General features: G+C 38.6%; 1 long non-coding RNA gene across 1 annotated transcript; it reads left to right on the forward strand.

The window, feature by feature from the left end:
• Positions 1-38231: 38231 nt before the first annotated feature.
• LOC131820164 (uncharacterized) lies at positions 38232-182831 on the forward strand. The gene is made up of 3 exons (XR_009349491.1): positions 38232-38355; positions 153595-153719; positions 182666-182831. It is a non-coding gene; the product is annotated as an uncharacterized LOC131820164 (long non-coding RNA).
• Positions 182832-288358: the final 105527 nt, after the last annotated feature.

Here is a 288358-nt window from a genome sequence, read left to right on the forward strand (position 1 = left end):
TTCCCTTTTATTTATGGAAAGGTCAGCCTTTTTGTTATATTCAGGTCTTCAACTGATTAGATGAGATTCACCCACACTATAAAAGAGAATTTTTCTTTACTCAGTCTACAGATTAAATAGAAATCTCCTCCAAAAGTGTCCTTAAAGTCATACCCAGGATAATGTTTAACCAAGTATCTGGGCAACCTGTACCTAAGTCAACTTGACACCTGAAATTAACTATCACACAGGGTCTATTAACCCTTCCAGCATATTAACTGGTTTCCTTGCCTATTCGCTTGAAGAATCTAGAGTAAACAGGTGGTAGTCATGGCTTTAGGTTTAATGGAACCCCAATTTTGTCTGTCCCCTTATAGTGGAACCAGAAACTCTAATCCTGGGGAACCTAAAATTGTGGGGAGAAGGAACACAAATTTCTGAGCAGGTAACTTAGAATTATGACGAGAAATGGCACACCTAGTTCTTCCCCTTGGTTTCTTCACCCATGAATGCTAACTATCAGATAGAAAGCCCCATTGTTGGCTCCTATTCTACAGGGTGAGGGTGTGATCACCAAGATGCCACTGCAACTGTGCCTTTGGGGGTAGTCCAACATCTTATCAGGCTGGAAACTTCTGGGCGGTATGACATATGGTAAAACCAGTAGATTTCATGATTATTTAAGTATTACCAGTGCATCTGAAACATGTTATGGGAGATCCTGTAACAGTAATTCTGATCATCAGCTTGCTGGTGGTGAGTATCCTAGAGAATGGTACGAACATCTGGAGCTCAGTGTCCATTTATGTCACAAGTAGTTTGGACGTTCAGCAGTGTCACTAGCTACTTCACACTTGGCTGAAGGGAGCTGTGGTGTTGGACCATGCCTCTTCTCCATCTGTGTCACCCCGGCTACTGTGTTCCCCAGCCCAGCAGTGAAAATAATGAGGGGGCCAAAGGCAGAGACTGGCTGAACTCCACCAGATGGTCATCTTTTCCAGGTAGCTGTTTAATATCTTCTCTGCCCTGGATGTTTGTTGATGGGCATTACATGAGAAATAAAAGGTAACACACTTTTGTCCACTCCTGTAGATCCAGTCCTAGCCTTGTTGCCCAGATGTCTTTGTCTTTTGTCTTCTAATTTTGCTCCTTTCTAGACCCCAAATAACTAGTGAGGCAAGTGAGCATGAGTCTGTCTATAGAGTATCTTGATCCAGACCATTTGTCTCTTCTGCCATGTTGATGATGAGGTTGTACTGCTCAAATTTCTGCCACTGGGAGACTTGTCACTGTCCACCACTGGTCAAGAGCTTTTCCCAGGATTCCAGCTCTCTGGTGATTCTGGAATGTCCTGACCAGAGTGTCTCCACTGGTCAGAACAGAATCACAGGTATTCATTTTTAGCAAGCATGATAGGATTATAGCAGTAACTTCCAGGGAAGTATCAGCAGGGTACCAGTAGCCTCTGCTTAAGCAGGAAAAATCATTCTACTTGTCCATCTTTAATTTCTTTCCTTGACCTGTCTTACTCTCCAACAGTCTGTGTATTTGATGTGAGAGCTCTGTACCCCTCCAATCTTTGTCTTCATCCTCTGTTCAGCCTAATAATCACCTCACTGAATCTAACTGCCCTTCTTTAAAATTTCTTTAAAATTGCTAAAAATTGGTTTTTTCTTCTTTAATGCCTCTTCATATATTTAATTTGATTATGGATGTTTTCCAACTGTATCATAACAACCTCTACCTACATACATTTCATTGCAAATAAACTATAAGCTTTTTGAATACAAAGATTATTTCCTGCTCACCTTTGTATTTTGTATATCCAAAAGAGTACCTGGTACAAAGTAGGTAGTCATTAAGTAAACATTTGCTGAATTATATTAAATTGAATGTTCCTGTCTTTGCATTCCTTCAAGCAACGATGAAAATGTCAAGTGCAGAATAGGTCTTCAGAATTACCTGTGGAACTGAGTCACATTAATAATCTTGAGCTCTGTTTTTCCTTCTCAGACTTTTAATTCTCTTTTAGATTCTCATATCCACATAAAACAAGCCCCCAAAATTGTTTATCTTGAGGTTTTATCACTGTTCAATAAAAGTCGATGTAAGAAATATTAAAGTGGGTGGAAAGCTTGATGTGCTATTGATTGGTTGTGCAATTGGATAAACACAGTGATATGGAATGTTTAATGACACAGCAAAAAAGATTCAGAGTGGAGGAGGGGCCCAGCCTAGTTCTGTTGTGAAGTTATTACTATCTGCTACCTTCATGACCCCAAGTCCAATACTAATAGTGCATTTTTTTTTTTTTTTACTATATAGACGTAAAATTCTTTTTTTCAGAGAATATTTGGAAATTGGATCCTGGAGTTCTAGAATTTTATAGCCTGCTCCTCTTACACTGAACGGTCCTCTTCCGACCCCACACTGACCTGCTTTCCATATAGCAGAGGTCTTTCCTTAGGATCTCAAGCATGTAGAGGGATTGGTGACTTGTCTGGTTATCTTCTCTGAGAGCCAAACCCCAGGGCAAGCATTTAACTCTAAACCCACAACAGCAACGAAATCAGGATTCCTCCTGAAGATCCGATCCAAAGATGAGAACTACAGTATCAACTCGGATATTAACTGCTGGTGGGATGCTGAAAACCGTATATGAATACTACATTTTATACACACAATCGTCAACTGTCAATTAATTATAAGAGAGGAGGCATTTGGGTGAAAACGGGATAACTGTCACTATTCGCGAATCACTCCAGCCCACATTACTTGCACCACAGCATTTCACCACTGAGGTTCATTATGCTTCATTTTTACTTTCCCCTTTTTCTTTTCAAGGATTGTTCTGCTTCTAGTCTCATGTTAGTACTTTCACTGTAGTCATTGTTTCTTTTAACCCGTCCTTTGTCTGTTTGCTTGCACCTATCCTCCATGATGTCCCTTTTCCTCACATTCAGGGAATAGCGTAGAACACTGAACCCCAAAGCTTCTCCCATAACTGAAACAATCCCGGTATGACCCTCAAAAGCTATTCTGCAGATCTGGAAGCTCAATCGGGCCTCCTCTTCCTACATATTTAGAAATAGAAATCTTAAGATGAAGCAGTCTATCTAGCTAATAGCACAGTCAGAACCAGGAGGCAGATTTTTCCATTTTTAGCGCCACTTAGGGTTGACTTGACTTCTGAGCCTCTAACATCTTGCTCGACACCTGGAAAACAGGGGCCCAATCAAATGTATACTTTAATCAATTGTTTACATAATTTTGCAAATACCATATCCAACCTAAAACATAATTTAATACACTTCAAGTAAAAGGAAAAATAGCAAAGTAGTTTAGACCAGTGATTTTCAAAGTGAATGCTGTGTATATCGGGAGGTGTTCTGGGCATGCTGTTATGGTGCAGGGAAAATGCATTAGGATTTTAGACATGTTCTTTGTTAAAGCAATGCCCCATATTGTTTTAAAAGTCAAACAGTTCAGAAAAGCTTTGATGAAAATGTCAGTAATCTTCACTCCTCTCCATCATCCAGTTCTGCTGCCAAAACAAGCAGTATTCTTCTTAGTTATTTTTTCTTGGCATTTAATTCCATGTTTCTATTTGTATTCGCTTTGGAACTCATCCTCTTACATTCTGTAACATACATTTTTTAACTTTACATAATGTGACAGAATGATGAGACATACATATGCACCTTTTAAGTATATACCTATTGAAGGCATCTACGAAACCGTGGCGTAGACCACAAACATGGCCCTCCGCAGCTGTCAGGCAGATGTTTTTCCAGGGCCCTGGCCAGAGCAGAAAGACCATTTACCTTTTCTGAAATATGCCCTGTGGAAAAGCCATGTTTCCTTGGCCAGGGATCACCTGAAGGGTCTCGGGGAACTTGTGTTCAAGATCTCTTGAATCTTTCAGGACTTCTCTTGGGAACATCTTCCATTGAACAGAAACAACATAAATGTGAGATAGACACCAGGGTTGGAATCAGGCCTCTAGAAGTGTGTTTGTCCTGAAGCCAAGTGGGCCTTGCTACTAATTCTCACCCAAAGGCTTTCTTTGATCCTTAAGCTCGCCTCCTTTATGAGCTCAGCAGTGAGGGTTCATGCCATGAGTGAGACTGGGCAGAAGTCTGGAAGCCGCAGGGGAGCGGGCAATTATTAATGGCATAAATTCTCATCAATTTCTTTCTTTTACATGGAATGCCTGCAGCCCTGTTTTCTCCCCAGCCTGCTGACCTCTTATCAATTTATCATGTGTCTCTTTCTAGTATGCACTTTCATTTCAGACGGTTTGCCCTGCAAAGCACACCTTCCTTTTTGGAGGCATTTTCACATCTCTCTTATCTAATTGTCAAAAAATATTCATGTGTCCGTATTGCTCATCTCCAAAAACAAACAAACAAACAAAAATCAGATGAGAGTTATTCTTACAGAAATGTATTTTAAAACCTTATTATTCCAGCTTGATCTGTAGATTCCATGAAATCCTGATCCTGATTCAAGGAAGTTCTTTGTGAATCAAGTTGTCCACAAACTGTTTCTACTCTACTGAAAGTAGCTTCTTGTGCCATATAACCTCAAGTCCCCAGACTCTTCCGGGCTGCTGCCTTGTTTTAGCGAGGACTTCGCTGTCCCAGGGTGGCATCAGCATGTGGCCCATGGCATAGTGGCCGAGTAAGAACTCCAGGCATTTAGTGACAACCTTGAAGCAATAACCTGACATTTGGACACCAGCTGCTTTAAAACATTTATTACCCTCCAAAGATTGGCACCTAAAAGCCAGGAGTAAAATAATCACCAGGAAAATAGAACACATATTTTGTTTACTTTTATTTTCTTTCCTAACTCTCATTTGTTTTCTGGGTACTCACTGGAGGTGGTGTTTCCTTGACAATGAGTACAGCAGAAGATTGAAAGATAAGAGATCGATTTGCTACTGCTACGCACCAGCCTTTAGGGACCAGAGTTTCTTCTCCATTCAGACATTCCAGAGAAATCTTATTGGGGCCTCCTGAGTTGTGGATGGAAGTGTAAGTCAGACAGTTGTTGCCCTCAAGAGCTGGCGGTCTAGTGAGGATGAGGGAGGAGTGAGCATATGTGAATAACTGTGTGGATGTGCCGTTACATGGCTGGTGAAGAGTGATCCTGGCAAACAGAGGCAAAGCATCTAATTCTCTCTAAGTCACCAGTTCTAGCATTCAAAGGGAAAGTGCCCATTGGGCTATGAATAATGAAACCAAGTTTTTCAGTTAAAAGGACAGGTGTGTTTCCAGACAGAGGAAAGTGCGACATACCATTGGCCGCCACTTGTTGAACATCCATTATGGGCCAAGCAACAATTTCTCACCAGTGAGTCTTGATCTTATTAAGATCACGATTGTTATGTCTGTTTTACTGAACAGGGTCATAAGTCAGAGAGGGCATGCCACTTTTCCAAGGTCATACCTCTAAGAGTGGCTGAGATTAGACTTGAACTGAGATACAGCCAACTGGCTCTGAGCTTACATGTCTCCAACACACCACACTGCTTCTCTCTCTACAGAAGTGTCAAACTTCCTTCTAGCTGAGGACTTGCACCTTTCAGATTTCCAATAGGCAGAAACATCATGAAAAGTGAGAGTGCTCAGGACTGGATGGCTGGGATCCTGGTTGAATACAATACTCTGTCTGTATTGGAACACTTTCTTTACACCGCGACTGCGGGATTTACAGCACTGGCCTGGGAATCTGGAGGTGTAGGTTGTTGACTGGATTTTAAAGAGATACAAAAAAAGTTATATGAGGAGCCTTTTCACTGAATGTTTTTTATAGTTATATGCCTATGTGTATCTATCTCTCTAGTTAATTTAGTATTTATCTAGCATCCAGAATGAGGGGCATTAAAGCTCCTTTATCTTCCATGAAGTTTCCAATTCAAACAAGCATTTCATGATACCCAGCTAGGTGATGAATAAATCTTTGAGATGTTTACAACTGGCTTTGGTTCCTGCCCTAGCCAACTTGATTACTTCCTCACTGGGCAGTAATTATACTATTTTGGTAAACATCATGCCTTCCGGATTTAGAACTAGCTGGGTTTTAATCTCAGTTCTGCCGTTAAAAAGTGTAACTTGAGACAACATATTAAGCCTCCAAAAGCCTGGTATATGAACTGGGAATTACTATTTATTTCACTGGACTGTTGTGAGAATTAAATAAAAACATATCCGGTGTGCAGAGCACATGGTAAAGCCACAAACATTTAGTGTGTTTTATTATGAATAATGGTTAATGCTCAGATGCCTGGTTGGCTCTGTCAGCTGGACAACTGACTCTTAGTTTCAGCCCAGGTCATGATCTCAGGGTCATGGAATCAGCCCCATGATGGGCTCTGTGCTCAGTGGAGTCTGCTGGAGATTCTTCCTCTCCCTCTGCCCTTCCCCCTGATAACACGCATGTACACACACTCTCTCTCTCTCCAGGAAGTAAATAAATCTTTAGCAAAAATCATTACTGCTAAGGATTATTATGTGAATAAATGCAATGTGTAGAATTAGCCTTGCCCATCAATATCTGGGTAACTTTCAGTTGACAGAAGTTCAGTTACTTAACTGAATATTTACTATGTGATCATCACTGTGTTAAAATTCAAAACATTACATCGTAAAAATAGTTCACTTTTTTGGAGGAACTTGGAATCTAGAGGTGTTAAGTTCCATGTGTCAAATGCCACACAAAGCAAGTAGAGAGCAAGGAAAAGGAAATAAATGTAAAAGCTGATCGTGATCTCTGGAATATAAGCTTCCTAAGAGTTGAGATTTTTTTTTATTTTTATTTTTATTCATTTGTTCACTGATGTTTCCAAGCACAAGGAAAAGTATCAGGCACATAATAGTTACTCAAGAAGTATGTATCAATTAATAAATTAATCCAGAGCCATGTTGCTGCTGGATTCCAGGCTAAACTACAATATGGGTAAGAAAAAAAAGTCATTATGGTCATGTTTATGAAGAACTTTTTGGAAGGAGAGTCAAGCAGAGCTGAGAAGAAGGAATAATATTTAGGGAAAAGGTGAAAAGGGCATTTCAGGCCACGCCAGGACAACTCCAGGACTGCCTTGTCGTGTTCCGTCAAGACTCAGTAATGAATTCTATAACCAAAAGGATTCACATCTCTATTTTTAGAAAGAAATGGAAAGGGGTGGGAAGATGAAATTAAAAGAAAAGAGCAGAGTACATTATATGAGTTAAGTTTCTTGGTTTTTACTTTTTTATTGTTTTGGTTTTTTATATTTTTTCTGAAAATGTATATGGTAATAATGAGGTATCATGAAACCCTTGGAGTTTGGGTCATTCCTGTTGGGTCTGGAATTACTTTTAGTCTAAATGTGTCCTTTAGTATCTGTGTGACTTTGATCAAATCACTTACTATAGGTCACCCTTAGTTTCATCAGGAAAATAGGATTCTCACACATATTTTAAAGGACCGTTATGGAAATTTGTCAAGATAATGCTTCTAAGTGTCTGGAAAAGCCCTGGTGCACAACCAGTAAATGACAGTTCTCTCTCTTAATAGAGATACTCCTATATACAGGGGACTACACAAGACACCACTTATATACAATATTTCCAGCATACTAGAACTTTGTAGTTCATAAATCCATAGTATCCCATCACTATATAAGTACATTTGATATGACCAGGGCATTTTTTTAAATTTTTAAATTTTTTATTTTTTATAATATATATATATATATACTATATATATATATATAGTATATATATATATAAAATATATATATTTTTATCCCCAGGGGTACAGGTCTGTGAATCACCAGGTTTACACACTTCACAGCACTCACCAAAGCACATACCCTCCCCAATGTCCATAATCCCACCCCCTTCTCCCAACCTCCCTCCCCCCAGCAACCCTCAGTTTGTTTTGTGAGATTAAGAGTCACTTATGGTTTGTCTCCCTCCAGGGTATTTTTTTAATGCCACTTCAAAAACGTTCATTTTACAATTAAAAAATAACATACTTTAAATAAGATCAAGTTTTATTTACTTGAAAACTTCATTGGTTCTTCCATTCTTATGGCTGTCCATTCATTGAGTATTTTTAAGTATCTGCAGTGTACTGAATAATTTTTATAATGTCCATACTAGGGCACAGAAACAAAGCTGCTAACAACCTAATTCAGGGATAAAGCAGCAAAGAAGTCAAAAACCAGCTAGAATACGGGGAGTTATGTGCTCTTAGAGTAGTCTGCACGCATTAATATGGGGGTAAAGAAAACAGAGTAATTCTGAGGATTGAGAGGGTTGTCACATTTGAGCTAAGTCATGAACGATAAGTAAGGACAAGTTCTGGCTTCATGGGCGAGGAGCCTGTGCGGTCTGACAGGACCTTGTATTCTCAACTACTTCACGCGTGGTGTAACGTTCTGCTATCACTGTCGTCAGATTCTAAACAATTTCATCTTTTAATTTGTGCCTTGAAAGTGAAGTGTGGTAGAACAGTGGAGAATGAACATGAGCAGAGGAGATGAGTATGAGGTACGTGTCTGTGCTCCGTGGCCATCTCATTCACATGCAGCAATGGGGGATGCTCCCCGGACACGGTAAGCCTGTGGACCCAGAGGTAGTGGCAGTTCAAGGACACTCAAGGCAAGCACAAATTAGACATGTTCCATCTATAGTTGAGTAAATGGAGGCCCTGAGAGTCCCCACAGGCAGGATTTTCCATTGGAACCAGGACCTGCTGCTAAGTTGGAAAGAAGGTGAGGTACCACATATATCCTTTCTCAATCGTGTTACTTCCTGTATTAGCTCATCACCTGTGCTGAAAATGAAAATAAATAAGAAAACGGAAAGATAGGGCAAATGATAGTTTGTTTTCCTTTTTGCTTGTCCTTACTCATCAGTAGACAGAAGGTACAGTGTTAGGAGAATGAAGTGCAAGATAAAAACAGATGAGGCCAAGCTAAAGAAACTGTCAACAAAGTGAAAAGACAAGCTCCAAAATGGGAAAAAAAGTTGCAAAACCCCTTATCTGATATGGGGTTCATGTTCAAAACACATAGAGAATTCATACAACTAAATAGGAAAAAAAATAGTCTAATTGAAAAAATGAACAAAAGAACTGAACAGATATTTTTCCGAAGAAGATACACAAATGGTCAACATGTACAGGAAAGATGTCCAGCATCACTGACCATCAGGAAAATACAAATCAAAACCACAATGAGACACCAGCTCACCCCCATCAGAATGACTAATATTAAAAAGACAAGTGACAACAAGCATTGACAAGGATGTGGAGAAAGGGGAACCCTCATGCCCTGTTGGTGAGAATGCAAACCGGTGCAGCCAGTGTGGAGAACAGTCTGGAAGTTCCTCAAAAAGTTAAAAATAGAACTACCCTACAGTACAGCAAGTCCATTCCTGTACGAAATAAAAACACCCTGTTGAAGAGATACATACACTCCCACATTCCTTGCAGCGTTATTCACAATAACCAAGATAGGCAACAGCCTGTGTTCATGGACAGATGAACAGATGAAGAAGTCGTGTATATACATTTACACACACACACACACACACACACACACACACAGAGGGATGTTATTCAACCATTAAGAAACAGATGACAACATGGATGGACCTTGAAAGCGTTTTGCTAAGTGAAACAAGTCAAACAGAGACCGACCAAGATGGTGTATGACCTTACTTTCTGTGGAATTAAAGTAAAACCATCCCCCCAAAACAAAGCACCTAGGAAAAAAACAATCCAAGTCATAGAAACAGAGATGAGATTTGTGGTTCCCGGGGTGGGAGTGGGGTGATTGGCTGAAGGGGGTCAGAAGTCACAAACTTCCAGTTACGAGATAACCACCCCCACCCCCCCCCCGTGGCTGTATTTACAACCTGGAGCATAGCGAGGACAGTCCCCATTGCTGTGTGGCATGTTTGAATGTTGCCAAGAGAGTAGATCCTAAAAGTTCTTATCACAAAGAAAAAAACTTTTTTCTCATTTTCTTGCATCTGTGTGAGGTGATGAATGTTAACCAAACTTGTGCTCATTTCACAATATGTGGAGATCCCTGTGCCGTGTTACATTAACTTACACGATGCTGTATGTCAGTTAATTAAACTGGAAAAAAAAAAAAAAAAACCAACCCTCAGTTGTGTTCAGTGTTTTCACTGTCCTTTCAAGAGTGAGACCCTCATGTTTGTACAAGCTACCAAATACAAATTGTGCGGTTTCAGTGATTCAGACAGGAGTTTGGTGTTTTCACACTGGCTTTTCAAAACTGGCATATTTATATTTAAAACTGGCATTGTGCAATATAAAGAGTAAAACTCATGCTAATAATTTTATTTTTCTTTGGATAAGACATTAAATAGCAAAAACAAATTAAAACAAACCAACAAGAAAGCTATGTCAAGTCCAGTCCAGACAGAGACTGCTGGAGAAAAGAGAAAGTTTTATATTTAAATGCCTTTTAACTACAACCTTTTCCCTGCTTTTTGAACAAGGGGCATCCCATTTGCATTCTCACTGGACCCATAGTTTCTGCAACCAACCGTGATGAGGAGAGAGGCTGACGCTGTCCGGTACCATCCGCTTGGGGGGAGCAGTGGGACGCAGGGCACACACGGCGGAGCTTTCAGAATAGACCACGCAGGGGGGCAAGGCTGCAGGGGCCCGAAAATTTACTGCGCGTCCTCCCTGTGGGTGCCCAGGGTCCTCCGTACCATCCGAGAATTAAACCTCACCGTCGGATGTCAGGAAGAGTTTGGGATACCCCGTCGAGAAAGATTGTCAAGATTCCAGAATTCCTTGGGGAGGAAGGGAAAGGAGCGTGGCCATATGGTCACGGAATTTCTTGTGCCATCTCTGAGAACCGCCTGGATTTGCAGCTGAGTTTTGGTGCTGGAGCAAAGGAACAAGTGCGGCACAGAAGACAGACAGGAGTGCCGGGCGGGGGGCTGGGGCAGGGCGGGAGGGCCTGTGTGGTGAGGCCTCCGGCTCCCTTTCCTGTGAGGAGCCACACTTGGTTCCCACAGCCCAGAGTGACCTTCCGTGGACGGCACACTGGTGCCTGGTGGCATGGGGACCCGGACCTTCAGAAGCCAGTCAGCGGCCACAGCAAGCTCATGATAATTCAACCTCGAGGCTTATAAATCAAGTCACTTGTAATTAAACAACATTAGTGAACAAGACAAAAAAGGCATTAGCGCATTTTTTAAGACAAATGACAAAGGAGGGTCATCTAGCGAGACTCCAGCTGTCAAATTGGAAATGCTGTCGTTTTCACCTCCTTCCAGGAAAGGCCATCTGTTTGCACCGGCCAAAAACACTGATGATTGAATGAAATCTGTTCTTGAGAAGCAGAGCAGACCATCATCACCCGAGTCTGTCGTGGGTGAAGCTTTTGAAACATGTTTTCAAATGGGCCTCACTGTAATGCTTCATCACAGATGCAAATAATTTACACTGATAAATTTTTTTGTGGCTGATTAATGTTGCTTGAAATACGCTACTAATGAAAACAAACTAATATTGAGCATTTAGTGAGAACTTCTTGTATGCTGAACACTGTGCTAAGTATCCAACATGATTATATTACTTAATACTCATAAAACCAATTAAGTTTTGGGGCACCTGGTTAGCTCAGTCCACTAAGCCATTAAGCGTCTGCCTTTGGTTCAGGTCGTGATCCTGGGTTCCTGGGATCGAGCCCCGCATTGGGCTCCCTGCTCAGCGGGAAGCCTGCTTTTCCCTCTCTCTCTGCCCCTCCTCCTGCTTGTACTCTCTTTCTCTCTCTGTGTCAAATAAATGAATATAATCTTAAAAAAAAAAAAAAAAAGTTTAAAAACCAATTACATTTTAAGATGCTGCTTTTTATACCCATTTTTACAAGAAAGAGCAAAGGTAAGAGGGATTGCTCACATCTGCCTTTTGTGCGACAAAAGATTTAACAATAAATACAGCTCCTCCACTGGGCCCCCAACCTCCTCCCATACTCACAATACATTGTTATAATTCCTGCTCCAATTTAAAATGCCTATGAATATATCACTTATAAGCATGAAGGTAGCTTATGGAGTGTGAGAATTATAATGTATAAGTTGAGAACTCTAGAAGAGCTCCTTTCTATCTGCTGCTAAGATGTTGAGGTAAGAAGCATATGTAGTGCAGGAGGAAGGGAGGAGGGTTATGAGTGTGTTCTAGAAAGGAATCTTACCTAAAAATACCAAGTTTATGACAATAATAAAATCAATTAAGGGAGGGACCCCTGAGGACAGAGGGCTATTGGGAAACCCTACAAATCCAAGCGGCAAAAGTAAGATCACCCCATTCTAGGTGAAGAATCCCAGATGACTAGCTCAGTTTATGGGTCATACCCCACCCCTTGGTCAGGCCACTCCCACAGACAGGAATGTCGCCTAACCTGCCCAGACTGCCCAGACACGCCATCACATCACAAGAGACACAACTCAGAACACACTCTCTCCCTGCCTCTTTAACCCACTGTTGATTTCTTCTCAAATAGAGATTTCTTTAAAACATTTTTTAAAAAATAAGCCATGTCTCTAAACTTTGTCTTCTGAAGTTTGTTTCCTGTTTTAAAAAAGCATTTTGCCCCTTCCAAAGTTATCTTTAAAGATGTAAATTGCCCTTATTTTTATCTAGTACTTCTTGGCCTCATTTTATCATTTAAGTATTTTTTCATCTGGAGTTTATTTTGATTTTAGGACAGACTAGGGATTTAGCCGGATTGTTCCTCTGCGGTGGCTAATTGTCACAAAATAATTTATTGAATACTCTATCTTTTTCTCAACAATTTTCAATGCCAGTTATATCATTTTCTCGATCCCTGTATGATTCTGGATCTATTTCTGAACTGTGAATTCTGTTCCATTGACGGCAGTCTATTCCTGGCAAGGAACATGCAGCTTTCATTATTGTGGCCTTATTACTTATTTAACTATCTGGTAGAATTAGTCCCTCATCTTTAGCCAGAAATATTCCAAAGAAGTTTGTTTTTGTTTGTTTTCTTTTTTATTTATTTAATTTTTTAGTAAGTTCACTTTTTGCATTGGAACTTCATAACCACCTTCCTCGGAGCCTTAAAAATCCCGACCCGTTTCATTCAATGCCGATGTTCATTATATTAAAACTTAAGAAGTTCTTCCTTTTAAGTTTTTATTAATGTGTCTCCTTTTTGGGCACAAATCATATCTTTGTTTTAAACTTTTTTTCTTACAATTTTATTTATTAGTTTGATAGAGAGGGAGCACCAGCAGAGGGAGTAGGAGAGGGAGAAGCTTCCCATAGAGCAGGGAGCCTGATGTGGGGCTCGATCTCAGGACTCTGAGATCATGACCTGAGCCGAAGGCAGATGCTTAACAACTGAGCCACCCAGGCGCCCCCATATCTTTGTTTTAAAGCCCTTATTATTCTCTATTTAAATATCATTAAAATTCTTCCTCCATGAAAAAGACATAGTTTATTTTCCATAGGATTGGATACATGTGGGGTGGCTAAAGATACAGAAAAGAGAGAGAGACATAAAAAATCCTCAGGTGAGCAGGGATTCCATTTTTTTGTTTTCCAGTCAACCTCCCTTCCCCACTCCTACTCATGAGCAGATAAGGAAAAGGAACTAGGGTTTGGTTTGCTAAGTTGCCAGTATCTGGTTTCTACCATGAGAATGAAATTCGGTGTAAATGGAAGCCTTGAAGCAAGTTCATTTGTGATATATATGCCTGCCTCAGAGAAATTGAAGTTCATGGCTGCTGGCTTCAAGGGTCAAAGCTTGGCTACTCCCCATCTACCCTCCGCACTGGGCTTACCCAAGGATAAGGGAATCCTAGTGATTTTGATTTCATCAAGACTCACAAAAATTAGGAGTAATCTAAGAGTGATAAATAAAAAACTAATGACCCAGAAAGTTCATATTGCCTAGGTGTTTGTATTAAAAAAAAAAAAAAAAAGTTGTTTAAATGAGCATGAATACATAGTACTGTATCACAGTTTAATAATCTCTTTTCTTTGATGTGTAAAGATCCAGCCACATCTTCTGTGTAGTTGACTCCCACTGCTTAGTACTAGAATGAAGTTCACTGCGCCATGGTGGACCCATGACCCAAGCTGGACCAGTTAGAGATTCCTCCTAGGGGTTCTGACCTTAGAAAACTGGTCTCTCTCTAGATGATTTTTTATGTAATATGTGATCTCACAAGGTTGGGGTGCATTTATACTGCCAGGTGAACCACAGAAGCAGTGAGGAGAACCAGTAGCTTCCCAAGTCCGTGATCTGAAGAACTTTTGAAGCCTAGCCAGATCTGCACCCAGTGAGACATGTCTGAGTTCTTTCACCAAGCTCTCCTCCCCTTTTATTAGCTATGCCTTGGGTGGGGTTGTGGGGAGTAACTTGCATCAAGTTACTAGGCAGTAACTAGATGAATGAATGATCTTTCAACCCTAGTGCAAATCCCAAACCTGTGATTTGGGCAAATTGTCTAACTTCTTTAATTTCTTGAGCATCTTCAACAGTAAAATAGGGACGTATAACCTACCTTAAAAATTATAAAGAGGATTGTGGACTAATCTCGTGTGCTCAGGCAGTTTCCTACAGACTCTCAAGATCCAAGTGTTAAATATTCAAAAACGATGCCCCTTGGTTGTTAATTCTGTTAATAGCTTGGATTGGCACATGGCGGGAGAAGTCATACCGCAAAGATTAGCAGTGCTATTTAAAAAGCTGTGGTTTTTGTTGTGTTTTGTTTTTAGTCTGATTACCAGCACATCCCTGATTATACGGTTGTAAAGTGCTTAGTATCCTGCCTGGCCTGTCACACGTACTCAGTGAAGTGTTCTGATTATCACTGGTAAATGATACTCTGTATTCTACATCAGTGTTTGTACTATGGAAACAGACACCAGGTGTCATTAGCAAATAGGGAAATCATGCTCATCATGGCTTATTCGAACTGCAAGAAATGGCGTATGGTCTTTGAGACACAGACAGCAAGGAGAAGTGAAGGGTGCAGGGCTCTTATTAGGGAAAATGCCTGCATGAGGAATATAAGAACAGGAAGCTGGTGCACCTGAGTGAAGGAGAAGACAGGAAGGGGTCTGTCGAAGCGTGCGAGACTGCCAGGTCTTCCAGGGAAGGTTTGGAAGAGCCCTTGGCAGGGTTGGAGGGGGTGTCCTTCAAGGAACCTTGATTCTCCCAAGAGAAACCCCTCGGGAGCTGTCGCTCACTACCACCGCCTGCCCTAGGCAGTCTGCGGGGACATTCCCAAAACCACCACAGGAAGTAACGAGTTTCCTATATGCGGGCTTCAGAGATCCTTCAGAGATTCCTGTTCTCAACTTTTTTCCCCTTTTTTGAAGTTTTTATTTAAATTCCAGTTAGTTAACATACAGTGCAATATTAGTTTGAGGTGTATGGTAGAGTGATTCAACACTTCCATATAACACCCGTCCTCACCAGTGCCCTCCTTGGTCCCCATCACCCGTTCAACCCATCAGCCTCAGTGCACTTAAAACCAGCAACAGTTCTAATTAGATGACAGATTCCTGGGTCCCTGACCAAGAATGTGGAATTTTATATGCGCCTCAGGTAATTTTGATGGGAGTGGAAAGAATACTATAAAATCACATTTTTAGAAGATTTTTATTTTCTTTTAGAATTACAAGGTTATTTTTAATTACCTTCCCTCCTAGGGGTTCATATTGTGTGTATCTGTAAAATGCCAAGGCCAGTTGCTGGGATTCGCACAGGGACCCAGAAACAACAGTAATACCTGGCTTATTATTGGTAGCCTCGCCGTTCTCATGGTGTGAGTCTGTTGCCATCTGTGTCTAACCACTTTTGTTCCGAAGCCAGTTTTCCTCCCGTGTGCCAGGACACATCTCCCAGGGAGCTGGTTTCATTTTGTTTCCCTTTTTTTTTGTTGTTAATAGTTTCCTTTGATTATCTTGTTTTTACTACATTTTTTATTTTTTTTGATACCACTTTGCTTGTATCTCAAGTGTTTCTCCTTTTTTTATTTTCAAAGCCACACTTCCAATCCAATCTTTAACAAAACAAAACAAATGCTTTTTCAGCATCTATTGAGAGTATGGGAGAAGATATTTGCAAACGACATATCAGATAAAGGACTAGTGTCCAGAATCTATAAAGAACTTAGCAAACTCAACACCCAAAGAACAAATAATCCAATCAAGAAATGGGCAGAAGACATGAACAGACATTTCTGCAAAGAAGACATCCAGATGGCGAACAGACACATGAAAAAGTGCTCCATATCACTCGGCATCAGGGAAATACAAATCAAAACCACAATGAGATATCACCTCACACCAGTCAGAATGGCTAAAATCAACAAATCAGGAAATGACAGATGCTGGCGAGGATGCGGAGAAAGGGGAACCCTCCTACACTGTTGGTGGGAATGCAAGCTGGTGCAGCCACTCTGGAAAACAGCATGGAGGTTCCTCAAAATGTTGAAAATAGAACTGCCCTATGACCCAGCAATTGCACTATTGGGTATTTACCCTAAAGATACAAATGTAGTGATCCAAAGGGGCACATGCACCCGAATGTTTATAGCAGCAATGTCCACAATAGCCAAACTATGGAAAGAACCTAGATGTCCATCAACAGATGAATGGATCAAGAAGATGTGGTATATATACACAATGGAATACTATGCAGCCATCAAAAGAAATGAAATCTTGCCATTTGCAACAACATGGATGGAACTAGAGCGTATCATGCTTAGCGAAATAAGTCAAGCAGAGAAAGACAACTATCATATGATCTCCCTGATATGAGGAAGTGGTGATACAACATGGAGGCTTAAGTGGGTAGAAGAAGAATAAATGAAACAAGATGGGATTGGGAGGGAGACAAACCATAAGTGACTCTTAATCTCACGAAACAAACTGAGGGTTGCCGGGGGGAGGGGGTTTGGGAGAAGGGGGTGGGATTATGGACATTGGGGAGGGTATGTGCTTTGGTGAGTGCTGTGAAGTGTGTAAACCTGGTGATTCACAGACCTGTACCCCTGGGGATAAAAATATATGTTTATAAAAAAAAAAAAAAAATGCACAGATACAAGTTAAAAAAAAAAAAAAAAAGAAGATGGTATTTTTGATTCTTAGCCTTAAAATTTGTTAATACAAAATTAAATAAATTATATCAAGAAAAAATTCAAAAAAAAAAAAAACAAAACAAAAAAAATCTGCAATGTCTCAGTAGTGATTTTAAGATTTTCAGGAATCTCTAGTTCATCTCACAGGAGAGCTTTCTTAGTATCTAAACCTAGAACACTGAAAATCTCTCCTACTGAGTAATTTTCCCTGTTGAACAAAAAATTTAAACTCCACACTGGCATTCTAGATCCCTTCTATTCTAGTTGGTGGATATAGTTCAACAATTCCTACCCTGTGTCCTACAGCAAACTGTTTATATCATGAAGGTTATTATATGGTCTATAGTCCAGTGAATTTGGGAGATGATTGGTTGAACAAGCATTAACAGCTTAACCTACTTAAGGCCTCTCAGTTCCCTTAATCTGCTACCATGCAAATGAATTTTGAGGAAGGATATGTAGCATGGTGTATTTCAGTGGTCTGCACAAAACACTTTGGTGAAAATCAATCTGATTTTTTATCTGTCATTCCCCATAGAAGCCAAGGCCTTCAAAGACATCTCCTTTGTACATGGGTTCATCCTCATGGGGTCATAATCATGTCTGTATCTTTGCTGGGCTCTTCCCTCATCCTGACTGAAATATATATATGGTGTGTCAACAACTTCAAGTCTCATCCTCTATGAAGGTCCAACTTATATCAAAAATATGTTTATGTGTATGTGTGTGTGTATGTGTGTGTGTGTGTGTGTGTATTTGACTGATCTATATCTCCCCTTTATAGAGGATGAGACTTGAAGTTGTTGACACACCATAGACTCAGGCTCCCTCTTGTCCTTATATTGCTGTGTTTAGTAACTTCAAGAAGCCTTTTGAAGACTACCAGCCAACACCGATATCGACTTGATTCTTTATTGACCATTTTATTTACAGTCACTGAATCTTGCCTCTTGATTCTATTATACGTAGGACTTCTCTAATTGGTTCATTTGGTCAATTCTTACCTCTCCTGTAAGACCGTTCATGTTGCAAGAACAGGTTCCTGAGTTATGTTTTCTGCAGAACATAGCAGATCGCCTCGTGCTCTGTATGAATGAGGTTTGCTGAAGGAAAAAGGAGCAGTGGGGGCAGGAATGGGGAAGTCCAGGAGTCAGATACATAAGCAAAGGAACTCTGAGGTTGGAACGTGAGATGCAAAGACTAGCAAGGCTGAAAGCAGAACTGCCACAGAGTGATGGGTCCATGGGGAGTGGTGGTTTGGGTGAATGCCTTTCTAATGTTCTTCTGTGGCTAGCTTCGCTTTGCCCTGCATCCTGGCTCTTCGCTGTTCACAGATAATCACTAATTGCAACACTTGGAAAATAGGCTTTTCTCTCTAATAGCCCAACATATTTCAAGACAGTGGAGCCTCCTAAAGTGACAAAGCCTGTCCCAGCTCAATATCTCTCTGACGGATGACCTCTATCTCTGTGTAAATGCTTCACAAACACACATTTTCTGTTTTTAAGGTATCATAAAGAGATACAATCTTCTTCCACTTATAGTTGTTGTGAAATCTTGTGCCCAGGGATGTGCAAGGTGGGGAGAGAGTGCTAAGATAAAAGTCAGAGTTTCTAAGTGGGGAAGTTTTATGTGAAAGGAAAAAGGCTAACACATGCTTAACCGAGGCTATTTTGAAAATGGAGACTGGAAATTATTACCACTTCAATGTGTTATCCCCATAATACCCCGGCTGATAGCACTGGCCTCTATGTGATAAGAGCTTCAAAGGAAGGTGAAGCAAAAGTCACTGAGAATGACTCGTCAGTGAGGTCTTCTGTCTAAGTGACAGTTCTAAAAACAGTGAAGGGTCAATTTTCGGCCCTTAGCTCATTGGATTCGAGAGGCTAACTCTTTACTAAGGAGACTGATAGATAACCTTCAGAAGCTTTCCTTTAAAAATACAGAGACATTTGACTTGTGAATCTGGAATTAGCTCCCGTAAACTATAAGTAGACTGTTGTGCATGGGATGAGGTTAAGAGTGCAGTATTTGACAGGAAACTGAGTTTTAGTTTTTATCTTCTTCTTAGAAGAGGATATATTCTGAATAGGCAGGGCCTGGGGGCCAGCTAGCTGATGGGGGCTCTAGTTCGTCCTGCTTGCTTACCAGTTCTGCATGCCCTCATCTTTCATGAGCTGGGCGGAGCCACGCAGAGAACGCCTTTCATCTAACCTGGAAATATTAGAGCCCATAATAAAAATGCGTTCAAAGGTCATTCTTTCCTAAGCCCTGTCAAGTTTTGAGTCTCACCCTTTTCATAGTGAGGAGAGTTGTCAGGATCCACTAGTGACTTAAGAAGGAAATGCTAGTGGTACAGCTTTTGTTTTTCAACCCATTTTTATGTATGTTCCTTCTGGGAAGGCTCTGATTCTAGATACTGTGACCATATCAGTAACTTCGACCTCAGCCAATGGAGGAGAGAGCTCTGGGCAGTGCAGTGAACTCCTTTGCTCTGGACCCCACCTTGCAAATGAAATAAGGCGGGGGGAGGGGGGAGGGGTGGAAGGGAAACCTTGGTCTCCTCCTCTACAGAGGATAGCAGTGCATAAAAGTGAAATGCGATTTTATTGAAACTTTTCCTACCATCATCCAATTATTTTTTCATAGAATTCTTCTAAATGATGGAAGCCTTCACGAATTGATTAAATTAGCACTTTTGCAGCATATTTCTGTCCCTAAAACATAGTCATGTGTGTATGAAGTTCCAGGACAGCCTATGGTCTTCTACTATATACAATGCTTTTTTTCATAAAGACAGAAATGCAGAGAGTGAGCTCCTGTACACAGAGTGGAAAACATACCTAGGTAGATGAAAAACTGTAGTAAGTTTAGTAGTATCCTAAACATTATGGGGTTTATGGTGAATGGAATCTCTGGATGAGGATCTGACCATGTCATAAAGCCCTTTAGTGTTTGGCTGTTTCTCGTTCACACAACTGGAGCGCAAAGAGGTCTGGATGTCACAGATATGAGCCCGAGGGTCTCAGTGGCACTATGACCTCAACAGTATTATGTCTGGCTTGAGGGGGGAAGGTAGACGCTTAAGCGTTGTATGCTCTTCAGAGAGAAACAACCCGTAAAGAGACCCAATCTCCTCTTTTTGCTTTGGGGCCCTACACAGTGCCTCTCACTGTCCCAGGCTCAAATTTGTTGAGAGAAACTTTAAACGGAAGCTCATTCTGCTCCCTAAATGAGATTGTGCTATTTTAACCTGTGCAGAAACTGTCCCTCAGATCGCTGGCACTATGAGAAGGAGGCCAAGACTTCAGACTTGTATATCTGCAGCTACAACATCATCATCAGCGACAATAGTAATAATAATAGCTGACATTTATGGTTCCCAGACTCTGTGTCGGATTCTTCACATATAATAAATCATTTAAGCCTCATAGCACCACAGTGCGGTAAATACCATGATAACCATTATGTTCCAGTTGAATAAAGTAATCAAAGAGCTTACAAAAGTTAGTCCAGTTCACATGGCTAAGCAGAGGAAGAGGCAGGGTTTGGACCTGCTTGTATGTCCTTGGGCACTATGACTTCCGGGCTCGTAGATGGTGTGACTGTGGCAACTCAACAGCTCAATCATTTTTGGACACTGTTCGCAAGAGGACACAGCTCGGAAGAAGCCTGTGGGTGTAACAGGCATGGAGGACCTTGACTTTTGCTCCATTCATTATGCGCAGGGGACGCAGGGCATGAACTAGTTTTGCTCCAACAGGGTTCTCTCTTGGGAGAGCGATGGAGATGAATTTCAAGAATAGGTAGAGGTCATATGAGGCCTGTTTATGTCATGCTGAAATGTCTGAACTTTTTCTCATGTATCATGAGGAATAAATAAATTTAAAAAATAAAATGGAGTGGTAGGTACAATTTGGTGACATCGAAAGAGGAATCTCTGTTGGGGAAATCTCTGGAGGCAGACCAAAGGTGAAAGGGACTAGTTTGAAGGTTGTCAGTGCAAATCAGGTACTAAGTGGTGACCATCTGTGTGACAGTTAGAAGAGAAAAGGAAAATGAATAGCAGGTATGTGAGCTTTCACGACAAGTGTTGGATTATATTCCACAAGACAATGACCCACAAACTCTGCCAAAGCTTCACACCAGTTAAAGGTCAAGTGATTAGTTATGCCGTTTGTAACTCAACTTTGGAATATGGAGGTGAATAGCTGGGTGAGTTGATAATCTCCTCTCCCCTTGGTCCATTCCTTGTTTGGTGCCTGCTCTGTCCCCTCGCTGTGCTAATCGCTCCAAGAATCCTTCACAGATCTGTGGTTGCATCACTCTGAAAGTATGATAAAAAGAGGTCATGTTGTTTAAATCACTCAAAAACCTGGTATCATCCCTTTCCCTTGGGGGTCTTTTATTTTTATTTATTTATTTATTTATTGAGATGCATGGGGAAAACAATGGGATGACTATCTTCATTTTTTTTTAAATTTCTGCAAGAGTGTATTAATTTAGCCCTTGACTGTACATGTTTCCCAAATGATCAGTCAGAGCTAGTTCTCCTCCTTGCTCAGTAATTCTTGAATATATGCTGACCTTAGTCAACACCCATTCATTCCTTCTACGGCCTAGGAGCTACTGTCTCCATGCAACTGTTGCCTCCTTCCCAGCCCCAGGGCATAGTATACCTGCCAGAGGTCCTCATCTTCACTTGCCCTCAGCTGCTGTCCTGCTTTCCCTGTGTAATAAGGAATCTGGAAAGGCCAACACATTAGCCTGATGAATGGTGACGACTAGAGTCATTAATGTAAAAGCTATCTGGCCTCCACCACTGTCACTTACATAAACTTAGGTTCCTTCCTCTTCCTTGGACTTTCATAAAACCAAGCACTCTTAGAGGCCTGCTACTTCCCTTCCATCTTCGGACATGGTAGTTGGATGATGGTTCTACTATTGCTGACCTAGTATATGCTAGTAAATCCCTATTGTTCTTGTATCACACAACCTACTATTAAACATGAACCATAAGGTCTTTTATGACCCTGCTGTTGCTTTATCTTATCGGCACTGTCCAGTGACAATGAAAGGCTTGCAATTGTGATAAATCCCAGTGGCCTTGCTTACTGCTAGAATTTAGTGCCTGCTGTTTCCCTATGCAGATTTTTTTTTTCCTTCCATTTTCTCTGGTTCCTTAACTGCTGTGGTTCATTATGTCCTAATTTAGCTATCTCTACCTCTGAGAACGTGTCCCTGACTACCAAGACTTGGATTCCTTCGATTCGCGGCAATCTGTAGGTGTCGGCAGTACAGACTTGAAAATGGACATCCATCATTTCACAGACCTGAGTCCCCATTCAAATATGGCCACTCGCTAGCTGTGAGGACTTGGAGAGTTGCTTTATCTCTCTCTGATTTATCTTCTGTAAATCTGGAAGAATAACTCCCTTCATAATAGATTTATGGCCAGGGTTAATTGGAAGAGAGACAGAAAACCCATCACAGTTGCTGGAGCTGTGATGTTTAAGTAGCATTCTGTCACTCTGTTTTTAATGAATGTAGACAACCCCAGTGCGGTCTGGCAGTAAACCTTCCATAATCTCTCTGCTGAGTCACAGCTCCTGGGGTGATGCTCAGAAACGTTTAACCAGGAGAAGGAAATCGAGCAATCTCTGCGTTTAAACATCCCCGGCTGCTTAAGTTCTCATGTTCAAGCTGGAAAACTTTGTCAGCACAGCTCGAACACATTCAGAGAAATAAATGCTGTAATATTTCAGGGTGGTATGAGCACAGTTGTTTATGTACCCGTAGCAACTGCCTACTTTCAATTGACATGACATTGTGTATATTGTACCAATAAATGTCTTGTGTTTTTACAAATATATGCAACTTTAGATTCTTACAGGTTTGTTTTTTTTTTTCATAGTGCTGTATCAGTTTCAACAGTATAATGATTCAATAATTCCGTACATTACACAGCGTTCGTCATGAGAAGTGTACACTCAGTCTCCTTCACCTGTTTCTCCCATCCCCCTCACCTCTCCTCTGGCAAACCATCAGTGTGTTCTTAGTATGTAAGAGCCTGTTTTTTCATCTTTTTTCTTCTTTTGTTCCTTAAGTTCCATATATGAGTGAAATCATATGGACCATATCTTTCTCTGACTGACTTATTTCATTTAGCTTGATACCTTCTAGTTTCATCCATGTTGTTGCAAATGGCAAGACCTCATCCGTTTTTATGACTGAGTAATATTCCATTATATATATATATGTATATACACACACATATATATGTATATATATATACACACACACATATCTCCCACATCATCTTTATCCATGCATCTATTGATGGACATTTGGGCTGCTTCTGATCTTGGCTGTTGTAAATAATGCTGCAGTGAACAGAGGGGTGCATCTATCTTTTTCAATTAGTGTTCTCGTTCTCTTTGAGTAAATAACCAGTAGTGGAATTACTGGATCATAGGGTGGTTCTATTTTTAAGTCTTTCAGGAGCCTCTATACGAGTTTTCACAGTGGCTGAACCAGTCTGTGTTCCCACCAACAGTGCACAAGTGTTCCTTTTCTCCACATCCTGGCCAATATTTGTAATTTTGTGATCTTATTGATTCTAGCCATTTTGACAGGTGTGAGATGATATCTCACTGTGGTTTTGATTACCATCTCCCTGTTGATAAGTGACACTGAACATCTTTTCATGTATCTGTTGGTCATTTTCATATCCTCTTTGGAGAAAATGTCTACTCATGTTCTGTGCCCATTTTTAATTGGATTATTTGGGGTTTTTTGGTGTTGAGTTATATAAATTCTTTTTTTTTTTTTAAAGATCTTATTTACTTATTTGACAGAGAGACAGCTAGAGAGGGAACACAAGGGGAGCAGCAGCCAGAGGGAGAGGAAGAAGCAGGCTCTCTGCTCAGGGGAGCCCAACATGGGGCTCAGTCGCAGGCCTCTGGGATCATGACCTGAGCTGAAGGCAGACACTTAATGACTGAGCCACCCAGGTGCCTCGAGTTGTAAAAATTATATATTTTGTATACTAACTCATTACTGGATATATCATTTGAAAATAACTTATTCCATTCAGTAGGTTGCCTTTATGTTTTGTTAATGGTTTCCTTCACTGTGGAAAAGCTTTTTATTTTGGTGTAGTCCTAATGGTTCAATTCTGCTTTCTTTCCCTTGCCTGAGGAAACATCTAGAGAAATGCTTCTATAATAGCCAATGTCAAAGAGATTACTGCCTATGGTTTCTACTAGGAGTTTTATGGTTTGGGGGCTTATATTCAGGTCTTTAATCCGTTTTGAGCTTATTTTTATGTATGGCATAAGAAAATGGTCCAGTTTCCCTCTTTGGCATGTGGCTGTGCAGTTTTCCCAGCACCATTTATTGAAGAGACTTCCTTTTCCGCATTATATGTCTCCTTTGTTGTAGATCAACCATATAAGCAAGAGTTTATGTCCAGACTCTCTGTACCGTCTTCCACTGAGCCATGTGTCTGTTTCGGTGCCAATACCATACTGTTTTGATGAGTATAGCTTTATAGTATCTCATGAAATCTGGAATTATGATGCCTCCAGTTTTGTTTTTTCTCAAGATTGTTTTTTTCTGAGTCTTTTGTGGTTCCATACAGATTTTAGTATTATTTGTTCTAGCTCTGGTTGGTATTTTAATAGAGATTGCCTTTTGTTTTCTTATGTGAGGTGCCCTCTCATCTTCCACTTCCATAGCACAGAAGGCGTGTTAGCCAAGTATTTGGAATGTAGATCTATGATTTCCATAACTTTCGTTGACTAGGAATGTCAGAGCTCAGTGCCTGAGTGGTCCCAGTGGCCTGTGATTTGGATATGTTTGCCTACAGAATTCTACCTCCCTTGACTTTTTGTCCAAAGAAAGAACCATTGAGAGACTGCCTATTTTCCAAAACGTTTGCAGTTGAAACTGAGCTAAAATAGCACATCACCTTTTAGCAGAAGACTGCTTTCTCCAGCCATTCCAGTGTCGGTGGATGGAGGGTTTTCCCCTGGTCCCTGAAGAGCAGAAAAATGATTTGATGTTGTTAAGGCATTTACTTTTCCTGAGAATGTAAGCAAGTAATTATCTCTTGTAGCTAATTAGAGACCTTTTAAAATTGACTTTGACATAAATTGGTGAATACTGGTTTAAAAAAAATTGGCAATATATTCAAAATGCCACCAATTTCTGTGTATGTGACACACTTTTTAAGAACACTTTAATTGTAAGCGTTTAATTTTTCACCCTAAGGAATCTAAGCAGCAAATAAATATCTATTGCCTCTGCTTTAGAAATAGGATATTTCTCAGATTTACTGATGCAACTGGCCTAGACTGAATTCACCTCAAAGACACATTCGTTTCCCTGCCACCCAGTCCAAGAAGCTTAATTCAACAAAATGGATTAAACATTATTTCTGTTCTAAGAATATACCACAGGATAGGACAGACATTATATTAAAAAATTACTTGTTTAAATGCTTCCAGCATTTTCCATGGGTGTGTTCTGAAGTTTTTAGCATCCAGCCTATTTAATCACAGATGCAATGTTGTTATCTTTAAGATCTGATAACAGGGAAGGCCACCAAAATATAAAAGAGACCCTGGTTGTACTGGGGAGATAAGGCCATCCTCATACCTCATCGTAGCCTCACTGTGTTCTCAGGCATGGCTTAGCTGCTTGGACCATATTATACTGGCTGCACTCGACTTTGGAGATCTTTTACAATTGGTGTATTTCCTTGACAAAATGATAGCAGCAGGTGGCCCCAAAGATATTATTCCTGAATCCACAGAGCCGGTGCCTGGGGTTTTGATGTGATTATGTCACATTGTATGGCACAGCCAACCTCGGAATGGGGAGAGTGTCTGCATGGACCTTCTCTATAAAAGCAGAAAGTTTTCCCCGGCTGGTGGCAGAAGGGGCAGACATGCAGAGAAGGTAGAAGATGGAGAAGAACTTAATGCATTGCCGCTGGTTAGTAGTTGGAGGGGGACATGTGAGAAGAAATGAAGAGGGTGGCCTCTAGGAGCAGGAGGCCCCCAAATGACAAGGAGCTCAGATCTACACATGTGAGGAAATGGATCATACAAATGACTTGCGTGAAGATGGAAAAAAATCATTTCCTCAAGTTTCCGGGTAAGAACCTGCCGTAGTGCTTCACGATTCTCGCCTTGTGCAAGCACAAATGGAGAATGCAGCCAAGTCCGCTGGGCCTTGTCACCTGTGGAACTGGAAGACGGGCCTTGTGAACTGGATCTGGCCTTGTGATCTGTGGAACTGGAAGACGTTGAGAAGTGTGGTTTTAAACTGTCCAGTTTGTGCAAACATGTTACAGTAATAAGGGAGTGTTGTCTGTGTGCAACTACCTGACAGTGCCTCCTCTCCTGGGTAACTCCCCAAAAGTCAGTCCTGTAATGATCAGATTCAACTGCTCAAGTTCAGCCCAGCGTCATCGGGAATACAAATACAGCCATCACACCGAAGATCTCTACTGCTACTAAAAACAACAATAATAATGTCAAGTGTTGGCTGACCATGTGCCAGGGGCTCGCCAGACCCCAGTTACAAAGATTCTAATACAATAGGTCCAAATGGGGTGGGAATCTGCATGTTTCTATGGTTTATGCAGTTCCTAATATAATCCTATTACATAGTCAAGATTAAGAAAATGTAACCATAACCCCCAGGAACTCAGAATGTGACTGTATTTGGAGATAGGGCCTTTAAAGAGATCGTTAAAGTTCAGTCAGGTCAGCAGTGCAGGTCTTAATTCAACATGACAGTGTCCTTGTCTTTATAAGAAAAGGAAATTTAGACACACAGAGTGAGGCTGGGGATGCAGACACTCAAAGGATGGACCATGTTGGGGACATGGCAAGATGGCCCACCCAGGAAGAGAGAAGAAACCAAAGCTGTCAACCCCTCAATTTGAGACTTCCATTGTCCACAACTGTGCAAAAATAAATTTATATTGCTTAAACAACCCAGTCGGTTATATTTTGTTATAGAAATGCTAGCAAAGTAATATAGACGCCATTTATTTATTTTTTTATGTGGTTCTGGTCCTTATTGATATTGGAGGTAATGGAAGTTCAGAAGAGTATAAGTCATTTCCTATAGCTGCACATCTAGGCTCTGGTGTTGGTGTGGATTCGTGCCTCCTTTTCTTTGCTTTCAGAATCCAAGCAATGGTACCTTCCCCTTCTTTGTATGTCATAATCCAAATTTCTACTCATAAAGCATTGATTAAAATTACGCAGATAAATCAAAATGCCATGCACCACCACCCTCCAAACATACACAGAAAATAAATTTATATAAATCTTTTGAATAACAATATTTCATAGAACTTACCAAGTTGTTATGTCAATTCTCAGGGTAACTTTAAACACACACACACATATATATATGTATATATACATATATATATATGATCTTTTTTAAAAATCTAGGACCAAGATTTAATTATTAAATATTCAAGATTGACAAGCACAAAAAAGAAGTATTTTATGCATTAACTGGGGAAAACATGACAAATCCCCTTGGATCATTTTATTTTGGCAATATACTCTAGTCATGATGCCTATGAAATAATTAAAATGGAGTGCAAATCATACAATTTTTTTTCTAAAATAGTCAATGTCAAAGCTGTAGACTTAAGTTATATAATTTGGGGGGGAGGACAACTCAAGGAAAATCATATCTATGAGATGAGAACTTCATTTTAATTTTTTTTTTTTACAGAACTATTTGAAAAAGACAATTTGGAAAGTTTCATGTCTACAATTCCATTTTTTTGTCATTATATTCTAGATTTTGTTAGGAAAGTTTTCTTTGGGCATACTACTATATTCAACTAAAATGTTATTTTTAATTATATTATAAATAATATAGTTTCATTGTTAACATTAATAACAAACTTTTTTTACGTTACAAGTGAAAATACAAGCATTTTAATCAACCTTTAACATACTAGTTATAGATCATATTCCCATTGTTATGAATTTATGCTCAAAGTCTATGATTAGAGCCTCTTTGGAATATGTAGTGATAAATATAGGAAAGCCTAAGATCAGGGGTTAGTCAGCAGAGAACAAGTCAAGAGAGAACAGGATTTTAGAAACAAATCATTAAAAGGAAAATGCTTTCAAAAATTATTAACAGAGAAATTGAAAAGAGTAAAAATGAGCCTGATTCCATGTAAAAACTACTAATTGTTAGGCCTTGCTAATGCAATCAAATGGTTCATTTAGAAAAAATCTGCTCCTCATTTTAAGGAACAGACTCTTGCTGTCACCAGCTATTGAACACGAGGCATTATTATGAGACCAATTTTTAAATAGAGTGTGTTTACATGAGACAGTCATGTTCATTGCAATATTGCCACTAAATATAGCTCCATTTGATTCTAGGTTCTTTATTACATATGACTAAATAATACAGTGACTTAAATGAGGTTAAGACAAGCTTAGTACTATCTAATGCCTGAGATGTGTCTGTGTTTGCAAACTGAAATTAGCATTCCCAAAATGAAAGGTGGTGATATTTGAAACAGCCTTCAGAGTACGTGTAAAATTCCCCAGGAACAAAAGAAAAAAGCTACTGCAAAAATTTTCCTCAATTACAGGCTGCCATAAAATTTTATTGTTTAGGGGAAAATGCGTATTTCCTTTCTTCCTACTATGTATGCCTTCTGTATACCATTTCCAGCTCATTATGGAATCACTTTTTCTAAGAGAACCATAAGTATCTTTTTAAATTGAATCTCTCTTCAAGGCTTCACTTCAAAGCCCTTTAGAAATAAATGAGGAAATGCTAAAAATCTGGGGAATCTATCAGTCAGGATTTACATAATGAGTATTTTGGAGATGAATGGTTTATTAAAGGAAAGGAACAAGAAAGAGAAAGACAGTCCGAGGGTCAGAGAGCCACTCACCCATCTGCAGGTGGTTAACACAGGTGGTTAATGCAGGTGGTTAGTGGAAGTGGTTAGTGCAGGTGGTTGGTGAAGGTGGTTGGTTAGTGCAGGTGGTTGGTTAGTGTAAGTGGTTAAAGAGAGCTTGCAGGTAAAGTGAGAAACCAACAAGTTGAGCTATCAACATCAGACTGTGAGAGGGAAGATGGGGCAAAACCTAACAGAAGTTGTGTCAGTGTAAGCACATCATCTCTGGGTCAAGGACCATATATGAGAGTCTGGCACCATGTTGCTCAGTTGCTCAATATTATACACACACACACACACACACACTCACACAAAATGTACTTACATTGTGTTACTTGTATATGTTTACATATGTATGTATATAAGGTTTATATGTACACATGCATTATTGTGCATACATTCATATATTATATATATGTATATTTATTACACATATATACACATCAATGAATGAATGTGCATTTTTCAAGAGAGCTGTTTCAGATCCTTCCTCAGCTTATACCAGGTACCTGAGGTACAAAGAGATTTGAAATGACTTTTTAAAATTAACATATAATGTATTATTTGCCCCAGGGGTACAGGTCTGTGAATCATCAGGCTTACACATTTCACAGCACTCACCATAGCACATACCCTCTCCAGTGTCCAAAACCCAGACACCCTGTCCCTCCCCCCAGCAACCCTCAGTTTGTTTTCTGAGATTAAGACTCTCTTATGGTTTGTCTCCCTCCTGATCTCATCTTGTTTTATTTTTTTCCCTCCCTACCACCCACGACCCCCCACCCTGCCTCTCAAATTCCTTATATCAGAGAGAACATATGATAATTGTCTTTCTCTGATTGACTTATTTTGCTCAACATAATACCCTCTAGTTCCATCCATGTTGTTACAAATGGCAAGATTTCATTTTTATGACTGTATAGTATTTCACTGCATGTATATGAGTATATATGTGTGTGTGTGTGTATATATATATATATATATATATATATATCTCCTTTTTCTCCCCCTAGTTCCAAATACACACACACACACACATATGTAAATGTGAGATATATATATATAGATAGATAGATAGATATCACCAATAATTTAGTTTTCACTATTAAGGTAATTCATGGACACTCTTGAGTTCCTTTTGACCTTATGTTAAGAAATCTAGCAACCATCTCTCATTTCTTGTGAAAGAAGGCAGGAGGGAGGTGGGTGTGGCTACAAAAGGCCACCTGGGGTCCTTATAAGGATGGAACTATCAGTGTCTTGACTGGGTGGTGGATACAGGAGCCCACACATATGATAAAAATTGTGGAGAGCAATTCAAATCAAAACCACATTGAGATACCACCTTACACCAGTTAAATGGCCAAAATTAACAGGACAAGGAACAAGTGCTAGAGAGGATGTGGAGAAAGGGGAACCCTCTTACACTGTTGGTTGGAATGCAAGTTGGTGCAGCCACTCTGAAAAACAGTGTGGAGATTCTTTAAGAATTAAAAATAGAGCTGCCCTGTGACCCTGCAATTGCACTACTCGGTGACTGTGCAGAGTCTCGAAATATATGAAGCGAAAACTGATAGATACAAAAGGGGAAATATACAAATCTGCGATTGTGGCTGGAAACTTTGGAGTTTCCCTCTTAGAGCTGACAGAACTTCCAGATGGAAAATCAGCAAATTTTTTGTTGTGAGAAAGAGGTAAAAAAAAATTAAATTAAAAAAATATATATGTATATGTATACATATACATATATATAAAATATAAAAATATAAAAATATATATATACCCACACACACACATATTAGTTAGATTGGTGAATAGAACAGAGCCACACACTTGATTTTGGTCTGTTAGAAGAAACTACCTCCCAAAATTTTAATGAAATAAATACACACACACACACACACACACATATGTATATGTATATATAAAATAATAAGGGTAAACACTGTGAAGGGATGGAATATGACTGTTAAGGTGAAAAATTAAAAATTTAAATTTAAATTTAAAATATTCTAAAAAAGGAATTGATAACAAACTAAAGTTGGTTGAAAAAAGAAAAAAAAAACAGGAAAGAATGTGATCAGGCTGAAGGTTAGAACAAAGCTATGCACTAGATTTAGGGTATATTTTGATCTAATAGAAGAAATTGTATCCCAAAATTTTAGAGAAAAAAAATACCTATATGTATACAAAAAATAAGGTTAAGTACAATGAAGGGATAAAATATGACTATAACAATGAAAATTTTTAAGGATTTTTAGAAAGGTATTAGTAAGATAAAATAGTTAAAAAGCATTCAAATAGGAAAGAGGAAAAATTTTAAATAACAGAATAAGAAAAAAATAAAATTAAAAAAATTTAACTTTGGAAGATGTAAGGATCATGGGGGGAAAAGCATGAATTCTGTGTGTTGCTTTCCCCTGGCTGTGGAGTTCTGCAGTTCTCCTCGACCAGTGAGCTTGGTCTTGGCTGGATGTTCTTGCTGATCTTCTGGGTCAGGGGCCTGTTGCTGAGATTCTCACATGTCTTTGCGGAGCCGGAATTGCTCTAGGCTAAGTAACATGCGCGGTTTTGGTCTCCGGAGCTTTTGTTCCCTGATCGCTTTCCGTACCGCTGTGGAGGACGGGAATGGAGATGGTGGCTTCCCAGTGTCCGGCCACATAGGAGCGGAGAGCTTGGGGCCCCGCTCCTCAGTGCGGCCTGGAAGAAAAGCCGTCAATCCTTCCCGTCTCCCTGGTCTCCACCCGCAGGCTGAGCTCCCTGGGCCTGTGACCAAGTGTTTCTCTCGCGTGGGCAAGGGCTGTTTGGAGTCTCCAAACCTAGCAGATTCCTGCCACACACTCCCGTGGCACTGCTCCCAGAAGAGGAAGGAGGGGTCTCCCTGGATCTGCCACTTGTGGGGTCCCTGCTCGAAGAGCAGTGGCCGGACTGTGCCTTGGATCACAGTTTAAGGTAACCCCGAGCTGACAGTCCCCCCTCGGCTCTGTCTCTGCAGCGGCTTCCCCGCTCCATCCCTGGCAGCTCTGCGGCACTCAGACACCCCCGGCTTTCTGTGACCCCGCGGGTCCTGAGACCACACTGTCCCTGTGAGGCCTCCACTCCCTGCTTGGCCTCTGCAGCGCCGTCCCTCTGATGAGCGGACTTGTGGAAGTTCTGATTTTGTGCTCCGCTGCTGTGCCGCTTGCCAGGAGCCAGCCCTTTCCCCGCGGTCTATCTTCCTGTTGCTTCGGGTTCACTTCCCACATCCCACCTCCCAGAAAGTGGTCGCTTTTCTGTTCCTAGAATTGCCGCTTTTCTCTTCGATCTCCTGTTGAGTTTGTAGGTGTTCAGTATAGCATGATAACTATCTAGCTGAACTCCTGGGACCTGATAATATTTCAGCCTCCTACTCCCCCACCAACTTGCTCCTCCCCCCAAAATAACTTTTTAAAAAACAATCTGTTTTTCACAAATATGAAATCTATAATTTCCCTAATCTTGCCTAATGGATTCATGACAAAAGCTGTAATTATTTTTCTTTTATTTGACATTTTAATTTTATTGTTTGCATGAAATAAGAGTTAGGATTTTAAGATTAAAATGATATTATTTTCTTGCTTTTCAGAAATAAATAAAATAGGTAGACTAGTAGGGATACTTGCATGTAAACTTTCTTAAAAAATGAATATATTTATATACACATGTGTGTACAATACACAGTATTAAAGAGAGCTAATAATAGTGTCTGTAGTTTTCAAGAACTTCAACAAAATGGATGCATCTCGAGGGCATTATGCTAATTGAAATAAGTTAGAGAAAGAAATACTTTGTGTTTTCACTTATACATAACATCTAAAAAAAAAAAATACATCAAACTCAGGAAAAGAGACCGGATTTGTGGTTACCTGAAGTGTAAGACAGGCGGGAAGGGCATTGGATGAAAGTGGTCCAAGGTACAAACTTCCGGTTACAAGTAAGTATTGGGGATATAGGGTACAGTGTCATGCTCGTAGGTAATGCTGCTGTGTGGTATATTTGAAAGTTAAGTGAGTAGATCCTAAAAGTTCTCATCGCAAGGAAAAACAAATTTTGTTCTTTTTTTGTTGTTGTTGTTCTTTGCATCTATATGAGATGATGGATATCAACCAAACATCATGGTGATCATTTCACAATATATATGAAAAGTCACTATGCTGTACAACTTGACCCTAAAAAGTGTTGCATGTCAATTACGTCTTAATAAAACTAAGAGAAAAGGAATAAAAATAAAATAAAATAATATGCAGGGCCTGAACTCTGCAGGAGTTTAAAAAGAGAAGGGAATTCTGCAACATGTAAGAGCACGGATGAACCTCGAGGACATTGTGCTCGATAAAATAAGGAAATAGCAGAAGGATAAATACTGTGTGATTCCATTTACACAAGGCATCTAAAATAGTTAATCTAATAGAATCAGAGTAGAATGGTTGTTGCCAGGGGCTGGAGAAAGGGGAAATGGGGAGTTGCTGATCAGTGGGCATAAAGTCTCGATTATGCAAGATGAATAATTTCTAGAAATCTGTTGTACAGCATGTTTCTATTATTAGCAGTATCGTGCACTTAAAAATTTCTTAGTGAGGTAGATCCTGTGTTTCATGTCCTTCCCACAGTAAAATATAATTCTAAGAAAAAAAAACAATTAGTACATACTTGCTCTGTTTCAACAATGGCATCTGAGGCAATGAGAATAGTGTGGAAGTGTATAGCAGAGAGAAGTGTGTTGTATGTGTAGGTGTATGTTTGTTTTTATTTGCCATATACTTATATATAAGTAATATATATGATATTTTTATATTATAATAATTATATTATTTAGCATTAGTATTACAATATTATAGTATATATACATATGTATATATACTATGTATAGTATATATACATATGTATAGTATATATACATATATATATATATATATAGTTTTGACTTCAGCATAAATTCTAAGGGACAGATGACATTTAAAGCAGAAGTTGAGATATGGAAGATCTCTTGCTCTCTCACAACCTACCCACACATCTGCCTGTAGCAGCATTCAGTTTAGAATATCTAAGTCAGTGTAAATTGCACAAGAAGGGATAACTTGTATCCTTCCCTCTGACACTCATACTAATGTTACAAAATAGGACAATGGCAAAGTGTCTGGACTCTGGCATCAGAGGCAGGTGGTTTGAATCCTGGCTACCTGATCTAGTAGATAAAGAGACATTAGGTAATTTACAACAAAATAGTTAAGTCTCAGTGTTTTCTAGAATGCTATCATCTATGTACTTTGGATGAGTATATCAGTCTCTTTAGGACTCTGTTTTCTCATATGTAAAATTAAAATTATAAAGCATTATTGTTTAGACAAACTATGTGAAGCTATCATCAAAATGCACAGGACATGAAATATTGTTAATTAGTTTATGCTTTAATGTTCTAGCCAGAGGGCAGAGCATGTGTAAAGAGGTGGAGATGGGAATTTGGGGGTATTTAAGAAACAGAAATGAAACTAAACTCAGGAGACGCTAGCGGGAAAGGGAAAGGATGTTATATAGTAAGGCAGAGTGATAAGCAGAACCCAAAGTGTGTAGAACCTCATAGACCATGGGACAATGTTTGGATTTTTATTTTGGAGATTTTCCAGCTGTTGAAGGATCCTCCCAGGGGCAGAACACACATTCTTCTCCAGTGCATGGGGAGCTCCTCTAAGAGGGATCATATGTTAACCTATAAACCAGGTCTCAGCAAATTTAAAAATATTGAAATCATACAAAGTATGTTTTCCAGCCACAATAAAACAAAATTAGAAATCAGTAACAGAAGGAAATTTGGCTAATGCCAAAAATATGTGGAAATTAACAATGTACTCCTAAGTAACCCATGAGTCAAAGAAATGGAAAGATAAATCAGAAAGGACTTTATTGTGGAAAAAAATTTTTAAAAAGAGGGAGAGAGAGCAAGAGAGAGGCAAGCCATAAACACAGACTCTTAACTGTAGAGAACACACTGAGGGTAAACGGAGGGAAGGAGGTGGGGGAAGGGAAAGGCGGGGGATGGTCATTAAGGAGGCACTTGTGATGAACACTGGGGATGTGCTTACGTGATCAATCACTGAATCCTGTACACAAACCAATATTTCACTACATGTTAGCTAACTAGAATTTAAATAAAAACTTTAAAGAAATAAAATACTTTAATATGAATGGAAACAAAACACAATACTGGTGGACTTCAGTGAGAGTAGGACTTAGGAGGAAAAATATATCTGTAAATGCCTATATTAAAAAAGAAAAAATCTCAAATCAATATCAGAGCAGTTGGCCTTAAGAACTAGAAAAAGAACAGCAAATTAAACCCTTACCAAGCAGAAAGAAGACAATAATAAAGATTAGACCAGAAATAAGTGAAATAGACACTAGAAAAATAGGGAAGTCAACAAAAGCAAAAGTTTGTTCTATCAAAACATTAGCAAAATTGGCCAACTTTTAACAAGACAACTAGGAATCAAGTAAAGAAATTAGCAAAATTAAAGAGGAGGCAAAAGTACTGATCTTACGGAAATAAAGAGGGATTGTTAAGAAAATGCTATGAACAGTTTTCTGCCAACAAGTTATATAACCTAAATGAAACAAATTCCTAAAAAGACAATCACTAATGAATCAGACTCCAGAAAAAAGAGAAAACATGCATAGATTTTCCACAGGGAAAGAGGCTGAATTAGCAATGGCAGAACTGCAACTCCCACAAAGATAATCCCTAGAGCACGTGGCTTCTCTGGCAGATTCAGCCGCACGTTCAAAGAACTAACAGCATCTTTTCACCGGCCCTTCCAAAAACAGAGGAAAATGGATCCCTTCATAGCTCGTTCTAGAAGGCCAGTATTTTTATTATTGTTCAAGGAGGGAAAGACATCACATGAGAAGAAAACTGCATAGATATAAAAATCTCAAAACACGAGCAAAGCAAACCTACCAACTTATAGGAAGGCTTCCATACTGTGACCCAGTGGGATTTATTATAGGATCACGAGGTAGGTGCTGCGTGTGAAGATCAATCAATATAACATTCATCATTAGTAGAATAAAATACAAACCCCACACGATCCGTCCTAATCGGCACAGAAAAGTTTATCGACAAGACCAGCAAAAGAAAAAAGATTTCTTTTTTCCAGATCAGAGAGAGACGAGACACCGTTTCTATTCAATAGCGCAGCAGAGGGTTTTGCTAGGGCACTTAGGCAAGAAAGGAAAATAAAAGGATTCTATATTGAAAAGAGGAAATAAGCTGTACCTATTTGTAAATAATGTCATCTGGAATTTTAAAAACCTTGAGGAAGTCTCACACATGCACGTGTACACACACACACGCACACACACACACACACATTAGGTCTGATAGACCTAATCCATGAGTTCCATATGGTTGCAGAAAGATGATGAATATACAAAATTGTTATTTTTCTATGCACTAGCCATGAATAACCTGAAGAAAAAATTAAGAAAACAAGTCAATTTACCATAATATCAAAAAATAAAGCACTGCAGAATAAATTTAATAGAAGGAAATCCTGCACACTGAAAATTGCGATTGTTGAAAGAAATGAGAAAAGCAAACAAACAAACAAAACCCTAAATAAATGGAAAGACAGCATGTGTTCATGGATTAGAAGTCTAATCTTTTTTTTTTTTTTTGCCCCAAATAGCAGTGATATCCAAGTTTGTCTACAGAGTAAGCATGACCCCTGGGAAATCTCCCCTGCCAGTTTTGCAGAATCGTAAGCTGACCCTAGAATTTGCACAAAAATACAAAGGATCCAGAACATCCAACGTTTCTGAAAATGAACAAAGTTATGGGATTCTTGCTTCTCAATCTCAAGTCCTACCCCAAACGTGAGATTTACAAAACTAAGAGACCTCCAAGACTAAGAGAATTTAAAACATAACTGCTGCAAAAATGTATACACAATGTCAAAGTAGCTTTGTTTATATTAGCCCTGAAGCTGAAACAACCCAGATGTCCCTTAACGGCTGAGAGGATTTTTCTTTTTTTTAAATGGACTTATGCCTACAATAGAATACTATTCAGCCACAAAAAGAAGGGAAGTTCTGATACATGCTAAAACCTAAATGAACCTTGAAAATACAAGCGAAAGAAGCCGGACACCAAAAGGGCATGTGCTGTACAATTCCAGCGAGATAAATGGTGCATACAGACAAATCCACAGAGATGGGCCAGAGATGAATGGTTGCTGGAGGCTGTGGAGAGAGGGAAATGGGGAGTGACTGCCAGCGGTTATGGGGCTCCTTTGGGGGATGGTGGAAACATTCTGGAAGCGTAGTGGTGGAAGTTTCACAGCCTTGTGAATATTCTAATAAACTCTGAATTGCACACATTCAAAGAGTGAATGTTTTGGTACTTTAATGTTATCTCAGTAGAAAGAAAGACACTCAAGGAAAGGAGGACAGGGAGGGGAGGAAGGAAGTGAAAAGGAAAAGGAATTAATGCAAAGGGTCAAAAGGGACATTTGTCCCCCACACACCCCAGCTTCAAACAAGCTGATGAACCCCATGCAAGGCCCTACCTTTGATGAGCCAAATTCAGACCAGCCCTCCTACTCTCCAGGTTTCTCTGAGGATATTTATAAACAAAAAGTCCCAAAGAGGCTTTAACTCAACGTAATACGCCACGTAAGCAGGAACGATTCCAAGCCCAATGGCCAGAAGCACGTGCTCATCATCTCAGGATGCTAGACGGCCATTGGGGTGTACGTACTAACACACCATTGTGGCTGCCGGGCAGTCTGTCTCCCCGAATGGAGCTCGAGGTCACTTTGGCCAAGGATGTACGGGAACAGAGGGCTTCCCAGGGAAGCGCGGTGGTTTGCCGGCAGATGCTGCAGACTGGCAGGTGCTAGTGTGACGTAATCTACCCTGAGTAGCCCTGGTCGTAGAGACCAGGCTGGAGCTCTCTGAGTGTGGCTCATTTGTACCCCACAGAGCCAGTCAACAGAAGTGATGGAGGAAGAAAAGAAACCGTGAAACAGCTGGTTTCACAGTAGCCAAAACACAAGACTATTTCCAGAAGGAGAAGGTATTCAGTTGTCTCGTATTCCATTGCAGGTTTGATAGAGGTGAGAACAGGGATGTGAACGTGGACAAACCAGTAGACGAAGCAACACCGCGGCCACAGGCAACCTTGAAAAGGAAGTTTCGGTAGAGTGGGGAGACGTGGAAGATGTGGAGGATACTGTGAGTACCCGGCATAAATCTGCTGTATAAAGACAGAGGAATCGGGCTGTAGCAGAGAGGCAACATGGGGTTATGAGGAATTTCTAAAAGATGGATGATTTTTGGTTGTGTCTATTCATTTTCATAAAATATTGAGTAGGTGAGGAGCTGTTGAGATGCAGAAGGAAAGGAGCCGAGCCCAGGAGATGATGGGAGGTGATGAGGTTGCTGAAGAAGAGAGGGCTTTGGTGGGGGCAGGCTGCTTCCTTCCTCCTGGAAGTGCGGGTCCTGGTGACGGACGGTGAGCAGGTGTCTCCTTCAGTCTGTGTCTGTCAGACCAACGAAGGGTGAGCTGAGATCCTAAGACAAAGGTGAAGTGGAAGACCATGCTGGTGGATTGACAGGAGAAAAGTAGGCACGGATAGTTGCCTCCAAAAGAAAGTATACTGACTGAAGAAACGACACTCCGGTTGGGAGCTGTTGAGTGCCCTTTGGAGTGTGCAGTCAAGGTCGCAGCTTTCGCAGTAGGCAGCATGAGATACCGTGCACCTGTCGCCATTCCCTGTGACTGCCTGGAGGTAGATGGGGAGAGTGGGAGGTATCTGCAAGGAAGTGGTTGTGCTGGTGAACTGTGGAATCGAGAAGGGGCTCAGGGCCATGGTTGTGTTGGGTGAGCGTTGATTGGAGAGCTCGGTGAGCCAGTAGTTTCAGTCCACGCCATTGATGTCTCCATTGAAAACTGACCCCACACTTCTGGAGAAGCTCGTGCGTTGATATGGAAGTGATGATATGGTTTACCTAGCTGTTAGGACAACACACTGTAGTCTTGGTCTCTTGGTTTGTGGCCTTTTTGGTTCACACTTACTTGCTCAGCCAACATTCCAAAGTCCCTCCATTTTGCTGAAGTAGGAGGGAGTCTGAGTGGCTTCTCGCCCAAGCTACCCTTAGACAGAGCCAACTCCTCTGTAGAACATGTCCTAGCTGGGGAAATGTTCTCCCTGTGACCCTTTGTTTCCTTCCCTGACCACCTCAAGGCTGTCCCCATTGCTCAAAAAGTTTTCAGTTATATGACGTCCAAAATGAAAGGGTCAGGCGCTGGGTTGGTATCCCTCCTTTACTTCTCACATCAGCCTTCTTCTGTCCTTGGTCAAGTGCCCCTTCCTCGCTGGGGTTCCCTGTATGCGTATTGCTAACGGAGTTAATTCATTGATACAAGATGATATTAGAGTAACTTGGAAAACAAGGAGGGCTTTTAAGAATGGAGAGAGTTTTTGATTAGGTAATTTACCACTGTAAGGGTTGGCTAATGTGACAATGACCACCCTTGCATGCTGTGGGGTTGCATAAACATAAAGACAAATGAGACAGGCTGACACCCTCAGGAACAGGTGCTTTGAGGCAGGGAATAGTATGAAAACACAGGGTAAGGCAGGCCCTCCTTGAGATTGTTAGAACCAGCTTCTGACCAGAATGACACTGCTTTTGCTAGCTCAACTAGCAAATCTGTATTAGAATAATGACTAAAATATTCCTTCATGAGTTTTAGGGTCTCTTAAAGATTATGCTGTTAAATTATCTTTGGGAGAAAGATAAATCATTTTAATATAAACACCCATCAAACTTAGCAAATTAAAGAGCAGGCTCTATAGTTAAACACACGATTTTTATAAGGAAAAGGGTGATACTCTGCTAATTTATTTATTATGCACTCATTCACTCATTTGTTTTGAATCTCATAAATAATGAAAAGCCTCTGGTGACAAGGGGGGCAGTTAATGGTATAGAAGAACTTCAGTTTGGTGCAAGAAACGTAACTTCCTAAATTTTATAGGCTACATTACAGCCGAGCTCCAAGGAGAAAGGTTTTCCCAGTTTCATTTGACACTAATTGGCAAAAGTGTTGAAAACCTCAGCAGTTAATCCAATGCGGACATCCTTTTCTACACATGTATTTAACATACAAGAACACAATAACTTTAGCTTTTCTGCTGACGTGCTAATTTTGTGTGTGGAAAATGAAATTTTCTTGGATTGGATGTCTTACTCTATACGTTTGTGTGTAGCATCAAATATGAGAAATGCATTTTCCAGGCAATACAATATACTCATTTATTGTGATGCTGTTTAAAAACCAAAATGCTCTCTTGTTAAGAAATATCTAAATCACCGGGAATAATTGGGCTGACTTTTCTAAACCAGAATAGCTAGGCTCAAATTGATCGTGTTCATGCTCTGAATATTCTGATTTGCTTGGATCCATTTACTGGAACCAGATTGAACAAACCCAGCTACTGTAGGTCATACATTGTTCGTGACAAAATTGCCCCCGGCGTTGACAGGTTCGTTCTGTCAAAAGCGTGATGGGAACATCATATGTGTCTTTGTGGGCAGAAGCTTCAGTCAAGGTAATTATGATAATAGAGTTCTATTTAGGTTGTTGTATGTGTTCTAACAGTAGTATGATACGTGATAAATGGTAAAACTAGTAGCTTCAGCCGTAGGCCTACATCCCCTCCTCAGTTGCAGCAGACTTAACAGAGCAAGGACAAAAAAGGCAAAATATATTAATATTTCCACTCTTTCTGCAGAGCCAAATTGTCAATATTTCCCTTTGTGTGCAGGGTGTTCAAATATCACATATAAAATATGTTAAAATTAATAGATTAAATGAAAATATGATAGAAAGATAAATAAAGACTAGAGATTATTGTGAAAATAACCTCTCTGTTCTTCCGCACACACTGGAAAGTGTGTTTCCTCCTCGTCACCAGAGCTCGCCGACCTTAGGAAACTCACCTAATGACAAACTAAAATTAACATCCACATGTCCTTTGCCTAAAGCGAGCCACCGCTGAAGGATGGACAGAGACAGAGGGAGCCCATTCTGGCTGGAGACCGGGCCCAGGATTTCACTGGTTGTATATTTGTTATATTTGAGCACTAGCGTTTAGTACGACACAGGCTTAACAACAGTACCACGAGGCTCCAGGAAACCTTGAGAGTTTAAGAAATCCGTATCTCTGCCTCCGGGTGGAACCGCTTAGAAATGTGACAGAAAGACTGAGAACTGCTGAGCATTGCCTCAAATATAATTTTCTTCTCTGTAAAGCCGTGGGTGAGTCAGTAATCACTAGAGCAAACTTCAAAGGCTTGAGGGAAATAGGAACCGTAAGTCAATGCTGTTGTGTTCCTGGAAACGCCCGTGCTCCCTCCTCAGTGGGAAACCAAAGAGGATTGTCTGTGACTCAAATAGGATGAGAAAATCCTGTCAAACTCCACTGAAAGCCAAGTCTCAGGTCTGTGTTGTTTGATTTGTTTTTTAAGCTTCTGTTTTGTTTTCTGTTTTTTTTTTTTTTAAGTTTACCTTCTATAGAAGCAATTTTTAAATTGTTTATGAACAGTGAAAATATTTGGGATCTATACCAAATTATTTGTTTTTGTTCTCGTTCCTTTTTTTTTTTTTGCCTTATTCTTTGAAATCCATGTTTTGCTTTCAGACCAGTGCTTTGTGATAACATTAATAATAATGAAATTATTAAGAAAGGTCTTATTTATTATCTTCCTATGATGGGACACACTCAACGCTAAAGTCTTTGGCTGGCTTCCAGATTTTGGGATGCATTAGAATCACCTGGGGAGCTCAGAAAGCTCTCAAAGCCCGGTTGGCACCCCATGACCATGAAATGAGAAGGTCCAGGGGTGGAGCCAGACATCAGCATTGCTGGAAGCCACTGCTGTGTCTCCCTCATCCCAAAGAGCCTTTGGGAGGACTGTGATTGTACTTTTTCTCTGAGGAGGCGTAGCCTGTCTACTCTGGCATGGATCGCAGGCCCCATTGTGTGTGAACTCTGTGACACTCACCACTCTTTGACCTCAATTTCTCAGAAATTCCTTGCCATTGATATTGTGTCGTAATTCAGCGTAAGTGTGGAAATCAAGGTGCTTCTTGGGAAGCTGTGGCAGAGCACAGGTGGGACTTCCACCACAGGTGTGGATGTGGAGGAAGGATGGCTTCATGGACGACACGGTGCTCACTACTTCAGAGGATCTGACAGGGAATCTTGTGACTGCTAAAGTGTACCCCTAATTATGAGTACACTTACAACACTTTCACCTTCTGTTTATTTTCCTGGGATTGCACAGTTGTTGGGTTAAAAATCAGATCATCTATAAAAGTCTTGACCCACTGTGACCTTGTGCGTTGCCTGTATAAGCACAGCAAATGGAGAAACAAATAAAATGTAAACAATTATGAAGCAATACATGGTCTTTATAAATCATACTTGAAGTTGCTTGAGAAACACAACCTCCAAGTGACCTTAGCAGTCACTTGGTCTCTCCTGTTGGATGACTTTTTTCAAATCAAGTACCATATATATGAAAATTCTGCTAGTACCGTTTCTCTAAATCAAAGTTATTACACTTTATACCTATAACAAAGAACAAAAGAAAACAAACCTTGTTTAAACTCTCTTAGGGCCATCACAGCAATGTATTCTAGTGACCTCAGTGAGGTTTTTCACTTCCTCCAGAGATCCAAGTGCTCAGTCGGTATGCCCATGTGAGCCATCATCTTCACTATTTACATATTTGTTTGTGAATATTTAAACTGTCGACTATAATCATGTAATTACCATTCCTCAAGTCACTTTTCTTCCCTTCCATGGAGTTTTAGAGCTGTATAATGATGGAGACAAAATGGTTAGCTTTTAAAAAATCAATCCTGTGAGAACCATCTTTATAGGAAGGGCTTGGAAGTTATGAAAAGACTTCTCTAATTCTGTATTTTAAAATTATTCCATGCCATTTTTGCCAAATTACTTATAAGGTAGAAAATGTTGGTTTATTTCAAAAGACAATCTTACTCAAAAAACGTTTCTCAAGAGCGTCTACATCCTAGTAAACCTTCATGGTAAATAGTGTCAAGAAGTGAATGGATGGGTGCCTTCCACCCCAGAAAGGAAACAGAGTGAGTACAGCTCACTTTGGGAGAATAGCTGTTATAAGGGATACCATTTCTGATGTAAGATCAGTCAATGGCTTCACACTCTATGATTATTTTCTGTTGTCTGTCACAAAGTGAGGAGCTGTGTTCTTACAAGGTCAAAATCTGACTTCGTTAGAGAATTTTTTTTCCCTAATAAAGGGGAAGTATGATAACTGTTTACTCCTAGAGTTATTGAAACCTACATGAGACTTTTATTAGCAAAATTAGAACAGACAGCAAGCGGGAAACCTAGGAGCTGTCATCTTCTGCACTCAAAGCCCTGTCAGCAGAGCACAGGAATTAAAGGCACATTACAGACAGGAGGCTTTGCTCCCTTTAGACCATTACTCCATTCCTGGGGCAGAACAATGTCTAGCACATAGTCAGTACTCAACAAATGTTTGTGAGAAGAACAGCGTTAAGTGAAGATTTCAGTTAATGCAAACTGGAAAATAGTTGTTAATGTTATGAATGATTACTGCCAGTAGCAATTTCCCATGGGATGGGCACTAAATTTGTACTCGGGACTTAATATTGTTTAATGACATGTTTGGTGATCAGGTCCTTGTCTACTTCTCCAAAAGCGCCTTGAATCATTCTTCCCTTGATCTACTCCAGGCAAGTTTACTTTCTTTCTGGTCATTAAAAACCTAACCTCTAGGGGCGCCTGGGTGGCTCAGTGGGTTAAGCCTCTGCCTTTGGCTCAGGTCGTCATGATCTCAGGGTCCTGGGATGGAGCCCCACATCAGGCTCTCTGCTCAGCAGGGAGCCTGCTCCCCCTCCTTTCTCTGCCTGCTTCTCTGCCTACTTGTAATCTCTCTCTTAAACAAATAAATAATCTTAAAGAAACAAAAACAAAAACAACAAACAACAAACCCTAGCCTTAAGGTCTTGGCACTTAACATCCCATTTCCTTGAAAGGCTCTTTCCCCAGGTCTTAACATGGCTGACCCCTTCTCTTTCTTGGTTCTCAGCTCAAGTTTACCTACTCAGAGATGCCTTTTCTAATTGCTAACATCATGCGCCACATCTCCTAATTCCCAGCACACCTGGCATATCATTCTGTTTGCCTCATAACCTTGATCATAATCTGACATGGTATTGTTATATTATTTATTTACTTGTTTATTGTCTTTCTCCTGCCATTCTAGAGCATTCACCTCTTTGCCAACAGGGCACATCGTATCTAATTCTTCATGGTCTCTGTGGCATATAAAACAACATCAGAAACCCTGTGGTGCACGTTTAATAGCTTAATGTTAATATTTTAGTCATATTTATGTCTATGTTTGTGATATAGACATTTAACTTTTAAATTATGCTAAAAGAATTCTTTTTCTTCCTCTTTAAGATTTCCATGGGAAAAGTTTAATCCAGTGATTCTCTAAACACCTGGTAGCATCAGCAACATAACAGAGGAGGAACTGTTTGCCTTATGTGTCAGTGATTTTGTGAATCCAAGCTCCCAAGTACCGTATTTTTACCACTGTAAATACCATCAAATCATTAGATTAGGTTTCTGACTATTCAATAGAAACTAAGGATCAGCAGTGAAAAAATAAGGCATATAGTTGGAAAGTTCTCAAATATGCATGTTTAGAATCCTGTTGAAAAAGAAACCTGGGGGTGCCTGGGTGGCTCAGTCATTAAGCGTCTGCCTTCAGCTCAGGCCATGATCCCAGGGTCCTGAGATGGAGCCCCACATGGGGCTCCCTGCCCAGCGGAGAGCCTGCTTCTCCCTCTCCCTCTGCCTGTCGCTCTGCCTACTTGTGCACTTTCTATTTCTCTGTCAAACAAATAAATAAAATCTTTAAAAAGAAAAAGAAATCTGTAGTATTTATTTTTACCTAAATACATGGCATCATGGAAATGGAACTGAACTGAACTGAAAGTATAAGTAATCATATACTTCTTACCCCAGAATCTTCTATTTGGCTATTGTGCAGCTAAGGTAGATTTAAAATAATATTTTGGAGCTTCCATGTGTTCTGTTCATTAGAAGCTTGAAACACTGGCCACAGAGGGTTCTACAGAGTCAAACAGGGTGTCTGTTAATTCAAGAAAGAATTAACAGGTGGTCAAGCCTTACTTATTTGCTGTGACATGGGGGTGAGGAGTATGTTAGCCAAATAACAAATACTTCATTTTTTCCATATGCTTACAGCATGTAGTTTAGTTTAATGACACGATTTCCTCTTTCTTTTACATATAGCACAATCTCGCAATAATTGTGCTATTGTGAAATGCACATTACTATTATTTTATACATCCCATTTCTTTTTATTCCATGGAGACTGTTCTACCTGTCACTACTGGACCCATTCAAAGACCTGTCTTCTTTTTATTTAATGTTAATCTTGTATTTCTTCTATTTTTTTTTTCTACCTGGAACTTAAAACAGTGTCAACCTATAAATTAAAATCAGCAAAACATATAGCTTACATAACATTAAGAGAGAAACCTCATTCATTTTGGTCAACACAATAAGAAAATCATTCTTCCTTTTACCTTTGGGATAAAATAATTTCTTGACTCCATTAATTCATATTAACAAATACTATCTACTACATACAATCAAATCTTTTTTTTTCTTTTTTTTTAAAGATTTTATCTATTTATTTGACAGAGATCACAAGTAGGCAGAGAGACAGGCAGAGAGGCAGGCAGAGAGAGAGGAGGAAGCAGGCTCCCTACCGAGCAGAGAGCCCGATGCAGGGCTCAATCCCATGACCTGAGCTGAAGGCAGAGGCTTAACCCACTGAGCCACCCAGGCGCCCTGCAATCAAATCTTTATTGTAAAACACAGAATGGAAAGTACCTAAAAGTCCTCAAATAAATATCAGTTCAACAGCTGTAGGCTCAAATGCTGTGCCTCTATATTATACTGAATGTCAGTCTAACATTAAGAAGCTTTTTAAAAACATGCTGTAAGGCTCATCTTCTTTACATTTCTTTTCCATTCTTGAAAGACCAAAAAAAAAAAACAAAATACTGTTACCTAAGGGTCTCTGTGAATAAAATAATAACAGTAATCAACTATGCATTATTTTCTTTTTTACTTGCTTTTTTTGTGAATTTTACAATAAAAAACACTGAGGGTGCATATAGAGAAAAGTAGAAACAACTTGGCATTTTCTAATAAAGTGTTAATAAATAGAACTAATTTGGAGGGAAGGTATTCTGCTGTAAATTGCTTATAAAAAGTTGATTTATTCAAATTAAGTTCTCTATTGATGTCCCTATAAACAGGCCATTAATTTACTCATTCAGTCAGCAAACATTTACTGAGTGCCTAGTTTATGCTAAACACCAAGGAATAAAGATGAATATGACAAGATTTCTGCCCTCCAGATGTTCACAGCCCAGAGCGAAGATAGATTTGTAAATAAAAAGAGGTACACTATTACATGACAAGTGTGGTAATAGAGTTATAATTGGAATACAGGGGACCTGGAACACAGAACAAATAATTGTCTGAAGACAATGGGAAGTGATATGAGAGCCAAGTGGAAAATAATTTGGTAAGTGCAAAAGGAAAAGGGGTCAGGGAAGTTAAAGGAATGAAATGGTGAAACGACAGAGGTTAAAAGAATGATGCCATGTGAGAACACCACCATTTGTCCTATGGGCAGAAGCACAAACAATGAAATTTAGCCTTTGTGCTTGCCATGCCTATGAACATCATATGCCCAGCAGACAAGCCTGATGCAGAAGGCAAGTCACTCCTGGAACTGCACTAATACCATCTCAAAAAATAGTGGTCATTGGCTCATGAAGAAAAAAATCCTGTTAAATACATATGACAATTTGTTAGATATATAATGGATTTTTTAAAATGATTCCTGACTCAAAGACATTTGCTTCTCAAGTTCAGATAAAAGCTGTAATATAGCCCAAGGACCAAAAATGAAAGATAACAAACAATGGCAACTTTCACCATACTATCTGTAGAGAGTTGATATATAGTCCAATCTACCCAGCATCTTTATTAATGAGTTAAAAGAGGGTGTAAATAACACCACACTAATGATATTCACAGATGATGGCAGTTTGGAAACTGTCTCACTGACACTACTGTTGACTGGGAAGTAACAACAGGGAGACAGAATAGCTTGAAAATATTGGTAGACAAATCAAATGGGAAAGAGCATTTAGCTTCATATTTTAAAAAGGAGCAATCAAACAATCTGGAGAGGAAAAATAAAATATACAGAAACACAGAAAGTGACAATGCCAAATGTTCATAATATGCAAAAGCAAAAGTCATTTAAAAGTCTCTAGAGTTCTTCCTCTCTCTCTCTGATTCTCTCTTTCTTTTCCTCTCTGCCTTATTCTGGAGAATGTATATCAAGGAAGTTATGAAGTAATATAGTCACTGAAAAAGGGACAGTGATCAAAGAAATTACCTGTCTATGACATGGAGAATAAAAAATATAACAGCTGCTTCCCGGAAGAGTTAGGAGGTAAAAGGACTCTTTCAACAGCTAAAATCAATACAGTAAAATGAATGATGAGCTGACATTTGGAAGGAAAATACTCTCAACAAGATTATGTTTTAAAGGAGAAGGTGTCAGTAAGAGAGGAAGATGGTGGCCGAGTGGGAGAACTCCAGGCTCACATCATCCCATGAGCACAACAAGATAACTATCAAATCATCCTAAATACCCCAGAAGTCAACCTAAAGACTAAAATAACAAACTCCACAACTAAAGGAAGAGAAGGAGCCACAGCAGGATATGTGGGGATGTGAAAATGGATCATGGGTGCTCAAGAAGGGATGGATCGATGGTCATGGAGTAGGCCAAGAGAGATGCACACAGGGGAACACACAAGAAGGATGTTCCCCAAAGCCATTGGCTTGGAAAATGAGATAGACTGAATTTCATGAGTTCTACAATCAACAGGGCTTAAAGCCTGGAATTTTAAAGGTCAGTGGGCATCACTAAGATAGAGCCTGGAGGGCACTGCCCTGCTCCTGGAAAGAAGGCAGGGAAACAGCTCAGGGGTAGACAGTGTAGAAATAATATCTGGAGAATACATGGGGCGCAGAGTGAAGAGATTATTCACTCTTCTCAGAGTGCTTCCCTGGGAGGCAGTATTCTGGAAATGAGGGAGCTGACCAACACCATTTCCCTCCACACCTCATTCCTCAGCATAAACACAGAGTCACCAGTGGAAGGCAAAAAACACAGACACTGGCTGCCTAACTGATATACACCAAGTCTCACATCTCTGAACTCTGGAAGGACTGCCCCTCTGAGGCAAGCTTGCCTCAGTCCCAGCACAGGGGGCCCCTTCCTCAGAAGAACCAGCAGAAACCCCTACCCACACCATGTCTCCTGACTAGAGAGTTCTGCGGGGCTTCAGTTCTGGTGGAGTAGTGTCGGGTCTCATTTCACAAGCAGACCCGAGCAAGCGAAGTTAAAACTCACCATGTTCTGGCCAAGGACCAAACCCTGCCCACTTCAGGCTAGCAGAACCCCTATATAGCACTGGCATGAAGGATAGAGCAACCAGAACACAGCAGCAGAGGGCATGGAGCACACACTGGGGCAATCCCTGAAGCACTAGAACCTGGGCACTACAGGACCTCTTCTTCATAAGGCTATTGCTCTCCAGGGCAGGAGACATAGTTGGCTTTTCTAAACAAAGACAAAGGCAGAGACTTACACAAAATGCCATGATGGGAATTCATCCTACAAGAAAGAAAAAGAAAAGTTCACAGCTAGAGATCCAAGCAAAAGAGATATAAGTAGCTTACCTGATGGAGAATTTAAAGTAACAGAAAGATACTCAATAAGAGATGAAGAATGCAATAAATGAGATTGGAAATGGGCTTTGCAATAAACAGTGAGCTGGAAGAAGCAGAAGAATGAGTTACTGACCTAGAAGACAAAGTAGTAGAATGCAATGAAATGGAACAAAAGGGAGAAAGAAGAATTGTGCAACATAAGAATACACTTAGAGAACTTGGTGACTCCAAGAAACAAAGTACCATTATTATTACAGGAGTCCCAGAAGAAGAAGGGGAGGGCAGAAAATTTATTTGAAGAAATAAGAGCTAAAAACTTCCCTAATCTGGAGAAGAAACCAGACATTCAGATCTAAGAGGCACCGAGAACTTTTATCAAAATCAATAAAAGCAAGCCAACATTAAGACATATTGTAATTGAATTTACAAAATATAATGTCAAAAAAAAAAATCTTAAGAGCAACAAGATAAAAGAAGTCCCTAACCAAGGGAAGACCCATAAGGCTAGCTGGAGGTTTCTCAACAGAAACTTGGCAGGCCAGAAGAGAGGGGCATAATGTATTCAATGTGCTGAATGGGAAAAATTTGCAGCCAAGAATACTCTACCCAGAAAAGCTGTTATTCAGATTAGAAGGAGAGATGAAGAGTTTCCCAGACAAACAAAAACTAAAGGAGTTTGTGACCACTAAACCAGCCCTGCAAGAAAGATCAAAGGGGACTCCTTGAGTGGAAAGGAAAGACCAAAAATGACAAAGACAAGAAAGGAACAGAGACGATCTCCAGAAGCAATGACCAAACAGGTAATAAAATGGCAATAAGTACATATCAATAATTACTTTGAATGCAAATGGACTAAATGCTTCAATCAAAAGAAAATAGGGTGTCACAAAGGATTAAAAAGCAGTACCCATCAAGCCCCTGGGTGGCTCAGTTGGTTAGGCGACTCCCTTCAGCTTGGGTCATGATCCCAGAGTCCCAGGATCGAGTCCTGCTCAATGGGGAGTCTGCTTCTCCCTCTGACCTCTCCCTTCTGGTTCTCTCCTCCTCTCCCTCAAATAAATAATAAATAAATGAAATCTTTTAAAACAGTACCCATCTATATGCTGCCTATAAGAGACTCATTTAGACCTAAAGACACCTGAAGATTGAAAGTGAAGAGATGGAGAAACATTTATCATGCTAATGGATGTCAAAAGAAAGTTAGAGTAGCGATATTTATATTTGACAAACTAGGCTTTAAAACAAAGACAGTAAAAAGAGAGAAAGAAGGGCAGTATATAATCATAAAGGGCACAATCCACAAAGAAGATATAACAACTGTGAATATTTATGCACCCAGCATGGGAGCACCCAAATATATAGAACAACTAATAACAAACATAAATGAACTAATTGATAATAACACAGTAACAGTAGGGGACTTTAAGACCCCACTTACATCAATGGAAAGATCATCTAAACAGAAAATAAACAAGGAAACAATGGTTTTGAATGACACACTGGACCAGATGGACTTAAGAAACGTGTCAGAACATTCCATCCTAAAATAGCAAAATACACATTATTTTTTAATGCACATGGACATGCTCCAGAATAGATCATATATCAGGTCACAAAATAGACCTCAACAAATACAAAAAGTTTGAAATCACAGTGTACCTTTTTTGACCACAATGCAATGAAATTAGCAGTCAATTGCAAGGAAAAATCTGATAGAACTGCAAATAGAGGGGGGTTGAACAACATTCTACTAAATAATGAACCAGGAAGAAATAAATTTTTAATAATATGTGGAAACAAATGAAAATGAAAACACAATGGTCCAAAGTTTTTGGGATGCAGCAAAGGTGGTCCTAAGAGGAAAGTATATAGCAATACAGGTCTACCTCAAAAGCCAGAAAGTTTTCAAATAAACAGCCTAAGCTTATACCTAAAGGAGCTAGAAAAAGAACAAACAAAGCCTAAAGCCAGCAGAAAGAAGGAAATAATAAAAATGAGAGCAAAAATAAATAATATAGAAAATGTAAAAAAAAAAAAAACAATAGATCAATGAAACCAGGAGCTGGTTCTTTGGGAAAAAAAAAATCAATAAAATTAATAAATCTCTGCCCAGACTTATCAAAAGGAAAAGAGAAAGGACCTAAATAAATAAAACCACAAATGGGAGAAGAGAAATAACACCAACACCTCAGAAAGTCAAATAATAAGAGAATGCTATGAAAAACTATAAGCCAACAATATGGACAACCTGGAAGAAACGGATAAATTCCTAGAAACATAAACTACTACCAAAACTGAAACAGGAAGAAATAGAGAACTTGAAAAGACCAATAACAAGCACAGAAATTGAATCAATAATCAAAAAACTCCCCAACAAAAAAGAGTCTGGGACCAGATGGCTTCACAGGCAAATTTTACCAAACATTTAAAGAAGTTAATACCTATTCTTCTCAAACTGTTCCAAAACATAGAAAAGGAGGGAAAACTGCCAAATTCTTTCTGTGAGGCCGGCATTAACCTGATACCAAAACTAGATAAAGTGTCCACTAAAAAAGAGAACTACGAGCCAATATCCCTGATGAACATGGATGCAAAAATTCTCAATAAAATACTAGAAACTGAATCCAACACATTAAAAAAATCATTCATCATGACTGAGTGGGATTTATTCCTGGGTTGCAAGGGTGGTTCAATACCCACAAATCAATTAACATGACATGTCACATTAATTAAAAGAAAGGATAAGGATCATATCATTTCAATAGGTGCAGAAACAGCATTGGACAAAGTACAACATCCTTTCATGATAAATCCCTCCACAAAGTAGGTTTAGATGGAGCATACCTCAACATAATAAAGGCCATCTATGAAAAAACCCATCATCCTCAATGGGAACAAGCTGAGGACTTTACCTCTAGGGTCAGGAACAAGACAGGGACGTCCACTCTCACCACTTTACTTGACGTAATACTGGAAGTCCTGGCCACAGCAGTCAGACAACACAAAGAAATAAAAGGCATCTGAGCTGGCAAGAAGAAGTCAGACTTTCACTATTTGCAGATGACATGATAGTCTATATAGAAAACCCAATAATGGACTCTCCCAAAAAACTCCTAGAACTAATATTAAAAAAATCATCAGAGTCGCAGGATACAAAATCAACATAGAGAAATCTGTTGCATTTATACATAATAAAGAAGCAGAAAGAGAAAATAAGGAATTAATCCCATTTAAAATTGCACCAAGAACAATAAAATACCTAGAAGTAAACCTAACTAAAGAGGAGAAAGACCTGCACCCTGAAAACTATAAAACACTAATGAAAGAAATTAAAGACGACACAAAGAAATGAAAGGACATTCCATGCTCATGGATTGAAAGAACAGATATTGTTAAAATGTCTATATATATTTAATGCGATCCCTATTAAAATATCACCAACATTTTTTTTCAAAGATTTTAATCTATTTATTTGACAGACAGAAATCACAAGTAGGCAGAGAGGCAGGCAGAGAGAGAGAGAGAGAAGCAGGCTCTCTGCCGAGCAGAGAGCCCGATGCGGGACTTGATCCCGGGACCCCGAGATCATGACCCGAGCGGAAGGCAGCAGCCCAACCCACTGAGCCACCCAGGTGCCCCAAAATATCACCAACATTTTTCACAGCTAGAACAAAAAATCCTAAAATATTGTTGGAACCACAAAAGACCCAGAATAGCCAAATAAACCTTGAGAGGAAAAGCTAGAAGCATCACAGTCCCAGAATTCACACTATAGTGATTAAAACAGTATATTACTGGCACAAAAATATACATTTAGATCAACAGAACAGAATAAAAATCCCAAACAGGAATCCACCACTAAATGGTCAATTAATCTTCCACAAAGCAGGAAAGAATATTCCATGGGAAAAAGACAGTCTTCTCAACAAATGGTGTTTGGAAAATTGGATAACAAAATTTAAAAGAATGAAACGCAGAAATAAATTCAAAAAAGATTAAAGACCTAAATGTGATACCTGAAATCATAAAAATCCTAGAGGAGAATATATGTAGTAATGTCTTTGTTATTGGCCACAGTGACTTCTTACTAGACATGTCACTGGAAGCAAAGCAAACAAAAGCAAAAATAAATTATTGGGACTTCATCAAACTGAAAAGCTTGTCCATTGCAAAGGAAATAATCAACAAAACTAAAAGGCAACCTAAGGAATGGGAGAAGATATTTGTAAATGACATATACCATAAAGGGTTAGTATCTAAAATATATAAAGAACTTATAACTCTCAATACCCAAAAGACAAATAATCCAATTAAAAAATGTGCAAAAAACATGAATAGACATTTTTTTCCAAAGATAGGCACATGGCCCTCAGACACATGAAAAGGTGCTCAGCATCACTCATCATCAGGGAAATACAAATGAAAACTTCAATATCACCTCATACATGTCAGAATGGCTAAAATTAAAAAAAAAATACAAGAAACAACAGGTGTTGGTGAAGATGTGGAGAAGGGGGAGCCCTCTTGCACTGGGTGGGAATGCAAACTGGTACAGCCACTCTGGAGAACAGTATGGAGGTTCCTCAAAAAGTTATAAATAGAAATGCCCCCATGATTCAGTAATTGCATGACTAGCTATTTATCCAAAGAATGCAAAGAGGAGATACATACACCCCAATGTTTATAGCAACATTATCTATAATAGCCACCTTATGGGAACAGTCCAAGTATCCATCAATTGATGAATGGATAAAGAAGAAGTTTTATATATATCTATGATATGCCATAAAAAAGAATGAAATTTTGCCTTTTCCAATAACATGGATAGAGCTAGAGAGTATGTGAGTAAGTCGGTGGGAGAAAAACAGATACCGTATGATTTCACTCATATGTGGAATCTAAGAAACAAAAAAAAACAAGGAAAGGGGGAAAGAGGGAAAGAAAGAGAAAGAGAGACAAACCAAGGAACAGACCCTGAATTAGAGAACCCACCAATGGTGACCGGAGGGGAGGTGTGTGGGGGATGGGGGAAACAGGATGGGATGAAGGAGCGAGTATTGTGATAGGCACCAGATGTTGTATGGGAGTCTTGAATCACTACACTGTATGCCTGAAACTAGTATTACACTATTTTAACTCACTGGAATTTTAAAAAAACTTCAATAAATAAATAAAGGAGAGGGTGTAAATCTATCCCTGGACACTTAGGAGACCTTTCGAGTATACACTGAGAAAAAAAAAAAAGAAGAAGAAGAAGAAGCTGTCTTTAGAATCCTGTCTCCATATAATTTAGAAGTTAGTTTTATGGGGGATAATTAGAAATCTTACTATTTGGAGAAAGGTGAGAAAGCAGAGGTGGAGAGCAAGGGAGGAAGGAACCTATAAGTGGGAACTCAGGAAATCCCGTAAGACAAGGCATTGAGATGAGCACAACAAAAGAGTTTTTCAGGCAGGTTTGGGAAGGTGGAGGGCATTGTTACTGACTCAACTTACTTTTTAGTGTTTGTGTGTTTGTTTTAATTCTGGAGGAACTTACAGGAAGATAAATAAACTCTGATGGAAATTAATAGAGTGTGTTCCCTGAGAATCCCAAATCCCATGTAAGAAACTTACAGTGTGATGCCCTAAATTTCACATTGAATCAAACTATGCTTATCCACAGGAAGTCCTTTTCTAGTCCAGTCACTCATTCACAACATCCGCCCAGTTGTGGTCCACTTTCTGCCTAACGCAGTGGCAGTCTGTACAGCAGAATTAAAGAAATCTCTTTGGGATCACATCTGTATTCACAGAGAGAATCTGGGTCTTTCTCTTGGATTATGTGCGTCTTATGGTCCCTTAAACATGGATGCAGACTTCCTCAGAGGTCCCGCACTTAACATTTTGTCCTGTGACTGGTGTCAATAAATCTGAGCAGAACATGGCAACCAATGGAAAAGTACAGCCTTTTAAGGCAAAGGTCCTACAAGCTTCCGCAGTGTTGATCTGCTCTGTGTGAGGCTGGACCCGGCAGCCTTCCATCCCGCCCATTCTCGGTAGGCAGCCAGGCCACAGCTGGGGTTCTCTGCAGAGCCCCTCTGGAAGGCATTTCAAGAAAAGGGGAGAGGTTGGGAAAAGGTCAGATCTGTGGGTATATGAAGCACCCCCACGAGGGTGGGTGGCCCAATTGAAGGAGGCTATTGTAAGGGAGATTGGCAGAAAGATAGAACGTGGGGAGGTTGTGCCCATTTTGGGGGTGGCCTCAGAGGTCAGGTTGAGCATTTCATTTTAGGAGCTAGGGAAAGAACGGAGTATTTCTGAGAAGTAAAGAAACAGAAAAAGGAGAAGGACGTTAGGAAGTTTGACCTGGTCGGAATGCGTCGGATATTTGAGGGACGAGGTAAGAGGGTTGAGGAGTTTGGTGTTTGTGTCAGGTAGGCTAGAATTTCCCCAAGACCAAGCCGGGAACTACTAATGACCCCCAGGGGGCTGCCCCGGCCATGCACAGATCCCATCCATGTGCCCTGGGGACTGAAGTGCAAACAAATGAGGGGTCTTCAAGAAACGATACAAAACCGGAAATGAACAACTATGCAAGTGAAAGACCCTAATACTTTAGCTTCTGCCTCTGATGCCAGCATTATAAAATCAGAACTTTTGTAAACTACCATTTCTTTTAATGAGTAGAAAGTTTTCCGTTTTCTGTTTCAAATTCTTATCCTTCAGGTTCCAAGATAGAGCCAATTAAATAAGCATAGGATAATGATTTTCAGATAACTTGGAAAAAAGCGCATATTTTTCTGTCCAAAACTTCTGGCCAGAAATAAAGAAAGAAATCTGAATTCTTAAGTCCTGAATTCTTTTACTACTCTCATTTATGAAGATCTTTTGATATTCAGGCAGTGGATATCAAAACAGATTAAAAAGATCAGGTGTGAGGATGACTATAGGGGAAAAAAATAACAAAAGAAGACGAAGAAAGAGACTGGGAGGAACTCCCCCAGTGGAAAAAGTTACACATCAGAGCTGGTAGAGCTCACGTATGCATTTTAAAGAAACAACAGAAAGACAGACTCGTGATTCAGGATCACAGTTAGAGTTTTTACTCTTTCAACAGACGATCCACAACACAAGGACAGAAAATATTCCGAGAATAAAGACCTATGTTGAACTTGTTTAATCTGATCAGGAGAATAACAGCTTTAAGTACTAGTGATTCACAATGCACTCTCTGCTGTGTGGAGTGTGTTAAAGCTTGAAAAAAATGAGAAAGAAACAAGTTTTACAGCTGTATCCTTGGCTGGGTTTTGTACATAGAACAAAATAAACTCATCACCAGCTCTCAACAGACAGAAAGGCCAAAAAAGGAGTTCCTGTCCTCGAAGGTCCTTGCGATGTCTCAGACTGGTCTTTTATTATAATGCTCAGGTGCCATATCATCTGCGAAGAGTGATAAATTGACTTCTTCTTTGCCGATTTGGATGCCTTTAATATCCTTTTGTTGTCTGATTGCTGAGGCTAGGACCTCTAGTACTATGTTGAATAGCAGTGGTGATATTGGACATCCCTGCCGTGTTCCTGACCTTAGCAGAAAAGCTTTCAGTTTTTCTCCATTGAGAATGATATTTGCGGTGGGTTTTTCATAGATGGCTAAAGGCAAGGAAAGCAAGGGCAAAAATGAACTATTGGGATTTCATCAAGATCAAAAGCTTTTGCACAGCAAAGGAAACAGTTAACAAAATCAAAAGACAACTGACAGAATGGGAGAAGATATTTGCAAACGACATATCAGATAAAGGACTTGTGTCCAGAATCTATAAAGAACTTAGCAAACTCAACACCCAAAGAACAAATAATCCAATCAAGAAATGGGCAGAGGACATGAACAGACATTTCTGCAAAGAAGACATCCAGATGGCCAACAGACACATGAAAAAGTGCTCCATATCACTCGGCATCAGGGAAATACAAATCAAAACCACAATGAGATATCACCTCACACCAGTCAGAATGGCTAAAATCAACAAGTCAGGAAATGACAGATGCTGGCAAGGATGCGGAGAAAGGGGAACCCTCCTACACTGTTGGTGGGAATGCAAGCTGGTGCAGCCACTCTGGAAAACAGCATGGAGGTTCCTCAAAATGTTGAAAATAGAGCTGCCCTATGACCCAGCAATTGCACTACTGGGTATTTACCCTAAAGATACAAACGTAGTGATCCAAAGGGGCACGTGCACCTGAATGTTTATAGCAGCAATGTCCACAATAGCCAAACTATGGAAAGAACCTAGATGTCCATCAACAGATGAATGAATCAAGAAGAAGTGGTATATATACACAATGGAATACTATGCAGCCATCAAAAGAAATGAAATCTTGCCATTTGCGACAACATGGATGGAACTAGAGCGTATCATGCTTAGCGAAATAAGTCAAGCAGAGAAAGACAACTATCATATGATCTCCCTGATATGAGGAAGTGGTGATGCAACATGGGGGCTTAAGTGGGTAGGAGAAGAATCAATGAAACAAGATTGGGAGGGAGACAAACCATAAGTGACTCTTAATCTCACAAAACAAACTGAGGGTTGCTGGGGGGAGGGGGTTTGGGAGAAGGGGGTGGGATTATGGACATTGGGGAGGGTATGTGCTTTGGTGAGTGCTGTGAAGTGTGTAAACCTGGTGATTCACAGGCCTGTACCTCTGGGGCTAAAAATATATGTTTATAAAAAATAAAAAATTTAAAAAAAAAAGAAAAAAAAATAAATAATGCTCAGGTGCCCGTCTTTCGGATCAAACTCAGAGCCCTGCTACTTGTGCGAGTCTCCCGTGGCTTCAGTAAGCCAATAAAATAATGGTGAGGACGCACATGTCACTAAGAGGTGAATCAATGTGTCTCAAACTTTTTGTTCGTTTATCTCCTAGGTGGATTTTTAAAATGTGTTTCTCCTACTCAACCTTATCCCCAAACGATATTTTAATTCCACAGACCCACTGGGCATCTCTTTATGGGCTGTGCTCCTTTGAGAATGCATGAGTTAGTCTATATCATGTTTTTATGTCATTTCCAGATGTAGGGAAGGAATCACTTGTGCATTTTAAAGATTTTTTTTTAAAGATTTTATTTATTTATTTGGAAGAGAGAGAGTGCAGTGCGCATGAGCAGGGCGAGGGGCAAAGGGAGAAGCAGGCTTCCCACTGAGCAGAGATCCCAACACAGGACTTGATCCCAGGACCCCGGGAACATGACTTGAGCCGAAGACAGGCACTTAACCCACTGAGCCACCCAGGCGCCCCTCATTAGCTGTAAATTACCCCAGCCATACTCTCTCAGGAGTAGATTTAGAAACCTCTTTACTTTCTTTTCTCTTTGCTTTTTATTTTTTCGTTCCTTTTTCTTTTTCCCTCTTTTACTGCAAGCTAGCCTGTAAAGTCCTTTAAATTGGGCATGACGTCTTGTTCACTAGCACCTTTCTCAGTGTCTGTCACACAGATGAGGCCTGGTAAAGATTTGCTGAATGCACGATTTATAGCAAGGGCCCTTCTGTATTTCTCACATGACATTTCTGGAAAGGGCTGTGTCACATCTGGGACGTGCTATAGCACATCTGGATCTAGCTTCACGACTAAATTGCTTCTTAAAGGGAAAAAGGCATTTCTTAATTTACTTTTCGAAATGAGTCTTGTAGAACTAAAATCTATTTCCTGAACTTCCCATTCTTAGAGACGGTGCATCTAAATATGGGACACTGGTGTTCATCAGCAAGAACGGAGTCTTCCGTCTCTTTTCTAATGTGTTACTTGGTTTTAAGCAATCTCTTATTTCTTTATTCTTCTCCTTTGATTTTCTTACTTTTGAAATAGGGCAGTGAAATATTCTCCATGCATTGCTTGAGTTTTCTCTCAAGAAATCTGAGTAGTTGATATGGCATTGACCAAGTACATGGATGGGGTGAGAGGTGTGGAGTCACTTCCAGCAGTTACCTGTGACAGTGTGTACAAAGAGTTTAAGCTGCCCTTGGAGAAGGTTTAAGGATAAAACCCCAATAAGCCATTTTTCCCCAGTTACAGTGAGAAAGAAGTATCTGATGGGGGGAAAAAAGATCCAAAATGTCAGGAACCAGATAAGCTTAGGAAGTGACAGGGCAGAATCAGAGTAAAAGAGAAAAGGAGAGAAAGCAAGAGAGTAAGAAGGAAAGTGGGGAGACTTTCTTGTTGTCTGTGGACCAGACTCAGTACCCACAGTTCACTAGCATAGGCTGCCTGATTATCATCTCCAGGGCACTGGCCTAGTTAAAGGCACAAAAGTAGCCAGATACTTTATCTGTTAAAGATAAATGTAAATTATCCTTAAAAAGTTAATCTTAAAATAAATATTAATGAAGGCCTATGTACTCATTTTTTTTTTCCTTTTAATTCTTAGATCTTTGCAGGGTTGAAAACCAACAGATGCTGTACTCAGATATTTTAGAATTAACTTCTTGCTGGTTAGGGTGAGTTAGAAAGGTCGGTAAGGATGAATTAATGATTATAATTCCCAGTTAAATGAATCTTTCAGGAAGACTGTGGTAAACATCAGAAGTAGAGAAAGAAAATTAAAATAGAGAAGACAGGCAGAACTGTGAAAGAGCTTGCATGATGTAGATGGCAAGAAGATTGTAGGAGACCAGCCAAATAGAGTCAAGCATTCATTATCTCCTGCTGCAACTTGGAATTCCTACCTTATCAGTAATGGGTTGTGCCATTATGATGGGGGAGGGAATTGGGAATAGGAAAACATACTTTTTTTTTAAATACAAGGAAATCTGGGGCACCTGGGTGCCTCAGTAGGTTAAACCTCTGCCTTCAAAAAAAAAAAAAAAAAAAACCTCTGCCTTCAGCTCAGGTCATGATCTCAGGGTCCTGGGATCGAGCCCTGCATCAGGCTCTCTGCTCAGTGGGGAGCCTGCTTCCCCCTCTCTCTCTCTGCCTGCCTCTGTCTACTTGTGATCTCTCTCTGTCAAATAAATAAAATCTTTAAAATATATATATATAAGGAAACTCTAACCATATGTAAATGAGGTAAACAGCAGTAAAACGTAGAGTGATTAGCCACATGTGTAATCCAGTTGACTTGAGGTTGGAGGACGGTCTAGGCAAGTGTGGGAGGTACCATATTTCAGAAAACGATACTATAATGGAGACAAATGCCATTTAGGGACAAAGTAGCTTTTAGTTTCAGCTGACCTATTTTGTTCTCCCTTCTCTTACGAAATCAATGTAATGTTAGATCATACCCTTGTCTGTCTACACTGCCTCTCCCATTCTACTTATCAGGCAGAGGACTAGAGGGAATCATGGAGTGGGGAAAAGCGGAAGCCCTTCATCAGATGAGCCTGGGTCTTGAGGAGACTGGGAGGCAAATCCATGGCTTAATGCTCTCTCTGCTCTGGAGCTTCTTCCAGCGCTCATCCAGGGGGGGAATCGATCAGAGGCTTAGCAGAAGAGACAAAAGCATCCCAGAGATTTTCCGTTACCATCTGTGTTAGAGTTCTCCAGAGAAACAGGACCAATAGGAGACGTGTGTGTATAGAAAGAAATGTACTCGAGTCCCGAATCGGATGGGATGAGACAGCAGTCTGAACACCCAGGGAAGAATTGCAGCTTTGGTCTGAAGCTGATCTGCCAGTGGAGTGTGGCTCTTGCTCAGGAGAGCACGTTTTCGCTCTGTTCTCTCACTCTTCAGAGGGGGACCGTCACATGAGGGAGGGGACTCTGCTTTACTCACAGTCTACTGATGTACATGCTAACCTCACCCAAAAACACTTGAACAGAAATATGCAGAATGCTGTCTGCTCCATAAAACCAATCATCGCACTGTCTATAGTAGCCAAGGGCATTTTCAGTAGAATGAAGTAGACTTAATATAAAGCTGCTTTAAGGATTATCAGATGGAAGATTTACTGTATGTATGGAGAAATTCAATAAAACTGTACCGGATTTCAGGTTGCTAGATAAACTCTTTGTACGGATATATGAGTATACATTGCACATAGTTTACACAAGCATATTTGAATATATGTACTTGTCTGTTAACCATCAACTAAGTGGAATCTATTGAGATTTTAAAGTATTTTAAAAAAAAAGTGTTTTATAGAACACTAGGATCATTTCTTAGATTCGTTAGTCATAGATATCCAAATAAACTCCTAACTACTGGTAAAAAATCACAAAATAATTTAAGCCCTGTTTTCTCACCCCTTTCTCAAGTAATTTCAGGGAGGATTTTATTTTGGATTTAGTAAAATGCTTATCAGTTATTTCGATGTTAGTTTGACTAGTGTGGATTTTTAAATCTCTAATTATTTTTTTTTCTTTTTCTCCACAAAGAATTCTGAGATCCCCACTGTTTTTCTTTGTAGCGTTTGGTAGGCATTTGGAAAATACTTAGTGAGTATTCATTTGTTGAGCCCATTTTCTTTGCAGCTGCCGTCGTGGGCAGCCTATCTAGTTTATGTGTATCAATACGCGTTATGAGTAACCCAAATGATCCCCCCAAACATCCTGATAGAAGCCTAATAAAAAGAAAACAAAATGGTCTTACTTTAGTTTCCCAAGACAAGGTAGGTGTTAAACCTTCAGATCCCATCAGAAAGGAGAGTTAGTAAATGAAAGCTTCTGTGCTAAGGCACTGGTTGCCCCTCGTTAGAATGGTGAATAGGGTGGCTCAGTCTGTTATCTGTTATCAAGTGTCTGACACTTGATTTCAGCTCAGGTCCTGGTCTCAGGGTCCTGAGAAGGATCCCTCACCCAGCAGGGAATCTGCTTTAGATCCTTTCTCCCTTCCTCTACGTCTGCCTCTGCTCCTCCCCCTGATCATGCTCTATTAATTAATTAATTAATTATTTTTATAAAAGAATTTGGAGCAGGATACATCAGGCAAAGGAGGGCCAATGTGCTTTGGGCTCTGGGTGACCATAACCCCCGTGAGGAGGAAAGGCACGCACCTGTCAGGTGCCCCACTGTCTGTGCACAAGGAAGGGCAGGACCCACCCATTTAGTGGCCCTTGAACAGTCATTGTCACTGTGCACTCCCACCATGTTTAAAGCATGTGGTTTTTTAATGTAAATACTATTTTGACTACATCCATAAAATGTTCCATGGGGTCAGGGGAGTCCTTTCTACAATAAAGGAAATCTAGTGTGAGTGTGATTCTGTAATTCTCTAACAAGCAGGGAGTAAGGGAGTGAAGACTGGCACTGGTGTTCTGACTCTCAGTCTCGTGTTCTCATACTGGTGTCCACTGTTAGACCTGTTTCAGAACATTCTAGACATTGAGGGCACCTTGTGTGTGAAAAACAAAATATGTAGAAGATCTGATCAGGACTTTAGAAATGCCAGAGCTTTGAGAAAAGCTAAACAAGACCATGGAAGGCAGTGTGTGTGTGCCTAAAGGGTGAAATGCAGGTAGAGTGCATTTATCCAACAGCCAGGATCTTCCAGAACACCCGGAGACAGGTGGGTGGTTTTCATGGAAGTGAGTGATTCACTGATCTCCCGTCAACAGGTATTATTTATGTTAATGAATCCAGGCATGGTCTCATGGAACTCAAGACTCTTTCCTAGATCTGGTCTTCTTTACAATTATAAATTTCAATTTCCTTGTAAAATGTGGAAAATGTCTTAAAGGATTTTTGTGAGAAAAAGATAATCTATACAAAAAGCATATACAAAGCATATAAAACACAGTTGTAATCCTCTTTAACTCTCCTCACTTCGAATTTGCACTGAAATGTTGTACTGTTTCTCTTGGTCGTAAGATTTCTATTGCTGGCCTCAGAGTCTTTCCAAATGTTGTTAGTGTTCAAGGCTGTTTCCTAAATTGTGAAGATTGATGCATTTGTCTCTCCTTAAATTTGTTTCTTATATTGACCTTTTTGCTTCTTCTCTATTTTGCATGTTTATCCATTTCCCCCCATTGCTCTGCTGTTTTGCCAGAACATAAGACTCCTTCTCCCTCCCACTTGGTGTGTGTTGTAAACCTCAGCCTTGTTCCTTTCACACGTTTCATCTCCCTTCAGTCTTGCAAGAAGTGTTTTATTGGTCTCTTTTCTCTTATGGTCAGCCCTTACTGCCTCATTCCACAAAAGGTACGGGATTTGTGCAGTGCCTGTAATTCCTGGCGCGTAATAACTACTCCTTAAGTATTACCTCCTTCTTCCAGCCCAACACCTTCTAGGCCCCAATTATTGTTTGTTTCTGCTTTATGTGGTGGTCAGAGCCTTGCATTCTGCCTCTACATTTTAGAGAAGAAAGGGTTTTATATCGAAGCCGGCAAGAAATTAGTTTCAAACTCGAAAATAAATGATGATTTTCTTTTTGGTCTTTCATGGTTCTCCTTCAAAATGATTACCTTTCTCCCACATTTGTGGGTAAAGAGATGATACAATTGCACTGAATAAGCAAAGACAAAAGCTCATATTTAGATCACTATTGTTAAAATAGAAAAATTCTCTTTAAAACATTAAAAAAAATAACCCCTTCTTGTCTATGCATACGTAATTCCATTTTTTAAAAAGGTAGAGATGGAAACGTCACAATAACAGTAAAATCATTCTCATTCTTGCTGCTGTTACAGGCAGGCTTTGGTTTTTCTGGTACATAGAGGTACATCTCGATATAGATACAATTATTTAAGTGTAGCTCTGCTCACTACTCGGTTAACATAGCCTAGCAACCTGCATGTTCTTTGATCCCGGAACTAAGGAGCAGCTCTGCATATTTGAGGTATAGGACTGAAACACTCAGAAGCTGGAAGCTCCCCTTCTTAGTAGCCAAGACAATACCAGCGCTTCCTCCACCCCATTCCCACCCCCAGGCAACAAAGGCCTGCTCTTTTGGAACTGGCCAGAAAACACATTAAACAGAGAAGGTGAACGGTGGTGATGTTTTTGTCCCCTGACTTCAGAGAAGTGTGGTCAAAGAATGTGATAATGGAATGCAGAGAAGGAGGGAAGAGGAACCACTGTGAGCCGGAAGTTTCGGTTTTCATGGTAATATTTGAAGTAGGCCAGAGTTTACTTTTTCTGTTCTCAGAAGGAGCTTACTAGAATTTTGTGGTTTGCTTTCACAAGGCACCTGTCTCCCGTGAGCTCTGGAAGCTCTGGTTGGTTAATTCAGGTGGGGAGAGAGGATGTGCATGATGAGAGTCCCCCTAGGCGGTTCTGAGGACCCCACTCCCCTTCTTAGTCCTCCCTCCCAGACCTAACCTTACATCACTGTTTTGGAATAAAACCAGACCTCTCTTCCTACTTCACCATAGAGCTAAGCAATTCCCTAAAAGGCTGATGCTTGCTCACAGTGTATATTAACTAATTTATTTTTTTTTTAATACTGCGTGAAAGCACATGTTTGCTGTTTTCTCATTATGTGTCAGGGATTGCCTTCGGCACGTATTTTCAGAAGTGAACAGATCCTCAATATTTTCTTCCATAGAGTTTCAAAAGGTGTGGGCTCTTCACAAATAACTTCTCTATATAATATTTATTTCTCATAGGCCTTTCTAGAGAAGCAGCATCACCTTTATTATTTTTTCACAAAATAGATAATAAAAATGAAATGTATTATGCAATATTTTCCTGAATATCTTAGAATGTGATGTATCCAACCACTCCAGGTTAGCTGGGCATAAAAGGGACCCCGTGGTTGGTAGCAACCTCTTGCCCTCCCTTCTTTGCTTCTAGACTCCATTTCTTCCACATACATCACCCTGCCCCTTCCTTGTTTTTTCTTCTTCTATTTTAAGATTTTATTTATTTATTTGAGAGAGAGAGCACAGCAGAGAGAGAGGCAGAGAGAGAGAGAGAAAAGGAGAAATGGAACCTTCATTGAGCAGAGAGCCCAATGTGGGGCTCATCCCAGCACCCTGGGATCATGACCTGACCTGAAGGCAGATGCTTAACCCCCTGAGCCACCCAGGTGCCCCCCTCTTCATTTTAAGGTGTTTCTATTCAGTCGTGATATCCCACCATCTCTTTCCCCCAGCGGTGTTCCCACCTCCAGTTCATGGACATTTTATGACAGTGAAGAGTTATTAACCGCTTATTTTTTAGGGCTGAAAATAATCTTGTAGTTATATATGCTCAAAGAGTCCTTAGCATTTAAATATACATGTTAAATATTTATGAGTGAAATAGCATGGTGTCTAGGACTTGCTTGAAAATAAACCATTGGGTAGAGAAGAAAGTCAGTTGGGACTATAAAATGAAATAGTCGATGAGATGGTAACTGTTGAGACCAGCTGGCAGGTTTGTGGAGTCATATTACATGGTTTCATTGTGTATATGTTTGAAATCTCCCATAACAAAAAGGTAATAAATCCTGGTACGTGGGGGGTTTGCCCTCATCTTCATTTCTTCGTTTACATTTTGTCAGCTAGTATGGTGGTTAGTTTTCTGTGTCAACTCGGCTAGAGCATAGAACCCCGGATTCAGTTTAATGCATACTTAGGTGTTGCTATGAAGACATTTTATACATAGAGCATCAATTCTATCTTGAGAGAGATTTTAGCTTGCCAGGCTGTTCTACAAACCTCTGATGTGCCCGTCTTCCCAAGTAGGTGAGCCAGTTCCTTGAAATAAATTGCCATACAGAAATACATAAACTTACGTATATACTTAAAGAATGAGTCTCTAACGGCAGGAGCCTGAGGTCAATGGTGGGTTTTTCCGGCAAGGCACACAGCAAGAGATGAGCACCTCACGTCACTTGCCAGAGGCATATGTCTGTGCCGCATGGGAAAGCTTATTTTGATTTTGCTAAACTATAAATGTAAATCATGGGAAAGCCAATTTAGTAGGTAAGCCATTACACCCCCCCCCCCCAATTTTTATATAAACTAGCTTTCTTATGATCTGGATATAATGTAACTTGATCTTTGAAACAGCTGATTCTTTGTTTCTCATCCAACGCAAAAATCACTCAATTAAACAGGACTGCTCCATTGCCAGAAAACGTTTTCAATACACCAGGAGACAGTAGTGCCCTGGAGAACCTAAGACTTGAAGTCAAGTAATGGCAATACCAGCTAGTATCTACCGATGATGGCACCAGTCAGAGAGACTGAGTGTTTGCCTGCATGCACAGCACAGATGTTATATTGCTGTCAGATTCCTTAAATCGCTGTAACCATTAAAATCCCTTGGGAGAACATCTTCAAGTTATGCAATCCCAGCTCACCCTAGCCAAAGCCACTGAATAAAATAGGAATCCAGGCATATATGCTTTGAAAAAAAAATGTCTTGGCCATCTTTTGGATACCCTTGTTAAAGACTGCTCTGGTACCTGCAGATATTCCAAGTCATTGGCCAGTGCTATTTGCTCTAATCTTTTTTCATTTATAGATTGGAGAGCTTGGGGAAGCATTCATCGTCAGTAGGCCAAGTGGCTCAGAAGAGGGATTTCTCATTTTTCATGTTGATCACTATGGAACCCAAGTGTCTGCCACTGTGTATTTAATGAACTTAATATACACGAGGCTGTTAACATATTGGCCCTGGGGCCAAAGTTCCATCCTGCCGTATTTGTTCTTTATTAGGTGACCCTCCTTTATTTCAAAGAAAACATTGTATCATATTTATATCATATGCATGCATCTTATGAGTGAGTTGGTATGTATGTTACATATTTTGGGGATATCTCTGATGGACCTGCAGGGATCAAGTACGGTAGGACCAGTCACGTGTGTGTGTGTGTGTGTGTGTGTGTGTGTGTGTAGACACGGACTATGGATTCCATTCTGACTTCAGAGAGAGCGATTAACCATACCTTCTTTTCCACTGCTCTCTCTTTCTCACCCTTCCATCGTGTGGCTCCTGACGTAAACAACAGACAACAGGATTAATAAAGCAGAGGCTTCTTAATGAAATCAGGTTTGGTACCAAAGACTTTAACTTTCTAATCTGTTTTCAGCAGCTGTAAGTGCCACAGATCCATGCCCAGCATCTCTCTGGAGAGCCCAGAAAGACATTCCTTCTATCTTAGATCTGTTTCTTGTCACTGGAAACTATCTGCAAGGATGCCCCACCAGAATTTCTCTTTACTAGTGCCATTATGGAGCTGAGAAATCAAGTCTTTTTAGACCCTCTGTTGAAAATGAGCATGCACTTTTTGTACTCTGTCCTCTGCACAGAAGCAGCATTTAATGATGCAAAGACCTTGGGAGGTATAAATAATCAAAGAAAATCCAAGAGCTGGTCTCTGCCCTTGAGCTCTTATAGTTGAGGTGGACCTCATGACCATAGCGAAATAGGGACAAAAGGACCCAGTCACTCAGGTTGTAATGAGGAAGGTCCTCACCTCACTCCTAGTTTAAAGTGCCTTTTAAGGATGGGGGCAACCCAGCAGGTTAGATCACTAGTGAAGTTTGGATCACATTTTGCATTTACCTCACACTGGTGATTGCCAGGTCACACTGAGAGAAGCCTAAGATCATTTCCTAGAGTCCTGCCATGTGTGTCCTCTGCAGGCGGGAAGTTCTCCCTACTTTTCTCTGTCGCTTCTCTTCTTTCATGCCAAAGCCCCTGCGTCCTCAAGGACCGCCAACGCAATGGCTTCATCACGATGGCCAAGCCTCTCTTACTCTTTGAAAGTCACACTCTCCCATTAATCTCCTTGGAACCAACATCTTATCAGGTGCAGCGAGAATAGAAATTCCCTGTGGGTCTAAGGTTGGCACTGTGCACTTAACTTGAGCCAAGCTGCAAATCCATAACCAGAAGGAACTGTTAACCCTACTGACCTGATAACTCACTGGGCATTTTCCTGCTGACCCAACACTATGCTCAGAACTGCTAAAGGTTAGTAGGATGCATCAGACACAGTTCCTGCCCTCAAGGAGTCTAGAACATATTAAAGGTGCACCAAAGAACTTGATAGCAAAGGCCCACTTCCATTTAAAATCGCCGCTCTAGGAAATCGCAAGACAGAGAAAAATCTTGGAAAGGACACAAAGAGAGAAGGAACACATTGTAGGTTGTATTTATGTGCCCCTGATTTACATATATATACTTTTTAAATCTCTTCTAATAATAGATATACATTTCTACAGTTTATGAGGGAGGCGCCAAGAGTCAGAAATGTTACATCACTTAAGTCAGTTGGGATCAAAACACATGTCTCTTTGTTTTTCTTATTACACTCGATTCTTTGAAGACTTCATGAAGAAATTAGAGTTTGAGGAGGAATAAGAACACGGGCATTTGCGCTAGTAGACACAAGCGGTAAGGCAGATGGTAGCCTGTGGAAAGGGATGAGTGAGGAATGACAGAGATGAAAATGCACGTGGGGTTTTAAGGGGAATAGTAAGTAAACCACCCTTTCTTGCTCTCTCTGTTGCTAACAGTAAAATTAAAAAAAAAATACTACACCATTATTTGCACAGTTTCCACATTTACAGAGGACTTTGGTATTACCTTGCTTGAGGTTCATGCTAACACCGTGCATTAACTAGGAAGGACATTTTCATTAGCATCTTCTATGTCATGGACGGGAAATCTGAGGCACAGAATGGGCCACAGAGCTAAGATCCTAAAATTAGTAAGGAGCCAGAGATGAAAACTGAACCTCCATCTTTTGGCTCTAGAGTCCCTGCACTTTTCAAGTTACTTTTGAAATATCCACGTATATCAGGGTTGAAACAGACATGTGAACCGCAACCAAGGAAATCAGAGAGGTAATTCTGTCTTTGAGGAAGAGGTTGGATTACATGATCTAGGACCCTCCTTGGCTCTCATGGTTCTGCTGCTGCTCTGTCCACTTCATGGGAACCAAAGCGATCCCTCCCTGTCTCAGGAGGACTGCTCCCAGCTGCAAACCCAGCTAATGGCTCAGCTGGCCCTTTCTTCATTGTCCGTGTATTTCCACACCAAGCACAGTGCCCATCGCCGGAAAGTTGTATGGTAAATCACAATGACGCTATCTAACTGCAAGCATTGGATGTCATTACTACAGTTACCACCACGTTCTGTTTACGGTTGACGAAAATTATGTGCTGCGCTCCCCTGCGGTAAGTGTTGTACCTGTTTGGGTGCAGATCTGAGTGAATCTGACTGACTCCAAACCTCAGCTTTTTAAAAAACTAGCATCACATTTTTTGTTTAAATTCCAGTAGAGTTCCCATGCAACGTAGTATTCGTTTCAGGCGTGCGACGTAGTGATTCATCGCTTCCGACCCACACCGGGTGCTCACCACAGCGCATGCCTCCTTCGTCCCTGTCACCTGTTCACATCCCACCCCCACCTCCCCTCTGGTGACCAGCAATGTGTTCTCTGGAGTTCAGAGTCTGTTTCTTGGTTTGCTTCTCTCTCTTTTTCATCCTTTCCTCATTTGTTTTGCTTCTTAAATTCCACATCTGAGTGAAATCATGTGGTATTTGTCTTTCTCTGATGGCCCTCTTTCACTTTTTATAAAGTGTCACTGCAGATGGCAAGATCGCATCCTTTCTGAGGGCGGAGCGATACTCCATCGTGTATATACACTCCACATCTCTATCCCTTCATCTGTCAGTGCACACTTGGGCTGCTTGCTTAGTCTGGCTATTGTAGACAATGCTGCTAAAAACAAGGGGTGCATGTATCCCTCTGAATCAGTGTTTTCGTCTTCTCTAGGTAAATATCCAGCAAAGCAATTCCTGGACCACAGGGCAGTTCTGTTTTTCACTCTTTGACAAACCTTGACTTTTGTTCTCAGTGGAATTAATATTAGGATAAGACAGCCACCGCCAGGTAACGGACTCATACATGAGAACCTGGAGACTAGAGATCTGTCCTGTAATATCCAGTCAACGCTGGGAATCACCAACTGTCTCTGCAGTGTGCAGTTTCTGTTAGTGTGGCTGCCGTCCGTCCTTCTTGTCAGCTGGGGCTCTTGAAACCATGCTCTCCGTAGAGAGAGATGCTCTTTACCCATTCTAACGGGCTAATGTTGCTGGCCCAACTCCCACACCAGGACTTCGCAGGCCTTTGAGGCAAGATGAACCTACTGCTAAGAGCTAGGCTGAGTCCAGCTGGCCTTTTGTCTGGAGTAGCAGATTAGTGGAACTTGATGCTCAACTCTGTCAGACCCAGTCAGAGGCACCCGCACGCTCCAGCTGCTCCTGGGGTGCTCTTGGCATCTGCCATTTTCAGACCTGGAGTCCACTTGGGTTTCTCTTCAGGGACCCATAGCACCATGAATTACAGACTGGTTTTGTTTTTCCCTCTTGTCTCTCAAAGATGAAAAAGTCTTAGTTATACCCATCTTCTCTGTGAGTGGTGGAGAGGTGGTGGCCAATCATCCATGCCTTAGCTGTGAGGATTTCATTCATTCTCCCTGCCCCTCCCCGCCCGGCCCTTTCATGCAGGGAGGGCTCCCTTTGGTGGCTTAGGGGTGTGGTCTGAGAACTGAACCCCAGCTTAGGAGACTGCTCATTGGAATTCACAGTGGGGACACTAAATTTCTGGGGTGGGGATCCAGAATTTGTGTATAACAAACACGGTCTTTTCTGGGGCATTGGCCTCCACTCTCCCTGAAGATGTTTCTTACTGTCCCGCAGAGGGGTGGGGAAATGGGCAGTCTTCGAGGCAGATGTATCAGAATTTCTGTTCGGGACTGGAGTCTCCAGATAACTAATTCTATATCCTGACATAGAATATTCCCATACCTGTGTCACTTTCCCAGGAATCTTCAAAGGCAGTGCAAGCAGGCCAGCATTTTGAGCAGATTTCAGACTATTTCTTCACAATGGTGGCTCTTCAGAGAGACTCTGAACATCACACACGCCACATGGGCTCACGTTTTAAAAAATGTGTTGAAAGCCATATTATAAGCTTCCTAAAGGCAGAGGCCAAGTTATATTAATCATTTTATCAACAATGCCTAACCCAGATTCTAGTACCCAGGCTACCCAGAATGCATGGTTACCAAATAAATGTTGCTTAATAAATACACGACTCTTCAATGCGAACTAAGAGAGACAATTATTCCATTCTGAAATGAAAATTGAGTTCTGGAGCATTCTAAAGGACATATTAATCCTTTCTGAAATGCAGATCCACTGTTTGCCATGTGAATTTGTGCCTTCCTATCTGAGAGAGCGTTATCTGAAATATGACTAGAATTTTATACAAAGCAGTCTCTATTTTTAAATAAATGCTCAAGTTTAAAATCTCTAAAATATGCAAAGTACAGGCAACTTTCAGTTGTAAAGCAACTTAATTCATGTGAAATTTAATTACAGTTGAGTTAATAAGACTTTTGCATTATGAATATTGGTCACCTCAAATGACCTCTAAGCAGGCCCAAATGATCATGTATGTACAGGGCTTCAGTCCCTCAGAAATAATTTAGGCTTTTGAAGCAATACTGCTATTAAAAAGAAATATATCCGGTGTAAAATAATACTACAAGTACCATATAGTTCTCACATATTAAATTACAGTTTGATAGCCCAAGTCATATTTGCTGGGTGACCTTGGGGAGGTAAACTCTCTGTGTCTCAGATTTGTATCTTGTAGAATAAAGGTGAAATGCAAAATTAGGGCATTTCTAAGAAGTGTATCGTACTGCGTGTTTGGTCCACACCTGACCACATGGTAAATTTTCAACACATGAAAGTTTATTATCATTACTTTTAAAGTCATTATTCTTAAAGTGCTTTTATAGTCAGGATTTCAAAAGTTCCAAATACCATTAAACTTCTGGAACTCCGTGCTGGTCCATTATATCAGCAAATTCCCTATCTGCTCTTCTTTTCCCTCCTTCTCCAGTATTCAAGAAGAATTTCATTAACCATTAGTCAAGGTTATTATATTTTTTTCTGGAGGTACATGCCAATGATTACATCCAGAGGAAAAGCAGAGAAATTGAAGATGGTAAGAAGAGTCACCAGGTGCTACTTGAAAAAAAAAAAAAAAAAACATTTAGAATTAATATAACTTTGCAGGCTGACAGAAGTTTTTAGGCCCATTAGGTTTGAGAATTACTTGCAAAAATAATCTGGTTCGTTTCCAACTCTTTTAAAAGTATGTAAATTTTAAATCCGTCTATGCTTTCATTATCACAGTGTTATCCGGTTGCCCTCAAATAGTCATCCCAGAGCATTTAATGTAGAGGACAATGTGTTGTGGAGATAATTCATGGGGAGACAGCTTCCTGGCAAACATTCCTTCTCTTGACCTTGAGCCACTGTTTCCCCAAGTAGAAACCTGAAGATAACGGATCTTCCAGCCAGCCCTTGGATACTGTAGGGATTAAAATGCCTTGCAAATTTCATGAGTGACCTGGAGAATGAGACTATGTAAAAAAAAGTGAACCATGTTGAACAATGCTTAGCATTTATGTTTTTCTACCTTCTTCCTACAGACATTGGGGGACAGAATTTACAAGTAGTAGCCTTCCGATATCTAATCTTAACTCACGACATTCATACTGTATGTAAATCTTTTTTTTTTCCTTTTTTTTTGGTCCTAAAATCGGCAAGTCATTTCAAGCCACAATGTCTTCATTCTTTTTTTTTTTTTTTAAAGATTTTATTTATTTGACAGAGAGAGATCACAAGTAGGCAGAGAGGCAGGAGAGAGGAAGGGAAGCAGGCTCCCTGCCGAGCAGAGAGCCCGATGCGGGACTCGATCCCAGGACTCTGAGATCATGACCTGAGCCGAAGGCAGCAGCTTAACCCACTGAGCCACCCAGGCGCCCCACAATGTCTTCATTCTGAGCCACGGTAAATAATGTATATATGGATGGTTTTGTGATGATGTTGTCCACTTTGTTGCATTTTAATTATGCAAGATAACAATTCTTCAGTCTTCGGTTCCTTAATCTCATTATGTGTATTATTTAGTATGTCAGTAATATATACCATTGTACTAATAGATTGATAGGTCAACAGACATTGGTCTTTAATTTACTGACAGCTTTTTCTTGCATAAGCCCTGTGTTCACAGTATCTTAGGATTTAGTAAACACTTCAGAAAAGGATAGACTTAGTAACTACACAATAAGTGGGGTTATTGTTTCCAAATAAACATTTTCAGAGGGAAGGTGTTCACTGCAACTTGCCCACTGCTTGGCACCCTCAAGGCAAAATAATTGGGATACTTTTCTACTTCCAGAGAAACCCCTTCACATGTTATCGAATGACTCTATAATTCCATTTCCCTCTCAGGGCTTCAACAATGCCCATTTTTACCTAAATTCACCTGAAAATAAATGGTATGTGTATATAGAGTAGGAAGGAGAAGGAGTGTATCTGAGTGTGATTATTCTTTAGGCTTTGCTAGGGACAGAGTATTTGTGTCCTCCCCAAATTTCATATGGTGAGACCTTAATCCCAGGTATGATGGTGTTGGGAGGTGAGGCCCCTGGGATCAGGTCAGGAGTGTGGAGCCCTCATGCATGAGATTAGCACCCTTGGAAGCAAAGTCCCAGAGAGCTCCCTGCCTCTTCTGTATGAAAACGCAGCCATCTCTGAGCTGCAAGGTGGGTCCTCATCAGATAGAGAATCTACCAGTGCCATGATCTTGAACTTCTCAGCCTGTAAACTGAGAAATCAATGTTTGCTGTTCGCAAACTACTCAGTTTTCAGTATTTTTGTTACAGCAGCCCAAGCAGACAAAGACGGGTCCCAGATAATGCTTGGGTGATCCTAAGCAGACGTCTTTCAGTGGTGACATTGCAGAACACAGCGTGGGGAAAATGCCATCAAGCACAGCTCATATCTCAATGTTCTGGAAACCAAGAGACCCTATCAAAATTCTTTTGGTAAATTTATGTTTCTCATTTTTGGTAAAAACATATTTCATGTTTGGCAGATTTCATGTTTCTCATTTTTCTACCTTTTCAACAAATATTTATGAGGTGTGTATATGTATAGAGATCTCCTATCCAGAACATATAAAAATGTGTGTAGTATAATATATAATTTATAATATATAATATACATATACGCACATAAATATACACACACATACATATATTCATTCATACATACATTAATGAGATAAATATCAAGTGAATTTTCGATGAAAAAATTTTAAAACCTTTCAAAAGAAAACCATAGTTTTTCCAAAATCAGGGTTAGAATTACTCGTATGAAAGCCCAGATTTTTAAGGCAAAGATCCCAGTAAAAGTTTGCATGCTTAATATCCAGCATATGAATTTACTCTGACAACAGTTTTGCCAAGACTACCCACCACATTTTAAAGTCTCTATATCATGCCCTTTAAAATGCATAATTATTGGGGCACCTGGGTGGCTCAGTGGGTTAAAGCCTCTGCCTTTGGCTCAGGTCATGATCTCAGGATCCTGGGATTGAGCCCCGCATAGGGCTCTCTGCTCAGCAGGGAGCCTGCTTCCCCTTCTCTCCCTGCCTGCCTCTCTGCCTACTTGTGCTCTCTGCCTATCAAATAAATAAATTAAATCTTAAAATAAAATAAAATGCATAATAATGTTTTAAGATGTGCATTTTCAAATATAAGTCATATGCTTCTGGTCCTGCAAAGCTTTATATGTCTGGAGAAAAGACAGTGCAAGCATCAACCTGAGCATGTGACTTCCTGATCTCCAAATCTCTTTTTCTTTATGTTCTTTATGAAATATGTTCATTTCATTTGTCAAAACTCTTTCACCTTGAAACTCCTTCACATGTAACATTTTATTTATGAAAACACGTGATGTAATTTTTTTTAAAAAAGATTTGATTTATTTGACAGAGGGAGACACAATGCGAGAGGGAACACAAGCAGGGGGAGTGAGAGAGGGAGAAGCAGACTCCCTCTGAGCAGGGAGCCTGATGTGGGGTCCATTCCAGGACCCTGGGATCACGACCTGAGCTGAAGGTATGCTTAATGACTAAGCCACCCAGGTGCCCCACATGATATAATTCTAAGCCCTAATGTCATTTTTAGAAAGTGATTTTTTAAAAATATAAGTGCCATAAACTTTCATGTGGTTGCTTGTGTGGAAGTGTCTGCCAGACTGGGGAGCAAACAAGGGAAAACCTCCAAGAAATCACCTCAAGTTTTGAAGAAGTAGAAACCCCACATAATTAAGGAAAAGACTATAGCAGAGAGATGTCTGCTGAGCCATATCCACAACTAACATAAAATGGGTCGTAATTTTTTAAATCTCTTGTTTTTCCTCTCAGAATAGGTACAATGTTTGTCAGGCACTGACATAATTAACTTATTTATTAAGCGATAGAAAATACCAAATAGCCTGAAGATACTTGTAGCTCAAGTAGCATATTATTTTGAATGTCATTCAGTGGTTGGCTTCCTTTGGAACATTTTGGGGTTTGCTGTTGCCATTAGCATTTGCAGACAAGATTTTACTTATCTCTGTTTTCTCCTTGATTCCTTTGTTCATTTGCAGATATGGGCTGATTAAGTTTTTCCTTAGTATCGAGACTCGTGTGCCTCTGTTGTTACATTACTCACAACTGGGCAAGATGTGTTGAAAAACAGACGTATTGCAAATAGTAAAAAACACTCAGAAAATAGTGAAACTGGTTTTGTGAATTTTGAGGGGGAAACACTGAGATCTGGACCCTGCTTTATAGTGCAGATTTTCAAATAGAAGCATATTGCATTGTTTCTATATAAATTCACATTCAACTTTTCACCTGGCAAATAATATATATCTAAAGATTAATAAATACATACAACTTGTGATCTTCCAGGCCATCTCAGTAATTTTTAATGAGTTCTTTTGTAAATATATGCCTGTTGTTTCCAAGATGTTCTTGTATTTTTAAACAACCAAAAAGGATTACTGTGACTATTAGAAAGGAAAAGACCCATGATCATCATTATTAATTCTTTATTTATGAAAAAATTAGTGCACCTTTTTATTTTACTGAATCATCCTTTGCTATATTAACATAACAAATGGTATACATAATTAAAATAATCTCCTTCTTGTTTGATACTTATTCTATATTATAATCTTTGAGGTCTCTTTTAAATGAGCTTAGTAAGATATACAGGGAATTCATCATCTGCAAGTCACCTTGGGGATTCTAAAAGGGGTCAGGCCATGTTCAAGGAGAACTAGCAGAGGGTCACACACTGCCTTTGTATTTGGTGACACAGTCATCGGACCTGAAAAAAGATTGTCACTATTGTCCTACACCTGCAACATATAGTTCTGCAGCCTTCAGAGAAGTTTTGAGTCAGACAGGAAGCTCTAATAGCTGAAGTCTCTACAATGTTAAGGCAGGTAAACACCATATATATATATGTATATATACATATATATATGTATATATTTTTTTCCTATTCGTTCTCCGCATTATCAAATCTTTCTTTTCACTTTTGCTGCATATCAGCATCAGGTTCCCGGACCTCTGTGGCATTTCTCTACAGCTTACCAGGTTTCAGTCCAGTTATGTAAGCAAAGCAAAAAATAAATTAAAGAGCAGTTTGAAAAGGCTAAGGTGACAGAACTAAGTGCTGTTTAATTTATTGTGATGATTTTTCTTTTTACACGTTTGAGATGTTATGCTATTATGGGTTCAGGTCAAGAAAAATGTGCCAACTGACTGAACCTTGCCAAATTATGAAACATTGTTCAAAAAAAAAATCTCATTTCATTCTCCAGATGGTCCTTTTTTTTTTTTTTTAACTTCATACTCTTAGGCCAGACTTTTATTAAAATTCTTCAAAAATTGAGATAAACTACTGACTAGTTCTTTCAATAATCTGATGGAAGTGACATAATTAGTCATTGTTATATTGGGTATTAAGGAGCAAGTAAGGAAGAAATTCGTGGTTATTTGACAAATGTGTGCAATTTACTGGATACCTCATTTCAACAAAGATTAAAATTTGTCTTTAAGGATATCTACAATCAGCCCTTGGAGAAGGAAGCCTCCCTCTCTATGACAAGCCATGTGCAATTATACTTGAAAGTCCTATTTCCAAGTGTCTGAATTTCAGTGAAATTCTTTCCAGGCTTTCTTAAGACCTGACACAGTTTCCTTCAAATACAAGATTTATATCATCATATTAAAAGCATATGGAAATTCTGACTTATGCTCTAGCCAGAGCCATAGATACTAAATTTATTCTCCCTCCCAGAATTGCTCGAAAAACAAAACAAAACAAAACAAAACAAAAAAACCCTAACCCAGTAAATACATGAAACAAGGGTATTCAAGACACTGAGAAGATCAGTGATGGGTAGTGACCTTGAGAGAGAGAGACAAATGAGTAAGCCCCATGCTTGCCTCAGCTTACTGCACTGAAGGAGTTTCCGGGGCACAGTGCAGGGATGGAGTGCACACAGGTAGAGTCAGGGAAGCTTCTGGAGCCAAAGGATGGAGCTGACAGTGCTTGCAAAAGGGAGAACACTGGGTAGAAGAGATATGCATGGAAACAGAACCAAAGACCTGAATAAGTGCTTCCCTGAGCACTGATCGACATTTACATGTAAAGAAACTGCAAGATGTAGGCAACAAACCCCTGGAAAGAATTACAAGGAACAGTTCCTGTTTCTCACAAAAGGGTGTAAAAAAATAATCCATATCCATCATCCTTACTAGACACCCTTCTCATTTGCGGGACATGGGATAGAGTACTCCCAGGGTTTTGCTTCAGTAACGTGGAATGATTAGCCCTGGATGGAATGCTGTTCTGGTCCCACCTAACAGATCATAAGTGCAAGACTTGAAAAAATCAAATGACTTTTAAGTAACTTAACAGGGTCCCAGAAAAAAACTCAAGAGTATTTGTAAGAGAATAAAAAATATCTGGTACCCATAAAGCTAAGATTCACAGTATATGGCATCCAATGAAATATTTCTAGTAACATAAAAAAAGTTTGAAACCATGACCCACAATGTATAGAAAAACCAATTGATCCATATTATCCTATGATAAGATAGTAGACTTGCAAAAAAAAAGTATTAAAATAGATGTTATAACTGTATTGCATACAAAGATTGATGAAACTAGATATAGAGTTCATAAATAGACTTAAGCAATATGCTAGTTTTTGTCAAAGCTGCAAAAGCATTTCGGAGCAAAAATAATAATATTCTGAACAAATGATCATGAAGCAATTGCATATCCATAAGGAAATACATGAACTTTGACCTAAGCCTCACATTCGGAACAAAAATGACCTGACTATGGGTCATAGATATAAATATGAAATATTAAGCTGTAAAACCTAGAATAAAAAATAGGAGAAAATATTCATGATCTGGGGTTATCCAAATAGTTCTTAAGTATTACATCAGTATATGATTTGTACAAGAAAAGGTAATAAATTGGATTTTATCAAGATTAATTTTTTCCTCTGTAAAAGTCAGTGCTAGAGAATTCAAACACAGAGCAAAGCAAACAAGAAACCAATAATAGTACACTGGACGAATGGAAAAACGTATGAGCAAAACCCACATGCATAATAAAACTTGTACTCTAAAGCCTTAAAGAATTACCCTAACTCAACAAGAAGGAGCAACCCAATGGCAAAGGCACTTTACCAAAGAGAATACAGAGATGACAAGTAAATACATAAAAACATGTTCAACTTCAGTAGCCAAGAACAAAATCCAAATGGAAATTCTGATTTAATACCACTGAACACCTATGGACTATTTTAGCAAATTGTATCCAACAGTACATTAAGAGGATAGTACATCATGACCTAGTGCAATCAATTCAACAGGCCTAAACATTTGAAAATCAATCACTGTAATTAGCCACATTAACAAATAAAATTTTAAAAAAATCCATCATGGGGCAGACTTTTGGGTGCCCAAGACATTTAGTGTCTTCTTCTCTCTCAAATAAGTAGGTAAATCTTTTTTTTTTTTTTAAGATTTTATTTATTTGCCAGAGAGAGACACAGCAAGAGAGGGAACACAAGCAGGGGGTGTGGGAGAGGGAGAAGCAGGCTTCCCACCAAGCAGGGAGCCCCGTGTGGGGCTCAAACCCAGGATCCTGGGATCATGACCTGAGCTGAAGGCAGATGCTTAACGACTGAGCCACTCAGGCACCCTAAAGAAATCTTAAATAAATAAACAAACAAACATAAATAAATAAATAAGCAAACAAACAAGCAAGCAAGCAAAATGGAAGAAGTGAGCCAAAAAAGAAGCACATGCTATGAGATTTCTAATATATAAGACTCTGGGAAACATAACCTAATCTATAGTAACATGGAGTAAACTAGCAGTTGCCCAGTGATAAAAGGAGGGGAATGGATAGGGGGGGACAAGGGAGGTTACAAAGAGACATAAAATAACTGGGAAGCTGGGCAGGAAAAGGTTGATTATGGGGATTATTTCATAGGAGCACACATAATTCAAAATTATAAAGTTGTACATCATAAATCATGCAGGTAGTTATCCATTGATTATGTATCAATAAGGGTTTTTAAATTAAAAAATGAATAATAAATAAATGAAAGTCTAAAGAGAAGTAGTAAAAGCATATGAAAATTCAAAGCTGAATGATAAACATTTTGTAGAGAATAATCATGTACTTGTGCTATTACTATTTTGTTCTAATTCTTTCTACAATTATTATTATTATTTTTTAATTTCATTTTAAGTGGCGCCAGGGTGGCTCAGTGGGTTAAAGCCTCTGCCTTCAGCTCAGGTCATGATCCTAGTGTCCTGGGATGGAGCCCCGCATGGGGCTCTCTGCTTAGCAGGGAGCCTGCTTCCTCCTCTCTCTCTGCCTGCCTCTCTGCCTTCTTGTGATCTGTCTGTCAAATAAATAAATAAAATCTTAAAAAATTTTTTTCATTTTAAAATGATTGCCCCCTATCTTTTAAAAATTCAATGGAGAAATACATGTTTATGTTTGAAAATACCATCCTCCTTGAATGTTCTGCCCCACCTTGGTTGTAGGTGTTCAAAAATAATTTGTTGTTTGAATAAATAAGATCACTAGGCTGAAAATCTAGAGATCAGTTTCAGACACAAGTTCTTACACTAGTTCATTATGCCAATTTAGAGAATATACATAAATTCCCAATGGATGTCTCTGGTTTTTTTAAACAAGAGAATTTTATGGAAACAGCATTATGTAATCTATAGATTCTAATTTATCAGTAGGTTGTAAAATCAACCTATGTGGCCACAAAAGGTGGAAAAATAGAACAGAATAGAATAAACAGTACCTTGCACATAAAAAGAAAAAAAAGAAGGAAACTGCTGTTTCATGAGCTTTAATTTCAGTTTTGAATATGAATGCATTTATACAGGGATGCAAAGTAAAGTATATTTCTTAACGTTAGTCAGAGTTAAAAATGTTGAAAGGCAGAAGCCTGAATAATTTCTGGGCCTCCACCTCACCCTCTAATATTGTGGCATGTAAAAATTATTTAAACAAGACATACACACTGGGATTCAGATAAAATGATTCATATGAACTTCTCTACCTCATTATTACTCATGCCAGAAAATTAGTCCAAACATCCTTTTGAAAGTACACAGTGCTTGAAAAATTACTCCCTACTTGATGAGAGTATTTCCTGATAATTTTCTAGCAATGGCTTAGAGACCAACTGAAGAATTCTGAGAAGGATGCCAGAGGATAACAAAGAGATCTCAAAGGTGGCTTTGTTTTGTAACTAAAAATGTGGCATCCTCCTTGGAGAGCTTTTTCCAATGAATTTAAGTTCAACCCTCTAAGGAGATTTTCAGTCTGAAAAAGACAAATCCAGATCAGAAGAGAAATGATGGGATATTCCTGTTTTTGTATATAATTACTTCTGAACAAAGTAATAAATATTTAGTGTTTTTTTAAATTTAAAACTACTGAGAATGGATTAGACCCAGTGTATTCAATTTTATAAACAATGATTGCTTGAAGAATTATGAAATATCTTACAAATTAGATATAAAAAAGTGCAGGAAAGACTAAAGAAGAAAAAAAATTGTGTAATTGTTTTGCAACTACTAAAGCATATTTTACTTTTAATGAATCCAGGAGGTTGGAGATAGTGAAACTGTACTTCCCCTTAAGCAAAAATTCAGATAGGAATGATGCGAATATGCCTGAATTGTTAGTGGACTCTTCAGTTTTGCCGAGATAAAGAAGCTCGTGGAGAGCATCGCGGTGCTGTGTTTGTGAGAGTGAGGCCAAACGTTAAAAGAAAGACAAAGAGTGTGTTGATGGCAACTCAGGATTTAGGGCCGCTTGGTCAAATCTGCAGTGGACACGGAGGGCCTGTAGTGGAGGAAGAAACAGCCCAGCTGTCACTTGGAGGCAGTGCTGAGAGACAGGACCCATGGAGGCTAGCCAGGCCCCCGCACACCTCCGTGAGGAGGATCCCAAGCAGGGACAGAAGGGTCCTTCCCCGGAGAATCAGAGAGAAGCTGGGAAGACAAAGAACAGTAGATTTTCAGGCTGCCCTGGTGGCCTGCTGTCGCTGAGGGGATACGGGAATAAAGCAGTCAAACCACTGGCAGCTGGATGAGTGACTGTTGGTCCCCTGAGCTGCCGCGGCTCAGGCCACAGCATTCCTCCCGGGTGAGGACGAGGCCAGACGACAAGCACCATCTGTAAGACTCACAGGACTGTACCGCACTCAGAGCCTGCTAATGGCCCAGTGGAAAGTTCCCGGTCCTCCGGGGCATTTGAACGAGAGGATAGTTGGGCCTGGAGGCATTATTTCGCTCTGAAGTCTTTTTTCCACACTGCTCTCTCTTTCATGGAGGACGCCTGGCCTTGGGGATATGCTGTAATTCATCCTTCGGGATCTTGAACCATACCTGGATGCAAGACGTGTGCACAAAACAAGGGAAAGTGCCAGTTCTCACCGGCTAGGCAGAAGAGGACTTTTCTCTCACCTCCTTCCCACCTCCCTTCCCGGGACAGGGCATGGCCCAAGATAAACAGCCCCACAAATACGGGACTCGGGGAGCTTCTAGGGAAGTCATCAGTGTTGAAGCAAGAGTCTGTGATATGGTTGGCTAATTTTAAAATTATATACTTACATGGGCTATTCTTATATGGGATATGGAAGATAATTACACTTCTGTGGAATAATGGTAAAGAAAATGAGCTTTGAAGTCAGACAGGTCTAATTTCCAGTTCTGTTTTTCCATGTAAGTCAGTCGTCTTTAAGGTGCTGTTTAATTTTCTATAAAAATGACAAAATACCTTCCCAGGGTAGCTTCAAGGACTTAATAGAATTAAACTGTTGTCTGTAACAATAGTTTACAAAAAATGCAAGGTGGGGTAGGTGCTGTCTGAATTAAAACTTGGAATGCTTTATGAGTGCCAGAAACTTACTGTTGCTAAAACACTAAATAACTAATTTGATTTAATCATATTTAAAACTATAGTACTAGTTACCACCTACCAACATTGTCAAAGATACTGCCATTCAGATGCGGCTTAAAACAAATGTATATTTGGGGAGGGTATGTGATTTGGTGAGTGCTGTGAAGTGTGTAAACCTGGTGATTCACAGACCTGGGGATAAAAATATATGTTTATAAAAAATATATGTTTATAAAAAATAAAAAATTAAAAAAAAAATTTAAAAAAAAATGTATATTAGTCTTCTGGAGGTTACTGAATGCAACTTCCAAAAGTGTGGAGTGGCTTGCTTATTTACCCAGAGAGGCATGATTTATTTCTAATTTTTAAAATTGATTAATTTGTAGCAGTGTGTGATTTTTTAAAAAGATTTTATTTATTTATTTAACAGAGAGAGAGAGAGAAAGAGATACTACAAGTAGGCAGAGAGGCAGGCAGAGAGAGAGAGGGGGAAGCAGGCTCCCTGCTGAGCAGAGAGCCCAATGTGGGGCTCGATCCCAGGACCCTGAAATCATGACCTGAGCTGAAGGCAGAGGCTTAACCCACTGAGCCACCCAGGCGCCCCAACAGTGTGTGATTTTTTAGTGTATTTTTGAGTGTAGCTGGAAGAGACATCCACCATCTAACCCCAGACAATAATTGTCACCAAGTACCTTGAGTTACCATAGTTTCCTTGTTCAACTTACATTAGAAGATGATAAGGCCGTTTGGAAAAATAATAAGCCCAGATAGAAGTGTTTTGTGGAAGGTTCAGTCATCACAATTGTGTGGGTTAAAAATGCATTGCAATCTGTAAGACCATCTTGTATGTCATGTGTTCTTTTTATTTTTTTAACAGTGTGTTAGTCCAGGATACACAGCATGATTTGGTATTTGTACATATTGTGAAGTGATCCCCACAGTAAGTTTAATGAATATCCATTCCCTCGCATCATGACATTTTCTTTCCTTGTGATAAGAACTTTTAATATCTACTCTCTTGGCAACTTTCAGATATGCAATACAGTATGAATGACTATAGTCACCACGCTGTACATTATGTCCTAGACGCTGTTTATCTGATAACTGGAAGTTCTTCCTTTTTGCCCACCTTTACTTTCCCTCCCTCACACTGTTGTGTGCTGTGATATCACAAAGACACTCTACTAGGTCTAGAGCCACAGATACTTTTGGAAACTCAGCAAGGCCATAAGATGAGCTTCAGTTTCTCCTTCACTCTGGATACTTCTGTTCCTAAAACTTGAGATCACCCAGGGTAGAGGACCAAGAGGGAGGCTTCTGAGTACGTAGACAAGGGTAAGCCACATTTCTGTTTAGAATCTTAGCAACGAGAACCAGAAGTGCTGCCAAAGGGAAGAGATGTGCAGAAATTTAGTGCCGTTCCACAGGATCAGGTTTAAAAACCATCTGACAGGGCTCACCCTTCTGGGATGACGGGCCTAGAGGTAGCCACCAAGCTGAGATAATCCCTACTTTGAATCTCCTTGAGAGCACAGGCTCTGTCCTCTGCCATTTATGCCATGCCACTTAATTACCAAGAGCTTGGATTTTTCTCATTAGGAAATTCAAGGATAATATTCATTTGGTCAACTAATTGCATTGACATGATTTATACTGATCGCATTATATTAACATGGTCCAACCCAGATGTATAAATTCTCCTAGAGTTGAAATAGAAAATTGAGAACACAAGAGAAATTGCTATTGAATTAGTATCCTTGAAGAGGAAGCATACTCTGATGCAACCTAATACTGCTTAATAATGTGAGAAAGGAAGTAAACCTACTTTAACGGGAAATTGAAAGACATTCTTGAGAGAATGAGGAAAGACCACTTAAAGACATAAGTTCACAATGTAATGATTTCAAGACAGTGTAAACACTGAAACCCTGTCTTGACAGGATCATGCTCTCAGATTCTTGAGTGCTTACTATGTACTCAAGGGGGTGGCTATCCTAGCACAGGACAGTGAATCCAGAGGAGATACAAGGTACATGTCCTGGCAGAAGGCCACCTAGGAGCACATTGCCAGGCCAGTTTTTACAGCAGGCATCCTCCGCCCCACTCCACCTCCCGAATCTTGCACATGTAACTGTATAACTTACATATTCACCAAAATGAGTTCATAGTGTTGAGGAGGAGAAATTTTACTCTGCCCTTCATGATTCTTCTAGCTGTTCTAAGAATCAAATTGGCATGAGTCAGATCAATAGGAGAAAATCAAATTTGATTACACAGAGGTGTCAAATAAATATGAGAGCTTCCAAAGACAGTCATTCAAAATGAAGTATATATGTTATTCTGGACTGAGGAGAAGCGGGTAGGTGTCTGGGGCTTTAAAGGGAAAGAAAGGAATTCTCAGGGGAAAATGCTTAGTAAGCAAATGTTTGCAGGGGCCACTTTTCTTTTTTTTTTTTAAGATTTACTTGTTTGACGCAGAGAGAGAACACACAAGCAGGAGGAGTGGGAGTTGGAGAAACAGGCTCCCCACTGAGTAGGGAGCTGATGCAGTGCTCTAGCCCAGAACCCTGTGATCATGACCTGAGCTGAAGGCAGAGACTTAACCGACTGAACCACCCAGGCACTCCTTCTGGGGCCACTCCAAAACAATAGGACATAGAGAGAACTTTGACCCAACAGGCTTTGCTAGCTTCCTCCCTGTCCATCATACCTAATTCATATCATAATGTACTTATCTATGGTGATAGTTCTTTTCCTGGAACAGGTCCAGCATCTAAATTCTTTAGACATTTGAAGGAGAGACAAGAAAAAAAAAATCAACAAAAAACCTGAGCCTTCCATTTTATAAAAAAAAGTAAATATCCTAAAATAATCCACATGCCAAAGTATTCATGTTTAAAGTGGCAAATTTTGCTTCCTTACAATGGTATCACTATTCCTGCCACTTCCTCCCTTAGTTTTAAGCTAAGTTTTTAATTTAATTTTTATGGTGGTAAAATATATACACCATACAATTTACCATTTTACCTATTAGGGAACGTGTATGTCAGTGACATTTAGTGCATTCACAGTTTTGTGCAACCCTCTACCCCCAGCTACTTCCAGAATATTATCTCTACCCCAAAAGTAAGCCCCTACCTATTTAGCAGGTAATCTCTGTCCCATTCTCCCCTCAGCCCCTGGTAACCACTAATCTGTTTTCTGTTTTCTCTTTTATGGATTTGTATATCCTGGATAGTTCATGTAAATGAAATCATACAATCTGTGGTGTCTTGTATCTAGCTTCTTTCCATTAGCCTAATGTTCTATTTCTTCATAGATAAGTCATGTTTTATTTATTCATTAATCAATTGAGGAACGTTTGCATTATTTCTACCTTTCAGGTATTGGGATGAATGCTACTCTGAAGGTTAGTCTACAGGTTCTATTTATTAAACTGTTACAATTTAAGTGCCCCTCCTCACCTTCTACCCTAATTCTAAGCTCTCCGTCAGTACGGTGTTAGGAGTTGCTTAGTCTCTGCTTGTCCCTCCAGACTTTTCTCTCACCACTTCCCCTTTGGTGCAGATTTTCCCTCCCAACTCTCACATACACCCCGAGGCCAAGTCTTCCACACCCCCATGTGACTTCCTTCTCTCTTTGCCACTGTGCAAAATGCCCTCAATGGCCTTTCAAACACCTGTTCGCTTTCTAGCAAGCATTTCAGACATCACCTCCTGACAGAAGTCTTTCCAGATCTTCTCTACTTGCTCCTGCTCACCTAACCCATGATTACTTTCATCATAGGCTAATTACATTCTCTCATACTCATTTATGTTAATTTAGGTCTCTGTGCTCTACTGTGACTCCAGGGAGGCAGAGACCAGGTCTGATTCATTTGTGAATCCTGGCAGAGGTTTTGGCCATGTAGTAGATGCTCCATAAAAGTTCTTGAAGTAACTGTATTAAATGTGTGATGATGACTAATCTGAGTACTGGGGAGCAAGAGGAGATGTGAGTTCTCTACAGCTGCGTAATCCTGTCTTTAAGCAGCATTGCCTTTCACCTCCCCCATGGCTCCCTACCTCAGCCAACTAATCTTTCAAGCTCACCTCCCAGAAAATCCCTATAGAAGAAGCCCAAACCCCAGAGAAAAATGATAGCTATGGTCAGGCAAGATAAGGACTATTTATGGCACTTTCATCCTTATCTTCATGAATCCAGATCAGTTCACTTTGCTTGCTGATCCCCTAATAGAGACTAAAATAGACTCAAATATAATATTGAAAGACCAGCTCTAGTGCTGTTTCATCTCCCAGATGCTGGCCAGCTATGTGATCTACAGCTACGTACTTAGTTTGACTCAGTATTTAAAATATGCAGTGTAGGTTATAAAGAGTTTCCCCCACCTGCATGGATTAAAATATATTCACAATGTATTCAATCCATCATCATCTCTTAATTGGCTATGCTAATAAGGGACAAAGCTGTATATTTTATTTCAAGTGGAAAACCCTGTCCATGTCCTCATACAATCAAATTATATATTTTCAACAGGATAAAGCTCAAGAGCCACTTTTCCTGAAAAGTGTTCCCAGCTATTCCAGTCTAATTTTAATGCCCATTTCTCTGTCCTCAGTGTGCCTCCCATCTTTCTCTCCCATAGGACTTGCCGCTGTCCCATAAGCACAGATATACTTGTCTCTACCCTCCTGTAAGTCACAAGTTTTGTGAAGGCAGAAGCCATGTTCTATCAACAGTGATCAGCACACTGCTTTATACATAGAAGGTAATAAATAGTAAATAATAAATATTTGTTGAGTGAATGTCATGAACATTTGATCAAGTTTGTTAAAGATCTGATATTACTAGATAATAAAGAACCAGGTCAAGCAGATAGTACTGAGTACCAAACTTAATACACTACGCAGAACGATAATTCAGAAGGCCAGAAAGACATTTTACCATTAAAGGATGGCCTGAAATAAGGTTTTAATTACCATTAGCACAGCCAAGGATGGGATCTGAGAAAGGCCGGTGTGTCAAAAAGCAATTACAGAACACCATGGAGAGGAATCTTGACTAATTTCTAGCTTTTTTGAAATGAAGCTTGTCATAAAATCACTTCTCATAGTTAAGTAACAATTTTAACTTTTAAGTAACAGGTAGTTTCTTTCTTTCCTTTTTTTAAATATTTTGCAATACTTTGAACTTAAAATATTTACTATATATAAACTGACAGGATCAAAAACAAACATTTTTCAAAATATTCCTTACTACTCAGAAGACCCCCTAGAATTAATGAAAAAATAAGATTAACCATTGCATAATTTCAGTGATCTGTATAATGTACCTTAGGTATCATATAAACCAGAGTGTTTACAGGATGGGTGATGATTAGGAATGTCTTGAATTCCTACAGGATTTTTCTTGGCCATAAAGTTCAGGGTAATTTTGCAAGTTGTCATCTATTTCAAAAGAGTCCCTGAGTAATTACAACAGAAAAACATTGTTATTCTTCTCATCTTAGACTCCCATTGCACCCTGTACCTATTTTAATCCCTGCACTTTCCACGTTAAGATGAAATTATCTGTTTTTTTTTTAAGATTTTATTTATTTATTTGACAGAGAGAGATCACAAACAGGCAGAGAGGCAGGCAGAGAGAGAGGAGGAAGCAGGCTCCCTGCTAAGCAGAGAGCCCGATGGGGGGCTCGATCCCAGGACCCTGGGATCACGACCTGAGCCGAAGGCAGTGGCTTAACCCACTGAGCCACCCAGGCGCCCCATGTTTTTTGTTTTTTTTTTTTTTAATCAGTTCTTATATCACTAGGCCAAAAAATGCCCCAGGACAGGAATCTTGTATATCCATCTCTCCCCATCCCCCTACCTTGGACATTAACCCGCACATATTTTGACAAAATATCCTAACAAAGAGTCAGTAGCAGGGCCAAAGTTAGAACCCACTAAGTTGAATGATCTTCCCAGATATTCAAAACAACCGTGGGTCATCTAGAATATACCCCACAGGGATCATTTCTGCTGAAATCATGACGTGGGAAGATTTGTCAAATTGTCTTCTTTGGAAGATATGACATAAGAAGATTAGTTCAAAGCTGTTCAATATCAATCTCTCAATGGAGCCAGTAGTCTATGTAAATAAATGGAGTAAATAAGTGGTATGGGCAAATAGTAACATTTGAGTAGCACACCTTCAAAAGACATTTTTTCCCCAAATATCCTCCCTCTTTGACTTGCCACATTCTTGAATCTATCACGCTGTGTCCTAGCTGCTTAACAGTCATCTACTGGGTTGTTTCCTACTGAGGGAATAAGACACATGCCAGGTACGTTTTGCTAGGGGTGAATAGAGAGTAATCACTAATCTGAGGAGTGTGAGGAGGGGGCACCAAACCACTGGCGCACTGAAAATGAGAAGCATTTATCAAGTTTCCACCAAGAGATCCAGTAAGTCTGAGGCCACTATGACAATGGATTTCAAAAGAGTAAGAGTTACATTAATATTGGTTAAGAGACAGTGGTTTCTCTATTCTAAGCGGCTAAGTTATATGGCGGTATTATTTTGGGATGGAAAGTTTATTATATCTAATTTGGTAGAATGTTCTGATTGGTCATAAATTTTGACTTTACATCATAATCCTTCCATAATATACTTATAAACCTATAAAATGAACCAAGAAGATATCATAAACTCAGAAATCACAGTGACTACGCAAATTGCCAGTAAACACAATGTGAAAATTATTAAATAAAATATTTATTTAAAATTAATAAATAAAAGAGTAAATAAAAGAGATTATTAAATAAAAGATATTAAATAAAAGACAACTGCATGAGACTCATCTTTAATGTTATGTCTTCAATGACGTGCAATAGTCTTAAATCCCTGTTTACTTAGAAAAGAGCTAAAGGAGCATTCTTGTTTAAGATTCCTAGATAAGGAAGCAAAAAGTTGAGAAGTTTTTTCAGATTGTCACCAAAGAGTTGGTTGTCAATGGAGCTAAGAATCACGAAATAGCTAGAATAACACATAGGGGAAAAATAACTGAAGGTAATTATGTGATACTGATATTTCCATTATAAACTCAGGGTTTTTTTGGTTTTCTCACCTCTCATCAAACAAAAAATGCAGCATAGAAATAAAGGGACACAATAAGTTTAATTTCTGTTGTTTCCCCGTCCATGCGAAGTTTCTATAACCATGATCTGCTATCAGTATTAAAACACATTCTTGTGAAGACAAACCTTCTAAGTTTGGGACAGGTAATTATTTATGTCTTTGCTCTTTTGAGACTTATTCTATATAAAGAAAGATCCAAAATTTGGTATGCTTCTCAGCATGGCAACATGAATTTGATTTTAGTAAAGCACATTGTATTTATACATTAACTTCAAAAGATTATGATGCAAAAAAATCTGCTAATTCTCACTTATCCATAACAATCTATCTTTTGCTTTGTTCTTAAATGTAATACATTACATTTACATAGCATTTCCATTTATCCCACTTACTTTCACTTCCTGCATTCAGTATGCTAATGAAACCAAACACTGATTCCATATAAGTCATCTTTGGCTCCCAGGAAAGGGATGACCATTAATTGTAAGCAATCTCCCCAACATGAGAGCAACTATCACAAAAGTCCACATTTTTAAATTCAGGGGATACTAACTGATTGGTACTGTGAGATGAGGGCTCATGACCTTGTTCCTGCTCTGAAAGGAGCTAAGTTTCACACGTGAACATTTTTGCTAGTAGCTCCTAATAATAGGAGCACAGTAGTCGAAGAAAGGAGAGATTGGCAGAGGCATGAGTGGGCATAACTGTTCCATGGGGTAGGAAAGACATCACCAGGGCCTGGAAGAACATGTAGAGCCCCAGTAAACAAAATGAAGCAAAATAAAATTTACAGTTTATAAACTCCATAATTTTCTACATCATACAGCTCCTGCCATCCTCTTGTTCCCTCAGGACCAACCACAGTGTCCCGAACAGAGCTTGCTAACATGCCAGTCCTCTCATCTAGAACACTGTTCCCATCTTTCAACTGCGTGGGACTCATCTTTAATGTTGTGTCCTCAATAAGTACTTCTCTTGAGAGTGCCAGTTCCAGAATTTAAACAAGATCCCTTTTACATTCTCCAAACGTGTCATTTTTCTGTAATAGTATAATATACCTTGTAATCATCTTTGTATCTGTGTGATAATTTCTTTATGACACATTCTCGCTCAACTGAATGTGAGATCAGGGATCCTATCTGTTGTCTGTTAGATTCGCTTGTGTTCTCTGTCCTGAGCACCCGGAACACTGCCTGGACAATTGGAGGCGTCTGGTAGTTTCCGAATGAATAAATGGGACAAAAGAGAGCCGTAAAGGGTAGTGATAGACGCTGTCAAACTTACCAGTCATGTTACAATGCCAAAGACAGACAGACCATGCCGTTTGGACCCAGGCCAGGTATGATACAGGTTCTCGCTCTGTGACATGCTAACTCTGGTGGTGTTGACTCTCTCTGAGCTTCCATTTCCTTATAGCTAATTTGGCGATTGCAACTCTATTTTGTAGGTTTGTATGGAAGGAAACTATGGATACACAATGCCTAGAACAAAGGGGCGCCTGGGTGGCTCAGTGGGTTAAAGCCTCTGCTTTCAGCTCAGGTCATGATCTCAGGGTCCTGGGATCGAACCCCGCATCAGGCTCTCCACCCAGCAGGGAGCCTGCTTCCTCCTCTCTCTCTACCTGTCTCTCAGCCTACTTGTGATCTCTGTCAAGTAAATAAATAAAATCTTTAAAAAACAATGCCTAGAACATTACCTGACATACAGTAAAGGTTTCATTAATCATATAGTGATATGTTAGCAATGCTTCCTAATAACAGTACTTTGAGCTAAATGTAAAATGCAATCCTGCACACCCAAATAATTTATTAAGCATTTATCGTTCATGTGAAAGTAAGTTTCCCCAAATCTTTATCAAAACTCAAGACACCCTGGTTGCCTGCTTGACTAGGATGTGGTAGACAGACTGTCAGGAAACAGTAAGAAGTGTGTAAGTGTGTGTGTGTGTGTGTGTGTATGTGTGTGTGTATGTGACTTAAAAAACTGAATCACAGGAATCTCATGAAATAGAAAAAATATAAATATATAAATATAAAAATATTTATATAAAAATATAAATATAAAATTTTATATAAAAATATAAAAATGGGGAGGGCCTGGGTGGCTCAGTGGGTTAAGCCTCTGCCTTCAGCTCAGGTCATGATCTCAGGGCCTGGGGCCGAGCCCTGCATCAGGCTCTCTGCTCAGTAGGGAGCCTGCTTCCCCCTCTCTCTCTCTGCCTGCTTCTCTGCCTGCTTGTGATCTTGCTTTCTGTCAAATATATATGTATATATGTGTGTGTGTATATATATGTATATACACAAACAAATATGTATGTGTATATATATATATATATACACAAACAAATATGTATGTGTGTGTGTGTATATATATATATATATATACACATATATATATAAATTGAAAGTTTGGATCAAGTCACCCATTTATGAGATCAATGACTCATGATTCTCGGACAAGAGATGCTATTACAGTTCGGGCTGTGACAATTCCTGCCCCTTTACATACTTGGGAGATGCTCCTAGCCCCTAAGTGGGGTCCACCTTTTCATGGAAGAAGCTAGTTTTGATAGAGCAATAGTTACTGTCATGCATTTTTCCTGAAATCTAATGAGAGAATAATACCCATTTATTTTTTTTTAATATTTTATTTATTTATTTGATGGAGAGAGAGATCACAAGTAGTCAGAGAGGCAGGCAGAGAGGGAGGGGGAAGTAGGCTCCCTGCTGAGCAGAGAGCCTGATGCAGGGCTCGGCCCCAGGCCCTGAGATCATGACCTGAGCTGAAGGCAGAGGCTTAACCCACTGAGCCACCCAGGTGCCCCGAGAATAATACCCATTTAAATCAACAAATTTTCTTAGTTTCTCTTAGTGAAATTGCATCATATTTTGTTCAGAATTGGTGTACAATAAAGCTTTTCCTACTTCAGCAATTTTTTAGTAAATTAAAGGAACATAAAACCAGTGAGAAGATAGATGTTAATTTGGTACTTCATAGGAGTTACCGATATATCAAGGAAATGTAACAGGTTTAAAAATCCTTACCCACATGTATAAATTTTAGAGAGAGTGTTCATTCAAATTCACAGGTACTTTTGGATCTTAAATTAGTATTAAGATGAATGAAAAAATATTTCTATCAATTTAAAAGAGTTTATTGCCCAAGTCCTAAATCTGGCAGCTTCTTGACAGAAATATTAATTTTCCCTATTTGGAGCTAAAGTGACTACTCATGGATATGGAATATCATCTTCCATTTTAAACCTTTGATTTATCTCAGATCTAGCTTTTTTGAGAAAGTAGCTCCCACTACAAAGTCTAATCAGACCTTCAATTTCTCCTTCACTCAGGCTTTGCCCCCGTTAAAACCACATCACCTCCAACTCCGGCTTATCATGGCATTATCATTTTTTAATTTTCATCTTCAATGCAAAGAATCTTTATTATTAAAATGAAGGTCATGGAAGCTTGATGAAGATGAAGCCTTTGATGTATAACATGAATAGTACTTACAAAATGAGCAATAATGTAATAAATATACAGGTGTTATCACAAATCACAGATGATGAAAACAACAGTGATTTCAGTTAGTTTGAAGACAGAGACCAGATGTCATTCTTTTTTTATGTTGTGACTTTATACCACTCATTCAGCTTGAGATAAGGCTAAGGCAAGAATATCTCCACATCTGGCTGGCAGTATTGATATGGTACTCATCATCTGCTGGTCTTTCACTAAACTCAGGGAAAGCACTCAAGTAAAGTGTGAAAATGCAAAGATTTAAAATCAACAAGGAGGAAATATGATTTATCAAAAATTTATATGACACATTACTTTTTTATAGTATTGCAACGCCACATGTGTGTCTAAAACTTAACTATGCTCGAAAATACCCAGAAATCTTCGCAAGCCCCATGAATTAATTGCAGATTACAAAATCTGTGGTACTGCTTCCAGAGCACATATTTTCCATTTTTTAATTAGGTGTACAAAGAAGAATTTTTTTTTCCATTCCAGGTTTGAAATTCCAGGGAGTGTATGCTCAGTGAGAATTCAGTACCGATGCATGTCACAAAGTTTTAATTTTTAAATACTCCGCTCCTAAAGCTCTCCAGGTCCAATATACTTTCACAGTGCATCCGTTCTGGAAATAAGAGCATTTCTAACTACAAGGTATCCTCCAAAGTTCCAGGCAGTATAAACTGATCCTGTTAGGTCAGCGTTTCTTCCGCTCACCCTCACTAAAGTGAAACTGAAGAGATCGAGGGTGTGATGAGGAGAGAGCAAGAGACATGTGTTTTAATTGTGACAAGACACTAATGACAGAATGTATTGGTGATCCAGTGGCCTTAACTGGTTTTTGAAGTGTACCCAAAGCTACCATTTTCAAACCTAATGGAAGTTATGCAAGGTGTTAACTGCTGACCTCCTTCCTCGGGTTAGGATTTTTTTTCCCCCCTTATTATTTGGCTTTCCAAATATAAAAAGCATAGAACTAGTCCCTGTTCTATTGTGGGGATCCTGCCATACCTGTGTTTCCCCTGGGACAAGAAAGACCTTCTCTAATCTATGTGTTTCCTATGAGTCAAGTAAAAGATAGCCTTTTTACCCATTTAGCAAGAGTCTGTTACACCCTACCTCAAAATGTTGGATTTAATGAGAAGGTAAATGGTTGATTTCCAAGATCTGAAAGACAATTTGACAAAGAACTTTATTTTCAGGTAATACATTTTACCATATACAATTCTGTTGGTCAATAAGAAGCTTCCTTTTCAAAATAGAAGCATCAGGGGGCAAAAATTAGAATAGTAAGTCGAGGCCACATAAAATATGTAGAAGTTACAACTAAAAATTAAAAATCACAATCACTGAAGAAAATAAAAGAAGACTTAAATAAAGCCAGGATAGGAAGACTAAGTATTTCTCATGACAGTTCTCCCCAACTTAACTTATAGGTTAAATACAAGTTTGTAAATTATTCTCAGAGTTTATTTCCTCTTTTTCTTATTTTTAATTGAAAAATCATAGAGTGTCCTGAAATACTGTTTCTAAATGATGAGTAAGAATCTCTTGACATTCCAGCTACTAAACCATATTGTAAAGTTAGAATAATAAAAGCCATCATATCAAATGGTAAAATTTTTCAAAAAAATTATAAAGTAACTTTAAATTGTGAATGAATTTCTGATTTCTGGGTTCAGAAGAACTATTTTAAGTACATAACAATGGAATATAAAATAGTCATAGTGCAAAATTTAAAATATTGACCAGCTTGGCGACATACGTTTTCAAAAAATATCTTTAAAAGTAACCATAAGTAAAATTAAAAGGCCAGAGAATTATGATAATGTATGGGTAAGTTAGTATGTGTGTTGGTTAAGGAACAAAATATATTGCAAACAACACCAAAAATTCCTTTCAAATCATTAAGAACTTATGAATACTCAAAAGAAGAATTCCCAAGTGTGTCAGTAGTTAATCCATGGAAAAATGCAAATAGCCAATTAAGTCATAAAGCATTCAGCCTCACTAGTAATCAAAGTAGGTTTTTCAGTCATAATGAGGTTTCATTTTTGTCCATCAAATTGTCCAAGATTAAAAACGTAACTCAGTTTTTACAAGAAAATAGGGGAAATGAGCACTTTCTATATGTCTGATAAGAATATAAATGGGGGGGGGAGCACCTGGGTGACTCAGTGGGTTAAGCCTCTGCCTTTGGCTCAGGTTTGATCTCAGGGCCCTGGGATTAAGCCCAGCATCGGGCTCTCTCAGTGGGGAGTCTGCTTCCTCCTCTCTCTCTGCCTGTCTCTGTGCCTACTTGTGATCTCTGTCAAATAAATAAATCTTTTTTAAAAAGAATATACATTTGGTGGACAATGTAGAATAATGTATTTCCATTTCTAGCCCTGTTTCCATTTGTGGATTGGTAGGAGGCAGGTGGTCTTAAAAGTCCTCATAGTCTTTGACCCAATATTTCTACTTTATGGAATTAAGCTATAGAACATAACCAGAGATGTAAACAAAGAATTATGGAAAACAGAGCTCATCACAATATTATTAAATAACCCCAAATTGAAATCAACATAAATATTCAATACTGGCATCATAATGATATTTCTATACAATGAAATATTCCTTAAAATAATTTCAAGTAAGGATAATAATTCCAAACATAATTTGTTCATGCCATATTAGATAGCAAAGTTAAACTATTGTGTTTTTTATATATTAAGATAATTTTATAAACATTATAGACTAAAAATAGCAAGAATCTATACCCACTTGTTAATAATAGTTATTGGCACAAAGTTTGTATGATTTTCATTTTCTTTTTTATGCTTTCATGGAATTAAAAAGCAGAAATATTTAAATTTTATTTTATTTTTTCAGTGTCCCAAGATTTGCTATTTAAACTCAAAGATCACATTACCAGACTCAATACTTATTTAAAGATACTGTAATCAAGAGAGTGTGGTATTAACAGAAGGATAAACATATAGGTCAATGGAAGAGAAAAGAGAAGCCAGAAATAGACCCACATATGCATGGTTAATTGATTTTCAGTAATAATTGTAATTCAACAAGAAAGTAATTCAGTGTGACAGGGATTGCATTTTTCAGTAAACATGCCACAACATTTGACATTTGTGTGCCCAAAAATCATAATGACCTCACTTGTACCTTCCACCAAATACAAAATTGAATTTGAAATGGATCACGTCCTTAAATGTAAGGTAAGGCTATACCGTAGCAGCAACAAAGAACATAGGAGAAAAATCTTTATGACTTAGTTTAAGGAGAAGTGGGGGTGTTTTTTGGACAAAAAAAATATGATACATAAAATTGGTAAATTTCAGCAAAGTTAAAAAACCCTTGTTCTTAGAATAATACATTAAGAAAATGAGAAGGCAAACTAGAGACTCAGTGAAACTATTTGCAAACCAGCTATCTTGTAAAAGCCTGTATGAGATGCTTTATATAAAGAACTCAAACTCAGTGCTAAGGAGTCAAAGAGTCTCCCTATTTTTTTTTCCACATCCTTCACACCAGAGGACAAAATATCAATGCACGAAAGATGTTTGACATTCTAAGTCATTAGGGAAATGCAGAGAGCCGCAATATGAAACTTCGACACATTTACTAGACTGGCTGAAAAGACTGACAATATCAAATACTGGTAAAGAGATACAGTAGCTAGAATTATCAGACCTTGCTGATGCGAATGCTCTTTGGAGAAGTCTGCCAGTGTCTTATGACGTTCAATGTACGCTTACCGTATGACTTAGAAAACCCTTACTTAAATACGCTTAAATGTACCTACACTTAAATATTCATAGCAGCTCTATTCATAAGAGCCAAAAGGTGTGTTGGGGGTGGGGGGTGATTCTCAATTTCCATCAGTTGGTGAACGCATAAACAAATGTAGCACATCATACCATGGAACACTACCTAGCATTAAAAAGAACAAACTACCTGTATATCCAGTAATAGTGATTATTCTCAGAAGCATTATACTAAATGAAAGATACCAGAAATGAAAAGTCACATACTGATGAATCCGTTTGTATGGAACTGTGGAAAAAGTGAGACTACAGAAACAGATGTCAGATGAGTTGTTGGCAAAAGGAGAGGGGAGCTTAGGGCATAGACGGCAAGATTGCATAATGGACCTCTTTTTGTGGGTGGTGGAAATATCCCATATAACAATTATAGCAGTGGGTACAGAACCGTATACATTGATCAATTTCATCAAAATCTGCATAGAAAAAGGGTGAATTTTATTGTATTGTATATTAAATCTCAATTAATCTGACTTAAAGAGAGAAATTTAGTTTTTCATAATAACCTCTAACAGTGTTGATGGAATAGTAATGAACATTTATTATATTCAATTTACAAAAATATCTCCATATAATCATCATGTTGGATACTATCACTGTGAGGGAGGTAATAGTATTACCAGCAATTTTTACATGGACTTTAAACACTTGAACTGTAAAGTGTTTTTTATTGTTGTTGTAGTAATTGTTTCTATTTTCTTCTGTTATTTGTTTGTTTCCTCAAAGTATAGTGATTGCTATGTGGGATGGCTAGAGCTCAGACGCAGCCCTACTGAGATTCGTTCAGAGGGATGGAGTGGAAGAAACATGAATTGTTGAATCCTAATTATAGGGTTTGAACTCTGTGCTTCAAAACATCTGGAAATGGAGCAGCATAGATAGGTAGATAGGTCAATGAATAGACAGATAGATGATAGATAGATAGATAGATGTATCTTTCTGAGCCTCACTTTCTTGAAATTCAATCATCAGAATTAAAAAGATAACCTTTACAAAATGTCTAACACATTTTAGGTGTTCTCATTTTAATTCAGTTCCTTTCACGTTCCCACCAAATCACTCTTCCACCTACCATTGCTGACCAGACTCTCTCTCTTCCTTAATAGCACTGCCCACTCCCAAGTCTTCTGGATCAGGAGTCTGGGAGACTCACGATCTCTACCTCCCACCCTCTTCCAGGGTGCATTGGGTAGGCGAGCCTTGCAACTATCTTCTTGAGTTTCTCCCTTCTTACCCTTGGTCTCCACAACTTCCTCATTGGAGTTTCTTTTGTTTTTCTTGCAGAGGTCTGAAACCACTTGCTACCTGGTCACCCAGACTCCAAACAGGTGTCTTCAGCTAGTGTCAGAGTGAACATCCTAACGCACAGGTCGGATCATCAAGGTCTTGCTCAGTGTGCCTTACCAGTGCCTCATCTACTAGCGCTGTGAACAGTGAACCCAGTAGGACTGCCAATGCCGTGCTTCCTGATCTGATCCCAGCCCCTTCTGAGCCTCCACTCCCAGCCCCACCCCTATAAAACTTGTAATTGGCTACAGTGATTCGTGCTGATCCCTAGGCCGTCTTTAGCTGGAGCAATTCCCTTCTCCTCTCTCTCCTGGGCTCAATCCTCACTGCTCTTCATTTTCAAATATTTTCTCCACCGGAAGGTCTTCTCTGATGAAACAAAACTAGGTCCATTTGCCCTTTCTCTGGGTTCTTATAGTTTCCTGGGCACAATGTTATCACAGAATTTATGACCCTGTGTTCACATTATTCATTTTCATATTTGCTTGCACCACTGGTCAATGAATGCCTTGAAATTAGGAACAAAGTATTTTTTCATGGTTATGACCCTATCCCCTAGCATAATACATGAAGCAAGCATATATTGAATGAATAATATGTCAGATTCTGCCATCTCCAAGTTTGTTGGGCAAAAATGAAGCTTGTGCACCCATTTTTTCCATATTATCTATTTTTTTCAAGGATTTAGGAAACACCATATTTTCGTATATTGCCCAAAGCATATCTAAATATACTCAAATACTTTTGTAATATTGAATTTCTAAGAAAGGCGGTCATGACATAGAAATATATACATATGTGTGTGTGTGTGTGTGTGTGTATAGGCACTTGATGTCAGAAGAATTATTAATACTTCCAGCTCTGTGAATAGCTAGCTAAGTAACAGTACTTCTGATAGTTTTTCTTATGTTTTAGTGTTCTCTTGAACTAACTGATAATCTTTGGCATTTATTCTAATTCCAAAGTGTGGTCAGTCCCTCTATACTTGACTTTCATAAAATCTAATAATCCTGTTCCCTATTACATAGTTTTAATTTCCCTATTCTTTCTCTTGTAGCTTACAAAATCTTTTTTTGGGGGGGTGGGTAGAATTTCCAGTTACCTAAGATATAAAACTCAACAATAACTCTTTGTTTTCTGCATTCTGGTTCCTTCTCTCTCCAGGTCTCTGAGACACTCTTGCTAAATCATTTTCTATATGGATCTCTTGAAGCTGTCATCTCTCTATTTCAGTGAGTCTCCTTTGCCCTCAGATCAAACACCGCCTTCTGAATGTTATCTTCAAAATGCAGAGGCTACACCTGTTCTCCTTCCCTTGCCCGGTCTCTGCTTAACCTGCTTCCTCGTGGATCCCCACTCCCGTCGAGCAATCTTTTGCCCGTGCTGCCCAGTTCACCCCTGTTCCATCATTCTGCTCCATGAAGTAGGAGTTCAATACCGAGCTCCTTCAAACACCTGTCCTCAATTAACCCCGTTTCTCCTCTGATCTCACTGAGCTCCTGAGGAGCCTCTTCAACTCAGTGCACGACATAATGAATAACCTGGATAAATACTCATATTGTCAAGTTCATGACCCTAAATACAGTCATCTGAAGAAGAAAATTGGTTGGACTAAAATATGAAATATATTTTTGGAGACACCCCTGTGTCAGTCCCAGTGTCATCCCAGGTATGTTGGTGCTCTTCCTTGACTAAGCTGAGAGCTTCCCGGAGGAGTGCAGGACCAGGCCCACCCAGGCGCTCAGCTCTCCCGAGATTCAAGTGGGTAGAATCTTTCCGGGGTATTAGCCCTCTGATAAAAGTACCAAATTGACTTGATGATCTGTATTTTCTAAGAAAAAATATATACAAATTCCAATTCTCTGAAACTTCCACAGTATCTAAAAAAAAAAAAAAGAAAGGAAAAAAGTCAATGAATTTAAACCCTTTGGTAATTTGGTTCCAATATAGTCACACATGTTAACAGCTGAAAAGGACTTTATATGCTGTCTAGTTTAATCTCATTACTCTAATGATGAAAAAATTGAGACCCACCAAAGGTGAGGACATTCACTGAAGGTCCTAGGTGGGAAACCAGTGTTAGACTCCAACTCCCAACTCCAAATTCCACCTTCTTCTTTACTTTCTGTCATTGTATATACTCTCAGAACTTAAGAATGGTTATCACAATCCTTCTGAAGCTAATGTCTGAATAGTGTCCTTCACTGTAAAATGGTGACTTGTCCTAGTTACCTAAACAGAGGTTTATTATATTTATATTTTATATTTTGTTATATTTTATTTGTAGTTTTATTTTAACTAGATACACCAACGTACAGGGAACATCTCAACATATTCATATTTATATAAGATAGGATTTGTATTAACATATGATTCTCAGTATTTTTCAGCTTTACCTGTTACCAGTTCATTGTTAAGTTTACATAGTAACAGCTAACCTGTTACTATGAAATGAATAGATAAACTTTGAGCTTTAAGTTTTAAGATCAATATTAAACAGCTAGACTCCTCTTAGGGAGATTAGAGGTAGTTACAGTATGTTTGAAACAGATAAGCTTTGAGTTATAATTGTTCCTCGTAGCTCTTTTGGTAGAGACGTGCCTCATTCAGACTAATTAATTAATGATGTATTAATTATTTAATTAATTATTAATTAAATAACCCAGTGCAGCAATTTGAAGACCTACTCCTCATATGATTATTAATTAAATAGGTAAAATTCATACGAGAAATAATTGCTTTTATATTTTACAGCTGCATCTACTAATGATGAAAATTTACTCTATATTTTTCTAGTATGTCATCTTAAAAAATGTCAGTGAGGTCGTGATTTTGATTCCTGGTATTTATAAAATGAAGAAAGCAGAAACTGGAGAACTTACTGCATTTTTAACTGAATTTGTACTTTTAACTTATAAATGTAGCTACTATTCATTGACCGGCTACTGCCAGACACTTACCAGTCTATACTGAGATATTTAATCCTTGAAATAATCTAAGTGTTCATTTTGCAAATTAAGAAGTTAACAACTTTTGGGGCACCTGGGTGGCTCAGTGGGTTAAAGTCTCTGCTTTCAGCTCAGGTCATGATCCCAGGGCCCTGGGATCGAGCCCTGTGTCGGGCTCTCTGCTTAGCAGGGACCCTGCTTCCCCCTCTCTCTCTGCCTGCCTCTCTGCCTACTTATGACCTCTCTCTGTCAAATAAATAAATAAATAATATTAAAACAAAACAAAACAACTATTACTTAATAGCTAGTAATATACTAGCTAGTAAATACTCAAACGGTATTTTTATTTAATGACCCATTTGTTGCTCACTCCAAAAGCCCATGACCTGGAAAAGTTAAGTCATGTTAATGTGTTTCTATCAGTGTGCCTGGCACAGTGCCGGCTGGAAGGAAGGCAGACCTGAACGTCGTGTCTCGTGGTCTTGTTTTTTGCCATGCTCCAAATAACTCTAGATAGGAGCATTTGTCTGAAGAATCTGTTGAGTTTTAAAAGTGTGAAAGGACAGTATAAGAGGGAATACTTTTAATCCTAAAGAAATAGTCAGACTCAGCCAATAACATTTATGTACAAAAGTGTTTAATTGAGCATTATTTGAAATGGTAAAATATTTTAAACAAAAACAAAGAAAAAATATATAATATTTTATAAATATTTTATAAATATAAATTTTATAAATATTTTATAATATTTTATAAATATTTATATAAATATAAATATAAAACATCATCCCACCAGTAAAGGGTGTTATAAAAGAATATTTATACTAAGGGCATAGTTTTTTTGTTCTTAAAAATATTTCTGATTACATACATTGTGCTTGTCACAATTCAAGGTACCAAACTGTAAACAGAATAAACAAGCTCTGGCCCTCATCAAACTTACATTTTTCATAGTGAAAACATATAACAAAGATAAACAAATATAATGACAAGTATAGGGTAAGTGACAAACAAGGTAAGGGGACAGAGAAAGACAAGGATGCTACTACTGAAGGATGTCCAGGGAAGTTATAGCCAGACGTATGACTATTAGAACATTTCAGGGACACCTGGGTGGCTCAGTCAGTTAAGTGTCTGCCTTCAGCTCAGGTCATGATCCCAGAGTCCTGGGATCAAGTCCCGCATCAGGCTCCCTCCTTAGTGGGGAGCCTGCTTCTCCCTCTGCGCCTTCCCCCAACTTGTTCTCTCTCTTTCTCTCTCTCTCAAATAAATAATTAAATCCTTAAAAAACAGAACATTTCAGAAACGGGCAATATTACAGTGCAAGGTTTGGAATGGGCTTGACATTGACTATAGTTGGCATTCAAAAATGAATGGATGAATAAATCAGTGACACAATTCACTCATGCTCTGGTGTTGAGAGTTGCTAAATTTTATCCATCATCTGTATAGAGACGTGTGTGATGAATTATAGCTAGCCCCAAGCTGAAATTAATTAGCTGAGTGCCTGTCATATATACTAGGTACTTTTCCTAAATTCTTTTAAATTCTTATCACAAATCTACAAATTAGATATTACTCATCTCCTTTTATTGGTAAGAGAATTGAGGAGTAGAAAGGCTTAGATACTAATAAGAGATGTACAAATCCCAGAGTCAAAGTTAGGTCACATGTGTTTCTGATTTAAAACTCACTCTACCTCATTTTACTACCTTCCATGATTAATGAAGATGTTTTAATTAAATAAGATTTTTTTAATGTTTTAATTAAGTAAAAAGTGAGATTTATCCCATGTATGGATTTGTAAAAGAGGAGATCAGATATGGTCATTTGCTACAGAAACAACATAATTTATTAGATGTTTGGTATATGTAATTTATTTGTAATTTATTATGGCTAACACTACCAGGGATTCATGCACTCAAATATGCCATTTCTTTCTTTTTCTTTCAAATATGCCATTTCTAACATAGATATCTAAAAATATGTATTTTTCCCCCCCTGAGGGGGAAAAAAGTTGGAGTTACTGCTTACTTTGGTATATTTGTGTAGCAAATATCTTCACAAAACAATCTAAAAGACTAATGAAGTTTGAGACTTTATAAAGACATGCAACAGACTTTTTAAAAGGTGGTCAAATTCACATTTAATTATGTCTTATCTAAAAGTCTAAAGAAGTGTATGTTTACAGAAGTATAAAGAAGAATGGTTAGTCAATGCTGGGACTTCATTTTCAGTATAGTAAATTGTATATAACCTACATATCTTATTACAAGGAACCTAGAAAAACTGAATAAACTATTAAACCTGCTTGAAAGTATTTTGGGTGATAACAAGGCAGTAAGGCCATGGACGGGTAGAATCTTGATGAAGAGGGGAGTACAGAGAGTTGAGACTAATACTCAGCTCTGCTTTTCCCAAGAAGGTGATGGAGAGATCACATAGCCAAGCAGACCCGTGGCGATTTCAAGGTGGTTGGGGGAGAAGCTGGAATCTGGGACCACCTCTGGTGCTTTTTATTCCTTGAAGTAAACACTTATTTTCATCCAGGATCATTCCTGTTCTGATGACTTTTAAACAAACAAACAAACAAACAAACAAACAAAAAAACCCTTCTTAGAGTGTAGCTTTGCCGCTGATGAATGCCATCAAATTCTTTATGTCTGAAAATATGTTTTATTTCACCTGTGCTTTTGAAAGGTACCTCCATGGAAACCTAGCAAGACAGTGTTTTCCCCTGTCACTTTAACGACGAACTATCTGTGTCTTCTTTGTCTTCTCTGTCTTCTGCTTCACTTTAACGACGAACTATCTAGATATTTTTAGATATCTATGTTAGAAATGGCATATTTGAAAGAAAAAGAAAGAAATGGCATATTTGAGTGCATGAATCCTTGGTAGTGTTAGCCATAATAAATTACAAATAAATTACATATACCAAACATCTAATAAATTATGTTGTTTCTGTAGCAAATGACCATATCTGATCTCCTCTTTTACAAATCCATACATGGGATAAATCTCACTTTTTACTTAATTAAAACATTAAAAAAAATCTTATTTAATTAAAACATCTTCCTCTAGGAGATCACCTCTTGTCATCGTCTTTGTCTTCCCATCCGTAATATGTTCTTTTTCCTTCCAGATGCTTTAAAGAAAGATTTCCTCCTTGTCATTGGTTTTGAACAATTTGATTAGAAGCTATCATTTTATTTGTGTTCTTTGTTGCTTGAGTTTCCTTGAATTTCTCAGACGTATGGAACTTTGGCTTTATTTTTTTTTATCAAATATGGGATAATTTTGATCATTTTGGCCACCACGTGTTCCAGTATTTTTTCTGTTCCCATTTCTGTCTTTCATGGACAACAGCTGCATCTCTGTTAGGTTGCTAGAAGTTGTCCTCAGTTTGTCCAATGCTCTCTTTATAGTTCTTAGTTTTTTGCTTTCTTCATGTTTCATTTTAGGGAGGCTCCACTGATCTACAAGTTTTCTACTCTGTTCTTGCGAAGCATCTCATGTGCCAGCACCCCATCTTCTGGATTTTCCAGCTCCCACGTTATTACAGTTTCCATCTGTAGAAACCTACTCTGGGCTCTTCTTCTTTTTTTGGGGGGGTGGGGATCTTCCATGTCTCTATGTAAGTTTTCGAACACACAGAATCTAGTCATAAGAAGTATTTTAATGTGTGTTGTTTCCAGTGCAACATCTGTGTCAGTTTGGTTTTCACTGAGAGATTTGTTTCCCCTTATGAGTCCTATTATCCTGCTTTTTTGCAAGTCAGAGAATTTTTTTTTTTTTTTTCTAAACATTGTGGATGTTACCTTGTTTGGTACTGGATGTTTTTATGTTAAATATTTTGAATTGAGCTATTTTGCATTTCATAGAATATATACATACATTCTATATGTAGAATAAGTATATATATTCCATATGTATACATTCATAAGTATACATGTATTCTATATGTATATATCTGTAAATATGTATCTTCTGTATGTAGAAGAAGTAGAACAGATTCTATGCATGTACACTCCAGTATACATGTTCTTGAGCTTTAGTTTACAATGCAGTGAAGTTCTTAGATATAATTTGCTCTTACCAGTCCCTATTTTTGGGATTCGTAGGGGAGTACAGAGCAGTGCTCAGTCGAGGCTGGTAATTCCCCACTACTTAGAAAAGATCCTCTGCCCTTGCTGTGTTCAGCCCAGTGAATCATGAGGTTTTTCAGTATGGCAGGGGACATAGGCAGCTCTCCAGGCTGCCTGTGGGCACCAGTACTCATCTTCCGGATCCTTTCTGGGGTTGTATTTACTTCCTAGCACCAGGATGTTTCCCCAAACACCTCCCCTCACTGGTGCCTGGGATCATTAGGTGGCTGAACTCCAGAGAGGAATTCACTGTGGGTCTCCAGAGCTCTTTCGGCATGAAGTGTAGTCCTCTCTGATGCTCCAACAAATTCTAGCAGCCTGTCTCCCTGGACTGCAGATCTGCCATTCAGGGGGCTCCCTGAGAAGTGCCTGGCATGTCCCCAGCAAGCACCGCTGCCTGCAAGTTTATTTAGTGCAGTAAACTGAGGCAAAGATCCAATCTCTGTCGCTTCCTGTGTTTCCAGGATCATTGTCTTCATCACCTGTAGCCCAGGGTTTTGTGAACCATCATTTTAGGTATTTTATGTATTCTTAGTTGTTTCAGGGAGAGAGTATGGCTGTTGCTTATCCCTCCTTGGCCAGACATCTAAGTGTTGTAATAGGAATTCAAAGGGAGACTTAAATACATCAGCCAAGATCCACTGTTTTCCGAATCTGATCCTGATTGTTCTTCCTACAAAGTAAGTTTAATAAAGGAGACTCTTTACTGTATGTTTCTTTTCAGAAACATTTTGTACGTTTCCTGGGTGTTGTTCAGCTGGCTGTTTGGTGGCTTCCCAACCTCGGAACATGCTGCGCCCATACCGAATCCCATGCGATGTTTTTTTGTTTTGTTTTGGTTTGGTTTTTTACTCTTTATAAATTGACAAAATTTTAACCACTAACCAGAACATGGGGATTGCTTTGCCTGCCAGTTTTTCACAAGAGAATAGAGCCCTTACCCAAACAGCATAAGAAAAAATAAGTTTCTTGTTTGCCCCCTAAACCAGCAGATCTTTTACTGGAACCCAGACTATCTAGTCTTTATTCAATGGTCTAATTTCCTCTTCCCTCCCTTGCTCATTTGAGTCCCCTGATCCTCACCTGTGCACGTGGATGTGCGTGTGTGTGTGTGTGTGTGTTAAAAGTATAAGTCACTCACTTTTAAAGCCTTTTTTCTATATATTTAAACAATTTCACTAAGCCCCTTTTTTTTTGCTTCTGTCTGGCATATCTAGGCTTTTACACTAGGAAGGTGTCTGCAATTAATTTAATTGGTTCTAAAAATAAGAGACCGTGCTTTATATTTTATGTATAGATATTTCATTTAATTTTCTACTGAATATAAAGTGTCAGTACATATCAGTCATGAATGATAACAAGTATCCCCACAACAACAAAATTAAGACTTTCCAAAATAATAGTGACCCAAAGCCTACTGCCTAAGTAGTTCATAAGCACAGAAGTGTGTCTCTTTGGTTCATTGTATGTATGTGTGTAAGTGTATGTAAGTATCTGTGAAATGAGGCTTTCTTTTAAAATTTTAATTAAGAAGAATAGGGAAAAAACAAATTCAGGGAAAAGTCATAAGAGTAAGTCGAGAAAGGAAAAGATTGAACTAATTTTAATGATCTTGCCAAAGTTTAATTTTTAGCCTCAACTTAGCAAAAGCCCAAAGAATACAATTAACTGTTGAAAATAAATGAGGGGTGCCTGGGTGGCTCAGTTGGTTGAGTGTCTGTCCGCCTTCTGCTCAGGTCATGGTTCCAGGGTCCTGGGATCAAGTCCAGCATCGGGTCTCCTGCTCGCAGGGAGCCTGCTTCTCTCTCTCAGAGAAGAAGTGCCCCTTCTCCTCACTCATGCTCTCTCTCTCCAATAAATAAAATATTTTAAAAAATCAAAATGATATTCAATACATTAATAAAATGATGCTCATCATTTCTATATGGAAGCCAAGAAGTAAGAGATTCTAACCTTAGAGAAATACAGTCTAATGGGGAGTAGAAGAAACATGATTTGAAGTAGACATGAAACAGTAAACCTGGAGAAAAAGCATCTCTATGGTCATAGACCACCAGAAGAAAAAAATTGGATAAAAGGTGTTTGATAAAGTTTGTCTAGTGATTAATAAAGGCACAGCATGAGACAAATCATTCAGTATCTTACAGTTGAACAATGCAGTTTTGCTAATGAAGAGAATCACAAATTGACCAACTTTTTATAAAGGTGTAGATGTTATGATAGCATCTGTATTTCTATACTATCTAGCATTTCTATAACTAGAAAGATAAAACTTGAATTGGGGGTTTGAAAATATATTTGAAATTGATTTGCTTACTTCTTCTACTTGCACCATGTCTACATAGTCATTTTTGTCTGTAATACTTACATGTAACAGTCATCTTTGCAGGATTCTCGGATCTTTTGTTTCCTCTAAAAAACCATCATGGAGAAAGTTTTCCATATAAATTCGGATTATTATAGGTATAATCACCTGTGGTTCCAAACTCTTTTTTTTTTTTTTCTATTTACAAATATCTTTATTTTAGATTTTTTTTTTTTTGGCTGATGAAATTTTTTTTTATTAATTTTTTATTTTTTATAAACATATATTTTTATCCCCAGGGTTACAGGTCTGTGAATCACCAGATTTACACACTTCACAGCACTCACCCAAGCACATACCCTCCCCAATGTCCATAATCCCACCCCCTTCTCCCAAACCCCCTCAGTCAACTAATCTTCGACAAAGCAGGAAAGAATGTCCAAGCTCTTTTATGGTACCCTAGAACTGGGTACAAAGTCATTCTGACACAAGACTTAATAGTGTAGATGACATTTGCTTTACTATTTCCAATGGAATTTGATGTCACACAAGTGCTACTGACATTTCTGAAAAATACCAAGCCAACAAAAAAATTCATTAAAAACTAATAAATAAAAGCAATTATGTAAAAAAAAGAAAGGGAAATATTATGTCCTTCAATAACAACATGGAAAATAAAACTGTGTGTATTGAATGTAAAGATGTTGTTAAAGTTCTTTTTTTGGGTTAAGACTTAGCTATCATGCAAGCCCTACTAATATCTGAGTCTTTACAGTTCCTGTTTTCACCTAGGAAGTTCGCTTCCAGGAACGTGCTTTAAAAAATTACTCAATGACGATTGCAAGATCCGTGTAAGATGATATTCTCGTTAATACACTAATATTTATAATGGCAGTTTTGAAAATAAGCTCAATATTAGAAATTTCACATGAGGGGCACCTGGGTGGCTCAGTCAGTTAAGCATCTGCCTTCTACTCATTCAGGTCATGATCTCAGAGTCCTGAGATTGAGTCCCTCATCGGGCCCCCTGCCCAGTGGGGAGTCTGCTTCTCCCTCTCCTTCTGCTGCTCCCCCCTGCTTGTGCTCTTTCTCTCGCTCTTGCTGCCTCTGTCTCTCATAAATTTCAAATTATTTAAAATCATGGAGACAGAAGGGCAGTTCGGGGCAATGGGAGGCACACAGGTAAGGTGTCAGATCAGGAAGGAAGGGCAGTCCCTTGGAGGCCAAGCCTCGGCCAGGAGGGCATCTGGACTGGCAGTGACTTGGAGCAGCCAGGAGTTAGACTACACAGAATGCTTTAGACCTGGACATGCCAGGGCCATGCCTAGACATGCATCTCAGGGGACCAGCCCTTTGGCGTGTTTCTTTGCAGTGCCATCCAGCCAGACAGGAAGCTCCAAGCCTGGACCAGGACCCCTGTAGGCCCATCCCTGTTTCTTCCTATAAAAACATTCTTTAACCTTCTGTTCCTCCCTACTCCTACAAGAGATGGACCAAATGTCCCAAGGACCAAAAGGACTCATGCCTGTGGGGTTGTCCCTGGGTCCTATAGCTTCTCCATAGTTTCAGGAGAGCAACTGGTGAGAGGATTGCTCCCACAAGGCCATATTTCTTTCATGGAGTGGGGGAGATTTATGTGTGTGAGAGATGCTGACTTGCAAAGTTCTATGCTTAGAACCAAGCAGAGTGCAGGGCTCTGGGCAACTGACAGTTAAAGACTTCAGCCCAATGTGTGGCAGTAGACTGACTCTTCGGATCACTGTGCTGCCTCTGATCTCCAGCACTTGAGGGTTGTGCTGAGTCCACCACCACTGCTATGATTTTGTGGGTTCCTCATCATCTGTTAGGCATTCCTCCAGGAGAGTCTCAGCCTGTCTTCTCCAAAGGCATTCACGACCATCTAGTCTTTCTAATCCATGTGCTCTCTTCTTGTTGAATGATGAGGTGTCATACTTTTCCTAGTTGGTCATCAGACATACAAGGTGAGAGATAGACATTCCTTCTCCAAGTGGGACCATTCTTCTTGCTCTGTCCAGGACACCTCACCTGTCTTCCCCATGGTTGGCATTGTGTGGAAGACAGGAGGGCAAGGAACATGATAACATTGAAAGAGATATTTTTTCAGGACTCTAGTGATTATAGCCTACAGAGTTCAAGAGAAGGATATTTTGTTCTATATTTTCACTAGAAAATTCCATATGGTAAATTTTACATGACCATTAAATGATTCATTATTTCTATTTTTCCTGCATACTCTGGTTAAGACTAGAATTTATGTTTCCATGAAACACAGTAACAAACTTTGAGAGAGTCATTGGAAACCAATATTCAGGGTGGATATACAGTGTCATTGGAAATTATGGAATCAGCAATAAATAACTTATTAAGGTACTACAGTAGCAAGATCATCTAAATTGATTTAATATGAACAGGCTTGGAAGACCCTGTTGTTAGTACTAACGACATCGTTTCATTTTCCTGGGAGATAGGAAATTAACCAAGAATGGAACATTTGAGAATAAACAAAAGGAAAAGCTGGATCTTGCATGTGAAGGGATAGACAATGTGAAGAATATCTGTGTGTACTAACTGACAATAAAAAAATAGGTATGTGTTTCTACCCATTTTTCTAAATCATCATTGATATGTCTCCATACCTTACATGAACCTATGAATTTTCTAGATCATTTAAATCATATTATTTGTATAGACAGAAGGTCTACATAAATATTTTTCTGGAGCTCCCACAAAACCTATTGGTAGCCTTGCAGCTATGCACAGGGCGTTAAGCAAATGAGAAACTATACCAAATACAATGGAGTCCAGGCTTCTTGTTCTAGCAAAAGGGTGTTAAAAATATGGAAAAGAGACAAATCTAGAATGAACCCTGCAGTGTTGCATTAGAATTTGTGGTGCTATATAATCTCACGGGCTAAAGTGTATAAAGAGGGAAATGTGAATTGGATAGAGAGATGGATGTTTATAAAAGATGCAAATGTGTGTTACAGTTCTGTATATTGTGAAGGCCTCTGAAAAATAGCACACCAGTAGCAATGAGCATGTTTAGGGGTTTTACTCAGGTTTTTCACAAAAGTGGGAGTCTTCAACTCTCTGATAACAGGACCTGTGACAGTGCCTGAGACATACCAGGGGCCCTCAGATTGTATGTTAAATCACAAGAACCATTCATGTGCCCTTGCATTTGCATATATCATTGCATAATAGGTGACACAAAGTGAGCCTAAAATAGAGCACAGTCTCCATGGGGATGGTGCATACTTTAGCTGAGTCCTCTGCTCAGGGTCTCATAAGGCTGAAATCATGATGTTGACTGAGGATCAACATGATGTTGACTGAGGCTTTATCTGGAAACTCAGCTATGAAAAATTGTACCAGCAAGCTCCCTTAAGTAGCTGGGAAATTCATTTTCTTGCAGTTGTATGACTGAGGCCCTTGTGTTTTTCCTCTCTGTTGAACAAGTTCTGCACCCAGTTGTTGGCGACCAATCTCTGTCCTTGCCACACAGCCCCTCCATCAGCCTTTCTCTTACATGGGTGTACCTTGGAGATATTGAGTTTCAGTTCCAGACTGTCACAATAAAGATAGTGCCTCAATAAAGCAAGTCAAATGAAGGTTTTGACTTCCCATTGGTCGAAAAGTTATGTTTATACTGTACTGTAGTCAGTTAAGTGTTCAGTAGTTGGTCTAAGGAACAATGTACCTTAATTAAAGATACTTTATTACTAAAAAATGCCACGATCATCTGAGCTTCTAGCAAGTCAATCACTGATCACAGATCACCATAAGAAATATAAGAATAATAATGAAAACATTTGGACTATTAAGTGAATTGCCATAATGTTACCCAAAGACATGAAGTAAGCAGATGCTTTTGGAAAAATGGTGCTGATAGACTTGCTTCACTGGAGGGTTCCATAACCCTTCGATTTGTAAAAAAATGCAGTATCTGCACAGTAGCATAATAAAGTGAAGCACAGTAAAATGAGATATGCTTGGATTTTGAATATCCCTAATTTCTTATTTCTCTGATCTCCAGAGCCTCTTTAAGAAGGAATCAACTGATTAGGCCAGACCCACCTACAGTTAAGGGATGGGGATTATAAAAGTTGTAAATGCCAGGGGTCACTATTCCCAGGGGCTGTTTGAGAATTTTGCCTGGCACACATCTTACCAGATGAAGTTCTCAGAGTATTCATTTCAGTTTGTAGGTTGTTCAGTTTTATATGGAAGCTCAGTGGTTCCACACTATTATCTACGTTGGTAGTCAGAAACACAGTCAACCATGGCAATATGACTAGTGGATTATTTCCTAAGCGAATTTTCTCTACCAAAACTAGAAAACCTCAAAGTCTAGCACTATAGCAGAAATAGTGGTATCAACCTACACGGAAAGAAGAGAAGAGAGTGACTGCTAAACACACACACCTTAGGTCAGGTAATGGGAAGAAACAGATGCCCAACATTTACCCTTGCCTTTACTTGTATAGATGATAATCAACTGACTTAGAAGGAAGGAGTGCTTACTTTGACCACTCACTGTGCTAATATACACATCATGTGATCCCATCTTAAATAAATCACATGAGGTTTACTATTACTGTCCCCCTTATGCCAAAGATGAAATCTAAGCCAGAGAGGTGTTGGATATTTATTTTTTATTCTTTTCCAATAAATATGTGTCTTTTTTAAACACACACACACACACACACACACACCTGACTCATTTTGAATTGAGTTTCTATCCATATATCTGTTCTTTATTACCTTTCTTGATCTTTTCACAACCCACATTTGAGGTTATGTGTTAAAGAGATTAAAATAAAAATTATTTTCTTGCTGTGTTTGCCCATAAATCCATGTTTTAAAATGGACTATTTTATCAGCTCTAGCAGTATACAATTGAAGGTGAACTTTGTAAAAGAATAAAGAGATTGGTTTCTTTTCTAAGACCCAGTAATGCATTCACTACAACACAAAAGAATTCATAGTCTCTCACCAACTTTAAATTCTCAGAGAAATGTTTAAAGCCCAGATTAATTGGACAAGTTAATAATGTTTCCTTAAATTGAAACACTAAATTTTGAGTGTATATAATTAACTATACATAATTAGTTTTCAAAAGTAAGCAACTGAATTTTGCTTTTATAGGTGTGCTTGTGAGTACAAATATAGAACATGAGTTGTTAATAAATATAAATAAGCATACAAAAATAATTTTTCTTAGGTTGTATAGGCATATAAGTGAACAATATTTTATTTTACATGTAAGAAATTTCAAGGGACTTTAATTCATTGGACAAAAATATATTTCTGTGAAATTTAGTGGGAAATATTTTGTACTTAATGTGTATATAAAAAAGTTTACATGAGCTAGTTCCAACAAAATAAATAAAAATAGGTCAATATATTGAATTGGGACCTCTTTACATTTCCTATTATAAAGAATTATTTATAAATTTAGTAAGATTTCTGTTTCAACATTGCCAATATCAGGAGAGGAGAGTATACAAAATGTTCTGGCTAAATTTTTATTCCCCTAAGGAACACAACATAAGTGGAAGTAGAATCTAATTTCAGGGATTTCGGTAAAAGTTTATGGAAACAAATTTCTGGATTGAGATAACCAAAGATTAGCTGAGTGTATGCAAAGCATAAACCATAGCCTTTCAGTTTAAAGCCGATTAATTTTGGATGCCCAAATCATGACATTTTCCTCTTACTGAAACTTAAATAAACAGATTTTTATTTGTCTTCTTTTGGTTACCAGGACACACATGTTATTTTTATAAAGCATGATAAAAAGTTGGCCAATTTTTGCTGATGTCTGCTCTTACTCAACAAATATGGACAATTGTGCTACATTATGGAAAGTGCTGGAATGGTAAAAAACAAAAAAAAAGCAGTTTGCTTCTTGTCATCAAGACTTTAGTCTTTGGCGGTATGTTGTTCTGTTACAAATGTAGAAATGCTTCCACCAGGTGACAATGATGCGCTAGAATTTCTCACGCACACATCTGTCCTCTCAGTATCTGTTCTGTTCTGGGATTACAGGAACTAGGTCTTGCTTATCTTTGTTTTTCTCGCAGTGACTGGCATAATTCCCTCCAGGGTAGGTGCTCAGTTAACGTTTGTTATAGGGAAACGTTTAACGTTTAAATTGTCAGCATCTATATACATCATTAATTTAAATTAATCTAATCAGCAACTTCTATATTCCAGGACTTTTTGTTTTGTTTTGTTTAGTCCCATTACATCATCGAACATTACTAAATAATGATCAGATTCTAGAGTGTGAACGTTAGGATAAATATAAAACTTCTATGTCATAAGAATTAATTTATAAACAGATGTTGAGTTTAATCTGTACTTTAAATTTATTTTTCTGCTTACATGATAAGAATATAGTTGAAGATTAAACTCAAGTGATTATATTCATTGACTCATAGCACTAGATAGGGATTTAAAATAAATCCTCGAAAGACAAAGTTCCTGATCATTGAGAGTTGCTTCTGGAATGTGGTTAGAGATGCCCTACACACATAATTGTCTTGAGCAGGAGGGGTGGGGATAGGACTCTTGGGGGTCACTGTGACCTAGTGATCTTCACAACCCTTATTCGGGCTCCTCCCTATTTGGGGATGTCCAGTATCCTGGAAAGTTTTATAACCAGGGCTCATGGCCAAATAAAATGAATTTACTTGAAAGTGATCATCAGTGGATAAATTTATCATGTGACTTGAAATAATAAATTCCGTAAACCCATCATTCACAATTTCTTCTCTGCAAGCTGGAAAAAAACCCTTACCCACCTGAGAGACCTAAGACCCTTGAGATGCAGTCATAATACTTTACGCACTCAAATGTAATGGGGTTTGCCTTAAATAAGATTCCCCAGATGTGGTGTCTGAGCAGGGTTTCGGGCACCTGCGACTGACCAGGGAGTGGTCTCAGAAGAAAGGATTTGAAGGAAGCCAGATAAGCAGATAAGCAAGGATGCGGGCTCAGATGGCGTCTGGAGTGTAGGTGCAGCCGTTTTACCGTGTGCGGCTTGCCTTTGGTGTGCCCTCCCCTCTGTTTTTCACTGACTACAGACTGTCCAGGGGCTGGTGGCAGGATGTTGTTGACTGGGCCAAAAAGCTGGGTTAGTTCACATTCTCTAGGCATCAGACACCAAGAGGGGATTGGCCATGCAAGATAAATACTGGGGGGGGGGGGGGGACACTGGGAGGGAAAACGGGAAGGGAGTGCTGACCTTTGTGAAAAGGGGGGACAGGAGGACAGGAGGGAAGATGGGCAGATGTGCGGCAAGTAAATGCAACATCCACTGAAACGGAAAAAGGCCATTCGGTCAAACACTTCAGTGTAATTAGTTTTCTATGGCTGCTGTAACAAATGACCATAAACTTGGTGGCTCAAAATAGCACCCATTTATTGTTCTTAAAGCTCCCTAATTCAGAAGTCCAAAGTGAGTCCCACTGAACGGAAACCAAGGTGTTGGTGGGGCAAGAGTTCTCTCTGGGAGGCCCTCAGGGAGACTCCATTTGCTCCCCCTTCCCGGGCTTCAGAGATCGGCAGCTTCTCACTCCTGGGCTCCTCTTCTGTCCTCAAAGCCAGAAATGGCGAGGGGAGGGGGTGTCAGGTGCCGCAGTGCATCCAGCTGCTTCCCTCTTCCCCCATTTTAGGGGACCTCATAACTACACTGAGCTCACCAGGAGAATCCAGAACAGCTCTAGTTTAAGGTCATCCCATCAGCAGTCTCCATTCCTACTGCAACCTGAATTCCTCTTTGCCATAATACCCCAGGATACCTGCAGTTTCAAGGGGTTGGAACGTGCACGTCTCTGGGGGCCATCAGCCTGCAGACAGTACTGAGATCTCAAGAAGGCAGAGACTTCAGTGAATAATAATGTATCAATATTGATTCATTAATGCTGTACCAGTGCAAGACGTTAATAGGAGAGGCTAGGTGCTGGATAACAGGAATTCTCTGTTATTTCACCATTTTCTCCCTCTAAAATTATTCTAAAATGAAACGTTACTTTTTTTAAAAAAAAAAAAAAAGGAGGACTTTAAAGGGATCATTATTATTTTTTTGACTTTTAGTTTTTACCAAATTAGGTGACGTATTTGGTTCGTTTCACTTGTATTGTTAAAGCATAGTGAAGTTGAAGAAGAGTGTTTACAAATCAGGATTGTTAAAAGAAATACCAAGGTGGTGATTGATGGCTCTGGAATTTCTTAGCATGGAAAGAAATGCAAAGAAAACATTTAAATCATTCGAGTTGACATACAATCTGGACGGAACACTTTTTACAACACGGAATTTCATTTGTAAGAATATTTAGATAGGACATCCCTACATTAAATGGACAGTCAAGTATACTGCCTTCTGTGGTCAAACATAATATTATTTTTATTTTTTAAAATATGATAGGAAAAAGAGGAATTATAATGTTACTTTCAGAAAAAAAAAAAACACAAGTTCTTTAGAAATATATTTGCAAGCCTAGACAATACTCAGTTACAGAGTGACAGAGAAATGGATTTTGGACTTCACCACAATGTGTCACTCTCAATTACATCCAAGTAAACAGAAACATCTGCGCGCGACGTCAATAGTTTGTTATGAGAGGACTCATCTCGTAACATCAGAGCGTGGTATTTAATATTCATTAGGGACATGCAGATTTTAAGGTTTTGCTTTCTTCCTATTCTCAAAGGTACTAATTATATAGTAAAAGTTGAACAATTCTGGTTTCCAGTTTCACAAATTAGAAGCTGCCACATGTATTCTTATTAAGAATTTGTTTGAAATTGGGGCGTCTGGGTGGCTCAGTCAGTCTTTCTTTGGCTCAGGTTGTGATCCCAGGGCCCTGGGATCCAGCCCTGCTTCAGGCTCCCTGATCAGTAGGGAGTCTGCTCTTCCCTCTGCCCCTCACCCCATTTGTGCTCTCTGTCTCTTAAATAAATAAATAAAATCTTATTAAAAAAAATAAAATCTTAAAAAAAAAAAAAAGAATTTGAAAGTAGTAAACCAATGGAGCCATCTCATCTTTTCCTCCAGTAATGACAGGGATGGTATACATGCACCAAAAAAATTAGATGATAATAGAGTGTAAGCTCCAGAGCATGTTAACCCCAGGGCTTTTTCTTAGAACAAAACAAGCACACTGGGGAGGGTCTGTGCTATGGTGAGTGCTGTGAATTGTGTAAGACTGGTGAATCAAGACCTGTACCCTTGAAACAAATAATACATTATATGTTAATTTAAAAAAAAAGAAAGAAAGAAAGAAAACAAGCAGAAGGGTTCGATGGCAAAATCCAAGTTCAGTCTGGAGAACAAGGCAGCATATCCTGTTCGGCAGGATTCAGAAGGCCCGTCAGATTGCCTCTGATGGCTGCGAAGTTCCAGGATGGAGGCCCATTAGATGGGAGGAGCGTCTGCTTAGGACCATTGGCCACACCTTTCCAAGCATCCAAGTTCACCACAGCTGGCTAACGGGCAGGGATCCAAGGCAAGTCAGTCCCCAAGGAAACAAAGTCTGCATATCAACGAAGCAAGGTACTATAATCAGGACCATCACCGCCATTGTCTGCCTTCAGCAGGGTAATCATCAGGTAATTGAATTTGAAAGCAGATGCAGGAGTAAAAGGCAGGGCTGCCCGGACTCCCGAGTTACAGACCTTCATGCCTAGAAAATATGAACTAACAAAGACCCACGCAGACAAGCGCTTGGTCAAACTGGCTTGGTACTACTTTATGCCACATACAAGACTATATTTCTGATAGTTATTCCTTCTGTACTCAAAATATTCTTTCTTGAAAAGGACTGTCATTTTCATGAAGATATTCCTTTCCTCCTCCAGAATAGAATCTGATACATTTGTTACTAGGTTTTGAACGACTAAAAACATGATTAAAATGACATTTACCATGAAGCAATTTGAGTTTTATTAAGTCACACCAAAAATATTAATGATTTTTTTAAAATAATCATGGATTCAAAAAGCATTTGATGAGTGGCAAGCTTTTCCTTTTTTTTTTTTTTTAAAGATTTTATTTATTTATTTGACAGAGAGAGATCACAAGTAGACGGAGAGGCAGGCAGAGAGAGAGAGAGAGAGGGAAGCAGGCTCCCTGCTGAACAGAGAGCCCGACACGGGACTCGATCCCAGGACCCCGAGATCATGACCCGTGCCGAAGGCAGCGGCTTAACCCACTGAGCCACCCAGGCGCCCCGGCAAGCTTTTCCTTTAATCAGTCAATTAATTTTCTCTCTTTGTTCGGTTAAATGAGGTCTCCAGCTTCATACTCTGTATTATTTACTTTATACCTAACCACATGTAAATGCTCATTAAATTAGAGAATGATTGGAAAATTGCTTTTGTATAATCCGGGATTAATTAATGTTCTATGATTCTTGTATTTTCACTTTCCAGAACTCCTCTATTTGCCAAGTTCAAAAGAATATACACTCCTAACTCTGCTTACCACCAGCTCAAAGCCACAGCCTAGGAATGCTCCACAAAAAGTTATTATTTCAGCTGTCCACATTAGTGGAGCTCTTAGGAAGCAAATAATGAAGGTTGTCCTCCCCTGATGTCCTCAACACATCTTCCTCCACTCCCCTTGTTAATAACAGAACCACTGAGCTAATGCCCGGGATCTAAATTCTCTGAGATTACCATATGGCTAACCCTGCAATAGGCTTTTCACTCAGATGACTTGAACCCCCACTCCCAAGTGCTCATCAGTTATATCTAATATCTTCCCCCATGCCCGCTAACATCTCAAATTCTCAGATGACTCAAAATTTTCATTATCCTGGATTTCCTACCTTAGCTGTTGAATAATACCTTTTCAACTGCCTATGTAAGAAACCTCAGTTCCATGTCACTCTTCCTTCTACCTAAATTTCTACAGTTAACAGAGACTTAGGAAAAAAAAATCAGTGACATTTGGTGGCAGTATCAGGAAGCTTAGAAGCACTTGATACATGTTAAGTTCTGGCAGTCTTAGATGGATGCTTGTAAGATGTGTGTAGTAGTTATCATCAGGAAAGCACCCTAAAATGTGAAGGAACCAAGAGGCCATGGGAGATCAAGTGATGTCTCTAAACCACTGCTTTGAATGGCACTGTTAAAATGTGCCCATCAGCTAGTCCAGATTTCACTTCAGGAAGGCATACCATTGACAGCATCTCCAACAGACAGTCACCACTGGCTAAGGTTTTCCACCATGGGGGAAGCTGTTGTTTCGTAAGCCATCTTATTTTCTTATTTTTATTATTATCCACTCTCTTTTAACTCATCTTCTGCCTCCCATTCATTTTGGAATTAAAAGTCTGGTAAGAGCTCTGAACTTTCCTTAAGTAATATACGGGAGGATGGGAATTACAGTCACATCAGAAGAGGAACAGCTCTGAATGAGCTTGAACATAACACTCTGTAAGCCTTTTTTTTTTTTTAAGTATTAATGAACAGTTCACAGATACAAACAAAAACAAAAACAGCAAACACGCCTGTTTCAAACGTCACACTACATAGAGAAAGGTTTGTCCATTACTACAGACTTGGATGGCATTTGCCTCCTCCTACACGATGTTTTATTTTACCACCCAGTCATCGTGGCTGTGGCCATCTACTCAACACAATGCACTTGTCTCACTTCTTTTTAGCATCTCATTCACTTCGGATGGAAACTGTCCTGATGTTTGCACAGACATTCATGCACGCCACATTGCGAGCAGAGTCAACGTTTGTGTGATCCTATGCCTGTTGCGGGATAATTCACAAACAGGACGCCTTCTGCTAACCTTCTTCTGCATTCAGTGATTTTTGATGATGGGGAATTAGAGTGATCATGCTTGAGCTTGTTATTGACAAATATTATCAAATGCTTGAACAGAAACTATTAGACAGCTGTTGGACATCCTGTGGAGAATCAATGAAAACATTTATTTTGCTTGACATAATTCCTTGCATCTTCTCTTGCAAAAAAAAAAAAAATAGCAGTGCATTTGATTATTCTTCGTTGGATTCACAAGTACCATGTTTATGTATTCTTTTTTTAGTGGAAGGATTTTTTTTATTTTATAATGAGAAAAGAGATAAAAATCTGCCTTCATTTTTTCCTAAAACATAAAAAGAACAAAATATGTCCATTTCCCTACTTTCTCTCTTGATGTTCTCTTTTCCTCCTCTAGAAATTTTTGCTTGAAAGGCTAAGTAAACTACATGTTTTTGATGCACAAAGATATTGATTATACCATATTATTTGTTGGTAAGTATGGAGATTATAAGGGCAACAGGAATTCTTCATGTAGTACATATATCTGAAATGTTTATAATGCTTGTCTCTGCTTCACTTCACTCAAACTCAGGCCAGAAAAGGGTGGGCATTGTTTGAAACCACTACGTGCCAAACCAACCAGACACAGGCCTGGGGCAAAAGGTTATTGGAATATACAGTAGAACCCGTGAAACCTGTAAGCAAATGCAGAACAGTTTCTTTGAGGAATGTGGACTTTCAGAAACATCGGGGTATAATGGGGAATTTGAAAGGACATGTGCATAACCAGGCTAATGTGCAATAAGAAACAAACCAAGAACATTCTTGTCTTTTACCTCAGGGTGATCCCTAGAATCAGGGTCTGGGTAAGCATTGATTGAATGCCCTGACAAAGAGCCAATCTGCATAGACTGGCAGAGGGATCTGTTTCTTTGTTTGGAATTTATTTTTTAGCCTTTATCATTCAAAGAAATCTCTGAAAATACTAGCTGAACACAAGTTAAGGAACAGGGATTTCAGTAACCACACACAAGGAAGCATTAAAAAAAAAAAAAAAAAAGCTTTTGAAAGTTAGTAACCCAAAGGAAACCTATAGGTATCAATAATTAGGGTAACAATTATCAGTAATTAGGTATCAATAATTATAGGTATCAATAATTAGGAAAGCAGATCCTGAGAAATGGAAAAAATCCTATTTCCATAGTTACCACACTATAGTATTCAATTAAACAAAATCCAAAGCTTGCAAAAAACAGGAAAGTATGCCTTTTCAACAGGAAAAACAAATTGACAGAAACCATCCCTGATGATGTCAAACTCACTAGACAAAAACTTTTAAACAACTTTCTTAAATATAATCAAGGACCGAAAGGAAAACATGGAAGAAAAAAAAAAAAAAAACTAAAGGAAGTCAGGAAAACAATCTATGAAAATATTAATATCAACAAAGAGATAGAAATTATTTTAAAGGGATCAAGTGAAATTCCTGTAGCTGAAATAATCTCTATGGAAAAGTGAAATTTACCAGAAGTGCTTGGCAACAGATTTGAGCAGAGAGAAGAATGATTCCAGAAACATAAAGATGGGGAACTTAAAATTATTGAATTTGAAGAGCAGGGAGAAAAAAAAGATTGAAGAAAAGTGAATAGGGCTTAATGAACCTGGAAAACACCATCAAATGGGCTAGCATATATATCACAGGGGTCCTAGGAGAAAGAGAGAAGACAGCCATGACAATCAAAAGACACACTTTTAAGCATCCCATGAGTCAATGGTATCACAAGGGAAATCAGAAAATACTTAGGGATGAATTAAAACAAAAACATAACATGGCAAAAAGTAATGGGATTTAGCAAAGGCAGTGCTCCAAGGGAAACTTAGAGCTGTAAACACCTTTATTAAAAAAGAAGAAAGATCTCAAGTCAATAATCCAACTTTACACCTTGAGGAATCAGATAAAGAACAAACTAAATCCAAAGCTTGCAGGAGGGTGGAAATAATAATGATTAGAACACAGAAAAATAAAGAATAGAAAAGCAATAGAGAAGAGCATCAGTGAAACCAAAAGCTGTAACCAAAAGCTACAATGAGCAAAAAAAGTGACAAAATTTTATCTAGACTGAAAAAGAGAGAGAGAGAGAGACAAAAATAACTCAAAGTAGAAGCATTATTACCATTTTTGTATATAGTAAAGATTATAAGATAAGAACATGAGCAAATGTGTGACAACAAATTAGTTAACTGAGACAACATGTATGAATTCCTAGAAACACACAGATTTCCTGAACTGACCATGGTGGTTATTTTTGTGTCAACTCTGCTAGATTATGCTGACCAGTTGTTTTGTCAAAACCTTGTCTAGATTCATTGCTGTTAAAATATCTTTTAGATGGGATTAACCTTTTAAATCCATTGGCTTTAAGTAAAGCGGATTAACCTCCACTGTGTGTATTGGCCTTATCCAATCAGTTGAATGATTAAAGATTAAAGATTGAGGTCTCCCAAGGAAGGAATCTTGCCTTTGCCTTCAGACTGAAACATAGAAATTCTGCCAGCTTCCTGCTTTCAGACTCAACTCTACAACATCCCCTCTTAACAGATATCCAGTCTACCAGCTTACCCTACAAATTTCGAATGTTCCAGTCCCCCCAACAAATCCCCAGATTGTACTAGCCAGTTCCTTAAAGGGGGTGGTGCATGCAAGTACTCTCTCCCTCCCCCTGACTCTCTCACTCTGTCTCTGTCTCTCTCTCTCTACACATACATACATACACACACACACACACACACACACACACACACACACTGTTGTTGGTTCTCTCGAAAGCAATAATTAATACAGATTTGGATACTGAGAGTAGTTCCATAGGAATAGAACCTTAAGAATGAGTTTTATGAATTTTTTTCTGAGTTTTCTGGACTTGATTTATAATATGATTCTATTTGAAGATACTAATGACTTTATTCCCAGTAAAAAGAGAGATACCATTATAGCATTGGTAATCCATGGTATAATGTAACAACAGAGATACACAAAATAATACCATTGGATAATTGTAATCAAATCCTTACAGGGGCCAATTTGGATGACCATGTATTTAATACCTTAGAATATGTTTCTCAGAGTAACAGGTGAGGTAAGACTGGCTGCTTCTAATTGCACTGAACAAAGTGGGGAAGGAGGAGGATTACATCATGGATGTTCCAGCATTGCCCAGATGATCTGGAAGTTTCTGTGTATTTCTTGAAAGAAACTTTTATCTCCTGTAGCTACAGAGGTGGGATTTCTAAAAAAAATAAACCCAGCATCTCCTTCAGTAAGTGGCTGAATTACAACACAAATTGAATTCCTAACCCTGCAGGCTGTGCACTGTTAAAGTGAGAGCATGGACTGGGAAGGAATGGGGTCCTGAAAATTGTCATTTGAACATATGTGATGAACCTGATGAAGCTGGGTCAGTGAACCCTCAAATCTGGCCATTCGGCTCCGTGTTCTCACCTGAGATTAAACTTGCTCTGCCTCCAGAGAAAACAAAGAAACACAAACATTCGGTAATGGAATCCCCTGAGGTAGTTGTTTGATTCTTTTCAGGACACACCATCTTTTCTCTTCTACAGATGTGAATTTCTGAAGGGAATCATGGCACCAACAATTTCTTCTGTCACTCTTCTCAGTAGCCAGTGGGAACTGCAGCCAGTGAACTGGGGAAAAAGAGTTGCAGGGATGATAACTGGATCCCAGGGTGGCTGGCACCACCGGGCAGCCCTTAGTTAACAAAAGCAAGGTGGGCATGATGAGTTATTGGACAGCAGAGTCAGAGCAGTAAGCAGGATAGTCTGACTTGCAGAAACCGATGGCACTGGTTAGGTGATCATGGTATCCTCAAAGTGAAACAAGTGGGAATCATACTAAATTCTTACTTGATCTGTAGAAGAAGAATTCTAGGTCAAGTGAACAGAAACCTAAAATGAATGATAAAAGAGAGTCATGACCCTAGAATCAATTTCCAGACTTGAGCCATCTTATAGACCCAGAAACTTTGAATGAGACCATGCATTATAGAAAAGGATATAATCAGACTTTTTTAAAAAAGATTTTTATTTATTTATTTGACAGAGAGAGATCACAGGTAGGCAGAGAAGCAGGCAGAGAAAGAGAGGAGGAAGCAGGCTCCCCGCTGAGCAGAGAGCTTGATGTAGGGCTCGATCCCAGGACCCTGGGATCATGATCTGAGCTGAAGGCAGAGGCTTTAACCTACTGAGCCACCCAGGTGCCCCTAATCAGACTTTTTAAGGGTTCTTGGACCCTAACTCAAAACTGACACTGATTCCAGGAGACTTGAATTATCCTTGTGGTCCTCCAGTGGGAATAGGGGCTTACCGAGGTTAGCTCATCAGTAGAGTAATTTTACCTCAGAGTTGTCTCAGTTGTAATTTTACCTCTATGTATTTGAAATCCTGTGGTTTTTGCTATTTTGATGAACATTTATTTGCCCATAGTTTTATTTTTTTCCATTTGGCGCTTTAAATACACTTTTTAAAAAATGAGGACTCTTTTTCTTATCTAATCCAGAAGAATTTTCAGTCATGTCTTCAAAGGTCTTGTCTCCATCATTGTTCCTAAATTTTTGTATTGTGTCTGTAAAGTCATATGTTGACATTTTTATTTTATGTTCTGTGTCTTTGAGCGTCTTTTTTCAATATATCAACTTCCATATATACAAGTGCAGAATTATGGGTATATTTCAGAACTATCTTGAAATAATTGTTCTTCCTTCATACAAAGTCTATAATGGTTATTTTGATCTCCAACCATTTTTATCATATTTTTCTTTTTCCTTTTGTAATATTTTATTCACTTCTCTGGATATCGTTCTTCCCTTTATCTCTGTAACACAGTTATACATGCTTTCTAAAGTTGTCTTTCCATAGTTTCTTCATTATTTCAAGATCTAAAGTGGTCAGTTTTTCTCTTCGTTGAATGAATTAGGTTTCTTACATTAACTTTCTTTTTTTGTACTTCGACTTTATAGTTTTTGGTTTGGGTTGTGTGTGTGTGTTTGTTTGTATCTTTCAGTCTTTCCTTTCTCATTCCTCCCTGATGGATAGCTTTGGATTGCTTCCCCCCAGACCCATACGACCACCAGTTTAGAACCAGGTCCTTTATGTATTAGCAGTTCAAATATATTGATGTTTCAGCTCAGGCCCTGTTGGTTGGTTGTCTTTCATTTTCCTGCTGAACAGTAATTCAGTCTAAGCCACAACCCTATCAGCTTTCATGGGTTATGTTCTGATTGGTCCACATTTTATAAAATGAATAGATTCCCTTTTCCTTTCAAGTTTGAATTCCTGGATGCCTCTCCCACTTTCTTCCCCAGAGGCCAACATCTCACTGATTTCTATGCCGCCTTAATTTGGGTTTTCTGTTCTACTTATGGTTAGCAAATACAGCCAACTTGTTTTTGAGTGGTCCAGGTCTTTTCAAACCATTTTTTATAATTTTCTAAGTTTAGAGGTGAATAAAGGTAACCAAAGATGCGAACTTATATTTCCCTTACAGATCCGATGTTTACTGCTATTTTTTCAAAACCAGGGAATAAAAGTATTTTGAATGGTTAGAACTATGTTCTCGTCAGAAAATTCACTGTCAAAGTGTAAGGTCTAATTCAACAATGTTAGAAATTCAGTGTTTATTTTTATGTTATACTTAAAGGGACAGCAACTTCAGAATACACGTACTATTTCAGTTTCTTCTTGAGTCGATTCTTAGCCTGGGGCCATTGTTGCAATCCTTTTGAGTTTGTGTCTAAGAGATAGGACAGATTTGTGAATGTCTATTCTAATTATGCAATGAGTGCAAACACAAATGGTTCCTAACATTTCAAACTGAGAAAAAAATAATCTTGACTCACTCTCCAATTTTAGTATGTTTGCTGCTGAAGTGAGCACTTGACTCACTCTCCAACTGGTTAGATTCAGCAATATTAACTTTAACAGGAATAAATAAAAATCACAGATTTGGTTCAATAAATAAAGTTATATAGATGTATATATTTTTCATATTTCATATATATGCATCTATATATTTCATAGATGCATATATATATTGATTATATATGTGTGTATATATATATGTATTATATATATATATATATTATATATATATATATATATATATATAAAGTTGTGATTTAACACAAACACAAGTTTAAATGCAGAAAGTCCCCTGGAATTCCATTTAGGCACTATACGTGATAGACGTCTATGGAACGTCCTTTTGTTTTGAATACTGAAAATTCTGGATGATATGTATTTCTACGATTTTATTTTATTTTTTTTAAGATTTCATTTATTTATTTGACAGACAGAGATTACAAGTAGGCAGAGAGGCAGTCAGAGAGAGGAGGAAGCAGGCTCCCTGCTGAGCAAAGAGCCCAATGTGGGGTTTGATCCCAGGACCCTGGGATCATGACCTGAGCTGAAGGCAGAAGCTTTAACCCACTGAGTCACCCAGGAGCCCCTATTTCTATGATTTTAAATGCATAATCCATAATAAACATAATGCTACTCTAAAAAGGATTTAAAAATAATTGTCTTTTCTGTGCAATTCAGTAAAGCATTTTTAAAACCAATGTTTAAAAGCTATAGGGAAAGAAAGCTTGCTTTTCTACAAATTATTTTCTATCAGTATCCAACAATGGTATTTTTTATATTCCACATTAGTTTCTCTAGAAAATCTTATTCCTTATGACTGGAATCTTTGAGTGGAGGTTTCTATTCAATAATTCATGCCCCTATAGTGGAAATTCTTGCACACAATATGGCTATATGAATAATATCAAATCTTTCTTCCCACATCTTATCTCTTAATCATACCCCATAACAAGCTTCTTATAGGAGTTATTAAGAATTGTTAGGCTCTATTTGTTTTACACTGTTATATTAAAAAAAAAAAAAAACAGAAAAAGAAAAAAGAGAGAGCGTGGGATTCTGAGTCAGAAGAGTTTTTCTTCCCTTCCACTTATTAGTAGATGAATGAGTTTCAGCTGCTCATTTCAAAAGTAATGTATTTATGATGCCCACATCAGATAACACAGGAGCTTGTGTGGGTCAGTAAGATAGCTCAACTGTCTTGCAAGTGTTATACACAGGAGAATATGGAAGGAATTTTCATAAGGTGTATTAGGTATGGAAGTGTTGGGAGGTATTTAAATGTTTCCAAAACTAGCAAAAGTCAACTTACTGTCATCATAGAGGAATTATGTGCTTCTGAGAACCTTTGCAGATCACTACAAAATGCTGGATTAAACAAGATGTAAAGAAAATGAAAAAGCCATCCACAAGTAGACAGCAACTGGCAATATTAATTTTGAAAAACGAAATCAGTAACACTTGAGAATTTGTGGCTTACTGACCCGGGAACACTGCTCGATCTTTATGGTTACATCTGTGAAAACCCCCACTCCTCTGGCTAGCCATGTTAGAGATCAGAATTCAGGGGAAATCCTGATAGCATGAAAACCTCAGGAGCCAGACCCAAAGTCAGAACATAAATTGCTCAAATCCCCAGCTGATCACTAAGATACATAACGCATTATGGAAACACCAGGTGTCCCATGTAAAAAGATGGTGAACATCAGAAAGAAATCTCCCTGAAGAAAGAAAGAATCAGAAGGAGGCATGTGACTTTGAAATATTTATGCATAGTTCAGATGGTGGAAATCAGAGAGTAGACAGGCTTGTGTTATCCACTGTAGGTCAGAGCTGGAAAGTGCAAGAGTAGCTTGGGTGCAAGGAGTTAAATATCTCATTTCAGGATTGTGTGGAGAAGCACTTCTGACCTGGCTTCTGAGTAGTGTCTCAGAGGATGGAGTGAACCTTGTTGTCCTAACCAGTACCCTGCGACGTTGGCAGCCTCCTTCTGCTCATTCCTTTTCTTCCCCACTTTCTCATTACTCTTCTAGGGGACCAGCTTTCAAAGAAAATATTTGCATTCTAATGCATTCTTTAGCCTCTGATGTTTGGGGGGGGGGGGGAACCAAACAGATAAAAATTACACAAATCAGGGGCACCTGGGTGGCTCAGTGGGTTAAAGCCTCTGCCTTTGGCTCAGGTCATGATCCCAAGGTCCTGGAATTGAGCCCCGCATCAGGCTCTCTACTCAGTAGGGAGTCTGCTTCCCTTTCTCTCTCTGCCTGCCTCTCTGCCTACTTGTGATCTCTGTCTGTCAAATAAATAAATAAAATCTTTAAAAATTACACAAATCATAGTTATTAATGAACATTAAGTATGTGATAAATTATGCACATTTTTCTGGCCCCCATTTAAGCATAATTGTGAATTGTGTTTGTTATGAACAACATACATAATTGGCTCTCAATTGACAGTAGGACCAAATTAGATGGTATTTCTTGAATCATTGTAAATCTTAAATACTTTCCAATTTTTTAAAAAGATTTTATTTATTTATTTATTTGACAGACAGAGATCACAAATAGGCAGAGAGGCAGGCAGAGAGAGAGGGGAGAGGGAGAAGCAGGCTCCCCGCTGAGCAGAGAGCCCGATGCGGGCCTTGATCCCAAGACCCTGGGATCATGACCTGAGCCGAAGGCAGAGGGTTTAACCCACTGAGCCACCCAGGCACCCCTACTTTTCAAGTTTTGGTGTGAGGAACTGCTGGGCAGTTACCACCAGAATTTTCAGTTTTAAATAAATGTCTAGACTCATAAATTTATGATGAATTTTAATTAATATTTCAAATAACCTACCAAACGCTATATTCCAATAATATAAAAATCCTAAATATTTTTGTGAGGGTGGACTGATGAATTAGCATTAAAATGAGCACTTTAAGCTACCCACAACCCAGCAATCACACTACTGGGTATTTACCCTAAAGATACAAATGTAGTGATCCAAAGGGGCACATGCACCCGAATGTTCATAGCAGTAATGTCCTCAATAGCCAAACTATGGAAAGAATCTAGATGTCCATCAACAGATTAATGGTTAAAGAAGATGTGGTATATATACACAATGGAATATTATGCAGCCATCAAGAGAAATGAAATCTTGCCATTTGCAATTATGTGAAAGGAACTAGAGGGTATTTTTGCTGAGTGAAATAAGTCAATCAGAGAAAGACAAGTATCATATGATCTCCCTGATACAAGGAATTTGAGAAACAAGACAGAGGATCATAGGGGAAGAGAGGGAAAAGTGAAACAAGATGAAACCAGAGAGGGAGACAAACCATAAGAGACTCTTAATCTCACAAAACAAACTGAGGGTTGCTGTGGGCTGGCGGGTAAGGATAGGGTGGCTGGGTTATGGACATTGGGGAGGGTGGGTATGTGCTATAGTGAGTGCTGTGAAGTGTGTAAGACTGACGATTCCGACCTGTACCCCTGGAGCAAATAATACATTATATGTTAATTTTTTTTAAAAAGTGCTTTACTGGCATTTAATGTGCGTTCCCATAGTCTGTCTGAGTGTTGTTTTAAAATGTTCTGGCAGATCTAGAAAATACCATGTATAGCCTTTGAGTTGGTCTGAGGAATCTCACTGCTCCAACACTGCTGAGGACGCTTTCTAGAAACACATTCAGACTATGCACCATGTATAAAAGGACTGCTTCTGTACATGTGGCCGAAGCTGTGGCTTGTATACCTTCTCCTGTATCAGTCATGGATGCATAAATATTTCAGCTTGACCTTCACAGCATATTAAGGCATTGCCTCAGTTTGAAAACCATTATTTTTTTTTCAGTTCTTTACTTAAAATTTCTACTTCTTACAAATCATTGAAATATTCATGAATTTCAGCTTTCTTGTTTCCTTGTTTGGTGGCTTGGTTGGACTATTTTAGTGAGGTCTGCTCCTCCTCCCATGTGAGGCCGTTGATAGTCTTCAGAGGGTGCAGTGTGAGGCAGAGGACAGTCACCTAGGAATGAGAGTCGCATTTAACTCTCTCCTTCCCTGAGCTCTCAAGTTACATGGTCGGCCTGTGCTGGTATCACACCCATTCAGTAGTCTCCATTAATTGCAGCCCAATCTCTGAGTCCTTTTCAATGATTCCTTGAGTTAAAATTGCTTCCACGTCCTGATCCAACCCCACTCCCTTGAAGAGCGAGTTTCTGAGGCAGGTCCTGGACGATTTTTCTGACCACAGGACAGGTCTTTTCAGCTGTCTCTTTACCTGGTTCTCTGGTAGGGCTCCTGGCTTGAATTTTGGCTTATTACTCCTCCTGGTTACCACCAGAATCAATTTGGTTTCAGAGCAACTTTCGTCTTTTCACTCGGTTCCTTTAGTGAAAGCTTTGGAGCTTTCTAGTTTTATGCATGGCCTCCCTATTGGGGTAGCCTCTGCTCTGGATCCAGAGACTCGATGGGGCAGTAGCCTGATCCTGTCAGAGGCAGCACCCTGCTTTATGGGCCAGCATGGCAGCCTCTCATCTCCTTGGCTTGCCTCCCCAGCATTACTCTTACTTCCTCTGAGGGGACTGGAGACAGGGTAATTGTTTCCCGGAGCCTCTGGGCCTGCCATTCCTGGAGTTCCCGGGGCTGAGCCTCCCTCCTACTAGTGAGGGTTGAGGAGAGGAAAGGGGACCTTAATGTGTCAGCTTCAAATGCTAGGAATTTAGCCTCTGCCACTTGCAGCCAGTAGGGTTGAGAAGTGCTGGCAACCTGGCCCTCCCAGTGAGGTAGCATAGCCCTTGACTAGGAAATGAGGAAGACAAAGCTCTATTTTCTTGGCACCACCCTCCCCAACTCACCCCGCCCCCACCCCCACCACCTGGATTAGAGATTCTGTAAAAACTCTGAAGCAAGGAGAAACCAGGTGGTGTTCAAGTGTCATAGACCATGATTGTTGGCATCACAATTTAGAAGGTTTTTATTTTACTTATTTTTGTTTTTTAATTTTTTTAAAGATTTTATGTATTTATTTATTTACTTACTTATTTACTTACTTAGAGAATCTCCAGCAGACTCCCTGCTGAGTGCAGAGCCTGATGCAAGGCTTGACTCCTGACCCTGAGATCATAAGCTGAAATCAAGAGTTGGACGTTCAACCATCTGAGCCCCCCAGGCTCCAGAAGATTCTCAAAAACGTTTCCGTGTTTGCAATATGCCCTGGGACAATTTCCAGAGACTCTAAGTGTGGTTTTTAAATAATTTCACCATTTGCAGTTGTTCTGTAGGAAGTGGGATTTAGAGCACTCATCGTGCTATCATTCCAGAAGTCACACCTTCCCTAATTACGTATCTTATTTTAACTGTTACTTGTGCTCTAAATTTATTATGCATTCAATCAGTAATATCAGGTTAAGTTCTTCAATCTGTGTAGGGATCATTTCTGTCCCTTAATTATTTTTATGTCCTTCATACTGTGAGACACTGACGTGACTAAGGGCTTTTTAGAACAGAGTCAGAGCAGCCAGTACAGAGAAAACAGTCTTGTTCACCATTGTTTGAGCTGAGCCATAACTTCAGACTGGATGGAATTGCAGTTGTTGTAAGCAATTGCTCGAGAAGTCAGAAGGAAAATGGACATCCTGATCACAAGACGGATGCCTGTGGACTTTCTGAACATAGAATCGTGTATAACCAAGAGAAAGGCTTTAGCCTTTCTTTTTTCTCTTTTCTTACCTGATGTAGTTGTCCACTTCCCCCTTTCTTTATAAAAACTCCTTGCTTTCTGCTTACAGGCAGGACATGATTTGGGTTTCTGTGTGAATCTGTTTTCTATGAATGGCACTTCTCTGATTCCCAAAATAAACACTAATTTACCCCTCATGGTGGCTCTAATTTTCATATTAACCATACATATTTGCCCACTCTAGCAGAACATTTTTCGATCATGCTTAATAAATGCAGATGTTTTTCATTTTTTCTAGTGTAAATTCTGTTGCTAGGACCCCAAATTGTACACCATTCCATGGGGCTGCATGTGGGATGCAAGATACGACTCTTCTAAAGAATCTCACGCAAATGTTCTGTGTTGTGGTGCACTGGTCTTTGTTGAGCACTGTCCTTTCTTGTTTCACTAGCTTTGTTCTTCAGGTCTGTAATTAGAGATGCACTCTTCTGTGTACAAGTGCATTTTGTGATCTTTTGAGAACCTGAGTGTTTTCAAGCATATATCACTTAATTAGGCAAGCTGATAGTGAAGCCAGCTTATTTCAGAACATGTGACAGTAGAAGCAAAATATGGTGTATTTTAAGTTAGTATTTAAAAACCAGTTATTACATTTTCTGTCTCCATTTTTCAAATGGTGTAAAATAAAATACTGAAGTTTCTGCCAAGTTTCTCCAGTGTAGTTTCATATAATTAATTTGAATCAGAATATGTTTCAATAGAAATATTCTCACAATGTCAGAAAGATGTGATGGATATCATCCAGGATTATCACATAATTTGCTCGTTTCTGAATATGATATTCTTCAGAGTTGAATTGGTTGCTTCTGAGATGTGAATATGATGGGAATAATTTTCTTTTTTATTTTCATTATAGTGATGATAATTAAGTATTCTTTTAGGAAAGACTATAAAAATCCAGGAATTTCCTCTGACCTGCTCAAGCTCCAGACTTGATGAGAATAATTTTATTTGCGCCTGTATATTTTATGGGGTTGGAATTTCCATGGCATGTGGCCAACCTGACATTTGGAATTTACGGGATCGTCCCACCTGCCCTGCTCTGAGGACAGTGAAACGTGTTATGTGTTACATTTTTAATTCTGGATGTGTTCTGTAATCCAGTCCCTCTGCAGAAAGGAGACTGTTAGTGAAGAAGACTGCAGGGACTACTCCCCTGAAATATTTAAAATGGAGACTTTGTGACTATTATCTTTTCATTTTATCCCTGTGAGTGTTTACATTTTTCACAAACACTCATCAAATAATTAAGACAACAATGAGCAGAGGAGTCTGGTTCACAGGTGGCAAATACGAACTACCAGAAGTTTGTCTCTGGGATTGCTGTTAAAGGTCAGGTTGAGATGAGTTGATGAACGGCAACATGGAAAAAACCTTTTGTCATCCTCGATTTAAACAATTAAAATAGGTTTCTGGAAATCAGCACTGTGTTCTTTTTTCTTTTTTTTTAAAATTTATTAATTTATTTGTTGAGCAGTGTGTTCCTGCAGGAGCTGGAGTGAGCATGTTCTGTTTCCCCAAGCAGAGGTTTCAACTGTTTTCTAAATTTCGTTACAAGCAGCTGGTGTTCAGAATTCAAAGTGGGTCAAGCCCCTCATCCAGAAAAGGGAGGTCAGTAGAAGGATTCAAAGATGTACTTGGTATTTATGAATAACAGGTCTTTTAGCAACTGAACCACTGGAAGTGCAAAGGCTTTTGCTGATTTCTGCAAAGCTCCGCTCCACTTCCAGACGTCAGTGGGGAGTGCCAGGATTATCCCTCCATGCATCCCCTCTGTCCCATTCTCCCCTTGGTCCTTGAGAACAGGCATAAATATTCCCAACAAAGCACAGACCAGATGTTCAGTTCAATAGATGAGGCCAGGATTGAAGACATAATTATGGTGGAATAACTGGGCGCCCGCTCAGCTCCACAAGGAAGTCTGAGAATTGCCATGGGCTGGGAGGTAGGCGAGGACAGCAAAAGTAGGGACACGGGTACAGAGGACCTCTGAGGAGTCGGGAGAGCATGCTAGGGAAGCATCTTGGACTAGGAAGGAAGGCAGGGAAGGGGACGGGAGGGGAAGAAAGAACAGTCGTTGGATTATCAGAGGACCTCGTGGTGCTTTCACAATGTCGGTGGATGCGAGTTTGTGAGAGTCACTAAATGATCTCTTCACTCAGAAATGCTCTTGAGAGATCCCCATGACGTCCCCAGTGAGCTCTGTGAACTTCAACTCTTGCCTGATAGACTGTCCAGTCTTACCCCATCCAAGCCATTAGGTGGTCTTTGTCCCACATTCAGAATTCTGCTGAGATACGTTTTTCTTCTACCAAGAAACTTACCAGATATTTCCACTCAATATTTCATTATGTTTTTTAATTCTCAAATCTTCAATTTATGTTCTTTACCTTTTGGCTTAACTTTATTATGAATATTTGTATAATGATGTCCATATCTGCCTTTGGCTCCTATCAGTTAATACTTTTTTTTTTTTTTTTTTAAACAACAGTAACTAACTCTGCCTGAATTAAGCAGGGAAAAATATATATTAAATAATCTGGGGGAGGGCCATACAGGCTGGCTTTGAAGGTAAACAGCCAGGGGCAAATCTACTAACATGCCTCAGAAGTGGTCTTTACGAAAACCCCACTACACAAAGATGCAGGTTTCTGGACCATGGTCGATGGCGTGCATCTCTGCCTCTGAAAAGGAGCATAAATGTGGCTCTGCTGCCCGCTCAAAAAAACTGAGGTCTGTATCATCCTCCTTCCTCTTTGTACACTAATTCTTTATTTTAGCATCTTTTTTTTAGTAGAGCCTTCCTTCATCATGCATGTGGACCCTAGCTGGTCAGATGCAGAAAAGAAACTGTTTGATTCCTAAATTTTCTTTGCTTTATTTAACTTAATTTAATTTAATTTTATTATTATGTTTAATTAGCCAGCATATTGAACATTCCTAAATTTTCTAAAAAGAGCTACTTGAATTCCGAACTGTTGGCTTGTGAAATATCTTAAGGTTTATCCCACTGAGGACTTAGGATACTAAACATCTCTGAATAATGCCTTACCCAGTGGTCTTCAAATTGAGCACTCGTGATTTTCTCTTTATTCAGTCCCTCCAGCCTCCTGATTAGCTTACAGACATTGCATTCAATCAGTTCTAGATGCGCAAGGCTGTCTTTACTGTCTCTGTGGTGTGTCTACTCATACCTCACCCCCTTAATAATGCCTGTGCCAACAACCTGTTTAAAATTGTTGCCTCTGCTGCTTTTTTGTACTCCCAATCCTCCATAAAGTCTCCTTTTTCTTTTTTATTAGCTCTTACCAACTTCTCCCAAACCACATGATTTGCTCACTTTAGTGTGTGTATTTGTTACATGTTCCTCTTTGTAATAATATAAATTCCGTGAGAAGAAGAATCTTTACTCTTTTGTTAAAGTCACAAACAATTGACCCTTGAACACCATGATTTTGAGCTCTGTGGGGCCACTCAGACACAGATTTTCTTTTCTGTAAATAAATTACAGAACTGTAAGTGCATTTTCTCTTCCTTATAATGTTCTTAGTAAGTTTCTTTGCTCTAGCTTACTTGAAGAATGCAGTCCATGTACCGTACAACACACAAAATATGTGTTCATTGACAATGTTATTGGTAAGGCTTCCCAGTCCACAGTAGACTATTAGGAGTTAAGTTTTGGAGGTGTCAAGAGTGGCTTTTCATCTGTGTCAGGGGTTGGCACTCCCAACCCCTGCGCTGTTCGAGAGTCAGTGTACTGGAAGGAGCTGGAGCACCTGCCACGTGGGAGATGCTTAGTACCTATTTGTGGAATAAATGTGTCTTTGAATCATCTCAAAAAAGGAAATAATGAAATCAAGTGTCACATGGGAATCTTAGTTTTGATCTACCAAAAGAATTTTTTTTAATGCAGGGTAACATGGGATTAAATGGGAATAGTGCAGAGACAGCTTCAGGGAAATATATGACATAAATACATAGGCATATATATAATGAATGATTTCAGACTGAAACCTTGAAGTATAAACAAAAAGAGGGATTGAGGACTTTGACTTATATGGTGGATGACAAGTGACCCTTGAGATTAAATTCAAGATCCTGTGACCAAGGACGAGAACCAGCCAAACTGATAAAAACTCTGTAACTAAGTACATCTCCTATTAAATATATCCTATTAACTATATCCTATTAAATATATCTGCTTTTGAATAATTTTAATAGTTTTTAATGATAAAAATTTTAAAATAATTTTTAATAGAGCCTAGTTAACGTGTAGTGTTGTATTACTTTCAGTTATGCAATACAGTGATTCAGCACTTCTGTACGACACCACATGTTCATCGAGACAAGCCCCTCCTAAATACCCGTCATCTATTTCACCCATCTCCCCCAACCCCATCCCCTCTGGTCACCATCATTGTGTTCTCTGTAGTTAAGAGTTTATTTCTTGGTTTTCCTCTTTCTTTTTTGTTTTGTGTCTTAAATTCCACATATGAGTGAAATTATATGGTCTTTGTCTTTCTCTGACTGATCTGTTTTGCTTAGCATTATACTCCCTATCTCCATCCATGTCATTGCACATGGCAAAATTTTATTCTTTTTTATAGCTGAGTAAATTTTATTCTTTTTTATAGCTGAGTAATACTAATATTCCTTTATATATATATACATAAATGTATGTGTCTGTGTGTATATATACACACAGACACATACACACAAACACACACACACATACACACACACCACTTCTTTGGCCGTTCATCTGTTGTTGGATACTTGGGCTCCTTCCATATTTTGGTTATTGCAAATAATGCCGCAGTAAACTCAAGAGTGCATATATCTTTTTCTAACTGTTGTTTTCATCATCTTTGAGTAAATACTGAGTAATGGAATTATTGGATCACAGAGTAGTTCTATTTTTCATTTTTTTGAGGGACCTCCTTACTGATTTCCACAATGGTTGCACCAGTTTGCATTCCCACCAACAGTGCATGAGGGTTCCTTTTTCTCCACATCCTCACCGACCCCTGTTGTTTCTTGTATTTTCTTATTTCAGTCATTCTGACAGGTATGAGATGATATTTCACTGTAGTTTTGATTTGCATTTCCCTGATTATGAGTGATGTTCACATCTGTTGGCTATCTGGGTGTCTTCTTTGGAGAAATGTCTGCTCAAGTCTTCTGCCCATTTTTAAATTGGTTTATTTGTGGTTTTGGTGCCGAGTTGTACAAGTTCTTAATATATTTTGGATACTAACCCCTTATCAGATATGTCATTCACAAATACCTCCTCCCATTCAGTAGGCTGTCTTTTAGTTTTGTTGATTATTTCCTTTGCTGTACAGACCCTTTTATTTTGATGTAGTCCAAATAGTTTATTTTGCTTTTATTTCTCTTGCTTCCGGAGACATATCTAGGAAAATGTTGCTGTGCCAATGTCAGACATATTACCGTTTGTGCTCTCTTTTAGGATTTTTATGGTTTCAGGTCTTATAGTTAGGTCCTTAATTCATTTTGAATCAGTTTCTGTGAATGGTGAAAGAAAGTGGTTCAGATTCGTTCTTCTGAATGTTGCTGTCCAGTTTTCCCAACACCATGTGTTGAAGACACCGTTTGTGTACATTCCTGCCTCTTTTATCAAAGATTAATTAACCATATCATCTTGGATTTATTTTCAGGCTCTGTATCTGTTTCCATTGATCTGTGTGTCTATTTGGGGGGCCGGTACCCACAAAATAGCTTTGATCACTATAGCTTTGAAATATAACTTGAAGCCTGGGATTGTAAAGCCTCCAGGTTTGTTTTTCTTTTTCAAAATTGCTTTGGCTATTTGGGGTCTTTTGTGATTCCGCACACATTTTAGTGTATTTTTTCTAGCTCTCTGAAAAATGCTATTGGTGTTTTGATAGAAACATGAAATCTGTATATCCCTTTCAGTAGAATGGACATTTTAATAATATTTGTTCTTCTGATCCATGAGCATGGAATACATTTCCATTTGTTTGTGTCACTCTCAGTTTCTTTTATCATTGTTTTATAGTTTTCAGATTACAAGTCTTTCACATCCTTGGTTAATTTATTCCTGGCTCTTTTTTTTTTTTAATTTGGGACAGAATTGTAAATGAGATTGCTTTCCTAGTTTCTGCTGCTTCATTTTTAGTGTATAGAAATGCAACAGGATTCTGTACATTGATTTTGTATCCTGTAACCTTACTGAATTCATTTACCAGTTTTGATAGTTTTTGTTTGTTACTGTTTTTGTTTCTTTGTGAAGTCTTTAGGGTTTTCTAGATCATATTGTCCGCAAATAGTGCAAGTTTTACTTCTTTACCAATATGGATAACTTCTTTCTTTTCCTTGTGATTGCTGTGGCTAGGACTTCCAGTACTTGGTTAAATATAAGTGGTGACAGTGGACATCCTTCATTACACCTGTTCTTAAGGGAAAAACTCAGTTTTTCTCCACTGAGTAGAGATTTTCATATAAGGCCTTCATTGTGTTGAGTTTGTTCTCTCTATATCTACACTGTTGAGGGTTTTTTTTTAATTTTTTATTTTTTATACATATATTTTTATCCCCAGGGGTACAGGTCTGTGAATCACCAGGTTTACAGACTTCACAGCACTCACCAAAGCACATATCCTCCCCAATGTCCATAATACCACCCCCTTCTCCCAAACCCCCTCCACCCAGCAACCCTCAGTTTGTTTTGTGAGATTAAGAGTCACTTATGGTTTGTCTCCCTCCCAATCCCATCTTGTTTCATTGATTCTTCTCCTACCCACTTAAGCCCCCATGTTGCATCACCACTTCCTCATATCAGGGAGATCATATGATAGTTGTCTTTCTCTGCTTGACTTATTTCACTAAGCATGATACCCTCTAGTTCCATCCATGTTGTCGCAAATGGCAAGATTTCATTTCTTTTGATGGCTGCATAGTATTCCATTGTGTATATATACCACTTCTTCTTGATCCATTCATCTGTTGATGGACATCTAGGTTCTTTCCATAGTTTGGCTATTGTGGACATTGCTGCTATAAACATTCGGGTGCATGTGTCCCTTTGGATCACTACGTTTGTATCTTTAGGGTAAATACCCAGTAGTGCAATTGCTGGGTCATAGGGCAGTTCTATTTTCAACATTTTGAGGAACCTCCATGCTGTTTTCCAGAGTGGCTGCACCAGCTTGCATTCCCACCAACAGTGTAGGAGGGTTCCCCTTTCTCCGCATCCTCGCCAGCATCTGTCATTTCCTGACTTGTTGATTTTAGCCATTCTGACTGGTGTGAGGTGATATCTCATTGTGGTTTTGATTTGTATTTCCCTGATGTCGAGTGATATGGAGCACTTTTTCATGTGTCTGTTGGCCATTTGGATGTCTTCTTTGCAGAAATGTCTGTTCATGTCTTCTGCCCATTTCTTGATTGGATTATTTGTTCTTTGGGTGTTGAGTTTGCTAAGTTCTTTATAGATTCTGGACACTAGTCCTTTATCTGATATGTCGTTTGGAGATATATTCTCCCATTCTGTCAGTTGTCTTTTGATTTTGTTAACTGTTACCTTTGCTGTGCAAAAGATTTTGATCTTGATGAAATCCCAATAGTTTATTTTTGCCCTTGCTTCCCTTGCCTTTGGCGATGTTCCTAGGAAGATGTTGCTGCGGCTGAGGTCGAAGAGGTTGCTGCCTGTGTTCTCCTCAAGGATTTTGATGGATTCCTTTCGCACATTGAGGTCCTTCATCCATTTTGAGTCTATTTTGTGTGTGGTGTAAGGAAATGGTCCAATTTCATTTTTCTGCATGTGGCTGTCCAATTTTCCCAGCACCATTTATTGAAGAGGCTGTCTTTTTTCCATTGGACATTCTTTCCTGTTTTGTCGAAGATTAGTTGACTGTAGAGTTGAGGGTCTGTTTCTGAGCTCTCTATTCTGTTCCATTGATCTATGTGTCTGTTTTTGTGCCAGTACCATGCTGTCTTGATGATGACAGCTTTGTAATAGAGCTTGAAGTCCGGAATTGTGATGCCACCAACGTTGGCTTTCTTTTTCAATATCCCTTTGGCTATTCGAGGTCTTTTCTGGTTCCATATAAATTTTAGAATTATTTGTTCCATTTCTTTGAAAAAGATGGATGGTACTTTGATAGGAATTGCATTAAATGTGTAGATTGCTTTAGGTAGCATAGACATTTTCACAATATTTATTCTTCCAATCCAGGAGCATGGAACATTTTTCCATTTCTTTGTGTCTTTCTCAATTTCTTTCATGAGTACTTTATAGTTTTCTGAGTATAGATTCTGTGCCTCTTTGGTTCAGTTTATTCCTAGGTATCTTATGGTTTGGGGTGCAATAGTAAATGGGATTGACTCCTTAATTTCTCTTTCTTCTGTCTTGCTGTTGGTGTAGAGAAATGCAACTGATTTCTGTGCATTGATTTTATATCCTGACACTTCACTGAATTCCTGTATGAGTTCTAGCAGTTTTGGAGTGGAGTCTTTTGGGTTTGCCACATATAGTATCATATCATCTGTGAAGAGTGATAGTTTGACTTCTTCTTTGCCGATTTGGATGCCTTTAATTTCCTTTTGTTGTTTGATTGCTGAGGCTAGGACCTCTAGTACTATGTTGAATAGCAGTGGTGATAATGGACATCCCTGCCATGTTCCTAACCTTAGCGGAAAATCTTTCAGTTTTTCTCCATTGAGAATGATATTTGTGGTGGGTTTTTCATAGATGGCTTTGATGATATTGAGGTATGTGCCCTCTATCCCTACACTTTGAAGAGTTTTGATCAGGAAGGGATGCTGTACTTTGTCAAATGCTTTTTCAGCATCTATTGAGAGTATCATATGGTTCTTGTTCTTTCTTTTATTGATGTGTTGTATCACATTGACTGATTTGTGGATGTTGAACCAACCTTGTAGCCCTGGAATAAATCCCACTTGGTCGTGGTGAATAATCCTTTTAATGTGCTGTTGAATCCTATTGGCTAGTATTTTGCTGAGTATTTTCGCATCTGTGTTCATCAAGGATATTGGTCTATAGCTCTCTTTTTTGATGGGATCCTTGTCTGGTTTTGGGATCAAGGTGATGCTGGCCTCATAAAATGAGTTTGGAAGTTTTCCTTCCATTTCTATTTTTTGGAACAGTTTCAGGAGAATAGGAATTAGTTCTTCTTTAAATGTTTGGTAGAGTTCCCCCGGGAAGACGTCTGTCCTGGGCTTTTGTTTGTTTGGAGATTTTTAATGACTGTTTCAATCTCCTTACTGGTTATGGGTCTGTTCGGGCTTTTTATTTCTTCCGGTTCAGTTGTGGTAGTTTATATGTTTCTAGGAATGCATCCATTTCTTCCAGATTGTCAAATTTATTGGCGTAGAGTTGCTCATAGTATTTTCTTATAATAGTTTGTATTTCTTTGGTGTTAGTTGTGATCTCTCCTCTTTCATTCATGATTTTATTTATTTGAGTCCTTTCTCTTTTCTTTTGATAAGTCAGGCCAGGGGTTTATCAATTTTATTAATTCTTTCAAAGAACCAGCTCCTATTTTCTTTGATTAGATCTATTGTTTTTTTGGTTTCTATTTCATTGATTTCTGCTCTGATCTTTATGATTTCTCTTCTCCTGCTGGGCTTAGGGTTTATTTCTTGTTCATTCTCAAGCTCCTTTAGGTGTAGGTTAGGTTGTGTACCTGAGACCTTTCTTGTTTCTTGAGGAAGGCTTGTACCGCTATATATTTTCCTCTCAGGACTGCCTTTGTTGTATCCCACAGATTTTGAACCGTTGTATTTTCATGATCATTTGTTTCCATGATTTTTTTCAATTCTTCTTTAATTTCCCGGTTGACCCATTCATTCTTTAGAAGGATGCTGTTTAGTCTCCATGTATTTGGGTTCTTTCCAAACTTCCTTTTGTGGTTGAGTTCTAGCTTTAGAGCATTGTGGTCTGAAAATATGCAGGGAATGATCCCAATCTTTTGATACCGGCTGAGTCCTGATTTAAGACCGAGGATGTGATCTATTCTGGAGAATGTTCCATGTGCACTAGAGAAGAATGTGTATTCTGTTGCTTTGAGATGAAATGTTCTGAATATATCTGTGATGTCCATCTGGTCCAGTGTGTCATTTAAGGCCTTTATTCCTTGTTGATCTTTTGCTTGGATGATCTGTCCATTTCAGTGAGGGGAGTGTTAAAGTCACCTACTATTATTGTATTATCATTTATGTGTTTCTTTGATTTTGTTATTAATTGGTTTATATAGTTGGCTGCTCTCACGTTGAGGGCATAGATATTAAAAATTGTTAGATCTTCTTGTTGGACAGACGCTTTGAGTATGATATAGTGTCCTTCCTCATCTCTTATTATAGTCTTTGGCTTAAAATCTAATTGATCTGATATAAGGATTGCCACTCCTGCTTTCTTCTGATGTCCATTAGCATGGTAAATTCTTTTCCACCCCCTCACTTTAAATCTGGAGGTGTCTTCGGGCTTAAAATGAGTTTCTTGGAGGCAACATATAGATGGGTTTTGTTTTTGTATCCATTCTGATACCCTGTGTCTTTTGATGGGCATTTAGCCCATTAACATTCAGGGTAACTATTGAGAGATATGAATTTACTGCCATTGTATTGCCTGTAAGGTGACTGTTACTGTATTTGGTCTCTGTTCCTTTCTGATCTACCACTTGTAGGCTCTCTCTTTGCTTAGAGGACCCCTTTCAAGAGTTCCTGTAGAGCTGGTTTGGTGTTTGCAAATTCTTTCAGTTTTTGTTTGTCCTGGAAGCTTTTAATCTCTCCTTCTATTTTCAATAATAGCCTAGCTGGATATAGTATTCTTGGCTGCATGTTTTTCTCATTTAGTGCTCTGAAAATATCATGCCAGCTCTTTCTGGCCTGCCAGGTCTCTGTGGATAAGTCAGCTGCCAATCTAATATTTTTACCATTGTATGTTACAGACTTCTTTTCCCGGGCTGCTTTCAGGATTTTCTCTTTGTTACTGATACTTGTAAATTTTACTATTAGGTGACGGGGTGTTGGCCTATTCTTGTTGATTTTGAGGGGCATTTCTGAACCTCCTGAATTTTGATGCTCGTTCCCTTTGCCATATTGGGGAAATTCTCCCCAATAATTCTCTCCAGTATACCTTCTGCTCCCCTCACTCTTTCTTCTTCTTCTGGAATCCCAATTATTCTAATGTTGTTTCGTCTTATGGTGTCACTTATCTCTCGAATTCTCCCCTCGTGGCCCAGTAGCTCCTTGTCCCTCTTTTGCTCAGCTTCTTTATTCTCTATCATTTGATCTTCTATATCACTAATTCTTTCTTCTGCCTCATTTATCCTAGCAGTGAGAGCCTCCATTTTTGATTGCACCTCATTAATAGCTTTTTGATTTCAACTCGGTTAGATTTTAGTTCTTTTATTTCTCCAGAAAGGGCTTTTATATCTCTCGGAGGGTTTCTCTAATATCTTCCATGCCTTTTTCGAGCCTGGCTAGATCCTTGAGAATTGTCATTCTGAACTCTAGATCTGACATATTACCAATGTCTGTATTGATTAGGTCCCTAGCCTTCGGTACTGCCTCTTGTTCTTTTTTTTTTTTTTTTTTGTGGTGAATTTTTCTGTCTTGTCATTTTGTCCGGATAAGAGTATATGAAGGAGCAAGTAAAATACTAAAAGGGTGGCAACAACCCCAGGAAAATATGCTTTAACCAAATTAGAAGAGATCCCAAATCGTGAGGGGGGAGAAAGGGGATAAAAAGTGTTCAAAAAGAAAGAAAGAAAAAAAAGAAAGAAAAAAGAAAAAGAAAAGAAAAGAATTGAAGAAAAGAAAACAAATAAGAAAAATATAAAAAAGAAAAAATATATATATTAGATAAACTAGTTTAAAAACGTTAAAAAAGATGCTATTCAACATCGTACTAGAGGTCCTAGCCTCAGCAATCAGACAACAAAAGGAAATTAAAGGCATCCAAATCGGCAAAGAAGAAGTCAAATTATCACTCTTCGCAGATGATATGATACTATATGTGGAAAACCCAAAAGACTCCACTCCAAAACTGCTAGAACTTATACAGGAATTCAGTAAAGTGTCAGGATATAAAATCAATGCACAGAAATCAGTTGCATTTCTCTACACCAACAGCAAGACAGAAGAAAGAGATATTAAGGAGTCAATCCCATTTACAATTGCATCCAAAACCATAAGATACCTAGGAATAAACCTAACCAAAGAGACACAGAATCTATACTCAGAAAACTATAAAGTACTCATGAAAGAAATTGAGGAAGACACAAAGAAATGGAAAAATGTTCCATGCTCCTGGATTGGAAGAATAAATATTGTGAAAATGTCTATGCTACCTAAAGCAATCTACACATTTAATGCAATTCCTATCAAAGTACCATCCATCTTTTTCAAAGAAATGGAACAAATAATGCTAAAATTTATATGGAACCAAAAAAGACCTCGAATAGCCAAAGGGATATTGAAAAAGAAAGCCAACGTTGGTGGCATCACAATTCCGGACTTCAAGCTCTATTACAAAGCTGTCATCATCAAGACAGCATGGTACTGGCACAAAAACAGACACATAGATCAATGGAACAGAATAGAGAGCCCAGAAATAGACCCTCAACTCTATGGTCAACTAATCTTCGACAAAACAGGAAAGAATGTCCAATGGAAAAAAGACAGCCTCTTCAATAAATGGTGCTGGGAAAATTGGACAGCCACATGCAGAAAAATGAAATTGGACCATTTCCTTACACCACACACAAAATAGACTCAAAATGGATGAAGGACCTCAATGTGCGAAAGGAATCCATCAAAATCCTTGAGGAGAACACAGGCAGCAACCTCTTCGACCTCAGCCGCAGCAACATCTTCCTAGGAACATCGCCAAAGGCAAGGGAAGCAAGGGCAAAAATAAACTATTGGGATTTCATCAAGATCAAAATCTTTTGCACAGCAAAGGAAACAGTTAACAAAATCAAAAGACAACTGACAGAATGGGAGAATATATCTCCAAACGACATATCAGATAAAGGACTAGTGTCCAGAATCTATAAAGAACTTAGCAAACTCAACACCCAAAGAACAAATAATCCAATCAAGAAATGGGAAGAAGACATGAACAGACATTTCTGCAAAGAAGACATCCAGATGGCGAACAGACACATGAAAAAGTGCTCCATATCACTCGGCATCAGGGAAATACAAATCAAAACCACAATGAGATATCACCTCACACCAGTCAGAATGGCTAAAATCAACAAGTCAGGAAATGACAGATGCTGGCGAGGATGCGGAGAAAGGGGAACCCTCCTACACTGTTGGTGGGAATGCAAGCTGGTGCAGCCACTCTGGAAAACAGCATGGAGGTTCCTCAAAATGTTGAAAATAGAACTGCCCTATGACCCAGCAATTGCACTATTGGGTATTTACCCTAAAGATACAAATGTAGTGATCCAAAGGGACACATGCACCCGAATGTTTATAGCAGCAATGTCCACAATAGCCAAACTATGGAAAGAACCTAGATGTCCATCAACAGATGAATGGATCAAGAAGATGTGGTATATATACACAATGGAATACTATGCAGCCATCAAAAGAAATGAAATCTTGCCATTTGCAACAACGTGGATGAAACTAGAGCATATCATGCTTAGCGAAATAAGTCAAGCAGAGAAAGACAACTATCATATGATCTCCCTGATATGAGGAAGTGGTGATGCAACATGGAGGCTTAAGTGGGTAGAAGAATAAATGAAACAAGATGGGATTGGGAGGGAGACAAACCATAAGTGACTCTTAATCTCACAAAACAAACTGAGGGTTGCCGGGGGGAGGGGGTTGGGGAGAAGGGGGTGGGATTATGGACATTGGGGAGGGTATGTGATTTGGTGAGTGCTGTGAAGTGTGTAAACCTGGTGATTCACAGACCTGGGGATAAAAATATATGTTTATAAAAAAATATATGTTTATAAAAAATAAAAAATTAAAAAAAAAAAAGTTAAAAAAGAAAAAGGTAAAAGTTAAAAAAATTTAACCAGAAGGTGAGAAAAAAAACAAAAAATGAAAAAGAAAAAAATTTAATTAACTGCAAGACTAAAAAAAATCACAGGGAAAAAGCCATGAGTTCCGTTCTTTGCTTTCTCCTCCTCTGGAATTCTGCTGCTCTCCTTGGTATTGAAACCGCACTCCTTGGTAGGTGAACTTGGTCTCGCCTGGATTTCTTGTTGATCTTCTGGGGGAGGGGCCTGTTGTAGTGATTCTCAAGTGTCTTTGCCCCAGGCGGAATTGCACCGCCCTTATATAGGGGCCGGGGTGAGTAATCTGCTCGGGTTTGCTTTCAGGAGCTTTTGTTCCCTGAGCGCTTTCCGTAGAGTTTCGGAGGACGGGGAATACAAATGGCGGCCTCCTGGTCTCTGGCCCAGAGGAGCCAAGAGCCCGGGGCCCCACTCCTCAGTGCGCCCTCAGAGAACAGCGCCCAGTTACTCCCGTCTGCCTGACCTCCGGCCGCGCTCCGAGCTCACCGAGCCTGCGACCGGTTCAAGGTCACCCGAGCTGCGAGCTTACTGTCGGCTCTGTCTCTGTAGCTGGCTTTCCCGTTCCAATACCCGCAAGCTCTGCGACACTCATACATCCCTGATCCTTCTGTGACCCTGCGGGACCTGAGGCCACGCTGACCCCGCGTGGGCTTCGCTCCGGTTTAGCCTCTGGAGCGATGTCCCTCAGCGGAACAGACTTTTAAAAGTCCTGATTTTGTGCTCCGTTGCTCCGCCGCTTGCCGGGAGCCGGCCCCTCCCCCCGGGGTCTATCTTCCCATCGCTTTGGATTCACTTCTCCACCGGTCCTACCTTTCAGAAAGTGGTTGTTTTTCTGTTTCCAGAATTGCTGTTCTTCTCTTTGATCTGCCAATGGGTTTGCAGGTGTTTGCAATCTTTAGATAAGCTATCTAGCTGATCTCCGGCTAGTTGAAGTAGTCGCAGCTTGCTACTTCTCCGCCATCTTTACTCCTCCTCTGTTGAGGGTTTTTATCATGAATGAATGTTGTACTTTTTTTTTAAGATTTTATTTTTATTTATTTAATTGAGAGAGAGAGAGACAGACAGTGACAGAAATAGAGAGAGAGCACAAACGGGGAAGAGAGGAGAAGCACGCTCCCACTGATCAGGGAGCCCGATGTGGGGTTCGATCCCAGGACTCTGGGATTATGAGCTGAGCTAAAGGCAGATGCTTAACCCCAGTCACCTCTGTATGTTGTACTTTGTCAAAAGCTTTTTCTGCATTTATTGAAATGATCAATGGTTTTTATTATTTCCCTGTTGATGTGATGTATTACATTATTGATTTGCAAATAGTGAACCACCCTTGCATTTTAGGAATAAATCCCACTTGATCATGGTGAGTAATTTTTTAATGTATTGTTAGATTCAGTTTGGTAATATTTTGTTGAGGATTTTGCTTCTATGTCCATTAGAGATATTAGCCTGTGGTTCCTTCTTTTCATAGTGTCTTTAACTTTTTTTGATATCAGGGAAATCACTTCATCGAACGAATTTGAAAGCTCTCCTTCCTCTTCTATTAATAGTTTGAGAAAATAGGCATTAATTCTTCTTTAAATGTTTGGTAGAATTCACGTATAAAGCCATCTAATCTTGGGCATTTATTTATTGGAATATTTTGCAATTTCATTGCTGGTAATTAATCTGTTCAAATTTTCTATTACTTCCACCTGTAGTTTTGGGAGGCTATATGTTTCTAGGAATTTATCCATTTCTTTCAGGTTCTCCAATTTGTTGGCATATAAGTTTTCATAATATTCTCATAAAATTTTGTATTTCTGTAGTGTCAGGTGTTATTTCTCCTCTTTCATTTCTGATTTTGTTTATTTAACACCTCTCTCTCTCTCTTTCTCTCTCTCAGTCTGGCTAAATGTTTGTCAATTTTGCTGATCTTACAAAGGATCTGCTCTTGTTTTGTTGGGTTTTTTTAGTTTCTCTTTTGTTCATTCCCACTCTAATATTTATTATTTCCTTTCTTCTACTGGTTTTGGGGCTTTTGTTCTTCTTTTTCTAGCTCCTTAACAATTAAGGTTATGTTGTTGATTTCGATTTTTCTTTCTTGTTGTGGTGGGTCTGTATTGCTATAAACTCGCCTTTAGGAAAGTTTTTGGACCTAAGGGCTTTGGACCATTATATTTTTATTTTCATGTGTCTCCATATATTTTTGATTCCTTCTTTGATTTTTCTGTTGACCCACTCATTATTTAGTAGCACGTTATTTTCCCTCGAAGTGTTTGTGATCTGTCCAGGATTTTTTCTTGTGGTTGATTTCTAGTTCTGTAGTGTTATAGTAAGGAAAGTCATAGGGTATAACTTCAGACTTCTTCTTTTTTTTTTTTTTAAGATTTCATTTATTTGTTTATTTTTAGTTAACAACCTCTGAGAAAAGGGCATTATTTCAGAGTGTGTTAATGTAACCCCTTGTATCCGATGGGGAGAGGACAGGCTGGTCTCTGCTCTGTGCATGTGAAATACATTTTCTACTGCATTGTACTTTAGGCAATTTTTTTCTCACTTCAGTATAATATACTTACTCTCCAGAATGGCTTTTCAAGCCCACTTGTTTTCTTCTGTGTCCTGTATTTAAAGCTATAGATTGAGAATTCAAGCACTGGCGGCTGTCCAATTTTAATCAACAATCTCAAGCCATGTTTCGGGCCACTCATCACTGTTTTGTAACCTCACTCTCTGTCCGTCAGGTGAGAAAAGACGGATGTCCCTGCACCAAATGGTCTTTTTGTATAGGTGACCTGCTCAGCTGAGAGTGAGGAGTAGAATTCAGAGAAAGCAGTGGCATCCTTGCCAGGAGTTTTGGCTGTTACTGGTATTGTGCTATTGTTGTTCATGTCGAGAAGCTCTTCTGCTCATGGACACAGAATGGCCAACCAAAGACTACATGGATGTCTTGGCTCTAAAATCAAAATGACTTAACTGAAAAAAAAAAAAAAATTCTTAGAAAACTGGATTTTAGGAAGCATGGTGCACTGGAGATTTATCGCTCTGTACTGAGGACAGTTACACACTGCACAGGGCATTTCCACCATAGAGATTCCATCCCAGGCAAAGTCATCACTGAAAACATAAGAGGAAGGAAAAGCACCAGTTCTTTAAGTACTCGCTTAAATCCATTTATGTCAACTATAATTCAAGGGAGCATATTAAGCAAGGAGGGAATAGTGGAATAAATCTCATGTGCTTCAAGCAATAAATAATGTCTTTTGGTCAGAAAATAAAAAATGTGTTTTGAAAATCTTTATACTTCAGGTCACAAGAAATATAGGAAAGCATAGCGAAGAAACACCTTGCATAGAGTTCTCTTTCTGCCAAGACATATTTAAAATGTAGTACCCGGCATGATTAAACAGTTAACTTTAATAGAGTGTAAGTTTCTGCCCCCATGAAATAATTTCTCTTTGCTTGTATTGATTTACTAACACCTGACTGAGTGGAATGTGTGTTTTGTGGGGTGTTTTTGGTCATCTTATTGATTCACTGGAAGTCAAGAGGATGGGAAGAATAGAAATGGCTTTGATTTCTTTTTTTTTTTTTCATTAAAAAGTCAGTTGTGATAAAAATTAAAACTCAGAGGTAATCTCAGTATTATAAAGTGTGTCCCTTTAAAAATGTTTTCTCCATGAGGCCGAAAGAAGCTAGCTAGAATTTAAGCTTCAATAATGGAAAGGAAGAATGATAATGGTGTCTTTCTGTTCTGAGCCAGTGAGACCAAAACTACAGAAATGTATTCAAATCTGGGTGATAAAAACTTTAAGGAAAGCTAGAGGTAAATTACAAATGCATTAAGAATAGTGTGTCCAAAGCCCTGAGAAGACTTGATGCAGGTAAATGAGGATATGTATATGTTTTTGTTGTTCCTTGTCTTGTGTGTATGCATTTGTGTGATCGGTGATCAGTGTCCTTAATGCATTTGGATGATTGCCATGTGCAGAAGGGGTTATACTTCAAAAGTCTGAGTATAGGCTTTAGGAAATGGATCCTGAATCAACAGAAGGAAGTGTATTCTCAGCACTTTGAAAGGCTGCAAACACAGAGATGCTGGCCATTTTCATGAGATGTGCTCAAGCTGGAAGTCCAATTAGAAAGAGGTATATTGTAGAGAAGACTCCAGAAGAAATGAGCATCAGATTGGAATCTAAATTGTATGAACTTTTACTTTCACCTAAACCAGAGAATTTGCATTTTGTCCTTAAAGCTTATGTATGTTTCAGATATGTCACTATTCCTGAAAAGACATGACTAATCTTTATTTTAATAATAAGTACTTTGTGTTTTCATAAGAAATAATTATTCCATTATTGAAAAATTCTAGAAAAAAAACATAAAAATGGAGAAGAGAAAAAAATGATTCCGTTCTACTTGTGCAATGTTAATATGCTCATGCATTTGTGCATTTCTCCATTTTATGACTCTATTTTCTAAAAAATGTTTATTTATTTATTTTTAACTTAATCAAGTACAATAAGCATACAGTGTAATATTAATCTCAGGTGTGTAATATAGTGACTCAGCACTCCTGTGTATCAGCCAGTGCATCACGACAGGCACCTTCCTTCATCCCCGTCACTTGCTTCTGCCACCCCCCACCTCTCTTCCAGTGACCATCAGTTTGTTCTCTATTGTTAAGAGTATTTTTGTATTTTTTTAAATTTGTATGTTTCTTTTATGTTATTATAATCATTTTGTAAATATAGCATTTTGAAATCAATATAAAAGCTATGTTATTTCTATTATACTACATAGTTGAATGATTTAAATGATCCTACGAATAATAAATAATAATTTATCACTAATTCCCTTATTGCTGTATATTTAGTGTAAGTTGGAAGCTTAATATTACAAATAATACTGAGACTTAAAAAATCAATGCATACGGATTCTCCCTTATACTGGATTATTTTATAAAAGTATTACTTTTTTAAAAAACAAACGAGGATGAATATACACTCCATATGATTTTTCTTTAGGGAAAGGTAAATTAAGACCACAAGGAGACACCACTACACAATTACTAGAAAGACTAAAAACCAAAATGCAAAACGCACCTAAGTGTTGAAAAGGAAGACTAAAACTTTCACACGCTACTGATGAAAATGTAAAATGGTACAATTTTATGACAGTTTGGCAGCATCTGAAATAGCTAAACATGCACCATGTCAACAAGCCAAACGATGAAATAATAGAAACCAACCTCAAGATCACATAGATACAGCATTTAGCAGGCGAAACTTTAAAGCAGTTAACCAAGAACCAAAGGAAAACATATCGCAAATATTAAAGTAAAATGTTATCATGATCAGTAAACCGGTAGGATATATCAAAGTTTAAAAAGTATTTAAAGTGTCCAAAGTGAAAGGAAAATTGCCCTAAATTAACTCAATAATAGTTTGAAGATGTCAGAAATTTAGTGTCAGTGAAATAGAAGGCAGAAAAATAGTAATTATCCAATCTAAGAAATAGACATCAAATAAAAAAACAACCGAGTCTCATTACCTATGGGAAGCTATTAACTGGGTTAATGTAATTAGATACTTGGAAGGAGAAAGTCATGAGGATGAGGCCAAAAGCAAAGTTGTGAATAAATAAAGCACGATAGTGCCAAATTTGCCTTAAAAAAATCAATTTACTCATTCAACAAACTCTTGAAGCATAAGTAGGATGAATAAAAACAAACAAAACCTCTTACATAGACACATAATTGTGAAACTTTGGAAAAATTTAGGGAAAATAATGAAAATGTCAAAATACTATTTCTGATATAACATCATTAAAATAAGAAGTTGAAATACAGACAATTTAGATTATCGAAAGCCAAAAGAATCTGCTCCAAAAAACGAGCGCTGGGGGAAATGCTGAGAGATACTGTTCAGGCTGAAGGAAGACGGTACCAAACAGAAACTTGGATCTATCAGAAGGAGTAAAGAGCTTCTGAGATCATTAAAATTTGTGCTTTTCTTCTTGTAGTTTCTTTATTAGTAATAATTGCTTAAGGCAAAATAACCGTGCCAGGTGTTGGTTACATACAGAGATGGAAAGTCTATTTTAAAAAGAAGAAAAAAACAAAGCAGGAGTTTGGGTCATTGGAATCAAGCTGTTGTAATGTGATATTTCTGAAAAAACAAGCCAAAAATGTAAGAGGTAAAATGTGACTTTGGCAATGTTAAAAAAAGACTGTTCAAAAATCACATGACAGACATGAAAGGACAAGGTATAGATTGGGAAAAGTATTCCACTACAGACCCCTGGCAAGGACTGAAAGCAGAATATAAAAGTAGCTCCGTAATAAGAAACCACCCAATAGAAGAAACTCAAAGTAACTTTACAAAAGAAGATTCAGAAATAATCAACAAGCATAGGAAAAGAGATTTAATATCATTCATTATGAGGAAACTCTAAGTCCCAGATTAGATACCACTGCACCCCTAACAGAATTTCTGAATTAAAAGAAAGGAAAAAGGGGCACCTGGGTGGCTCAGTGGATTAAGCCACTGCCTTCGGCTCAGGTCATGATCCCGGGGTTCTGGGATCAAGCCCCACATCGAGCTCTCTGCTCAGCAGGGAGCCTGCTTCCTCCTCTCTGCCTGCCTCTCCACCTACTTGTAGATCACAAGTAGATCTCTATCTGTCAAATAAATAAATAAAATCTAAAAAAAAAAAAAAAAAGACAGTTCCAAGTGCAGGCGAGGATGCAGAGAAATGGAAACCCTAGTGGGAATGCAGAGGTGCGTAGCCACTTCAGAACTAAATATCCACTTCCCATATGACCCATCAACGTCAATCCTGTGTATTCGCTGCAGAGAAATGAATATGTGTCCACAAAAAACTTACCAAAGGGTGCCCACAGCAACTATATTTCACACATTAAGAACTGGAAAAAAACAAACTCTCCACGAACAGGTGAACTGGCAAATGTGTACTTTAGAATGTTAATAAGCGATAAAAATGAGCCAACCACAGATGTGGCAACAACAGGATTGCATCTCAAGAACAGTATGTTGAACAAAAGAAGCCAGATGCAGATCAGTATATGCCATATCATTATTTTATACAAAGTTCAGAAGTGACACACCTACAATAAAACTTCCCAGAATCAGCGCTAATTCCCAAGGACGTATTTCATACGTAGTCACAGCTCCCACCAATTTCTGAACGCAACAGCCGCTTTCAACACTCGAGAACTTTTAACTAACGTGTGTCAATACGTAGAGCAGAAAAGATGAGATTTAAGTTATCACACTGATAAGCCGAGGAGGAAAAATGACAATGCTAATAGAGTGTAAGAGTTCAGACAGTTCGCTGAGTGACTTTACTTTCTCGACGAGTGTCTGTGACAGGCAGACCGTGTATTTCATGCAGAGATAAGGCTCCACAAAATGGAAGAGTGAATCAGGAGTGTGCTTTGTATGTCCTTTCTGAAAACTTAACTGCCTCCAACAAGTCATTCCAGAGTTACCTACAAAGGTTTGGCTTCCACTTTTCCCCCAGTAACCACACTCAGAGGGTTGGTTTCGGTCAAACAACATAAATCATGAGACTGTTACCATGAGGACTCCGGTGCAGTAAGCCTACCCTTCTTCAGAATTCTAATATGTACAAGACTCCTTGCAAATTGTACCTATAATATCTTTTTGGCTTCTCATTTAGTTATTTCTGATTGAATAGTGTAACTACTCTGTGCTTTTTTAAAAATTTATTCTGTTCATTTCTAAAAATAGTGTGATTAGACAACAACACAAACTTACTTTGTTTTTTTTTTTTTTTTACTACCAAACTTACTTTGTTTTCTGCAAGTTGATACCTACTAAAAAGAAACCAGGTCTGTTGTCATTGGTGTCATCTGTATGGCCTTCCCACTGACTTTCCTAGCGATAGACTTTCATGAGATTTGGAAGGACACCCTCATTTTATATCTGTCTTGATAGCACAGCATCTATTTCATATAATCTTTTTTTTTCAACCATTGCTTTTTAGACAAGGTGCATTTGAAAATTATCTAATTATCATGTCTTAATGTGTAGAATACGAGTTTGTCTTTAGAGGATGCTATACTGAAAAAAAATGAAAAGGTAGGAATCACATCTTGATGTTGGTTATTTGGAGCTGGAAAGTGGGCAAGGCGATTTGTTGGCAGGTTGTGTTGGAGTGAGCCTTCACTAATTTCCCATGAGGGGAGGTGCTACATACCACATCACAGAGGGCTGAAAAGATGACCTCATTTTCAGATCTGTGAAGCAAGGAAGGAAGATAATTGGGTCTTCAAATTTATGAGGCAAAAATGAAGTCAGTGTCTGCTAAAGACCTAGCATTAAATAAGCTCAAAGTCAAACCTATGACACTACTACAAGAAGGTCAATTGCATGGTTATAGACACAGAAATGTATTAATTATTGGAAGTTATACTTCTAAACCTGCAGCATTTTTTCATCATCAGAATATAGCATTATGCACCATTACAATAGCCTTTGGTATGCTCATAGAGCATTAAGTAACCTTCTAAGTATTTTCATTAAAGAAAAAGAGAAGTAAATGAAATTAAATGTTAGTGCTTTAATATAATCTATTTTTTGTTCCCATTCTAGATTCTAGTTTTAAAGAAATAAAAGCCCAGAGAAATTTATGTGGTCGAGATTGCCAAATTTTCCAAGAGAGGTCTCTTCCAAAAACACCAGCAGACAAGGAAGGAGGCCCTGAGGTCTTAAAAGAGGTGAGTACAGTTAAGACCTTGACTAAGCTCTAACCGTTTCCCCCATCTCAGGCAAGTAGTATGAAAGAGACATTGAGAACTGATAAAATCATACATTTTCATGTACTGTGAAATCAATCAATTAACTAAAGCATGCCCGCATTTACACCATCTCAGAAGGATTTTGGTTACCATGCATTTAGGTTCCCAGTCACTTACTCTAACTCCTGGATAAAAATGAACCTCAAAATGATGGACTTAACCAACTCTCCAGATTTTTTTAAAAATCAGATTTAAGATCTTACATGACCGAACCGCGGCTGTAAGGTAGAGATCACATGGCGTACCGCATTTTATTCCCAGAGGTGTCAGGGGGCTGGGCACCCAGTGTGCTCTGTACAAGGACACGTCATGCGTCTGACGCCTGGAGACAGTCATGGCTAGCTAGAGAGGAATCAAAATACATGGACTAGCGAAGCAAATTAAATCTATCTTTTCAATTATTTTGGAAAATATTCTTTCATAAGTTTGAATTTCATTTCAGGAAAAAAATGCTAATTAAATTCTCTGCAGATAATTGAACAGTACTGTGTACAGTATCCTATAGTTACCTCCCTCTCTGTTTTTACCTGAAGTGTGTTTATTTTATTTCACTTGGAGGAGAGTCCTTCAGTGTCTATGCAAACCGTGTCCACATTAACCTGTGGGAATTTGCCTCCAAACCCCAGGACTTTCTAGGAAAGAATTCCTACAGTTCTGCTTCAGTTTGTGAAGGGATAGTCTTTTCTTACTCACATTTCTCATTAAAGATGAGGGCTGCAGGGTACTCAGATTCTTGTCTCTGATGTGCCCCAAATCTCCAGGATTTCCTCTACATTAAAATCCCAGTTACAGACGTTTTCTCCTTCAGTAATTAACATCAACCCTCACACCTTTCTAAACTCAAATTAAAATTACAGCCAACTAAAAATTCCCCACTGTTTCAGGAGTAGGCATTTTGTGCGTCAAATGAAAATAGGGGCTATCATTCTGAAATAGATGTTTTAGAAAATCTAGACAGCCCTCAGAAATTCCCCCACAGAGGTGGAAATGAGACAAATTAAACCTTCATCGAGATGAAATCCTGGAGACTTAGCCTGTCTACAAAAGCCAAATAGAGGCAGAAGAGATTTATGAGGAAATTTGTTGTATTAATACTAGCGAAATGCACTGGGGATCCCTTCTTGATCTGGTTCTTAATCATTCCAGATTTGTGCCAGGATTTTTTTTTCTACTAATGTAACAAAAGTATGTCCCTATATAATCATAAATCAGGAAAAAGTCAGTCTTGACATGCCTGTTTTTCAAGCTTTGGTGTTGTGAGGAATTAAAATATCATTTTGCGAACGTGTGAACATCAGTTACACTCTGGGCTCACTGGACACGTTCTGCTTCTGAGGATGGGAGGAAACTAGTCACTTTAGTTATGCCATATGTTGTGAACCTTTCTCTACTGTCCTGTCCAGGCTGTTACTTTCTTTGAGAGTATCTTCCTTTTGTCTTTGAATTCATTGCTGTAGCCCTGTAATGACTGATTTAGTCAAGTTTGGAGCATAAGGAAATACTCATCATAGCCATCCAAATTCGGGACTACCTTAATAGCAAAAAAGAAGCAAGGACATACCTCTAAGTTCGTGCTCAAGGAGTTAGTTTTGCTAGAAGTTAGTTTTGCTAGAAGTAGGAGTCGGACTGAAATGCCATTCAAGTGTTATTTATGGGTGGGATTTTTATACAGAGAACCAAGAATATTTAAATTCTGCCTGATTCCACCCAGCTCTCCTACTTTCCAGTGTTCAGAAGAAATGTGTCTATGTAAGAAATAATGGAAAATAGAATAAGGGGTCCCTGAGTGGCTCAGTGGGTTAAGCACCTGCCTTCAGCTCAGGTCATGATCCCAGGGTCCTAGGATCAAGCCCTGCTTCGGGCTCTCTGCTGAGCAGGGAGCCTGCCTTCCCCTCTCTCTGCCTGCTTCTCTGCCTACTTATGACTCCTCTCTCTGTCAAATAAATAAATAAAATCGTTAGAAAATAGAATAAAGTCAGCTTTTATATTAGCTAGTGATTTGGCCACAAAACCCACTGTAGGACTCCTGTACACTGAATTTGTTTTCTTAGGAAACCCTCAAATCAAAGTCCACTTATACTTCCTTTGTGTGCGAGTGGAGATCTCACATCGCATCCTTCTGATGAACGAAGGAGTCAGTCCAAAGCACAAAAGTCAATGCACACGGGGCGCCTGGGTGGCTCAGTGGGTTAAAGCCTCTGCCTTCGGCTCAGTCATGATCCCAGGGTCCTGGGATCGAGCCCCGCATTGGGCTCTCTGCTTGGCAGGGAGCCTGCTTCCTTCTTTCTCTCTCTGTCTGCCTCTCTGCCTACCTGTGATCTCTGTCTGTCAAATAAATAAATAAAATCTTAAAAAAAAAAAAAGTCAATGCACACAAACAGGCATGTGTGCAAGTACATCCACAGCATGTACAAACACACTCACCTGTCCATGCACATGCCTGCTCAAGAAAGATGGAAAGAGTGTATCTTTTCTTAATGTCTGTCTTAGATCTGTCCAAGCCACAGACTCAGCTTTCTCAGGCTGGCACAGAGTTTAGACATTGTATGAGCAGAAATTCAGAAGAGGAAGGCAGGTGTGTGGCTCCTTAATCTTCTGGTACATTCTTACCTATATATAGCAATATCTGTTGCAGCAAAAGATAGCAGTTTTGATTTGAACACAGCTCTTCCTCTTGTGCAATCCCATTTGTATCCCATTCCATATGCCACTTCCTACTAGAGCACCAGTGGGTTTGACCCAACAGACTAATATGAAATTTGGTTTAGGTGTTATCTGGATGAACAGAGTGGATGGAATGCCGAGGGTTCTCTCGGGGACACTGGACCAGATCTATTGACAAGGCAGAGGTCAGTGAACTGGCCTCCCTAGGCTGACTGAAGGTCTGTGTAAGAGTTACTGTAAAGAGATAGAGGGCAAGGTTATTAGGACATGGGGACAGTTGGACAAGAGAGGTGATGGCACTCTTGCTTTCTCTCCCTGGCCCCATCCCTTGTCTTTGGGGACCGCTGTATACTCTCCCGCAGAAAGGGAAAGGATGTCATGGGTATATGCTACTCATTTCCTTCCCAATCAGTAACCTTCAAGGAGTTGTAATGAGCATGATTGTGATATTATATGAAATTACTGTAAAAACGTTTTTGAATGAATAATTTTACCATCAGAAGTGACTTTACTCCATTTTCAGTGCTTCCCCAGACAAATAATAGATAGGCTTTTTTAATTTTTTTTTTAATGTTTGTCCATTCCTTTACTAAATATTTATTGAGCTCCTGCTTAAGGCCTGACACATTTAATGATGCCTTCCTCTCTAGTATAAGTGAAATAATCAATACAGTGGAAATCACAAGATTCCAAGAGCCAGGATGGGTCTATTACAATGCTAGTGTGGGAAATTCCCATGGGCACCTCACCAATGGTAATTTATTTAATCTTCTCTCTCTCTGTCTTTCTCTCTCTCACACACATAAAATCGGTTCTTTCAGGGTCCATCAATTACTTGCCGGTGTCACACAGCTAGTGAACTTTGAAGCTGTGATCTGAACAGCCTGCCCCCCTGCGTCCGTGCACTTAAACTTCACGCTGTGTTTCATCTCTTCATGCACTCATATAATGAGAGCAGTTTTTACTTAAGTGGAAGAAGTTAATAATACAGTATTTAGTATAAGAAAAATATACAACTAACCCAGGTAGAGAGGGAGCAGGTGGAGAGAGAAAGAGAAACAGAGAGAGAAATGCCAGCAGCGGGGGCACTGCTATGGAGAGGGATTTCCTGCTGGGCCCAGCCCACCTGGGTAGCTGTTCTCCATCATTTTACTCCCATAGAACCAAAAACCCAGACAGATTGAGAGGTAGAAGTTTAGTCAGGACTTCACATCTTTCTATCCCCAGCGTTTCAATATTAAATTCCTTTGAAATGAAAACAGTGGCGATATTGGGTCCACGGGACGATAAGAACAATCTTGCAAAGAGAATTTAAATGAAAAAAGGAAAGTCTTAGGGGATGGCTGTTTCTAGACTGTGAAGCCATCTTCTTTCATTCAGTCTAACTCGATAGCATCTTCCAATGATGGCACAGTAACGCTTTATCTTGGCTCTGACATCTGCCAGGTGTTTTCTTTGCACGGACCCTGGTTCAAGAATGCTCATTTCCTCTTGTGGGGGAAAAAAAAAAAAGCAGAACTTTGTTTCTACCTCCTCAATTCATATCAAGATTTATCTTTTTGACTCAACCTATCCTAAAAAGCTGCCCAAGGCAATTTCCCAAACTTATTCTGTATTAATATTGTGAATTTTGGATTTTGCTGATGTGATTTTTCAAATCCCCAAATTAAATCTCTTTAGATTTGAAGGTATGAGAGGTAGTTTAAATAAAAATCAATTTATGGAGATTTTCAATTGTAGTCTTTAAATGATCTGTTAAAATTCGGAAGAGAGTAGCATCTGTTATGATTAGACATATATTTGGTGATTCTTAGAAGATTTTGCCTTCTGAAGTGGTAGCTATTGAAAACCATGGGGTGAAAGCAGGAGCATGGGAAGTTAAATTTTGGGACTATCTGTGACACCTAGAATACTACACAAATGGTTGAAGAAGATTTATTAAGTATTATTTTGTTATGTCCTGTTTAGTTAGTGAATGTGCTGCTGAATTTGAGTTGCTACATATGGGAGAAATATTTTAGAGAATAATAAATTAACTGCATACATTATTAAATTTTAATTTTTGTTTACCTCAGACTGCCATTTAAAATAGAATGCGATCACATTGACTTTTCTGACACATCATCAAGTTTTGTGTCTCTGTACTTCTCTTCCTCCTGTTCCTTAACCTGGGATTACTGCAATGTACAGATCTGGTACTCCACAGATCACCTTGACTCCTTGGTGCAGCTGCCTCCCACTTTTGCTAGACCTGAAATGAATGGCTTACATCTCAGCCTTTTCCAGAGAATCACCCTGGCTATCAGGAGATGCCTGGAGTCTTTATACTCCAGAGCTGCCCATGTATGTGTCAAGGCTAGACTTCACTGGAGACCACACCTCGATGGGCTCCTTCCCCTTCCCTATTCTGCTCTCTCACTATTTATGGGATTTTCCACAGAAGGACTCCTTTGACAAATCACATGTCCCCCAGTACCTGCCTTATGCTTGGCTTTGAGGGAACTTGACCTAAGAAATGACTAACCCCACTCTTGTCTACCATACAAATTACTCTTATTCCCCAGGGTCCAGCTCAAATCCATTTCCTCTGATGTCTTTGAGTATCAGCGATATCCCCCATGAGATCGCTGGCAAAACTAATGTGTTTTGTTTTTTGTTTTTCCTGCCTTGTAATGGAACATACTGCATTTATATTAAATTCATTCATTCTATATATATATTCATCCAAAAAGCATTTGTTCAGTACACACTCAACAATGCTATTTTAGGCATTAACAACACAAAAGTGAACAAAACACACAAAGCCCAATTCTCATGAAGCTTATAGTCTAGTGAAGGGAGATGTGATCAATACAGGTAGACAATTAGTGTAGTAGATAAATTTAGAAATGAATATAATAATGAAGCTGAGTAGTGCAATGGCAGTGAAAATTTCCTTAGACTGGACATTCAGGAGAATGCTCTCTGCAGAACTAAGCTGTAATGGTATTCTTTTTTTTTTTTTTTTTTAAGATTTTATTTATTTATTTGACAGAGAGACAGTGAGAGTGTGCACACAAGCAGGGAGAATGGGAGAGGGAGAAGCAGGCTTTCTGCTGAGCAAGGAGCCCAATGTGGGGCTTGATCCCAGGACTCTGGAATCATGACCTGAGCTGAAGGCAGATGCTTACCAACTGAGCCATGATGGTATTCTTATATAAAGTTAAAAGCTTATCAAGAGTGAAGAGCATGCATGTTTTGCATAATGACATGCACAGCATTAAAAAAAAAAAAAGATGACTGACATAAATAAGAATACTCTACGGATAATTGAATAGAATTCCTGAAAATAGTGTTCTGATTCTTTTTATTTGAAACTTTATTCTTTAGTTCAATGATACACAATGGTAATTTGAGAGTTCCTGTTTTAAATTGTGTCTAACTAAGAAGCCCTAAATTATCCTTACTCAATTTCCATTGAAATATCCATGAAGACTAAGAGAGAGAGAGAGAAAAAAAAAAAATCACATCTTGGAAAGTCAAATCCTTCAGGCCAAATATTAGCAATCCCTGTTAAGTCTTGCAAAAATAGTCCATAGAACTGGATAAAGGAATATTTGGGTGACACATGCATATATTTTTTAAAATAATTTTTATTTTATTTTATTTTTTAAGAGAGAGAGTATGAAGAGGTGCCTAGGTGGCTCTTTCAGTTAAGCGTCTGCCTTTGGCTCAGGTCATGATTCCAGAGTCCTGGAATCGAGCCCCACACTGGGGTCTCTGCTCAATGGAGAGTTGCTTTACCCACTCCATCTGCTTGCTGCTCTCTCTATCTCTGTGTCAAATAAGTAAATAAAATCTTAAAAAGAGAGAGAAAGAGCATGTGTGTGAACAGGGGCAGAGCAGAGGGAGAGGTAGGGAGAGAATCTCAAGCAGACTCCATGCTCAGCTTTGGAGCCCCTGATTCCGGTTTGATCTTAGGATGCTGAGATTATGACCTGAGCCAAAATCAAGAGTCCCAGGCTCATCTGACTGAGCCACCCAGATACCCCTACATATGCATATTCTAACTCACAAAGTAGTTCACTTCCTACACAGTCAATATAGGGAGACTTGTGGTTAATGCTGCTGGTTGCCCCTGGCTCAGGGATCTAAGATATGCTCCAGCCAGAAATGGGAGTTGTCATCCCACCAACAGACAGGTTTGTTTCATGAAGGGTCAGTTACCTGCTTTCCTGCACTGATATCAGACTTATTACACAGTCCTCAGACTCACCCGCATCCTTGAGAAAAGTGGCCACATAAGAGATAAGTTTTTAAAATGTAACTTTCTTTAAGACAATAATAACCAGTTAAAAGATGGTATAAGAATAATTGCATTCATAGCAGTGGCACAAACATAAAAAGGTAAGAAATATTAGGAGTATATATTTATAAAAATTATAAAATATACTATAAAATATATATAAGTATATATATTTAATAATACATTTTGTGGATATTTTAAAACCTAGAAAATATATAATATATAATACACATTACAATATAATATGTGATATAAATATATTATATATATAACATATGTAGTATTTATATATATATATAGAAAGAGAGGAGGATTCTAGGTCAGAAAATGGAATACTTTAAAGATGTCTCTACCCCAAATTTATTTACAGTTTAAAGTAATGTCACTGTCTTTCAAAATGGAAACAAAATAAAGATGTTTTCAGATAAACAAAAGCTGAATGAATTCATTTCCACAAATTTGCACTGAAAGATCCATTAAAGTTCCCCAGGAAGGAGAAAAATGATAGCAGAAGGAAATTCTGTAGAAGTAGAAATACAATTAGAAGAAGATATGACAAATTCTGAAAGTTGTAGATATCAAGAGTGCACATTAAAAAAAAAAATTGTTACTCTTTTAAATCTTTAAATATTTTTGTGTATTTAGTACAAATATAACAGTAATGTATTTTGGAATTTATAATATAAGCAGAGGAAAAAAATGTATAACCACCATAGCATGAAGAATGGTGAAGGAATTTGAAATACTCTGTGGTGAAGTTTTTGTATTAATATGAAGTGTCGTATTACTTGAAAGTAGATTATGGTAAGTTAAAAATACGTTATAAAACCTAAAGCAACCGGGTATAATTTTTTTTTCTTTTTAAAGAAGTATAGTTCTTAAAGCAGTGGAAATGATGAAATGAAATCTTAAGAAAATGTACAGTCCATAAAATCATAGGAAAAAAGATTAAAAGGAACAGCTAGCAACAAATGGAAACAAATTTAAAGAAGGAATTCTTAAGACCCTATTGATAATTATGTTAAATATAAATTATCTAAACATTCCAACTAAAAGGCACAGATTATCAGATTGGATAAAAAAGCAAAACTGTACTACATGCGGCCTATTAGAAATCCACTGTAAATAAAAAGACACAAAGAAGTTAAAAGTAAAAGGATTTAAAAGACATACTGTGAAAACAAAGCTCAAAAGAAAATTGAGATTACTATATTAATATTAGAAAAAGTAGATCAGAGTACAGGAAATATTACCAGGGACAAAGAGGAGAATTTCACTAAGAGAAAGGGACCAGTTTCTCAAGAGGACATAATCATTCCAAATGTGTATGCACCACATAACAGAGCTTCAAAACATGTGAAGCAAAATTTCATGAGAACTAGACAAATCCATAATAAACAATAAAGATGTCAATACCTCTCTCGCAATTCTTATTAAGAAACTAGCCAGAAAATCAGAAAGGATATATAAGATGTGAAAAATACTATCAATAAACTTGCAGGTCTTATATATATATATATTTTTTCATTTTTTTTTTTTTTTTGGTGTTCCAAGATTCACTGTTTATGCACCACACCCAGTGCTCCATGCAATCCGTGCCCTACTTAATACCCACCACCAGGCTCACCAAACCCCTGACCCACTCCCTTCCAAAACCCTCAGTTTGTTTCTCAGAGTCCACAGTCTCTCATGGTTTTCAGGGCTTTATATTCATAGAATATTCCACCCAAAATCACATTAAATATGCATTCTTTTCAAGTAAAAGGGAACATTCATGAGGCTAGAACACATTCTGGGCCACAAGAAAAATCTCAATAAATTTAAATGGACAGAACTTGTACAAAATATGTTCTCTGACCAAGTGAAATTATACAAGAAAGAAAAAAATATGAGATCTGAAAAACCTCCAGATATTTGGAAATTAATCAGTACGACATGGGTTACATATAATCCATTGAATTGAAGAAGGAAGTATAAATAAAACTAAAAATATTCCAAATCAATGAAAATCAAAACACAGGGTATCAGTATTTGTGGGATGAGGCTAGGCAGTGCTTAGAAGAAAAATAATTATCATTTTAAATGCTTATATTGAAAAAGAAGAAAGGTTTTATATCAACGATCTTCTACCTTAGGAAATGAAGGGATAAAAGTCAAACACAAAGCTAGCAGTAAGAAAGAAATGCTGATTTGAAAAACAAAAGAAAAGAAGGAAATAAAAGCAGAAACAACAGGAAAAAAAAACAAAATCGTAAGCTGGTTCTTTGCAAAGATGATTAAAATTTATAAATTCTTTTAAGTCGTACTGATAAGGACAAAGAAGACACAAATTACAAATACTACAAACATCACCACGGATCCTATAAACATCAAAAGATATATATAGAATATTATCAATAATGAAGATGAAATGTACAAATCCCTTATGAGACACAAACTGCCAAAGCTCACACAAGGAGAAAACTATAACCCAGAAAACCTTTTATCTATTAGAGAAATTGAATCTATCTTAAAAGATTGTCCCCAGTTGGGGAGCTTGAGTAACTTAGTGGGTTAAAGTCTCTGCCTTCAGCTCAGGTCATGATCTCAGGGTCCTGGGATCGAGCCCCACATTGGGCTCTCTGCTCAGTCGGGAGCCTGCTTCCCCTTCTCTCTCTGCCTGCTTGTGATCTCCCTCTGTCAAATGAATAAATAAAATCTTAAAAAAAAAAAAAAAAAAGATTGTCCCCAATGAAAATTCTAGGCTGAGATAAGTCCATTGTGGTTTCTGCCAAACAGTTGTGAAAGGAATAATAATGGTTTTACATAAATTTTTCAGAAAACAGTCTCCCCAGCTTATTTTATGAGGTTAGAAATATCCTGATAGGAAAAATCCAAAGACATTGCAAGAAAAGAAAAGATCCCTCATTAACTTAGATGCAGATAAATTTAACAGTACTTTAGAACCTCAAATCCAGATGTTTATCTCAGGATACCTGGCTTTCATAACATTTGAAATTTAAATAATGTAATTCACCATATTAATACATTGAAAAGGAAAAAAATATTTATCTCAATAGATGTAAAAGATATTTCTTCATACCTATTCATAACTAGAATGATAGAAAAACCAGCAGCAAACTAGAAATAAGGGAACTCCCTCAACCTAATCAAAGCATGTATGAAAATCCTACAGCTAAAAAAAAAAAAGAAAAGAAATGAGAAAAAGAGAAAATCTTCCAGCTAACATAATTAATGGTAAAAGCTGAATGTTATCCCTCTAAGACTGAAAACATTACATGTCTGCTCACATCACTTATTCCACTCTGAAATAGAGGAGGTAGTTAATGCAGTAAGGAAGTAGAGGAAATAAAAGGCTTACAGATGGGAGAGGAGGAGGTAAACTGTTTAATTACAGATGCCATGTTTATGAAGAGAATTGTGATATATATATATATGAGAAAGAAACTAGAAATATCAAGTTCAGTCATGATACAGCATGTGAGGTCAAAATAAAAATTCAGCTGTTTCTATATCTGAACAGTGAAGAATGGAAATTGGAATTAAAAAAAATACTATTTACAATTACAAATGAAAATAGGAAATATTTAGGAATTAATTTAACAATGTGTAAAATATATACAATGAAAACCACAAAATACTGCATATACCTGAAGATGAAATCTAGACGTTATACCATGTTCAGTAATCTGAAGACTAAGCGTCGTTAACTGGAAGCTCCCCAAAGTGGACGATAGATTCAGTGTGATCCCTATCAAAGTCCTGACGGGCTTGTTTTTGCAGAAATTAAAAAGCCCTTGTTAAATGTATATGCAAACAAAAGAAAGTAGCATAGCCAAAATACCTTTGTAAAAGCAGAAGAAAGTTGAAGCCCTTATACCTCTCATTTCATGACACATTATAAATTTATGGTAACCATAAGTGTGCTGTTGGTATAAGGATAGACCTACAGATCGAAGGAAAAAGAACAGAGTTTAGAAATAGAGACAAACATTTGATCAACTGATTTTCAAACAAGGAGTAAAAGTAATTCGATGGGAAAGGAGTTTCTTCAACCAATGATTCTGACAGAATTGAGCACACATGTGCAAAAGAAGGTAAACCTTGACCTACTTCTCACACCAAATATAAAACTTAATTTACAAGAGACAGTAGACCTAAATATTATAAGTGGAAGCATACAATTTCATGTACAAAACAAAAAATACCTGTGACCTTGAGTTTAGCTTATGTTCTTATATAGGACATGGACATCACAAACCATAGGCAAAAGAATGGAAAATTTTATTTCATCAAAATTAAAAATGCCTCTTTCTCACAAGACATTATTAAGAAAATGAAAAGGCATGCCATGCATTAGGAGAAAGTATTTATTGAATATGTATCTGATAAAGGGCATATACCCAGAATAGATAGAGAACTCTTAGAGTTTTTGGGTGGCTCAGTCGTTTAAGCATCTGCCTTCAGTTCTGGTCATGATCCCGGGGTCCTGCGGTAGAGCCCCATCTCAGGCCCCCTGCTCAGCAAGGAACTTGCTTTTCCCTCTCTCTCTGCCTTTCCCTCTCTGTCTCTCAAATAACTAAATAAGATCTTTAAAAATAATAAAAATAAGGAAATAAGTTGTCCTATTAAAAAAGAGAGAAAAAAGGAAAAACAGAAAAAGAAAAAGGAAACCAGCATATCTGAAAAGAAAGTTCAGGTGTAACGATCCACTCTGAAAAATAGCCAGAGCTCAAAAACCTTACGCTAAATGGAAAAGTTGTCAGCTAGTCAGAAGAGACCATATATTCTATGATGTCATTTATATGAAATGTCCAGGTTAGGTGAATCTGTAGAGAAGGTGAAAGAATTAGGAGTTGCCTAACCTTTAGGGGATGATAAGAATATTCTAAAATTAGATGATGGCAACATTTGTACAATTCTGTAAATAAAGTGAAAGCCATTGAATTGTATCTCCCAACTGGGTGACTTTTAATGTACATAAATCATATCTCAATAAGTCTCTTAATAAAAAGAGCTACAAAATTATAACTAAGGATAAAAAGAAGATGCTTAACATAACAATTAGGAAAAAATCACAATGAGGAATCTCTGTAAATCTAAAATGGCTAAAATTTACATTTGAATAATCCCAAATGAGAAACTGTTAGGATATTTACGTCCTAACATCTGTATAAGGCTACGAAATGGTACATTCTTTTTGCAACACCATTTGACAGTTGTATATAAAGTTGACTATATAACTCTCTTGTGACCAAGAAATCTCACTCCTAGTTATTTATCAAATAGACATAAAAACCCATGCCCATACAAAGACTTGTATTCAAAAGTTCAAAACAGCTTTATAAATAATAGTAAAATACTGGTGCTACCCTAAATGTCTCTCAAACTGTGAGTGGGTAAATAACTTAAAGTGTGCTTTTATGATGGAGTACTACTCAGAAATACAAAGAAGAAATTCCTGACACATACAGCAACAGAGGTCAATGTCCACAAATTATGGTAAGAAACGAAGAACTGTATACAGTATATAACTCCATTTATATGAAATCCTACGACAGGAAAAGCTATAGAGACCCAGCGTATTAGTGGTTGCCAGAAGTGAGAAGTTGAACTAAATCACACATTTAAAATTAGTGAATATATTATTTACCAGTTCTGCCTCAAGAAAGTTTATTTTTAAAAAATCATTTAAATAGGGGTGCCTGAGTGGCTCAGTCAGCTAAGTGGCTGCCTTCGGCTTGGATCATGATCCCAGAGTCCTGGGACCAGGTCCCACATCAGACTCCTTTCTCATCAGGGAGGCGGCTTTCCCCTCTAACTCTTCCTGCCACTCTGTTTGCTTGTGCGCGCTCTCTCTCTCTCTCTGACAAATAAATCTTTTAAAAATCACTTAAATAATCGCTGTATCTTTTGCTTGTAACATATTACTGTGTCGTATCAAAACCAAATTATACTTTCCCATTATTAAATATTTAAATTTTTGTCCTTCTGGTCTGCTGAGTAAAATAGCTGTTTTCCTACTTAGCATTTTTGAATTGGAGAAAGGATGGGTGTCTTTCTCCCTCACAGCGATGATAGCTTTTCAAACTCCATCGTCTTCAAGGAGGCATTCTTGTGATTAAATCTGTTTGCACATGTGAATTATTAGGAATTTTTCTGTGGTGCTTCTGTCCCAGTTCTGAATCAGAGTGTTTGTTAAAATTGCCCATTTACTGTCTGCGTGGTCTGAACAAGACTTTGAGTCTCTTCCTTTGTTTAGTAAAGAAAATAACAACACTTATTTCATAATCATGGAGATGAAATAAGTTAGACCAATGCCTGGCATATGATAAGTACTTAATAATTGCTAGCTTGTTTAAATGTTAACATTACCAATATTAATGAAATGTAGCTTCTGTTCCCTGAGAATTCTTGTGCTTTGCACAGACTTGCACTCTGCTCCAGAAACACTGGACAGACTGATTATCTCATGCAGACGCAGCTACATTTCTTGTGGCAATGAATCAGACTCCATTTTAAATGGCAAAAAACACGTATTCTTTTAACATGTTGAACTAAATTAATAGCTGTAATTCCTGGACCAAGGTGAGACATCAGAATTCTAAAAGGCAAGAGAAATTTTTTCTTTTATCTTATTTTCTTCCTTCCTTCCTTCCTTTCTTTTTTAAGAAAGGGAGAGAGAGAGAATGGGAGGGAGGGGCAGAGAAAAAGGAAGAGAAAGAATCCCAAGCAGGCTCCTCCATGCCCATGAAGGGACCCAATGTCTTCATCTCACAGGCACCCAAGGGACTTCATCTCACAGCCCTGAGATTATGACCTTGATGAAGTCCCAGAACCTAAGTCAGTTTCGGTGGGGTGAGGAGGTTCGGAGCCGACGACTAAAGAAAGAATTCTTAAGACGTTGTTGGTGCAAAAGGTGATTTATTAGAGCACGGGGACAGGGCCCGTGGGCAGGCGGAGATGCGGCTGCCCCGGGTTGTTAGGAGTGGTTGGTTATATACACAGGAGTTGGGTAGGTGAGGACAAAGGGGTGTTCAGAAGGGCTATTGGGGCAAAGAATACTATCAGGATATTGAAGGCTTAGTTGCTATCAAGTAAGGACAATTGAGAGTCTCCTGGTGGAATGTTACATTCCTGCTATCAAGCATCCTTGTTAATGAGATTTAGGTTTAGAAGAAATTTAACTTTATTTACTTTTCCTTCTACCTCCACCTCCTTCGGTTTTTATGGAGGGGAGGGTGACATCAGGCTTGAGGAACTGAGTTCTGTGTCTTTGGAAATTGGGCTATTGATAAGGTAACTTCTTTGTTTGTAAATCTCAAGGACATTTGCAAACCAAGGGAGACTCCTGTCTTGTAGGATTGTGATCTCAGCAAGTTAACTATTTATCATTTTATGGCAGTCAGAGGTGCCTGAGGAATGCTACACCTAGGAAGGGGAGCGGATGAAAGGGGGGGTGCAAGGCGCCAGCTCTTGCTTTGTCCTCAGCCAGCCTCCTGCTCCCTCATCAACCTGAGCCAAAATCAAAAGTCAGATGCTTAACTGACTGAGCAACCCAGGTGCCCTGGCAAGAGAAATTCTTGATTTCATAAGGTAGGTATGCCCTAATTTCTAACATTTACTGATCTCTCTCCGAGTAATGAAATATAAAGAGAAATTCCAAGATTATATCTTTGCTGTTTTAAGAAGTATGCCAGAGAGTGTTTAATTTTAGTAGAAGAAGCTTTCCACTTGCCTCTAATAGGGAAGACATATTCATTTACATGCCTTCCAATTACTTATTACAAATAATTAAACAAATGAGGTACTATACTAATACAGTTCCATTTTTCTCATCTTTATAAGTTAATGAAAAACACACAAATGAAAACACCTTTGTTAGCATAACAGATTCACTGAGAAATCAAAGCTTTTGAATTCACACACGAAAAAGCAGCAAAAACATAGTAGCTCACAGGTAGAGTCAGTGCTTGTAAAGTAAACACGGGATTTATCTTTCAGAATTTAAGAGGAAAAGAATTACTCAGTATATTCACATATCAAACCAATTACATTTAAACAAACTAGGAATCAGATGGTAACACCTCGAAGTGATATTTACGTTTAGGAAGAACAAAATGGGGTCTCTGGCCCACTAATGCTGATTGGAGGCTATTTCCTGCATAGCTTTACGGGTTGGGCAGGAAACAGGCAGATGCATGTTTATTACACCTTTTCCGTACAAAGCTTGGTGTTCAGGAGGTTGATCTCTTCCTTTGTTACTGTTCCTCCTGGCGAGCTGATTTTCTGGAAGATAAAATGTGAGTAATAATAATAGCTTAAATTTACTAAGTTAGTATTATTGGCATATTTAGGAGCCTTGTAAAGAGTGTGCAATAATTGCCCTCAATTCTGAGACCCGGAGATATTAAGAGGCACACAGGATCACATGGCTCTAAGTGGCTGAATTAGTAAGTGAGCAAACAGTCTCACTATGACAACTAACCATTTTGCAATCTGACTCCTAAATCTCCATACTTTAGTTAATGTCTCCATTTTACACTGCCCAGAATCCCCTTTCCCTTGAACTATGACATGTACCTCAAAAGCGGTCCTTGGCATGTTGGATTCATTCTACCCATTGTGGTCTGAGCAATTTTTATTAAATAACAGCTTCATAATGCCAAGTTTCAGGTGAAAAATTTTGATGGCTCCCCATTTCACAATCGATAATAAAAGTGTATAACTCCTAGAATCTAGCCATTTCCCAGAAATCTAGCCATTTCCCATTTTCTCACATTTCTGACTTAGCTCATATTGTTTCCTCTGCCTGTGATGGAAATGCAAGTAAAGATGACCGTAAACTAACATTCTGCAATTTACTCCTCCCAACTTCTTAAACTATTTACAGAAACGGAAAAAGTCAAGGGATATAGCAGCTGTCAAAACTAATAAAAACAAGAAGATATTACGTTTTGGGAGCAATTTCCAATAATATCAAGACAGATTGAGAAATTCAGTCGTAAAGCAAACCCTGCTTTCAGTGATACAGAATACAGTAGCCAATCTCTCCATCTATGGCTTTCTGTGATTTCATTACGTGAGGTCAACTGCCATTTGGAAGTAGATGGTCCTTCTGACATATCATCTGTAGGTCAACAGTGGCCTCATGCTGCTTCACAATGTCTGCCTTAGCCTACTTCATCCTGTCACATGGGCGCTTTAACATATAATATCACAAGAAAAAGGAGTTCTGTACAATAAAATATTTTGGGGGGCAGAGAGAGACCACCTTCACATAACTTTTAATATAGTATATTGTTAATTGTTCTATTTTATTATTAGTCATTGCTGTTAATCACATACCATGCCTGTGGCACCTGGGGGGCTCAGTTGGTTAAGCATCTGCCTTGGGCTCAGTCATGATCTCAGGGTCCTTAGCCCAGAGTCACACTGGGTTCCCCACTTAGTGGGGAGTCAGCCTCGCCCTCTCCCATGGCCCCTCCCCCAACTTGTGATCGCTCACACATGGTCTCTCTCTCTCTCTCAAATAAAAAAATAAAAATCATTAAAATAAAAAAAAACTCACACCATGCCTAATTTATAAATTAAGCTTTATTATAGGTATGTGTGTAGAGGAAAACACCCATAGCATGTATAAGTTTTGGTACTATCCATGGCTTCAGGCATCCACTGGGAGTCTTGGAGCATATACCCTACAGATAAGGAGAGACATCTACCAGTGACAAAGAGGCAGGCAGGAGAATATCAGCCTCTTCCCTACTCGTATCCTTCAGTTGAAGAACAGAAATCTATATCAGTCAGAAAATCCAGCAGAACATCAAACCGTCCTGCCAAACCTTCCTCCTCAACCTAACAACCTCAATGTCTTTCAGCATCCACTGAGAGGCTTCCATCTCAATGAGAAGACATGACAGGAAATAAAAGGTTTGCTTCTGCATGTTGCATGCAGGACTTGTGACTTCCATGCAATAGCACATAATTCACTTAATGGAGGAAGACCACAGGTGGCCTTGTCCTGTTCTACTGTCCATAATCAGGAGCAGAAGATGAGTGACTTGAGAGACATTCAGCTGTGCAAAAAAGCAGTCAGAGAAATGTCAGTGGGGAATTTGAGGATTCAGAACTGGACACATTATTCTGCTTTTCAGTTCTACCTATGAAGAAGCACCGGAACAGAGTGGGTGAAAATAAACTCAAACGTAGTCTCCATTGGTAGAGATAGTTGTGATAAAGAAATAACTGCAGCTCAAAAGAAAAGAAATATTGAATAAAGCCTGAGACAAAGAACAGACCTCTAGAAATGAGGAAAAAGAAGAAAGTATTAGGAAATTTCCTCTTATTTTCTAAGTTGTAAGAAAATAACAGCCATATGGAACATTCTACTAAATGTTCGGGTTACCAAGAAAGAACTTATTATGGCATAGCCTCAAATAATTAGAGTTTCTGTATAAAGGAAGGGACAGAAATAATCCAGATATACCAATCTGTTATTTTTAAAAGTTATTCAGTTTCTAGTATGTATATAAGCAGTGTGTTCAAGTCAAAAAGAAAAAGCTTGAGCGTATAGTCGGGAAATGATGATCTTATCGGATGATATACTGAATAAAGATAAGTATCCACCTGAATTTGCTAGTGTGGGCTCTTAATCAAGTGCAGTCCCATGTGAACTTGCCTGCAGAACTCAGTGCACTTCGAAGCAATGTTGTGGAACACAGCTGCAAGCCTCTTCTGGAAAGGATGCAGAAAAGGCCCCAACAGTTAGCATTCCTTGTCTAGAACTTGGTGACAATCTAGAGAAGTCCAGGAGGACTGAAGTTGAAGTCATCACAGCTATTGTGATAGAGATTTTAAAAATGCCAGACAACCTGAATCAGCCTTGTGAATCTTGAGGAAGACTGGTATTTGACTTTTGCTTTAAACTCCAAGAGGAAGAAAAATTCCATTGGAATTCTAAGTAGTGTAATTGAAATCCTTGTCTGGTCACACAATTTAATTCTGTTCTTGTAAGAACATAACGGGCCTGCTTCACAGAGTTCTGTTCCTCTGTGATTATGAGGGCAGAGTACGGCCATGTTGTAACAATTTTGGGAAGCCAGTCTTAGGTTACATTTTTGTTTAAAGTAAGTATAAACCTCATATAACATAATGACATTTGGTTTCCAGTTTTCCCATGGTAAAACATTAAATAGGCTATAAATAAGTTAAAATTGTTACTGGAGGAAGAAAAAAAAGGTAAGTATGTACCTAAGCACATTGAGACAATTTAATATATTGTGGAAACAAACAAGTTAAAGAAACACGTAAGGACAGAAAAGGACAAAAACATGGCGTTGTCTTCAGACACAGATGTATTTTTATGCACGCAAGACCTGAAAAGTCATACTATTGATAAACCATTAATAAAAGGTAACTTATGGACACTTTTAAACCAAAACGTAAAATGCATCATTGGAGTTATAATGACATGAAAGTTTAAGATATGAAGAACGTGGAAATATCTCAAATATAGAGCTAAGTTAAAATAACTACTGGGGTGCCTGGGTGGCTCAGTCAGTCAGAAGGCCAACTCTTGATTTGGGCTCAGGTCATGATCTCAGGGTCATGATCTCTGGGTCATGATCTCTGTGCCCAGTAGGGAGTCTGCTTTTCTCCTCCATCTCCCTCTGCCCCTCCCCTGTTCATACACACTCTCCCTCTCTTAAATAAATAAAATAAATATTTTTAAAAATAACTGCTACAAATTTCTTCTAAATTCAAATGCAAATGGAAGAGTTGCTCAAAGGATATAAAGTAAATTACAAATTTTTATGTAACATACAGAGCACATTTGCATAAATAGATGTATAGCTAGATAGGTAGACAGAGAGATGACATAGATTAGATAGAATTAAGAAATTTTATTTAATTTCTCTCAATTTTTTAATGTTATTTAGAAGGTTGGTAGCAGCCAGAAAATCTTATTAAAGTAATTGTAATATAATAAATATCTATAAAATAATTCTGTCAACATAGGGCTTTAGAATTAAAATCTTTTATAGATGACCTCTTCAAACATATACATTTCTGACTTTACTGACATAAAAAGGAAAAGAAAATGCTTCCAAAGTAAAAGAATAGACAAAAAGCTAAATAATCCATGTTCTGAATATGTTATAATATTGATATCAAAATCTAAAATGATAGCTACAAAATAAATATGTTCACTTATGGACATAGATAAAAAGGTTATAAGTAAAATAATTAAATGAAATTAGCAGAATAATCTATAATTACCAAATTTGATTTTTCTTTGAAATGAGTAGATATTTTAATATTATGAAATACAGTAATATGAAATATCATGACAGTCACAAGAAAAATATGTTAAATATTTTTACCACAGTAAGTTTAGCTAATACCCATCACCTCATATAGTTACAAAATAATTTTTTTCTTATACGAGAACTTCCAGGATCTACTAAACTTTCAGATATACCATACAGCAGTGTTAATGATAGTTATATAATTCCTAATAGAAAACATATTTTTAAAAGCTTCATACATGGGTCTTGGCAATGATTTTTTTTTTAAATATGACACACTAAGGATAAGCAACAAAATTAAAAATAAGTGGAACTACTAAAACCTATCAAACTAAAAAGCATCTGCACAGCAAGGAAATCATCAACAGAATGAAAAAGCAACTGAATGGGGAAAATATTTGCAAATCATATATCTAATGAGGGGTTCATATCCAAAATATATTAAGAACTCACACAACTCAATAGCAGAAAAATAATAATAATAATAATCCAGTTAGAAAATGAGCAAAAAACCTGACTAAACATTTTGCCAAAGAAGATATTCAAATGGAAATAGACACACTAATCATTAGGTAAATGCAGATCAGAATCGCAATAAGATGGCACCTCATGCTTTTTGGAATGTCTATTACCAAAAAGACAAGAGATAACAAATTCTGGGGAAGTAAAGAAAAGCAAACCCTCGGGTGCCTGGGTGGCTCAGTGGGTTAAGCCGCTGCCTTCGGCTCAGGTCATGATCTCAGGGTCCTGGGATCGAGTCCCGCATCGGGCTCTTTGCTCAGCAGGGAGCCTGCTTCCTCCTCTCTCTCTGCCTGCCTCTCTTCCTACTTGTGTTCTCTGTCAAATAAATAAATAAAATCTTTAAAAAAAAAAAAAAAAAGAAAAGAAAACCCTCGTGCCCTGTGGGTGGGAATGCAAACTGGTGCAGCCACTGTGGAAAACAACATGGAGGTTCTTCAAAAAACTAAAAATAGATATACTATGTGATTGAGCAAGTCACCTCTGGATATGTATCTAAAGGAAACAAATTAGTATGTTGAAGAGATATCTGCACTCCCAAGTTTACCGCAGTATTATTTACAATACCCAAGACATGGAAACAACCTAAGTGCCCATTGGCAGATGAATGGAAAAATAATATGTATAAAAGTGTGTGTATATACACAGTAAAATACTCCTCAGCCATAAAAACAGTAGGAAATCCTAACATTTGTGAAAACATGGATAGACCTTGGCGGCTCTACACTAAGTGAAATAAGTCGAAGAAAGATAAATACTGAATGGTCTTACTTACACGTGGCATTAAAAAAGAAAAAAAAAAAAAAAGAAAAGGGACGCCTGGGTGGCTCAGTTGGTTAAGCAGCTGCCTTCAGCTCAGGTCATGATCCCAGCGTCCTGGGATCGAGTCCCACATTGGGCTCTTTGCTCAGCAGGGAGCCTGCTTCTCCCTCAGCCTCTGCCTGCCATTCTGTCTGCCTGTGCTCGCTCTCTCTCCCTCTCTCTCTGATAAATAAATAAAATCTAAAAAAAAAAAAAAAAAAAAAAAAAGAAAAGAAAACCACAAACTCATAAAAAAGAAGTAAGATTGGTGGTTACTAGAAATGAGAGGCATGGTTGAAAGTGGTCAAAAGGTACAAACTTCAAGCTATAAGATAAATACTTATATAAGCGATAGACTACTTGGTTTAAACCAATAGCCAACAGCTAGCATTTTCACCTCTGAAACTCTAACAGTTTTCTCATTAAAATCGTAAAGAAAAGCAGGCTACCAGTTATCACAATTTTTCAGGAGTTACTCAGGAATTACTGGTCAATGCAATAAAGCAATGATAAATAAAACAAAGAATGGGAAATCATTTTTGGAAGGAAGAAAAACATTTCAAAAACATTTTTTAAAAAATAGGAGGGCCACCTGGGTGGCTCAGTCAGTTTAAGCCTCTGACTCTTGGTTTTGGCTCAGGTCATGATCTCAGGGTCATGGGACAGAGCTCCACGTCAGGCTCCATGCTTGGTGGGGAGTCTGCTTGATACTGTCTTACTCTGCCCCTCCCCCAGGTCATGCTCACTCGCTCTCTCTCTCCCTCTCAAATAATAAATTTTTAATAAAAACAAAGATAATTAATTAAAATAATAAATTAGTCACTAAGTTTATGAGGTAAAGGATAACTATGCAACATTCAAAAACTTCCATTCATGCTTTTGGTAATTAAGTAGAGGGAAAAAAAATCCAAATGCGGTAGCATCAAAATATGTGAAATAGCAGTGTATTTGTAATGACTAATGTATATGGAAAGAAGCCAAAATGCCACTGACTGAGATAGTTTTAGAAAGACTAATATGTATGTTTTTATGATGAATTTGGATGGAGAGGCTAAACAAATTTTAAAGCCCAAACAATTCAATAAGTTTGATTTTGCCATGTAGCCATGCCATGTGGCCACATGAATGGAACAGAAGAAGGGGCCCAGATGTAGAGCTGAGTAGATGTGTGCTCGGGTATTGTGTCCTAATGGAGAAGTCCCAAAGTGAAAGGGATAAGGGAGTTATTTGATAAATGGTGCTTACTGATTCATCATTATTCTTTAATAAAACAAATCTCAGAAAGATCAAAGAATAAAAGAATTAGGAAATTATTTCAAAAATAAAATAAATTGTGTACTTTGTATTGGATCATTGGATCTGGAAAGGATTTGACAGCTCCAGAAAGTGGAAAAAACCAAAAACTGAAAGGTTAAGAGAGTTGATTTACTCCAGTTTAAATAATCTGATAACTATAAAAAATATCATCAGAAACATATTTCAAGGAAATATATAGAGGATTACTATTTTTTATCTATAATGAAATCATACAATAAGAAATTAGACTCCAGTGTGTAGACATAAATCTCAATATAATTGTATTAAACAGAAGATCTAAAAGAGGAAATGCATATAGATAACAGATTATTAGAAATATGTTTAATCTTTCGAGTTAATGAAATTCATAGTTTTAAAATGCGAGGTGATTTTTTCCTCATTCCAATCATGAAATATTCATAATGGAAGTAAAAATATCAAACAAAATAAGAGTACATTGAAGCAGGCACTCTCACACTCAAATACTATCATATATTTCTCATAATCTATTTAGAAAGTTATTTTGTGATGTTTATCAGAAGCTCTCAGATTGTTTGTCTTTTTCATGGTACAATGACTGATAGCAATGTATCCTAAGAAACTAATTTGACAAGCCATTGGGGCATTACCTGTAATAAAGAAATTGAGAAACATCACAAAATGTAACAATAAGTGTTTAGGTAAAATAGAATGTGTTTACATGATAGATTATTGTGTGAACAGAACATATTGCTGTCTTTGACTTGGAAAATGCTTAGGACTTAATATTAAATAGTAAAATGAAGTTAGGTAACACAAATATAGTAAAATCTGTCTTTATTTTTTATTTTTAAGATTTTATTTATTTGACAGAGAGAGACACAGTGAGAGAGGGAATACAAGCAGGGGGAGTGGGAGAGGGAGAAGCAGGCTTCCCGCCAAGCAGGGAGTCTGATGCAGGGCTCGATCCCAGGATGCTGGGATAATGACCTGAGCCGAAGGCAGAGGTTTAACCCATTGAGCCACCCAAGCGCCCCATAAAATCCATCTTTAAAAAGCAGCATGGAACAAAGGGAATCCATGGTTATTTCACTATTGTGAGATAGTGAACTGTTTTTGTCTTATTCTTTTTATGATTTGAGCTTTTCAAAGCTATGAAATCAAACATCAACAATATTCGCTTTTGAATAATCAGGGTTTACTGAAGAAGTCAAATTCTCCTCTTTTTTTTTTTTTAATGTTTGTTTATTTATGTTAGAGACAGAGAGAGCAAGAGAGAATCCTCAAGGAGACTCCCTGCTCAGCAGGGAGCCCAATACAAGGCTGTCTCCCAGGACCCTGAGATCATGACCCTGAGCCCGAATCAAGAGTTGGCCACGTATGTGAGTGAGCCACCTCAAATTCTCCTACTCTGAAGAACTTCTTTGGGTGGAGTAAGCGTTCAATACAGCCATAGACATTTCTCAGTCTTCTGAACGAGTAAGAACATTTTGCTTATAAATTTGGTATCCCACTGCTTGCATTTTTCTTATATTGTGTTATATATGGTGTATTTGCTCTTTACATTAAATTACAAACAACCTGAAAACACACCTTTTTATGGTTTATTAATTCATTTTCTCGAAGTCAACTAATTGAATATATATATACACATAGATCTGGAGATATGCCATATCAAATTCTATCTAGGGTCACATCCAGTGGGTGCCCTTGAGTGGCTGGCACATATGTGGCCAAAATATGGGGTCAACTATATATTTTACCTTCTACTTGCTGGGAGAAAGAGGCAGAAAAGGCATCATTCTTCTGTTCTCATGATTTCTAAGTTATAACATAAGCCTGACTTTCTTTGTGCTTTAAGTCCACATTTCCAGCACAATCTAGGGGGCCCATCAGTAGTGCTGCCCACATCTTAAGTACAACACCTCAACATCCACGATCATGGTCTCCATCTTATCCCCTCCATTTATTCACAAGGAATATACCAGCCCACCTACACAAATTCCAAATTTGAGCATCACGTATAATGAAATAATTTCAACCCCTCTTTATTCACTAGCATCTGTATCTATCAATTTGTTCATGGCAAAGTTCTGCTTAATCTTTTTGCCTTTACTTATGATCAGGCCCCCATTACTTAAGTTTTGTGTTTTCAGTAGCTTCCTGATTCCACAAGTTTCCCCGACCCGAATTTATTCTTCATGCTGAACCCAGACAAATGCTCTAAAGTATATTTCTGATTATGACGATCTCTTCTCCAACAGCATTTAATTTTTCCAAGAAGGAGCCACATTTGGACTCTTTAAATAGCTTTGTAAACCCTATACAATTTCATATCAATTATCATCTTGTCTTTTTCTGTGGTAAAAATGTACAAAGATGCCTTTCTTAAAGATTAACTGTTCTCTTAACTAGACACTGAATTTATTTCTCTAGGGAAGCAGTACGTACCATGTTTCACTGGCATACACCACTTCACATTTTCACATAATTGAAATCATGATGTTTCTTACTATTAATGACACCTAATTAATATCTTTTTCCTTTTAAATCATATATAAAATAACGTTGCATCTTAAAAGAGATAGCATCATAAATTTGTTGAAATAAGATACTTTTTTTGGTCCTCACCATATGTAACCATGATTTTCAAATAGTAAATGTGCAAATATCGGTTGATACACAAATATATGTTAGGAAACGTGTCTTGTGTTGAAGGCAAGGAATTAGCCCCATATTTTGTTTAGTTTTGCTGCACACATTCCAGCAGTAATTTAAAATGTAACAGCTACAACATCAGAGTGAGATGGGAAGGAAAAACAAACATGCACAGGTAACAAGTCGGCTGGACATGCTAGTGTGGACAGAGAAGTAGAAAACTGCACAGAGCACAATCAAAACCCAATCAAAGTGATAAATTCATGACCACTTTCACATAGTAGATATTTTATAAAATATCTCGTTATTTTTCTAAACTGACATTTTCTCTGACATTTATCTTACCCAAGTCTCCACACTAATTACAAAGTGTCCTATTTTTACACAGGGGAAAAAAAAAAAAAGAAGTATCCAGTTAATTACCACAGCGATAGCAACAACTACAACTATTGTCTTTCAAAAACCTACCGTGTATAGCAGCGGGGTAAAAAGAAGTTAATTCCTCAGGAGACGTTTGCTTGGTCCCTTTAAAATCGGAATAAATTGAAGATCGCGTTGTTTACTCCACCAGCAAACTGGGGTAATGTCTTTTGCTCTGAAACAACAATCACGTTCAAGTTCACCATACTGAGTATATAGGTTGTATTTAAACTGTCTGATGAAACACAGGACACCTTTGAATGATTTATCCATTTTCCAAACAGTCTTGCTTCAAAGTTTCTACAAAGACAATGCACTCATGCATAGTGGGGCAGGCCTGTTGTCAGTCGCACGGCCGTTGTTTGGACTCATCCGAGACACTGTCTCATCTGCTCTTACTGTTCAGGAAATGCCCATCCCAGATTAAAATTCTATTAAATCCCTTGGGCCCCATTGCTAATATTAATTATATTGTTTAGTCGGGGACCTAGCCTCATATTCCCTTTAAAAATTCAAAGGTTCTCAGGAGGAAAAGTGTTTCTTCCTTAGTTCCTTGGTGTGAATTTGATGGGATGGAGCTTTGAGAGGTGTTCACAGCAACATGGAGACGCTGTGCTTGTGGGGTGAGCTGCACAGACATTAATTACCAAACCAGGGAGTCTCAGTTGCGGGCACCTACCTGTTCGGCCCATCCAGGCCTGCACCACTGTGGTCTGTGGTCAGATAGAGCAGGTTTGTAATCCGGATTTGTCTTCTAGAAGCTCTGTGACACTGGCCAGTGAGTAACTTTTCTCAGCCTCAGCTTCCTTACCTATTAGAACTTGATATTAATTTAGACCTCACACATCTGTAAGAGGAGGTGTATATGCATTTACTTAGCCTAGTGAATTGTATTTATATAGCAACTATTTTCACTTTTTCTAGGAGTATTTGATGTTGAAGAAACTGCAATTCTTTGTAATATTTTACTTATTTATTTATTTATTTATTTGACAAGGAGAGAGAGACAGGGAGAGAGGGAACACAAGCAGGGGCAGAGGCAGAGGGAGAGTCAGGCTTCCTGCTGAGCAGAGAGCCCCATGCGGGGCTCAATCTGAGGACCCCAGGATCATGACCTGAGTTGAAGGCAGATGCTTAATGATTATGATTAAGCCACCCAGGTGCTCCAGCAATTACTCTTTTTATTTTTTTAAAAGATTTTATTTATTTACTTGACAGATAGAGATCACAAGTAGGCAGAGAGGCAGGCAGAGAGAGAAAGGAGGAAGCAGGCTCCCCGCCGAGCAGAGAGCCCAACGTGGGGCCAGATCCCAGGACCCCAGGATCACGACCCAAGCCAAAGGCAGATGCTTCAACCCACTGAGCCACCCAGGCACCCCACCAGCAATTATTCTTAAAATAGCACTACTACTTTTCTTATAAGCAAAGCAGACAGATTAATGACACTACTGATTAATTACAGATTAATGAGACTACATTCTGTAATGTCACTATATACTCAAAATAGACTATTTTACCTTCATCCCTCTTTTTATTTTACTTTCTTCGTCTTTTGTTGTTCATCTCTTTCTTTGATCTTTTTCTTATCACCGAGGTTCTTATTTTCACAGGATCTTGGGGTCCTGTAGAAAGAAGTAAAATGTGCACATAATAAGAGTTAGCATGGGTACAAAGTGTGTTTTGGAATTCACCAGGCACTATTTTGGCCATTCAGAGGGGGAAAATATCACAACTTGCTTAAGGGAAGGTAGAGAGGGTGGCAGACGAATAAGAGAAAGTTTTGTGGCAGTGGTGGGGGGAGTGCCTGTGTGGCTCAGTTAGTTCAGCAGCAGACTCTCGGTTTCAGCTCAAGTCATGATCACAGAGTCGTGAGATCAAGCTCTACATCAGGCTCTACATGGAGCATGGAGTCTACTTGATGGTCTCTCTCTCCCTCTCCCTCTGCCCCTCTCCACCTCCCACCTGCTGCTGAGAATTTCACCGACAAAGGGGACACTGGCACTGTAGGATTTGAACATGAAATGGAGGGAGAAGGCATTGCTCACGAGGAGTTGCCAGGAGGATCCATGTCCAGTGATCTGGACAGAGTTGTGACTTCAGAAAAATAACCAAGCTCCATATTCTATGTAACACTGTGGAATAGAGAGAGAATAAGAGAAAAGGTGTCTGTGTGTGTGTGTGTGTGTGTGTGTGTGTGTGTGGTGTAGGTAACACAGTGTAATTCACTCCCATCTTTGGACCTGCCTTAAAGGATATTCTAAGCTGGGATTTTACTCAATTTATCTCTCTGAAAAAAATTCTCAGCATGTTACATAAGACTAACAAGTACAAACTTCCCAAGAAGCATCTTTAAAAAGAATGCGTGACCTGGTGTCGACTGGGGCACTTAGTATTTTAACACGTAATGGAAAAATTTAGGAACAGACGTGTAAGGGTTGCAGCTACCACTGAAAATGTACATTTAGACAGATTGGAAGCCTTAGCGGAGTGTCTTAGCCGTGCTAGGACACAGCAGTGGCAGACAGGCCAGCTTTGCTCCTGGCAGGCAGTGATGGGGTTGTTCTTTTGAAACAATCATTCAAAACAGGGACTATACGAGGCAGGGCTGGATTGCTAAGAGAAATCTGACAATGGTGTATTTTGCAATAATTCTATGCCACAATATTTCTGTGGAGTTAGGGGGTCATGACCCTCCAGGGAAAAGTAGACGGAAGTATCCACAGGAAGCATCATTTTCTTAATTCTCAGGTAGCAAATTGTATAGACCTCAATTCACCTGCAGGGGAGAGTCTCCTGGCTCTTTTCTGTGGTCCTAGTTGGGCTATTGCTTTACCATCTCTTTTCTAATGCTCAGACACACCCCCTACCCAGAAAGTGCAGAAAATGTCCCTGCCAGACGGTTTGCAGGTTTTTTCAGGCAAAGGAGAAACAACACTAACAATTAGCAGACTGAACGTTCATCTCTGGTTTCCTGCTGCCCTTCATGGAGCCTTATTTTATATTTTGTCCTACTAAAAAGGATCCCAAGCTCTAGGAAAACTACACACACCAGATTTGGATCATACCTTCAGTTTTTTTAAAGATATGTTGGTAATTTGGTTCAACATAGAAGAAAAAAAAAAAGCATAGTGATACACTGGAAGAATCCTCTTGTCTAATAGAAATGTAGCAATAGATTCAGTGATCAATAAGATTTGGATACAGCTAGAGATTTTACCAGTCTTAAAATCCCTTTTAAAGTTGTTGAAATATTTCCCTGTAAATTTTTCAAAATGTTGAAATATACACTGTATTTTGTTTCATTTTCCAACAGAAATTCAGTGTTTAAAATTAACATAGTTTTTTAAAAAATATATTTTATTATTAATTTACTTAAAGCACAAGTCAGGGAGGTGCACAGAGAGAAAGAGAGAGAATCCCAAGCAAACGCCCCACTCAGCATGGGGCCTGCCAAGGGGCTCGATCCCACAGCCCGGAGATCAGCACCTGAGCTTAAACCAAGAGTCAGATGTTTAACCAACTGAGCCCCCCAGGCATCCCCAGTTAACATAGGTTTTAACAGAGGAACTAAAATGGTTTCCAAACTTCCAAGGGTAGAAACTGTAAGTGTTTGCTCTTCTTGTCATGTCTTTAATCTCCATCAGATGTATTTAGCAGGATGAAGACTCCAGGCACGGCAATAGCCTATGTTTGGTGCTGAAGTACTTGCCGAAAATGTGTGACTTTAAACAAGCTGTTTATCTTTCCAAACATCAATTCCTTTGGATGTAAAACTGAGGTGGTATGATTCACCTTCAGTGACTTTCCCAGAATTAAGTGCAATAAGCCCTAGTTGTTTTTACCTTTTTTCCCTGTTAATGAGAGATGAAATTTCGAGATGTCTTATTAGATATTTTATAAGCTCAAGAAATAAAAAAAACTTCTCTTCTTCTCAGATTTATTACATCTGCTCACCGGCCTCTTTCTGGAACATACGTGCCTGAGGATCGACTTTAAAAATATGATTCTTCTCAAGTAGCTAAACAAGCCTTAGAAGACAATCCCTCCACAGAGAGAGGAAAATTGAAGATTCAGAAAAAACACAAGATGTGATTAGTCAATTTACAGGTAAGTCCTCAGTCTTGTCATGTCAACACAAAAGCAAAATTATTTTTCTTCTCACAAACATGTCTCATTGCTCCGTGTTTGGTCTGAATGCCCACTATGAACACGACTCAGGGTGCAATAGTTACAAATGTGCCACAAGAAAACTTTTTTTTTTTAGTTTTTATTTTTATAAACACATTTTTAGCCCCAGGGGTACAGGACCGTGAATCGCCAGGTATACACACCCCACAGCACTCACCAAACCACACACACCCCCCAATGCCCATAACCCCACCCCTCTTCTCCCAAGGCCCCTCCCCCAAACAACCCTCAGTTTGTTTTGTGAGATTAAGAGTCACTTATGGTTTGTCTCCCTCCCAATCCCATCTTGTTTCATTTATTCTTCTCCTACCCACTTAAGACCTCATGTTGCATCACCACTTCCTCATATCAGGGAGATCATATGATAGTTGTCTTTCTCTGCTTGACTTATTTCGCTAAGCATGATACGCTCTAGTTCCATCCATGTTGTCACAAATGGCAAGATTTCATTTCTTTTGATGGCTGCATAGTATTCCATTGTGTATATATACCACATCTTCTTGATCCATTCATCTGTCGATTGACATCTAGGTTCTTTCCATAGTTTGGCTATGGGGACATTGCTGCTATAAACATTCGGGTGCACATGCCCCTTCAGATCACTACATTTGTATCTTTAGGGTAAATACCCAGTAGTGCAATTGCTGGGTCATAGGGCAGTTCTATTTTTAACATTTTGAGGAGCCTCCATGCTGTTTTCCAGAGTGGTTGCAGCAGCTTGCATTCCCACCAACAGTATAGGAGGGTTCCGCTTTCTCCACATCCTCCTCAACATCTGTCATTTACTGACTTGTTGATTTTAGCCATTCTGACTGGTGTGAGGTGATTTTCTCATTGTGGTTTTGATTTGTATTTCCCTGATGGCGAGAGATATGGAGCACTTTTTCATGTGTCTGTTGGCCATCTGGATATCTTCTTTACAGAAATGTCTGTTCATGTCCTCTGCCCATTTCTTGATTGGATTATTTGTTCTTTGGGTGTTGAGTTTGCTAAGTTCTTTATAGATTTTGGACACTAGTCCTTTATCTGATATGTCGTTTGCAAATATCTTCTCTCATTCTGTCAGTTGTCATTTGATTTTGTTAACTGTTTCCTTTGCTGTGCAAAAGCTTTTGATCTTGATAAAATCCCAATAGTTCATTTTTGCACTTGCTTCCCTTGCCTTTGGGGACGTTCCTAGGAAGATGTTGCTGTGGCTGAGGTCAAAGAGGTTGCTGCCTGTGTTCTCCTCAAGGATTTTGATGGATTCCATTCGCACATGGAGGTCGTTCATCCACTTTGAGTCTAATTTTCCCAACACCATTTATTGAAGAGGCTGTCTTTTTTCCATTGGACATTCTTTCCTGCTTTGTCGAAGATTAGTTGACGATAGAGTTGAGGGTCTATTTCTGGGCTCTCTATTCTGTTCCATTGATCTATGTGTCTGTTTTTGTGCCAGTACCATGCTGTCTTGATGATGACAGCGTTGTAATAGAGCTTGAAGTCCAGAATTGTGATGCCACCAACGTTGGCTTTCTTTTTCAATATCCCTTTGGCTATTCGAGGTCTTTTCAGGTTCCATATAAATTTTAGAATTATTTGTTCCATTTCTTTGAAAAAGATGGATGGTACTTTGATAGGAATTGCATTAAATGTGTAGATTGCTTTAGGTAGCATAGACATTTTCACAATATTTATTCTTCCAATCCAGGAGCATGGAACATTTTTCCATTTCTTTGTGTCTTCCTCAATTTCTTTCATGAGTACTTTATAGTTTTCTGAGTATAGATTCTGTGCCTCTTTGGTTAGGTTTATTCCTAGGTATCTTATGGTTTGGGGTGCAATTGTAAATGGGATTGACTCCTTAATTTCTCTTTCTTCTGTCTTGTTGTTGGTGTAGTGAAATGCAACTGATTTCTGTGCATTGATTTTATATCCTGACACTTTACTGGATTCCTGTATGAGTTCTAGCAGTTTTGGAGTGGAGTCTTTTGGGTTTGCCACATATAGTATCATATCATCTGCAAAGAGTGATAGTTTGACTTCTTCTTTGCCGATTTGGATGCCTTTAATTTCCTTTTGTTGTTTGATTGCTGAGGCTAGGACTTCTAGTACTATGTTGAATAGCAGTGGTGATAATGGACATCCCTGCCGTGTTTCTGACCTTAGCGGAAAAGCTTTCAGTTTTTCTGCATTGAGAATGATATTTGTGGTGGGTTTTTCATAGATGGCTTTGATGATATTGAGGTATGTGCCCTCTATCCCTACACTTTGAAGAGTTTTGATCAGGAAGGGATGCTGTACTTTGTCAAATGCTTTTTCAGCATCTATTGAGAGTATCATATGGTTCTTGTTCTTTCTTTTATTGATGTGTTGTATCACATTGACTGATTTGCGGATGTTGAACCAACGTTGCATTCCTGGAATAAATCCCACTTGGTCGTGGTGAATAATCCTTTTAATGTACTGTTGAATCCTATTGGCTAGTATTTTGGTGAGAATTTTCGCATCTGTGTTCATCAAGGATATTGGTCTACAGCTCTCTTTTTTGATGGGATCCTTGTCTGGTTTTGGGATCAAGGTGATGCTGGCCTCATAAAATGAGTTTGGAAGTTTTCCTTCCATTTCTATTTTTTGGAACAGTTTCGGGAAAATAGGAATTAGTTCTTCTTTAAATGTTTGGTAGAATTCCCCCAGGAAGCCATCTGGTCCTTGGCTTTTGTTTGTTTGGAGATTTTTTTTTTTTTTTTGGAGATTTTTAATGACTGTTTCAATCTCCTTACTGGTTATGGGTCTTTTCAGGCTTTCTATTTCTTCCTGGCTCAGTTGTGGTAGTTTATATGTTTCTAGGAATGCATCCATTTCTTCCAGATTGTCAAGTTTGTTGGCGTAGAGTTGCTCATAGTATGTTCTTATAGTAGTCTGTATTTCTTTGGTGTTAGTTGTGATCTCTCCTCTTTCATTCATGATTTTATTTATTTGGGTCCTTTCTCTTTTCTTTTTGATAAGTCTGGCCAGGGGTTTATCAATTTTATTAATTCTTTCAAAGAACCAGCTCCTATTTTCTTTGATTAGATCTATTGTTTTTTTGGTTTCTATTTCATTGATTTCTGCTCTGATCTTTATGATTTCTCTTCTCCTGCTGGGCTTAGGGTTTATTTCTTGTTCATTCTCAAGCTCCTTTAGGTGTAGGTTAGGTTGTGTACCTGAGACCTTTCTTGTTTCTTGAGGAAGGCTTGTACCGCTATATATTTTCCTCTCAGGACTGCCTTTGTTGTATCCCACAGATTTTGAACCGTTGTATTTTCATGATCATTTGTTTCCATGATTTTTTTCAATTCTTCTTTAATTTCCCGGTTGACCCATTCATTCTTTAGAAGGATGCTGTTTAGTCTCCATGTATTTGGGTTCTTTCCAAACTTCCTTTTGTGGTTGAGTTCTAGCTTTAGAGCATTGTGGTCTGAAAATATGCAGGGAATGATCCCAATCTTTTGATACCGGCTGAGTCCTGATTTAAGACCGAGGATGTGATCTATTCTGGAGAATGTTCCATGTGCACTAGAGAAGAATGTGTATTCTGTTGCTTTGGGATGAAATGTTCTGAATATATCTGTGATGTCCATCTGGTCCAGTGTGTCATTTAAGGTCTTTATTTCCTTGTTGATCTTTTGCTTGGATGATCTGTCCATTTCAGTGAGGGGAGTGTTAAAGTCACCTACTATTATTGTATTATCATTTATGTGTTTCTTTGATTTTGTTATTAATTGGTTTATATAGTTGGCTGCTCTCACGTTGAGGGCATAGATATTAAAAATTGTTAGATCTTCTTGTTGGACAGACGCTTTGAGTATGATATAGTGTCCTTCCTCATCTCTTATTATAGTCTTTGGCTTAAAATCTAATTGATCTGATATAAGGATTGCCACTCCTGCTTTCTTCTGATGTCCATTAGCATGGTAAATTCTTTTCCACCCCCTCACTTTAAATCTGGAGGTGTCTTCGGGCTTAAAATGAGTTTCTTGGAGGCAACATATAGATGGGTTTTGTTTTTGTATCCATTCTGATACCCTGTGTCTTTTGACGGGCATTTAGCCCATTAACATTCAGGGTAACTATTGAGAGATATGAATTTACTGCCATTGTATTGCCTGTAAGGTGACTGTTACTGTATTTGGTCTCTGTTCCTTTCTGATCTACCACTTGTAGGCTCTCTCTTTGCTTAGAGGACCCCTTTCAAGAGTTCCTGTAGAGCTGGTTTGGTGTTTGCAAATTCTTTCAGTTTTTGTTTGTCCTGGAAGCTTTTAATCTCTCCTTCTATTTTCAACGATAGCCTAGCTGGATATAGTATTCTTGGCTGCATGTTTTTATCATTTAGTGCTCTGAAAATATCATGCCAGCTCTTTCTGGCCTGCCAGGTCTCTGTGGATAAGTCAGCTGCCAATCTAATATTTTTACCATTGTATGTTACAGACTTCTTTTCCCGGGCTGCTTTCAGGATTTTCTCTTTGTCACTAAGACTTGTAAATTTTACTATTAGGTGACGGGGTGTGGGCCTATTCTTACTGATTTTGAGGGGCGTTCTCTGAACCTCCTAAATTTTGGTGCTCGTTCCCTTTGCCATATTGGGGAAATTCTCCTCAATAATTCTCTCCAGTATACCTTCTGCTCCCCTCTTTCTTCTTCTTCTGGAATCCCAATTATTCTAATGTTGTTTCGTCTTATGGTGTCACTTATCTCTCAAATTCTCCCCTCGTGGTCCAGTAGCTGTTTGTCCCTCTTTTGCTCAGCTTCTTTATTCTCTGTCATTTGGTCTTCTATATCACTAATTCTTTCTTCTGCCTCATTTATCCTAGCAGTGAGAGCCTCCATTTTTGATTGCACCTCATCAATAGTTTTTTTTATTTCAACTTGGTTAGATTTTAGTTTTTTATTTCTCTAAAAAGGGCTTTTATATCTCCCGAGAGGGTTTCTCTAATATCTTCCATGCCTTTTTCGAGCCCGGCTAGAACCTTGAGAATCGTCATTCTGAACTCTAGATCTGACATATTACCAATGTCTGTATTGATTAGGTCCCTAGCCTTTGGTACTGCCTCTTGTTCATTTTTTTGCGGTGAATTTTTCCGCCTTGTCATTTTGTCCAGATAAGAGTATATGAAGGAGCAAGTAAAATACTGAAAGGGTGGCAACAACCCCAGGAAAATATGCTTTAACCGAATCAGAAGATATCCCAAATCGTGAGGAGGGAGAAAGGGGATAAAAAGAGGTTCAAAAATAAAGAAAGAAAAGAAAGGAAAAAAAAAAACGAAAAGAATTAAAAAATGAAAATGAATAAAGAAAAGTATAAAATAGAAAAAATATATATATTATACTAGTTAAAACATGTTAAAAAAGAAAAGGGTAAAAGTTAAAAAAATTTTAGCAGAAGAAGAGGGAAAAAAATGAAAAAGAAAAAAAATTAAATTAACTGCAAGACTAAAAAATCACAGGGAGAAAGCCATGAGTTCGGTGGAACTCCTCTGGAATTCTGCTGCTCTCCTTGGTATTGAAACCGCACTCCCTGGTAGGTGAACTTGGTCTGGCTGGATTTCTTGTTGATCTTCTGGGGGAGGGGCCTGTTGTAGTGATTCTCAAGTGTCTTTGCCCCAGGCGGAATTGCACCGCCCTTACCAGGGGCCGGGCTGAGTAATCCTCTTGGGTTTGCTTTTGGGAGCTTTTGTTCCCTGCGCACTTTCCGTAGAGTTCCGGAGGACGGGAATACAAATGGCGGCCTCCTGGTCTCTGGCCCGGAGGAGCCAAGAGCCCGGGGCCCCACTCCTCAGTGCGCCCTCAGAGAACAGTGCCCAGTAACTCCCGTCTGCGTGACCTCCGGCCATGCTCCGAGCTCACCGAGCCTGCAATCGGTTCAAGGTAACCCCGAGCTGTGAGCTCACTGTCGGCTCTGTCTCTGTAGCCGGCTTTCCCATTCCAATACCCGCAAGCTCTGCGACACTCAGACACCCCCGATCCTTCTGTGACCCTGCGGGACCTGAGGCCACGCTGCCCCCGCGTGGGCTTCGCCCCGGTTTAGCCTCTGGAGCGATGTCCCTCAGCAGAACAGACTTTTAAAAGTCCTGATTTTGTGCTCCGTTGCTCTGCCGCTTGCCGGGAGCCGGCCCCTCCCCCCAGGGTCTATCTTCCCGTTGCTTTGGATTCACTTCTCTGCCAGTCCTACCTTTCAGAAAGTGGTTGTTTTTCTGTTTCTAGAATTGCTGTTCTTCTTCTCTTCGATCTGCCGATGGGTTTGCAGGTGTTTGCAATCTTTAGATAAGCTATCTAGCTGATCTCCTGCTAGCTGAAGTAGTCTCAGCCTGCTACTTCTTCGCCATCTTGACTCCAAGAAAACTTTTTAATACTATCCCTGATTGTTATCCAAATCCTGTATCACTCTTCATGCAACTCTGTATATACGTACCACCTCCCTGCCCACCATGGTTTACATTCTTTGAGGACCAAAAGTCATATTTCTTAACTGGTTAGTCTATAAGTAAATAGGGGAGGTAGGCTACTGTTCAAGATCACAAACTGGGTTCAAATTTCAGCTCAACTTATTATCCACATGATCTGATAATGTTTCTAAACATCTCCATATTCTGGAAAAGCGAGACCAGTAACCATACTTACCTTGTGGAACTGACATGGTTGTAATTTCCTGGTACAAATTAATCACTCAGTAAGGTATTGCCATTACAGTGGTAACTGTCTGTATGCTAACGAGGAGTAAGACACTGGAGTAAGACACAGGAGTAAGACATTATATATGCATTCTATCCAATTCTACAAGTTCTATTATGATCACCAACTTCCAGATGAGAATATTAAGGCAGAGAGGGTGAGCTTATGTTAGTTGACACAGTTTGCAGTAGTGCAGTTGAGATTTGAAACTGTATGTTTCTGGTACAAAATATTCTCCCAGTTTGTCTGCTAAACCATGAATCTCCTTCTTGGTGGGTTTTTTTTTTTTTTTTTTTTTTTCTCTAACATTCACCAATCACTTAAAATGTGCCAGACATTGTTCTAAGTGCTGTATCTACATTTTCTCTTTTAAAATTCTCACACAAATCATGTGAGATAAGTCCCACTAGTCTCAGTTAAAAACAAAGCAAAACAGCAAACAGACAAAACTGAGGCACAAGGGTCTTTAACACATCCAATGTCACAAAGGCGGTAAGTGGGAAAGCCAGGACCTTGGAGCTCTCCTTGTATTCCTTCCACATCGTTGACTGATACCTACCCCTAAGCATATACTGCATGCCAGACTTTGATCTGGGAACATGAGATAGAGCTGTGAGCAGAACAGATAAGACCCTTACTGTCATGAAGCTTCCATCTGAACGCGAGAAGACAGACTAACAGGTGCACAGATACTATGTCCCCTGCTGTTCAGGAATTTGGAGAAAATTTAAGTTAGATAAAGGTGATTGAAAGGGTTGAGGAGCAGCTTAGGGCTTTATATACAGTCACAAACGATGGATTGTGGATTCCCTGATACCCAGAAAAGGCTGAAGCTGAGCTCTCATGGTCAGCAAGAGCACGCCAGACCAGGGAACAGCAATGCAGAGCCCTGAGGAAGGGCTGTCCTTGTTTGAGGAGCTACAGGTGGGCCCGCATGGCTGCAGTAGAGGGAGGGGAAGAGAGTGGGAGGAGTTGACATCAGGGTAAAGGATGATAAAGGTCCAATGAGCGATGATAAACATATTTTTTGTGAACGAATGGAAAATCACCAGAGACTGTTGAGGAACCCAGTGATACGGTCACAGGCTGAGGTGTAAGTAACAGATCCGAGCGAAGACAGACTAGTTAGGAAATTATTGCAGTTCGTTCGAATGAAGGTACTACTTAATTGTATGAAAGGGGAAATGGTAATAGACACACACACACACACACACAAAAACAGTCGTATATTCATACATAGAACAGCAGGATTTGTTGACGTTCCCAGGACCTGCCAGTGTATTGATCCAGGACTGAAAGAAGAGAGAAGTCAGGGTCTCATCACTAGGAGGAATAGAATTGCTACTTAGTGAGTTGGAGAGAACTGCAGGAGGGAAAGCTTTGCAGGGAAATAATGAGGGTTTATTGGAGACATAAATGATCAACACGCAGGAGCTGAGTAAAGAGGAAGTATGGGAGTTCTGGGGGAAAGGAGTTTGTACCAGACAAAACACTTCCTTCTGCAGCCATTAACAAGTGGCCCCAAATCTCAGTAAGCACATTTTTTTATTTCTCAGTCATATTCTGTGGCCGCCTTAGGGCTGCTGAGGCTCTGCTCCAAGTTGCATTGATCCTGAGACCCAGGCTGACAGAGCAGATGGGTTAACACTTTGCCAGTCTCAGGGCAGAAGGAAAAGACAGGATAAATCCCACGCTGGCTCATAAAGCTTCTCCCTAGAGGTGAGCAGCATAATTTCCATTCTCATTCCATTGGCCAGAGCAAATCACATGGTCAAGCCTGACATTTTTGGAGTGGGGATATATAATTCTCACCTAGAGAAGATGGGCATAATAATTCAGTCTACTTCAGGGATAAAGGATATAAATTTGGGCAATATATGCATGAAGAAGCCCACTGAAGATAAGCTTGAGTCTCACCAAGAAGGTGATCATAAGACAGCGTCAAATGTGATACTTGGGGCAATCCAGATTTTAGAGTTCTGGATAAATCAGGAAACGAGTCTGCAGTGAAATTGTCAATAATGGAGGAGGGGAACAGAGATGGATGTTTTGGATGCCAAGTGAAATAAATGCTTCAAGAATCAAAGATTGATTGACACTGTGCTGACCAAATACACTGAAGTCTATGGATTGACTGTTGTATTTAGCAATGTGCCAGTTATCTGCTAGTGTGGAAGTAACAGTCTCTCTAGGACAGGGCAGAGAGCCTGGTTCATGTGGGTTCCAGAGTGAATGGGAGGAAAGGGAATGGAGCAAAGACCACTCCCTCCAGGAGTTTTGCTCTGAGTAACACAGAACCGTGTCACCAAGAAAATGCTTCCCCCCTCTATGGGGGGCAAAGGGCTGCAGTCAAATTGACAATCCAGACTAATAGAAAGCTTCTAGCTCTTAAAAACAGGACAGATGTCATAAAAACATCAGCAGCCATTCATTTTAGGAACTCTCAGAAGGCAGAAGAAATAACCAGAATAACACTTGGGAAATAACACTTCCTTTTCTTAAAAATAAAAAGTGTTATCTGTGTGTTCACTTCAATTCATTCCTAGTGACACCAGATGGTGTTATAATAAATCATTCCTTTACTTTCCTGAAAATCTATCTGCTTTATTCTCTGGTCCTTCGGTGGGGCTTCATTTTTCCTTCTGAAGTAGTATGTGTTGTTATTGTTTGTTGGCCCATCCAATTGTAGATAAACACTCGAGTCTAGGGGACTGAAGGCACTGACTCTTTGTCTTTGTGCTACATTTACTATTTCGTATCTCATATGAAATATTTGCCTCAGGTGTTAAGTGCACACATTAAGTCAACTCCTCTTTCAAGCCCGTTGTTCATTTCCTGTTTCCATGCTTCTCTCTGTAGAATCTGAGACTGTGTTCTGGACTTCAGTTGTCAATGGTTTTGAGAACATTCTCCACAAATGGACAGCTCACATCTCACACTGGGGGGCCAGGCTTGGGGACATCACCACCTGCACATTATTGGCTTAAGTACTTAGTGGATAATTTGTTGGCCATCATTTATTATCAGGAAACCTTCCTCATTTTTGGTCTCATATTTTCTTCTTCTCTCTAAATGATGATGATAATGGTGCCGCTATGAGAAATTATTTCCTGAATTATTTGGAAAATGTGTTTTTCTGTACATGCAAAATAAATATTGGGAAGGCAGTTGACTCTTGATTCTCTGACATATGAAACAATGATGATATTTGTGCACTGACATTCAGATTCAAAGATGAAGTGTAATTCGTCATTGTTGTTACCAAACATGCAAAGGTTCATCAGAAATCAGAGACAACACAGCCATATGTGTTTATTACTCATTTCAGAGATGACTCTGCGGATGGATCATAAAACCAAAGTGATCAAAATAAGCAGACTTTGATATTATAGAAACAATTTGATAATTAAAATCACTTAGTTGGATTAATGATATAGCAATTTGATCATTTTTCAGCAAGCAGAGATTTTGAAGACTGAAGGAATGAAGTAATTGGACTTTGATAAATTCAAGCGTGGTACAAACTATTACCAGGATGTTCCTAACACAACATTTTTGTTATTGTCGATATACAGTTGAGTTTTCCATATAATCTATTTAAGATATACAGTTGAGTTTTCCATATAATCTATTTAAGAGCAATACATTTTAAAAATTCAAAATCTGTAAAACCATTTATTATGGCCTTCTCTTTCTAGACATAGAATGTAAGGTTGCATTTTAGTGCATATATGCCTTAGCTCTTCACAGGTCAATATTTTATCTCTCTTGAAACTCAAGTATTTTGGTCCAAGAACTGTGGACTGCTACACAGTAAGTACCAAATAATGCACACTTGAGAGTAAATGGATTCTCTCTTCCACATTCTCCTATCACTCATTTGAATGAGGAGGGATCAGTGGTAAGCCGGTCCCGCTTTCCTTTTCAACACTTAGGCTGATGTCTATGAAAACCTTTCAAGCCCTTACAAAACCAAGGTGGGTTTAAAGTCGCTGCTGTCAGTGTTTGAATGTTTCCTTCCAGGAATAGAAAGCAGGAGCCCAGCTGCAGACCCTTCAGAGAAACAGGGTCATGAACATAATTCTGTGGCTTGCCCAGGATTGGATTTCAATTCATTAAGTAAACATCACAGTCAGATGTTCCTCACAAGAAAATACATAGAGCAAGAGGAAAAGGTGAGAATCTGGTATGGACTGTGAAAGTTTCTGAAATGTGTAGTCTATACCAAATAAGTAACAGTGGAGAAGGAAAATTTAGTGCATAGAGGGTTAAAGTGTGCACACATAGGTAGGAGGGTAAGGGCAGTAATTATGAAATAGCCTTTACTGAAGTTTTATTTTTCTGAAGTTGGACATACCTATGCATATACTTCTTCTCAGTTGTTGTAGAACTCTATCAGTATTGCATGGTCTTAATTTGTCAAGGAACTGGAAATAAGAATGAAAGAAAATCTGCTCTCCTTACAGTAGATACTTCTTTACATTGAAGTGAACAAATGCTTGACTCATAGATCTTTTATGCTTGGCCAAAGCCCGTAAGTGAAAAGAAAAGCCTCAAATAACAGGGATATTAGAAATTAGGTTTTTAAAATTTTTATCATTGAAGTATAGATGAAATATAGGTTCCTAGTGATTACACAGTGCTCATGACCATAGGTGTAGTCCCCGTCTGTCACCATGCCAAACATTGTTATAATATTAACTATATTGCCAATACTGTATTTTTCATTCCCGTGACTTAATTTACCTTATAACTCAAAGGGTGTGGCTAGAAATCCGCTGCCCCTTTTTGCCCATCCCCCCAAACACCCCTCCAGCAACCACTAATTTATTCTGTATTTATGAGGCTGCTTCTATTTTTTTTTATTTTTTTTTTTTTTGACAGCGAGAGATCACAAGTAGGCAGAGAGGCAGGCAGAGAGAGAGAGGAGGAAGCAGGCTCCCCGGTGAGCAGAGAGCCCGATGCGGGGCTCCATCCCAGGACCCTGAGATCATGACCTGAGCCGAAGGCAGCGGCTTAACCCGCTGAGCCACCCAGGCGCCCCGAGGCTGCTTCTATTTTGTTTAATTTTTTTATTTTTATTTTTCTTAATTTTAAAGACAGGGAGAGAACCCCGAGCTCTCTCCCGGGTGAACCCCAAGCGGAGCCCCAAGGTACAGCCACAGCCTAGAGACTTCCGGTGCAAAATGGCGCCGCAGGAAGAGCCTGCGCTCCCCGCGTCTACACCGACGTGGACCAGCCCGCATCCCTGAGGAGAACCGAGAGCCGCAGTGGAGCCGCTCCTGCCCAGAAGCTGGGGGAACCCCAGGGAGAGGAGGACAGAGAGGAGGCGCTGACACGGGGAAGCCCCGGCTGTGCGAGCACGGAGGGACCCGGAGCCGACCCGTGTGCCCTGCGGGGCGCGGATAGACGGCTGGGTGTGAAGGAGCAACCGGCACAGAAAGGCCTCAGCCCTAGAACCCTGCCAAGCAGCGGGGGAGCGGCTGGAACCTCTCCAGCTCCAGAGGCTGGCGAGCGCCACTGTTTACACTGGCGTCCACCTGGCGAGCGCCTGGTGCTGACGGAAACCGGGTTCCGGCGCCGCGGCCGGCCCGCTGCCTCCGCGAGCCCCGGGCTGCCCCCAGCACCCCCCGTCCCCGTCCCCTCAGGCTGCCCCCAGGGCAGGAGCAGGACAGCCTGGGGGCGCCCCAGGTCAGCGCTCTCTAGAGCTCCGGCTCTCTAGAGCTCCGTCCCGGGCTTGGAGTGACACAGGTGCGGGGCTCCCAGAACATTCCAGACCCGCGCCGCTCCCGCGCCACACAGCCGCTGGGGCTTTCCCTGCACGGAACGTTCTGGAAACTCCGGGCCCATGCCTGCTTCTGCTCCCAGGCAGCACGGCGCTCTCCCTCTCCTGGCATGGCACAGGTTGTGCGCACAGAGCCTCCCGGATTTCCAAGGGCAAGAGACCCTGAGGCGCGCGTGAATCACGACGGGAAATTTGATCCGATTTCCAGCTGCTCTGCCGGACACTGGGCTATGCAGAGCAGCTCCGCTCGAGCGGCGGGAGGCCGGGGGTCAGCCGCCGCTTCTCCGCCGGCCTCCACAGAGTGTAGGCCGTGGCAGACCCTCGCCTGCGCAAGAAGGGTTTTTCAAACTCCTTATTTTTTTCATTTTATATCTTGCTATGAGCAAGGGTTTCCACTTCTGTGAGCCCCAGTTTTTCATTAGAAAACCCACTTCCCAGTGTTCTAAGGATTCACTGAGAAAAACGCGTGGAGACCCTCCCCATCCTGCCTGTCAGCGTTGCAGGATCCGAAAGGGGTGCGGACGTCCGAACACCAATCCCGGCGTCAGAATGGGAAGTGTCTTACCCGCTCGGCTGCGAGAAACGCTCCAGGATCCCTTCTGCAGCCACCTTGGAGCCACAGACCTGTGACCTTGAGCTGTGCATTGGCCACTTGGTCCCACCCCACAGCTCAAGCTAAGAGGATCCCATTGCGTTGTGAGTCCCCATTGTACTTGCGAGAAGATGCCCACAAGGGTCTAGTCCCCGGTCCATGAGCACGACCTGACCGTGCTTGACCAGAAGCGCATTCTAAATACTCCGGAGTGTAAAGGACGTGGGTCCCAGTCCTTCTCTTCAACCTTGTAACGCTACGTTATCAGATTTTTAAATGAGCAAATATGACAAGGAGATTCAAAATAGAAATCGGTGTTTCTTTAACTGCATGTGAGATCAAGGGCTATAGAAATGCTTCTCAGCCTAGAAATTTCTAATATTCATTTGCAAACCTGCAAAACTTATGTATTACTAAATTTGAAGTGATAGATAAATGGCTAGCATTACTGCAATTATGATGTTCTTTACAGAAGCATTAAAGCCCAGGCTCACACTTTATAGTGTGTAGCATTTTCTAAGAGTTTGAAAATGCACTCGGAAGTGCGAATTCAGAAGTTCCGGGTTGCTGTCTGTCCTGTGCTTTTCTTTTAATACTTAAAACTAGATGAGTCCAAAAGTAAGGAGGAATAGCAAGTAAGTGCAGTTTTCTTACAGAAATGCCTCCGCGGAACTCCAGGGTGGCTCTGTTGGTTAAATGTCTGACTCTTTGTGTAAGGGCCTGCCCCTCCCAGAGGAACTTGCTTGTGGGCCCCGGATGTAGGGGTGGGGCAGGCCAGGTGGAGATGTCCAATCGGTGCAGCATGTGTATATTCACTAGGGTGAATTGACATCCGACTGGCCACCTGTATAGGGGTGGGGCTCAACCAACCGCATAAAGGGTGCTGTGCGAGGCTAGCAGAGAAAGAGGAGAGCTGTGACGGGAGCAGAAGAAGAGTCGGTGGGAGTGGATGAGTCGATGGGAGCGAAGAGTCGGTGGAGTGGAGGAGCTGTAACAGCTCTTGTAAGAGCTGTAACCGCCGTGAGCGGTCCCACCACCGGCGGTCCCTGCACTGGCAGTCTCCAGCCTCCGGTGGCCCCGAGCCGCCGCCTGCAGCTTCCAGCCGCCTGCGGCCCCGCCTCCGGCGGCCCCAAGCCACCTGCAGCCTTCAGCCGCGTGCAGCTTCCAGCAGCCCCGAGCTGCCCAGACATCAGCAGACCAGCTGTCAGCAGTTCCTCGAAGCCTGCGGCCCTGAGACCCCAGTGGTCCAGCTGTCAGCGGTCCCTCGACGCCTGTGGCCCTGAGACTCCAGTGGTCCAGCGGCCCAGCGGTCAGCGGTCCCGAGATACCAGTGGTCCAGCAGTCCAGTGGTCAGCGGTCCCCACGCCTGCAGGCCCTAGACGTCAGCAGTGCTGAGACACCAGCAGTCCAGCGGCCCAGCGGTCAGCGGTCCTGACGCCTGCAGCCCCTGGATGCCAGCGGTCCCGAGACGCCAGTGGCCCTGAGATGCCAACGGCCCCTAGCCGCTGCCAGCCTCACCGCAAAATGCCTCACCACCCCGAGCCATGAGTGGCCTTGTCCACAGTGGTGGCTTCCTCTGGGTGGCAGCCTTGTCAGAGTGGCATCGTGGGGAGCAGAGTCTGTGTCATCTGGGTTGTCCTCCTTGTCATCATCGCTGTCATCGTTGCCTCTTCGTCGTCGGGAGTGGCCTCGTCCAGGAAGCGGTCTTGTCCAGAATGGCGTCTTCTTGGGAGCGGCCCTGTCTGGGGAGCAACCTCATGCAGCAGCAGCCTCATCTTGAGAGTGGCCTCTTCTTGGGAGCGGCTCCGATCATGGAGCGGCCTCATCTGCGGAGCAGCCTCATCGAGAGCAGCCTCGTCCGGAGCGGCCTTCTTGGGAGTGACCTTGTCGGGATCATCGTCCTCGCCTTTTCGTAAGAGGTAGCCCTGACCGGTCAGTTTGATTCTTGATGCTTGGCGCGAAATAAAGTTTTGTTTGACCTTTGCTTTGTATCAGTCTCGTTCCTTTGATCACAGACCCTAACACTTCGTTTCTGCTCTGGGCAAGATCTCAGGGTTGTGGGATCCAGCCACTTGTGGGGCTCCTTGCTCAGCAGGGAGTCTGCTTGCTAATTTTTTCCCTCTGCCCTTATCTACACTTGCAGGTGGGCGTGCACTTCCTCTTTTTCTTTCAAATAAATAAATGAATTGTTTGGGGGGGGGGAAGAAAAGAAAGAAAGAAATACCTTGGCTATTACATGGTCCTGTTGTACCAAAGGTTGTGGAAAGGCAGTGTTTTAGCTTTTTATGTTTCTAACATTAATGGCTACTTCTATGCCCTGTAACACTCCTAACCAGGTTTGTGATTTAGTTTTAAAGAAGAATTTATTTTGAAAAGCAATTTGCAGGTTACATACTATGAAAACCAGTATTACTTCCTGCCAACTTTTTAAACGATGGAGTCCTGGACAATCTTATTTTTGGTAGATAAATTATAACAGTGTAATGAGGGAAGAGAGCTGATTTTTCCCCAAAATATAGTGCTTTCTATTGACTGCAAAAAAATTTTTCTTTTTTTAAAATTTAATTTAATTTTTTTTCAGTGTTCCAAAATTCATTGTTTATGCAGAACACCCAGTGCTCCGTGCAATATGTGCCCTCCTTAATACCCACCACCAGGCCCTCCCAACCCCCCCCCCCCCGCTGCCTCCAAAACCCTGTTTGTTTCTCAGAATCCACAGTCTCTCATGGTTTGTCTCTAGAAAAAAGATAGAATGAGTACCACACCCACTGTTGATCTGTGAAGTCCTTTGGCTAAGGATTTTTACAGTGTTCAGTTAAATCGTAATGACAGATTTGGACCATGTATAAAAACACAGCTCAGGGCTAAAAATTGTAATCACAAGGATGCTAGAAATGAAAGATGCTAGAAATATAAGGTAGTCTATAAGGTCAATTGTACCATCTACTCGAAGTCTGCATTACAATAAAATAATTGTGCTCCTGTTTTTAAATCAAATGTAAGGAGCAACATAGGGCCCTATTTTTGCTAATTAAGAAATTGCATTTTATTTGCAAATTTAAAATCATGAACATAAAATCTGTTTACCTACCTTGATTGAATATACTTTTCTAAACTCTTTACCGTACCTTTGTGTAAGAGTCAGAATAAAACTGAGTATTGACTTGCCCTCAAATGCTTTGTTGAATAAGCAGGTAAGGATGTGGTATGGGTGTGAAAAAAAATAAACATCCAGAGGCATGTTTCAAACCACACACTCTGGCAAAAGGAAATGACACAGCTTTACCTTGTAAAAAGCCTGTGGCTAAAAAATTGTCTGTAAATCATTTTATTTTTGCAAGTCAATTTCATATATATTTCAGAGTCTGATATTTTAAAGGCGCCTCCTTTCTGTTCCTGCAGACTGTCACACTGAAGCATAATTCTGCTTTTATTACTTGGGATGGTGGTGGTGGTAATTGTTTAGATGTTCTTTTCTCTGAATGCACTTCACCTCATAGCTACAAGTCCCCTTCTGTACTAAATGCTGAGCAATTTAGAACTCCAACCTTATCCCCTATGCTTAACTCCAGACTCACATAACCAATTTTGAAGACCTTTACCTGAAATTCAAACAATAAATTAAAATGCACAGGAATGAATTTACTATCTTTCTCCTACCTATAAAACTGACATGACTAAAGGTCATCAGCACCCATCAGACAACCTCGAATAAATCACCCCCTTTCTTTTCTAAGAAAGGAAATCCACTCAGCTGATCCATCCACTCCAACTCTGCAAGAAGCTTTTATTCCTCTCTTCAGTCCCAGGCCTCCTGGCCAGTCAGGGCTGGGCACACTCTCCAGGCCTGACCAAACCACTGCACCCCCCAGCTGTAAGTGTATATGTGTGTTGGGGTTGGAAATAAGAATGGAGAGTAAGAAGACTGGAAGTTAGAAACACTCTTGGGATTTTCCTGGGAGGTTTGGGAAACAGAACTTTTCTCTTCTAAATGGGCTGTGTAAGCCAGGAGCCTGTGACTGACCTGCAGAGTAAGTGGCGCCACGAGAAAGATCACGAGAGTCCAGCATCCTAATGACACAGGTCAGCCCCCTAAATCTTGATGGAGCTAGATGTACCCCTGGAATTTGCAGTCAATTCCCCGAGCCCTTCTATAACTTAAACTCTTTTAAGTTGTCACTTAGAGTGGGAGAGGACCAGCCCATACAGACTCCATATTCATGATTGTTTCTTTGTTTTCTCTCCTTGACTTTCCCCTGAACATGGGCTTCAGCTGACCAGTGCCTGGGTCTTATTTATCTTTGTATTTATAGTATTTAGTCAACTCTGTCCCAATGAAGCTGTTCAAGTGTTGCTGATTGAAAGAGTGAATGAGGGGCACCTGGGTCTCAGTGGGTGAAGTGTCTGCCTTTGGCTCTGGTCATTATCCCGGGGTCCTGGGATTGAATCTTGCATTGAGCTCAGTTCTCAACAAGATGTCTGCTTCTCCCTCTGTCTGCCCGTACCCCTTCCCCTGCTTGTGCTCTCTCTTAAATAAATAAACAAAATCTAAAAAAAAAAAAAAAGAAAGAAAGAAAGAAAGTGAATGAACAAATTTAAAAAAAGAATTAAATTGAGAGAGAGAGAGAAATGAAACACAACCATTTCCTCATGGTCAGTTAATGCCAGAGAATAATTTTATTCTTGAGTTTCATGCTATATTTTATGAATGTATGAAAATGAAAATTTTACCCCTGAATAATAAAGGTATGGGTTGGCCTGAGGAAAACTAGTGCATGGCAACACGACATTATATCCCATTAAACAGGATTCTGATAAGACACCTCATTTAAAATCTGACTCGGTGAAAGTCGTATAAAACTGGTATGAAGATCTTAGGAAATAGACCAGTGTGGTCCTGTTAGGACTGCACATAAATTATGAAAGATAGGGCTGTTAGTTATTTTTGGATTGTTGCTATAGATACAGTTCTAGCTGTGAAACATCAGGGGCTCTAGAGATTGGGGATATAAACCATCTTATGAAGTTTCCATCGCTCACTGATCCTTCAGTCACCTTACCTGTGTTTAGAAGGATGGAACTGTTCCAAGGTCTTGAATTGGACTCTTGTAGTCTCCATGTTCTATCATCGCTTTTCCTCCCCTCCTAAAACTGTCTTATTCCACCTCTTCTGAATATTAACATTATTCCTAAATCCTAAACTTCTCTCATTAGAAGGACAAACTCCAAGCCTATGTTTGTGTTAATCCCAAATTGTGATGTGCCAATCATTTTTGTAGAGTAGATTGTGTAGTCTTTTTGGTTCTTATGTAAAAAATCCTTTGTCTATCCTAGTAATATAAATGTTTAGATTTTCTTTTAAGAGCATTGAGGGTATCCTTTGACACATTTAAGTTTTATCATATAATTTATCATACAAACCTGAACAGGAGGTCATAATAACACTAGGATTACAGGTATGAGCTGGGACCGATCTGAACAAAGTGAAACCTATGGTCATCCTTTTTTAATTCATCTTGATCTGATATTTGTGAGCATTATGAGAAAGGGATCAAAATAATATTCTCCAATATAGGCAATTGTCCCCGCATGATTTTTGGAATATTCTTTGTTCAGTGACCTCAGTGATACTACCTCAGGTATCAAGTTCCATACGTCTATGTGCTTTTTTCTTATGGTTCGCTCTTTTGTCTATGCATATTCTTAAATATCGTACCTTTGTAAGGAGTCTATATATAGTAGGAGAATCTCTTGACGTTACTATTTTTTTCAAAATTTTTTTGTTACTCTTCACTTTTCCTTTCTGTGTAAAGTTTGGACCTAGCTGGTCAGATTGCTCATAAAAATAAAGATTTTCTATTCGGATTTGTTTGAAAATGCATAAATGTGTAAAAAAAATGAGAAAAATTAAAACACACAAACTTTTTCTATCCATTAATATGAAGTATCTCTCACTTAGGTCTTATTGGATGGTTTTCCTTATTATTACATATTTCTCCATAATGATCATGCACATCTTTTGCTATACTTAGAACTAGGCACTCAGATAATTTTGTTGATTTTTTTTGTCACTTCTATTAGTAAGTTGTATGCCATATAAATTAATTTTCTATATGTTGTTGGTTTCTAATACTTAGGGATAAAATTGAATTTGGCAAATAAGACTTTTATAAAATAGTTACTGAATTCTTATAAATACTTTGTCTTATGTGAGTTGTAAGTATTCTTTATATATTCTGTCTATAGGTCCTTTATCAGATATATGTTTCACAAATATTTTACCCTAGTCTGTGGCTTGTCTTTGGTTTTTTAACACTATTTTTCAAAAAGCCAAGTTTTTATTTTTGATAACAGTGAAAAAATTCTCTTTTATGTGTCATGCTTTTTGTGTTAAAGAAATATTTCCCTCACTCAGTTTTAGGTTTTTGTTGTTGTTTGTTTGTTTGTTTGTTTTTATCCCAAGAGCATATATATAGTTATAGTTTCGCTCTTACATTTAAGTCTATGACCCGTTGTGAGTTATTTATTTATTTTTTTTTTTACTAAAGTCATATCATTGAACATATATCATTTTCACATACTACCTCTTCCGTTTGTTAACTATATTATATGGCTTTGGGAAAATGATGGTAACAAAGCCCAACCTCAAGTGGTTGTTAACAGTGGTAAAATGAGATAATGCTTTGGAACTCACTCCATCATTATGCACAGAGTAAGTATTCATTGACTGGTTGCTACATGGTTACTTTTATATAAGTTTGCAGAACATAATACATATTCAAAACATATGTCAGTGTCTCTCATATGAACCTTAATAACATGTAGTTAATCACTTCATGATTTATATATTCTGTAACTTCATACTATTTCTCAATAAAACATACTTTTAAAAGAAGCATCACTATACTAACATGTTTTAATGATTTTGTATAAAAATCAGTTTCATTAAAATGTTATTTTCCTAGCCCAAATGATATAATATCAAGGTACTGTGAAAAATGACATTTTATGAAAAAGCAAGTCTAAAAAGAAATGCATTTTAGAAGTTCTGAACTGTATTATGCTTACATCATAAAAGCTATTAAAAAGACAACTTATATATCCATGGTAACAGAAGGCCAAGACCTTTGGGTATCAGGAACCACTAAGCAGTCAAAATAAATGAGGACAATAACCAAGGAAGTAAAAAATTTAAAGCACACAAGACAAATGAACATTTTACTCTACTTGTTGAATATTTATTATAAAAAAGTGAAAACCCAAAAAGAAACCAAAGACAAAGTATTCATCACAAATTCTACTGTGAGCCTAGAAGGTGACTGGCATTTCCCTGGGTTGGTTCTGTTGGAAGGAATTAGCACTGCACTGCCATCTGGCCCCAAGCAGAAAGCACCTCTTCGTGCCTTTCCTAATGATCTCGGGACACTACTTATTATAGTTCATTGTTTGAGGTAAATTCTGAGCACTAAGCTCTGACAAAGAGTTATCATCCGAAACATACAAGAGTATTTCTGTGAACAAGGATGTCACTGACAACTTAGTTGCGGAGGACTGTTTCTGAGTATCCCATTAAGGGCATTCCAAGGGCCTACACTAACTCCCCGGTGTGGGTAAAAGTCCTATTATAGCTGTTTCCTCTATACTTCCTACATTTACTTCACTCTGAAAATGTGTAGTTCTCATTATGGCCATGATTCAGGAGCAGGTGGGAGTAAAGGACTGAATTTAAACATATGATGCACATAATGCTTGTTCCAAGTCTGTGTTCTGACGTGTAAACTTAGGCAGGCTGTTTAAATCCTGTCTCAATATGTTTAAGTGCAGGATCAGAATAGTTGCAACCTCAAGTTTATTCCAAAGGTGAAATGAGATCAAGTATATAAGGTGGTGGCCTAGACACCATTGGTGCCCAATAAAAAAAAATTTGCCCGACATACTCAGGAAACAGACAATGTGTATTCTATAGTCTGCCGGTTACATCTCACCTCTGTCCCTGCCTTCTGTGCTTCCAATTTTTTTTTTTTTAACGATTTATTTATTTGAGAGAGAGACAAAGAGAAAATGAGTGGGGTGAGCACGAGTGGGCTGAGGGGCAGAAGGAGAAGCAGACTCTTCACTGAGTAGGGAGCCCGATGAAAGACTCGATCTCAGGACCCTCAGGACAACTCAGGAAAATGCAGATGTTTAACCGACAGAGCGACCCAGGGATCCTGTGCCTCAGACTTCTGACTAAGGAAATATCCTCATGCATGTTGATGTTCAAGGTTCTGTATTTGTAGAGATTATCAGTGTATACGAAGTCTCCATTTTTTTTGTTTGTTTTTGTTTTCTAATACAAAACCATGATGAAATTTTTCTAAATATAATAACCTAATTGATTTAAAAGTTTTCTGAAATTTATCTTGGAACAGCAGAAGGTACGTAGATGTATTCATTTTAAAATTGAACTTGGAGTAGGTGTTTATCATTTTGTAGAGAAAAATGGATAAAGGGAAATATTGAGCTTTTGTTGGCAACTCATCCTTTTGAAATATTGGCACAATTACTTCCAAACCACCCTCACAGCCCCCTGACAAAAATGTACATTCTTCTGTACTTCTGCACATTATGGGCTGGCCCTGAGCAATTTAAAAAAGCTTTCATAGGAATTCAAGAGCGAACTATAGCTTGAAATGATAGAAAGCCTCTTGTTCTTCTAACTCCTTCTATTTGTAAAGAAAAGCACCCCAAACTAGCAACACAGACACAGATTAAGAGAAATTTCTGCTACTAGAACAAAAAGTGATATTCATTTTCTCTTTGGATTGTGCTTATAGTATTTGTAAACAATATATTTGCCTCTCTCTCCCTCCATAGAGTTGTCTAAGAGAAAGGATTTCTTTCAACAAAAACTGCTTTTACTAAAAATACTATCTATGTGTCAAATTAACACAAATTTCCAAGAGTATGATGAGGTGCAATCATCAGAAACAATATATTCAAATATATGAGTGAGATGTTTTTGAAGGACATGAAGCAAACGGAAAGCTTTGTGTGAGGTTAATATATTTTCCCATTTCCCTTGATTTCCTGTTAAATCTTAAATTTTGGCAGCAGACTACTTAAAAGAATAGAAGGTTGTAAAGTCTCCACCCACATTAAAAAATAATTGTGTATGAAACAACTTTCATTTCTCTGCAGAAGAAATTATTTGTATCTATATCCGTAACCTTTACTTGTTTCTAACCACAGAGGTTGAGATGATCTATCCTAAGCCTTTGATGTCATTTATCCTCTTCCAGAATGTTTTTTCCAGTAAACAAAAAACCATCTCCTCTCTTTCACTGTTAATGTTTCTCTTTGTATTGACTTCTTTCTCCAAGACCATGGACATGGCCAGTTTTGTACCGTTCTTAAAAGTAATTGTCATGGTTAAAGTTCTAGTTGTGTCCTTTTTCTAGTTACCACTTCACAAAATTTCTTTAAAGAAAGGACTTAGAATTATCTTCTCAAGTTCCTCATTTTCGTTTTATATCTCAGTGCAGAGCAGTCAGATTCTGGACCATACCATCCTCTCTTGACCTGCTTCCAAGGGCATGATTAGTGGTCCCAGTGTAACTACACCCAGTGTGTTGCCCGTGCAAAAACCTCGTGTCACTGGTTTGTCTGCCACATTCGATATGGTCACCATCTCACATATTTCTGCATCTTATTCACATGTGCAGGTGACTCACATGTCTATACATCTCAGTGGACTTTTGAGCTCTGAAGGCATTTCATAATGTAGACACATTCACAGCCATCTTGAAATCAACATTTTCAATTCAGATCTCATCATCTTTCCTCTTGAACCTGCCCCTCCTCCTGTATTCCACAGCGCAGTCAAGAAATCACCACCATGCATCTTGCAAACATCAAGTCAGAAAGCTAATAGCAATCCTGGGTCTTTTATGACACTCCTCAACTAAGTAACCTCATCCTGCTCATTTGATTCTGTAAAATTTTCTGAATCCTACCACCATTTCTTCCCTTTTTGTTTCTATTCAGGTCTTCATCAGTATTTTTAACTCTAACTGTGTTTCTGCCCGGTGACCTTAAGTGCATTCTTTACTTTGCTGTTAGGCACATCTGCATAAGCACTTCCCTGAGTCTGGAGGAGGCTGCTCTTCCTTGGAAACATTCCCAAGGACCTCTAAGGTAATTAGTGTGTGCAGTTGTGGCTCACTTACAAATATTATCTAATTTCTAATACAAATTTGTCTTCAAACCCCATGAGTCGTTTAAAAATTTTGTCATAACTTCTAGACATTTAACTTTTTTTTTTTTAAGTTCTGTATGTGGATTTTAACTTAATTGCATTTTACTTAAAATGTAGGAGGCATGATTTCAATTCTTTGAAATTTCTGAGGTTAAATTAATGACCAGAATGTGGACCGTTTTTCAACTTAGAGTAGTCTAAACAGAAGGTGTATCTTCGAGTTAGTAAGTTTAATATACTCGATGTGTCCAGAGGATAAGGGGTTCACCAGTTGTTTAAATTTTCTCTATCCTGATTAATGGATTGTGAGATTCGCTGTCAGTTTCAGGTAGCCTTTTGTGAAAATCCTTCATAATGATGCTGTTGTCAGGTTTTCCTAGAGGCTCTGCCAAATTTTATTTTATAGATTTGTAGTATTATTGTATTAATATATTTGTATATTTGTAATACATGTGGACATATTAATAAAATTATAATTAGGAGAATATACTTTAAATTTTTATATACATATGTTCAATTTAGCTTCTTACCATTTTATGGAGCCCTGCTTTATTTCTGTGCTGCCAGACTGCCCGTTTTGTCTCATGTGAATGCATTCCTACCATCTTCCTGCAAGTTGCTTTTTTCTACTGTATTGTTTTCAGTCCTCAACTTTCATTCTCTCTTTCTTTATGTCTTCATTATTTAGCAGTAAACACCAGACAGCTACATTGTCTAAACATATGTAGGGTGGCAATCTGTCTTTTAGTGTTTTGAGACTTTATTCTATACATATTAATTGTGCCTATTGATATATGTGGATTTATTCTTATCTTCTTATGATATATTTCCCATTTGTCCTTTTTCAATTTCATTTTCCTACTTTGTTCATCTTGCCGCCTTTGGCAAGGACTCAGTATATAGTTGTATCTCCTTCTAATTTTCCTTCAACTTGCTGAGAAGTTAGTAGTCTATAGGTCTTGTTATTGATAAAGTTTGTGGACATTGACTAGCTCAGGTCTTCTATGTACGATATGATCATTTTGAAAATGAGCCTGTATAATCTCTATTCCATCAATGTAAAGAGCACATCCATATCTCCCCCAGAAAATCCCTCCCGCCCCTTCTCAGCTAGTCCAACCCCACCTAAGGACACAACCACACATGATTTCTATGATAGCACAGATTAATGTTACATGTTACAAATTTTGTATAAATTAAATCATATGGCATACTCTCTTACATATTAGGCTTTTGCCCCACTCAGCATAATGTTTGTGGAATTCATCCATTTCATGTCTGTTAGCTTTTTGTTACTTTAAATTGATGAGAAGTATTCCATTTTATGGAGGTACTATAATTTTGCGGGTTTTGTTTTGTTTTATTAAAGTACATTCTCAGATTCATGGCTTCCTGAGCTACTTCTAGTTTCTGGCTTTTATGAATAAAATCACTATGAATATTTGTATTCAAGGCTACTAGGAAGGTGAGGGGTTGAGGCTTCCATTTCCTTTGGAAAAATAACTAATAGGGGAATTACTGGGTGAGAAGGTAAATGCGTGTTTAACTTTTTAAGAAACTGACAGTTTTTCGAAGTTTTCAACTACGCCCATCCTTCTCCCTACTTACATGCTTTGTGGTTTTATTCTTTTTCTCCTGACCATTGTCGGCATTGTTAGTGTTCCACACATAGTCTGCTTAACCTTACCCACACATTTGCCAGTGCCTCTGTGCAGTATTCACGCTGACATGAATCGGACATCTTTCCTGCAGAATCATTTCATTTCTTCCTCAGCCCATGCCTTTGCATGTTAGTCTATGAGTGTAGCTCAAGTTTATCTTTATACTCCCAGTATTTATTTCATCCGCCTTCCTGAAAGATAGCTTCTCTCAGGATTCAGTTCTTGATCATTTGTGATTTTCTCTCAGAATTTGGAAGCTCCTTCTGTCTTGTGGCTTCCACTGCTGCCGCTGAAGAGCAGCCACAGAGCAAATGCAAATTGCCTCCCAAAGCACCATCGTTGCTCTGATGGCTGTTAAATGACAGTGTCACAGGATTTTGGATGATTGTTTCACTTCTTCAAGTGCTGCTTTTCCCCATTCTTATTCTTATCTCGTTCTGGGACTCTGAAAAGACTAACATGACCACTTCCCACTTTGTCTTCCCTGACTTTTAAACCTTCTGTCCTATCTTTATGTCTCTGCCTTCTGGGTAATTTTTAAAACATATTTTCTTGTCTTCACATTCTCTAACAAACTCCACTATTTAGCCCATTCACTGAGTTTTAAAATTCCATTAAATGTATAATAGATCACACACAGACGTATATTATATATGTACTATTTCTAGGAGTCTTATTTTGTTTTGTTTAGCTCTCTTATTTGTAGTTTTTGATCCTTGTTTCTATGTTTATTATGCCTTTTATTTCCTTACATGCAGTTAAAATGTTATTTACTTGATAATTCTAATATCTGAAATCTTCATGCAACTCATTGCATTTTCTGATAATTTGTTGAGTCTCATTCCGGGGACATTGTTTCAGCATATACAATGTGACATTTTATTGTAAGCCACATATTCTCATTGGAATTCTGTTTATGGGAAATTTTTAGGCTTTGGTTGATGTTATCATTTGATTTTAGGGGCTGTTATCTGGGGGCCATTTTAAATTATCTGCTTGATATTTTTTCAGACCAAACACGCACAGTGATTTCAGACATAAACTCAGGAGTTGACTGGCTTCTAAAAAATTCTCGGTTTATTTCCTTTTGCTTATCCACTATCAATCTCAGATCAAGTCTGTTTACTATTCCCTCTGAGCAGGAATTTCTTTAGTATTTATTTATTTCACTTTTACACTGACATGATTCCACTTTTCCATATGGGTCTTTTCGAAGATATCTAGCGGAGAGTAAGCTTTACCTGCTATTCCCTGAAGCTCAGGGTCTCCATGGTGTAACAGAGACCCCTCACTGGAAAAGATGGCTTAGATATACACTAACCCTATTCCTGCTTTTACTTTATGAGCTCCACAGAATTCTTCCTTTTCATGTCAGATCAGAAATTCATCTAAAAAGGTGTTTTTCATATCTAATTGAACAGTTTTGTTGTTTCATTGGAAGTGTGGCAGATGCCATATTGCTAGAGGTGAAAGATGTTTGTTTCCCTTACAAGCTAACTGATTTTCATACTTCAAGACTCAGTTCAGATATCACGTCTCCTTCCTGAAATCTTTCCTCTCAGTCCAGATTAAGAATAGTCCTGTGCTCCAAAAGTACCTTAAAGATTGCCATTTTATATTTAAATTATCTCTCTATGTAATCTCTGCCATTGTTAGACTGCTGAACCATGGGTTATATTTGTCCTTCAAGAGCATGACAGCTTATGGTAGGGACTCATTAATATTGTTAAATTAACTACTTGGCCTTCCCCCTTGCATACAGATCTGCAAAGTTCTGACTTTTGTCTGGCTCTCTGGTTTCCCTTTAGAGCTTGTAAGAACCTCTTCTTGCATGGCTGTTTCACTCCCATTCTAGCGACTTTAGCTCCCCCTACCCCCCATCCCCCACCAGGTTTTCATCTAACAGAGTTACGTGTATGTGTGTGTGTGTGTTGAGGATACTTAAGATCTAGTCTCACAGCAAATTTCAGTTGTCCCCTTTGACCAACACCTTGCCATTTCTCCCCCATCTCTGACCACCATTTCTACCAGTTTTACTTTTTAAGATTCCACATATAAGTGCCAGGCAATATCTGTCCTTCTCTGTCTGGCTGGTTTTGCTTAGCATAATGTCCTTTAGCTTCATCCATGTTGTCACAATTGGAAGAATTTCCTTCTTTTTTATGTTTGAATAATGTTCCATACACCGTATTTTCTTCATCTTCTCATCTGTGGGCAGAGGCTTAGGTTGTTTCCATATCTCGGCTATTGTGAGTAAAGCTGCAGCGAACACTGGAGTACAGATATCTCTTCAAGATACTGATTTTATTTCTTTTCGATTTATGAGATTCGGATCATATGATAGTTCTCTTTTTAATCCTTCAAGGAAACCCTGCTGTTTTCTGTAGTGGCTATGCCAATTTATGTTTCTGCCAACACAAAATGAGAGAAAATATTTGTAAACCATATGTCTAATAAGAGGTTGATATCCAAAATATATAAGGAGCTCATATAAGTCAATAACAATTAGTCATTCAATGAATAATCCAATTAAAAAAAACAGGTAAGGAACCTGAATAAGCATTTTGCCAAAGAAGATGTGTAAATGTCCAACAGGTATATGAAAAAGTACTCCACATCCGATTATCAGGGAGATATGGGTTAAAACCACAATGAGATGTCACAATCCGTTAGGTTGACTGTCATCAAAAAGATAAGAGATGGCAAGTATCAGTGAAGATGTGGACAAACGGTGCCTTGTGCTGTGGTGTTAGAATGTAAATCAGTATCTTTAGCCTTTAATCTGAAATATTTGTTCGGGGTTATTTTCACTTGAAATTACAGCAGCCTGTTTTGGAAACAATCTGGACATGACTTTCATACTTAATCTAAGCTTAACCCTGGTCTTGATTCCAGTCTTATTTTCAGTTTTGGTCCTTATTGCCATTCATTAGTTCCTATTATTTTTATTCCCTCAAAGCCTCAAACCTAATTTGGAAGCAACACGTATGGTGCTAACCCATCAGTGTTTAGGAACTCACACTTTCTGGAAACATCTGTCAGTTTGCCAGTCAGGGGTTTGGGCTAAGATTAGAATGCATTAAATAGGAAACCCCGTATTACAATCCCTGGCATATAGCACATGCATGACACAAAATAAGGGCATCTTTCTTATTATTGTTATTTTTAGGGATGTATTAAATCTGAAAAGGATCATTGGTGTACCTGTTACTACATTATTAGGAAATTTCAGGACTGGGGCTTTAGGGGAGATTTTTATCCCCTGAGAAAACAGCATATTTGAAATTATCTTGTTGAAATGAATTAATCTTAACAACTTCTAGTCAGGAACCAAGTCAAACAAAGATGAAATGTGGGGGAAAAGCTGCTGCTTTCATGCCCCTGACTGCCTTCTTGCCTCTCACCAGACACTGAAGCACATCTTCCCTTTACAAGTGCCTTGTACCTTCTGAACTGAACACAAATGAGGCATTTACTCAAACTAAAGAGGTACAGAGTTTTGATATTACCCCACACCTGAGAGGTTGTTTTGGAACGAAAGAACCATGGATAAGGACAGTCCCAGAGCCGGTGGAATAAATCTGTATTATCATGTCGTGAACATGGGGTCTGGCACTAAGGCATTTCTTATTAGAGCCACTGCTCTCCAGATGACCTAGGGCAAGTGTCTTAGTCTCTGCTTCCAAGGGCTTGTCTACGAATGGGGAGATAATGCCCAAGTTGGTTGCTGAGAGAATTTAAAGATAAAATAAGCAAAGCATGTATTAGAATGCCTGGAATATAATAAATGCTCAACATAAAATAAGGGCTATTGTTATTATTTCATGTAATATACATCATATGTAATGTATATTCACATATAAGTGTATATTATAAAACATAATAATTGTTATTATTATTTCAGGAAAATCTTAGGACTGGGTCTCCATTGGGGCTACAGGTTTTCACCACCTGGGCATTCTTCTCACCTGGTGCCCTCCTTCCTGGGTTGGCACAGTATTAGCTCACATCAGGAAGGTGGAGACTCAGACTGGGCATCCTTATGTCAGCTGTAACTCCATTACCCAGGATTTATTAAGGACAATGGCCGTAACCTCCGTGTACATAATGGCCAGTCCCACTTCTCCACACCCGTGCTTTGGCACTGACTTTAGTTATTCAGCTCCACCCATGCATTAGTTTCATGTCAAAACCAACATTACCTTTCAAACCTGATGTTATAGTGTTTAACTGCAGGTCCATTTCTCTCCCAAACACTATTTCATGATGCAGTGTGCGAGTTATTATGGCCCGTACTGGAAAAAAAGGCACTGACATTTATCAACCTTGTCACCAGATAAGGTCTGATTTACTGTAATTAATGTCAGACTGTATCGAAAATGTATTTTTTAAATACAGGGGATCTACTTAACTCCACTATTAATCCCAAACATCCAGAGTACTACTGCACAATCATCGATGCGACTTTAGGTGTTTTAAGCTACTGTGAATATAAAACTAGAAGAGATTTATGGGTAATAAAAGGAAATGTGCTCATAATTCACAACTGGCCTGTGAGACCCTGGCTCTGCTTTGGAGCCACCAAACAGTTCATTAGTTTCAGTAGACAGCACTGGAATTGAAACAGAATGGTCAAACATCACTAATGGAATTAGGGCTCTTGATTTCATGGTTTAAAACAAAACAAGGGGCACCTGGGTGGCTCAGTGGGTTAAGCCACTGCCTTCGGCTCAGGTCATGATCTCGGGATCCTGGGATTGAGTCCCTGCTCAGCAGGGAGTCTGCTTCTTCCTCTCTCTCTCTCTGCCTGCCTCTATGCCTACTTGTGATCTCTCTCTGTCAAATAAATAAATAAAACCTTAAAAAAAAAAAAAGCTGTTAAAACAAAACAAAACAAAACAAAATGAACAGATGAGTTAACCCAGCTGTGATATCAAGAGTTTTTCCTGTGTCTCCATGAGGAGTTAATAACCAGTTGTTGACAAGAGATAGGATAACCTTGAAATGTTCAGGAGTAACTAAGGTTAGAACTCGCAGAGAGGTTCTGTGTGCCTATTTTTTCTTCCACATTGAAAATAAAAACCCCACTGGCACATTCAAAACGGTTGTTTGAAATGATGAAATATCTCTTCATTTGGTAAAGGCAGCTCCTGTTCATTTCCACACAGTGAATCCTCGTCTACCCTCACTGCCTTTTGAATGTTTGATGAAGCAACCAAATGTAATTTAATGAACTTGCCTAGGTTAAAATTTCCACCATGCATGATAGCCCTGAAACATGTTTAACACATGAAGAAACATCTGAATCTTTTTTACTGAACAGTTTTTTTTTTTCTTTTAAGAAGCACGATTGACCTCTATAAGCTTCTGCTAATCTCTTTCCATTAATTTTCCATCCCCAGAGCTATAGGAGTCATGGTCACTACATGTCAGTCCTTGGTATGTACTAATTGGCCACTTTTCTGAGCACAGGTTAAATCTAGATTTACATAGGTCACTCAGAAATATAGCCACTGATGTGGTCTGCTGCTAATCGTGCTTCCCTCCTCTCCGCAAAAGTCTGTGCTGGAGGTGACATGTGAAAATCCTGACCTCCTAGAATTTGAATAGCAATGTGTAAACCACTCCCACTTGTAGGCTGTGCAGTATCCTGCAGTAAGTTCTCCCACAGGGGATTTCTTCTTCAAAAAGAAATGTGTAGGAAAGGCTACAACTATTTTAATTTGTTAATGGATATTTTCTGCAATGTGAATGTAAATGACAAAATCATTTAGTTCCCTTTAATTTCCAGTTCACACACACACACACACACACACACACACACACACACACGTACATGATCTCGTGCAGGGGAGGTAGAGTTACTGAGGAGCAGACCAGAGTGAGTGAGCAGTGCAGGCTCTCATCGCCTTGGTGGTCATGGTGGTGCTAGAACCTGGGGCTCCACGGCCTTGTCCAGTGGACTTTACTGCCCATGACCTTTTTTCTTTCCTGTAGTCTTTTCAGTGGACCTTTGGCATTCATGCATTTAATATTAGCTCTTTTGATTCTTTGAAAGTAACCATGATATATAGTAATTCTTTGTTTTGTTTTTTGTTTGAGGAGGGTTGGAGTTATCTGTGGTTGCTGTGTGTGAGGGAGCCATGGGCTAGTGGACACTTGGTAGTGTACGAACCCAGGAAAGCTCCAGTACCTGCCTTCATCCATAGTATTCCGTCTTCCTACTAATCATTTCTCATCTAACTGCCTTCACAAGAAAACTTGCTTCTATTTCCTATAATTGGATTCTAAAAGAAACACAAAATGATAATATTAACAAAGTTAGTGAGAACAATGCAAAGGAAGGAGTATTTTCTAAACTTCAAATATAGATTTGGGATCGATTAAAAAATTAATGTGAATCAATTATACATTGCTGATGGAAACATAAAATGAAACAAGCACTTTGGGAACCTCTTAGCTCCTATAAAACTAAACTCGCACCACCATACAACCTTACAATTGCACTCTTGGGTGTTTATCCCAGAGAAATGAAACCTTATGTTCACCTGGAAACCTGTCCATAAACGTTTCTAGCAGTTTTATTTGCAATAGTCAAAAACTAAAAGAGCCAGATGTCCTTCAACAGATGAATGGTTAAACAAAGTGTGGTACATACATACCACAGAATATTACTCTGCTCTAAAGAGAAATGAATTATTCATACAATAATTTAGATGCATCTCCAGAGAATTTTGCTAAGTGAAAATATCCAATCTCAAAAGGTTACATTCTGTAAGACTCCATCTATATTACATTTTTGAAATGACAGAATTTCTGAAAGGGAGAATATAGCTGTGGCCGGGTGTTAGGGATGAGCATGAGAGGGGCAGGCAGGAGGGCGGTGGGTGTGGCTACAAAAGGCCGCCTGGGGTCCTTATAAGGATGGAACTATCAGTGTCTTGACTGGGTGGTGGATACAGGAGCCCACACATATGATAAAAACTGTGGAGAGCAATTCAAATCAAAACCACATTGAGATACCACCTTACACCACTTAAATGGCCAAAATTAACAAGACAAGGGTCAACAAGTGTTAGAGAGGATGTGGAGAAAGGAGAACCCTCCTGTTCTCCACACCTCCTGTTCTCTACGCTGTTGGTGGGAATGCAAGTTGGTGCAGCCACTCTGGAAAACAGTGTGGAGATTCCTTAAAAATTAAAAACAGAGCTACCCTATGACCCTGAAATTGCACTACTGGGTATTTACCCCAAAGATACAGATGTAGTGAAAAGAAGGGCCATCTGTACCCCCAAAGTTCATGGCAGCAATGGCCACAGTCGCCAAACTGTAGAAAGAGGCAAGATGCCCTTCAGCAGATGAATGGATAAAGAGGATATGGTTCATATATACAATAGAATATTATGCCTCCATCAGAAAGGATGAATACCCAACTTTTGTATCAACATGGACGGGACTGGAGGAGATGATGCTGAGTGAAATAAGTCAATTATCATATGGTTTCACTTACTTGTGGAACATAAGGAATAACATGGCGGACATTAGAAGGAGGAAAGGAAAAGTGAATTGGGGGAAATCGGAGGGGGAGATGAACCATGAGAGATTGTGGACTCTGAGAAACAAACTGAGGGTTTTGGAAGGGAGGGGCGTGGGGGGATGAGTGAGCCTGGTGGTGGGTATTAAAGAGGGCATGCATTGCATCACACTGGGTGTGATGCCTAAACAATGAACCTTGGCACACTGAAAAGATAAAATGTAAGAAAAAAACTGTGGAGAACAATTATGCACACATATGCACACACTCAAATTAATAGAAGTTAAACAGGAAAGCTGAGTAAGATCAGTGGATTGTATCAACATCAAAATACTGTGATATTGCACTGGACTTCTGCAAAATCTCACTATTAAGGGAAATGGGATAAATTGTACATGGGATCCCTTTGTGTTATTTCTTAAAACTACACAAGAATCTACAATTATCTCAGTAAAAATTTTCATTTAAAGGGCGCCTGGGTGGCTCAGTGGTTAAGCCGCTGCCTTCGGCTCAGGTCATGATCTCAGGGTCCTGGGATTGAGTCCCACATCGGGCTCTCTGCTCAGCAGGGAGCCTGCTTCCTCCTCTCTCTCTCTCTCTGCCTGCCTCTCTGCCTACTTGTGATTTCTCTCTGTCAAATAAATAAATAAAATCTTAAAAAATTTTTTTTTCATTTAAAATAAAATTCAAGGGACACCTGGGTGGCTCAGTGGTTGAAGCCTCTGCCTTCGGCTCAGATCATGATCCCAGGGTCCTGGGATTGAGCCCCACATTGGGTTCTCTGCTCGGCGGGGAGTCTGCTTCCCTCTCTCTCTGCCTGCCTCTCTGCCTGCTTGTGATCTCTCTCTCTGTGTCAAATAAATAAATAAAATCTAACAAATAAAATAAAATAAAATTCAAAGAAAATTGAATCTGAAATATTGATTGTATTGAAATTATAAATGGCTCGTGTATAAGTGGTTTGTACAAAAATGATATATAAGTAAGTAATGAAAGCCCACCTTTCCAACTGTTTTAATAAGAGCTCTATGTAAGACAAAAGCTCTTCAGCAAATGGGAGCTAAAATGTTAATTATATTTAAGGTCAGTTACTGTGTGTTTTAAGGATGTACATAGTGAACTTGATTTTCTCTCCTACCAATGCTTGTTTTGACAGAAGGGCAGAAAGCTGGACAAATAATACTGAAATTGAGAATTAAGGATTCGTGATGGTTTCAGGAAGCATTCTTCAAAAACACTTGACGACAGTGTAGGTCCTGATATTTCAAAATAGTTGAGTATTCAGTTTTTATTGAAAAATTTTTTTCCTCCTTTCTGCTTGTTCTGGGTTTACTTTTCTCTTCTTTGATACGTATTTGTGTTAGCAACATTGGAGATCTTTCCTTTTTCCTAACACAGGCCTTCAGCGCTAGGCATTTCTCCCCCAGCGCTACTTCCACCAGAACCCACCTATCTCAATATATTGTTTTTCTCTTTTGTTCAATTCTATGTATTTTTTATTTCCTCAAGTCTTCCTCTTTTGTGCATGTATTATTTGGAAACAGTAATTTCCACGTGTATAGAGATTTCCTTCATTCCTTATTGTATTAAATTCAAGTTTGATCCCATTATGGCCCTAGAATATGTTCTGAGTTATCATTGATTCTTCAAGATGTTTCCAAGTTTCTTTTATGGCCAAAGATGTGGTCTATCTTGGTGAATTTTGCATGGGCATTTGAAAACATGTTTATTTTCCTGATGTTAGGTGGAATGTTTATTTATGCTAGTTAGATTGTGTTGGTTGTTTGTGTTGTTTAAATCACCTGTATCCTTGCTGATTTTCCATCTGGTAGTTCTGTCAGCTCTAAGAGGGAGACTGAAGTTTCCCGCCACAATCACAGATTTGTGTATTTCTCCTTTTGGATCTATCAGTTTTCGCTTCATGTATTTTTTTTTTTTTAATTTGACAGAGAGATCACAATTAGACAGAGAGGCAGGCAGAGAGAGAGGAGGAAGCAGGCTCCCAGCTGAGCAGACAGCCGGATGTGGGGCTCGATCCCAGGACCCTGGGATCACGACCTGAGCCGAAGGCAGAGACTTTAACCCACTGAGATATCCAGGTGCCCTGACTCCTTATTTTTTAAAGTTAAGGTTCATATGGTATATTTATCCATTTATTTACCCTCAGCCTATCTGTGTCACTGAGTTTAAATCAAGTTTCTTGAAGGAAGAGTATAGTTGCTTCATATTTGCATCTTCTCTAGTCTGTGCCTTTTATGTGGTATATTTAGACCACTTGCCATCAGAGAAATTATTGATAAATGTGTCTACTTCACCTTCACCCCATTCACTCCACAAATAGGTAATGGTGGGAAGTTCTTTGTCAGCATGTGGGAAATGCCCTGCCATTTCCCCAGAGGACTTCCTGGGACTTAGATAAGAAATCTGCTGTCATTGGAATTGGTGTTCCCCTAAGGTGATTTGTCATTTCTCTCTGGCTGCTCTCAAGGCTTTCCTCATTGGCTTTATTTAGGTTTCAGAAGTGTAATTATGATGTGTCTTGGGGTGGATTCTTTGCAGGGGGTTGATCATAGTTGGATTTTCTCAGCTTCTTGAATCTCAGCTTCTTGAATGTGGGAATTGTGTAGCATTATTTTTTCAAATACTCATTTAGCCTCATACTGTTTGATTTCTCCTTCTAGGATCCCATGATATGAACGTTGGATTTTTTGTTACTATTTCATAGATCCTAGGGATCTGTTAATTTATGTTTTGGTACATATTGGGAAAATTCATTTGACCTATCTTCCTATTCACTTACTCTGTCCTCTTTCACCCAACTATTGAGCTCATCTAACAAGTTTTTTATTCATTTATGTGATTATATATTTTTTACCTTTGTAAATTCTTTTTGGTTCTTATTTATAGCTTCTATATATTTGCTGAAACTTTCTATTTTTTTCATTTGTTTAATAAGAATTTTTAACTACGTGGGTTATTTTTTATGAGTTACTTTAGAATTCTTTTTACATGATTCCCATATCCCAGTGTCTGCTTGAATTGTCTTTTCATTTTCTTTTTTATTTATTTTTTTATTAACATGTAATGCATTATTTGCCCCAAGAGTACAGGTCTCTGAATCATTAGGCTTGCACATTTCACAACACTCACCATAGCACATACCCTCCCCAGTGTCCATAATCCAGCCACACTATCCCTTCCTCCACACCCCCAGCAGCCCTCAGTTTGTTTCATGAGAATAAGAGCCTCTTATGTTTTCTCTCCCTCACGATCCCATCTTGTTTCATTTTTTCTCTCCCTACCCCCCACAACCCCGTCCTGCCTCTCAAATCCTTCATATCAGAGAGATCTTATGATAATTGTACTACTCTGATTGACTTATTTTGCTTAGCATAATATCATCTAGTTACATTCATATTGTTGCAAATGGCAAAATTTTATTTTTTTATGGCTATATAGTATTCCATCGTATGTATTTGTGTATATGTATATATGTACGTATATATATCCATCCTTCTTTATCCATCCATTTGTTGATGGACATCTAGGTTCTTTCCATAGTTTAGCTATTGTGGACATTGCTGCTATAAACATTCAGGTGCACTTGCCCCGTCAGATAACTATGTTTGTATCTTTAGGGTAAATACCTAGTAGTGCAATTGCAGGGTCATAGGGTAGCTCTATTTTCAACTTTCTGAGGAACTTCCATGCTGTTTTCCATAGTGGCTGTACCAGCTTGCATCCACACCAACAGTGTAGGAGGGTTCCCCTTTCTCCACATCCTCGCCAACATCTGTCATTTCCTGACTGCTTAATTTTAGCCAGTCTGACTGGTGTGCGGTGGTATCTCATTGTGGTTTTGATTTGTATTTCCCTGATGCTGAATGATGTTGAGCACTTTTTCCTGTGTCTGTTGGCCATTTGGATATCTTCTTTTCACAAATGTCTGTTGATGTCTTCTGCACATTTCTTGATTGGATTATTTGTTCTTTGGGTGTTGAGTTTGATAAGTTCTTTATAGATTTTGGATACTAGCCCCTTATCCGATATGTCATTTGTGAATATCTTCTCCCATTTTGCCAATTGTCTTCCAGTTTTGTTGATTGTTTCCCTTACTGTGCAACAACTTTTGATCTTGATGAAATTCCAACAGTTCATTCTTGCCCTTGCCTTTCTTGCCTTTGGTGATGTTTCTAAGAAGAAGTTGCTGCAGATGAGGTCAAAGAGGTTTCTGCCTGTGTTCTCAAGGATTTTGATGGATTCCTGTCTCACATTGAGGTCTTTCATCCATCTTGAGTCTGTTTTTGTGTGTGGTATAAGGAAATGGTCCAGTTTCATTCTTCTGCATCTGGCTGTCCAATTTTCCCAACACCATTTGTTGAAGAGACTGTCTTTTTTCCATTGGACATTCTTTCCTGCTTTGTTGAAGATTAGTTGACCATAGAGTTGAGGGTCTGTTTCTGGGCTCTCTATTCTGTTCCATTGATCTGTGTGTCTGTTTTTATGTCAGTACCATACTGTCTTGATGATTACAGCTTTGTAATGTAGCTTAAAGTCTGAAATTGTGATGCCACCAACTTTGGTTTTCTTTTTCAACATTCCTCTGGCTATTTGGGCTCTTTTCTGGTTCTACATAAATTTTAGGATTATTTGTTCCATTTCTTTGAAAAAAATGGATGATATTTTCATAGGATTATGTTAAATGTGTAGATTGCTTTAGGTACCATAGACAATTTCACAATATTTGTACTTCCAATCTGTAAACATGGAACGTTTTCCATTTCTTTGTGTCTTCCTCAATTTCTTTAATGAGTACTTTATAGTATTCTGAATACAGCCTCTTTGCCTCTTTGGTTAGGTTTATTCGTAGGTATCTTATGGTTTTGGGTGCAATTGTAAATGGGATCGACTCCTTAATTTCGCTTTTATTCTGTCTTGCTGTTGGTATATAGAAATGCAACTAATTTCTGTGCACTGATTTTATATACTGACACTTTACTGAATTCCTGTATGAGTTCTAGCAGTTTTGGAGTGGACTCTTTTGGGTTTTCCACATAAAATAACGTATCATCTGCAAAGAGTGAGAGTTTGACTTTTTTGCTGATTCAAATGCCTTTTATTTCTTTTTGTTGTCTGATTGCCAAGGTTAGGACTTCTAGTCCTATGTTGAATAGCAGTGGTGATAGTCGACATCCCTGCCTTGTTCCCGACCTTAGGGGAAAAGCTCTCAGGTTTTCCTCATTGAGAATGATATTCGCTGTAGGTATATCATAGATGGCTTGGATGATACTTAGGTATGTATGTACCCTCTATCCCTACACTATGAAGAATTTTGATCAAGAAAGGATGCTATACTTTGTCGAGTGCTTTTTCAGCATCTATTGAGAGTATCATATGGTTCTTGTTTTTTCCTCTATTAATGTATCTCATTGATTTGCGGATGTTGAACCAATCTTGCAGCCCAGGAGTAAATCCTACTTGGTCATGGTGAATAATCCTTTGAATGTACTGTTGGATTCAATTGGCTAGTATTTTGGTGAGAATTTTTGCATCTGTGTTCATCAGGGATATTGGTCTGTAATTCTCCTTCTTTATGGGGGTCTCTGTCTGGTTTTGGGATCAAGGTGATGCTGGCCTCATAAAATGAGTTTAGAAGTTTTCCTTCCATTTCTATTTTTTGGAACAGTTTCAGGAGGCTCAGTTGTGGTAGTTTATACTTCTCTAGGAATGCATCCATTTCTTCTAGATTGTCAAATTTGCTGGTGTATAGTTGCTCATAATATGTTCTTATGATTGTTTATATTTCTTTGGTGTTGGTTGTGATCTCTCCTCTTTCATTCATAATTCATAATTTTGGGTCCTTTCTCTTTTCTTTTTGGTAAGTCTGGTCAGGGGTTTATCAATCTTGTTAATTCTTTCAAAAGAACCAGCTCCTAGTTTGGTTGATTTGTTCTATTATTTTTTTGGTTTCTATTTCATTGATTTCTGCTCTGATCTTCATAATTTCTCTTCTCCTGCTGGGTTTAGCCATTTTTTTGTTTTGTTTTGTTTTCTTTCTTCAGCTCCTTTAGGTGTAGGGTTAGGTTGTGTGCTTGAAACCTTTCTTGTTTCTTGAGGAAGACTTGTATCACTATACACTTTCCTCTCAGAACTGCCTTTGCTGTGTCCCAAAGATTTGGAACAGTTGCGTTTTCATTTTCATTTGTTTCTATGAGTTTTTTCAGTTCGTCTTTAATTTCCTGGTTGACCCATTCATTCTTTAGTAGGATGTTCGTTAGCCTCCACTTATTTGAGTTCTTTCCAACTTCCTTCTTGAGATTGAGTTCTAGTTTCAGAGCACTGTGGTCTGAAAATATGCAGGGAATGATCCCAGTCTTTTGGTACCAGTTGAGACCTGTTTGTGACCCCAGGATGTGATCTATTCTGGAGAATGTTCCATGTGCACTAGAGAAGAATGTGTATTTTGTTGTTTGGGGGTGGAATGTTGTAAATATATCTGTGATGTCCATCTGGTCCGGTGTGTCATTTAAAGCCTTTATTTCCTTGTTGATCTTTTGCTTGGATGATCTGTCCATTTCAGTGAGGGGGGTGTTAAAGTCCCCTACTATTATTGTATTATCGTTGATGTGTTTCTTTGATTTTGTTATTAATTGGTTTATATAGTTGGCTGCTCTCATGTTAGGGGCATAGATATTTAAAACTGTTAGGTCTTCTTTCTGTGCAGACCCTTTGAGTATGGTACAGTGTCCTTCCTCATCTCTTATTATACTCTTTGGCTTAAAATCTAATTTATCTGATAGATGGATTGCCACCCCAACTTTCTTTTGATGTCCATTAGCATGGTAAATTGTTTTGCACCCACTCACTTTAAATTTCGTGGTGACTTTGGGTCTAAAATGAGTTTCTTATAGACAGTGTATTGATGGGTCTTGTTTTTTGGTTTTTTATTATTATTTTTTTATCCACTCTGAATCCCTGGGTCTTTTGATTGGGGCATTTAGCCCATTTACATTCAGGGTAACTATTGAAAGATATGAATTTAATGCCATTGTATTGCCTGTAAGGTGACTGTTACTGTATATTTTCTCTGTTCCTTTCTGGTCTGTTAGTTTTTAGGATCTCTCTTTGCTTAGAGGACCCCTTTCAGTATTTCCTATAGGGCTGGTTTGCTCTTTGCAAATTCTTTTAGTTTTTGTTTGTCCTAGAAGCTTTTATCTCTCCTTCTATTTTCAGTGATAGCCTAGCTGGATACAGTATTCTTGGCTGCACATTTTTCTCGTTTAGTGCTCTGAATATATCATGCCAGTCATTTCTGGCCTTCCAGGTCTCTGTGCATGGGTGTGTTGCCAGTCTAATACTTCTGTCATTTTGTGTTACAGACATCTTGTCCTGAATTGCTTTCAGAATTTTCTTTTTGTCACTGAGACTTGTAAGTTTTATGGTTAGATGATGGGGTATGGAACAATTTTTGTTGATTTTGAAGGGGATTCTCTGTGCCTCCTGGATTTTGATGCTTATTCCTTTTGCCATATTAGGGAAATTCTCTACTTTAATTTGCTCCAATATACCTTCTGTCCCTGTCTCTCTTTCTTCTTCTGGGATTCCAATTATTCTAATATTGTTTTGTCTTTGGTATCACTTATCTCTCAAATTTTCCCCTCGTGGTCCAGTAGTTGTTTTGTCTCTCTTTTGCTCAGCTTCTTTATTCTCCATCATTTGGTCTTCTATATCACTAATTCTCTCTTCTGCCCCATTTATCCTAAGTAGTAAGAGCCTCTTTTTTTTTTTTTTTAAGATTTTATTTATTTATTTGACAGAGATCACAAGTAGGCAGAGAGGCAGGCAGAGAGAGAGGGAGGAAAGCAGGCTCCCCATCGAGCAGAGAACCCAATATGGGGCTCGATCCCAGGACCCTGAGATAATGACCTGAGCCGAAGGCAGAGGTTAAACCCACTGAGCCACCCAGGTGCCCCAAGAGCCTCTATTTTTGAGTGCACCTCATTAATAACTTTTTGGATTTCAACTTGGTTAGATTTTAGTTCTTTTATTTCTACAGAAAAGGATTTTATTTCTGCAGGAAAGAATTCTCTAATATCTTCCATGGTTTTTTCAAGCCCATCTAGTATCCTGATAATTGTTATTCTGAACTTTAGTTCTGACGTATTACTGATGTCTCTATTGATTAGGACCTTAGCCGTTGTTACTGCCTCGTGTTCTTTTTTTTTTCTTTTTTTTTTTTTTTTTTGTGGGAGTTTCTCCACCTTTTCATTTTATCCAGATAAGAATAGATGAAAGAGAGAACAAAAAAGGGTAGCAATGACCCCAGAAAAATAAGCACTAAGCAAATTAGAAGAGACCCAAAACTGGGGGAGTAGAAAGGGGAAAAAAAGAAAAAAAAATTGTGTGTATGTGTGTGTGTGGATGTATGTGTGTATGTATGTGTATATATATATATATATATATATATATATATATATATAATGTATGACATATAATATATGTTAGACTGGTTAATAGAACAGAGCCACTCCCTTGTTTTGGGGTATATTTTGGTCTGTTAGATGAAACAGCCTCCCAGAATTTTAAAGAAAGAAAAACTTATATGTGTATACAAAAACAAGTGTAAACACAAGGAAGGGATGGAATAAAACTATAAAGATGAAAATTAAAGAAGATTCTAAGAAAGGAATTGATAAGAAGTTGGTTGACAAAAGAAAAAAAAAGTGGAAAGAATATGATCAAGGTGGAGACTAAAACAAAGCTATCTGCTAGATTTAGGGTATATTTTGATCTATTAGAAGAATTTGTATCCCAAAATTTTAAAGGAAAAAAAACCCAATATGTGTATAAAAAATAAGATTAAGTACAATGAAGGGATAGAATATGACTATAACAATGAATATTTTAAAAGATTTTTTAAATGGTATTTGAAAAGTTAAAATAGTTAAAGAAACATTAAAATAGGAAAGAGGAACAATTTTAAAAAATAGAATGAGAAAACATAAAATTTTAAAACTTTAACTTTGAGATACTAAAGTATCATGGTAAAAAAAGGCATGAATTCTATGTGTTGCTTTCCCTTAGCTCTGGAGTTCCACAATTCTCATTGATTAGTGAACTTGGGCTTAGATGGATGTTCTTGCTGATCTTTGGAGTAGGGCATGTTTTGGTGATTCTCAAATGTCTTTGCCCAATGCGAAATTGCACCACCCTTACCAGGTGCCAGGCTAAGTAATCTGCTAGGTTTGGTCTCAGGAGCTTTTGTTCCCTGAACGTTTTCTGTACAGCTTTGGAGGACTGGAATGAAAATGGCGGCCTCCTGGTCTCTGGCCTTGTAGGAGCCGAGAGATCGGGACCCCACTGAGAACTCAGTGCACCCTCAGAGAAAAGCAGTCAATCCCTTCTGTCTCCCTGGTTTCTGGCTGCACTCTGTGCTTACCAGCCCATGACCAAGCATTTCTATCTCTGGCACACTGCCCCATTTGGAGTCTCCAAACCCAGCAAATTCTTGCCATGTACTCCTGTACCGCTCCTCCTGGAGAAGGAAGGTGAGTGTCCCCAGATCTTCCACTTGTGGGTTCCCTGCTCCATGAGCAGTGGTTGGTGCCCTGGACACAGTTTAAGGTAACCCTGAGCTGAAAGTCCACTTCTCGGCTCCGTGTCTAGAGCCAGCTTCCCCACTCTGATACCTGGGAGCTCTGCAACAGTCAGACACTCCTGGTCTTTCTGTGACCCCATAGGTCCTGAGACACACTGTCCCAGCAAGGGCTCCATCCCCTCACTAGCTCTGGAGCAACGTCCCTGAGTGGAGCAGACTTCTAAAAAATCCAATTTTGTGTTCTGCTGCTGTACTGCTTGCCAGGAGCCAGCCCTTCCCACCATGGTCTATCTTCCCATATTCACCTTGGATTCACTTCTATGCAGTCCTACCTTCTGGAAAGTGGTCAATTTTCTGTTCCTAGAATTGCTTTTCTTCTCTTCTGCTTCCTGTTGTGTTTGTAGGTGTTCAGAATGGTTTGATAATTAACTAGTTGAACTCTTGGGATCTGATGATAGTTAGGGCTCCTACTCCTCTGCTATCCTGCTCCTCTCCCTCTAGCTAATTGTTTTTTCTAAGTTGTGATTTTAATGGTCTTTGGTATGATGGGTCTTTTTTTTTGTTGTTTCTGGACATTTCGGCTATTATGTTAGTCAACTCTGTGTTTCATTTAACTTTTTGTTTATTTTAGCAGGCAGTCATCCTGTTTACACATAGTACACGTGTCTTGGCTTGCTTTTGTGGTGTATGTTTCCTATGATAACCTAATTTTCAGACTTTTTGTGCCATTAAGTTGGCATTCTTGGTTTATCTGATACTACTGGTGTTCCCCTTGGTTCCTCCTTATGTTGCTTGAGGGGTAAAAAGAGTGCCCAGGCCAAATGGCTGGTGCCTCTAGATGGGGAAATGTGGTTTCCAGCCTAGGAACAGGAATTGCTTGCTGGTAAGTGCTGGTGCAGCAAGCTGCCAGGGTTTGGGTGGAGTAGTGTAGCCCTCAGGCCCATAGGGACCAAGAGGCTTCCCAGACAGAGTGCTTCTTGGCTTCATGTCCCTCTTCTTGCCTCTCTCCCCTACTTTCTTAGTGACTTGGGCTAGGGAAGGAAGTCTCAGGCCCAGCGGGAAAGGACAGCACTTCCAGGCCTGGGTCCCTTATTGCCAGTCTGTCTAGCCACATGGGATGCTTGAGTCAGAGAGGCAAGGTCTCTTCAGTTTTGCAGTACCAACTAGTAATGATCTGTTTCTTACCATGAAATTCATGTATAATTTTCATCTATGACACAGATAGTTCTAATAAAATCTCCAAATAGTTGCTGAAACTTTTTAATGGGTAATACATTTTGTCTCTGTTCTTCTGTAACAATAGTCCACAGTATTTCTTTTACATCCAGTGATCCCAGGGTACCCAAGAAAGTCACATAATTCCTATTTTACAATTAAATATGTTCCCCATATTTTCCATCTTTAGCTCGTACACCAAAGTTCATAGAATTCCTTGCTGGGCATTTAGAACATGCATTCAAGTTCTTACTGAAATTTTTTAAAGGGAAAAACCAACATTCATGGTATGCTGTCAAAATAGCTTCTATGCTTGGGGCTTTCTGTATCTTTTAGATCATTGATATTTGACAAACTTCTGTGCCTTTTGAAAGTTAAAGTAGATTGGGTTTTTCTGTCACTTTTCAGATATACCTATGCCAGAAAGAGCTGATCATGTGGAACCAATGTTCTAGACAGCTCAGTAGCAAAAGGATATACCAACTGGAACAAAAATCATAGTCCACTACATATTGGTAATACTAGAGTTTATGGCATAGTGATTTAAGACTTCGTCGGAAAACCTACACAGTTGAATTACAATGTATTGGTTTTTCAGCACCCTTACATTTTATGTTTTAAAAAGAAAAGAAAGAAAGAACTATCTTTCCTGATACAGGATCTTTTCTATAACTTGAGGAAGGAGTCCTGTTTTGCTGGTGGGATATTATATTTTGCTACCAACAATAGGACAAGAATAGAATTGCTAAATGTATGAATAAGGTAGCTATTATTCTCAAAATACATATGAATAGTAAGTATATATATGAAAAATACTATTCCTCATGTGAAAAGAAAAATGCAATATATGTATACCGTTGTAACCCAAATTTCAAAGCAAGAGAGAAATGCCATTTCTTGATATTTTTGTTAATCTTATAGTCATAGATGTAGTGATATCTTCAAGTCAGTAAAATAGGACATGGCATCATATATCTCAGATTTCAAATACCATTTCCAAACATTGCTAAAATTTTCACAAATGAACAGTGGAAGCATCTGTTTTAAAAGATGCTGATTGCTTACTGATGAATATAAAAATGCTTTAAGACCATATTTCCAAATATTATTACTTCCGTTTCTGTAAAAATGCATCAAGTACCTAACGTGACCCACATTGAACATAATTTGCTTTAATGGATGTACTTGGATTGCTGTAACATCTGTTTAAGATAAAGGTGGTCTTTTAAGTTTAAGGTAAGGAATTTGATATGGAGAAAACAATTTGACCCATGTAAAGTGTTTCTCCTCCCTAAAGGTATAAGTAAAACCATAAATGGTAATATTTATTTATTCTTTAAGCTGTGTCGGACACTCTTCTAAGTAAATAAAACCAATAGAGTTTCCTTCTCTCATAAAGTCTTACATATTTGCAAACTCTGGATACAGAGGTTAAGTAAGCAAAAGGAGACTAGGTAGCGATAAATTTCAAAGTGAGAATAAATAGGAGCAGTAACATAAGGACATATTCCGGACAAGGAGCCCTTTTAGGTGGGAAGAAAAGGGCAGGACTTTCTGAAGAAATATGATTTTGCCCAGGAGGAAAGGTAGATGTTTTAGGTAATTTATTAAACTCTCCTTAGTTTTATCATTCCTCTCTGGAGAAAGAAAATAGTAGTACATGCCTTACTTGGTTATTGAAAGGATCAAACACAACTCAGATAAAGAGGCTGAGTACTCATTGAGTAAAAGGGATCATTATCATTGTTAAAATTAGTTATTTTAATTCTTTTCCTTTCTTTATGTTTTTACTTTAATACTAGTTAACATACTGTGTAATATTACTTCAGGTGTACAATTTAGTGATTCACTTTCATGTATCAGCTGGTACTCATCTCAGCACATTTACTCCTTAATCTCTGTCACTTGTTATCCCCATCCCTCTCCCCTCCTCTCCTCTGGTGACCATGAGTGTATATTCTGTAGTTAAGAGTCTGTTTCTTGGTTGTCTCTCTCTCTCTCTCTTACCCATTGCTCATTTGTTTTGTGTCTTAAATACCACAAATAAGTGAAATCATGGTATTTGTCTTTCTCTGAATTACTTCAGTTAGCGTAATACTTTCTAGTTCCATCCATTTCCTTACAAATGTCAAGATTTCATTTTTTTAATCGCTGAATAATATTCCATTGTATATACATACCACATCTTCTTTATCCATTCATCAGTCGATGGGCACTCAGGCTGCTTCCATATCTTGGCTTTTGTTAATAATGCTACTATAAATGTAGGGATTCATGTATCCCTATGAATTAGTGTTCTTGTATTTTTGGGGTAAATACCCAGTAGTGTATTTGCTGAATTATAGTGTAGTTCTGTTTTTAACTTTTTGAAGAACCTCCATACTGTTTTCTGCAGTGGCCACACCAGTTTGCATTCCTACTAAGACTGCACGAATGTTGCTTTTTTTCCACATCCTCACTAACACCTTTTGTTTCTCATGTTATTAGTTTCAGCCATTCTGACAGGTGTGAGGTGGTATCTCATTGTAGTTTTGATTTGCATTTCCCTGATGATGAGAGATGATGAACATCTTTTCATGTGTCTGTTGGTCATCTGTAAGTCTTCTGTAGAGAAATATCTGTTCATGTCTTCTTCCCATTTTTTAATTGGATTATTTGTTTTGTCGGTGTTGAGATTTATAAGTACTGTATATTTTGGATACCGACCCTTTATCAGATTACTCATTTGCAAGTATCTTCTCCGATTTCACAGGTTGTTTTTTAGTTTTGTTGATCATTTCCTCCACTGTGCAGAAGATTCTTCATTTTGATGTAGTCCTAATAGTTTAATTTTGTTTGTGTTTCCCTTGCCTCAGGAGACCTATCTAGAAAAAAAGTTGCTATGGCTGACATCAGAGAAGATACTGCCTGTGCTCTTCAAGGATTTTTATGGTTTCAGGTCTCTCATTTAAGTCTATAATCCAATATATATTTATTTTGGAGTATGGTGTAAGAAAATGGTCCAGTTTCATTCCTTTGCATGTAACTGTGCAGTTTTTCCAACACTTTTTGTTGAAGAGACTTTTTCCCATTGGATTTTCTTTCCTGCTTTGCCAAAGATTAATTAATCATACAGTTGTGGGTTTATTTCTGGCTTATAGTCTGTTCTGTTGATCTTTCTGTTTTTTGTGCCAGTACCATATTATATTAAAGCTATGTAATATAACTTGAGGTCCAGAACTGTGATGCCTCCAGCTTTGCTTTTCTTTTTCAAGATTCCTTTGTCTATTCATGTCTTTTGTGGTTCCATACACTTTTTAGAATTATTTGTTCTAGCTTTGTTAACAATGCTTTTGATATTTTGATAGGCACTACATTGAATATGTAGATCATTTGGGTAGTACAGACATTTTAATGGTATTTGGATTCCAATCTATGAGCATAGAATGTCTTTCATCATATTATCTTCAGTTTCTTTCATCAGTGTTTTACAACTTTCTGAGTACTAGTCTTGCAACTCTCTGGTTAGGTTTATACCTAGGTATCATTTTATTTTTGGTGCAACTCTAAATGGGATTGTTTTCTTAATTTCTCTTTCTGTTGCTACCTTACTGGTGTTTAGAACTGCAATGGATTTCTAGATGTCAATTTTGTATCCTCCAACATTACTGAGTTTATCACTTCTAGAAGTTTTCTGGTGGAGCCTCAGGTTTTCCATATTTTTTTTCTTCCTTACTAATTTAGATGCCTTTTATTTATTTTTGTTGTCTGATTGCTAGGATTAGGACTTCCGGTACTAGGTTGAATAAACATGGTGAGAGTAGATATCCTTGTCTTGTTCCTGACCTTAGGGGAAAGGCTCTCTGTTTTTCCCCATTGAGGATGATATTATCTTTGGCTTTTTCATGCATGGCCTTTATAGTGTTGAAGTGAGTTCCCTCTAAACTTTCTTTCTGAGGATTTTTATCATGAATGGATGTTGTACTTTGTCAAATGCTGTTTCTGCATCTATTGAAATGATCATATGGCTCTTATCCTTTCCCTTATTTTTTTTTTAAGATTTTATTTATTCATTTGACAGAGAGAAATCACAAGTAGATGGAGAGGCAGGCAGAGAGAGAGAGAGAGGGAAGCAGGCTCCCTGCTGAGCAGAGAGCCCGATGCGGGACTCGATCCCAGGACCCTGAGATCATGACCTGAGCCGAAGGCAGCGGCTTAACCCACTGAGCCACCCAGGCGCCCTATCCTTTCCCTTATTGATGTGATGTATCATATTAATGGATTTGCAAATATCAAAACCATTTTTGCAACCCAGGTGTAAATCCCACTTGATCATGGTGGATGATTTTTTAAAATGTATTGTTGGATTTGGTTTGCTAGTATCTGTTGAGGATTTATGCATCTATGTTCATCAGAAATAGTGGCCTGATGTTCTCTTTTTAGTGGTGTTTTTATCAGGTTTGGGTATCAGGGTAATGCTGGCCTCATAGAATGAATTTGGTAGTTTTCCTTCCTCTTCTACCTTTTGGAATAGTTTGAAAAGAATAGGTATTAACTCTACTTTAAATGTTTTGTAGAATTCCTCTGTGAAGCCATCTGGTCTGAGACTTCTGTTTCTTGAGGAGTTTTTTTTATTACAGATTCAATTTCTTTTCTGGTTATCAGTATGTCCAAATTTTCTATTCCTCCCCATTTCACTTCTGGTAGGTTATATGTTCCTAGGAATTTATCCATTTCTTCCAGGTTGTCCAATTTCTTGGCATATAGGTTTTCATAATATTCTCTTATAATTGTTTGTATTTCTGTGGTGTTGTTATTTCTCCTCTCTCATCTGTGATTTTATTTGAGTCCTTTCTTTTTTTCTAGCTAGACTTACCAATTTTATAGATTTTTTTTTTTTTCAAAGAACCAGGTGCTGGTTTCATTGATCTATTCTGTTGTTTTTTTTAGTTTCTAAATCATGTTTCTTCTCTAATCTTTATTATTTCCTTCCTTCTGTTGTTTTGGGTTTTGCTTGTTCTTTTTATAGCTCCTTTAGATACAAGGTTAAACGATTTGAGATTTTTCTCACTTCTTGAGGTAGGCCTAGATTGCTATAAACTTCCCTCTTAGAACCTCTTTTGCTATATCTCAGAGGTTTGGGATCATTGTGTTTTCTCCATTCGTTTCCATGTACTTTTTACTACTTTTATTTCCTTTTGACCCAGTCATTGTTTAGTAGCATGTTATTTAATCTCCATGTATTTGTGGTCTTAACAGATTTTTTTCTTACGATTGATTTCTAGTTTCATTTTTGTGGTCAGAAAGGATCCATGGCTTGACTTTGATCTTCTTGGATTTGTTGCAGTTTGTGTTGTGCCCTAATATATGGTCTGTTCTGGAGGATGTTCCATGTGCACTTGAAAGGAATGTGTCTTGTTTTTTTATCCCTTCTGTCACCTTATATCTTTTTATTGGAACATTTAGTGTATTTATCTTCAAAGTAATTATTAATATATATGTATATTGTCATTTTATTATATGTTTTGTGGTTGTATCTGCAGATTTTCTCTGACCCTTGTCTTTCTTTTTGATGATTTCCTTTAGTAATATTAAGTTGATGGTCTTTACTCCTGTCCATTCCATGTTTTAGGTACATGTTGTTATATTTTATGTTGTTTTATTTTGTGATTTCCTTCACCGATTTTTCACAGAAGTGTTCATTTTTACTGCTTTTGTGTTTCCTACTTTTACACTGTCACATTTGATTTCTTCCTTCCACTCGAGGAGTCTCCTTTAATATTTCTTGCAAGGCTGGTTTTGTGGTCACAAAGTCCTTGAGTTTTTATTTGTCTGGAAATCTCTTTATCTCTTTTTCTATTCTGAATGATAGCCTTGCTGGATATTCTTGGCTGCAGATTTTTCCTTTTCAGCACTTTTAATATAGCATGCCATTCTCTTCTGGCTTGCAAAGTTTCTGCTGAAAAATCTCCTGCTAGACTTATGGGTTTTCCTTTTTAAGTTACTATCTTCTTTTGTCTTCCTGTTTTAATTTTTTTTTTTTTGAATCACTGTATCTTGCCAGTTTAATTATAGTATGTCTTGGTCTGTGTCTGTTTTTTGTTTTTGTTTTTTTGTTTGTTTGTTTGTTTGTTTGTTTTTGTAATGGGAGTCCTCTGTGCCTCCTGGATCTGAATATATGTTTCCTTCCCTAGATTAGGGAAGTTTTCAGCTATTATTTCTTCAAATAAATTTTCTGCCCTCTTTTCTCTATCTTCTTTTTCTGGGATTCCTATAATATTGAATGTTATTACATTTGATGGAGTCACTGAGTTCCCTAAGTTTATTCTCATTTTGGATAATTCTTGTCTCTCATTTTGTTCAACTTTATTACTGGCCATTCCTCTATATTCTAGATCATTAATTCATTCCTCTGCCTCTTCTATCCTGCTGTTCATTTTGTCAAGTATGTTTCTCATTTCATTTATTGAGCACTTTGTCTCTGCTGTGTTGTTTCTTAGCTCTGTATTAAAGGGCTCATTCATGTCTTCCACTCTTTTCTCAAATCCAGTAAATTATCCTTTGATCATTGTTTTAAATTTTCTATCATACATGCTACTTATATCTGTTTCATTTAAATTTCTGGCTATGGCTTTGTCTTATTCTTTCATTTAGGACAAACTTCTCTATTTCTTTATTTTATCTGCCTCTCTGTGTCTGTTTATGTGTGTTAAGGAAGTCAGCTATATCTTATATTCTTGAGGGTAATGGTTTTATGAGAAAGAGGTCATGTAGTGCCCTGCCATGTGGTGTCCCTTATTCCCGAGGGCCTGGCACTTCCAGGAGTGTCTCCAATGTGTGCTACATGTGCTCTCTTGTTTTGTCCAGGCCACTTCATCCTTCAGCCCTGTCATTTGCAGAGGCTCTCTTTGTCTCTTGTGGATAGTGTTTGGTCCATGGCCTGAATGTGGCGTGTATAACTAGGTGTGCTCTCGTCTGTTTGTAAAATGAAACCTGTTGCCACTAACCCAGGAACTGAAGCTCTGTAATTCCTGCATTGGGAAGCACAGTATGAGCTGGGATTTGGGTTGATATTCTGGGAGAGGAGGCCAGCTGTATTGGGACTGAGGCAGGCATTACTGGGAGGGGCAGTTATTTCACATTTGATACCTACTCTTTGACTTCAAAATAGCATCAGTTGAGAAAGTGACTAATTGTGGATTTCCCTTTAGGGAAAACAATCCTGGACTCTGTATACTACCTTTAAACCATGATCACAACACAAAATATTTTTGTCTTAATTCTCATGGATTAATGAATAAGAAAAAACTATTAATGAGTAAGAAAAAAATATATATGTTTATACATTTATGAATATATATCAGCATCCATTTTGTTGCAAGAATTTGTTGAGTGCCATCTATCTCCAGAGCACTTTACTTGGTATGATTTATCCACTCATGAATTTCTTTGGTTAGTAAAATTTCTGCTTTTAAGGACACTCTTTAGAATGGTTAAAAAAAAAAAAAAAGATATGTAGACCAAGCTTTGTCGGTAATTCATGTAACCTTTCTGTAAGATTCCACTTCTATAAAATGGCTGAAGAATAAGCCTAAATATCAAAGTTGTTATGGGGACTAAAGAATAGTGAAAGTTTTATATAGGGAAATCATCTCCAAAGTAGTGTGTGACTTAACAGATGTAAAGACAAAGGGCTCTTCTTATCTCTTTCTGTCAGAATGAGCTAGAAACAATAGCAACTTTAATGTCTTATCATCTTAGTTGCACATGGTCTGTCATCCTCATAATAAATACAAGTTTTAGAGTCAATGATAGCTGTATTTGATAAATGCATTTACTTTTTTAGATGTAACACACAAATGCATCTAAAGCACCCCTGAATCCTTTTCTTATACCCCAGATCCCCTTTCCTTGTACCCCAGCTCCCTGGGTATAACTTCCAATTTCAGGTTAGTTACATTTACCTCTAGATTTTTTTATCTTCACAAACATATATATGTGCCCAAAGAAGATGATTTGTACTCTTTTCTTAATTTCTTAAATGGTTTTCTACACTTTCTCTTTTTTCTTTTTCTTTCTCTCTCTTTTTTTGTTCTTTTTTTTTTTTTGCCAATAATACTGTTACTAGAACATAAAGAAACTTAAAATAGTGACTGTAAAAGGAAATCAAGCTCATTAACTTATAAATGCATGTCATATATGACAATACATAAAAATAATGATGAATTTTATTCATAAATATTCATTTGGGGTAAAACAAAAACAAAACACTATATGGGGATTTTCTGTGGAAACTGTTGTCTCCTTGTCCAGTTTGATAGTGAATCTGAGTCTCGTTGTGGTCATTACTGATGTTAAGCAGTATCATCTAATAAAGAATGCAATTGCATAGTTTCAGTACTATAAATGAGAAACAATATTAGTTGGACATTTTGTAATAAATATCTCACTTGATAGTTTGTTTTGCTTACTTATTAATTAAGACATCTTTGGAAAGAATTTTGAATATGTAATAAATGGAGGATTTTATTGGTAGAAATGTCCCCATTCATTTAAAAGTACTGCCTTACCCTTACTCTGTCAGTTGATATTAATAAAAGGTAACATATACCCATATACCATACTTGACAATATTATAAATCTCTCTGAAGATAATTTACTTCTTCATAAGTCTTATTTCTAGCGAAAGGATCTAATGGGTTATACTAGCAGTAATTGAAAAGCCAACTTTTTCTCAGTGTATTTCATGGATGACCTAAGTAAAGCAATATATTATCAAGAACCACATCAGTGGACCTGTATTTCTTAAAAAGATCCTAAATTTAATTACCACCAGAAATTATATAATACCTTTAAATTATGGCAATCTTATGTCATATTTAATTTCTAAGAAAACCCAAAGAGAAGGAGTAAATCATTAATCTGGAAAAAGAAGATAAAGACAGTCAGCATTATTCTGTTTTTTCCTCCAGATGGTCTAGCTGCACCCTTTGAGAAGCAGGTCTGTGAGAACTAGAAATGTCAATATTAATGACTGTCAGAAGACCTGACTTTAATGATGATGATAACAATAACTTATGTGAATAATGCACATGTTTTACCTTATGTAAACCTCACTACCAACTCACGAAGTAAATGACTTCATTGAAGTGGAGAAGACCTCTTAAATTCACTGGGGTGCTTGGGTGGCTCAGTCAGTTAAGCAGAGCCGACCTCTGCTTTCAGCTCAGGTCACAATCCCGGGGCCCTGGGGTCAAGCCCTATATCGGGCTCCCTGCTCAATGAGGAGTCTGCTTCTTTCTCTCCCTCTATTTGTGCTTGCTAATTCTCTCTTCCTCACTCTCTCTCTCTGTCAAATAAATAAATAAGGAATCTTAATAAAGAAAAAAGGGTGATATATTTTAAAAAAAGTAATTTGCTGATGTCAGACCACACACCCTATAAGAGATGAAGCTATGATTCAACCCCATATGTGACTCATCTTAAAGCCAAATACTTTTTACATCTATGCTGTTGTTCCTAGCTGTATCGCTTAATTTTTTGGCGTCTCCTTTACCCTGTCAAAAGGCTACAGTAATTTGTGCTTTGCCAGAATTTTTGTGAAACTGGAGATAAGAAATGTATAAAAACACACCCTGACAGTTGTAAAGGCACAGTAATGACTATAAAAACTTGAGATGGGGAAACCAGTTAGCCACAGAGAGAGCAATATATTTGATATACCATGGGAAGTGCTAAAAACATTGCACAAAAGAAGCATCCCAGATTCTGGAGCCTCCTTTTTTTTTTTTTTTTTTTTTTTTTTTTTTTTGCCCTGAATCCTACTCAACTCACAAGGCAGAGTTTGGTAGAAAGACTATGGATAGTCTGCAAAGGATTGGGCATTTAGCAGTAAAATAAAAATGGGGTTTAGCAATTGTTTCCAAACATATTATAGCGTTGGTGGTATAGTGGTGAGCATAGCTGCCTTCCAAACATTATGGAGAACCACTAAGTCAAAAAAATCACTGCTTCCTAGGCTTAAGCATGGTGACCCATATAACATAAACCTGAGAGAGGATGTTGGAAGAAATATGAGAAGCTTTATATAAATTACCTGGGTCTGTGAGCCCCCAGCATTATATGCCATGGCAGTTGAAATTGATAAAAATATAAACTACTAGTAGTAGCTCTTCCTATATAATTTCCCTACCTCGATAAAATGCTGTTTCGACCCTAAGGTCATACAACTGCCAATACCTTCTCTTCTGAATCAATATTAAATTAACTGTGGCTCTTAGATGAGTTAAACTATTTTTCTGAAAACTAAAAATTCACATAATCTCAAACTATTTGAGACAGATTGTTCAAAGGATTTAATGCACACTTCTAAAGCAGAAATAACAATTATTTTTAAAGTATGCTACAAATTACTATATCCATATAATCGAAGGAGTCTTTCCTTGAATACTGAGATGCCGTAGGTTATCAGATTTGAGAGAGGATGTCAAGCAAATGACAAAGAGAGAGGACAACCAGGCAAATTAATTAGAGCATAAATTGATTATTAAATTATGAAGGTGCTTAAATAGATAATTATTGTGATAATGAGATCAGCTGTATTTATAACTCTTGCTCCCTCTTGCAATATTTATTTTTGTGTTATGACTTGCCCATGGTTTTCTTCCTCTTTTTCTGGCCACAGCTTCTCTGATTCCAAACTTTCTCTTTTCACCTTACTTACACTCCCTTGGTGATGTCCTTCAGTCCTAGAGCTTATTAGCATCTCTTTGCTCTCTCCTCTCCAGCTTTCTTTTCTAAGCTGTAAATCAATAGCATGTGATGCTGCCTGAAGGCAATCTCTACCTGGGTACCTCACATGGGCAAAACTGAAATGATGCAATTAAACAGTGTAACCGCCACCTGTCATGAGTCAGTCTGTGCCAGCTCCAGCCTACCACTGCTGTCACCTGTCACCTGGGTACACACAATGGTCTCTGGTCTTGTCTCTTTCTCACATATTCTCTAAAAAGCAGAAAGAAGGATCCTTAGCATGCAAATCTAGTATTATTTTTCTGCTTAAAATTTTTAAGTTTTCCTTTCCCATCATAATAAAAGCCAAACATGTCAATCTGTCTTGTAAAACTCTCAAAGATCTGTACTCTGCAGCCTTATTTCTCCCAGTGTTCCCCCCCCCCCAACATACATCATCAGGTATTGTGCTGGATGGGCCATGGTTGTTTCTGGGAGAAGCCCACCATGTATCTCATTCCCTCCATCTGGGACTGTTTTCTTATCATTTCTCCCATTATTCCAAGTATCTTCTCACTCTTCAGACCTCTGTTTCCTCTAAGAAGCTTTCGTTTACAATCAGTCACTCCTTTCCCACCTCTCCCTACATCCTTCTAGGAAGTAGGATGTGTTCTTTCCACATCCTTCTAGGAAAACCTATGCAACTGTAGAACTTCTGAGAATTTAATTTTGGATATAATTGTGCTGTTTTACTTAGGATAATGTATAGTCATTATATGAGGCATTGTATCTATTCTCACTTCATCATATACCCAGTGCCCAACACACTGGCAAGGATCAGGCAATCAGTAATACTTGTGGAATAAATTAATACATACATGAATGAGTAGGACATCTAAAACCCCAAAGGTTCTTTTTTTTTTCATGTTGAACTAACATTCAGTATCATCTTGTGTCACAAGTATTGTTTAATTTTCAAGTTTTTATGGTTTTCTCAAATTTTCATCTGTCATTGATTTCTAATTATGTGATTACATACATAATTTTTTTTTTCATTTTTTTCTTATCGACGGCACACAGATTGATTCAGATTTTCATCCAGTCTGGTAATCTTTACATTTGGATTACAGTTTTGAGTCATTTTATATGTAACATAATTAGTGAGATGGTTGGATTTACATCTCCACTTTTTCTATATTTTTTTTCTGTCTCATGTCATTTGCTGTCACCCCATCCTTCATCCTCTTCTTTCTTTTGTGTTATATGATATTTCCTAGTGTGTCATTTTAATTGCTTTTTTTTAACTGTACTTTTTGTGGATTATCTTCTGTGTAATTTTCTTAACATCTCTTAGGTTGCTCTGAAAATTGTACAATGCAATCTTAATTTAAAATAATCTATTTCTGATGAATCCTAACTTAACCAAATAGCATATAGAAATTTTGCTCCCTTCTCTGCCTTCCTCTTTGTGTTATCATTGTGAAACAAATGATAGTTTACATGTTTTAAGCCCAATGCTACACTGTTATAGTGTTTCCTATAGTTGCCTTTTAAGTCGGTTAAGACAAAAGTAAATACACACAGGTGCAGGCCCGCGCGCATGCACGCAGGCACACACACACTACTTTTTATGTTTATCTTTGTAATTATCTTAATCAGTGCTTTATATTTTTGTGTTGATTTGAGCTACTTCTTATCAGCCCAAAGAACTTCCTTTCATATATAAGTCTGCAAGCAACACACTCTCTCATCATTGTTTATCTGGGAATGGCTGTATTTTGGTTAGTAGGAAGTATTTCCCCCACAGTGCATTAAATATATCACCCCCATCCCACCCGCCATTCTGGAACCCGTTGTGTCTGAGGGGAAGGCATCTGCCAGTCTTTCTGAATGTCCCTTGTATGTCATGGTCATTTTTTTTTTTCCTGCTTCCTTCAGGGTTTCTTGTTTGTCTTTGTCTTTTGAGAGTTTGACCATGTTGGGTTTAGGTGTGGAGGTCTTAAGAGTATATCCTACCTGGATTTTGTTATGCTTTTTAGATATGTGTATATTATGGCATATCAAATTTGAGATGGTTTTGGTCATTATTTTTTCTTATATATATATTTCTTTCTGCCCCTTTCTCTTTTGTCTTTTAGTAATGGTATCACACAGGTCTATCAGGATCTGTTCTTTTTAAAAAAAAAAAAAATTCATTGTTTATTCTGTTATTCAGACTGGCTAATCTCTGTTGACTTATCTTTACATTCACTGACTCTTTGCTCTTCTAACTCAGATAAGCAGTCAGACACCTCTAGTGAACTTTTCATTTTCAGTTACTATTCTTCTTAACCTCAGAAAGTATTTTTTTCATAACATTTATTTTTTATATTCTCTGTGTGGTGTTTGGTGTCAAATATTTCATTTAAACTTATTTTCCTTTTGTTCTCTAAAAATAGTTATAATAGTTGTCTTAAAGTCAGAGACAACTTTTACTGATTGCTTTCTTTCCCCATATAGCCAGTTTCCTGTTTCTCAGTATGTCTCATAATTTTAGCTGAAGACTGGACATTTTGGGTAAATTTTCTGTAGCAACTCTGGATTCGGCTGTCCCCCAGTTGTTGTTTGCTTGCTATTTGGTGACTTGCCTGGACTAATACTGTTTAAAATTGTCTTTCTTAGAGTATTCAAACACTAAAATTTCTACTTATTGTTTAAATTTTTTTCATTTTTTTAATTGAAATTCAGTTAGCCAACATACAGTACATCATTAGTTTCAGATGTCGTGTTCAGCAATTCATCAGTTACATATAACACCCAGTGCTCATCGCAGCACGTGCCCTCCTTAATGTCCGTCACCCAGTCACCCCATCACCCCAACCACCTCCCCTTCAGCAACCCTCAGTTTGTTTCCCATAGTTAAGAGTCCCTCATGGTTTTTCTCTCTCTCTGATGACTTCCCATTCAGTTTTCCCTCCCTTCCCCTATGATCCTCTGCCCATTTCTTATATTCCACATGAGTAAAACCATGTGATGATTGTCTTTCTCTGAAACTTACTCCACTCAGCATAATAACCTCAGTTCCATTCATGTCATGTATTCTCCCTTTCTGAGGTCTCAGTAATATTCCAGTGTGTGTGCGTGTGTGTACCAAAAACCATAAGATACCTAGGAATAAACCTAACCAAAGAGGTAAAGAATATGTACTCTAAAAATTATAGAACACTTAGACAAAGGAAATTGGGGAAGACACAAAGAGTAGGAAAACATTTCATGCTCATGGATTGGGAAAATAGTGTTAGAACGTCTGTGCTATTCACTTATTTTTAAATGCAGTCTCCTAAGCACAGCTTAGTGTTCCGGGCAAAAACAAGAAAAAAAAAAAAAAAAAAAAAGCCTTTGTTTGTTTGTTTTAGAGAGAGAGCATGCTCACGGGATGGGGGTCGGGGTACAAAAGGAGAGAGAGAGAATCTTAAGTGGGCTCCATGCCCAGCACTGAGCGCCACACAGGACAGGATACCATGCGCCTGACCGAGATCATGACCTGAGCCAAAATCAAGAGTCGGATGCTTAACCAACTCAGCCACCCATGTGACTTGTTTTCTTTTTCTTTCTTCTTCTGTTTTTAAACACCATGAACCAGTAAGGCTTCCACCATAGCTGAGGGCAGCATCTGTGTGTGCATTGCGGCACACGTTCAAAGTTCAGGCAATTTACGTGTTCGCTTAGATTTTCACTTTCTTTCCGTAAAGTGTCTCATGGTCTGCTGGGTATGCGTGACTGACTGGAGTCCTCCTGAGTGTCCATGTAGCCCTGCACACAGCATTGTAGATTCTCGGGGATACAGTGAAGCTTTCCACAGCCCCCCGGAATCTCATGGTCATGTTTCGGCCAGTCCTTTGCTTCCCCCAACCAGGATCACAGCATTAGTCAGGTTAAATAGCAGCTTTTCCTGTTATCTGCCGGGTGGTCTTCTGTTGGACGGTAGCTCTGGGTGTGAGTCTTCATGGAGCCTCGGACCAGATGAGCCCGTCTAAACTCTGGAGGCACAAGTTAAAGCACCACACACTCTGCTCTCATTACCAGGATTTGGTAGTTCTTCCTTCCTCTATGTGTGTGTGTGGTTTTGTGAGTGTGCATGTATGTGTGTATGTATATATACACATAGACATATACATATACATACACACACACATAGCACATAATTCATTGCCTCTCTTAGGTTGATTTCCAGAGTCTGAAATGGCTATTTCTAGTCTTTGGGAGTGAATTGGATATAGTTCCTTTTTAGGGGACATTGGCCAAGGTCCTCATTCCACCATTCCAGAAGGCGCACCATACTTGCACTGAATTTTTAAGCATGAGCAATACGTTTCTAGGTAAATATTAAGAGAAAAATCATCCCAGAATGTGAGCACAGGTAAACAGAAGAATGAAATTGCACAGTGGGTCAGGTATCTGCAAGCCATTCACTGGCAGCGGGGAGTAGAGAAAGATAAGGCTGAGCAAGTACACAAGATGTTACCTATCATGTCAATGAAGCAAAATATCATTTAGGAGGTGTTAGAGTGTGGATAAAGAGTTTTGAACAAGAGGTTAAAGGTTATTTAGAAGACTCGCCCCATTCAGGTGCATTGCAAAATAAGGCTGAAGAAAGGGAGAACAATGTGGAGGCTATTTTAATATTCTGGTTAAGGAATGATGGTTTGAACTAGGACTGGGGAAGTGCAGAGGTGGATAAACAGGAAAAATATTTAAAGGTTTAGAGGGTAGTATTAATAGAGCTATCTAAAAGTAGAAGGCAAGCTCGGGGAATAAAACAAATCTAGGATTCTCAGATACAGTTCAGGTTTTAGGCATGAAAAAACTGAATGATACGGTCATTCTTTTATATAATGTTAATAAACATTTTAGAAAACTGAAATACGCATGGTAACCTTTTGACTGGCACACAGTTTTCTGTAAGTGTGTGTTTCCACAGAGCACACATTCATCTTGCCCACGAATATCTAACCTCTTCTCAATTACTTTATAATAATCTGTTAAAATTATCAGAGGTGAGATACAGTAATTTTAAACCCGAATATAAAAATCATGTCAGTCAGGGGCACCTGGGTGGTTCAGTTGGTTAGGCATCAAATTCATGATTTCATCTCAGGATCATGGAATCAACCATGGGATCGAGCCCTCTGCATTGGGCTCCTTGCTTGGCACGGGGTCTGCTTGGGATTCTCTTTCTTCCTCTGCCCCTCTTTCAGCACACACACTCTCTCTGATTAAATAAATAAAATTAAAAATAAAGCACTCATGTTAGTCAGTAACCAATTTGTTCACTCAGTCAGCCAACAGGTATTTCAATACAGAGGAAAGAGGGATGAATGAATGAATGAATGAATGTATCTGTTTTATGTTCTTGAATATGTGATTTTAATGTAAAACAGATGAAGGTATATCTGAGAAGTCATCAAAATTTTTTTAAATATTCTATTGTATAAAAATAAGAGAGAAAAAAGATTAAGGAAGATTAACGAGATAAATTCCTAAGAACCAAGGAATAAAAGTCTAATTGTTTTCAATAGTAAGAATACGCTCGCTCTATCCCAGTGTGTACAGTTTCAATAAGTAATACATCTTTAATAATAAAACTTAAAGGAATGGCTGTCTTAAATGCCAAGTTTAAGACATTTACTCTCAGAAAAGCCAATAAATAGGTAACTATGGCTGAAAATGGAGTAAGGCAGATTCCCTTGAGTTGCAGGAAGTATGTTGGCAACATGGAAATGATTAATTTAATTTAATTATGAAAATCGGTAAATGTCTTGTTGGGTCCTACCAGGACACACTCAGTTTGCTAGATCATGCAAAATCCTGAAATGTTTATTTTCTAGGAATATGCATGCACGAAGAGAAAAAGTCTGGGTTAAGTTATTTCTGTGTTTTTTATCTATGTGAAAGTTCTTGCTAGTGAACTAGGCGTAATTTTTAGATATTAAGCATTTAGCAGTTTTTGATAATAACAAAAGAAATTTTGTTTTAATATATATAAGATAACTTATCCATACAAATAAGTCTAAAAAACAGTGCTGTCAACTAAATTTCAGTTAGGCCCATTCTTTCAACCGAAAAGTAAGAACACACTTTTCCTCTTTTCCCAATTAACGGTGCTAATTCCAAGCTTCATTTATACCATGCTTCTGCATCCCTGAAGATTGAGTTGATATCAGCAGTTAATGGTTGGTTTGCTCTCTAGGCCTGCGAGGAAACTCAGAGCAAATGAGTAGTTTAAAACAAGCACACTGATTATGTTAATAAGTGACTTGGAAGGATTAATACTAATAAAAGTTGTGAGTATATTTTTAATGAGTAGCATATCCATTTAAATTACACTTGAGTTTCCATGCGGCGGGGGGGGGGGGGGGGTCGGGGGGAGGGACGAACTGAAGGTTTTCATTATATTTTTTGTAAACATACTGCAGTACTTTGAATCTCCATCATTCTCAGTCCTCTTTCTTTCTTTTTTTTTAAGATTTTATTTATTTATCTGACAGACAGAGATCACAAGTAGGCAGAGAGGCAGGCAGAGAGAGAGGGGGAAGCAGGCTCCCCACCAAGCAGAGAGCCCGAAGCGGGGACTGATCCCAGGACCCTGAGATCATGACCTGAGCCGAAGGCAGAGGCTTTAACCCACTGAGCCACCCAGGCGCCCCTCTCAGTCCTCTTTCTAAAGATTCTGGCAACTGCTCCATAACATTCAGACAGTCCTGATGCCTTCAAGTCCACAGGAGCAGTGGCCTCTATGCAGATAGTAGGATGCCTCCAAAAACAAACACAGTCATCCTGTGTCATTCTCTGACACTCTAAGAAAGCATTCACATGAGACTCAATCCACAGTGTTATCATCCTAGAAAAAAATAGTCTGTTTTTTTAATCTTTGATAGACCTACTAAAGAATATTTTATTTCACAGAAAAAAAGCCAACATAATTTTTAAAGAAGTGCTTAGCATGTAATAATTTTAGCATGTAATAATTTTAAAATATAGATTTTAAAATATAGAAGGATGAATATAGAGTAAACTATCTAGCATGCAAAAAGCAGACCTCACATTTCCTTGGATTTTGAAGGGACACTTAGCCATTTCTGTTTTGTAGACAGTATTATAATGGAAGACTAGAAACGATCCCCGTATCCAGCCCATTTCCTGGATCTTGGTTTGCAAAGAAATCACAGTTAAGGCCCAAATAGGAATTCTCCATTTCTAGTCTTTGTTTTCCCATTGACTTGCTAGGTGTTTCTGAAATTATGTCTTAACCATTACAGTTTGCTTCCTTACAAAAACAAATAGAATCTTTTTTTCCTCTTCCTCCTGGTCTGCTCTCCCCTGAAAGGCCCCAGGCCCATCACTCTGTCATCTCAGCTTTTATTGAACACTGAAAATTTCAAAGTCCAAATGTGATCATACTTCCCAATAATATGTATTATGTTTATCCCTCATTTCTCCCCAACATTAAAAGAAGGGGGGTTATTTGTTCATGCCGGGTGATATCTAGTGTATGAATGCTGAATTACACATGCCGTATGTCAGCTCAGAGTCATGTGGGTCCCAGCTACCACTCACTGGCTGCAGTGGCTTGCTTAGGCAAGTTAGAGCTCCTCCTTTGAACCTGAAAAATGGGATTTTATGAGAGGTAACCATATTGCTTGCTTAATAGTTACCTTTTTTCAACTTAAAATGTAAAGAAATAAGACATTTTGAATTAAATCAAAATAACCTGGATTTATTTTTAGATAAAAGAATTTTTTGTTTTGAAAAAGTATACTTTAATTGTAAAAATACACATAAAGAATTATAAATAAGAAAGAAATGCTGAATGAGTACTTACATCTTTTTTTTTTAATCTTTTTTTTTAATTCTCTGTAATCTTAAGACTGCTTAATTGTATCTGTGGTGATGGGGACATGGTGAAAGACTTCTTTACAGAGACAAGTGAACAGCTACAGAGCATTCACACAAATATTTATCTCAGTGGTTCCTACTGTTGAGTAAAATTAAGTTCAAAAATGACTGAATCGGACTTCGTTTCAAGCATCTATCCGTTTACTTCTCATGCACCAGAAAAAACATAGAAGAATGCTTACATTAAAAAAAATTCCTTAAAAGATCTTTAAAAAAATTTTTTTTTCCTAGGGGCTCCTGAGTGGCTCAGTTAGTTAAGTGTCTACCTTTAGCTCAGGTTATGATCTTAGGGTCCAGGGATCAGGTCCCACATTGGGTTCCTTGCTCAGCGAGGAGTCTGCTTCTCCCTCTGCAGCTCCCCCTGCTTGTGCTCACTCTCTCTCTCAAATAAATAAAACTTTTAAAAATTTTCTTGGAAATACTCATTTTGAAAAGGAACCTTAGAAGAGGAGGAAAATAGAAGATGGTGGGGAGCAGTTAGGAGGGTCAGACCTCCGAGTCCTTGTTCTTGTTCACTGTCAGCCAGCGTGGATTGGGCCACCATGTTCACACGGCCGGTCCAGGGCCAGTGTGCGGCAACCGGGACACTCCCCGCTTCGCTTATGACAGCTTCCATGGCATTGCTCCCACAGCTCCTCACTCTACACTCACTACGTGCCACGTTGTACGTGCCAACCTTGGTGGTGATACAGTACCAACCTCAGAACTCCTGGTACCAGGAGATACTGGTCAGAATTCCAGTGCCAGTATTCCAGTATTTTCCTTTCTTTTGTAGTGAGCTCTGTTTCCCTTTTCTCCCTTGTAGAAACATTTGGCATGAATTTTTTTATCCTTGATATTCAGATAGTTTACCATAATACATGTTAATGTAAGATCGTGTGTATGTGTGTATATTCTCAATGCTGCTGGATCCTCAGTGAGCTCTTTCCAGCTCTGGGGATTTCTCTTTTATGAACTCAGTGATTATTTTCCTCTCCACTTTTCTATTTTCTATCATTGAAATTTCTACTATTATCTGGATGGTACCCAGGCCATATTGATCCTCTCTATCAGATATGAGCAAACATTTTCTGTTAGGGAACAAATAGGAAAAATTTTAGACTCAGGAAAGGTTTCACAGATTTCTGTTTCTCCTCCTCCTTATTCTCTTGCCAGTCCATGTGTATGAGTGTGTGTGTGTATTTTTAATTCTTGTCTCAAGTGCCTACAAAAACTAGAGCAGGGGCCATGGTTGGCCAACCCTTGCTCAAGCTCTTAGTTTGTTTTTTCCTATACTTTGCATTTGTTTATTCTGCTGAAATATTTTAATCATTCTTCTTTCTGTGGACTTTATACCTAGTTAGGCACAAAGTTGGGAAGTCATTTAATTTCTCTACATCTCATTTTCTCATCTGAAACTGAGGTTAATAAGAGTTGTTGGGGGTTAAATGAGATGATGTCTGTAATACTTTTAGAAAATACCCAAAAGTGAATATTATTCATTGCTCTCATGGATGCAGTGTAGCCTTATAACCTCTAGAAGAGTACTAAAAATAATTGTTAAAGTTCTTTCTTCTCTCCAACTTTGTACCCACTAGCATAAATTATTGCACATTTTTATGAAGCAGAATTTTCCCATCTGCCTTGTGAGCTTCGTTGTCCATTTATTTTGGGTAAGGATCAAAGTACATTGACATGGGTGGGTACCATGGATTATCTGCCCCAACCAGTATTTCTCTTTCCCTTAGAAGTGCCAGTCATGAATAAGTTGGCTGGCTGCTGGCTCTGTGCCCCAAGGCAAGGCACATGGGTGAGTAGGATTGATTCTGTAGTGTGAATGAGAAGTATGCCAGATTTTAGTAGGGGCCAGCTCTGGAATATCATTCTCCTCTCTAGGGACCCCAGATCATCCCAAGTAGATTGTTCAGTTTCTTGGACAATCTCTTGTTGGTTTCATCTTGAAGGCAATTACATGGCCACTGGGGCATGTGAGGAGAAAAGGGGAGCCTTACTCATGCTGTCCTTGAGCAGATAGGCTCCAATCATATCCTCCATCCCAGCTGGGTCTCTGTACTTATGTATTCAGAGCCCAGAAGCTTCCTGATACTCTATTCTGAGGGAGGGATTATACCTTCTATGCCACTTCTTTTCTGTGAGTACTCTGCATTCCACATCCTTGTAATTCTATCACCTTGCATGTTCTAGAAGTGTGTGAAAATCTGTGATGTGCTGTTAACTAGCCACGACCACCATTCACTCCAAAGTTCTGGTCCTTCTGTAATACATACTTTCTCATATTTTTTTTTATTGTGATTTCAGGGGGATTTGTGAATGTGAGAGTTAAACTATGGGCTCAGTCCAGCAGCCTACTTTAGGTGTACCATGATAATTTATAAGGCTTAAATTTTCCCCTTTTAAGTGAAGTAATAGAGCCATGGCAAAGCATAGATCCAAAATTATGTTCACAGTAGTTTTGAAATTGGTGAATGAGAGCTATAGTTAATTATATGGTCGGTATTTAGTTTGTATGAATTTCTTAGGATAATTCTGATCACTCACTGTATATCCATTCTGTATGGGTGTTGATTCTTAGCTGTATTCCATTAACCCTTATGTTTTTCTAGTATAATTCAGTGGTTTAGTTTATAATCTAGAGTCATAGAGACCTGGGTTCAAATCTTCCTCTGTCACTAACTTTTTGAAGTTGAAAAATTACTTAACTTTCAAGGCATTTTTTTGTCATAAGAACTATTTATTTTATTCCACAAACATTGTTAAGTACCTAACTTTACTAGGTCTCTGTAAAGAATAATAATAAAGGTTTAGAGGGGTGCCTGAGGGGCTCAGTCCAGTAAAGTGTCTGCCTTCGACTCAGGTAATGATCCCAGGGTCCTGGGATCAAGCCCCACATTGGGCTCTCTGCTCAGTGGGAGGCCTGCTTCTCCCTCTCCTGCTCCCCCTGCTTGTGTTCCCTCTCTCTCTGTCAAATAAATAAATAAAAATCTTTAAAATAGTAATAATAATAAAAGGTTAGAAATAAAGTGATTAACCTAATATACCATTGATAAACATTTGCTCTTAACTATTTTTATTTTCAACTGTTCTTTATTTCAAAGCAAAGGAAGAATTGAATACAGATAATATATTGCCAGTCTTTCTTCATTGTGTGGTATACTGCTGCTAGAAGACAAAATATAAATGTATAAAATAATTTCAAAGTTCTGACATTCATATTGGTCAGAAAACAGATTTTTATTAAAGCAGTATCAACCAGGGAGAGATGAGGAAACCATGCTGAAAAATTGTGTGTGGCCTCTTCCATGTCCTTGAAAAATCCTTGGAAAGCAAATATTTAAATTGAGTCCTAAAAAGAAGTACATGGCATAATTTAATGTCCAAACAAAACCTTTCATTTTATCTCTCAAGGACAGTTTTCTGAAATTAACATATAAGAGTTATGCATAGCTTCCTGTATTAACCAAAAGGGAAGGACAAGATTATGCAACTGGGCTTCTGTTTTTAGCTGGTAACTCCGTGTTCCCTGCGCCGAAACTCCAGGGTGGTTTACTTCATGCATTCATGCTGCCTTTGGCCTCCTGATTGACAGGCTATGCACTTATCTTCCCAGAGGTGGCTCTGATCTCCTCTTTGAGGTGATTACTATCAGCACTTCACTTGGCAGCAAAGGGAGGTATCTATCTTCCTCAAGGAAACCAAAACAGTTTGGGTAAGAGCCGAAGAAGAGCTAGGGTTACTTTCATTTCTTAAATGATCTCTCATGCTACAAAATGAAGACACTAAAAGATGAAATCCATGCCCTTTCATTGTCCACACACACAAAGGTAGCATTGCACCGACACCAGCCTCACCAACGTTACCTGGTCTGTTAGTTTGCTAGGGCTGCCCTCATGGAGTACCACAGACCATGGGCCATAAACAGAAGCTACTTCCTCTCCATTCTAGGGGCCAGAAATCCAGCAGGAAAATGTGATCAGGGTCCTGCAACTGTCCTTGCCTTTCAGCGCCCCCGTGTCTTCCTCTCAGAGTCCTTCTGTGCCTGTGTTCAAATCCCCTCTTCTTGTAAGGACATCAGTCATACTGTGACTTTAGGACCCACTTCAATGACCTCATTAACCTTAATCAGCTCTTTAGAAGACCTATTTGCAAATATAGTCATGTCTTTTATTACTGGGGCTTAGGACTTAAAACGTGAATTTGGGAATGGGGTGAGACATAGTTCACAAAGCACTTGATAACCAATTCTGTAATTAAAGAAGAATGTCCCCACCCTACACAGAATCTCACTGTTTTCAATTTTTTTTTGGTTGTTGGAATAAAGGGTTAAAACAGATAAAAACTGCCTGTGACAGGCCAACCAAATGAAAACCGATTTTCTTTTTTAACAATTAAATTTATATTTTTATAAAGATCTAATTTACCACTTGATAAAGGATCACCAAGTGTTATGACAAAGGAAATAAATGCCATTAGACCAGAAGGACAATAGCAATCAAAAAATTACTTCTGAGGAACTAGCTGAAGAATCTGGTTCAGATCTCCCCAAAATAAGGCAGAGAAGATAGATTAAATGTTTTGACCTATGTTTGATAAACAGCACCATCAAAAGAAAAGACAGCACAAAAAAAACCAGCACTGACCATTTCGAGAAGGGGGGTGGTCATCCTAAACAAAATGCACTGCTTTTTTCCTGGAAGGATCCTGGACACTGAGCACAACTTAGCAGGGACTAAGAGAGTATGAGATCAAATAGCTCTTCACTGAAGAATGACTTGGCCACAGGACGGAATCTGTAAACATAGGATCAGTTCCCAACGCCCTGTGACGGTCATGTAAAAGTCAGTGAAAACCAAGAGACTTTTCATTGCTCTAAATTCCAGGATTTTAAACATGTGTTCTGTATTATAGAGCCTCACTTAAAATGTTACCTAAAAGTGGTTGATTCAGGCCTGTTTCAGATGAAAAGAAGTCCTTAACGTAGTGGGGGGCAGTGCCTCAGCTTGGCTCCAGAGAGTTTCCCATGTTGCCAGGAATCATGCCATACACGGTACTACACAGTGGTTTCCAGACGCTTAGAATCATGAAGGACTGAGTTTGGCCTGTTAATGGCAGAAAGAGCGAATTTGATGTCCAGGATAGTTTAGCCCCTGGCTCTGCTAAATCTTGGCAAAGAGAGGGTGGCTGGGGGTTTAGGTATCCACCTCATTACCTGATCTCCTCGAAACTGATTTCCTCATTAAATAAAAAGGAGTCTAGGGGCGCCTGGGTGGCTCAGTGGGTTAAGGCCTCTGCCTTTGGCTCAGGTCATGATCTCAGGGTCCTGGGATGGAGCCCCGCATCGGGCTCTCTGCTCGGCAGGGAGCCTGCTTCCTCCTCTCTCTCTCTCTGCCTGCCTCTCTGCCTACTTCTGATCGCTATCAAATAAATAAATAAAATCTAAAAAAAAAAAAAAGGAGTCTAATAAAAATATCCAGTCCATCTTCTAACCACAGTATTATTATTAACCATCCCAGAAGTCGATATGGCAACATCCGGGGCTTTGGAAAAATGTAATGGGTAAAGAAGGAAGACACTGGGCACTGATACTCTTGAGTACAACTCAACAGGTGCTGGGGAGGCATTTAGAGTCTATGAATGTAAAGCAGCTCCGTGAATTAGAGTCACGGTCACTGGCCAAGACTTACATTCTAAACTGGTAGTTTGTCACTCCACGGTAGACAGAGAGCAGTGTTGGAGGTCTGGCTCACCCCTGGGAGGCCTGTCCCTAGAGTCTCAGACACTAGGAATGAACAAGCCACCTGGTCCCGAGCAGGAGCTTGCAAGAGCAGATCAAGGATGCAGAAGTAAATGAAAGTCCGTTTGTGGCAACGGGGTGTATGGCATGAGGACACTGAGCACTCTAAGAGCAGGCGGTGACTTGGAAAGCTCAGCTGGAGGCATTGAGAGAGGATCCGGAGAGCCAGTTCTGTAGTAAACTTTCATGCTTGGTACGCTGTAAAATTCCTGCCCCTGTAGGGATTATTTTAAGAGTAGGGTGGAACCAAGTTTACGGGGATGAAGGGAATGAGCACCCCAAAAGTGAGTTGCTGGGAAAGTGTCAGGTGCATGGCCAACACTTCCCAGATATAAAAACTTCCCTTCTCTCTTAATGCTTGTAGTTAATCCCCAAATTATACATTCAGAAACTGTCTTAAAGTAGCATTGTCTTGTAACAAGAAATTATTTTCCCTGGGACATTTTCATCTTTATTCTAAAATCTGTGGCTGCTTACACACTTTATATAGTAATGGAAACACTGTTGGTGATTTGAGTTCTGCCTTCTTGCCTAGCACTGATGTCTCAATGATATTGGGAAAACAGTGAATGTCTTTGGTCCGTTTTCTGATCTACAGAATGAAATTGGACCTTCTCCCCCACCCCAATTTCATTAAGATAGAGTTAACAGATGATTATAAGTTTAAGGTGTACAACATGATGATTTGATTTACAGATAGTTGCAAAATGATAAGGTTAGTTAACATGCATCACCTCCCATAGATTTTTTTTTCTCTCGTAGTGAGAACATACAGCTTCTACTCTGTTAGCAGATCCTACATTGCTATGTATATGCCACAGTCCTGTTAACTCTAGTCACCGTACTGTATATTAGATCCCCAGAACTTACTTATCTTATAAATGGAGCCCTATAGCCTTTGGCCAATATCTTCTCGTTTCTCCCATCCCCAGCTCTTGGCAGCCATCACTCTGCTCTCTGTTTCTATGCGTGGACTTGAGATTTCACATAGTGAGCATATAGTATTTGTTTTTCTCAGTCTTTCACTTAATGTAATGCTCTCAAGTTTCTATTATGTTTCCATATGTTGGCTATTGTGAATAATGTTGCAGTGAACACGAGGGTGCAGATTCCTCTTCAGGATACCCTATTTTTATTTATAAAAATAAATATAACTCCATAGTGGCTGTACCAATTTACATTGCCACCAAGAGCAAACAGATGTTCGCTTTTCTCCACATACTCAGCAACACTTGTTGTCTCTTTTGTTTTTGTTTTGGCCATTCTAACAGGTGTAAGGAGATGTCGCATTGTGGTTTGGATTTACATTTAGACCTTATTTTTGTCCCTGCTTTTGTTTCACTTGTTTATCCCACTTCTGTTAATTATATCTCATAAAGGTGATGACTGAAGAAGCAAACTTACTCTAGAGATCTTGATGAGACTTAAGTGTATTTATTCTTTCAATAAATATTTACTCATTGTCTTTCACATGCCAGGCACTGTTCTAAGTCCTGAAGGTATAACAGCACACAAGATGCATGAAGCCACTATTTTCCTGGCATTTTTTATTCCAGAGAGTGCAATAAAAAATAGTACAACAGACAAATAATGAATATAAACATGTTTTTATATGTTTACCCTACTTCTTGGAGGAGGCGAGCTCTGAAGAGAAGTAAATGAAGGATGAACATGGGGTTCGAATAGGGTGGGGAGGGTGACTTGGATCCAATGGTCAGAGAAGACACTCAGAGGAGATGACACTCACACAAAAACCTGAATGAACTGGGAATGAGGCCCATGGAGGTCGGTGAAGAGCCATCCACAGAAAGGAGAAATAAGAGAATAGTCCTTGAGACAAACACATTGGGCAGGTTTTTTAAATGTAAGAGCTGGTTTGGTGAGCATGAACATAATTGTAGGATTTGTGACATTGGAGAGGTGACCAGGAGTAGCTGTATGACAGCTGTATGACAGGGCATCTGCTGGGGACTAACAGCAGGGGAGTGGCATGGCCTATGTTACATTTTTAAAATATCATGCCTTCTCCTCGGTGAAGAGACCTGGGGAAGCCGGAGACAGAAGAAGAAGAATCATAAAAACCAATTAGGAACCTAAAGCACTGTCCTTGGCAAAACAGAATGGTAGCTTGCCTTACTTAGTATCATAGCATTGGATGTCATGATGTGTGGCTAAAAACATGGTGTGCTGTTTTGGAGGTAGAGCCCTCATGTGTCAGTTGTAGGGAGGGGACAGAGGCTAGGCTACCAAACTTATTCCAGAATTTTTTATCTGTGAACTCATAATGGAATAAAGCTCCCTTTTTGGGGCTGCTCATCATAAGAGATTTTATCTGAATCAGTCATGTTTGTTAACCATTGCGCAGCTGAGCCACTCCAGTGGGTCACTCCAGTGCGGTCATTTTCCGTGTTCAAGTGAGAGAAATAGGGTGTTTCAGGCTTTCTCATGTAGAGGTACCATGATGGTTAGAGAGCATGTCTGGACCTGTGTAATCCTGGCTCTCGCTACTCATGAGCTCTGTGACCTTGGACAGTTATATAATGTCTCCCAACCTGGGATGCTCAAGAAGATAAAGTACCTTTCTCTTATGGTTGTTGCAAAGTTAAGTAAAATCTCTCATTCAGTAGCTATGTCTTGCTCATGGTCTGTGTTATAGTGGGTGGACACATTGACATCAAGATGTTGAAGATGAGGTAGACACACTAGTGCACAAAATATTCTTTCTTGTGCTTCAGAGAGCCAAGCATGGGACCTGGTGTACAGTAGAAACTCACTGGGAGCTAGTTTTCCTTCTTCCAAATCCAAAGTTACATGCTTATATAAGAGCATAGGGTACACACTTTAAGACTACATAGGTGTATCTTCAGTGTATCCTTCTGAAACTCATTCTCATCCAAATGAATGACTCTGGTAATATACCCGCAGGCTAATTAGCAGGTAATAAAGGAGATCCTTTTGGAGAAAGTAGACATTTTGCCCTCCCTCAGGTAAAACATATTTTCTTGCACATTCACTCATTTTTTAAAAAGTACTAATTTGCATTTAAAATTATAGAGAGTGCCTGTATGAATAACTTCTAGTGTCATATCTATTATACTTTGTCAGTGAAATGACCCCACCCTGAGACTTTTTAATCCATTCACAAAGCTATTTTTTATTACCTATAAATTTATTTTTTCAATATAGCAGAAAAGGCACAGCCAATCCATCTGGCAATAGGCATGGCAATATTTTTAATAGCATTTTGTAGGATTGTCGTATTCAATTAGTAATTTCACTGTGCTACCTCAACAATTAGTGAACTAATCCAGGAAGTGCCAATAAAAATCACATCAGGTGATAGTTTCCTCAGCCATTTATAAGTTATTAATATGCTGTCAAGTCTAGAACTCAAGCTGAATTCAAATCAGAGTCCCTGGTCTTCAAATTGCTCAGTGATATTATAGACCAGTGACATATAGGTGAGGGGTTCTGTTTTCTTATTCCTCTTTATCTGACTCGGAATCTCTCCATTTCCCTGTTTGTCTCTACTGTCCTCCCGCCAGCATGACTACAAGCACCCGTCGTGTCAGCACTGAACTGAGACTCCTAATCCACTCAGCTGCCCAGCTCTCTTTTCCAGTCAGGAGATGACGAGTTTGGCTGAACTTTCAGAGATAGAATATACCATTAACATTGATTTTTTTTTTTTATCTGTAATAGTGTATTGTGTTGGCATCCCTCTTCATTGAAGTTTTCAGTATGTAGATTAATCACAAAAGCACATTCTTCAGAAATACCGAAATTATAATATTCATATGCTTTCATATATCAAAACTGCATTTGTGCTGCGTTCTCTTCTTTATTTTTCCTTTTTCCTCTTATAATATGCTAAATCACAGGAGGCAATCTCTGGTTGTTGCTTTTCATAAATGTCAAGATAAAAATCAAGATCTGTTTTTTCTAGGGCACAGTTTCAGAACAATTGCATAGTTTTAGTTATGCCCCCACCACCAGGCCATAAGCTAAGTAAGCTATTTATTAACCAACCAATATTTTTAAATATCTACTTTAAGAACACCTTAAGGGAATGTGAAAAGATGCCAACATTTTGTCCTCAAAGAGGTTATAACTTAGTTTAGAATAAAATAGTTTAGAATAAACTTAGTTTAAACTTAGAGTAAAATTAGTTAATAATGAGCTAAATTGGAATTGCTGTGCTGTTTCAAGGGGTGTCATTATATATTATCTGACAGGTAAACAGTGAGTAGTGCAGATAAGATTTCTGGGGTCCAGTGAAGCTTCAAAGCACTTGAGCAAAGCCTTGAAGGACAGCCTTACTATGTGGAGAATGCTGTAGAGAATCCAGTGCCATGCTTCAGATTCATTACATAACAAAGCCTGATTCTCTCTCGGGACCATTTTAATTCCACTTGTCCTTAACTCACCATCCCAGGCCCTGTAACACCTCCTCAAAAGACATATAATCCCCATTCCTACTCGACCAACCGTGATGAGCTATTGTGTGGAATCACTGACCTGCTCTTGCCTGTGGTAGTTCTTGCCTGTGGCAGTTGGTTTCTAAGTAGCAATTGGTTCAACTTTGCTGTCTGTCACCACAAAATTTGTGGTGGGAGCCTCAGGGAATATTAAAATAAGTATAATATGGTTGTTACTTATATTCTAGTGCCTTGTGAGAGAGATATTTAGGTATTAAAATTCCAAACCAAATAGAGTAGGATGAGACCTGAAATGCAGGTCGAAATCAAGCTTTATATGAACCAGAATATACTCCAATCTAAAACACTCAGTTCAGTGTAAAAATATAGACAGTCTTCCAAAATAAACATGCTTTAGGAAAGGTGATTAGTCTCTCGGATTTCCCCTCCTTCCTTCCACTCCTTTCTAAAATAGCTTTGACTATATGGTCAAGGACATCTAGTTTAATCGATTCTGTGGATTTATAGTAAGAAGGTGCTGATACCCACAAGGATCTTCAGGAAACAGGTTATGGCATTCGAGTGGTTTTCTGTGTCTAAAAACTGAACAAGTGACTGATGAGCTTCACCTGGTTCTACCTGGTTCTTTTGGGGAGTTAAATATGATATAATTCATGTCCACTGCTGTAGTCTGTGGTCCTGGTCATTCATTCCTGATCTTGAAGTTCAAGAACTTCAACAGCTGTTCATCCCGATCTAGGTCTCTGCCTTTGTGTCTGTGCCCACAAGGCAGACAGGAGTTTCTGGGATCTCTGCACACAGCTTAATGGCTTTTGGTAAACAGTACCACCTGTGTGGATGCTTCCTATCTATAAGCCTGTACTATCGTACAAGCGGTTGCTTTCAGGGATTTCCCAGAAGCCTACAGACCCTCACCTGCACCCTGACCCTCACCTGCACCCTGAGGGCAGCATGACACATACCCTTTTGTCCTGACCTAACCATCCCTTACTGAATATTTCCAAAACATTAATTGGTTTCTAAGTAGCAGAGCATTTGAGGTTAAGGCATGAAAAGGCACAGCTAAGTCTCTTTCTTCCCCTACCATATATTATTACTACCCTTAAACTGCAGTCTTCCTAACTATCACAGAAAGAAGGAATATCTTCCCTATACCTATAGAAGAAATTCTGTCATCTATGTCTTTAGACTTAGTTATTATTTTAAGGGAATTTGGAAAGTTATTTTGTTTTTTGTCCATACCTAATGTTAAAGACTGGTGCTGTAGTTCACAATCTTATTTTAATTGTCAGTTGTTTACTATTAATTCTGTTTGTATTATTTTTGAAATTATCCTGATTAATACACATTTACTCACTCATGCAGATAGCTCAAGTTGGTTACATATAAAGTCAAATATGCAGAAATATAAACAAAAAAATACAGACTACATCAGAAAATATATTTCTTCAATTAGACTCTGGAAAAAAAGTGATAAGGGTCTGTATCATTCAGGGTTCTACCAGAGAAGGAGAACTGGTATGATATGTATGATTAAAATGACTAGGGACACCTGGGGGGCTCAGTTGGTTAAGCAACTGCCTTCGGCTCAGGTCATGATCCCAGCATCCTGGGATCAAGTCCCACATCAGGCTCCTTGCTCGGCAGGGAGCCTGCTTCTCCCTCTGCCTCCATCTGTCAGTGCTCGCTCTCTCTCTCTCTCTCTCTCTGACAAATAAATAAATAAAATCTTTAAAAAAATTAAAAAAATAAAAAATAAAATGACTATATATATCTGTATATATATAATTATATAGATGTATAGATATATCTATGGCTATATCTATATATCTCTATCTATCTATCTATCTATATATCACAACAATGCCTCGATTAGTGTTTGAATAAATGGCTACTACAGCCTCGCCTGGTTACACAATAAAACTAACCATCACAGAGCCAAAATTGGTGGTAATGGAAAAGGAATATAAAAGATCAACTATGAAGAAAGAAGAAACTAACTGGACAAAACAAAGTTAAGGGGTCACTTGAGGATAAGTTGGAGGTTTTTACTTTAGATAACTAAAGTAGTATGCTTGTACAAAACCACAGGGAGCTGACTTGGAGAAGAAGCTAATTAATCCAGTTTCAGATGTTGACAGACATGAGTTAAATGGCCAAATAATTGGAGTTGATTTGTTCACCCAGTATACTTTAATTAAATAACTGAAAACATGGTCATATACTTCTACTTCCCTGCCTTGGACATACCTGTGAATGGATCATTAGTACCCTCTTGACGCAATCCAAAGACTAAGGTTAAAACATTTAAATACCACACACACAGATGAGTCAGATGGTCATGGGTCCTACAGCTAAGGATGGGGTTCTAGAGCTGCGGCCATGGAGTTGCAAGTGTATGCGAGTGTATAGCCCAGCCCAGACAGATAGAAAAGCATATATGAGTGAGATTAGTCAGTTCTTAAATACAGAGAATATGACTTTAGTTCCTGTCTTTATAAACACCTTTTCATGATTCCTGGCCTAATTTTCTAAATATATTTGAGTTAGATTAAGTGGATTTCTGTTCTCATATCCAAGAATAAAATCAAGTACTCTGAGCAAATCTAGTTGGAAATATCAGCATTATCTATTTCTAAACATTTTGCTACCTCAATAATTAATTGCTATGTTTGATAGCAATAAAAAGGAGAAAGAATTTTAAAACTGGGACCAATATGAGCCTGAGCATAGTTGAACTGAAAAATAATGGAGTCCAAAATTAGTTGTACTTGGCAGAACATGGTAGTTACATAATCAAAATGAAATGTTTGTAAAGAGAGATTTTTGGTGTCTTGACTGCAACAATTATTCACCTACACCTGAAGTTATACTCCATTGACCCCACCATTTTTGCACTGGCTACTGCATTGCTTATGTGCCCACTTCCCATGTTGTCCAGCTTAAATCCCTCAATCCATCATAATCATCACTGTTCTTACATAAGTCCCTAACTCCTATCCTAGTTTTTGCTTTGCTACTCCCATCTGGTAAAATCCCAAACCAGCCAATTCCAGCTCTGCCTGTTCCAAACCTCCTACACACAGAAGATCATTGGAAGAATATACCCAATCATGTTGTCTGATCTAAATTAAAATGTATGACCCCTAACTTCAAAGGGGCTCTTCGTGTTAACCAACAATCATACCACATTTGTTTAATTTAGTCAAACCTGCTTTTCTGGAAAATGATATATATTTTTTCTCCTGCTATCATTAAAACCCAGTGCTTCCTTCTTTCTCCTCCATTCTTATTCTTATGTGATTATCAGGCTTCCTACTTTACTGATTATCAGGCTTCCTACTATTATCAGGCTTCCTACATAGCCAATCAGCTATGTAAACCCATTACCTTTCTTTCTTGCCCACCAGTTAGATTGTATCACTTCTGCAGAAATCCTCCTTTGTCTCTTCTGCAGATCAGTTTTTTTCCTTCTGTTAGTTGGCTTCTATCAGCATCTAGAACTCTCATTCATTGACAATGGAAGTATAAAATAGTATCAATTTGGAAAACTATCTGGCAGTTTATTACAAATTTCAGTATTGCTCCCTACAACTCAATAATTCATTTCCTATTTCTTTTATATAAGAGAAATGAAAAGATACATTCACAAAAAGGCTAGGACAAGCATGTTCAAAGCCCCAAACTAGAAACGTTTCAATTGCCTATCAATAGAAGAGTAATTTTAAAATATTCTGGGATATACCTGTGATATTACCCAGCAATTAAAATAAATTAACAACTTATATATACAACAAAGTGAATGAAATTTTAAAAATTACATAAAACAAAAGAATCCATATCCAGAAGAGTATATCCACATGATTTGATTCATGTAAATGTCAAGAAAAGACAAAACAGACCTGTGAACATAAAAAATCAAAACACTGGATGCCTCTTAGTGCAGGGACATTGTCCAGAAAGGGGTATGAGACCTTTTCAAGGTGAGAAAAAGTTCTAAATCTTGATTGTTATATTACACAAATTTATATATTTGTTAAATATACTATAGAGGAAAATCTGTACATTTCTGTATATGTAAATTATAACTCTTAAAATAAAAAAAAATAGATTAAAAGTTAACATGCTTCAGTAGGCTTAGTTATCAGATAGTAGTCAGGAATAACCTGTCATCAGCTGTTGGAAAGATACAAATGCATATTGTTGTAATAACTAAACATGTTTAAAATCGTTTTCTTTGAAAATCTGGGTAGTGCAGAGGAAAAAGTCTAAATAGAATATTAGCAATGTGTTTTTTATAAACTGATGCTTATAGCAAGATGTAACAAAAAAGAGATGAGCTCTGGGAACAATTGGATGCTTAGAGAGCAGGGGTGAATTCACACCAGGAGAATTCAAAAATCTGGATCTTGCACAATTGGAAAGCCAACTCTTCGAGATCCCAAACTGGAAATGGCACCCTAAGATCTTTTACTTGAACAAGGACTTTGGTCTTGGCAGGGAAGTGTGGAAGTGATGAGGACTGATTCACAAAGTTCAAATCACATGGTCTCAATATTGTCATTAATTTTGGAGGGAAAGAGAGAAAGTCAAGGCAAGATACCAATAAATGAATGATGCTAACTAATTTCATCTATCAAAGAACTTGCATGTGGTTACAGATGATGTGATACTTATTAAGGTAATTGGATTCATTTTTACAAGAATTGCATGGCCACTATTCAGGACATTCCATAGATCACATATTAGGCCATAAAACAAACCTCAACAATTTCAAAAATATTGAAGTCATACCATGCATCTTTTCTGACCGTAATACTAAGAAACTAGAAATCAACCACAAGAAAAAAACTTGAAAGACTGTGAATACTTGGAAGTTAAAGAGTGTGCTACTAAACAATGAATGGTTCAAACAGGAAATAAAAGAAAAAAGTAAAGTACATGTAAGCAAAAGAAAATGAAAATACATGCAGAAACTTTGGGATGTAGCAAAAGCGGTTCTAGGGGCGCCTGGGTGGCTCAGTGGGTTAAAGCCTCTGCCTTCAGCTCGGGTCGTGATCCCAGGGTTCTGGGATCGAGCCCCACATCGGGCTCTCTGCTCAGCAGGGCGCCTGCTTCCTCCTCTCTCTCTCTGCCTGCCTCTCTGCCTACTTGTGATCTCTGTCTGTCAAATAAATAAATAAAATCTTTAAAAAAAAAAAAAAGCGGTTCTAAGAGGGAAGTTTATAGCAATATAGGTCTACCTCAAGAAGCAAGAGAAATCTCAGCAACCTAACCTTACATCTAAAGGAGTTAGAAAAAGAACAACAAAGAAAAATCTAAAACTAGCAGAAGGAAGGAAATAAATATGAGACCAGAAATAAATTATGTAGAAAAAAAAAAAAAACAATAGAACCAATAATGAAACCAGGAGCCAGTTTTTTGGGGGAAAAAAATCAACATAATTGATAAACCTCTAGTGAAATTTATCAAGAAAAAAGAGAAAGACTTAAATAAAATCACATATGAGAGAAGAAAAAACAACCAACAACCAACACCACAGAAATATAATTAGAATATTATGAAAAATTATATGCCAACAAATTGGACAACCTAGAGGAAACAGATAAATTCATAGAAACATATAAACCACCAAAACTGAAACAGGAAGAAATGAAAAACTTGAACAGACTGATTACCAGCAAAGAAATTGTATTAGTAATCAAAAAACAATGCCCAAAAAACAAAAGTACAGGACCAGATAGCTTCACAGGCAAATTCTACCAAACATTTAAAGAAGAGTTAATGCCTATTTTTCTCAAACTATTCCAAAAGATAGAAAAGGAAGGAAAACTTCCAAATTCATTCTATGATGCCATTATCACCCTAATACCAAAATCTGATAAAGGCACCACCATAAAAGAACGGCAGGCTGATCATCAGGGGATGAACACCGAAGCAAAAATACTAGCAAACTGGGCCCAACGATACATGAAAATATCATTCACCATAAGAAAGTGGGATTTATTCCTGAGTTGTAAGAGTTGTTAAATATCTACATATCAATCAACATGATACATCACATTAAGAAAAGAAAGAATAAGAACCATATGATTGTTAAATTCATGCAGAAAAAGCATTTGGCAATGTACAACATCCATTCATGATAAAACCCCTCAGCAAAATAGGTTTAGAGGGAACATAGCCCAACATAATAAGGGCCATTTATGAAAAATGCACAGCAAACATCATCATCATTGGGGAAAAACTGACAGACCTTCCCCTAAGGAACAAGACAAGGATATCCACTCTCACCAGTTTTATTCACATTTAGCCACAGCAGTCAGACCACAAAAAAGAAATAAAGGGCATCCAAATGGCAAGGAAGAAGTCAAACTTTCACAATTTGCAGATGACATGATATCATATATAGAGAAAACCCTAAAAACTCCGCCAAAAAAACTGTTAGAACTGATAAATGAGTTCAGTAAAGTCCTAGGATACAAAATCAACATACAGAAATCTCTTGCACTTCTATACACCAATAATGAAGCAGTAGAAAGAGATATTAAGGAATCAAACCCATTTACAATTGTAACAAAAAGCCATGAGACACCTAGACACTTAACCAAAAGGAGTGAAAGGCCTGTACTCTGAAATCTATTGAACACTAATGAAAGAAATTGAAGAGGATGCAAAAAAAATGGAAAGGTATTTCATGCTCATGGATTTGAAGAACAAATGTTAAAATGTCTCTACTACCCAAAGCAATCTACACATTTAATGTAATCCCTATCAAAATACCAACAGCATTTATCATAAAACTAGAACAAGCAATTCTAAAATTTATTTGGAACCACAAAAGACCCCAAATAGCCAAAGGATTCTTGAAAAGGAAAAACAAAACTGGAGGCTTCACAATTCTAGGCTTCGAACTACATTGCAAAGCTAAAGCCATCAAAATAGTATGGTACTGGCATGAAAATAGACACACAGATCAGTAGAATAGGAAAACCAGAAATGGACCCACAGTTCTATGGTCTACTAATCTTTGATAAAGCAGGAAAGAATATCCAATGAGAAAAAGACAGTCTCTCCAACAAAAGATTTTGGGAAAGCTGGACAGTAGTAACATGCAGAAAAATGAAATTGGACAATTTCCTTACACCATATACAAAAATAAATTTTAAATGAATGAAAGACCTAAATGTGAGACCTGAAACCATCAAAATCATAGAGGAGAACAGAGGCAGTAACTTCTTTGACATTGACCACAGCAACTTCTTCCTAGATAGGTCTCCTGAGACAAAGGAACTAAAAGCAAAAATAAATTGTTGGGACTTCATCAAAATGAAAAGCTTCTCTTCAGTGAAGGAAACAACAAACCAAAAGGCAACTTTCAAAATGGGAAAAGTTATTTTTCAATGACATATCTGATCAAGGGTTCATATCCAAATTCTGGAAAGAACTTAGGCTCGTTTGTCTAGGGGTATGATTCTCGGTTTGGAAAGAACTTAGATGACTCAACACCCCCCGAAAATAACTAATCCAATTAAAAATGGGTGGGAGACATGAATAGATATTAATTCAAAGGAGAAGGCCAACAGACACATGAAAAGATGCTCAACATCACTGATCATCAGGGAAATAGAAATCAAAACTACAATAAGATATGACAACACCTATCAGAATGGCTAAAGTCAAAAACATAGGAAACAACAGGTGTGGGTGAGGATGTGGAGAAAGGAGAATCCTCTTGCTCTGTTGGTGAGAACGCAAATTGATGCAGCCACTCTGGAGAACAGCATGGAGGTGCCTCAAAAAGTTGAAAGTAGAGCTACCCCATGACATAGCAATTGCACTACTAGGTATTTACCCAAAGGATACAAAAATACAGATTTGAAGGGGTACACGCACCCCAGTGTTTATTTTTTTTTTAAGATTTTGTTTATTTATTTGACAGACAGAGATTACAAGTGGTCAGAGAGGCAGACGGAGAGGAGGAAGCAGACTCCCCGCTGAGCAGAGAGCCCAATGTGGGGCTTGATCCCAGGACCCTGAGACCATGACCTGAGCCGAAGGCAGAGGCTTTAACCCACTGAGCCACCCAGGCGCCCCACACCCCAGTGTTTATAGCAGCATTATCTACAATACCCAAATTAGGGAAAGAGCCCAAATGTCTCATAACTCATGAATGGATAAAGAAGATGTTGCCTATATATTCGACAGAATATTACTCACCCATAAAAAGAATGAAATCTTGCCATTTGCAAAAACATGGATAGAGCTAAAGAGTATGATGCTAAGTGAAATAAGTCAGAAAAGATAAATACCATATGATTTCAGTCCTACATGGAGTTTAAGAAACAAAACAGAAACAAAGAGGAAAAAGGGAAAGAGAGAGTGGCAAACTGAGAAATAGACTTTTTAAAAAAAGATTATATTTATTTAAGAGTGTGAGGGAGCATGAGTCGGGTAGCAGCAGAGGGAAAAGGCCAAGCAGATTCCCTGCTGAGTGGGGAACCTCACTCAGGGCTCAATCCCAGGACCCCGAGATCATGTCCTGAGCTGAAGTCAGAAACAACTGAGCCACCCAAGTACCCTGATAACTCTAGAGAACACACTAATGGTTGCCCGGTGGCGGTGGGGGGTTATAGATGATGGGGATTGAGAAGTGTACCTGTCCTGGGATGCCTGGGCGGCTCGGTTAGTTGGGCGGCTGCCTTCTGCTCAGGTCATGATCCCAGGGTCCTGGAATCAAGTCCTGCATCAGGCTCCTTGCTTGTCCGGGAGCCCTCTTCTCTCTCTCCCTCTGCCTGCTGCTTCCCCTGCTTGTGCGCCCTCTCTCTCTCTGTCTCTCAAATAAATAAATAAAATCTTTAAAAAAGTGAATCTGTCCTGATGAGCACTAGGTCATATGTAGAATTGTTGAATCATTATATTGTACACCTGAAACTAATATTACACTGTACGTTAACTACACTGGAATTAAAATAAAAACTTAAAAAAAAAAAAAAGAGTCATGTTGCCAAGTAAACTGCAAACCTGGCCTAAAAATACCTGCAAATTTGTACTTGGAGGGCGTGGCTGCAGAACATGAATCCTTAGGGAGGGCATAGTCTCTAATGCCTGTTACTGATGTAGTCATAAACCACATAACAACGCGGGGCGGGGGGAATGGATAAAAGATTTATTCCCAGAGAACAATCAGGGTCTCCTCCAGTAATTTTCTCCACTACCAGAGCAGAGACTCTTTATAAAGCCAGTCCCAAAGATTTCATCATTGCTCTGGGCCCTCCCATCCTTCCGTTTCCTAGAAGAGACTTTTAAGTGCCCTTTGCACTTATCCCATCCCTGCTCCAGGGCAGAGCAGATCCCTTGTTTTTGTCCATTGATTGTCAGAGTAGGATGCCACACAGGAGGACTGTATGAGACCCACAGACCCCTCTTGACTCTCAGCTACATGCATCACCCGGGTGGGGCACAGTGTGTCAGGAGGCGCGGGAGGCAGGCCGTGCAGATAAATGAGTTCAGTTTAGGATCAGCGGTCAGTCATCGGTTTTAGTTCACAGAGGACATGACCTGATGCGTGTTTGGAGGATGCCTCTCTAGCTGTAGTGTGTTAAGTAGCCTGGAAGTGGATCAGAAAGAATAATAGGCAGTAAATTAGGTTTTATGACAATCCAGAGGTCATACTCCACGTATGCCTGAAATCATATGGTATTTATCTTTTCTGACTTATTTCACTTAGCATCATACTCTTTAACTCCATCCAGCTTGTACTGGCTAGTGTATGAGGAGTTAGGGTATTGGGTCAATATGAGAAATATTTAAAAATAAAGTTAGTGTAACTTGGTGATGCATTAGAAGTAGCAGGTGAGGGAGACTGGAGATAGCAAGACAGTATTTTAAAATTCCGACACGAAAATTCAGGTGGACGATGGTGTTAGTTGCTGAAGAAACAACTAGAAAATAACCAGGTTTGGAAGAAATAGTTTGAAATTGGACTGGTTGGATCTGAAGTATTTGCAGTTACTTGGAGACGTCTGATGTCTTGAATTCAGAATAGAAGTCTCTCCTGGACATTTCGTAGAAGGATAATTAGGATGTGAATAATGATTGGGGCTTTAGACTTGAATTAGGCTAGGAAGAGGCTATAGAATTAAAAAAGAAAAAGAAAAACACTGAGGAAAGCCTAGGTAAATGGAAGAGGCAGCTCTGTAAGAGAAGTATGTGTAATGCTTTTAGGCTGAGGGCAAACAGCAGCCTAGCCAGATATCACGTTCCACGGTTCTTGGAGGAGTGGGCTGCAGGAAAAGAATTTGAGCTCTCAAGTCAAAATATTATTTTATACCTAACTGACCTTGGCATAATTTATTCAACCAGTCTCAGCTTCTGTTTTTCCCATGAGAAAAAAAAAATATTAATAATAAAGATAAGACTGAGCTGAAGAGCTATCATGAAGGGTTATCTTTGTTAAAAAAAAAATAGGTAAGACATACGATGTATAATAGGAGTTCAAAAAAAGAGTAGCTCAGGGCATATGAGTGGCTCATTTGGTTTAAGCAACTGCCTTCGGCTCAGGTCATGATCCTGGAGTGCTGGGGTGCAGCCCCGCATCGGGCTCCCAGCTCCACGGGTAGTCTGTTTCTCCCTCTGAACTTAGCCCTCTCATACTCTCTCTCACTCACTCTCTGTCAGATAAATAATGCTTTGGTGAGTGCTGCTGTGAAGTGTGTAAACCTGGTGATTCACAGACCTGTAGCCCTGGGGATAAAAATATATGTTTATAAAAAAATAAAAAAAATTTTAAAAAAAGAGTAGCTCTTATTATCAACTCTGTGACCTTAGAAATACTAGAAGAAAATGCATTCCGATTTGAAATATTAAAGTTAATTCTTTAAACGGTCAATGTATTAATCACTGTGACAAGCCAGAGTTACTCAAAATCTTAAAAATACTAGTCCAGATTTATTGTTTATAATCACTGTAGATTAAAAGGATGCTGTAAAATTTAACGGACAAAAACATTATTTTCATAAGGGCTGAGATAAAAATAAAATGACTTTGCCATTGTCTAATAGGACAACTATAATATTAAGCTCACTTAAGCTCATTAGAGAAAAATGGCAACTCTTGGCTGCAGTTAACTCTGAAATATTTCATTCATGGGGCTCTCGTTACTTGTACACTTAAGCTTTCTCCTTTCTTCATTCTCGAAGAAGGACAGTTAATATGTTGGCTGGGAAAGGGCTTGACATGCCAAATTCCCAAAAGGAGAGAATGTTTTTGCATTTCCTTTCAGTGTCCTTAATCTACTGCCATGTTAGAAAATCAACTCTTAGAGGGGGTAAAATGTCTTTTATTTTGTTACAAAGTTTTTATCTCTCAAGAGATTCTGGGTCCCACAAAGTCCTCTACAGCAGTCATATCTAATAAAGTCTGCTGATTAAAACAGGAAGGCACCTGGGTGGCTCAGTGGGTTAAGCCTCTGCCTTTGGCTCAGGTCGTGATCTCAGGGTCCTGGGATTGAGCTCCACATTGGGCTCTCTGCTCAGCGGGGAGCCTGCTTCCCCCTCTCTGCCTCTCTGCCTACTTGTGATCTCTGTCTGTCAAATAAATAAATTTTAAAAAATAAATAAATAAATAAATAAATAAATAAATAAAACCAGGAAGGCACACTTAAAAGCACAGTCTCTTTGACAACTGGCCACTTTATTTTCTACTGAATATTCTCCCTGTCCTTCCTCTACAGAGCTGTGTGTATGAAATTCACTTCTGCAGACTTTCCCAGAGTCAGCCAGTTGTGTGGAGTTTAGGGACAGGGTCAGAGGCTGGAAAACAGACTTGAGAAAATGCTCTGTGCTGTCCCCTGATGGAGTGTATTGTGTGTAAAATAACAGTTGTCATGTTACCTTCAGGCCAGGGTTGAGGGAAGGAGGCTGCTACTGAGAAAAGAACTTAAGGCCACCTGTGAAATCAAAGGTGTTGATCCGCCTTGTCAAAAACAGTTGGTCACCGAGTGTGACCCCCTCGAGGAGAAGACGCAGGGACGTTGCAGCTAGCCTCTTCACAAAGTTTCCCTCCCTGTGCAAAGCAAGCATGCCAACCATGTCTGGGAGCTTAACTCAGAGTTGTATTGTATTGGCTCCACTTTGAAATACCAAGGATTTCCAGTCTGATTGTTACACACATAACATTCCGAAACTGGTCCCTATGAACATGGATTACTGTGTTCGACCAGGAAGACAGCAGTATTGTGTGAATTTCATCTGGTCAGAGAATAGTCAGTAAATGAGTAGCATTTGGGACATTTGGGGGATGCCAAGTTACTCACTTACTGAGTAATGAACTTATCTCTCATTTGCATTCTTATAGAAATGAAAGCCAATGGAAAGGTTAGAATGTCTGTGTTTTTCCTGATCTTAATATCATACTTTATGTTTCTTTTTTCAATTTAGATTTGCTGATTTTGGGCTTAAATTTTAATAGGGAGATTGGAAGGCTTTCATCTTATACTTGGTTATGGGGTTTTATTTTCATTTTCTTTCTTCCTCCTTTCAGATTTTAAATTCTGTTTAAACTGTATTTGGTTGTCTAATTAGGCATCACTTTTTGTTGTTGCTCTTGTCTTGATGTTAGAATAACTGGTTAAGAGCAATGAGACTATTCATTCATGCTTTTTTTTTTTCTTTCCTTTAGTGACTTCACTGTATAAAGGGGGTAGATTTGACTCATAAAACTGTAAGACTGAAGCCAACCTTTTGCTTCTTTGCTTTCAGTCCCTGCCCCAGCTCACCACAGGGGACTTCCAGTGTTCCTCAAGGCTGGCTGAACCCAGATGGCTGTGCTGAGCTTCCAGAGTAACTCAGACACTGGAGACAATCTGGCTCATTTACTAGCTTCTGACTTTTTGGCCCAAAGAACAAAATCTATGAACAGCACTTACAAAAGATTCAGTATTTCAGGATGTCAAGTTTTATGACAGCCTTTCTTTTGGAAAAGATACATTGTTTTTCCCTCAGCCCAACGCATTATTATATTGACATTTCTTTTTGGAAAGAATAGCTGTGGGATTTAATTGGAAAAAAAAGTAATAGGGAAAAAAAAAGAACCCCACAAAAACCCCAGTATAGTAGTATATAGTAAAGGAAGAGCTAAATCAGCAAATCACTCAAAGAATTTCAACATTTTAGTTCCCAAACCAAATTTTCTGAAGTAAATTTTAAAAGTAAATTTTGCGTGATCTATGGATGCTTAATGAGCTTGGATTCCAGTCCCATTAAAATTGTTTTTCAAAAACATAACTCAACATATCCATTGCCTTTAACTTAAGGTTGACAGGAGGTCTTTGTATTAGCAGAAGACTCCTGAAGCTCAAATACAAAAGATTATTTCCCTAAAATTGAGACATAATTACAGTACCAATAGCTAGCATTAAGCATCTTAACAGCTTTCAGAGCCTGTTGCTCTGCACAAGTCATGGTTTCTTTCTTTGTTATTAAAAGGGGGAAAACATAGGTGAAGTGGCCTAAATGAAGATAGTATAGTGGTTATACACAAAACATATCCACAGTTATTGTTATTTAAAAGCTCCAGAGTGGACATGGCAAGACAGAATCCAGGGGTATCAGAAGCAGGTAGATAAGAACGAGGCCGTACAAGGTCTGGGGTCAAAAGCAGAGTCCAACAGCAGATACTGAACAGAGGACAGAAAGTCCAGCAGGTAAGACGCCAGGAGTGTGGGCTTAAATAATGAAATCAGTACCTGAAAAGGGAAGTGGGGTGGCAGAAAATGAGGTCCTGTGAAGGGAAAGCCAGAAAAGGCAACCAGATTTTACCAGACACATCTCTTCCCAGGGCTCCTCTCTGCACACTGGGGTTTGGCCTTCAAGATGAATTAGTTGAGATTTGAGGCCCCAGAACATATTCTCCTGAATTAATTATCTTGAAGACTCAGTAGCCAGTAAGTTAATTTCTATACCTGAGTGCTATATGTATGTAATACTCCATGACAGGGTATTTTTTAAATAAATATTCTTAGGTATTTATTTTTGTGCTTTGTATATTCTACTGCTCGAACATAATAAGAGTACCATCCTTTTCTATCATTTCATCACTATATTCCCCAGAAAATGAACTAAGACTGGCATATATCAATTGCTTTGTAAATATTGGTTAATGGATCAATCAAGTCGTCTCTCTTTTATATTCTTAAAATTACAAAGTATGTCTCCTAACACTTTCTATATATTTTCAAGCTCTGTTTTATTACATCTGAAAACTGAACATCTTTAAAAGCTATAGATAGATTAGCACTGCTCTGTAGCATCAGCAATTAATGCCAAATAGCATTTTTTTTACATTGGAAACACATCCAAAATTCTAGGGAGCTTATAAAGATGAAATAGTGACATATGGTGTGATTGCATTAAAAAGGACAGGATGTAAATTTACAACATCATCTCTTGAAAACAAAACAAAACAATATTTTAAAAGAAATATTTCTATCATAAAACATCATAAATGCATAATTTTAACAATACTTGTTAGTTGGTAGTACAATTTCTAAATTTCTGTAAATCATGAAGACCAATGCTTTTAGCTATACAGGCTTTGTAATATCTAGACAACTCTATATTTTGAAAAATCTATTATATAATAAGCAAATAATTAATATTACAAATCTGGGCTTTAGCACTTGCCTTTGTTTTGGTCCTGTTTGTGCTTGCTGTACAGAACTCCGTTTATCGGTAGCCTGTGGCAGTTTACTCATGCCAATGTCAAGACCAATTCCCAAATCTGGCTTCAAGATAGAATCTAGATCAGTCCAATTATATGTTGTCAAATATTCGATCACGTGAGATACAAAACATGGCGGAGGATTCACTGCCTCTGTCATGTCATGTCTGTCATGTCTGTCATGTCTGAATGGCGCAGTTCACTTACTATGGGCAGACAACGGGCAGTCTACCACCCAAGGAAAGTTTGGATGGTACTCGAGCATTCCCATAAAGCACTCCACTGTTTACTTTTGGAGCTTTATGAGCTCAATAAATAATGTCTTTATTTTCTTGGCAAATATAAAAATAATGGAGAGAGAGACTCAGAAGTCACACAAATAGAAATCAGAATGGCGGCTTGAGAACACATAAGGCTGTTGGAGAAGCTTGGCTCAGCTCTCTGGCAACAGTGGCCTTCTTGGTGCCATACTCCAGAATTAAATTGATCCATGTAGTCGCTGACCGTGCAGAGACACCCTAGAGCTTCTCCAAAGGGGCTGTCTCTCTAAAATGTCTGGCATGCAGGGGAGCGAGGGCCCCTCAGTTGGGCAAGCTTCCAACTCTGGGCTTCGGGTCAGGTCATGATCTCATGGGTCTCCAGGTGGAGAGCCTGGAGTCAAGCTCCACACTCAGCAGGGAGTCACTCAGCTTGAAGGTTCTCTTTCTCTGCCCCTCCCCTACTCGTGTACATGCTTGTGGACATACTCTCTCTCTCTCTTTCAAATAAATAAATCTTTAAAACTTATAGCACATAGAAGGAGAGAGAATCCAGAGTCAATGGGCAAAAATAAGTTTTGGGTTTTTTTTTTTTTCAATTCACCAAACGAATCTACCTCTGTTTGATGGAATGGTACCCAAAAAGCCATATAGGTCAGGCTTATATAATAAGCAAATAATTAATATTACAAATCTGGGCTTTAGCACTTGCAAAAAGCTAAAAGCCCACCTCCAGGTGGGCTATATGATCATATAACATTGTGCACTCAAATAAATGGCCTTGAGGATTCTTCATCCCACTTCAGAAGTAGCAAGAGCCATTTCTCATGTTTGATGTAAGTATAAATATCCAATCTCATTGTTTTATCCAGGACCCGAAGAGCAGATGAAAACAGCCAGTCAGGAGGGCTGCAACTCAGGTTTAGCTTAGATGAACCCGCTAAGGGTTAAGGACAACCGTGGGTCAAGAACAGCTAGAGGTCTGCACCTCATGCCCCAGAAATGGAGATTATATGATTTCAATGTGGACTAAATGCTTGAAAGTGAAGGTAATGAAAGTAGGGACTTAGCATGAGAGAGCAGAATCAGGTCAAGGCAGACAGATGTCCATGGGTGTAAGATATCCCAAGGAAGCTGAAATCCCATGTGTGCCAGAGTCTAGATCTACATTATGTTTGCTTTAAATATTTTAGTACATTTTGTCAGCTCTGGGAGTCCATGACTCATAAATAACCGTAGGAAATAGTTACAGTCAAAGGAAAAGTCAGAAATCCCACAGAAACTGTCCGTCCGAGCCTTTCTCCTTAAACAGCCAGCAGGCACACAGGCACACCTGTGGCCTACAGCTCCATTTTTCTTTTTTTTTTTTCCAGAAAAAAATTAGAATATTCAATTTTAATATCTGTGCTCCTTCTCCCAGTGTGTTACATTGCATTTGTGGCCTACAAATCTTGTACTTTTGATTCCTTCTTCGGTGTTCAGATTTGAGAGGAGAACCCAGTCTACCTAGATCCAGTCCTTAATGCTGGATCAGTTTGTTGGGTGTCCCATTACAAAATACCATAGACTGTGGCTTGAACCACAGAGACGTATTGTTTTACAGTTCTGGAGCTGGATGCCTGAGATCAGGGTGTGGGCAGGGCTGGTTCATCCTGAGGGTTGTGAGGAAGAATCTGTCCCAGGTCATTCTTCTAGCTTCTTATTTTCTGGTAACCCTTGGCCTTCCTTGACTCGTAGATGCAACACCCCGTCTTGCTTCATGTTTAATGGAATTCTCTGTGTGTGTGTGTGTGTGTGTGTGTGTCTTTGTCCAAATTTCACCTTTTTATAAGGACATCAGTCCTATTGGATTAGAGGTCTACCCTACTCCAGTGTGACCCCATCTTAACTAATTATATTGCAACTGCTCTGTTTCCAAATAAGGTCACATTCTAAAGCAGTGAAAATGCTTCAACATATGAAATTTGAAGGGACACAAGGAACCCATGCTCACTGAGGAGTCTGCTCCTCCCTCTCACTGTCCCTCTGTGCTCTCTCAAATAAATAAATAAAAATCTTTTTTAAGAAGTTGAATAAAATTGATTGGATAAATGAATGGACGGGTGGGCAGGTGGATGAATGAATACATTTTGGACTCAAGAACAATGGGAAAGCAGTGTAAACGTTCAACTGCATGATTAGGTGTGTATTCTTTTTCTTCTTTCAAATTAGATTTATATACATTCAAGGTGTTGAATATGATTTGAAATGTATTTCCATAGTGAAATGATTACTACACTCAAGGCAATTTACACATCATCAACTCACATAGTTAACATTGTGATGGGAGCACCTCATACCTACACTCTTAGCAAATTGCCAGTATTCAATTCAGTATTATTAACTATAGTTATCATGGCCTATGTTGAATCTCGAAACATATGCTGTACCTAACTGCAGCTTGTACCGTTTAACCATATCCTAATGTCCCCCACCTCCCCACCCCTAGAAGCTGTGCTTCTCCTCTCTGCTTCTAGATGTTCAGCTTCTTTTCATATTCCCTGTATAAGTGAGAGCATGTAGTCTTCTTTCTTTGTTTGGCTGGTTTCACTTGGCATATTCCTTAATGCTATCTCCACACATTTCTTTTTCTCTAACTTCAATTTTCCCTACGCTTCTTTGCCAAATTTTTATTTCAAAATAATGTCTTTCTTCAAGAACTTTAACGCTAATCCTTATTTAATGAGCAATAAGATTACACAGATCAAGGTCTTTGACTTTTCATCAGCTCTACTCCTCACTGTTTCTAAGAACAAGTACTCTGAGATCAAGATCAACTGTTCTCTATAACCTAAACTATTCCTATTTCTGTGATTTTTGCTATTGCCATTCACTGTGACTAGAATATCCTTTGTAAATAGTGTATTTAAGTGTTAATGAAATCAGCTTTCAATGTGTTGTCAGTTACTACCTGAAAAAAACATGGTTTTTGCCTATTTTCTGATAATTTTGTTTCCCATAAGTAAAAAAAAAAAAAAAAAAAAAGTCATTTATTCTGGGACTTTGTAGATTACAATAATTCTTACTCTTATTTACTTCTACTTCTCAGAAGTTCAGTACTTGCTGTTCATTTCATACTCCTATGGGACCTCACTTGTAAAGGCTGTACAATTCTATGACTTTCTAAAAAACACTTATAATTCCAGCTTATCTGGATTTTCCTAGTCTTAGGCAAAGAAGAGCAAATGTATGTTAGTTTTAGGAAGTTATAAACCAATTGTTTATTTGAAAATAAAAATACTGAGATGACAAACTAATATGAAGTCATATGAGAGATCCAGAGTCTTTCAGTTTTTGAATGTTGATTCATAGAAGAAGCTAGAATTTCAAATAGAAGGAAATTCACATTCTTCATAAATTTATATCTTTTTTTCTTTTCAAAATGACATATTTCTATCATGGCAACGTCACTGTTCTCCATTACATTGAAAATGGTTCTACATAAAATCTGTTGTTACTTGTCCTTGAAAGAAGACTTGAAAATACCTTGACAACAAAATTAGAGAAAATGAAAAAGTCCATAATTCAAGATTCTTTGGTTTTGTTTTTATTTTTTCAGAGAGAGAGAGAGAGAGCGCACGCACATGTGAGGTGGGGCAGGAGGGGCAGGAGGAAAGAGAATCTTAACCAGACTCCACGCCCAGCATGAAGCCTGACACAGGGCTCCATCTCATGACCCTGAGAAGATGACCTGAGCTGAAATCAAGAGCTGGATGCTTAAATAACTAAGCCACTCAACTGCCCTTCATTCAAGTTGTTTTACACCAGTGTTCTATTTTCTCTCAAATGTTCCTTATTATAAAGTATCTTCTGAATACAGGCTATCAGCAACTTGATTCAGGTCTTCTTCATAAAGCAAGCAGGAATCAAGTTTTACATTAATTTTTAGTACCCTGGGGAATAGCTTTATCAAAATAGAGGACAATCCTTTGAGCAGTTTATTCTGCCTTTATTCAGATAGATTCTGGTCATTTCCAAAAATCCTTAGGTCATCATCTTTTCATTCTACCTCTCTTTAGTGAAGTTGTTTCATATATTTGTAATACTGCGAGACTTTCTTGTAGAGTCGCATTCTATCCTAGTATCCCACAACTCCCAAGTGATTTTTGTAAATTCATGTATGTTTAGGCTCACACTTTGTATTGTAAAGTTCTGTGGGTTTTTACAAATGTATAGTATTATGTATTCACCATTATAGCATCAAACAGAATAGTTTGAGCACTATTAAAAAAAAATCCTATGTTTTTTTTTTAATTTTTTATTTTTTATAAACATATATTTTTATCCCCAGGGGTACAGGTCTGTGAATTACCAGGTTTACACACTTCACAGCACTCACCAAAGCACATACCCTCCCCAATGTCCATAATCCCACCCCCTTCTCCCAAACCCCCTCCCCCCAGCAACCCTCAGTTTGTTTTGTGAGATTAAGAGTCACTTATGGTTTGTCTCCCTCCCAATCCCATCTTGTTTCATTGATTCTTCTCCTACCCACTTAAGCCCCCATGTTGCATCACCACTTCCTCATATCAGGGAGATCATATGATAGTTGTCTTTCTCTGCTTGACTTATTTCACTAAGCATGATATGCTCTAGTTCCATCCATGTTGTGGCAAATGGCAAGATTTCATTTCTTTTGATGGCTGCATAGTATTCCATTGTGTATATATACCACATCTTCTTGATCCATTCATCTGTTGATGGACATCTAGGTTCTTTCCATAGTTTGGCTATTGTGGACATTGCTGCTATAAACATTCGGGTGCATGTGTCCCTTTGGATCACTACATTTGTATCTTTAGGGTAAATACCCAATAGTGCAATTGCTGGGTCATAGGGCAGTTCTATTTTCAACATTTTGAGGAACCTCCATGTTGTTTTCCAGAGTGGCTGCACCAGCTTGCATTCCCACCAACAGTGTAGGAGGATTCCCCTTTCTCCGCATCCTCGCCAGCATCTGTCATTTCCTGACTTGTTGATTTTAGCCATTCTGATTGGTGTGAGGTGATATCTCATTGTGGTTTTGATTTGTATTAACTATTTAACCATTCCACCCCAGCCCTCCCTCCCCCAAACCCTGGGAAGCCATAGATCTTTTAGTTTTACCTTTTTCAGAAGGTCATATACCTAGAACCATACACGATGTAACCTTTAATCTGGCTTTTTTAATTTAGCAATATGCATTTAAATTTCTCCCATGTTTTTCCTTGGCTAAATATCTTCCATTATACAGATGTTCCCGGGTGTTTTTATCTGTTCACTTGTTGAGCACAAATTGGTTGCTTCCAGTTTGGGGCAATTATGAATAAAGCTTCCATGATCATTTATGTGCAGGCTTTTGTGTGCACATAAATTTTAAAATTAGTTGGGGAAATACCAAGGAACACAATTGCTGGTAAGACTGTATTTCGCTTCGTAAGAAACCACCAGTGGCTATATTGCTTTGCCTTTCTGCTAGCAATAATGGTATCTCACTGTTATTTCAATTTGCAATTACCTGATGATAAATAATTGTGAGCATCTGTTGCGTGCTTATTTGATGTTTCTAGGTCTCTTTTGGTGAGGTGTCTGTTTAGATTGTTTCCCGTTTTTAATTAGGGTTATTTGTTTTCTTATTCTTAAGCATTAAGTGTTATTTGTATACTCTGGATACAGTCCTTTATCATGTATGTGCTTTGCAGGTATTTTCTTTGCAGATACGACTTATCTTTTCAATTTCTTAACAGTGTCTTTCACTGAAGTTTTTAATTGTAATAAATCCAAAATAGCAGTTTTCTTTTCTTCTTTTTAAGATTTTTTTTTAAAGATTTTATTTACTTACCTGACAGAGATCACAAGTAGGCAGAGAGCCAGGCAGAGAGAGAGGAAGGGAAGCAGGCTCCTCGCTGAGCAGAGAGCCCGATGCGGGGCTTGATCCCAGGACCTTGAGATCATGACCTGAGCCAAAGGCAGAGGATTTAACCCACTGAGCCACCCAGGTGCCCCTAAGATTTTATTTTTAACTAATCTCTACATCCAGTGTGGAGCTCAAACTTACAACCCTGACATCAGGAGTTGCATGCTCTACTGACTGAGCCAGCCAGGTCCACCCAAAACAACAATTTTCTTTCATGGATTATGCTTTGGGTTTTATATGTAAAAATTCATTACCAACACAAAACCACATAGGCTTCCCCCTGGGTTTTCTTCTTTTATAAAGTCTTATAGCTTTATATTTTACATCTAGGTCTGTTTTTTCAGGTCTGTAGTCCATTTTGAGTAATTTTTATGAAAGATATAAGATCAGTGTGTAGGTACATTTTTTGTTTTTATATATGGAGTCTAATTGTTTCTGTTCCATTTGTTGAAAAGACTGTCCTTTCTTCAGTGAATAATCTTTGCTCCTTTATCAAATGTCATATGACTATAGTGTGTGTACCTATTTTTGGATTCTCTATTCTGTTCCAGTATTATACTCTCTTAATTATATCTCATGGGTTGATAATAATTCTTAGAAGCAGATAAGTGAATCATCCAACTTTATTCTTCTTTAGTATTGTATTAGCTATCCTAGGACTTTGCCTTCTTATATAAATTTAGAATCAGTATTTTGATATCTAAAAAATTGCTTGGCAGGATTTTCATAGGAATTGAATTGAAATTATAGGTCAAGTTAAAATTGACATTTAAAAAATATTAAGTCTTGGGACGGCTGGGTGGCTCAGTGGGTTGAGCCACTCCCTTCAGCTCGGGTCATGGTCTTGGGGTCCTGGGATTGAGCCCCATGTTGGGCTCTCTGCTTGGCAGGGAACCTGCTTCCCCCTCTCTCTCTGCTTGCCTCTCTGCATACTTGTGATCTCTCTCTCTCTCTCTGTGTCAAATAAAAAAAAAAAAACTTAAAAAATATTGTCTTCTAACCTATGAACATAGAGTATCTCTCCATTGATTTTTATCTTTAATTTCTTTCCTCAGAGTTCTATAGTTCCTCTTTCTCTCTCTCTCTCTCTCTCTCTCTATATATATATATATATATATATATCCATGTGTATGTATCCTATACATATTTTCTTCGGTTTATACCTACATATATTTTTTATTCTATTTAACTTTTTTTCATTTCAAATGCTAATTGTTTACTGCTAATATATAAGAAAGCACTTGACTTCTGTATATTAACCTTGGATGTTCTACAACTTTGTTATAGTCATTTATAAGTTCTAAGACTTTGGGTTTCATTCTTTTTTCCTGATGTAAAATGACAAGTTTATATACTTATACTAGTGACTTGTTTGTTTGTAATCACTTTGACTACTTTAAAGCTTAGTAAACCGACCCATATCAAAGGGGTTCATGAATATTAATCTTTTTTCAAGCTTTTTAACTTTTTGATTTTTTATATATATTTATCTTTTAATACAGGTGAAATTTCCATATAGTATGAGGCTGAGAGATGCAATATTCATTGGTTTTTAAATTTGTCTAGTAATGTGCTTTATTCTTAATATCCCTAATATAAAACTATGTGTTTGAATATTTGATATTTTTATTCTTTCTGAGAAAGAAAAGTAATAGTTATTTAAGTCAGGAAGATTTCAGGTTACTTCTAGAAAGTATTTCTGTCATCTTTTTCTTTCGTTTTAAAAAGAAAGCCATAAATCATCTTGGCAGCCAATCATTGGTTCTGTCATCAAAAAGGAATCCATAGAGGGTTGTCTCCTGTTTTTTTCAGTTAACCATTGAGTACCACTTTATAAATTTTGATCCCAAACTAATGAGATTATGTGAACAGTTACAAATGTAGGTCCTAATGTACCTGAGGGGGGAAAAATCTCTTTATTTTTAAGCTATTAAAAATTATTCAAGGTCCTACATTTGTTAAGGGAGTGGAGTAGTAAAATGAATTATATTTTTACATTGAGGTGAGGATGGGGTAGAAGTGTACTTCATAGGATATGGAAAAAAAAAAGTATGAAAAATATGAAGGTAAAGGGGGCACCCAAGTCACCCTCTTCCACCTATGTCTGAAGTCTGTAAATGGACTTTATGATTTGGGGATATCACTCCCCGTAAGGATTTTACTATTTAGGTTAATTTAAAAGAGATGATTTTCTTGAAGATTAAAGGTATATGTTGAACCTAAAGATATGTGTCTAAGTGAATATTTTTTCTTATGCTTATATCCTGTCTCTAAATTATGGGGTAAAGTATATGAATAATTGGTTCTCCAGAGAAGTTAACTAAAGTTCTTGACAGCTTTATGCCTGTGGAAGGATCTTATTATATATTTTAGAAATGTGAATTACTACATATGCATTAAGTCTTTCCTAAGGAGATATTCTTTAGTATGTGCAACTAAGACATGAATAACTACAAGATTATGCTTTATCATTGGCCATTGTCATCTGGAAGGCTAATCAATTTCATTTTCTTCTAAAGCACCCACGGTCCCATAACTGAGGGTATCAGTTGAGATACATAATACAGAGCAATAGATCTGACTTGATAAGCTCAAGGAACATGGATCTCAAAGGGGTAATTCTTCTTCTTTCTTGAGAGGGACATCTTATCTTCCTGTTAATTAAAGTGATTTTGAAATGATAAAAGAAATCTATAAAGATCTTAAAACGAATGTACAAATGGAGGCTAAATGTACAAATGGATCTGATATTCTAAACTGGCAAAGACAGTATCAGGCCCAAAAGTGGGTTAAATGTATTTTGATGCATGGCAAAGGTGTGAAGAAGATCTGTAGTTGCACTCGTGTGGGTGAGGTACAAGGTATGAAATTGGTGTAGTTGTAGAGATCTTTGCTGGAGCTCTCACTGATCTTATATTACCCTCAACCATACACATGCATGACCATGGAGTTTGATCATTTAATCTCAGAATTACTTCTAACATTTGCAGAACCTGTAGCAATAATACCAATGGAGCCCGTATACCATACATCAAAGTAATTCAGATTTATAAATCAGTTCTTCAAGTTGCTGAAATAGCTTTAAAAAAAATCATTACATAAAATGTGTTCTCATCTCCTTTCCTGACAAACATAACTGTAATGATTAGCAACACACTGATACGGGGAAATCAGCTATACCAGCCCCTGGGCCCTGGCTCTGCCAACCTCCCCACCACCCCAACTTATTTTCCTACTAGCTTACAGGAGACCTTAACTACATGTGTGCACACTGCAAGATGCATTGGTTTCATGTTCCCCTAAAGAGTCACCCCTTGACCCCTCTCCCTACAAGTTTAGGATTGAATACAGTGACTGTATAGTGTACTGCCAGGAGGATAAGCCAGAAAGTGTCCCAAAGAGTTTCCAAAAGGAGCTCAGGGCCATTCAGACATGGAATCACATGCTTCCAGGCATCCAGAATATTGTGCCAGGGAGAAATACAGCATGCTTCCATCTCCTGGTCCCATAAATTCTCAGCCCACAGGATGGGAAACTCAAGATCATGACCAGAAAATGCTATTTAAAACATGAGACTTGCAGCAGAGACCTCTCCTGTGAAGATCTGTTTGTGAAGTCCTGCTTTCCATAATCAGGCAAACCTTTTGAATAAATACTTAAAAACTGTGCAACATTATTTTTACTGAGTTTGAACAGAATCTGGGAATGTCAAAATAATATTTCAGTTACATTTTCAGTATAAAATACATATGAATTTTATATGATGCCAGTGACTTTTGTAGCTTTAGGAATATCAAAATGCATATAAATTCCACTTTCAGTTTCATATAATTGTTATTTCTGTTGCTTTGGCTGAGTGCCAAGCACTGTGCCAACCACTCTGTATATAAAATTGAACAAGACAGGTACAACCTCAACCATCTTGGGGGAAGTAGATAATTGATGTGTAATAAGGATTCTGATGGATTGTAGGCCCAAGAGGCAATTGATGGGGGCAGGAGAACTCGGAAAAATCTTCCCAGAGAAAGTGATTTTAAGTTTGGGCATGTAGGATAAATAGAGGTTAGCCAGACAAATGAAGCAGCCTCTGAAAAATCATGAAGTTTAGAGGAAAAAGGACAAATTCTAAGAACTAAAGGAAACGTATGGTTCTGGATGAGTAAGGAGAGGATTGGAAGAGAATGTTCAGGCCGTGTGCTAATATGATGCCCGTGAGGACTTGAGTCTGCAGGAAACGACATCCCGGTAAGAGGTTTGTGGCCAGGGGAGCTGCAAGATCAGGTTAGGTTCATTGGCTTGTTTGTTTGCTTTGAGAGCTTACGTCAGCTTTGATCCGGGAGAATGGATGAGCTTGGAGCAAGACTGAAGGTGCGCATCCAGGTGAGAGAATGAGCTGGACCAGCGCGGTGTTTATGAGGATGAGAGAGCTAGGCACAGAAGCAAGGGCTATCTGGAAAGTGTGGCTGACAACAGTGTTGATTCGGTGAATGCAAGGAAGGAGGGAAAGAAGGAATCCAAGACGGCAGGTTAAACCAGGTGTCTGCTGGTGCCGTTCACTGGGACTAGGAGGTAAGAGGAATGAACGGTTGGTAGTCGTGTGAGAGGAGCTGTCTTGTCCCTCAGTTTGTAGGACACAGTTCAGAAGGACAGATGAGTCCTCCTTCCATGTGCCTGAATATATTTATGGAAGTTACGAAGCAAGCAACAAACAGTTAAATGAAAGGTGTTCTACCCCCTCACCTTCATAACAACCTGGACGGCCAGCTTCGACTTTATGATTCTTGGACTCCCTGTGGTCTTACCCTGGGAGACTGTGACTGAGGGACAGCTTGTCCCCACCCCCTTTCCCTTCTCACCCCTGACCTGTGTCACTGATATGAAGACTGCAGCCTGCATGTCCACATCCTTGGGAAATGGATTCCCCTCGCACATCCACCACCACTCAGGTACAGGGCTCAGCATCCCTGTAGGTGAGACCTGCATTCAGGACAGCCCCAGGAAGAGACCCATGCAGGCCCAGGAGGGAGTTGTGAGTTTCTGGGATGGGAAGTGTGGACCAGAAGTGGGGACTAAGCCCCAGTCCTGCCAGCACCTCCCCTAATGGAAGAGGGGGCTGGCTAGAGGGTAGTTGGGAAGGCAAAGTTATGTGAGGTACAGGGCCCTGGGCCTTCTTTCCCCTGGCCTGGGCCTTGAGGAGGTGAGCTGAAAGCTGGATGCAGACAAGAAGTAGTGAGTTCCCTTGGGAACAGGTCCATTTAAAAGTGGTGGCAGGAGAGCTCAGTAATGGCGTTCAACAACCCGTTGAAAACCAGGTACTTGAAAACCTGTGCATCCGTCTGCTGGGGCTGCCGTAATGGAACACCACAGGCTGGCTTAAGATTTTCTCATGGTTCTGGAGGCCAGCCTCCAGATGCCTGAGCCAGATGCCCAGGCTCAGGATGCCTGCAGGTTCTGTTCTGTCTGTCTTGCAGTTGGCCACCTACTAGCTGAGTCCTCACACAATTGCCCCTCTGTGCACAGGAGCCCCAATACATTTGTGTGTGTCCAAATTTCCTTTATTAGGACTTCAGTAAGATTAGACTATGCCCCACCTGAACAGCTTCATTTTAAATGTAACTTAATTACCTCTTTAAAGGCCCTATCTTCAAATAGAAATTAGTGCTTCAACATATGAATTTGAAGGGGGATACAATTCAGATCATAAGAGCCATTTTGGCCAAAACATAGACTTTTGTGGTATCAGTTGCTATGGGCAGAATTGTGTCTTCCCAAAATTTACAGGCAGCAGTCTTTACCCCAAAGGTGATGGTATTTGGAACAGACCTTTTGGAAGGTAGGTAAGCTTCAATGAGGAGATCATCAGGATGGATCCTTCAAGATAAGACTAGCACCCTTGTAAAAAGACACCACAGAGATCTTGCTCCCTTACTGTCTCTGCCAGAAGATAGCCGTCCACAAGCCATGCGGGGTTTCCTACCAGAAACTGACCATACTGGCCCACTGACTTTGACTTCCAGCTCCCAGAGCTGTAAGAAAATAAATTTCCATTGTGGAGACCACCCAATCTTTTGCATTTTGTTACGGTAGCCTGAGAAAAAAAGAAAACATCTGTAAACAGAGGGTAGTTGATGCCATGTGAACAATGAGGTCACCTCACTGGAAAGACTGTCCAGGGAGAGACCCTGAGGAATGTCACACCTTTAAGTACAGACAGAGATGGAGGAGGCTGTAAAGAAGACTAGAAAAATAGAATACAGTTGAAGAGGGGGAATGAGGGAGAAATCACTTTGGTCTGGAGGTTGGTTTACATAATTGTGAATTCAAAGGCATAAACCTGGATAAGTGAAAAAAGGAACCTGTGATGGTTAACGTTAGGTGCCCGGTGAACTGGATCATGATACGCCCAGACATTTGGTCAGATGCTTCTCTGGGTGTGTCTGTGTGGGTGTTTCTGGATGAGAATAATGTTTGAAGTGAATAAAGCGGATTGATTTCCCTGGTGTTGGGGAGCCTTTCCCAATCAGTGGAAGGTCTGAGTGGAGCAAAGGGCCGAGCCTCCTGCGATTAGGGGAGAGCTCCCTCCTGCCTGCCTATTTTGAGCTGGGACATAGGATTCTGGGTTTGTTGTTGTTGTTGTTGTTTTGCTTTTGGACTTCAGTTGAAACATCAGCATTTCCTGGGTCTTGAGCTTGCTGACTTTGGGCTGGAACAACATGGTGCGTTCTCCCAGGCCTCTGGCACCATGTCTGCAGATTCTGGGACTTGTCACTTCCACAGTTACGTAATTTCTTACACACTACTTTACAGTGACAAATCTCTCTTTCTCTCGCACTCAGTTTCTCTCTATGCATATGTATCACTGATAGAAATATATATTGGTTCCTATACATATACTGATACCATTGGTTCTGTTTCTCTGGAGAACAGTGACTGTGTTAGGACTGTGTTAAGATGTAAGTTAACATTACCCAGACATTCCTAAACAGCAGGCAATTTCAGTAACAATTTGCCAAATGTATCCATTTTGTAGAAATCAGAAAGATAGTCCTAAATCTGAAGACATTTTATTATCAGAGGATCAAAGAAAGGGAAAAAAAAAGTATCCAGGGAAAAATACAAAGTAAATATGCAAATAAATATATGCCATGTTTTAGAAGTTACATCATCAGTGAGGAGACCACGCTTGTGTTCAAAAACAACTGTAAATTAAACTTTCCAATTAATAGTAGTTCTGACACAATGAGTTTAAGATATGAAAAGAGGAAAAAACATTGCTTAAAATTTGTCTTTAAACACAAATAAAATGACAGTGACAGAATATGCCTCATTCTGTATATTAATTATTGAGCCAGTGATTGTGCCATATGGTGTGGCTACAAAGATGCATAAGTGGCAAAGGGAGAAGAAACATATACATACATTATTACAGTCACACATATTACTATTTTAAACAATTCTCAAGCCCATATTTTTTCACTCCTCTTGTATCTCTACCTATACCTGTAACATTGTACCTATATTTTTAGTAATTAATGGGCTTGCAGAAAGTAAAGTGTCAGTCAGTATTTAGTATTTGCAAACCTTTAAGAACAAATTACATTTAATGGAAAGAAAAAAGGTAGCTTTTTTGTTATTGTGACTAGTTTTTCTATTCCGTTTTTATATGGTTACCTTAAAAATATTCTTTAATAATTTCCCTATAGAGATACATACCATAGTGATGATTGGCAATTATCTTCATAATCATTACATTAAGGGTCACAATTTTTATATCTAAGCCTGTTCTGTGTGTTAATAATTGTACCATTAATGTGGGGGGTAAGAACTACAGGAAGTGACAACTTAAGCAGTCTTATGGTCTCAGCAAAAGACAATTATATTCAGTTTTATTTATTTATTTCACACAAAACTTTGTCATAGTGCTTGCTCTTAAAACTATATAACTCCCTCTTTTCTCTTCACATTGAAATTGCATGCAACTAAGAAACTGCTTTTTCTCTTGATCACTAGCATACCACTTCAGCCCTTTAATTGGACAGCTCAGAGAACTTGACTGATACACACTAGCTCTCAGTATTGATTAATCCTTTCTGCCTCTCCCTGTGTTTATAGCCAGAAATAATAATCTGCCCAAATTCGATGTCCCAGAACAGAAAACGTGATTGGCCTCGCTTGGGCAAACTATACAATCCTGATTAAATCAAGAAGAGCTAAGGTAAGGATATAGGTTTATATGGTAATATAAATAAATGGTGGGGGGGTGAGAGAAGCCAGACCAGCAGACACAGAGAGACTTTCCTGTTGTGGCAGTACTTTTAGGAAAAGAAGTAATTATGACAGAGGAGATTATATAATCAGTGAGACCAGAGCAATTAATCACCCAGAATCCTGTTCTCTAATACCCTGTCCTTAGGAAATGGGTTTCTTCTTTATAGCCACATGGGATCAGTGTGCAATAAATTTTTGACACTTCTGCATTTTAGGTTAATTAATATTTAATTGGTATTTACTGAGCATCTGTTTTGTACCTAATACTGTAGAACCAAAATATTTAGTGGGAAGGGATGACATTTTGCAAATATTCTAAAATTTTATTTTAGCCAAATTTAATGTCTCATAAAAGCCCTAAAACTACAAAAATTCCTTATAGTTTTACTGAGCTCTCCCCCAAGAAACTAGTAAAATATTTCAACAAGCATTATAAATAATAAGAACAGTTTTGTCATAGCTAATTGTTAAACATGAATTAACTCCTTCCTTGGGAGAAGTTTGTCATCCTTCCCTTGTAGAGGACGAACTAGGCACAGAGTTTGTACAAAATAACTCCAACTAGAGAGTAATAGAGAAGAGATTTGAACTCAGTCAAGCTTTCCGCAGAGCTTTCTCCATAAAACACACTTCATATAACTATTAAATTTAAAATGAATTACCATATTGTTGAGACAATTAGTCAAAATTAAAATGAAAACAATTCAAAAGATCTCTCACTACCAAGAAAAATAAATCTCAAGTAAATTGGAAAGTTAAATTTTATGAAAATACATAGGCAGATCAAGCCCTAAATATATATTGTGGAGATATATGACTATGTAGGAATAGTCACCAAACCTGTGAAGAAGGGAAAGGTTTCTACATTTAGAAACAAAGGAAACTAGAAATAAGAGGAACATATCTCACCATCATAAAAAACAAAAATCATCTCCAGTAGATGTTAAAAAATGCTGCTTAAATGAGCAAAAATTAAAAATATTTTTGTGATAAATCCAAAAATCAAAAGTTATCATTAACACATAAAGAATTTTCAAAGGTTCAATCCACTGGTCCAAATGATTAGTGCTTTTATCTATTGCAGAGGGAACAGAGAGTGCACCCAAATTTTAAGAGAAATGCTCAAACTCCAATATATAGGTGGACAACAGGAATAAATTCAGATTTTATGAAAGGATAAATACAACAGAGAGAAAACTATAGAGAAGTATGCATTCCTTTGATAATACCAGCATTATGAAATTTAAATATTAATGCATTGTTTTTACCATTTGTATTAGGAAATGTTTTAAGACACCCAGCATTGCTAAAAGAATAATTAAGAAGATACTCTCATGTATTGTTCATAGAAATATAAATCTAATATCAGGTATTATCAGTATCCATATAATAGTCACAAACTATCACACAGAAATTTTTATTTGTGGAAATAGCCCCTAAGAAGGTATTAGGAAAATACATCATAAAAAGCTGAAAATAATGTAGAAATCCAATATGAATGTATGTGATTGAAATATTAGGAAATCTAATATTCAGAGAAATATTAAATATTTCATTTTATATGCAATAATATAGAGGATATGCTGATAGAATATTAAATGCAGAGTACAGGAAATAGTACCATACATTTAGTATAAAATACTTATGTTCTTATTTATAATACATCAGTCATTATAATGAAGGTACAGATGTAATTGTGTGTGTGCGTGCACGTGTGTGTACAGGGACAAAGAGAATTTGGCCAAAAACAACTGATTTGTGTGAGTGACTGTTTTTGAGTTTCTGGGACACCTTATTAATTGTGGATTACTTTTAGAGTGAGAGGGAAAAAAATTTTACTAGAATAACAGAAATAACATATGAATAAGGTAATAATAATGAATTATCAAAAATCTTCCCAATGAAAAAAACTAATATGCTGCTATTTTCTCTACTTCTTTGTTACTTGTTTGTGATGTACTTCCTGCAGATGTTGGGTTTTAGGAAAGTGCCACGCATAGCTATGACTCTTTCATCATTTAAAAATGTGCTTGTCAGACAATCCAGAGAGAGAGACCCAATTTTTAGTTTGCTTTTGTTAACTGCTGCCTTCAACTGAGACACACTCTTCAGGTTACCATTCAGAGTTAGGGGAAAAAAAACCAAAAACACCTGAGGATACTCTCCTGAGCTGAAAATTAAGTCCTAGGAGACTCTTGGGAATTAAAGTCATCCAGCTGTTCATGGAATGCCACCCTTGCCTTGCATTCTTGGCCCCCCTGGCCATTCCAGAGTTATCCTCATGGGGAGCGAAATGACTGTCATAAATGCTCCATTACAGGACAGCCTGAGTCCCGGAGATCAGGAGCAACGTAATGGGCTGCTGAGAACAATTACCTCTTCTAGAGTCAAGTGGGTAGCCAGGGAATTTCAGGGGACCCACAGGATAATGGAATTTTTTTCTCATATACCTTTCAAGTGGACAACTGTATTTTAATACATTATTCTTCTATACTATGCTATACCGGAAGAATAATTCTGATAATATTATAAGGTCTACATGGGTTTTTTTTTTTTCCCCTCCTGCCTTAGAATTTATAAAGTCAAAATACTGTTCTACCAGAAGCTTCACAGTCCATGTATTTTCTACTTTTAAGTGACTTTACTAATTCAGTTTTGCCCAAGAAGTTAAGGTACATTTATTTTACAAGGCACAATTTAGTAGACTATTAGTATGTATTCTGTATTCTAAGAGCAAGCAAAATTAAATTTAAAATAGTATGTTTCTAGGAAAAGGAACATATTAAAAAATAAAATTGTAGCATCTAAGGCAAGGCAAAGGTCATTTTTTGATTTCTAGGGTATTTTAGAAAATTCTTATTTCATGAAGTCTTAAATATTTTTTTCTGTCTTTTAAAGACTTCGGTGAATTTCCTTTTCTTCTGCCCATTTCTAATTGATCGTATCTCCTCATTCCCATTAATTTTATTAAATCTCTTTATTGATCGATTATCTCATCCACTATCCCCATAAACCATTAATTTCAGAGTCCGAGGCCACAGCCAGGACCAGCTTACCCTTTCTGATCCAACTCCTGAAAGTCTGTTCTGCCACACAAATTCTGTAAACACTGAAAGAATATTTAGTGGGTTTTTTTCTCATTTTTTGTGTGTGTGTATGTGTTCTTTTGTATTTTTTAGGTATAATTCTATTTAATAGTTTAAGGTTCAGAATAACATATATGACCAAAGTTGTTCTGTGCCATATAAGGGAAAATAAATACATCTTTTCAGAATGCTAAAGTTTACTGTATCAGATTAATTCCATTAGTAGCCATTGTAAATGGCAGTGCATCTTATACTAAAATATATATTTAATATATATTCAAAATATACGAACAGTGGGCCAGGTTGGTTTTGTGTCTGACTCTTGGTTTTGGCTCAGATCGTGATCTCAGTGTTGTGAGATGGAGCTTCACATGGCTTCACACTCAGCACAGAGTCTGCTTGAGATTCTGTCTGTCTGTCCACCCCTCCCACTCGTTCTGTCTCTCTCTCAAAAAGATAAATAAATCTTTATAAAGGTACATAAGGTTTCTTTTGTCCTGTTGATGTAAAGTCATATCAAAAATGGCACATAGTCACTTCCACAAATTTTAAGCATTTCATGCAAAGGAAATTAATATTTGTTTGCAAAAATTATGCCAGTTTAACTCTACTTCCTTGACTTTAAAAATATAATGAAAAACAGTTCTTGCCATTACTATATATTAAGGCCAAAATTATACACTGCTTCTATTTAGGACTGAGAGTGGGTTTCTCTCTTCCCCTTTATGAGTAATGAAGTCCTGATCCTTTTTACCTTCCGAGATAAAGAAGCCATCGGAAAACAGGTGGAGTGTTAAAGGATGGTACAGGGATTCTGAGCATCCTGGCACTGGACCATGAATATGTCGTGAGCATCACTATTTGCCTTGAGGCAGGGGTCAGAGAAGATCAGGTTAAATTGCAGTGTTGAATAGGCACAAAACCACACAGGGTATGCTCTCCACTAATTCAAAAAGAAACATTACTAAACCTAACAATGCATCTAA

The sequence above is a fragment of the Mustela lutreola genome, chromosome 1, assembly GCF_030435805.1.
Source record: "Mustela lutreola isolate mMusLut2 chromosome 1, mMusLut2.pri, whole genome shotgun sequence".
NCBI classification, from domain to species: Eukaryota; Metazoa; Chordata; class Mammalia; order Carnivora; family Mustelidae; genus Mustela; species Mustela lutreola.